The following is a 224,725-nucleotide window of genomic DNA, read 5'->3' on the forward strand; positions in this document are numbered from 1 at the left end:
GGCACAGATCGGTTTTCTATCTGCTTCCAAATAGAGCACATTTCCTTCATAATGTTGTAAATCCAAGACCATTATGTATTCATGATTTGAATCCTGGGTTGTGCGAAATCGCAGAAATAGAGCCTAGACAAAGTGAATCTGTGAACTAAGGTGTAGGTTATGTTGTGGTGATCCTCGGGTTGGGGGATTTGTGTTCATACTGGAGTTCAAAATTAAGACCAATGGAAGATGGACAAGAAAAGTTCAAAGCCATCAGGTGCTCAGTTTAGGAAAAAGAGAAAAGAAGAGGAGGAGAAACGAGCAAAAGATACAGGTAAGCAGATGTGTCATTGGATAATGGCAGGTCATCCTGAAACAATCAGAATCAGAACACTTTATTAATCCCTAAGGAAATTATGTGGGTTACAGTTGCTTCAAGAAGAAATGGTAACAGTAACAGTAACAAACTAAACTCCAAACAATACATTATGTTACAGATTTTACACATTTAAGAAATAGCACTATTATATACAGATCACTCAATTATAAATATCAAGGATTAACAGAGGTGATTATAAATAAATATCAAGAAAAAGTGCTAGAGGGAGTGTTCGCCCAGGGCGCCAAACAGGCTAGGACCGCCACTGGCAGAGTGTGTAGTAGAAGCTAGGGAAGTGTAGCTGCTCTGGTATTAGCGAAAGGTAGAGGTTTGCATGTAAGTTAATGCTGCTTTAGCAGGTGATGAGCTGACTTGCTAGTCAGAGATGTTTAAATGTCTACCATAGAAAAATAAAAAGTAAACATAAGAAATAACTACAGTATATCAGTGGACAAAGTTACATGTATGCATTTTGTTGATATTTTTGCTCCTGTTTCAACACAATAATGATCTAATGCACAAATCCAGTTCCAAAAAAATGATTTTAAGAGTTTGGAAGACTCTGATGGGCTTGTAAGTAAATCCAACACCTTCTGGCGATGAACTGGAAAGCCAGCTGGAGGTCAGGTCTTTCTAATACTGCTGTGGAGGACTGACAACAAATCCCTGCAGCCAGGCTCCAAAATGTGATGAAAAGACTCACTCATCATAGCAGCATATTAAAGCCTATGGCTTAATATCCAAAGCTACAACTTCATCATTGAACTAGAGAGTTTGTCACATGCATGTGCGTGACTGGCAATACCCTGTTACGGTACAATAAGTGATGGTTTAAGTGGTTCTCATAGTGTCAATGGTATATTAACTAAAAGGCCTGCCACCCCACCTCTGGCTGCCATGGACACTTATTGTCACTTTATTGATTCCCTCCTGTGCTCTCAACAACCTCACCCTCATCTGGGCTGCACTCTTTCTTTCTACACATCCTTCTTTTTCCTTTCTTCCCTCTTCTTGCGCTCGCTGTTTACTAAACAGCCCTTTTGTCTCAAACTGCCTCTGCTTTCCGGAGCAAATATAACAAAACCATAAACAAAAACAACACAAACAAAGGCCTAAGGATCGAGGCAATCTGATACACACTGTCCTTTCCTGTCCTTCCTGACCCCTGTCTCCCCTCTCTCCATGCTCAGCTCACACTGAGTGAATGAATAGAGATCTGTGTTGAAGTCTGCACTGCTATGAATACTAAGATGTGGACGGGAGCAAGAGGGGAGGAAGGCATGGTCTGGGGCGGGCACATGTGATTGGCCTTGTCCATCTCCAGCTGAACTCTGAACCCTACAGAAAGCCTGCCTACACATACAGTAAATGCACACTTGTGCTTTGGATATATATTGAGCAGTTAGCGTTAGTAACACAACCCCAGCTGTTGTTCAAAGGAATGTGTGGTTTGCAAAAACAACACAGTCCAAAAAAAACATGCATCACCTAAAACTAATTTAAAGGATAAGGCCTTCTTTATTCCGTATATTCAATTTTACTGTCCTGAAATATCACAAAAATACTAGAATTTAGCAAGAAACTAGTCCCTGTCTTAGCAAGCCTGCTCGTTTCAACTGAGGACACTGTTTTAGCTGTTAAGTAAAAGGTTATTTTATTAACTTGGGGAAAAGACAACAAAGTGGCAACACAATATTGGCATATAGTAACCTTAAGCAGACACAGAACAGCATTATTGTTTCTTTTTTATCATGTTTAAGTTCACGTGGTAACTATAAGTCCAACATTCTGTCTTATTTTAGCTCATTTTACACTCCAACAGCTCAAAAGAGAAATATTTCTACTGTGCTCTCCAGTTATATTTGTCTGCCATTTATAATAAACAAATAAAGCAAAGAACACGTGAAATATGGGTAATTTAATTATAATAAAGAATCAGGATCTGTTTTTTAGGCTATTTTAAAACAGCCACGGGGCGATTGTGGCTCAAGAGTTGGGAGTTCATCTTGTAATCGGAAAGTTGCCGGTTCGAGCCCCTTTTCCAACAGTCTCAGTCATTGTGTCCTTGGGCAAGACACTTTACCCACTGCCTACTGGTGGTGGTCAGAGGGCCCGGAAAACACATCCATTTTAAAAAATTACTACTTTAAGGGAAAAAAAGAAGGATATTTTGAGTATTATGGCAGCAACAAGTCTTAAAAACGTTAGGATAGAGGAAGGGACGTGTTTAACTGTGTCACATCCATTCTTCTTTCAACTGACACTTCTACTATGAAGACACACTGTTGTGCAGTTTGATTTGGTTTACAATGTTTTTGCTATCATTTACAAGGCTTTTGTTCAAATAGATCTCATCTGGATGGAAGCATGTGTCACTTTAAAACCTGCTACACCTTTCAGTATGATGGTGCCTATACAGATGTGCAAGTTGCAAATAGATACTAGTACACTGCCATACCAAACAATGCAGCACACAGAGTGCTGGTGATATGCTGGATCGTCACTCTTCTCTTTAGTATGGAGAATGTTGTCAATGATTTCCAAAAAGAAATTTTAAATTTCAGTTTATCTGACAACAGAAGAGTTTTCTACTTTGCCTCAGTCCATTTTTAAGATGGCACAGTGAACCGTGTTCACAGTCAGTGGTTTCTGGAAGTGTTTCTGAGTCCATGCAGGGATTTCCATCACAGAATCATTTGTTTTTAATGCAACATCCTGTATTAATTTCTGGCATCTGGCATTAAATTGAATCTTTTGACAATAATATGTACTGTAGTTGATTTGGTATTCATAAAATTGTAGTCTAGGGAACATTATCCTGAATTTGTTCTACAATGTGTAGTTGCAGCTTTTGCAGATTGGTGAACCTCTGCCCATTTTTCACTTCTGAGAAACTCTGACTCTCCAAGATGCTCTTTTCACACCCACTCGTTTTGCAGACCTGTTGCCAGCCCAGTGTTCTACTGTGAATAAACTAGGGCATTATGAGATCTGCAAATCATTTAATTCTGTTCTTAGTTGCATTTTACACAGCATCCGAATCTTTTTACAATCACGTTTGTAAAATATTATTTCAAAGTTGTGCACTGTAGAAAAACCTATGGTAGTGCATTTGTTTGGGCACTATTTTCTTCTGTGGATGAATTCTTAATGTCAAGCATTGCTTTTACTTTGACTTTATAATTGCTGGACAACAGTTGAGATTTATTACAAAGATCTCCTCATGAGCGTTATTGATAAGAAAAACTTTAAATTTCAACAACACTTCCTCTGTCAGTATAGTCTTAGACATAAAGAAATTTATTGTTTGCTATTTTTAAGCATCCATAGATGGGCACTTCTCTATAAACAAATAATAAATAAAGACATACTAAAGCAAACTGTAATAAAAGCCAAAATGTCTGTTTACAATTTCATTTTCATCAAATGTCTCTTTAGAGGGTAAGAATACCAATGTTAGCTGAGCTAAAGCAAATATCCCTCCTGCTGACAGTAAGACTGATGGATTCCCACACTTTCAACATGACTTATTGGATGACCACTCAAGGTTAGGATCTCTTCCTCTGTGTCCTGCCCTTCAGCCCTCTCCTCCCCTCTGTCCTGTGTGCACAAGAATCCTTTGTTTTTGCGGAGATGAAAGGGACAAAAGCCACCATTGAAAAATACGACTGAGTGAGTGAACGAGAGAGCAAGTTAGACGGGGGGAAAGGAGAGGAGAACTGAGCACTGAAGTGTGTGTGTGTTGTGTGTCTTTGCGAATGTGTTTGATGGTGTGCGAGTATGCAGTGTTTGACACTGTGAGGGGGCCGAGATGGGGCGGGGTAAGAGAGAGAATAATTAGTTTTGAGGGGAGGATGGAGAGAAAGTTGGACATCTGATGACAAAAAGAGTGAAAGAGGAAGAGAGAGAGAGAGATATGGATGGTGGGGGGAAAAGAGGAAGGAATAAGATGGAGGGAAGGTGGAGGAAGCAGATCGCTGACAAAAGAGCGTCATTAGTATTCCAGAGGCGAGAGTAATCCCTTCTACTCAGGGCCTCCATCCAGGGTCCACAATCATAAAGAACCCACAGCAGCCAGTACGCTGCACTGAAAAGAGTCTATACAGCACAGCTTGAATGGCTGCGACCACTGGCCACACCACAGCGGCCTGTGCACTGGACTGAAAGGACAATCTAAGCATCAACAATGTGCCAAGAGGGCATCTGCTCAGGCCAAACAAGACAAACTTTCTGGACCTCACACTACCATGCAAATGAGCTGCTGTTGTCTCATGGCTGAAGTTCAGACACTAAAACTTTTGCAGACTCAAGCTGTTCTTTGTATGTGAAAACTTTATTTAAACTATTGCAAAAGGCATATTTATAAAAGATGAATCTATTTAGAGGGTTTGGGAATAATTAGTGGGAACCTTGACTAAGTAGCACACATTAGTAAAGTTACAGTGTGTAACATATTTCACTGCTACATGTCAGTAGATTGCAGTCAACTGAAGTCTCCCAATTCAAGTGCATAATTCTAGCTATGGTTGCAGCTATGGGACGAACATGTTTTATTCAGCCAAGAGAGACAAAACTAGCATTAAATTGGGGCATGATTGAAATATGGCTTGTACTGTATTCCACCCCAGAGTTTTTCCCTAACTGTGGAAGGCTGTCGGCCGCTGTTGACCTCAGCTGTCAATGCCAAGTGGGAAGCATCTGCCATTATTTACTTGTGAAGGGAGTTCAGTATGGGTTGATTAGTCAGTGAATCTCACTTCTGACCAATGACAGATGCTCTCATAGCTGGACTGGCCATCGGCCAATGGTGATTTTTTGTTTTTATGGGCCAATGGGTTTTGGGCTTTTTTCGTTTTTTTCCCGTAACGGTATAAACAATGAAAGGTGGTGGATTGGCCAGATGCTGGGAGATGTGTAAAAATAACTCAATTGTTTGGTGGTGGCTATTGCGGAGCTTCCACAGATTCAGTAACATTAGCAAGTGGTGGAGGCCAGCAGATGCAACACGCTGGCAGGTGGATGACGGAAAGGCAGGAGGAGCAGAGACCCGAGGCGATGAACTGAACTTCAGGTAAGAAGTTATGACCTGCAGTCTATCTGGGTCAGATATAAATCAGGTTTAGGTGGAGTTTATTTTCGTAATGCTGACTTTTACAGTCAGTTACAACAACTCGTACCGCGTACTAGCTAGCATGACGGAGTTTATATACTGCTGGGCGGGTGCTATGACGTTAATGATGTTGAACTTGTTTTATCTTATTTTATTTATAAAGTTAGTTATTAGAGTTTCCAACCATCCCGTAAAAAACGGAATCGTCTCGTATTAAGAGAAAATATTATGCGTTTGGTATTGAGGTGAAAAGGAGCACAGTTTGTCCCGGACTTCAGCTACAATGAAAAAGACACAAAGCTGGAGTTATTCTGTGTCTTTGCTGCACAGCTGCCTCTTCTCCTTTCATTCTCTCCCCCTCCCTCCCCTGTTTCTACTTCAATCATGAAACTGATCAATGATCAGCTGATCGGCTTTTCTCTCTTGTTTGTTTATCGCCCACTTTGCACCAGAAAGAAGAAACCGGCGGATGTCGTGCTAAACAACAGCAGCATCATGTCTCACCTCTAGTCTTCTCTGTCTTAATTTCAGGTTTTCACCATGTGTTCTAGATGGTTCAGGAGGTTAACTCGACCAAGCAGTCTACTTTCGGGTACTGTTTAGAATACCAGAATAGAGAGGATGGTGTAGGTTTAAGTTTATTAGACTGATGCATATATACCAACAAGACAGTGTACATCACTGTGACAACAGCGTTTGTTTTCATTCAAAGGCTTTATGATTTTTCCTATAATACCTGGTGGGCCGGTCTCTAGTCAAAATGCCCAGGCCGATTGTTTGTCCCAGTCCAGCCCTGGATGCTAAGATGAGTTGCTGAGTATGTGCTGAACTGTCGGTAATTTTTCCTGTTTTGTTTCCGCTGTTAGCTGCTGTTAGCCTTTATTAGCTCCGTTTGCCGGCGTTAGCTATCTTTGAAGTGAATGTACATTGTTGGACACGGATGCTTAGCAAATAAATTCTCGTATGATTTGATAATGTAATCAAACACTTTATCAGAGGCAAAGTATGATTTTAAGGACACTTGAGCCTAGCATTCACTAACATAGCATTAGCTTGTAACCTGCTGTTGATGTTTAGCTGGCTTATTGGCAGCTGTCTGGAGACAGGAGGGTTGAATGTCTGATAATTATTATTTGTGACAATAAATAATTATTTGTGTCTTAGAGCCCTGACAGGTCAGGAGATCATGCTTGTGGTGAGGTGGAAGAGGGTAACATTTTATCAAGATGCTGATGGTGTTGTCGCTTTCCTTCACATTTTATTTCTTTGGGGAAGGGGATTCTTTCTCTGATGATAATCCATAGATATGATCCATAATGTCATAAGTCTGAAGGTGCAGACATGAATTGATGTCCCTTCATGGCTCATAAACACCTTCAACTCATCTTCTCCTCTGCCTTTGGAGTTCTACATATCCTTTCTCCTATTAACTAACCTATAAAATTACAGACTATACCTTTAAATGTATAATTTGCAACCAATTGCTTAATGTTTAATATGTGACATGCAGTTTGTTTACAAGTAAATAATATTATTATTCAGAATGTACTAAAGCTTGTGCATCTGAAGCTGCTGGAGTTCATTCAGTGCATGCACCTCCGGCAGTACATTTCCCCATTAAATGCAACTCCATATGAGTGTCATAATAAACTATAGACATCATTTTCTGCTATTTTAACTTGAACTTACATAATGTTCAGATTGTTTGTATTTCTACACCTATAAAATGTGATTTACATTTATTCACATTTTACAAACAGGAAGTAAACAGTGTCTACAGTGACCAGACGTATTTCTCAAAATAGCATCAGACTGTACCAGACTACATCTAAATCCACCATGAAACAATTCACTTTCACTTCCGTCTCCAAGAGTCAGTGACTGGAGAGTTACGACGCTGGCCCATATTAAACAATGGCGAGCGGCTGTTGGCCACAGGGGAATTACTCAGGAGTGACTTTTACCATCTTCTTCTAAGTCAGCAGTAGCCAAAGCTACTATAAATCTGATATAAATCTGATATAAATCTGAATGGCTGCTTCTGGGGATTTCTCAATGAGAAGAAGTGATTCATTTGACCAGATATTTCCAGCAAAGATTTTCTGTAGAGTAGTGAAACAGAACCACACCTGTTGTTTCCTCTGTGGTTTGTAGAGCTCTTTGTTAGTAATGTATGTCTGTGGTACAGTGCCAACAATCTTCGACTTCCGATACATCCAGCTCCAAAATTAAGTATTCGATGACTAAGTCAGGCTTGTTTTTTGGAAACTTTTGTAACTTCACAGCTACATGAACTCTGTGTCACAGTGCACAGATTTAGAAGTGGAAACTCGTCCATTGCTACACACCACTCATACCCCTCTGCACTGTAAACACAACACAGCCGCTGCAACAAAACTCAGCACCAGTTTCCCTCAAGCCTATAGAAAAAAGTTCAAAGACTAAACTGCAGGATTTCTCATGTTTATAATATAGCAAGAAAAAGTGACTATTCCAAGATTTAACATATGTCAGCTACATTAACCACAAATATCAAAACAATACAAAACTTAACCTTATAATCATGTCTTGGTGAGTGGAAACAGCTACAGAATATACATTTTAGAATAGTTTTTCAGATTGTTTATGCGCTTCCTTTAAGAATATTTGCATTTCTTACCTTTCCCTTGACTTTTCACTTTGCCCACAGCTTGGAAATTTTAAAAATGTACTTAATTTCACTTTCCACCAAACATGTGGGAAGAGGTGAAAGTTATCTGCCTTCCAAAACAGGTGTGAAATTTCAGGGTACTGAAAAAAATAGCACTTGTTGACACGTTTCGCATGTTTCACCTCATCTCGTTGTTTTCCTAGTTTTCTTTCACAGTCCTCCTATGTTGCTGACATCCTATATTTCTAAAAAATAAATAAATACATTAAAAAAAGATTAAAAGAAAGAGAAAGAAAGAAAAACTCACTGAGAAAAACATGAAAGCCGTCAGAGGAGAGGAGAGGCCTGGATGAGGAGTCCCAGCGGTCAGTCAGTGTACCGCAGCAGCACGCTGGCACTGGCAGTACCGGTTCCGGCTCACTGTTGCTGGATCATTATGTAATCGGATGAGCACAGTCTGCCTCTCCTTGCATGTGAAGCCTTCTGTGTCCCCACAGGGACAAGTTAAAGAAGCTTGCGCTGTCCACTCCTCCAGGGTCCACCCAGCATGCCTCTCTATATAAACCCAAAACTATTCAGACGGACGCTGCTTCGCAACATTTTTAATTCATTAATTCAACTCTCCTCCCAGCTTCTCCTCCTACCCTCCCTCTCACTGTCTCTCCCTGACTGTACGCTATAAATGGGACTCTTTGTTGCAAGGCCTCCTCCGCTGTTTCAGCCTTTGTCAACTTTCTCATGTAAATGTTCGATGGTCATAAGATACAAGCCTGGAAGTTGTCGCACTGAAACAGAGGTATTTACAAATCAAAGGCAAGAAAAGAAAAAAACGAAAAACTTGGCTTCTTGCAGTTTTGCGTTGGCCAGTGTGCGGTGAATGGATATTGTCGGTGCATCTCTGTGAGGCTGTGCCATGCCCGCCTGCAAAGAGGAGGACTTTGGTAGTGTAACGGCGAGTACGCACGGTCCTACTGTGAATGGATGGCACAAGATGGCCAGGAAGTAACTGCTATTACAGTCAAACTCTGGCCCTGTGGTAGATGGATGTCTAATGCTTCTTTTTGATGTAAGGGGAAATGTGCAGGAGTGTAAATTAGTATTACCGGTATGTAGGTCTACACTTTTTCTCACAGACCTTTCACTTGGGAACATTGAACTCTGTGCTCCATTACATGTCTTTTGTCAACTTGTCTTCTTTTGAAGAATGAAAATTGACTGAAAAAAGTATATATTCTTATTATTATGAAGGAGATCTTATAAAGAAAGATAGAGGGTGCATCTGCAGGGCAGATCTGAATACTACTCTGTAGTATTTACCCGGCTGGTGTCACACGGACATCAATCTACAGGGTCCCTTCAACTTGCCAGCTAGTGTTGTAGCTGGCAAGGGGGGGGCTGCATCTATAGGGGAACAGCTTGTATTGGAATGTTTACCTTTTAGGGGGATTTGATGAAGATTTAGGCCAAGTTCATTCTTGGCTTCTTGGGTGAGGAGCTACATCTGAAGTGAGAGATGCTGGAGAAGTTTTCATGTTTGGATCAAACATTTCTATCATTTAGAAATTGGGCTGTAGTTGCATCATAAGGTTTTAAAAACTGAGCTTTAAAATGAATAGTGGTAATAAAAACCGGTAGAGGGCAAGAGTCATCACTGACTGTTTTTAGGGGCTTTTTGAGAATAAATAGAACAAGATACAAAGCATTAAAACATGTTAAAAACACAAAAGCCTTATTAAACACAGGGTAGTTTGGGCCCAGAAGCAGGATTCATCACGTCATCACTTAAAGACCAGATACCCGTTATGTGCCTGTGAGCACGAGGAGGGAGAAAAAGGAGAGTCGAAAAGTATCAGTTGTCACTGAACAGAAACAGGAGCTGGAAGCATGTAAATATATTAACAACCACTGCAGCCAAGAAGAGTGCCTGACGAGCCCAGTTGTAAGTAAGCTATTAAGACTCGACTGTACACTGTGTTCGTGTTTTTCTCCGAAACACTAAGTTCTGTTGGAGCAGCCTTTCAACGCCTCTCTCTGTCTCTCGCTAGCAAAGTTGACCCAGACAACAAAGTAAAGCTAGTTTTTGGCTACGGATCCTGACATATTAGCCAGAGGTCCCTTTATTACAGTTTCGGAGCCGCAGACCTGTTTTATATACGCGCAGAATAGTTTTCTACATGAGATCACTGCAAAAAGTGCAGCCTTACCTAATGTCCACCCCACTTATTCATTTTATATTAAATGTAGTTGGTAGTGGTATGGCGAGTAACCTTCAGTAACAGTAATAAATCACACAGCAATAGTACATTGCTGTGTGATTTATTAAGTAATCCAAAGTATTCAGATTACGTTACTCTCAGTAACATAATGGAATACATTTCAAAATACATTTTGGGGCATGTATTCTGTAATCTGTAGTGGAATACATTTTAAAAGTAACCTTCCCGACACTGATTACATGCTAAAGATTCTGAGCTGCTGTGTATCTTATTTAACTCTCACTTACTTATATGAAAGAATGTGACCTTGCTATGCTGACAAGACCAAGACATGTATGTTTTCATACCAAAACTTAGGAAAACTGGGCGACAGAGATTACTGAGCGTGAGTTTCAAGAGGCCGGCAGAAGAAGAAAAGAGGGGAAGAAGGGGGAAAAAGTACATATGAGTCACAATGTATGAAGAAAAAGAGAGAAAGAGGAAGGAAGAGGAGAAGCAAACAGATGGGGCGTTAAAGACAGAGAAGCAACAAGAGACCGGAGAGACAAAAAAAGAGGAGGTTTGAAGGAAGGAAGAAAAAACAACATTAACATGATGCTGTTTTGTTGTGGACCGCTCGGAAGGTTCTCTGCTTCATGCAACTCCTCTTTTCCTTTTTGTCCACCCCTCTCTTTGTTGATCCATTTCTTTGACCCGGAATAAGGTTTGTGTTTCCATCACATGTTGCACATGTCTTCCCCCGCCCTTTGTTTCCACTTTGAGGGTGAAGAAACCCCACTGCATGCAAAGTAGACCAAGATCAGACAGCGTGAAAGCGTGCAAGAACAGGTGCCCTGACACCATGAGCGATAAAGGGCACATATACCCACAGAAAGAGAAACAGAAATAGAGGGCCAACTGAGAAGAACTTCAAGAGGTTCCCAAAGTTTTAATGAATATTGCAAAACAAAATAATAATTTCAATTGAAAGAATGCAGTTTTTTAATGTAGCATTTCACACACATACATACTTGCACACAAATGTTTTCTATTTAGATCCTGACTTTTGGTCATTTATTCTGTTACTGTAGACCACAGCTGATTAAAGAGGGAAGCTTCAGCAAAAGAAGAGAATAATACTGTTGAGTGTAATATTATTAGCAGAGACAACTATCGCTTTAAAAACAAGGTGTCCAAATCTCTACGGGACATCCATCCATACGACAGCTGTGTATCGCTGTCAGATAAACATTTTGGATAGAGAATTTTATTCTTTTCATCAAAAACATCCCAAAATAACAAATTCAACGACTAACAAGTTAACAACTTAACAGCGTTATAGCAGATTACAGTGAGAGGCCTTCACGGCGCTTACTGTATGTTTCACACTAACCTCTCACTCCATCTAGTGGTTACACAATTTCACAATTGAAGGAAAATCTGGTTTTAAACTTTTAAGTTTAAAAAATTTAAAAACACCTGCCTCTCACTGAAGGAACACTCTTTGCCTTTTTCTCGCTGTTTTGGCTGCTCCCTTCAGGGGTCACAATATCACCCTATCCCTATTATCCTCTTCTATAACAACCATCTCTCTGCATGCCTTCCCTTTGCTACAGCCATGAATTTTGTCTGTAGTCTTCCTCTTTTCCTGCTACCTGCCGGCTTCATCTTCAGCATCCTTTGTCCAATATATCCACTATCCGTCCACTGCACATGTGCAAACCATCTCAGTCTCTCTGGCTTTATCTTCAAACCACTCAACCTGAGCTGTAACAATAATCATGTCTCTCCTGGTCACTAATAAAAACGTTAACATCTTTTACTCTGCTTCTTGTCTTTTTGTCAGTGCCACTGTCTCCACGCTATATATCACAGCAGGTCTAATTCTACTTTAAACACTAAAAACTCAAGGAAATCTTATTTTTTATTATCAAACATAATCAAGATGAAGTTAGTAGATGAGTGATGATGAAGAGTGAAGTATTAAAAATAATAATCATCAGCTTGACATAAACGTGAGGTTTGTTGTTGTAATTTGCAGTGGTGTCCTCCAGAGGTCGCCACTGCTCTTGATTATGACAGGTATCTGAGCAGAGGTGTTGGTTTTAAAACGTGCCTTCTATTTGGCCAAATATTTAAACCTACTCTTGTGAGTAAGCCAAGAGATGAAATGATGAACAGTCTTAGGCCATATCTGGACCAAATTCTTTAAGTTACAAAGTAAAGCATCTACTTTTGGGGAAACTGTAAACCAGATCATGTGCGTGTGCATAAAGGAAACTGAAGGCTGCATCTCGTGACTAGAAACTCACTTTCCACTTGTGTAAGGCCAATAAGTAAAAAAGTAAAGGAGCAGCTCAAGAAAGGTAATGGAATTTGATGCCTGTAAGTGCACGAGGGCAAGCCAAATGGTTTAACGAAAATTTAATCTCCAGTCACTTAAACACCAAATTACACGTGAACTGTGATCATTCTTTCAGTGTCAAGGAGCAGTTTCTCTGTAAACTCATGAACACTGCTAAAACACTGAATGATGTTGGTGTTCGTGTTAGAGCCGCAGCCTCAACGACTGCAGTGGTTGGCCTGTCCGCCGCTTTGATCCAGACCTGAAGATCTCAACAGGTAATCAGAAGAGGGTAACTGTGACAGGTGTTCATTTGATGAGCCATCGAAGTGTTGATGGTGTCTTTGCTGATTTCAGTCTGCTAAAATCTGGGGGATAGACCTAACCACAACCCTGGAGAGCATAAATGGCAAAGAAGACGGATGGGTTTGCTCAGAATTTTGGTTTATGACCATTCTTGATGATTCACATATTTAACTTGGCAAATATTATACCCCATGTGCCTTTCCTAATGACGATTGGGAATGATCTGCTGGGTAACCTGAGTGGGGCTTTGGTCCTTTGCAAAAAAAAATAAACAGGATTTTACTTTAAGTCTGTGTTACAGTTTTTCCACCCTGGATCTTGACCTCTATAGCAGGGAAATGCCTTTGAGAGCAGTCAGAGTGTCTGATAGCTGAGGGGAGTGCAGAACAGTTTGACTGTTAGGCTGGTTGCATTAATTGGCAGTAGGATGAGTGGGAGGCTACTCTTCATTAACTGTTTAAGTTCTCAGTTTGGAAGAGCATGTGACAAGCATCAGCAACAGAAGAGAAACATTTACAAACCTCACCCTCAAACATTAGCTTCAACAGTGTTTTTTTTTTTATCTCATAATCAGTCTGGTGCACATGATCCTGTTCACCTGTTACCAGGTCTGGAACAGTAGGTACGTACTCCTCTTCTGCCTCATCTTCATCAGCTATTATCTTTACAGTGGGTACATTATGTCTTTGTTTAGTATAGGATGAAAGCTCTCTGGTTATCTCGCAGGTATGCTCTAAAGGCCCACTGCTCGATATCTCAACATTTGGCTCTTCTTAGCTCTCCATCATCTCACGAAGCCAAATGTGATACGAATGCTTCTTTGTCTCTGATGGTAGTTTGTGAGGCTTCTGAGGTGAGTCTTAGTATTGTGTCAGTGTCTAACAGGAGGAGGCTGTGGCATAGTGCTTTCACTTTAATCCTCTTACTTCTGGAGCTACTTTATACACATCAATCCTTTTCCTTCACAACATGGTTTTTTTCCCAGAAGGATCTCAGGATTACCCAGGGCCATCTTGCAGCATGACACTGACCTAGTTAAAAAAAAAAAAACTTCTCAAATGACAGCTGTCGAATTTCTTTCCACAGGAACTTGACTGTTGACTATTCCTAAATGCGTTAGTTTCCTTCATCTATGTATCTCACTTCCCTGAATGACCCTTGAGAGAGCTGACAGTAACCAGACCAAATACATCCACAGGTAAATTAAACAAAGACCAACATCCAGCTGCTTCATGTCTAGTAGAGTTATGGGCATGAATCACATGTGGTTGCATCTCCCTCCCCCTTTTTTTTCCTTTTCTCTCAGAGCTCTTAACATTTGCAGCAAAGTTTAGTTGAATCTCTCTGTTGGAAATGGTTTGATATACAGGGAGTGCAGAATTATTAGGCAAGTTGTATTTTTGAGGAATAATTTTATTATTGAACAACAACCATGTTCTCAATGAACCCAAAAAACTCATTAATATCAAAGCTGAATGGTTTTGGAAGTAGTTTTTAGTTTGTTTTTAGTTTGAGCTATTTTAGGGGGATATCTGTGTGTGCAGGTGACTATTACTGTGCATAATTATTAGGCAACTTAACAAAAAACAAATATATACCCATTTCAATTATTTATTTTTACCAGTGAAACCAATACAACATCTCCACATTCACAAATATACATTTCTGACATTCAAAAACAAAACAAAAACAAATCAGCGACCAATATAGCCACCTTTCTTTGCAAGGACACTCAAAAGCCTGCCATCCATGGATTCTGTCAGTGTTTGATCTGTTCACCATCAACATTGCGTGCAGCAGCAACCACAGCCTCCCAGACACTGTTCAGAGAGGTGTACTGTTTTCCCTCCTTGTAAATCTCACATTTGATGATGGACCACAGGTTCTCAATGGGGTTCAGATCAGGTGAACAAGGAGGCCATGTCATTAGTTTTTCTTCTTTTATACCCTTTCTTGCCAGCCACGCTGTGGAGTACTTGGACGCGTGTGATGGAGCATTGTCCTGCATGAAAATCATGTTTTTCTTGAAGGATGCAGACTTCTTCCTGTACCACTGCTTGAAGAAGGTGTCTTCCAGAAACTGGCAGTAGGACTGGGAGTTGAGCTTGACTCCATCCTCAACCCGAAAAGGCCCCACAAGCTCATCTTTGATGATACCAGCCCAAACCAGTACTCCACCTCCACCTTGCTGGCGTCTGAGTCGGACTGGAGCTCTCTGCCCTTTACCAATCCAGCCACGGGCCCATCCATCTGGCCCATCAAGACTCACTCTCATTTCATCAGTCCATAAAACCTTAGAAAAACCAGTCTTGAGATATTTCTTGGCCCAGTCTTGACGTTTCAGCTTGTGTGTCTTGTTCAGTGGTGGTCGTCTTTCAGCCTTTCTTACCTTGGCCATGTCTCTGAGTATTGCACACCTTGTGCTTTTGGGCACTCCAGTGATGTTGCAGCTCTGAAATATGGCCAAACTGGTGGCAAGTGGCATCTTGGCAGCTGCACGCTTGACTTTTCTCAGTTCATGGGCAGTTATTTTGCGCCTTGGTTTTTCCACACGCTTCGTGCGACCCTGTTGACTATTTTGAATGAAACGCTTGATTCTTCGATGATCACGCTTCAGAAGCTTTGCAATTTTGAGACTGCTGCATCCCTCTGCAAGATATCTCACTATTTTTGACTTTTCTGAGCCTGTAAAGTCCTTCTTTTGACCCATTTTGCCAAAGGAAAGGACGTTGCCTAATAATTATGCACACCTGATATACGGTGTTGATGTCATTAGACCACACCCCTTCTCATTACAGAGATGCACATCACCTAATATGCTTAATTGGTAGCAGGCTTTCGAGCCTATACAGCTTGGAGTAAGACAACATGCATGCAGAGGATGATGTGGACAAAATACTCATTTGCCTAATAATTCTGCACTCCCTGTAGTGTGTGAATGTCCAGGAGTTTGTTTTCCCAAGTCTCTCCTATTTCAAGATTATAAATGTTCCCACCCTGCTGCATTTATTTTATAGTGCGTGGCTTCAGAACTCCTTGGATTATTCCTTCCCTGCTGTTGCTGTCTCTGAGCACTCTATTAATCTTTTTGCTGATACTGTAGCATATATCAGAGGCACCATGACCAATCTGTCCGCCCTGTGTCTCTTTCCTTTGTGGGAGGGCAATATCTTTGAGAACAATAGACTCTCTGAAGGGTGAGGGAGTGCTGGACAGCGTGCACCTGTGGGGAATGAAGAACAGTGAGTACTGGCTCCAGATGGAATGAGAGGGAGGCACCAATCTTTGACACAAAGTTTCAGATTTAGAGATCAGCTTGCTTAGCTGTGATTCCAGGGTCTCAACTTGGGATATTAAATCAGCTGTTTTTACAGAAGCAGGTCTACAGGTTCACGAATCACTGCGCACTGGCACTTTTTTTCATTACTTTTGGGAATGTAAATTAATCAAAATATTTTGGAGCTCCATATCTCAAGAATTAAGTAATATTATTTACTATATATATAATATATTTACTATATTTTCTTCTTGGCCTACCCTAAAAAGAAGTAACATTAAATCACTCGCAGCGCAAATTATGTGGCAAACTATTGCTGGTAGCTAGGAAATGTATTCTCATTAGCTGGGTTAAGGATAAACCTCCCTGTGTGACTTTGTGGTACAGAGAATTATTTAAAGTTTTTCCTCACGAAAGAACTGCTGCTGTTTTAGGAGGAAATGAGGGTCTCTTTCTCAATGTTTGGTCCCCTTTGCTTTCTTATTTGCCAAATGATTTGACCCAACTGTTGAGGGGGGGAGGTTGCGCTTAAGATGTTCTCAGGTAAATAGGAAGTAAGCGTAAAGGACAACAATTCACTCTTGGAGTTTATCTTTTTCTAAATCTGTGGATAAATGAACAAAAATATTTTTCTTTTTTTTTCTCTTTTTTTTCTCCTCTTTACCCCATATGTGTATTTGCACAGGTATATAATGACTTTAATATATTCCCTTTGTTTGTTTTTTCTTTCTTTCTTGTTAGTCTGCTTTGTTATGTTTTTTATGCTTTTCTTGATAATAAATAAAAAAAACTGTTTAATTACAACAAATCACTGTGCTGATGAGTCTCTGTACAGGTAAAGTCACCAATCCTGGATGAGCTAATACAACATTGTTACTGCTTCAACCTACTGTAGTTAATCTTTAGAGATATTTAAGGCTCTTGAGAGATAGCTTGCTTTTACAATCTCTTTTAGGGAAGGAAGAGTCAATGACCTTTTGTGCTGCATTTATTACCCTCTGAATTACCTTTTTATTAGCAGCATAGCATCCAGGGAACCTCAGTGTTACCCAGTACAGGGAGTGCAGAATTATTAGGCAAATGAGTATTTTGTCCACATCATCCTCTTCATGCATGTTGTCTTACTCCAAGCTGTATAGGCTCGAAAGCCTACTACCAATTAAGCATATTAGGTGATGTGCATCTCTGTAATGAGAAGGGGTGTGGTCTAATGACATCAACACCCTATATCAGGTGCGCATAATTATTAGGCAACGCCCTTTCCTTTGGCAAAATGGGTCAAAAGAAGGACTTGACAGGCTCAGAAAAGTCAAAAATAGTGAGATATCTTGCAGAGGGATGCAGCAGTCTCAAAATTGCAAAGCTTCTGAAGCGTGATCATCGAACAATCAAGCGTTTCATTCAAAATAGTCAACAGGGTCGCAAGAAGCGTGTGGAAAAACCAAGGCGCAAAATAACTGCCCATGAACTGAGAAAAGTCAAGCGTGCAGCTGCCAAGATGCCACTTGCCACCAGTTTGGCCATATTTCAGAGTTGCAACATCACTGGAGTGCCCAAAAGCACAAGGTGTGCAATACTCAGAGACATGGCCAAGGTAAGAAAGGCTGAAAGACGACCACCACTGAACAAGACACACAAGCTGAAACGTCAAGACTGGGCCAAGAAATATCTCAAGACTGGTTTTTCTAAGGTTTTATGGACTGATGAAATGAGAGTGAGTCTTGATGGGCCAGATGGATGGGCCCGTGGCTGGATTGGTAAAGGGCAGAGAGCTCCAGTCCGACTCAGACGCCAGCAAGGTGGAGGTGGAGTACTGGTTTGGGCTGGTATCATCAAAGATGAGCTTGTGGGGCCTTTTCGGGTTGAGGATGGAGTCAAGCTCAACTCCCAGTCCTACTGCCAGTTTCTGGAAGACACCTTCTTCAAGCAGTGGTACAGGAAGAAGTCTGCATCCTTCAAGAAAAACATGATTTTCATGCAGGACAATGCTCCATCACACGCGTCCAAGTACTCCACAGCGTGGCTGGCAAGAAAGGGTATAAAAGAAGAAAAACTAATGACATGGCCTCCTTGTTCACCTGATCTGGACCCCATTGAGAACCTGTGGTCCATCATCAAATGTGAGATTTACAAGGAGGGAAAACAGTACACCTCTCTGAACAGTGTCTGGGAGGCTGTGGTTGCTGCTGCACGCAATGTTGATGGTGAACAGATCAAAACACTGACAGAATCCATGGATGGCAGGCTTTTGAGTGTCCTTGCAAAGAAAGGTGGCTATATTGGTCGCTGATTTGTTTTTGTTTTGTTTTTGAATGTCAGAAATGTATATTTGTGAATGTGGAGATGTTATATTGGTTTCACTGGTAAAAATAAATAATTGAAATGGGTATATATTTGTTTTTTGTTAAGTTGCCTAATAATTATGCACAGTAATAGTCACCTGCACACACAGATATCCCCCTAAAATAGCTAAAACTAAAAACAAACTAAAAACTACTTCCAAAAACATTCAGCTTTGATATTAATGAGTTTTTTGGGTTCATTGAGAACATGGTTGTTGTTCAATAATAAAATTATTCCTCAAAAATACAACTTGCCTAATAATTTTGCACTCCCTGTATACACAGTATAAAGTCAGATAAAAAGTCTGAGAAATCGGCTGGAAACTCTGAATGAGGGTCAGCTGGACAATAACAACATAGAAAACTGTATTTTATTTTGGTTTGTTTGATAACCCAAATAAAAAGTGAATAAAAACTTTGTAGCTCATGGTGGCGTGAAAGACATCTGCCACTCTTCCCCCTCAGCCTCAGTGTACTCAAAGCAAAGGACCGTAACCGTAAATCTGGCTATTGATTAACTGCTGTTCACGTTACACTTTCTCCTCTTTAGTTTGAACCTTTTAACTCAACAGATCTCCTGTTTTTCTCTTTACTTACAGATTATTTATTTACAGGTAAACGTCAGACTAAATTATTTATTTATGCATGAGCTGACTATTTCTCTTGTTTTTTTTTATTTTATTTAAGTTTGATTATGTATATTTATGTGTTATTACATGTCACAAACATTTCTTATATAAAAATTTAAATGAGTGCTGTAACAGATTAAGGAGAGATTAAGAGAGAAGTTCAGGGCTGACCTCGCTGAAATATGGAGTGAAAAATGTGCACATCTATCACAGGCCGATATGACTAGTTCAAACACGAGGATCAGACACTGTACAGACATTTCTAGAATTTAGACATTTATTTCCAGCACAGACCAGATATCTGCCTTCTAGTTCCCACTCCCGCTTATCGCTTCATCTTATCTTTGCTGGAAACAGCTAAAGCAACCAATCCACAGAGCCTTGACACACAGGCTTGAAACTCCAAACAGAAACAGGTCATGTGATCCCCTGTTATGTAATTCTGTCTTAATACACAACCAGAAGTCTGTCATTTAGGTGGTTCAGTCAGTTTTATGTGGGTGAGAGTACGTGATAAAATCATCTAGGTTTTTACTGGTTTTTTACATTTTTTAACACCTCAGCTGAATGCATGTTTGGACTTTCTAACCTGAATAATCACCATCATCCTCACTCACTCTGCTGACATTGACCTTCATTTTTTTTTTCAACTTTCTGAGCGTACAGCATCACGCAGCAGTGCAGGCAGATTTTGTTATTTTGTATAATTATTATCAATCAGAGAGAGACAAATAATCTCAGTCAGCTGCTCTGAAGTCCAGTTTCTACCAGGTAGTTAATCTCCACTGTGTTCACAGAGTCCTTTAAAGTCTGAGCACATGACTCAGTTTTCACATGGATAATGTTCCAGCTTTACAGCTCCGTACATGCATGTGGAATGTGTGTCCGACACACCTCAAGCTGTCTTATAGCTAAGCACTATGCTCCTCATAAAGATCTTGAAAAGCTCATTCATCCTTGTGTGACCTCTAGATTGGAATACTGTAATTGTCTCTACTTTGCTCTTCACTCTGCTCTCCTTCATAGACTTTAGTTTTTCCAAAATGCTTGCGGCTCATCTTCTGACTGGTGCTAGAAAGCATGCCTCTATCACCCCCGTTCTCGCTGATTTGCATTACCCATCAAATATCGTACGTAAATATCGTATAAATAATTTAGCCCCTAGCTATCTTGTTGATCTCCTTAGTCCTTATGTCCCTGGGCTGAACCAATTACTCTTGGTTCAGCATAGATCTAGACTTAAATCCAGGGGTGACCGTGCTTTTGCCCTGGTTGCACCTAACCTGTGGAACAACCTTCCCATTGCTATTCGGGCATCAGACTCCATTCTCTCTTTTAAATCTCATTTAAAAACTCACTTATTTACCCTAGATTTTCCATCTGTTTTTTTTTCCATCCTATTTTAGAATTTGCTCCATTTTTATCTATGTACTTATCTTTTAGTTATATCTATCTGTTCTTACTAAGTTTGTTCTCATATTTCCTTTTATTCCTGTATAATTAGTGCCTTCAACCTGCTGACATATGTGGTACTTGGTTAATGGTCTTTTATTTAATCATGTCTTAATTTCCCTGTTTCTATTGTAACTTTGGTGTACCGTTGTTGTTTTTTTTAATGTGCTATATAAATAAAAGTTGTATTGTACTGTACAAACTCGTTTTAATAATTTTTCACAACAGTTACAAGTGTAACACTTACAGCACAACTTAAAATCTATCTACTGAAAAGATGTTTCTGAGTCTGCGGGCACAGTCTGACAGCGTAATGAAATATAAACAACTGTTTGACCTGTGTGCAGCACAGAGTTTCTGGCAAATAACCATGAGCAAACTTCCCCGTGTGCATTTCTAAATAATCTGGACAGATAAGTAAACTGATTAGTTAGCGATCTGGATTTTTCTAAAGGTTTGTCTCAGCATGTATGCAGCTTTAGTTCACTAACCATTGAAATCCAGATTAGATGGTTGTTTTAGTCTTCAATGAAATTCAGTATGATAATAACTGAGTGTGCCTCACTTCTGGAAAGAAAAAGAAGTTGAACTTGTACATTTCTTTAGTTTAATGTAACCAGATTTTTATTGCAGAAAGGATGAGAACAAGTGATTCTACCTCAAGACACATTCCCATTGTTTTCTCATGGAGTCCCAGTATCAAGACTTATTCACAATAAGGCACGTGAAGTGCAAATTCCCCTGGATTTGTCTCTGTTAGTGACACTTTTATAATAACTCTAGTATCTAAGCCACAGATATAAAGACACTGTTTAGTGAGGCATTAATAGTGGATATAATGTCAAAGCGGATCACTGTAACTGTAAGTGTAAAGTGAGGAAATCCACTGATCTCTTTATTGGACAATCATTCAAAATATGAACGACTAAGATGAGAAGCTTGAATCCCACGATGAGGCAATTTGAAAATGTGGGAGAGGTTTTCGAGCGGTTACGAAGAACATCAACCAGTTTCCTTCAGATTAAGAAACTAGAGCGGTGATCAGGACTGTTGCTTCATAGCAAGAAGGTCTCGGGCTTGAAACCAGCCTGGGGCCTTTCTGTGTGGAGCTTCTGTGGCTTCTGCAGCTTTTTTAACCCACTTTACTTAAAAGGAAAGTCAGGTTGATGACAATATCACAAATATTTCTACAAATATGCAAAAACGTTCATGCTTTTTATTCCCATTATACTTGGTCATTCTCGTGAACAACTTCACATGACTGTTCACAACATGTCACACCATAAAATCCACATCTGCACCGTGTAGGTGAGGCCACATGGCTCCCAGTCATTCCGCTGACCCTCGAGGAGGACAGAGGAATGGATTTTAAGGTCACAGACATCAGCTGAAATAACACCTAAACAATTTACATGTTCCACAAACTTTAGCTGAAGTTTTAGTCCAGTCAGCTTTCATGTGTTTCTGTTTTGCTGAGTTCATCATTTACCTGATTTTGCAGCCTGGAGCTGTAATTGCGGCTCAGTGTGAGTAGACTTCAGAGCTCAGCTTCTCTATTTCACCTCATTAAGTTTCCATCTCGACAGAAGAGTTTTTATATGGTTTAATCTCATATCAGATGGAGTGTCGCATTTTCAAAAAAAGATGTTCATTTGACATCTTAACATGGTTTGACTAATCTTGAAATTTAAACATTTAGGACTTTGGAAAACCTCATAAACACACGTGTGTGTCTTCTTTATGAGCATGGATGGCTGCTCCTTCTAGAGGGCACCACAGCAGACCTGTGCATGTTCTCCTTTACTATATCCATGGATCTTCCTCTTTTCCTCCTTGTAAACCTTTCACTCTTACTGCTATCTTTCTGTCCCAAAAATGATGCTCATCTCTACCCTGCTTCCTCTTGACTTCTCTTGTGCACTGTCTGCTGTTTTGGATGGTTCACCCAATATAGCTCATCCTTCTCTACCTCTGCTCTTTGCATGTTCACCTTTCCATCTGTTTCATTCCCTTTTCTCTCCAGAGTATTCCTTCACCTCTCCAGACTCGCTTCCACCTGCTCCCGACTCTCACTACAGATCACAGTGTCATCTGCAAACATCATAGTGCACAGAGACTCTGGCCTGACCTCATCTCCCAACATGTAAATTACCATTAAATACAAAAGTATGTCTGTGTGAACAATAATAATACATGGAAGCATCTCTTTTATTCCTTATTAGCATTTAATTTTTTGTATATTTTCTAAAGAAAATTCTAGTAGGACTTACAAAAAACAAAATTATTTTTAAAAAATTTCAGATTCAAAGTGTTATTTAAAGTTCCATCTTTAAGGTGGCTTATTGTTGATTTCATTTATGGTCAATTTCATCCCATCCCACCAAAGTCAGTGTAGCTTGTGAATTTGTAATGTTCAACCTTGAGCATTGCATATGCAGCAAAAGGTGATGACAGGTTAACCTGCAGGCACCTATGCTGCTTTCACAATCACTCACCTTCGCCTTGTAATTGGAAGGTTGCCAGTTCGAGCCCCAGCTTGGACAGTCTCGGTCGTTGTGTCCTTGGGCAAGACACTTCACTCGTTGCCTACTGGTGGTGGTCAGAGGGCCCGGTGGCGCCAGTGTCCGGCAGCCTCGCCTCTGTCAGTGCGCCCCAGGGTGGCTGTGGCTACAATGTAGCTTGCCATCACCAGTGTGTGAATGTGTGTGTGTGAATGGGTGGATGACTGCATGTGTAAAGCGCTTTGGGGTCCTTAGGGACTAGTAAAGCGCTATACAAATACAGGCCATTTACCATTTAGAAAAGTGTCTTATAGAGCCAAAATATGGGACTTGTCTCTGTTTGCGCCTCCACATAATGAGGGATTTGATTGACCTACAGAAACAAGTTTTACCTAAAAGAAAACTGTTTTTGTTTTTTTTTCATGATTAAAAAAATGGGACACTGGCCCTCAGTTTAACCTCTTACACACAATTTGACACATAAAATCAATATTTAGTATGAGTGAAGCAGGTCTGGTCATGCTGACAAGGCCAGCTTGCACATCGATAACTGCTGGGACTGGGAAAATCTGGGTCTTTTCTCTGGCATCAGAGGGATAAAACTTTATCCTACCTTCCTTATTAGGCCTTTTATTTGTCCTGGACCTGAAGAGCAACATAGATAAGCAGATTTAAAGATAAGAAAAACCTGCTGCAGAACAAACGAAGAACACAGTGTGCTGAAACAGTGTTGGCATGTTTCCTTTGCATGCTTTCTTCTGAAGTCAGGCAGCTAAAGTGGTTAAGTGGATATATTCTTTTACTATATCGAACATTTTTTCCATACAGGCAAATCCTTATCCTGAACAGCATTTAATAACATTATGGACAGTTTCTGCATGATGCTGTATCTAAAGAGAAATGTTCACATACTTTGGTGTAGAAGAACTTAACTGACCTACACAGAAATTCCTATCAGGAACTTCCTATCTCTGCAGACAGTGAAGGCTGTCACAGCTGCAGTTTGATACCTGTAAGCCTCCACACTTTAATTTAAATAGAACACACCTGACTTTATCGCATGTCTTCAACTGCTCCTCATTCTGCTTGAGGGCATCAGGTTTCTACACTGCAACACTAACTTCACAGCTGGTGTTTGACTTACATCGTGAGTGATGCAAGCTTGGGTTTCTCCAAAACGTTGATTGTGTTCATGTGAACACGGGGTTTTCAGTGGGAGAAACATTTCGTCACCATTTGGGATTTCCTTACCTGGATGATGCATCAAGACAAGCTCAGGTTTTCATTTAGCAGTGATGTGTGAAGAGAAAGGCCCAGGCTTCGGTTAATGACAAATCAGTTTGCATTAAAAACAAAAAGCACTTCAAGTTCATTTCAGGACACATCTTCCTTTTCTTTTAAAGTGGCACTAAAAATCTTTCCACCCCCACGACAACAATGCAAACATCTTGCAGAGTTTGGACGAGCATGGTTAGAACTACTTCTATAAGAAGATATAACTCAGTGCATTTTCCTTTAGGCTTTCTTCTGAAGCTGCATTTGTTTACAGAAAACCTTTCATTTAAATAACATACAGTTTCCTATAGGACCTTTACCGAGTGAGAAATTTCAGCTTGTGCTAGCTCTGGCAGCCTTGCTAATATCATCACACAAGAAAAACATGCAGAATCACTGTGACATTGTTTCCCTGCTGGGTGCCTCACTAATGCCTATTCAGCAAAACTGCACGGTACAAAAACTGCCATAAAAACAAAAAGGCTGACTGTCAAGTTGTACTGACCTCTCTGTACCCTTAGATGCATGTTGTCAGGCTCCTTTAAACCACAGAAATCATTTTTAGGTTTAAATAAGTGACACAACTGGATGACTGGCTTTCTGAAATAAATCGATGGCTGTTTATTCAGGCATGGATGCCATTTGTCAGAATGCAGACTGGCAACAGTGTTGCAACCAATCAGACATGAGTTACATAATATGAGGTGACCAGAGGCTGAACATTTTCTCCACACGAGAACTGAGTCTTTGGATCAAGAAGGAGATGTAGGCCCAGATGTTTTTCTTTCCAGATGTTTTGCTGACCACATTAAAATGGTACGCATGTGAGATTTTGCCATATCTTGCAATCTTATAATTTCAGGGCCATTTCCAGAATAAATCCAAAAACGAATCAGTTCTGTGAGTGGCCAAGCTCCACCGATTTCTTTTTTAGTAGCCCTGCTAGCAAACAACAAACATGCAAACTAAACCAGTCACTTAATATCTTTGACAAAAAAAACTAAACCAGTGGGTCGTGTCATTTAAATAAAATCCACCAAATCTCAAAAATATCACTTCCTCTAATTTCCAGTATAAAAAACTGAGATAAATCATGAACTTTGTAGTTATTTATTTTCACAGCCTATAGGAAGGAGGATTTTTTAGTTACTGGGCTAAATCAAACTTCATCAGCTCATTCAATTCAATTCAATTTATATATATAGCACCAAATCACAACAGCAGTCACCTCAAGGTGCTTTATATTGTACAGTAAATCGTACAATAATAGATACAGAGAAAAACCCAACAATCGTATGACCCCCCCCATGAGCAAGCACTTTGGCGACAGTGGGAAGGAAAAACTTGCTTTTAACAGGAAGAAACCTCCAGCGGAACCAGGCTCAGGGAGGGGCGGGGCCATCTGCTGCACTTCGCACTTGATCTGCTCATCATGATGTCAAGTGTGAGTAGTATGTTTATTGTTTAGCACATTGTATATTTTCCTATCCTCTGGATCTAACCTAAACCTAAACCTTAAAATAAACTTTAATTTCTATGTCACAATTTTTCTAAAGGTGTAGACCAAGTGCAGGACGAAAAAGACATAGGTGATCCCTCTGAACAATTTTTAAACATTTAGTTGGGTGAGGAGAAAATGGGTAAAAAGTTACTGTGGGCCTTTGTGAGGAAATGAAATGGCCCCAGCTCACTGGCTAATCCAAAGGTGTGTTAGCTCTAACTGAGGGGAGGGGCACAGAGGTCAACAGGTCAACAACTACCATGTGTTATCAAGCAAAGTCAAAAACTGATATGCAGAAGCCAGAACCCAAACAGAGAGGTAACTGACCTGGAAACAAACTGTAACACACACGGAGAATTAGACTAACAAGTCTTTCAAGTCAATTCAAGGTCCTACCTATGTTTTGGCTGCTGTAGACTTTGATAAGCATGTGGGGGTTTTGGCCTCTTTGCTTATCTATTAAATCAATGGATAACTTACGTAATGATTACAGACTTTCTCTATCCATTTGATTCAACTTTCCAATTCAGGGTCATAGGTGGCAGCCTATCACAGCTCCCATACAGCAAGAGGCCAGGTACACTCTGGACAGGGTTAACACATAGAGGCAGATGACTGTTTATTCAGAAACCACGCAGAGAGCATGCAAACTCCACACAGAAAGGCCATGGCCAGATGATGTATTCAAACCCAGGACCTCCCACAGTCCAGAGACATGCATTAGGCTAACTGGTGTTTCTAAACTGGTTGTGGGTGTGAATATAAGCATGGGTCCCCATCTGTCTCACTGTGTTGGCCCTGTTAGGCTCCAGTCCAGTCATAGTTTGAACTGGATAAGTGGGGGGAAATTGATAGATGAATTATCTAAATTCACCTCATTAGTGCAGCACTGACACAAATCCTTCATGGACATCCATCTCTCCTCTCCCTTCAGTTATGCATTAGAGATACCTTAGCATTGGACTCTAGGTTTTGTGAAGATATTTCAACTCCCATCCAAGAGGCTTCTTCAGTCCTAAAACTAAATGGTGGAGAGTGTCAGGAATTTAAACCCAGAGGGAGTTATCCCTGAAGAGGATTGTTGACCCACTATTGATCATGTGCCTCATCACATGGGCCAAGGTGTGAAAAAGGTGTGGGTCATTACCATCAGAGGTTTTGAGTGAAACCGCTGTTTTGCTTCACCTAGTTGGGTGATCTATTGAGGTGACCTAACAAAAGGTGTGAGTGGGGATTGAGGCGTCTGAGAAAGGATCTCAATACTGCATCATAGGTGGCTGACAATTGGTGTCATAGACCACCCTCTTTGTTCGAAGACAGTCGTTCACAGCAGACATAGACGGCCTCTTTTAAGAAACTTGAATAAGCCCAGCCTTACTCTTTTTTGCAAGAAGCTAAAAACAATCGACAACAAGTGAACAGGCCTGATCTTCCAATCACTGGTGAAGTTGTGAAAGTAGCTCCAGCCTTTTCATTTGTGGTTCCAACTTTTGCCCTGGGTATTTATAATCATTGTTGTCCTGCCTAAAACATCAAGCTTGGCACTAGCACCAGTGCTACATCAGTGAAAAACTGACACATCTTCTTTCATGACTCGCTCATTAATTTCTAAAAAGATCTCGAAACTAGTCAGATTTACTCTAAAAGAAGCTTAAATAATAATAATAATGATAATATTGATGATAACTAGAAATGGACTGGTTGTTACGTATCATCCTTCTACTCAGTCAAACCCTCAAAGCACTTTCAACTGCAAGTTTCATATCTCCAATCACACACACTGGAACAACAAGTGCTAATATTCACACACACACGGATTATGCCCAAGGATACATTAGCAAGAAGTCTGGAGGGGTCAGGAATCAGTCCACCGGTCTTCCGATTGGTAGAGGACCCGCTCTACCACCTGAGCCAAAGCCTCCCATACAATTTTAAATAAATTAACCAGATTTAGTTGTTATGTGCTTAAAAATGCTGTGTGAATGTTAAAGTAAGTAATAAATACTAAGTTGACTGGTCATGCTGGTTAATGAGTTCTCCTACTCATTAACATTATAGTTCAATGGAGTTCAACTTTACATACTTTAACTTATAAATAGAATTACTTTTCAGCTTTCACCACCATGACATTGGTTATCTCCTTTTACAACATAATCACATCTGTATCGCCCCAGTTTGGAAACAAATCTATTGACCTGTTTTGACCGTGGTTTACTGTGTTGATCCACATCGATTACTGGACATTCAGTCCAAGTGACATGCTTTTAATAACTTTTCTTATTTACAATACAGGCACACTCTAAACAGGATGTGTTGTCTACTTGTACGTGTGCCAAAACATTTTAGTGATAAATGCATAATGATAAATGGTGATGCAATCCATTTTTAAGCAATGCACAGTTAGAGAGAACGCTGAATTGAAACTAGTTGTTTTTTGTTTCTAAACTTATTTATTAAACAAGGCTGTAGAGTTATTTGGTATTTTCTGATACTCAGAGCAAACACAGGTCACATGATTTTTCATCAAAGCAAATAAATTATAATATAATAGAATTTATTATAAAATAAAAGACTCAACTTGAAGTAAAGTAATATTAGTGTAATACATTTACAAAAAAATCAGACAAAAAAATTGTCTCTATCTAAACATTCAGCATATCTGCTGCTGAACCAAAGTGTGCTTTTTATACTGTTTTGTTGTAAATATGTCTGCATACCATTGTACATACTTGTGCTGTATATACTATATATAATGTTGAGCCCTCATTCTAGATATATAGCAACAAGTTATCCATTTCTTATTTATTCCAACATCTATGCACCGCTGCACACATAAATGTACTGTACATGTTGTCTGTTTGTCTCTGTTGGTAGATTGTGAGGAAAAAATTGAGTTAGACAATAAAACTGATGTTAGTCAGATTATCATGTTCACATCATCTGAATGTTGGATATAATCTAACTAAATGTCTTTATACATACATCTGTGACCATAACTGTACCACATTTTAAAATTGCCGATGGTGTGAAATCACTATGCAACATAACTAAAGTAGCTACTGTCATTGTCTGTAAAGAAGTAAAAGTTTACATTTTCCTTCTAAAGAGGAGAAAATGTATATTATAAGCCCAACATTATAGAAACAAATGACTACATACTGCACATACTGCAGTTGACAGTAGGATGTATTGGTTGAAAACTTGCGTCACACAATAACACACAGTACTCGCAGACTGATGACGAGAACAAGTGGACCACAAACACGTGATGTTCAAAAACACGCTGTGTGTCCGAAACCACAACATCTTTTGTTTTTAATCGGTGAGAGTAACAAAGACACAGATCGATAAAGACTGAATGGATACTTTAACTTATAAATAGAATTACTTGGATCAGTGGATCTCGAAACATCATAGATTGTTTATGTGAACATAACATGAAAAGTTATGAGTGGGCTGGAGTGGGAAATGTCGTGAAAACTCTTATATCCAGCTCCACCTGTAGTACAGGATGTTCCGTGGGTGTGTATTTCTCTGTGGCATACCGGTCTGAAGGTGTGTCCGCTCAGCCAATGAAACTGCAGCAGGTACATGCGTCAGCAGAGGAGGGGGCGGGAGGGGGGAGTCACCGGTCCTATGATAAAGTCTGCAGCTGCCCCTCTTTCCACAGAAGTGAGAGAGAGGAGCTGAATACTTCACGGGACTCTAAAAGAGAAGAAGAACTCAACAGAAGACTTCTTCCACCTTCTCTTTTGATATTTTTATACGCCTTAAAAACTTTTTTTATTTTCAGACTTAAAACTTTAAGTCTGTATTTACACCTACATTCTCAGACGCTTCATTTATCTTCCGAAATGTTTCCAGAGGAAAACAGCTGGTGAGTAGATTTCTAATATTTTAATTACTTTTTCTCGTTCAGTGTTGCTCAGCACGTGGCTCTTTCACGGCCGGCTTTGGATAGCGTGAAAAAATAGACTGGACTGAGGGGATGCAAAAAATAATATGCGCATGCGCTCTTGTTCGCGGTGGAGTGTCGAGAAATGATTCATTCCAAGAGGAGTGACGCGTCTAATTACATAATGAAGCGCGTTTCACAATTGAGTGGAAGTAAAGAGTTTGAAATGTTCTAATGTTGTAAAAATCAGTCAATAAAATTGATATTGGACTTGTGAAGTGAAGGTCACATTTTTGGTCACCATGGTTACTTTCGATCTTCCTGTGTGAACCAAATTCATAAAAATGTGCTTCTGCATCATATCAAGCCATAAAATTAGCGTGTTCATGTGTGCTGGACTGTCACGGTGATCTGCCTGACCTCTGCCCTTTTGTTAATGTCATCCAGCTACAGCTACGAGGAATGCAAGGCCACTGCTGATTGGCTGCTCGCCCAGACAGACACCCGACCCACTGTGGGCATTGTGTGCGGCTCAGGGCTCGGAGGGCTCGCTGACCTGTTAAAGGACCAGGTGGCCTTCAACTACAAAGACATCCCCAACTTTCCGCAGAGCACAGGTGAGCTACACCTACTACACCGACACTTTACCATGGTGACTCCACATCAGCTGAGCAGCTCCTGCTGATGTTCACTGTTATATTTTTGAATTCCCACAGTGCACGGACATGCCGGGAAGCTGGTGTTTGGACACTTAAAAGGAAGGCCGTGCGTTTGCATGCAGGGACGTTTCCACCTGTATGAGGGCTACTCAATACAGAAGGTATGTGTGTGTTTGCAAAAAAAATATCCCGTAATTTTCAGCAAGATCCCCCCAAAATATTATTCATTTATATTCTGTGATGTTCTTTTTTCCAGATTACATTGCCTATGCGCATCTTCAAGATGCTCGGTGTTGAGACGGTGATGCTGACCAATGCAGCTGGAGGCCTCAACCATGACTTTAAAATGGGAGACATCATGATCATCAAAGACCACCTCAACCTGCCCAGCTTTGCTGGCATCAATCCTCTGAATGGACCCAACGATGAGCGGTGAGACGTGTTCTCGTACAGCCATAAAAAGCAGACATTTAAACCTCCTATAAGCTTAACCTAATCTTCTTCCTGTCTTCCTTCGTCTGTCAGGTTTGGCGTACGTTTCCAATGCATGTCCGATGCATACGACAGAGAGCTGCAGCAGCTGGCCATGGACGTGGGACAGGATCTGGGCTATGGAGATTTCCTAAAGGAGGGAGTGTACTGTGTGCTGGGCGGGCCAACATTTGAGACAATCGCAGAGGGTCGCATGCTGCATAGACTTGGCGCTGATGCTGTCGGTGAGCTGATTGTTTTGTTGATCTGAGTAAATGTAACGAATGAATGTAAAGTCCCAAAACTTTAATCAGATCAGAATCTACACATCTGGATTTTTAAGACGTGTCAATCAGAATCAGAATACTTTATTGATCCCTAGGGGAAATTATTTTTCGTTACAGTGCTCCATTATAAACAAACATTAACAGAGACAGACAATACACTAACTAAGAATAGCACAATAACAAGGACTATCAATTAGATTTATCAGCTGATGGCGATAACAGGACTTGATCAATTCAAACCACGTGGTACCACAAAAACCAGCCACAGCGTCCTGTCTGATATTAACCTAATCATCAAGTTGATGCCCACAAAGCACGTGGAGTTTATCAAAAGAGCACTGTATCAAATGCCATCATGCTGTTTTTAATTTTATTCCAAGAAATGACAGTTCAGTAGAAATGCTTGAAGTCCTTTTGCTGCAGTGACTTTGAAAACGTGTGATTTGCCCCGGGCTGCCCAAACCTCAACTTGAAGCTTTACCTTTGAGGAGCAAAAACACGTGAAAAACATAAATTTAAGTTTCCTAAAGTGAGTCTTCTTTGTATGCATGCATACTGAGACTTCTCATGAAATTAAAGCAGTAAAACTTATTAGAAGCCTCTAAATTAGCTTAAGCGAAGTTGGTTTCAGCAGTATTAGATCTGCAGTTCTTCTTTTGATAACACTATAAATCCCAGGCTTCTCAACATTACAGGACATAGTTCCCAAGCCAATTAGAAACAAGGAAAACATCTCTTTTGTGTTATTTGCATTTTTACATCCTTTCTTGTGTGTACTGGCTGGTTTATGGCTACTCTATTCTTTCTATTAGAGTTGTTTATATTTGTCTCGATCTTTTCCTCTCCAGGCATGAGCACAGCCCATGAGGTGATCGTCGCTCGGCACTGTGGCATGCGCGTCTTCGCCCTCTCCCTGATCACCAACCAGGTTGTGATGAACTACGACAGCGAAGAGAGGGCCAATCACGAGGAGGTCCTCCAGGTGGGCAGGCAGCGGGCGGCGCAGCTGGAGAGGCTCGTTTCCACCATGGTGACCAAAATTGTGCACAACAACGACGGCCTAAGAGACTAACAGCCGTGTTTAGGCCTCTGGGATATTTTATGTGGTCATGTTCTACATTGAAGAAAATCCCACTCAGTTGAGCTGATTTTAGCCTGAGGTCAAATGGTGAAAGCATTATAGTTACCTGAAGAATCTCACTTGGACACACAGACACAGAATCTTTGAAAACGTACTCAACTGTTCTCGTATTTCATGTCACTGCGCACAAAAGGTTACACATTCCCCTGCTGAGCAGCTCCAGAAGAAAGTTGTTCAGTTCTTTTTATATAATTTTAAACAAAGTGTTATTTTTTTCCCTTATCTTACAATATAGAATCCCCTTTGTAAATGTCTGCAATTTAACTTAAAAAGAGCCAAAATCTGCTGTAAAAGTCTTAATTTTATAAGGTTGTAAAGATGTGTACATTAACTGAACTTATATTGTATGTAATGTATTTGAGTGTACCTGTTTTTGTGGGATGTTATTGTTAAATGTACTATTTATTACTATATCAAGTTTGTGTATTTCCCCCCTATCATGATCACACCCATTTCCACAGTTTTATTTGCAGCCTTTTTTTTTCTGTGGACTGTGCAAGACCAATAAAACTTAGACATTAACTCAAAACCTCTCCATGTTTATTTCCCAAGTTTATATAGAAGAAGTGATATAGAGAAAGCTACACAGTAAACCAGCGCATTGCATAATGAAGGGTTTGGTTCACAAAGGGACCCAAAAAAAGTTATTACTGTAAACATTACACAGTTTTACACAAACATCACTTAACATTAAAGAAGACAAGAATGTCAGAGTATCTTAAAAACGTGAGGGTTTGGCAGTACTTCTCAAAGAAAAGTGCTTAAAAATAAAAAAAGGCAAAAATTTGTAAGTTTTTGGCAGAACAAAAGAAACTGTCATTTAAAAACTGTGGCACATTACATGTAGATGCTCCAGACAGCATCGTGTAACTCTGAAATACCTTGGATAAAACTCTTGCTTTCCTGACGGGACAGAAATGAGACAGTCATACAATATATCACATTTCACACAGCATGCATACAAACATATCCACCCATCCCCGTTTACCCTTACCCGAAACTTTGACATATTGCTCCCTTCAAAAGGGAAGACTCAAACAGCGTTGACACATCCCTTTTTATTACCACTTTAAAGTCCAGTTTATTTCATACTTTATAAAACAAGAAAACAAAAACAGAGCCATGCATAAAGATAAGCTTGTATATATTAGAAGAAAACATTCACAATGATCCAGCACCTCACCATTGTCTCTGCAAAATCTGAACGGGCCCTTTATGCTGAGGTGAAAGCAAAGTTTGGCACAGGATGTAAGAGGCCAGCAGTGATGCTACAGTACAAACTACTAATAGATTTATAATGCACAGTCATCTATGCCAGCCAGCACACTAAGCAACTCTCCACTTCGACTGCATCCAGCACTGGGTTTTCTAAAGATTGTCTTCAAATGTAAGCAGCTGATTTAAGCAGTCGCCATTTGAATTTGGCCACAGAGGTATTTATGGATGCTACCGAAACCCCAACATGCAACAAAGCTCAAACACAAATGGAGTCAAACCTCTCTCACGTCAAAGGGGCGGAAAAACCCCTGAAGATTAGGTGGTAAATATTTAATTATAACGTTATTAAGTTAGAGTGAAGTGATTAGAAAATAACAAACAAGCTATACTAAAGATGGAAGTCTGGCTAATGTATTAATAACCACATTCATACTATATCAGAATTATTAAAAACCCAACCAATTTATATGTGGGCCAATATTATCGACTGATAACAACTACTTGCCAGTCTATCGTTATCAGCATTTATAAAGACAGACAATGAAAATTTTTAAAAGCACCCTTCAACCATCTTATGACTGTGATGTTGCGTAAGTTTGTCCAGTGAAGGGCATCCTGAAATTTCCCTGTTGGCAACACGTGATTGAAACCCCAAAAACACAACAGCTAGCTGATTGTGAGATTACATTCTTCTTCAATGTAATTGAGCAAATAAATAACTTCACATAATTTATTTTAATTTTTAAAGTTGATGGCAAGAAACCCTACAAACAAAATCTGGTCGGGGTAACGCTGTATCAGCCTAATGTCTGCTTAATGTTTCAAATTGTGTAATGCTAGCAAAACAACGTAGGCCTGGACCATGTCACATTTAAGACATTACACTTGGTAATGTAACATATAAACACTACTTTGGCTTTGGTATCATGTCATAGTTACCTTAGTAAAATACACTGTAAAGTTTCTGTGGGCTTTGAGTGACATACAATTTTGGCACTTCATCATGTGTTTAGTAACTTTCTATAAAGCTAGCTTTAGCATGTAGCCTACACAGTTAACTTTACGAAAAGGTAAAGCTAGCTTGTAAACTAAATTTTGTACGTTAACAAGTTCTGGTCCAGTTAAAAAAAGAAAAGAAAAATACAAGTATGTCTCCACACCCTCAGATTTAATCAGGTGTTTTCTTTCAGACCCCAGAGTAGCCAGTTTTATCACAGAGTTGACCGAAGTGGAGAAGCGGGCGTCTTTCAGTTGGCGAGACAGGCGACACATTTTCAGTACAGGCACTGTAATCAAGATTTTACAGGTTTTTAAGCATCAGAGGACCTCAGCAATGCGCAGCATAGAGGGTGAGGAAGAACTGAAGGGAAAAAGGCACTTCTGAAACCACATAACAGACCAAGAGCTGCAGTGCAAAATTTACAGAGGAGTCCACTCATCTTTAGGCAAACATGGTCAGGGTGATCCACTGCAGAACAAAGAGAGTGTTGGGATTAATGAATGAAAACTCTTAATAAATCACAGAGAGTGAATGGAGAAAAACAAGCTGTTTCAGCACAGATGTGGATGAATCCTTATAAAAAAAAAGCTCAAGCTTTTGTTTATACAACAGCATTTGTGATGGGAATTTATACCTGGACGAAGTTTAGAGATATCTGACCGTCTCCATCAGTGTCCAGGTTCTTAAAGGTTTCTGCAGTAAGAGAAACAAAAAAGATCATTTGACTCAGAACAGAAGTATTTTAGCTTCTGTTAAGCTTTGCAGCCATTCACTGTATGTTTGGGTTTTTTTTTTTTACAGCAAAGCAGGATCAAGTTGCACAAGCAGTTAGACTGTCCCTTGTGAACCAGTGAAAAACTGCAATAGTGTCACTCACTGAACATTGTCTCCAGTCTGACCAAACAGGTGACAAAGTTGTCAAAGTCGACAGCCATGTCTGCCTCTGTGTATCGCAGGATGATCAGCTGGAACAGGTGGTTAGTCAACTTGAAACCTGAAGGAAGCAAAAGCAAGAAAACTCATACAACAATGTGAAAAAATGTCAGCGAAGGTGCTCCACCTACAACTCAGAAAAAATGCTTTCTGCATATACTGCTGGGACTTAAAAGTGCTTTTGTGATTTTTTTTTTTTTTGCACTTTAATATAAAAAAAATAATACCTGCAGATTCAAGAGCCATTCTCATCTCGTAGGAGCTCATGGTGCCCGATTTGTCCACGTCAAACTGCCTGAATACAGTCTAGATACGGGGAGGGGGGGACAAGAGACCACCAGTTTGAATCAAATAACAAAATGGAAACACCAGTGCACCAGCTATTCACTGTTAACTCAGTCATGCAATTTAACTCTCACCAGGTATCGTTTAATCTTTTCCCAGAGTACGTGAAACTCTGTCAGGCCCAACTTCCCAGTGCCATCAGTCTGAGTGAAGACGCTAAGGAACATTTCGTGGTCAGAGAGACATTAACATGACGAGATCCAGAAACAAAAGAAACAGGAAGCAGATATTTCAACTTCACATCAAGGATACATCCATGAGGTTAATCATGCTGCGACAAGCTTCTTGTGAGAAGCCATCTGTCTTCAGGTCTTTATCTGTGGACGGCAGGAAGTGAAGTGAAAAGAGGGAAGAATACACGTCTGTTTTAAATATTGAAGTCTAAACTATGTTAGAAACATTTCATAATGGCAGTGCTTTACGTTTGCTGATGATCCTGTTTAATATGGTTTGCAGCTCTGTGACACTGATCTCCATGTCCTGTGGGCACAAACAGATGTGCGTTATATTAAATGTGACTGCGCAGGTGCCTTGGACTACTATTGCTATCTCCTACAAGTTTTGAGAGCGTGCTTACTGCTCCTGCCAGCTGCCTGAAGAGATTCTTGAAGCTTGGGTCAATCTGACTCTCATGTAGCTGAACCTGAAACACAAAAAACAGATGTGTTCACTACACGCTTTTTTCCCCACCTCCTTTCGCACAATATGGCCAGATGTGGTCACATGGGGTCACTTCTTCTCACCTCTGCTGGAATATCTGCTTTAACTTCATCATCGAGCTCCCTGATGGAGAAACAAGACAACAGCTGAAGTCAGATTTAGACTTCAGTTTCAGTTTTGTTTATATAGTTCCCAATCACAACAACAATTTCATCAAGATGCTCCTTATTGTAAGGTAGACACTACACTAATACGTACAGAGAAAAACACAATTATCATGTGAACTCCCTTTTGACAGGATGTTAGCACATGTATGTTTAGCTTTTGAGTACCTATACACTAGCATTGTCTAAGGAGCTTGGAAAGAAAAGCGTCTGGACTTGTTTAAGTTGCATGAAGACGTTTCACCTCTCATCCGAGAAGCTTCTTCAGTTCTAAGGTCAAATGGTGGAGAGTCCCAGATTTAAACCCCGTGGGAGTTTCCCCCCACAGAGGGACAAAGGACCCCTGATGATCCTCTACCTAATCACATCATTCACCCTTACCTGAATATTGTATATTGTATATTGCATAGCTTTCTTGTTAAATTGTATTGTATTTATTTAAATTTTTACTTTTTAATTTATTTTATTTGCATTTTTTAATCACTCTCTTATATTTAAATGTTCATTTGCTATTTCATCTAGGGTTTGAGAGTAACAAAATTTCTATTCTCTGTATGTCCTGTACATGTGGCAGAATTGACAAATAAAGTTGACTTTGACATGAGCCGAGGTGTGAAAATGGGTGTGGGTCACAATCAGCCAGGGTTTCGGTGAGCTCATTGTGAAACCTGGCCCCACCCTATCATGTGATTTCCTGAGGTCAGATGGCCCAGGATGTGAGTGGGCGTTAAGGCGTCTGGGAAGGGATCTCAAAACTGGATTATAGATGGCGGAGAGTTGGTGTCGTAAACCCCCGCCTCTGTTCAAAGATGGTCGCTCACAGTGGACATAGATGGCTTCTTTCACTCCTCTTTCAAACCATCTGTCCTCTCTGTCCAAAATGTGAACATTGGCATCCTCGAAAGAGTGTCCTTTATCCTTAAGATGCAGATGGACTGCTGAGTCTTGTCCTGTGGAGGTGGCTCTTCTGTGTTGTGCCATGCGCTTGTGAAGTGGCTGTTTGGTCTCTCCAATGTAGAGGTCTGGGCATTCCTCGCTGCACTGTACAGCATACACCACATTGTTAAGTTTGTGTTTTGGAGTTTTGTCTTTGGGATGAACCAGTTTCTGTCAGAGTGTGTTGCTGGGTCTGAAATGCACTGGAGTGAAGTGGAATCCTTCACTGCGCACATTAACGCTGTGGATAAAAACATCAAGTTCACCAGGGAAGACACAAAGGATAACTGTTTGCCTTTCCTGGACTGCGCTGTGCACATTGAAGAGAAGGGCAACCTCAACATCGAAGTTTACCGGAAGCCCACACACACGGACCAGTACTTCCTCTTTGACTCCCATCACCTTCTGGAACACAAACTTAGAGTAATCAGGACCCTACACCACCAGGCTGAACATGTTCCCTCTAAGCCTGAAGGGAAAAAGAAGGAACACCCACATCTAAAGGAAGCACTCAAAACGTGCGGCTATCCTAAATGGGCGTTCTTAAAGTCAGCAAAGAGGCACAGAAAAGAAGACCAGACACCAGCGAGGGAGGACAGACGCAACAACATCGTCATCCCCTATGTAGCCGGTGTATCAGAAAAACTCAGGAGGGTTTTCTCCAAGCATGACATCCCGGTGCATTTCAGACCCAGCAACACGCTCAGACAAAAACTGGTTCACCCGAAAGACAAAACTCCAAAACACAAACTTAACAATGTGGTGTATGCTGTACAGTGCAGCGAGGAATGCCCAGACCTCTACATCTACAAACTGGATTATAGATGGCAGACAGTTGGTGTTGTAAACCACCGCCTCTGTTCAAAGATGGTCGCCCACAGTGGACGTAAACCCAAGCTGATTGTGACCCATACCCATTTTCACACCTCGGCTCATGTGATTAGGTAGAGGATCATCAGGGGTCCTTTGTCCCTCTGTGGGGGGATACTCCCACTTTGTTTAAATCTGGGACTCTCCACCATTTGACCTTAGAACTGAAGAAGCTTCTCGGATGAGAGGTGAAACGTCTTCAAGCAACTTAAAGAAGTCCAGACGCTTTTCTTTCCAAGCTCCTTAGACTACGATGACCTGGATGACTGAGAACCTTCACAGACATACACTAGCATTATATTTATATAAACAAAAATTGGATGCAATAATTTTAGCCTGTACATATACCGAAAGTATATGTACAGCCTGTAATAGTCACACATACATCACCAATAATTTCCCTTAGCAAGCTTGACCTTAACCAAGCTTCTGGCATAATCCTGGCTGGATATTAGGCAACTCCTCTTGGCGGAGTTTCTTTAAACTGAGAGTTTTGAATAAGGTCGAGGTTGGGGCTTTGGGAAGGCAATTCCAGATGCGTCATCACTAATGAAGTTAATAGGCCTGTCTTGTGAACTTATAAGGCGTTGTGAAACCTTTTTTGTATATAATGCTGTATATACAGTCTAAATCCCAACATGACTGTCACAGCAAACATGTCTTCTACACTTCCTGCAAGCCGGTGGCTACTTACTCAGAGCCTGCAGGCTTCTCAGAGAACACCCTGAGGACGAAGTCGCCGTCTTTGTTTGGCTCAAAGGTGGAGGGGACGATTATGTACTCCCCTTTCGGCAGCTTCAAACGTGAGCTAACCTCCCTCAAGTTGATGAAGGTTTCTGATCGAGCGCTGGAGGCATGAGAGAGGAAAAAGTCTCGCTTCAGGTGGACCCCTGAACTCCCCTTGAACTGAGAGGGCCATTAACAGAGGTAGCATTATGTTTTTATTCTATTCTCTGTTTTTTATTTATATATATATATATATATATATATATATATATATATATATATATATATATATACACACATATACACATACATACACACACACATACATATATGTGTATATGTGGAAAGTAGAAAAACCTCATACCTCATCTGGAACCTGCAAAGATAGCAGAGATGGAACATGATTATAATCAGTGTTGTAAAAAAGAAAGAAAGAAAGAAAGAAAGAAATCTACTGTTTTTGCTAACCTCGTACAGAGCAAAACCGATGGTCTCCATGTCTTGGCCCTCTTGCCGTTTCTTCCTGCGGTCCTTTTGCATGAGGGCAACCACAAAGCTGCAGTCTGAATTGCCCTGCATGTCTGGGTTCTGCAGCATGATCTTGAACTGAGGATTCAGCCAAAAACTTGCTGGAGACAAAAGATGAAAAAGTTAAAGTGTTTCCTTTTCAGGCTATAAACTGATGTTGAGTAACAAGGAACAAAGTGAGCTAATGTACAGCCTGCTCTGTCTTATTAAACACTGAATGACATTTCTGTGAAAGATAATCACAATTAAAAACAAATTAACAAGATACATCACATGTGAAGAGACAATAACCACATAACCCTTAACACCTATTTATACTGCAGTAAATCCTGAAAACAGTCCCATTTTCTGCATGTCCTGGTAGAGAATCTCCAAAACCTTTTAAAAGACAATACATTGTTTCATTGCTTAAATAGAAGTCACTGGTTCACATTCCTTCAGGAAGTTAACCCAATCCCTTCCTCACTCAATCTTCCAACTTGCCTTTTTTGATTACAAAAATTCCTGAAGTAAAAATTGTATTAAGCAGAATTAAAACACCACGAGACACGGGTCTGGTGAGATGCAACAACTGTCCATGTCCTACCCTGCGATTTCCCCTTCTTCTCACTTGCACCACTAATCTTACCTGGGTAGTTCCTGCAGCCTCCGGCTGTGCTGCCTCTCCTCCACTCCCCCTGAAAAAGTGAGGAGCTCCATTTCTTCATCTGGCTGTTCTGCAGGGCGTCCGCCGTCAGGTTGCAGATCTCCAGACGAGAGAACTCACGCAGAAAATCAGTATATGACATCCTGGAAGATTCGATTTTATCGTTAGTTTTCAATCATTAAGTCCAAAGATGGAACCTCGTTTCAGTGCTGAAGAAAAACAGACAATTCAAACAACTTCAGTACTGTGCAAAAGTCTTGAGTCACCCCTCATTTCTTTATAGTTTGCTTCCAAAGAGGAAGACTTTGTCATCATTAAAGTGAGCATTAGCTCTCCTGGCTCTCTGCAGGTGTTTCAATGGGCTTCTTCATTCTCAGTTCAGCCCTTGTACTGGATTATTTTTCAGAGGAATATTAAGACACTTAACACTGACTTCGAAATCATTTAAGCATTAAAAAGGCGTGTAAGGGATGACTCAGTGTTATGTCTAGACATAAGAGACTGTCACAAAAAAACCCAAATTGTTCCCATTTCTTTAATGAATCTATAAAACATCTCAAGTATATCACTGTCTGACAGCACAAAATTATATTTTTGCACCTTATGAGCTGAAGACTTGCCATGTTTTAGCTGCGTAGTATATCCTGAAGGATTTGGGGGAAAATTTGAGATGTTTTTTTCCCCCATTGTAAGTATTTCCAAGCATGTTAGCACATATTTCAATAAATCAGTCAACCCATTTCCCATTTTCCTGGCAAAATTTGAAGACATGAGGACTGGTTTGAGACTTTTGCCCAGCACTTTACTTCTGGATGGACAGACAATCCACATTAGACCCGCCACTCCAGTGACAAGTCTCAAATGTTTCACGCGCAAAACACTCGCGTACACTCACCAGAATTCACCATCCTCGCTGCGGTTTTGGAGACGACTTCTGGCAGACGGATCAATAGAGTCCCACTCTCTGGCGCTGAAAGTTTAAAATAAATAAATAAATAAATAAATAAATAAAAAATGATTAAACTGAAGTCCTGGACCCAGTAAAACAGCTGGAAAATTCCTTTCAGTGCCATCCAGGCTCAAAGGAAAACTTGGTGATTCTTAATTGCATAGAACAAAATAAAGAAATCATACTCATCACTCCAGGCTCCGGTCCATTCCACTTCTCCCCAGGGGTTCCTGATGCGAACCAGCTTTGTCATGTTTCCTCTGTACGACACCTACATGCAAAGAAACACACACACACACATTCATGTTTTCCATCTGCTTCACTTGTTCTTCTTTTTAGTATCCTGCGCACATTTGTGTGACTTGGGTAACATGACAGAAGTCAAGTGCAATGTCTGATTTTGTATTAACGGTGTAACTCCAATGTTTTTCCGTACTGCAAAGGACGCTTGTGCTGTGCCCAAAACAAAAGCCAAAGAGAACAAATTCAACACAATTTCATTCACACTTCTTTATAATATGCTGTACGTATGGGTGAAGGGTAAAGGGAAAGCAAACATGAGGAATCTGTTTTGCCCGTGCAAAATAAATGCGCTGCCTCTCGTTGGTTAAACAAATGTCAAACAGATGCATTAAATACAGAAAATAAACACACACTGCCTAAGCCTGCTTTCTTTAGTTATAGTTGTTTGTGTGATGTGCATAGATGTATATACGTCTCTACGATGCAGTAAACAGCAGAGCTGAGCAGTCTGAATATCACTAGTATCGATACCAAACCTGATCAATACCCAGTTTCAAAATACTGAAAATCTGAAAGGAGTTTTATGTTGTGTTAAATAATTTTTGTAGACCTCACCTCTTCCACACCAGTCAGGGAGTAGGCATGTCCCTTCACCAGCTTTTTGAAGGTGACGGCCTCCATATCATTTGCACTGGTGATCTGAGAATGAGGCAACACAACAAAAAGAGTTAAACAGAGTTAACCAGGGGTTTGTGACGTCTATAATTCACACAAGTGAAAGTTGACTCTGCTCATCTGGACGTGGCGTTTTCACTCATCCGTGTGGCTTCTTTAGTTTCAGCTGACTGCAGGTTTCCCCGACCTTAAACGGCACATTTGCATAATGACCCAAACTGGCACCACTGACTAACAACTGTGGGGCTGCGAGGTCAGTTTCATGATCGTTCATATGAGGAATGGCTGCAATCACAGCTTTGTAAAAAGGTGACTCTTTACCATGGATGAAGACAATCAGAATGACGGTAACAAAGACAGGAGATGTACGCGCGTACTTTTGCAGGTCGGTGAAATCAAACGATATAATTAGCAGTCACTCTCACAGCATGGCACATTCATTAAAAGCAAAAATCTCAAAGAATAAATCTACAGGGTAAATATAGAAGATTTTTCCTGTGTCATTTAAACCTAAGCACAGAAACACAAACAGACTCTGTTTATTCGTTCCTGTTCGTGTCAATCATTTACAATTTCATCATCTCTGGAAGAGAAAACGCATTTCCTTTTTAATTTTGCTCTTTGGACCCAAGTGAAACAGGGAGGCCTAAACAGGGAGGCCTGAACTGATTACAGAAGTTCAGTCCTCCCTGTCTGCAAACACAAGCTTTGCTAAAGTGTCCTTGACAGTTGCACTGACTTCCTGCCAGCTCCAGACCTTTCCCTGTCCTCACTGCGCCCTCCTGGTTTTCCATACACGGGCTTTGTTTACAGGACCCTCCTGAGCCCCAGTGGTGATACTGAGGAGAAGACTTTTCTGACTTTTAGCTGCTGGTCTCTGAACTGTAAGAGATATAGCAAAATCTCTCATATTATAAAATGAATTGTACACTGGAGGAAACTGGAATGTGTGACAGTAAATTTATGTAAGGATTGTTGTTAAAGTAAAAAAAAAAAAAAAAAGCATTTTCTTACTATGAACCTTGGACTTGGAATAATTTACATGAATATAATATAAAAACATGCCTTCATCTACCAGTGAATTTAAAAGGATACTAAGGAACGCAGTGAAGGAGACTTGTGGATGTTTCTTTTCATAAGCAACTTTATGTTTTATTGTTTAGCGTCATCATTTATACTTTGTATTATGTTGTGCATTTTGTATTTGGTGTTGAAAAGAGTAAAAGAGTTTGATCCCAGTGGGAGTTCCTGGTAAAATAAAAGTAACAATAATGAATGTTGCAGTACTGACGTCAATCGAGCAGCCGAGAAGTGATCCTCTTTCAACAGCTCTGCGGATGATGCTGAAGAGGTCCGAGGGGGCTTTGTTCAGATCATACATCTCCGTCACACCTCCAGTAAAGTCTACAAAACCCTCACATGTGCTGCCGCCTGACAGAGCCTCATAACAGCCATTCAACCTGCGTCACAGAGAAATAGAAATTAAATGGAGTCCCGCTACAAAATAAATAAATATACTGCATAGTTTAATATTAGAGTTGAGGATTAAACCCTAATATATGCAGAAACTTATTTCTATATTTTAAAGTGTCACTGCTTAACAATGTGCTAAAATACCATATATGGCTGCACAGGAACATGTGTAATCTTACTTTTACGTCACACTCATCCAGGAAGCTCTCTTAACTCGGAAGCCGTAAACTTATAGGAACAATGATGAGTTTCTCCTACACAGCCAGCCAAAATTTACAACCGGGGCCACAGCTGTCCACTCAAGCAGCTGTGTTTCTTCAGGCCCTCTTTAAGAGCTTCAAGTATTTCTCAATCATGCCGGCCACAAGTTTTTTGGCACCAGAAACACTCATTTCTGAAGTGCCGGGGACAATTAATGAAAACTGACCTCAATTGTGATCAGATTTTGTTTTGAACTAAAACCTGAGCAGACACAACTTCATGTCATGTGTGCATCACTGTAAGGTTAGCATAAACAAACAAACTAAAGGAAATACGAGGGAACATTTGTTCTTTCGAGAATGCATCAGAATTGACTGAGTGTAAACGCAGGCTGCAAACAGCAGAAAGGCTCAATGACAGTGTAAGAAAAATAGATAAAAGTGAAACCATAACATGTCCAAGTGCAGACAACATAGGTTAACACACAGAATTTGGATCAATCCATAATTTACAGGTGATTACAACTTATCATTCAGCTACTTGTAACACATTTTACAATCTTTTTGCATCTTTCTTACATGCTCACGCTGCAGTATTGTTAGGTCTGTGTTTTTAGACTGTTGTTAGGTGGTTGCTATGCAACATCATGACATCCTAACCATTTTTTGTGAATATAAATGACATGGTATTGTCATAAAATTTGTAAGATACAACGCTTGCTGCATCATAAGGGCCTCTTGGTAGGTGGTTGCTAGGTAACATGATGACGTAACAATATTTGACATGCTAAAGACACTTCAGGGCCATAAGTTGCACCTTTATGCCAAGTTTGGTGTCTTAACTCATGACTGAGTAGAATCAAGTCAGACAGAGATCTGACGCATTCAATAAAACATATCTAATCATTGGATGCACAGATTCTCTTATTTATTTGAAGCATAAGAAGAATATGAAAGAGGCTGCTTTCCCTACAGGGACAAAATAATACATATTAAAGATCGGCGTTTGCTAAAGTTAAAGTTTTTTTCCTCAGGTGCCGTCCCCTGTACCACTCTTACTTGGCGTAGGCCTTTTCCATCAGAGCGCTCCAAAACTCAGTTCTATCTTTTGAGTGGACAAACAGAAGCTTCCCATCTCTCGCCGGCAGCCGATCGTCAATCACGACGTCCACCCACTCGCCAAACTGCCAGAACTGTGGAGAACAGAGCAGAGAACAGCGATACAGAGATGGTTTAACGTTCTGCTGAAGTTCTGGAGAACCTGGGCCCATTTTAAAACATTCAAGACCATAATTTCAAACTCTTTATCACCTTTATACGTGCATTTTTAATATGCTTGTATGAGAATTGGTTAGAGACATAAATTAGCATTGGTGTACTACTTGTTGGCCTCTGAATCCCAATGGCTCTCTCAAATCCCAGATCGCGCTATTATAATCTCCTTTGTGAAGTCTAACTAATACTAATTAATCTCTAATTACTCAGTTTCACTGAAATAGGATTTAGGATAGGATTACCAAAAAAGACAAACCTGACCAATCAGATGTGTCTTTCCAATTTATCACTACCAACACAGGAAGAAAATTGTCTCCAGCTATCTGGGTGATACGACAGCCTTCTTTGGTAACTCAACTGGATCATTTTAATCCTTCATTCATTTCTTTTACACTGAACAGCATCACCAGGAGTATTCACTTGTTCACATGCATATGAACTCTAGTTACATCCCATTTGTAACCCACAGGGTTTGATGTCGGCCCGCCGTTTACGGCTATAACAGCTTTGATTCTTTTAGGAAGGCTTTCCCCGAGCTTAAGTTTATGGGAGTTTTCATTCTTACAGAAGTGCATTGGTGAAGTCAGACACTGATGTTGGATGAGAAAGCCTGGCTCACAGTCTCTGTTCTAATTTATGCCAGAGGTGCTCTGTCGGGTTTGTCATTTGTCATTCTGTCATCCGTGTCTTCGTGGACATTGGTTTGTGCACTGGTGCTCAGTCATGCTGGAAAAAGAAGGGCTCAGCTCCAAACTGTTCACTCAAAGTTTTGGGTCATGAAATATCTCGAAACGTCTTGTTATGCTGAAGCACTGAGAGTACAACGCAGAGTATTCCATTCACTGGAACTAAAGGGCTGAGCCCTCTTGCAAAACAACCCCACACCATAATCCCCGCTACAACAAACTTTCTACAAAGCAGTCAGACAAGCTGTTCTCCCAGACTCATCCATCAGATTGCCACTCTCTTCTTTCTTTCATTCTCCACAGAGAACACGTGTCCACTGCTCTACAGTCCACTGGTGGCGTGCTTTACACCACTGCATCCGAAGCGTTGCATTGTTCTCTGTGATGTAAGGCTTTGACGCAGCTGCTCAGCCATGTAAACCTACTCTATGAAGCTCTCTGTGCTCTCGTCTCAAGCTAATTTAAAGGCCACATGAAGTTTGGAGATCTGTAGCGACTGATCTGAAGAAAGTTGGTGACGTCTGCACACTTTGTGCCTCAGCACCCGCTGACCCCACTCTGATTTTACACAGTCAACCACTCCCAGTCTCCCAGTCGCTTACACTTTGTTATAATCCTACTAACATTTCACTGTGGGATATTTAGTAGTGTCATGTCTGGACTTGTTGCACAGGTGGCATCCTGTCACGGTACCACTCTGGAATCCACTGAGCTCCTGAGAGCGAGTCATTCCTGTGCCAATGTTTGTAGAAGCAGTCTGCATGCTGAGGTGCTTGACTTTATACACCTGTGACCATTGAAGTGAGTTACGAGTGAGCGAATACTTTTGACAATGTAGTGTAGTTCCAGCACAAAGCATGAAACTCTTGAACTGCACAGATTTTACAGTTATTTCTAATTTCCAACCGTTCCCCTGTTTAATATCTTTGTAATACTAAGATTATAAAAGGCAACATTAACTGCAAGTCACACCACCACCCTAAATGTTCAGATGCTTTCCTAAACCAGTCCTGCAATCAGTTATTCACATTCACATGTTCTCTAACCAAATCAGGCAGCCTGACACAAATGAGGGCTGGGTGAATTTCTGTGAAATGCTTTTGGATCAGATTCAAAAAACGATTTCCCTGAATTGTTGTTCTGCTTTTCACACATAAGATGTGACTGTGTTGTCCAGCAGGGGGCAGAAGAGACCAAGACAAAACAATGAAAAGTTGTACAAAAAGAGTTGAGGGTAAAAATGATCTGGAGCAGGGATTCATCTAAGAAAGATTTTTAAAAAAGAGTGGATCAGTTATTTAATTTTAGTTATTTTATGTAATTTTGCTTTCAGTCATTTTCTTCAACTTATTCATGTCAGGGTTGGAGGGGCGGCTGGACCAGGGTACACTCTGTACAGGGCTAACACAGAGACAGACAGGTACTCACACTCTAACTCAGACCTGATATAATTATCAAATAACTTAACCCCACTAACTGCATGTCTTTGCATGCTTTCCATGTGTCTGTGTGGGCTCTTTCCAGGTGCTCCGGCTTCCTCCCACGGGCCAAACTCCACACTGAAAGACACTGGCTAAATGATCCGATTCAAACCCAGGACCTTCTTGCTGTGAGGCAACAGTGCTAACCGCATTTTATTTAATAGGGACAACTTAGTTCAGGAAAAAATAGGAACATTTTGTTATGGGTACTTTTTCCTAAACCAGTCCTGTAATTGTCTGTTTGCATGACAAATTAGCTGCGAGTCGGGATCTCTAACCAAAGCAGGCGGTCTGATGCAAATCAGGGCAGGGCAAATTTCTCTGAAATGTTTTTTTTACAGAAGATTTTAAAAAGTCACACTGGATTGTTGTTGTGTTTTCCAGGAACAGGATGGAAAAGCTGCACAAAAAGAGAGTGGAGGACAAAAATGATGTGGCGCAGGGGCCGAGTTATAAGCCAGACAGGTTTAAGAAGGGTAAAAACAAGGCAGAATTTCTGCTGTTGAGTCTGTTGTTCCATAGAAACATAACCAAAATACATGAAACCCTGGAGTCATTCACATTAGTTTCCAGCAGAGGGAGCTGAGAGCACTCAGAGCAAATTCAACACAGCTGATGGGAATAAACCAAAACGCCTCAGCATGTGACTTACTGTAAGTCCACCTGGACACAATTCATGTCTTGTGATGCAACAATAAAATCTGTTCGCATGAAAGAGCGATCAGATAAGACATACATAAAGGTCATCCATCTACTTGAGCGTGTAAAAACTGGGTGAAAACTTTTTTTGTGTTTGAAATTCTGAAAGCCACACCCATCTGTAACATCCACTCCTTTGACTGTGCTCAACGTTCTGCCATCAAGGGGTAACTTACATCCAGGAAGTGTAACTACATAGTTATTAACTGAGCCACAAACATTTTCTCAGCTTTGGGCTCCTACACACATTACGCTGCTAACTTTGACACTTTGGCTTTGGGGAAGAGATACCAGACACAAAAAATCCAGACTGAAAGAGCTTCTTCCTCAAGGGACTGATTAAGTACATTGGCAAATTCACAATATTGCGATATCTGCACTCGTGAATAACCAAAACAAGCCACTGATGTCTGCACGCTACTTGCTGCCATAACAAGACAATGTTAGTGTATATATAGTGTTTTGGTGTGTATTTAACAGGAATGGATGGATTCACAACACGGTCGGCTGAAGTCGACACAAAGCATACACACACACCAACCAACCACACATATACAGGAAATACAGGGCTGCCTCTGGTAAACGTACAGGCCTGCACACATTTCTTCATTCTGCTTATTAAACCTGACATTGTTGAGGCTTTTTCTCACAGCTCTGTGGGAGAAACACCTCGTCTAACCGGGGGAAGCTAACCATTCCCACATCTGTGTCATGACTTGCAGCGACTCTGCCTTCACATTTGAGAAGCACTTAACAAACTGTCAAAAGGTCCATGTGTAAAAAGCGAGCTATAAAAAGAGTATCATAAAGGATTCTGCCCTGCTTTCCTTTGTGGATGCCGACTTGTTTATAATTCATTCCCCCTCTCCTTTTGTCTCCCTGACTTTCTTCTTCATGCAGACTCCTTGTTCTCTCCACTTCTTAAACCAGTTAGGATTCCCACAACCAGCACACACATGATATCTTCTTTTTTTTCCCCCCCAGTGACTCACTCAGATCTGGATAAATTGTCCTGAGGCTTAAAGTCACACACAAAGAAAAGAAATCCTACAAAGACTCAGCAGCACACAAAAGCAAAGAAGCAGTAGGAACATGCTTATATGCTAGCGGCAACGCAAACACAATCAAAAGAGGCTCATAGTAAAAAAATAACACAAGAGGCAAAAAACAATAGTGAAGCCGTGTGTATTTAACAAGCTGTTTAGCCATAATTCACTCACTCATACAACACATTCATTCATTTATGTTCCCTCAGAGCAGACGGAAGCATTAGCTCCTCTCACTGTAGCAGAGAGCAGCATCTATACATGAAATTTACTGCACACTGCAGTCAACAAAACACAAACGAACACAGAGTCTCTGGAAGTAATCAGCTAAACGATTCTTCATTCTATTCTTGGCTGACCTCACTGTAACTGAATCAGCAAACCCAAAAAAATCCAGTGTAAATTAGCTTAGCTCTGTGTGTGCCTGTGCGACTGCATTTATTGATCCTTTGATATGAAATGAGTCAGAGGAGCAGCCGGGAGATGTCATCCTTTTTGCCAATGGCATTTCAGAGCAGTGGGCCTTTACTCACACAGTGATAAAATCCTGAGAGTCGATTGATAAAAGTTCTGCTATTTGTGCGCGCAAACACGGTGCTGCATCTTTAATGACTGAGCTGTCCAGCTGACAGGGATCCAGGATGGATACTTTCACTGCGAGTGTATTTGTTGTACTTCACAACTCCAAGCATGTAATATGTGACTCTGTCGTGTGAGAGTGTGTCCGCTCTGCTCTCTGTCACACTTCCTCATTCCCTCCCCTTTCACTCTCTGCCTCTTTACCCTTCACTTGGCAGGCTCACAGTCTAGTTGGCAACGAGATCGTTGCCTGACAGAGCGCCCGCCAACACTAAAGTATATTAAGCACTTTATATCGCTAACTGAGCCAACTGCCAGAAACTTCAGGGTACAGTCATACTTAGCTATTGGGTTGTGTGTGAAGGTTAGTGCTAACTTTCACCTTTATAACAACTACAAAAATTGGTGAATTACTTTGGACCTCAACCCTTTAAAATAACTCTTAAAAGTTTTCATTAAATGTGCGGCAGGTTTGACTGTTGATGCTGACACAGCAGGCTCCGATCTGCACATTGCTCGAGAGTTATATTGGCCATATTGGATGGGACGTAAACAGCAGGCACAAGGATAAACTAATAATTTCCCCTAGTTTTCCACAATGGGTTGGTTAATTTCAAGAAGTTGCACATTGTTTTCAGGTGAAATTAGTTTCAAAGAAGGAGCTACAACAAAACCTTGTGATTGATTTGGTCACTGGCAGATTTCCATGGTTGCTTGTAGTTTGCATGGAGGACGCCAACATGTCAGCACTCACTCGCAAACTACTGGCTAAGTGGTAGTAAAACTTGAAAAAGTGTTACCTTAACAGGCAATAGCTAATGTTCACCTTCAAAATAAAAGTTTCGCCTGCCTCAGCAATCCAACCAACACATTTCAAAAGGCTCAACTTTTAAATTGAAGGCAAAAAGGACACGCTCCTAAAACCAAGGGGTTTTTGTCCTGTTTGTATTCAAATTCAGAGTTTCCAGAGCTCTGAGAACAGTTGACAAGTGCCTGCCGACAAGGGAATGTCGTCTATCCAAACTATGAGCACCCACAGCAATCTGCTAGCAACCAAATCAAGGGCGCTTTTGCCAAATGCTCTGGGAATACACGATTTTACCTACAAATCAGTTGCTGACTCAGGCCTTATTGCCTGGACCCTACAGAGCCATACATCCAAAATGACAAACAAGTCAACATCACATCGTTAGCAGCCGTATAACTGCAAAACCTCAACACATTTATTTCACATTTAGAGCAGGACACACTGTAGAGTTTTTCATTCTGCTTTGTCAGAACAACCAAACATCAGCTTGACAGGCTTCAATAGCACTGCTATACTTAATGAAATGCTAATACATGCCACTGAAGTGGGCTATATTAGCATTAAATCAAAGTGCAGTTGGGGCAAAACATTACAAATGAATTGATGTGATGACGAACTGCTGTCACTGGAGACTGCTTTATTATTGAAAACCATGCAGATAATAACACCATAATAACTAGCAGCATCTCTGTAAGTGCCAGTAAGCAAAAAAAAAGAGGTGAAAAATCCACTCTAAAAGAATAAAGCGTGGATTTGCACACTCTAATCACATCTTCCCTCACTTCGGCTGTAAACGTACCACATTCAAATTGAAAGTGCAAAAATCATAAACCACTGCTTTAATACGACTCCCTATCTAGCGTTGGGCTGCATGTGCGTGTTGCTCACCTGCTCACTGGCCGCAACATAAAAGGTAGCATTGTCAGGCCAACACCTGTGTCCCCGCCACAGCGCGCGCAGCAGCTACGTTGCTTGTGAGTGTTTGTTGTGTGCAAAGTTCAGCTGATAAGCCCCAGTCGGCTGCAAGAGGCTCACACCAAAGAAAACATTTGTATTTATGTTGCAAAGCAGAACTTGTTACACTGAGCTACGATGTGCACTCAACACATTTGACGGGGGATTGTCAACTTTACTTTTGTCTTGAAAGATTAGATTGTGCTTAAACTTGCAGTTTCTGATAAGCTGGCTTTTTGCCAGTTTGGAGAGCACGCTCAGATCTCCACTGGCAGGGTGAGGGGGTGTGAGGTCAGTTACCTTGGGCGACTCAAGTGTGGACTGACAAACAAAAAGACAGGCTTATAGCAGCAACGCCGCCTTTTAACCTTCTATCTCTTCTCAGAAAATTAAGCTTTTGGATACTGTTGAAAGAAGAAGAACCTGAACGTCGGGCCTACAGCTGAATAGTCGTTAGGCATTTTTCAGAGAATCTTGTGCTGCTCAAGTTTTCTTGGCAAATACTGTGAAACTGACAACGCCCTGATACTCTTCCTACTGCGACTCCATTTCAAAACCAGAACACACCTTATGGCTGTAAGCAAGCTGCAGGTAATATCCCTGTCTGTCAGACGCAGACAAAGAATTAAATACAAGGAAACAGTAAGCCATATGACGTTAAAAAACAAGGACTGGGTTTACAGCGGACTTCCTCTAATCCACGTAAAGGCTCATATAGATACATATACTCACTTAACCTTCTAAGACCTGGCGTCCACATATGTGCACAACACATTTTAGGTTGTCTAGACCAAAACACAAAATTTTGCTCTACAAGGGCCTGAAATCCACTTACGATGTTATACTGCCCCTGTTCTATTGAAATATAAAGCGAATGTCGTCATATGTGGATCTCATTTTTCTCAGAAGCAAAACTCAGGTTAAAAAAAATCCCCCCCCCCAAAAAAAAAAAAAAAAAAAAAAAAAATTCAGGTAATTCTTGTTTTTTCCATTCACTGGGTCCCAATCATCCCACATAGCAAGGAGAAATTAAAAATGTATGACATGAAAGAGTTCGGGTCTTAGGATGTTAAATATTTTAATAAACTGGATTTAGGTTCTATAATGTCTCAACTTGACAAGGCCGAGGGCTTTAACTTCTCATTAGTGATCATGATTGAGTACAACTGGTAGTTGTAGGACTGGTTTGACAGCAGTCATTGGATTAACCGATACTCAGAACAACAAACAAGTGGACACAGGTAAAAATTATCCTGTCTGCAAGAGAACCCAAAGTATCATCCAAGTGATCGGTTAACCATAAGCAGTTCCCCACATGGACAAGCCAAATGCCTCCTGGTGAAAAGTTTTATGGTAAGACAAAACAAACATTCAACTATTTGGCCACAATGACGAGATGCGTTTGGACGAGTAAAGGTGAGGCTTTCACACCTAAGAACTCTGCACCGACTGGCAAGCACGGTGGCGGTAACATCATGTTCTGGGGCCGTTATGCTGCCAGCGGTACTGGTACATTTCACATGGGTGGAATAATAAATTCTTTAACTTAACCTCAAAGCAACTACTAAATGGTTGAAACTTGGACTCAGCTGGGTATTCCAACAGGACAATGATCCCAAACACACATCATAACTGGTTTTGGAATGGACAGAGCAGACTAACATTAAGCTTTTTTTTAATGTCCTTCCTAAAGCTCTGATCTCAAGCTCTGAATCGATCTGCTATGGGGCTTTTAACCGAATATTAGTGAGGGTCTACAATGTATATATACTTGCCAGATCTTGTGTGGATTAGATTCTAACATGTGCACCAGCTCGTGCCCAGAAATGCCCACAAAAATCGTAAAAAAAAAAAAAAAAAGTTGCACAGCAAGAAGTGTTGCATTATGTCCTGTTTCTACAACAAAATAACACAACAGGAAGCAGTGAGATGCAGCGAATTCAAAAGTCCAATCTCTGGTGTTTCACAGCTTCCCCATATCTTCAGATAAATATCAGTTTTCCACCTCAGTTTGAAAGTCGTCATTGAGGAATTGAGGGGGGGAAAAAAACAGCATTGCTCAGCAGCTCATCTGTGTTATATAAGCAGCCGACATCACAACCTGCGTATAAATTGTCATGTTCGGAATCACTTGCACTTAGTTTGAGAGCCCATACCCATATTCAGGCCTCAGTAACCTGCTTTTGGCCTGATAACCGCTTGCAGCTGGTCACGTGTAACAGCTGTCTGCAGTGTTTTTCAGGCGCTATCCTTTGATATGTTTGGAAAAAACAAAAGGAAAGGATATGAAGCTGTCAGTAGTCATTACCTGGAAGTGAAAGATGCCAGCATATCCCTGCTGGAAACCCTGTCCGTGAGGAACCACTCTGTGGAGGAGATGGTCATTTAGGGTCAGCGATGCGATGGCTGCCAGCAACCAGCAGTTCCCTGAAGAAACGCAAAGACAGTTTTACTACCATTATAAATCAACTGAGAGCTGTCATGATAAGCACGAGTCTGTGTTTACATTAGCAAATAATTTCAACTTTTAGCCACACACAAAACTGGAATTCACCCACAAAGAGTAAAGGTTTGCACAGGCTTTGCATTCTGGGAAATGGGAGAGGCGAGCACAGAATCTCAGACTCTCCATGACTCACTCATGTTGTTAGTAGGACTTCCATAGTGGGTTCAAGCCACAGTTGCCACTTCCATTATTATACTGTGTTGCCAAAGAGCATTGGCTAGAAGATGGGAAGCCAATGACTGGCATAGTTCATTTAGCAGTTTGACTGTCATCATATTCTCTGTTACAAGACCTACAATTATCCTTTCACCGTCAAAACCGTGTTGCGTTCGGTGTTGTGTTATCTTGTCTTTTATGGGAGGAGTTGTGACTGACATGTTATTGAAACTTTAGGTTTTATTTTGGCTGTGTTACTGACACACAACAGTGCTACACTTCTCTGCTGAAAGTTATACTCAAGATAAAAATAAAGTCATTGAGTTTTATATTTTCATACAAGTAACACGCAGGAGTTCCTAAACTTTTTTGTGTCCATAGACAGTAGGAAATATAGATGTAGGTGGAGCCTCCATTCTACATGGTTTTTGCATGCAGCTGCAAAAAGACCTCTATGGGGGGGAAAAAGGTTTTCTGATTTGAAGTCTGTAAAGCCTTTAAAAAGTGATTTCTTAGTCTTGTTTACACGAACACTGATCCTTTTCCACAGAGTAATGTATTATGTTTTCTGGTTCAGGATTTTGGAGGTTTTTGCGATACTTTTGGCAGTGCCTAAGATATCTACTGAAAGAAATGGAAGATGCCTTTGCTTACAGATATGACAAGGCATAAATTATAAATGTTATATAAAATAAAAAATATATATTTTTTAAAAACTAAAACTTTTCTTTTCCCCGAAAGAACTACCACAAGACCATATCTGGATTATCCCACTCTCTATATCAGATTTTTGCTGTGAAAGGTTCTGTGTCTCGCTGAAGTTCATGCTGTATGCGGAGTAGAGGGAAGCTTCACTTATTCATGACTTGCATCCAGCATCTCCCTAGATTTAGCACAGCAACTAACATCTATGCACTCAGTTACCTGTTTGTTTGTTCTTTTGGCAGTGTTCTCTTTTGCTTTCTGCCAGATTAAATCTCAGTTCTACCCCTCGGGTCTAATAGATGAATCATGCAGTAGTAACACTGAAACAGTTGGGAACACTCCCAATGGGACTTACCCAAAGCACCCTGACAGATGTCAGTGCGAGTAGCTCCATCTACGATGAACTCGGGCCGTTTGCAGAGCTCCTGTCGGTGCACACACACACACACACACACACACACACACACACACACACACACACATAAACACACAAATTAGCACTTCTTTGCCTTCAGACATACATTTTGCAAACATGTCGTCTTCCTCCCTTTCTTTTCTCATTTTCATCTCATTGAACCTGCTCTGGAAACCCAAACAATGATAGCAAGAATACCAATGGTACCCATTCCCTGATAGAAGAAACATTAAAAATTAATCATTAGAGATTTATGCAAGTAATCTGTCATTTAACACTGCATCTTTATCAGTCTTATCTCCAACTGATGATTAGTGTCAGACATGAACTGAAGCAACAATAACAGAGCTAATGAAGCAAGTCTACAAAGCTGCCCACTTTGATTCTATAATCTAAAGTTAAGTGTCTTTTTCAAGCTCCGTGGCTACCAGGAGCTTGAAACCCCTGACAGGAGTGCTTAAAGTCAGGAGTTAAAGTGGGATTTGGCAGCTGCAGGAAACCTAAACTCATGTGTAGCAGGGCAGCAATTCAGAATTGAGTGCTATGTCTCTGCGTATAATGTCTCTTGTGCAACCCACATCCTGCTCTGCAACAGTCCAACATAGTCAACGAACACAGCAAACTTCCCAGTTTATTTATGTACTTACTGTCTGTTACAAACTTTACTACACAGCAGATACATGCATTTATTTCTTCCCTGGGAAACACAGTCATTGTACTCTTAGCTGGCAGACAATCCAATGCCGCTCTCTCGTATCCGTCATGTGCGAATCGAGCTGGGCAATTGTCTGGTCTATCTTGTCAGATTGCTACTTTTAAACTGAAGCTTGGGACAATTAACCAGATCTTGCACGCACAAAACAAAACTTCTACTTTTCAACACGTGGGCTCCAAATAGTTTTTAAAACATGTAGTCTTTCAGTCAAGGTTTAGAAACAACTCTGGATTAGTGCAGGAGGAACACGCAACATTTCTGTCTGTGTGCTTGTTTCTTTGTCTGCCAACTCTTCAAACACTATCAGGAATTGAGCAACCAAACCTGGCACACGGGTACAGCTCAGGCTCCTGAAGATTCTTATCTCTATCACATATTATGAAATTATCACATAGCCTGGAAACCACTTAGCACAGGGCTGAATGAAGCGCCTTGAGGCAACTTTTGTTGTGATTCAATAAAATTGAATTTAATTGAATTAAAAATGACCTGTTTGTTTTTTTTAAATGCATCTACAACACAAGCAGCATTTCATTTAAATTTAGGGTTAACATCATAAACAGGCCAGACAATACTGTAGCACAGACATCTGCTAGTGTAATAAATACAAAATGCTCTATTCTACAGATGATCTGCTTGTTTATACCTTATTAAAATTCATGTATTCTTAGATCGACAGATGGAGTGAACTGTTTTAAGTTGCTTCCTGGGAGCAGCGGGTATCAAGGTGGCAGTTCATACACACAAAAGCTATTTTAGCTAATTATAGCTAGTAGACACAGTTAAAACAGCTTCTAATAAAGTAACTGATCAAGTAGAGTCTTTTTTTATTAGTTTAATACCAAATAATAAATTGAGTAAGAAGTTGTAAGAAGGTAGTTTTCTTTGGGATTAATGGAGCTAGCTTCAAGCACAATACTCTTAGTCATTGTAGCGAGCTAGGCAAGCAAATCCTAAAGTTGTCAAAGCTCTTTTCTGAAAAATCTCCCAGTCTAGTGTTTTTTGTTCACATTTGATTTGCACAACTTCCTGCTTCCTAAACCTTTTTGTACTCAGTGTGGTGAGCGTGAGAAACCCCATGAAGCTATAAAAACAAATATTTTGTGTCATGCTAAGCAAACATGCCAACTATTCAACACATGGCCTAACTCACTGAGGCATCCTGGGCATTTTTAAACACTCACACAAAGCCTTTTTTTTTTTTGGCGGGGGGGGCATCATGACCCTCTTAGTGTAAATATTACAGATCCTGTGGTGCAGGTGATGCATGCATTATGAAGTGCTATTTCTGGAAGGCTGAGACCTCAGAAAAGCATTAGATGCAACAAAGAAACAAAAAACATACACTCATGATAACGTGACGATCTGCATACTCAAAAGAAAGCCGAAATTATCACAAGGCAAAGCTTTTAAGACCACAGCTCGCTCTGTTACTGCAGAACTGACAACAGCAACTTGCCACAGTGTCTGCAAATAGAATAAAAAAGGAGAGCACACCGTGTTCAAGGCATGCTCACAAATACAATTCCACTTTCTTCTCTGGTGCTGCTTCTAGCTGCACAGACCACACTGGTGTATTTATAACAGAGTAAAAGGTGATGAGAGAAGAAAAGACGTGACATGGTAGACGATGTGATATAAGAGGCCCCTCATAAGACCTCAAGTCTGTGAGGAAAGCTTGCTTAAGTGTACCAGGTAATAAAAGACCTTAGAGGTGAGCTGTTATAGGTGGTGGTTGGAACTTCAGGGTTTGAGATGACCATATCTGGAATATGCCCTCTCTTTGACATCATGCAGAGTCCAGAGAAAATAATAATAATAACGAAATGTCTGAAACAAATCATTTACAGCAGTCTGAAGTCTGAGCTTTTGGCTCATATTCTGATATACAATGACTTTATTATTTTAAACTTTGCCCATAATAAACAGTCTTATCCGCCTATAACCCAGCAACTATATGACAGAAAGTAAATAAAATAAATAAGGTCCTTCTCTGCCCTGTTGGACGTGACCCACCACGTCCAGCAGGGCAGAGGAGGATTTGGACTTGAAGCAGTAACACCTCGGTGGCAACAGGCATCTGTAACCGAACATCGGAAAATGGTAGTGGAGGAGGTGCGTCGACAGGAGGAAACAGTAAGACATGCTAGAGCGGTAGCGCTGACCAAGCAGGATCGCTGGATGAACTGGGAGAGGAAACGCACATGGAGTGAAATCTGGGGAATGGAGTCTAATAGACTAAGTTTCATCATCTGAGCGACATACGATGTGCTACCTTCCCCAATAAATCTGGAGCTGTGGTTTGGAAAGGACCCATCTTGCCCCCTGTGTACAGTCCCAGCCACACTCAAGCACATCTTGGTTGGTTGTAGGACTAGCCTTACTCAGGGCAGATACACATGGAGACACAACCAGGTCCTCGGGTGTCTAGCCGAGAAAGTTGAGTGCAAAAGAAAATCCATCAACGCTCAACCTTTCACGAACCAAGAGGAGCGTCAGTTTTCATAAGCATTTGTCCGGGAGGGAGACAAGCCGAGGACGAGCCCCCCAACCCCGGACCTGGGACCGCTGGAGGTTGCCAGGGATTGGCAGATGCACATGGACTTGGATCAGAGGCTAATTTTTCCCGCAGAGATCATAACAACTACTCTGCGACCAGACCTCGTCCTTTGGTCTAACTCTCCAAAACGTGCTTACATCATTGAGCCGACGGTACCATGGGAGGACGCAATTGAGGAAGGATTCGAGCGTAAGAAGCTGCGGTGTGCCAACTTGGCAGCTGAGGCAGAGGACAGAGGCTGGAAGATCAAGGTGCGCCCGGTGGAAGTGGGGTGCAGAGGCTTTGTTGCCAGAACAACAGCGAATTGCTTAGATTGGGACTGCTGTCAAATGTTAGTGCTTGCCAGCTCTGCTTAAACACACCCACTGCAGGTGGTCATGGGACATGGTTTTTTTAGGCACTGGTGCACTAAATGTGTGCACAGTAACACGAGTTTTAGACTACAGGGCATGCCACAGCAGATAGCTCTTGTCAGATGGGTGCACATATTTAAAATACTATGGCTCAGGCTATGGTGCTGCAGTCATGTGCAGGACATCAAGATGTCCACTTGCTTGCTGTGAATTCTCCAGACAATTACCTACTCTACTGTTAGTGGCTCGTTCAGACATTACACATTGTTTACAAAGGAGCTGCTACTTTAAAAACCACCAAATACCTGAGTGAGGCATTTGTAGGCATGAGTCAGACATTTGCATTGTGATGCAGTGCAGCCAGATAAGACCTAATACAATTCAGGGGTGTGGTCTGCTACACTGTAGAAAAACAGCGCCACTAGGTTGCCAAAAGCATTAATTCGTCTGTCTTCACACCTATATGAATTCAAGTGACATCTTATTCTTAATACATATGGTTTAATATGTTGATGGTCCACTTTTTGCAGGTATAACATCTTCAGATCTTCCTAAAGGTGTTTTTTTTTTTCAGGTTGAGGTGCAGGCCAGTCTAGTTCTTCCACACCACACTCACTCATCCATGTCTTTATGGACATTGCTTTGTGCACTGGTGTGCAGTGATGTTGGAACAGGAAGTGGCCATCACCAACACTTCTTGCTATGTTAAAGCATTAAGCACACTGGCAGAGTTACTGTCATTCCCAAACGCTTGCTCTTTGTTATGATACCACGAACAATTGACTGTGGAATATTTAGTAGTGAGGAAATTTCATGTCTGGACTTGTTGCACAGGTGGAATCCTATCACAGTTCCTATGTCCAAGGAAGTGATTGGAAAACCTCCATTTAATTATTTAATGGGGTAGTGAATACTTTTAGCAACACAGTGTATTATAACTGTCTGACATTAAAATGATATTAACCTTCTAAAAAACACAGTAAATAAATCTGGAAACACCGTCTATAACTTTAAACATCTACAATAAATGATGTGAAAGGCTTCTATATTCCCCTTACCCACGCTTGGGCAAAAGACACAAAAACACGGCCACCGCCGCAATTTCTCACCGTGGGCCTCATCCAGCGCATGCCGCTGGTCTTTGCCGATCTGGGGCCGAGTTCGTTGAATCCCAAAGATGACGCTACAGCAGGAAACAGGCTGTCCTCAAACAATCTCCCACTTTGAAGGCACTGGGCTTTCAGAGAATCATAGTCCTGACCCAAGAACTTCACCGCATTGTGGTTCTGCCCCAGGCCCTCATCACGATCCCACTGGCTCCTCAGTTTGCAGGCTATGCCTGTGGCATAAATGGGCTGCTCTGCCATCTTGAGCTTGTGGAGTTAACGGAGAACAGTAGGACTGACAGCTGCTATCAATTTGATTCTCTTTGGAACCACAATAAGAAGTAAAGATGTGTCAATTATTAAAGACGCAACAGCAGCCTATTGAGCTTTTATAATCTAAAGCACTGTGCTGATGTAAACCTGATACACAGTGGTAATGGCTTCAAGGCTCAATCTTCAGTTAGAATAAAACATCAGTAGCTATGAAGATGCTATTAAACACTGATGAGGCTAGTCTGCTGCTTGGCTGTGGTGTATGTGGTTGCACTCTAGCTGGATGCTTTGATTGCAGTCACAAACGGAGAAGCTCAAAAATCCAAAGCTTGTCACAGTAGAGACGTCTTCCTCATTACAAAAGATCCAGATAACACCAGTCCCCGTCTGTTGTTCTTTTTTTGCCACGTTCACGCAGTGCAGGATCACACCCTGTCCTTATCACGGCAGCGGACAACCCTGCACAAAAACAAAGAAAGTGAGAAATTGAGCACAAAAGTGAAAAGGTTATCCAGTGAGATCCAAGATACAAGTTTGTACATACCAATACTATCTACGCGTACATCACAGAACAAAAGCTGAGGCTGTGCACACCCTCCATGTGCACAGACACTAAGAGTTTAAAAGACAAACGAGGCGTCCTTGTTTCTTTGCAGTCATCCATATATGTGCATTCTTAGAAAAGCCCGGCAAAGTTGGCACATCTGTGATACTTTTACTGTGGTGCACTGAATGTGTGCACAGTGTAAGTGAGAACTAAATTTAAAGTCAATGTTTAATCAGAAAAGCACATTAATAACAAAGCAGGGGTGTGTGTATTTTGATGCACAATAAAGGTTGCATGAGGCAAAGAACAAGCACAAGCTCTCTGTGAGACGCTTTAATTAAGCAGAGGCTGAGATGAAGAAGCATTTCTATCATTAGTGCCGGCGCAGACAGAACTGGAGCTTTGGACAGAGTTAGTCTCACTTTGTTGCTTTGAGTCTGCGTCTTTTCCAATAAACACAGAGTGGAAGGCGTTTATTTTTATCTTCTTTCAACTCTCTCAGCCTTTTTTTTTTTTTTTCACTCCCTCACCTCAGATATGCACATAAAGATACGCACTTCCTGTTTTCAGTCCACAGGTGTCCGTCACAGCAGAAACAGAAAAGAGAGTGGCTTTCACTGGCTTGTGTAGCAGTGGAGCCATGTAAGAGTTTCCTCCTCCTGCTAACAGAGAACCACACCCACAAAGATGGCCCATTTGACTGAGTGAAGAATGCTGCTGCTAAGAGAGCCAAAAACTGAGCATGCAGCTGTGACAGCAGGTTTCCCAGCTTGTTCAATTACACAACACTAAGACTTGTGTTTGCACATGTGCCTCTATTGCTGCTAGCATGATGAAACTACATTAGGGTCATTTGCATGAGTACTACACATTATTTCTGCTAATAGATCCCTAAAGCTACAGCTAGCAAAGCTGAAAGTGCTGCATAATGGCTGCCTGCACCACAACTATTATATTTCTTACCACGAGCATTACTACTCACACTAACAAAGGCACTTTTGCCACCACTGTAACAACTACTTCTGCTTCTTCCTGCATTCTTTATAAAGAGTTATTTAGCATCTGTACCACATATCAGTGTTAGCATCACTACAGTGTTTTTCTTTTTTACATAAAGGTATGTACTATTTAAATGTGGACACGAAAATATCTTCAGTGAAAAGGCTTCTAGAGTTACACTTGTTAAACTGCTTGTTAATGCATATATCTAATTAGCCAATCACATATATTCAGGTATTTAAACATGGTCAACACGACCTGCTGAAGATCAAACTGAGCATCAAAATGAGGAAGAAATGTGATTTAAGTGACCTTGAATGTGGCACAGTTGTTGTCAAACAGGCTGGTCTAAGTATTTCAGAAACTGCTAATCTGCTGTGGGGAAATCCCAGCAATCTCTACAGTTTACAGAGCATGAGCCAAAACGGAGTAAATTTTGGCGCGGGGCAGTTCTCTGGTGAAAGTCTTCTTGATGTCAGAAGTCAAAATGGAAATGTCAGACTGCTTTGAGGTGATGGGAAGCAAACAGTAACTCAAATAACAGCTTTTTAGAACCAAAGTAAACAGAAGAGTGTCTCTAAACACACAACACACACACAACAAGCAGATGGGCTACGTCAGTAGGACACTCCCGTGAGCTAAGTAGAAGAAATTGAGGCTACATTTCACACATGTTCTGCAGAATTGAACAATATAAATTTTTTTGGTCTAATGAGACTCAATTTTAGCAAAAACATTAGGATGGTGCGGTCAGCATACGGCATAAATACGAATACATGGATCCATCCTGCTGACCACTTCCATCCCTTTATGACATTAATAAAAATGTGCTTCACTGTTCTTCCCCTCACTGCAAAGTCCATCATGAAATCCTAACAAATGTCTGGTTAAAAATGCAGGTTTTCAGATTTATGTCAGGCCCATGTGTTTGTTTCTTACCTCTCCTCCAAACTGCACCTTCTAGTTTGATCCCAAGAACTGCCAAACCAGTCCAGACAGACTCTTCTGTACTACTTTTATAGTCAACCTCCAGCGAGGGATGTGCCAAATGTGGCAGGAAGGAGGAGTTACGCCTGATTTCAACATCTTTATTTTCCAACTGTTAACGTATGCCCATTGTCACTTGAATGACATGTTTGAGCACTCCTATAAATTCACTTAATACCTAATTAACTTTTCCTAGAACGGGAGGAGCTACTGGCTATAGGCAGAAGTGTGTCAGGTGACAGCTCTGTGAGGAAAAACGCCACTGCCCCTCACAAAACACACCCACTACCATGAAATGCTTGCAGACCACAAACAATTACTCATATGCTTTCAATATGCATGTCACTCTAAGTTGGTTCCATGACAAAACACCCATGACCCCATTACTTAAACCAACAACAAAGGATCATAACGTGTTCTGTTAAAACTTTAGTCGTGTGGTTTTTACCTCTGCTGGCTGCCATCGGGGCACATTTTACCCAACAACAGTTCAGTCGGACTCTAATGAATATTTTACTTCTCCTCACATGAGAAATACATGCAGCCTACATACCCTCACTCCATATCCCAACACAAATGCTTAGCCTTCCCCCCAGTCCGGGTGGCAGCACACAAGAATGCGCATGCATGTGTGTACTGTACTGTATCATCTAGCAATGCAACACTTAGTATAATGACAAGAAAACTGAGAATGTGCACTTTTATCCAACCCATAACCCGGCTCTTTTACTTATTTGTTTTGGCACATCAGCAGGATGTTTCCTTTAACATAGGGGTCGTGCAGCCATGGGTAGAAACACACACGACTGAAGCAGCAGGCATGCAAAGGCCGTGAAAACACTGCAATCATCAGCAATGTATGACTAATGCTTTTCTGCTGATGATTGTCTGAGTCCAGTTTCCTCCTCACAACTCGAGCTGATTAAATGGATGCTGATAGTAAGTAAGTGTTGCCTTTGGGAGGGTGGAGTCAAGAGTTTGTGGCATGAGTAAGCCTTCTGACCGCCTGTGGTGTATTTCTGCATGCAGGGGTTCATGTTGCAACACAGTTTACTGTGAGAAAAAATATCCAAAGTGTTTGGAGAAAATAGACCAACAGAGAGATCACACACACGCACGCACGCACGCACGCACTGTGACCGCTGCAGGGAACATGGTGACTACTGTGTTTTTTTCTCATCAGAGTCTGCAGAAGAACACAGCTTTTAGAAACACTGCGCTACATTTGGAGAATGCTCGTTGGAGCATGCGCCTCAGCTCACGCAGATTTAGCTCTTTATAAAACTTTAACTTGGACGCATGGCTCACACAGATAAGTAAGTCGCTTTTGTGATAGATAGGTGTGGTCCCTGGGAAAACATTGAAATTAAAGAACGAAACACAACCAGCAAAGCGAACAGCGGTTTGACGAGTTTCCTTTGGCTTCACTTCCATCAGACACAGTTAAAACCAATAATAATAATAATAATAATAATAATAATAATAATAACAATAATAATAAAGCGTAAGACAGCAAAAGCAAATTTTGCGGAATCAGCACATTAATGATTAATGATTGATGGTTATTATTCTCGTGAAATCTGGGACAGACTGCTGTTTCACTGTGGTTTGTTCCGGCATCACAAACTAACCTAAAAAATAACTCACAAACTTCCAGTTCTGCTCTTAAAAAAGAAGAAGTTCATGCCAGGAGGACAAACGCGATTGGCAAAGTGCAGCCCGACACTAAACTGCTGATGCAAAGTGATGTTGAAGGATGAAAACTCATATTTACCTTCAAATGCGTTTCCTCTGAAAAAAAAAAAATAGCTACACGGAAATTCAACATGCTCTGCGTTCCATGTTTAGTATGTACCCTTCTTGTACCCTCCCCTCTTTTCTATACAGAAGAAACGCCCTGCTGCCGCTGTGTACCCTTGTTTCAATGCGACTGCGCAGTGCCCACAGGTCATAAAACTACACTGAAAGGGAGGGATTCGTGCACTGTTCTGTCGTGTTGTGCTCTTTGTTTGCAGCAGATTTTACTTGATACTGTAGTTCATTATGGTACTGTGTGTTCACATGCAATAAGCTGCCCTTTAAAAGACAAAAATCCCTTTATATCGCTCTGTAAATACTTATCCTAACTAAAAAAAAAAACCCGCCACATTTACCAAGTGTTAGACTCTTTTTGAAGTTTAGTTACGTACAGTATTTCTATTTTATAACTATTTTTAAATTTCAGTAGACTTGTATGTTATGAATGTAAAAATAGAGAAGTTTTTTAATCTTCTAACGGCATCATTTACAGGATTTCAAGTCTAAGCAGCCAACAATGACATCTAGTGACTTCGGGTAGCAGCGCATCTAGAATAGAATCGGATAGAATAGCTTTTTTATTGTTACTGTTACAAGAACAATGAAAGGCAGTTTGGCATCTCTCCATGTGTGTGAAGTACACAATAGCCAAAGTATTTACACAACAAATTTACATTTACACAAGAAAGATATGTACAAGTTATACATACACCAGCAACACACACACACATACATACATATATGAATATATGAATATATACATATATGCATTCGTACGTACATACACACACATATTTCCACATACACGCTTACATCTATATCCATACACATACATGCCATCCAACTAGCAGGTGCATTGAGAGGTGCAGTGTGGTCAGTGATATTGCACGTTGAGTGTGTGTGTGTGTGTGGGGGGGGGGGGGGGGGGGGGTGCTGTTGGAACTATGCTAAATAAGGTTTTAATAAACAGAAATACGATTTATAAATAAGGTGTAATGTCCATGAGCGTTATTTCTATGAAATAGACAGAAAGAACAAATAGTAAAAAAATAAAAAAAAACAATTAAATTAATAATAATAATAATAATAATAATAATAATAATAATAATAATAATAATAACATGTAGATAATAAACAGAATTTAGGGTGTAATGATCGCACAGAAATGTGTAAATGATCACAGTCTATGGGGGGGAGGGGGGGGATTGGGGCCACAGATTAGCGTCTGTTTGTGTGGGATTGTATTAGTCTGTATCTTTTTACCTGATGGCTAAAGTTCAAGCTGAGGGTGACTAGGCTGTGTGTGCATTGTCTGAAATGATGACGGATTATGAGATCACACAAATGTATTGACTACAGTTGAAGAATATGATTTTTGCCCCTCTTTATGTTTTCTCTTATTAGGAATTTATATTTTGAAAGCACGTGTTCTGACTGATTATTGGGGTAAGTGTGCATTGAATTAAAAGAAAAAATCTCTCTTCATACTTCACGTCCCGTGGTGCATTGCGTCTTTCCCAAGCTCTCGCGTGTGCTTCGCTGCCGCCGTTGTTCCATTGAGCTAACCTCAACATGGCATCCGACGGACCGCCGGGCACTGACTCTCTCCCGTCCGATTTGGGGAGTGCTATTGCAGCTCTGAATACATGGAGCATCCCGGATCTTCAGGGCAAGCTGGCAGAGCTGGGAGTACCCAACATGGGTAAGAAGAACACCCGCGTAGAGCACTAACATAGACAGTATTTGGCTATCGGCAGCTAGCCAGTTGCTAACTTTAGCTAGTAGCGTTAAAACGCAATGCTTCCGTTGCAACGAGTTTAAGCTAGGCCTGCGTTATGTTTACACTCTGTTGAGTTCATTTCACGCACTAATTAATCGAGTACGTGACATTTTAATCCCTGTGATGCAAGTTGGATAAAGTTATGACCATTTGGTTAGCTATTTTCCTTAATATGAGTTCTGTAACTAGTGCAGCGGTTTAGCTGCTTTGCTAACTTTAATACGAAGCGGTCAGCGTTAGCTAGTTTTGCACAACTTTAAAATGCGCTCAGAGTTGTTCTGGTACATTTTTGGTGTACATATTACAAGCCTAGATTCATATCTACCTTGTTTAACAGCTGTTTCCGATTCATTCTTTCTCTCTTTAGGTCCCAGAGAGGAGTTGATTGACAGACTGAAGGGCTACATGATGCAGGTAAATCCGTTTAAATTCAGTTTTATCCGGTCATCGCTCAGCTGTTTGGTATGGTGATGAAGCTTTTTCTAACTGTTGATGACCTTTCAGGCTACGCTAGACTAGTCTTGAATAAAGTCTGAGGAAAAGTTATTAGTAAATCCTAGCTATCCTAGCTCTGTTTCTCTGACCTCCCCGCCTTTTCTTTAAAATTAAAGAAACTGTGTCTTGTACGTGTCCCTCCACAGACTGGGATTCTCCTCAGCAAACCTGATGATAAACAAATGGGCTCCCAGGTAATTTGGAGGGAAACGCTGATATCTGTTTAATACTGCAGTATACAATGGTGAACCACATGTCAGTGTAGTGTTTTTTCTATATTTTGATTTACATGTTTAACGGTTGCCATTTTTGAACACTGGACCAGCTTTTTATCCTCTCAAGGATATTTGAGGTGTGTGGGAGTTTGCCCATCCAGTCTACCGCTATTTGTTTTGCGGACTTTGAGAAGGCATTTACCCTGGTCCTTCGCAGTGTCCTATGGGGCTGCTTCATTAAAATGGGTGTTTGGCCCATTTTTACAAGCCATTTGGTTCCTCTACAAGTGTCACAAGAGCTTAGTCCACAACAATTAGTCTGATGCGTTTCCAGTCGGTGCTGGACTCAGGCAGCACTGCCCTGTGTCACCAATCCTGTTCAGTTTTTAAGATCAGAATCGTTGGCATAGCCAGGAGGCAGAAGGCTTCCACCTTAGTGGCCTCAGGATTTAGTCTGTGAATAACTAAAGCAAGTTCATAGACAAGGTATGCAAAATTTACAGTGTTACACATTTACTTAACAAGGAAAAGATCCCGTTCTAGGAGGACATGCTTCTCGTTCTGTCAGGGCGGGCTTCTACTAAATCAAATATAATAGAGCTATCTGCTGTTTTAACTCAACGGAGCAGACGAAAGTACCTTTATTTAAGTTTTCACTCTTGCAAATGTGTTACAGTTGAGTATGTTTTGTCTGTTTGTAGACCTCTGCTAAATGGTGCTAAGAAGCAATTTACCGAAACAGAAATTCACTGAACACCTTAATATCTCACTCAGATGGTCACACAAACAAGTTCACTTCAGTCTTTCGCGCTTCACATTTACATCGGTCTCCTGTATTTCCTCCTCTCTAGATGCCAGGTATCCCTGCCATGCCCCCAATGCCTATGCCCCCCATGCCTCCTGGTATGGGTATGATCCCAGCTATGAGCATGATTCCTAGCGGGCCCCCTCCACCCGGTATACACATGGGCATGGACCACTCTGGTTTGCCACCACCTGGCCTCACACAGGATGATCAGCTGAAGATGGCTCAGCATAGAGCAGCCATGATGTTACAGCAAGAGGAGAGAGCCAAGCAGGTGAGGATAGCTGGACCTAAAGTTTAATGTTTCACTCATTTTTGCCATTTTTCTTTGCATTCAAAGCGTAGAGTTCAGGGCTCTAGACTAACTTTTTGCCAAGGTTTGCACTGGTGTGCCTAACTCTTTATTTGGAGCACAGTTCTACAAGAAAAATACTTTACTGAAAAAGTGCTTGTGCTTAAAGTGCTTTGGCACTCTTTGGCAATATTGTAGACAATGTTAAACTTAATCATCATCTCGGCCTCTGAGAGAGAGGGGGGGGACACTTGGGCCGTGCATTTATCGCTGCATAAAATGTGTTTTCTGGATACACTGTGCTTTTTCAGCGTTCAGAGATTGATGGCTCTGTGTCAGAGCACTGGCTATCAATTTCAGACGGATCAGGCCTTAACTTAGAGAAAAAATAATCAATAGTTCTTTTCATCTTTTGTCATTACCCAAAGCTACATCCACTTCTGTCGGCCTAGGCTACTCACTAGGGCTGGGTATCATCACTTTTTTCTACAATCCATTCGATTGTGATTCACAAGGTGCTGATTCGATTCAATTTTGCCTCAGACAGTCAGAAATATTATAATTCTGATCATTTATCAGTACTGACACTTGTGAGACTTCATCAGAGGAGTAAGCATCACAGCAGATGCCTTTGTGTCAAAGTAACTGAGAATAAAACTCAGAAAAACATGAAGGAGATTTTCCTGGCCTGGCTTTTTATAGCAGATAACCTTAAAAATATTCTGTAATTTTGCATAGTTTTAAAAAGTTTAAACGTCTTCAGTATTGAACAGCAGAAATCAGGCTTTCTTGTCCGAGGTCATTTAAGTTAAAAAAGAAAGAAAAGGCAGCGTCCGACAGCGCTGTAAACAACAGTGAGTTTATCGTGGTGGAAACAAAACGGCAAACGTGAGAGAAGATTACTGATGATTTATCAAATGTGAAGTGTAGTTTGGATCTTCTTTTGCTGCTGGTTCAGTGAATTTGGGTTTGAGAAAGACAAAATCTGCAGCTCAGAATCGAACGCAAAAAAGACGTAAACACAAATCGCAAATCGCAGACGCATCAGAATCAGTGAGCTGTCTGCTTTCAGCCCCGACGGCGTGTACGTGTCGCCGAGTGAGAAAGCCGAAAAAGAGAAAGCTGATTCTGATGCGTCGGGTCCGCTCGGTGTTTACGCCTTTGTGTGGAATCCGTTTACCTGCTCTCATTTGCTGATTGGAGGTTATTGAAATAGTTTTGTGAGCTTTAACCTGAGCTCCTGGCGTTTCTGGCAAAACACATATTCAAAAGTCGAGTCAGGATTTAATGAATCAATATCGCTTTTTTTTTATTTTATTTATTTATTTATTTATTTTAGTCACACCATTGAAAAATGTGGTCGCACTCTAGAGCCCTGGAGTAAATTCTGAGATGTGATCATAACTTAAAGCACAATTTTAAAAAAGACCTGAAGACTTTAATGTAATGTCATGTGTAAATCAGAATAACACACTATTGTGTTCACTGACTGGCTGTTATTGTTTGTGGCTCTCTCAGGGCGATTCCCATGTCATGGATGAACACGATCTTTTGGAGCAACAGAAAAGGGTAAGAGGGTGAAAAACTCTCAGTTGAAATATTTTCTTGAGGAGCTGCGTGGTTGAAAAGGGTGAAAAAACCACTTTGGTGTGGGAACAAGTTGCTGCCCCAAGTGGAGAATTTTAAAGTATCTCGTTCACAAATGAGGGAGAGTGGAGTGGGAGTGACAGATGAATCAGCATAGTGGGTCCTGTATGGTGTGCTGTGAGAATCTGAATATGAAAGCAAGGCCATGACTTTTATTTGTGTGCTGGCACCCTCACTTGGGGTTAAATGTTGTGGATAGTGACCGGCAGAATGACACCACAGACATTTTTTGTTTTTGTTTGGTTGTGTGCAAAATTTCTCTTTTGTGCTACTGCAAATTATAAACATATTCATTTCTGTCCCCCTCGTACGTCCTCGTACGTCAGGCTGCAGTGCTGCTGGAACAGGAGCGTCAGCACGAGATGGCCAAGATGCAGCCCAGGTCCATGCCCACTGTCACTCCAATCAGAGGTGAGTTTAAGCGAGTTTTAAATAACACGAAATGTTATATAATGAATTTGAAATACATTTTTTAATTTCTTTTTTTCTTCTGAAACGGCACATTTTAGGAGTTTTTTGTTTGATAATAATTCTGTGTGTTTTAGGGCCTCTGCCTCCAGGTGTCAGCATGTTACCAGTTCAGAAACACAGAGTGCCGCCTCCTCCTGGAGAGGACAACAGAGAGGTAAACCACCACTCCTTCCCGTATGTAGCGTTACTTCGTCTTCTCAGAAAACTGTTCCGAAGTTTCTTTTAAAGATATTGAAAATCTCTGCTGACCTGTTGATTAATTATACATGACCAGATGAGATTCTTTGACCCCTTTTCCACCATTGTTTGTATTATGTGTCCAGACATGCATGCATTAGTCAAAATTGTGGTCTAATACAAACATTCTAGTACCAAGTTTTGCTGAAACACAGTGGTGTTTTTGTTGTTGTTATTTTTAGACACACCGGTGCACGTAAAATTTCCCTAATCCCACATTTTTCTGGTGTAAATTTCAGAGCTGGCAGAGCGAGGAGATGAGCGTCACTGGGCCCAAGATCCCTCAGGCTCTGGAGAAGATCCTCCAGCTGAAGGAGATCAGGCAGGAGCAACTCACTGATCCCATAGGTCGGTCATCTGGTTAGACTGCTGCTAAACCAAAAACCTTTGTATTTTTATTCAGTTTTGTCCTGTAGTGACGGACTGGGAAGACCAGCTATAATTGTCTGAAGTTGTCCAATTCAAAAAAAATATTTTTGTTTGATTGGAAAATGAAGTTTTACAGTATGATCTCCACGTTTTTTTTTATATACATATATATGTGTATATCTTTCAAAAGAGGATGAAGACGAAGATGAGGGAGGAGATATGGATTCATCTGCATTGCCCATGTCTGAGACAGATGACGACAGCCAGATGTCTAAAAAAGATGTAAGCCTCTTTTAAGCATCTAAGATGAGCACCTTTAAGAGTCATAGCATTGTGAGTCCATGCTTGATGAATTGACTTTGATATTTGTCGCTCGCGACTTAAAATTGTCAACCCAGCAAACAAAACTGTAAAAACAGGATTTGTAGGTCCCGGCATGAATGACTCCACTATGAGGCAGTTTTTGTTTAATTTTGTTTGTCCCGTCTCTGAATTTGTCAACCAAACTTTTCCTCAGAAAAACCGCAAACGCAGGAACCGCAAAAAGAAGAGCAAGAAGAAGCGAGCGCAGGAGAAGAAGGAGCAGGCGGAGCAGCAGCAGAAGGAGAGCAGCGACAAGGAGAAGGACAAAGAGAAGGAGCAAGAGGTGGAGATTGAGTACGTCACAGAGGAGCCAGAGATTTACGACCCCAACTACATCTTCTTCAAGCGAATTTTTGAGGCGTTTAAGGTGACTACAGCAGACATAGTTGAATATAAGCGCATCCACTTTGATCCCCACCTCTAATGCAGTCTGTCTGTCCTTGTCTTCTTCTAGCTGACTGATGATGTGAAGAAAGAGAAGGAGAAGGAGCCCGATAAGTCGGAGAAGAACGAGACGGCTGTGCTGCGGAAAAAAGGATTTGAGGAGGAGAAGAAAGACAGTGACGACAGTGATGATGTTTGAACACCTCCATTTTTTACGAGAGCGGAGCAAAAAGTACGAGTAGTTGTCTGCTCATGTGCTGAACATCTGAAATGTTTCTCATGTGCAGGAAATCAGGCCGGATGTCCCAAAACTATCCAAGAAGAAGCTGAGGAGGATGAACCGGCTGACAGTGGCTGAACTCAAACAGGTAAAAAATATATGGTTTGTGTTTTCAGTCTAAAAGTCCGTGCCTGATTCTGAATAGATGATAACTTTTTATTTCTCCTGCTGCCACTTCGCTTCAGTTGGTGGCTCGTCCAGATGTGGTGGAAATGCACGATGTGACAGCTCAGGAGCCCAAGCTGCTCGTGCACTTAAAAGCCACCAGGAACACGGTGCCGGTGCCCAGACACTGGTGCTTCAAACGAAAGTATCTGCAGGGAAAGAGAGGTATCGAGAAGCCGCCGTTCGAGCTGCCCGAGTTCATCAGGAGGACGGGAATCCAGGAGATGAGGGAGGCTCTGCAGGAGAAGGTAGGTGTTCTTCTGATGGTCTGAGTCAACATTAGCAGAAATAATACTGCATGATTAGTAATTCTGTTTTTCTGTCCACTCGCAGGAGGATGCCAAAACTATGAAAACCAAAATGAGAGAGAAGGTTCGTCCCAAGATGGGAAAGATCGACATCGACTACCAGAAACTCCACGATGCTTTCTTCAAATGGCAAATCAAGCCCAAGCTCACCATCCACGGAGACCTTTACTATGAGGTACAAGAATTCTCGCTTTTCTCACATGTATTCAGAACCACGTAGGTACATTTATCAAAGGGACGTTATGAGCGCTAACGCTCCATGACCTACTTTGTGTTTTGTGGCTCCACAGGGTAAAGAGTTTGAAACTCGTCTGAAAGAGAAGAAACCCGGAGATCTGTCCGATGAGCTGCGTATCGCTCTGGGCATGCCAGTTGGACCTGTGAGTTTCACTGTTGTTCAAACGTTGTGCAAATTTAATGAACTAAATCACAAAAAAACAGCCAACGTGTTTTAAATTGACTGCAGTTTCTCTTAAACACACAAATCTGAGCGCATATAAACAGAAACCGAGCCTTGGTGATCTTAGAGCTTCATACTGTCTTTGTTTATCGTGTTCTTGGGCTCATCTTGATCTCAGTGATGAGACTCTGTAATTATATAAGAGTGTGATATAAAGCTACTGTATGAAGCTCCAGTTGCGACAGAAATAAATCAGCCGCTCTTGTTTTGCTGTTACTGTCCTGCTCTGTAGTATCACTCTCCCTGCTATCTCATTATGTCACTCTCTCTGTTACTGCTGTTAAGTGGTTGAATGTACAAGCTGTGAGAATAAATGTGTCAGATAAGACGTGACAGGACTTGTTTACACCGACACAGTAACGAGGACAATGCTGCTGTAACGACAATTATATAAATATATCCAGGCGGTGTTTTTGTCGCAGGCAACACCAACAGGCACGCAAATGAATGCTGAGCATATTTTAAGCTTGGAAAATGCGATCAGTACAGGGGGAGCGAATTGAGGAAGCAGAGCGAGCATTTCACTTGGATTTTTGCTTTGTCTTCATCGTCAGAACGCCCACAAGGTGCCGCCTCCCTGGTTGATAGCCATGCAGAGGTACGGACCTCCTCCCTCCTATCCCAACCTGAAGATCCCTGGACTGAACTCTCCCATCCCGGAGGTAACAAAATATCCAAAAAGCAGTTTAACAAATATGTCAGTGAATCAGTTATTGCTCATTTTTCCTGATGTTGTTTATCTGCATCCCTTCATCAGAACTGTACTTTTGGTTATCACGCCGGAGGCTGGGGGAAGCCCCCGGTAGACGAGATGGGCAAACCCCTTTACGGCGACGTGTTCGGGACCAATTCTGCAGACTTCCAGGTCAGGAGTGCACAATATACCCTCAGAAAAATAATTCTAATCATCATAATAACTTCTTAACAATGTAAAAGTGTAAATACTGTTACTTTAAGTCCTACACCAACAGTAACTCTTGTGTATGATTGTTTGTTGGTGCATTTCTTGGTATGAATTTCATCCAAATTGAAGTCTTTTGTCTTCACCGTTTAGGTTTTTGTTTTCGATTGCTACACATATTATGGCCGTCTCTTAACGATGACTAATACACTAACATGTTTCTGCATTTAGGCTAAGGCGGAGGAAGAAGAGGTGGACCACACAACGTGGGGCGAGCTAGAACCCTCGGATGAGGAATCATCAGAGGAGGAGGAGGAGGAGGAGAGCGACGAGGAGAAGCCAGATGAAACCGGATTCTTCACACCAGCAGACAGGTGCTTAATGTGCACAGTGCAGTCAGTGATTTAATCAAGAAGCTGATAATGATTAATAGATGAGTCTTAAATCGTATTTAGAGTTTTCTTACCCTGAAGTGTAAAGCAAATCAAAAAGGTAGCACCTCACAAACATGGCTGCCCACAAACATCTCAGTCAGCAGTTGCTCACATTTATTTATTGGCTCAAAGTGGGTTCATGTGTTTTCAGCTCAGAGCGTGTGAGGCTCAGCGCTTCGGGCTAAAGCTGTTTTTAATGTTGGGGATATGTCAAAAATAAAAATGAACCTTGCAGCTAAAGACTTCGAAGGATCCATTTTATAGATGTGTCAGGTGTAAGCTTAAGTATCAGACAGACATCAGTGCTGAGATCGACATTAACTTTAAAACTATTTCTTTCATTTAGCGTGTGACTGTAAATGACCTGAGAACAGGGCCGGGAAGTGTCCAGTCACATTAGTGTTTAACTGGGTTATTTGGTCCGTATCTCATGTCCTCGCTTTTTGCTAACAGAAGGGTGCGTGCGTGCGTGCCCACAGCTTTTAGACCTTTCTCAAGGCTTGACGGTATGGCGTTTTCTGAAGTTTGTGCTCACCAATAAACTCACCGTGTGCTGTGTGTCGCTTTGTGTGTTTCAGTGGGTTGATCACCCCGGGAGGCTTCTCATCAGTACCAGCCGGCATGGAGACCCCGGAGCTGATCGAGCTGAGGAAGAAGAAGATCGAGGAGGCAATGGATGGGTGAGTGTCGCTCCACTCAGTGCCTCTTTATTAACCATTGGATCATACGGTTTATCTTTAAAAAAAAAAAAAGAAAAAAATTAACAAAAAAACTAAAAGTGAAAAATGCACTTCTTAATAGAAATTGTGCATTTTGGCTCCAAGTATTTCAAGGGTGAGTACTGGGGTGTTTTTAGATGTTTTCCCAGCATCCAGTTTTGAGAGTATTGGAGTTAGATCCTTGAAATCTTCCGGTACTACAGTTCTGTAAAGCTAACAAAGAATGACGGATGATCGAGGTCTGTAAAATATTTGGACGTTTAAATATCCTTTAAAACAGTCCAAATAAGGTTTCACAGATATCAAAGCTTAAATATAAGGAAAAAAGAGACGATTTCATCCAGAGACAAACTGTCCTGGTATTTGATGGCATTTGAGGAGCTGACATGGAATGACCCATTCATATTTATTTATATGAATGATACTGTCTAAAAAAAAAAATGAGTCACTTTTGCTGTAAACAGCAGGGAGAAAATGTCATCACACCCACTCCGATTTTTCTAAGTGATATAAAGTCTAATGCCACACTTTAATAGAAATAGCATTCATTTAGAAAAAGCTAGAACTATTCTGTGTTTCTAAAGCACCGTGCGCTTTTCTTAGTTTGACACGTTCTTGTTTTGCAGCAATGAGACGCCACAGCTGTTCACTGTTCTCCCTGAAAGACGAACGGGCCCAGTAGGAGCAGCTATGATGGCCTCGACGCACATTTACGAAATGTCAGCGGTAAGGAGAAGTGTGTCCAAATGAAATGACATTACAGCCATTTTTCTTTTCGTTCCCGTTCTCCTCTGCCACTCTAGCTGAATCTTAAATACCTCTCTGCTTTCCTCAGGCCATGGCCAGTCGTAAGGCTGGCGGAGGGCAGGAGTCGCAGGGCGTGGAGGTAGCCCTGGCCCCGGAGGAGTTGGAGCTGGACCCGATGGCCATGACGCAGAAGTACGAGGAGCACGTGAGAGAGCAGCAGGCTCAGGTGGAGAAGGAGGACTTCAGCGACATGGTGGCTGAGCACGCAGCCAAACAGAAGGTACTAAGACACACAATTAGTGGCTTTTTAAAAACATTTTTCCTTCACACAAATGTTTTTGTGTAGCTGATTTCTGCCCCAATTACACGCTCAGCTCCTGGAAACTTTAAAGAAATGTTGCAGGCAGATAGCAGAGGAGTTCAAAGCAAAAAAAATCAATTGTGTTTGTTTAAGAGGTCAAAAATTACTAGTTCCCACGTCATTGATCTCATGACCAACACACCTGATGTGTCGATTACCAGCGTGTTACTGTAAATGAGTTCTGTTTATAACCTAAAGGAAAGTGGAAGTCAATAGTCACTTAGGTTTTCCCTTGGGGTGACATTTGAATATTAATAGTTTCCCCCTCCTCCTGCGTTTTTTCTTCCTTGTCGCCAAACAGCAAAAAAAGAGGAAGGCCCAGCCGCAGGACACACGAGGCGGCGCCAAGAAATACAAAGAGTTCAAGTTCTAGAGGAGATGAACCAAAACGAAGCTCAGCGAGAGAGTCGTCCACCGCAGGAAATGAAAGAGGAAGAGGCAGATTTGAATTTCAGAGGATGCACACTGCAGCACCGATCATCTGTTAGCGCTTTAACAGTAAACCGTAAATCAACAGCGTGGGCGTGTCACATGACTGTGGCAAGGTGCATTTTTCTGTGTTGAACTTTTTAAGGTCTTGGTTATGTTTTTGTTTTGTTTTTTTCATAGTAACCATTTTTTTTCTGTTTTTTGTAAATAAATGACGTGACAACACAAGTTCACAATCTTACTGCCTCCAGGTTTCTGTTTCATTTCATTGCACTCTTTGGGGAGGTGTGATTACACGCTGGTGGTAAAATGCAAGACATTTTCCCCATCTGCGTCAGCTGAAGTATCGGGACTTTAGACTTTGAACCTTAATGACCTGTACTGTCTCTGTGAGGCCTTTGCTTCCACTGAAGCTGCAAAATTCCTGCCTCTGAGTTTTAAGGCTGCTTCTGATCACTTCTGTTTACCTGGCCAGAATATCCATATCCAAACAAGCTCAGACCTAAGATAAAAGAGCCCGATATGTTTATATATTCTCCACTTTGGCTATTAAACACAAGTGGCCCAGAAAGAAGGCTTAAAAAAATGACTTTTAGAGCAAGAAATCTTTACTTAATCTCACCAACTTATTCCTCTAACATATTCCTATTAGAAGTTCGATGCAATTGTATTTGGTTGGTGCTTCACAGTCAGGTAAAGTGCAAATCTAAAGGTCCATCGAGCAGCACCTCGAGGTGTTTCTATTGCTAATTTATTTTTAGCATTAACAGACTATTGGCTGTTCTACATGGCTGTCTTGGCCGGCAGCCCAGGAACCTTTCAGAAGTACTCCAGGAACTAATGTGGGCTTCCAAAGCCATCACCCTGGATGGACCCGAGTCAAAAGAGCTTTCCATCGACAGTGAATGGAATAAGAGTACAAAGCTGTTTGCCTCAGATCTTCAGCAGATATGTCACATAAAATCAGCTTGGACCAAGGTGGTCAGGGAAGCACACATCAGCAGGGGCCAGCTCAGACTTCTAAATGAGGTCTGAATCTCAGAGAGTAGGATGTAGTTCAGGTTTCTGCAGCTAGGAGGCAAACGAGTACTGAACATGACGGTCAGCTGACCGTCTGAGAAGCACAGTGACCTAAATAACTGCAGCAGCTTCATGCTGACTCGGTCACTGGTACACAGCTTCTCACATGGAGCAACAGCCTGTTCACATCAGATCCTTTAACCATCCTGAGAAAGGCAGCAAAGCACCAGCATTCCCACTACGGCAGAGGTGTGAGGACAAAGGACCACAGCTTTCTTAATAGGCTGCTATTACTGAAGAGCAGCTTAGAGGGTCAGTTCTGTAAATGTGTTGAATCTGACATTTGAGGATGTCTCCTTCACCGATGTGACTGAAACGTTACTCTCAGTGGGCCATTTAGAGGAAATAAGACTTTGATACTGCTGACAGAGCCATCCATCCAGGCACAGCGTCTGCAGTCGCTGTACTCGGCCTCACTTACTAGGAACTTTGCAAATGCACACAGACTTCTTTCAGCACTTCCCTGTAACACATGGGGGAAATATGCAAGGTGTGGCTGTTTATTTGCAATCTTCCTGTGTATTCTAAAAATAGACAAATCAATAATCACTGGTGCTGCTTATGTAATGTGAATGTTTTATATGTGTTATATAAACTTACTATTTTAAGGGGATTTTTTGTTATGTTTTTTTTTGCCAAAAGAAACAATATAAGCACTTTTTAACTACTTTTATCATTTTAGATCTCTAGCAATAATCCAATCAGCCTGATATAATAGCATGCACTGGTGTGGTTACTAAATCTGTCACAAACACAGACGAGTGTAACGCCTCTCCACCGCATGCACACACCGCACAGCTACATGGCTGCTGTACAGTAAAATGGGAGCTGGAGTTGAAGTTGCATAAGAAACGGTGTCGACTTAATTGACTGTGACACTGGACTTTGGAGCCTTTACAGTGTCACTTGATGACTTTGCAGATTTAGGCCGCTGTGTAAAAAGTAACCTGGGATTATCCCGTGACCATGTTTTAATCTGCTCCATTCTAATCTCTTTATCAATGGCAGGAGGTGCTGGTGGTGACAGAAGCTTGTTAAAAAGAGCAGAGGGGAGGAGGGGAGGGTGCTCTGTGTTTACGCAAATCAGCTGATTATCCCAAAAACCAGTGAGAACTAATGACAAGTCCAAACTCTTTAACATGCACTCCCTGCTTAATATTGGCTAAAAAAGAAACACTGAAAAGTACGATATAAGAACAGATATGTGTTTTAATCATTAAATCTTAATGTGAGAAAAATAATATCTGTGTGCTTTAGAGCCTTTTAAATATTTACAAAGAGTTTTGAGATGTCCCACATCCTCTGAATGCAGCATAATCTAGGAATAGAAAAAAAAAAAGGGCCAAAACATGGCTCTATAAATTTTTCATTAAAGTGCAGTTATGTGCGTATCCTCGGGCTGTCGTGAACATTTCGAGCGCGTAATGTTTTTGTAAGCTCCGATCACAGCTGGGATAATCTGCCTGTTGAGAGACGTCAAGCTGATGGCAGCCGGCCCCGGCTGTGATGCTGCCATTAGGTCACCTTCTGATTCATATTCAGATGCAGAGATTGTAATCAGAGCAGTGCCTTTGTCACCTGAAGGTTCACGCTCAGTGCTTCACGCTGCACTGACAGGCAGCCAAACCTGGAGGAGGCTCAGCATGGTGGCTTTTGTGTCAGAGGGTCGATGGCTCGCACAGCAGTGCAGTGGGGTGTAGGGAAAAGGCCTGTTTGTGTGTGTGTGTTTCTGTTTTCTTTGTGAGTTTAAAGCCACATGCAAACAAAACTGTTTTGCCACTATATGAAAATGAGCCAGCTCTTTGCTGAATATTAACTCTGATGTCTTATCTGGCAGATCTTGGAAACTGTGAAGAGAATGAGAGGAAAGCAATCTCAATTCACACACTCTAACCGGTTTTGCATATTTCTCATAACAGCTGACAGAGCATAGGTGTGTGTGTGTGTGTGTGTGTGTGTGTGTGTGTGTGTGTGTGTGTGTGTGTGTGTGTGTGTGTGTGTGTGTGAAATAATCTACACGTGTGTATGACTAATGGGAATCATTACAGGAGCGCCTGAGACTCCAGACGGTGTGCAATATGGGTCAAAAACAGAGCAATTTGCAAAAGGATCCTCAGTAAAACACCTGAGTGGGGCCTTCGTAGTACAGGAAGCTTTACAGTAAGAGGTGTAAGAAAAAAACAAAACAAAACATTGAATCATGGGTAAATATTACCTCTGGACCTTCTTTAGGATTTGAATTAATGCATATGTAAACAGGAAGAGGTGTTGCTTCAGTGTGTGTTATTTGTATAATGATGATCTTTGCCAAAAAAGAATGTTTTCAGTTTTAGATCTGAAACGTTGGACAAACACACAAACAAACATCATCCCACTGACCTAAAAGATGTTTCGTTTTAGCTGTTCATGTCCTGAACTGATCCTTTTAGTTACACGCTGTTGCTGTGGGTAATTAAAGGCATTTCTCCAGGAGCATGTGCCACCGTTGAACACACACAGTAGGTTATAAGCTAAATTCCTGTAATGACATTCTCTAAGTCAGAAGGACACTCTTGCTCCCTCTTTCTTCATCAATTCATATTTTAAGTTTCTTTTTCAGGCTGACCTCATACATTATTCCTGAGAATATACATCGGTATGCAAATCCTGTAAGCACAGATATAATCAGACGTACTTGTTGTTCCTGTAGTTTAGCTGTAGTTCCTGTAGTAGCTTTCAGGCCCCTCTTCTGTGGAACCAGCTCCCAGTTTGGATTCAGAAGGTGGGCACCTTCTTCACTTTTAAGATTAGGCTTAAAACTTTCCTTTTTGATAAAACATATAGTTGGGTCTTGATCAGGTGACAATGAATTCTCCCTTGGTCATGTTGCAATAGGTTCAGACTGCCAGGGGATTCCCATGATGGGCTTTTTCTATTAACCATGTGTCTATACACAACTCTGCATTAAATTATTAGCAATTATTTAGTGTTTCATTTTGTCCTGTTTCCTTTCCTGGTCCTGGTTCTGCAAAATGTTTCTTCCTGTTGAAAGGGAGTTCTTTCTTTCCACTGACACCAAAGGCAGAAAACTCCATCTGATTGTTGGGGTTTTCTCTCTAGTATTGTAGGATCTTTACCTTATAATATAAAGCACCCGGAGGCTACTCTTGTTGTGAGTTGGTGCTTTGCAAATAAAATTGAACTGAACAATAAAAAAAAAACTAAGGCTATAATCCTTAATGTAAAAGAGGGACAACCAAAGTGTATTTAAAAATATTACACTGGACTATAGTCCAGTTTACATGCATACATACTATCATACACTATTACCACAGAATAAATTATAATTAAAAGATTAAAATAAAGTAAGTACATTTGTAAAACTTGCTAACATTATTACTACCACTTCTAATAATCACATTCCAATCCTCATAAAGAACCAAATAAAACAAGTGGAAAATGTAAAATATATTTTAAAATAATAATAAATAATAAATACATGTATAATAAAATGAATGTTATATTATTATTAATATTATGATTTAATTAATTTCTCCATTGGTGGAGTTGCATGCCTTCATCTAAACAATAAACTAAAATAAATAGTAAGCTAGCAAATTTAAATGTATTAAAATATATAATGAATATAAAAATGTAAACAAAACATATTTAAAATAGAAGAAAATAAAAAATGGAAGAGGTGACAAGACAAATAAAAATACGATATACTGAATAAGTTTAAAACTAAGGAATTGAGTCTGCAGTGGTGAACAAAGTGCGTGCGGCGTTCAAACGCAGTAACAGCAGCAGCTGTGATTGGCCGGTTCCTGTCTGTGAGTCTCGCGCTCAGGAGTCGCTCTACGTCCTCAGTAGAGGCGTTGCTCTCGCTGCTCTCTGCTCATTGTGCGACTTTGGCGAGAGAAATTTCCGCTTCCTGCACCGATAAACACCAGCGGCGAACACACACCGAGCCGACACCAACTTAAGCAGAGGGAGAGACGGAGAGAGCCGCGGGGATTTGCCGCCTGCCGTCCGGTAGAAACCCCGGAGACTGCGATGTTTTCACTCTCAGGCGGAGATTAGCACTTTCCTGTTAGCGCTTCGCTCGCCTGCACCATCCGGAGCCTGAAAAAACAGGCAAAGCGAAGCGAGGAGACGGAGCTACAGCACCAGAGGAAGGACGACACACAGAGAAGGCAGACTACTACGGGTATTCTCCCCATTAGCTCCTTGTGAAAGCCCGTTTTCAGCCTCCAGGATGTCGGAGCGAGGAGGGCTCCCGCGGACTGGGGGCGTCCCTTCGCCGCACATGCAGCCCTCCAAGCCGGTCAGCATCTCCAACCGGCCGGTCCATATGAACCTGTACGCTACCTGGGAGGTGGACCGCTCCTCGCCCAGCTGTGTGCCGAGGTATGTGCAGGGGAGATGGTCGGGCTTAGCGTTACTTATCGCTTTTTGGTGGGGTGGGCTGGTTGTTGTGAATGGGAAGTGACCCAGTCAGTGTGTTTACACTGGGGGATTGCAAACACATAGACACCCACGGGTGCCTATTTAGGAAGACTCATTGCACTGATGGCTGTTGTGGTGTTAACAAACTGGTAGATCCCTTTAAACCCATTAATTAAGAGGCTGCCTCCAATAGCACTGGTGTTACCCTGTGACTGGACCTCTTGTTCGCACTTTTGTGGTCCCCAGCCCTCAGCTCGATCACTGTACGACCCTGCTCTTAAAGATGAAAGCAGGCTCCCTCGTTATTTCTGATCCCTACAGCAGGTGCTGCCCAAACAGCCTTAGTTGTTGCCCAGCTGATCAGCGCAGACAGACAAAAGATTGATGAAGCAAGCTGACCGTCGCTGCAACTGTAGAGAGCCACTTTGCATCCATTTATTATACAGCTGTAACAGTAGCTGGTGTGATGTGTGAGTCTGAGGGAGAAGACAAAGCCAGGGATCATCTTTGAGGTGCACCCACAACCCGAAACGTCTTGTTTAGTGTCATATGCCTGCTCAGACTTTCACTGCTTCTCATCATGTGATTGGTGTGTGTGTGTGTGTTCATAAGGGCAATGCAGCAAGGTCATGTTAGGAGAGACACCTCATCCACCTCTAAGCTCTGCCTCAGACAAAGACACTGAAGCGTCTCACAGCCACTCTACAAGGGGTGGGCTCACAGAGGCAGATGCACGTGGTCATGTGTCCTGTGATAATCAGGTGTAACCTAAATGAACACGCTCCAGCTGCAGCTTGTCTCATTGTTCTTTTTATGGCGCTTAAGTGATAATCCTGGTCATAACAAGTTCGATTCAGGGTCAAAGGTTAACTGCTACTGCTGAAGTAGCGCTTGTGTTTTCCAATGTCAGCTAAGCAAACAGTTGGGGAGCTGCTGCAGCATAAAAACGTGCAGGGACTTTCTGTGAAATCACGTCAAACGCAGTGCTTTTCTCCATAAGCCTGAGTCGCATCCTCATCCAGATGAGCGCAGATGTTTAGGTGACTAAAAGCAATTAGTGGGGAATAAAGGCTCCATGGTCATCATCACACAAAGCCCACATGCTGACACCCTAATGCTGCTTTCTGAAATGCTCTGGGGCTTTACTGGTTTTAGAAGCAAAGCCTCAAAAGTACGCTTGGCTTCTTAGCGGTCTGCAAGTGTGTGTGTGTGTGTGTGTGTGCACCTCAATGACACAGCTGTAAATCTATGTCTTGGAATTGGCTCTCTTAACTATAACACCCAGTGTTTTCCTGCACATTAAATGTATTTCCCCCCTTTAGTTTGAGATGATTTTTACCAGTGTCTTCAGCTGATTTTTTGAGTAGTTTGGCATCGTGCTGCAAAATGCAATTGTGGACTTTTTCTATTTTTTTTTTTTTTATTCCACCCTGCAGCCGTCACGGCCCGTCAAATATCTTCGATTTCACTGCAGTTTCAGCAACATTGAGGCAGGCAAGGAGGGGGAAAAAAAGGAGGGTGGCAGAGAAACGGAGGATGACACTGGGAGATGGGGAGTAGCAGCACTGACTCTGTCATCTACATTTAAATGGGATTTTTCACAGACACAAGAAACAGGGAAGTCTAATCTGGAGCCAGAAGAACCTGCACACCATGTACTGTGAATCAGTCGCGGGGATGTCTTGCAGAGTCTTGACTGTGGTGTGTTTGCTTCTTGTTCACTGCCTTATTGCCTAATCTTTGTCTCTGCAGTAAGGACTAAGAACTTCCCCTCTCCAGCCGAGGTGGTGTTGCTCTAACCTCTTCCTGTCTACCCAGAATGCCTCCTTGTGTGTTGTTTACACTGAGCTGTGGGTTGCATTTGCCCTGGCAGGAGCACACATCCTGCTTATCCTGATATGTTAAAAGAAATCTGGACCTGCTCTGTATTTATAGGTGTTTACATACCCACCCAGACTCACTGGCCATGTGGCTCATTTTTTTTGTTGTTTTTATTTTTTGCTCATATTCAGAGGGGAGTTGACAGGAAATACTTGTGACTGATATCAGAATGAGAGATGATATCAGTTGTTTGAGCAGCCAGGAGTCAAACTTTCATTTTCTGCAGCCAAAGCAACGAGTACAGCAGCTGCTCCGGCAGGCCTGACACTTCACTCCATGAACGCAGAGGCAGGGGTAGCGAATAGAGATCAGCAGCTCTCAGGTGCGCTCGTTGTCAGGTGGAATGTCGGATCGTGCCCACTCATGTTGCACGCTGAACATGGTTTGGATTCCAGCGCTCAACAGGAGTGTAGTCAGAGGCTCTTTGTGTAGCTGCTCTACGACAGGTATTCCAGGAATTGGTTAGAGCACCGACATGATCACCTCGCATCGTTAAAGAAGCTGAGCTGAGGGGGAAAGTCCCATGACTCGGGTCGCTGGGTGGATCGTGGGGATTTTTGCTCAGTGTTTCACTTTGGCTTCTAAGGAGAAAGCCTTCACGAGTACCGTGCCCCACTGACCCCACTGACCCCTCAACACCAGGCTTTGTCCATTTGCAGGCTGCTGCCAAGGGATTGGTCGGACTTTCCACTGTGGCCGCTCAAACAATAACTCAGACCGAGTTCACCTTAACAAAGAAAAAAATTAATCATGTTGTGAAACCTACTTAATGGGGCATTAGACAAGAGTTGGCTGATTATGAGATTAATAGAGTCTAATACAGGCTGTTATTGTCCTATTAGAAATGAAGAGCTTTTGCTATATAGGGCTGCCTGTTGTTGAATACGAAAAGACAATGCAGAAGAAGTTTGCCCAGAACAGCAGCTCCATTCCTTATTATTAAAAATGTGTTTGGTACTGCAGCAGAGCAGATGGTGGTCATTTGTGAAACATATTGCTGGAAAGTTGGGGGTACGGTATAATCAATCCCACTGAGACAAGTTGTTTTAGAACAGAGGTGTCAAACATGTGGCCCAGACAGTGCAAAACGTGGAAAATGCAATGAGTAAGTGTGAACTTTTAACTGTGTTTTATTCCTACGAATGGATCAGATCCAAACTGAGGATCCAGAGGTTTGAATCACTGTCATATTTACAACCTTCTGACAAAGACACCACCCTCATCTGTCATACTACGCCTGAACAGGTAATAGAAACACCTTCAAAAAATACAAAACGAGGTGGCTTTTTACGATGAATGAATCGATAGACAAGTTCCTGTTTTATTCTCTTATTATTGTGACTCTACAGCAAAAAAAGGACATCTTTGAATAAACAGTACATTTTCTGTATGTATTTGTTAACCTATAACCCCCTCAGCTGAGGTGTGTAATGGATTTAGTCTGGCCAACTCTCAAACTGGTCGGGATTAGTTTTAGGAATCTAGTTCATGAAATGCAAAGGTTTTCAGAAGGTTATTAGTCTTCTGGCTCACCTTAGTTCAGATTTAACTGTATGTGGCTCCTGTAATAAATGGGCTTGACACCTCTGTTTTACAGCCTACGTTTTTTTAGGATGTCCCCTCTTTAAGCCGGCTTTTTTCTGATTTGCTGCCCCTCGAGTTCTAATCATCAGTAAGGTCTTCCCTGTTCACAGCCAAAACTGTGAACCTGAGATGACATTGGGGAAATTTCCAGTCGCTGACATCACACAGAGCCAAGAGTAGGCAAAAACGTTTTTTTACCCTTGGAACCTGAATATATGCTGCTGTTATTCCTGGGTATCTTTTTCTTTTTAAACCATCAGAGAGAGAAAAAACAAAAATTATTTATTGATTAACTACACGTCGCGTCTCGAGCATTCATTGTATCCACTTTAAGTTGGCTAAGAGCTTCATAATCCAGCTATTTAAGTCAGCTTCTTAGAAGAGAATCAGCCTGACGCCCAAACGTTGGGAGCTAAACACACAATAAACAGTATAAATAAGTGAAAGCAGCGAGGTCAGTGCATTGAAAATAAATCTGCTGCTCTGGTAATGAATACTGTTGGCGTGAGGAAGTGCGCTGCAGAAATGCAGGATGTTCTGAATTATACATTGTGTGTTTGTTCGACTCGTTCGCTGTAATTGCCCCGCGATACAATAGTGGACGTCACGTTTCTCGAGTGTCAGCGTTACATTATCCTCCCCCCCCGAACCCTTGCGCGCACACCCCTCCCTCCTCTAAACACCGGCTGTTGATCGCGCACACACAACTGGAAAGAAATGGAAAGAGCGCCGACAGGCTATCACATACGAGCATGCTCACAGGCAGGGTGACAGGGCGCTTCATTAAGGAGCTTTGGCTTTGCCGCTCCCTTAGACACTTCTTTTTTTTTTTTTCTTTAAAAGCTGAGTGGCCGAAAAGGTCTGAAGTTTCCTCCGCGGCTCGGCTCGCCTGTTGGAGATGAAGGGAGACGGAGCGTAAAGTATAAACCTCTTCACCCAACTTGCCACCATTATTTACTATTTCCGCCCGTAGCCTTCCAAGCACAACTCCTCAGGGAAAGCTGGAACACGATGGCATGCAGTGCATGACCATTATTGACTGTAATGATGTTTATCCAGTGGTTTTCCAAAATACACTGGAATGTGTTTTTCCCAGTGGTATTGGGAAGAAAAATGTGGCAGTTTGGAAAAAGATTTGCTGGTTAAATGTCTTTCTCAGCTGCTTGAAGGCTGACAGGCAGAGAAACCTTTAACCCTGCTTTAAAAAGCTGCTAACCCACTCAAAATTTCACCGTTACGCCTTTTTTCTGCTGTAATTCTGCACAGTGAGACGAATCCTCTTTTGCAGACCTTGCTTAGATTGAAATTTGCTGGGTAACAGTGTCAGCGGAGAGGCCTGATAACGACTCGGAGGAGAAATCTCAGTATCACACCAAGGAACCTGCTTCTGATTTGGCACTTTCGTGCGACGTACAACTTTGTCTAACAGTGTTGTTTTTATTATTATTCCTTTTCCATTTTTTGGTTAAAAAGACTCCTCGAGTATATAAAGAAACTTTCAGAGCCTTGTTGGGGAACGTTTCCCCGCAGTGCTGTTCCCAGGAGAAAATAATCTCCAGCCTTGACGCGTCTTCTCATAAAACTGAAGCATGAAATATGCTAATTCAAATCCCTCATTTGAATGATTTGTCTCCGGCTGCTATTTTGTATATTTCCGCTCCTCGTCGTGACGATTTTTTTCTCTTCCTTCTCGGATGCCTGACGTATGATTTGGTCCCGAATTCCCGGTCGAGATGCTTTTTGACGTCAGTCGTGGATTATTTCTTCTCTCTGTGGCAGCAAAAGCCTTGACGTGTGTCCTCAAAAGCTGCATCGTGCTGCAATCATCTAAACACTGTCAGTGCTGACTCGCGTAGACAAAGATTGTTGATGGCCTAGAAACATTAAGACCTGTGCACCCTGCTTTTTCATATCTAAATCTCAGTAATAGATGTTGCTACACTGGCTCACCTTGACAGCCTCACTCTGTATTTTTAGCAGCCAGTGTGGGTTATGAAGCTATTTAAGTATTTCTTGTAGCTGAATGCGTTTGTATTAATGACGGCATGGAAAAACATCATGAATTTTTTGAAAACGCAATAATCATCCGTCTATTTTCTTCTGCGTATCCAATTCAAAGTCATGGGAGGGGCTGGGGCGTGTCCTGGCTGTCATGAGGTGAGAGGTGGGGTACATCCTGTTGTGGCGCCTTGATTAGACTGGGCGCAACCAGCTCATGAGCAGACGGTGTGGGTCTGTGCAGATATCACTCTTTCTCTTTTTCTTTGTTTTGCTTGACCACACAGTTTCGTCCATGGAGAATTTACATTACGGTGCACCAACTACACGTGCGCCCCAGGGAGCAGACTTCAGAGAGGTGTATGAATGACTCCTCAGCTGTAAAATCAAGGCTTAACACAGAGAGACTGACAATAATATTATCTCACATCCATGTTTTGGGTGGGAGGAAACTGGAGAGAACCCACACAGGCATGGAGCATGCAAACTCCACACTCCCTGGACTGTGGAGATTCTGCTAATCACTGCAGTGCTGCGGTTTAAAGAAAACTTTATCTCAGCAGCTCAGCTTGTACTTTGCAGTGAGCACTGGATGGATGGATGATGGATTTTTTTCCCCCTTTCTCCCACTTCAGAAAAGAAATCGTTCTCTCCGAGCCTGTTACTGCCAGTGCACTCGCACATAAAGCGATGCCCTGCTCATCGAGTTGTGGGAACTAAATGTTCGCAACATGCAGTTTCACAACCACTGTCGAGGCTAACAATGCTGTCTGTGAAACAAGCCCTTCGCACATGTGGTGAGAATTGCACGGCTGCTGGGGCGTCCTTTGTGCAACTTGTCTAGGGTACGTCTCGGGGTACGAAGCAAAGGGTAGTAAGGAAACATGAATGTGACCTGTGTCAGAGAGAGCGATAAAAGCTGGTTATGTTGCAAACATTGTGCAAAAGCAGGCAAGCAGAAATCATTTGGGTGTCAGTGGGTGTTTGTTTCTCACGCAGGGTCTGGTAGCAAAAGCGAGAAGTGTGAAGCTGAGGTGTTTGGCTGCTGCTGCTGCTGCTGCTGCTGCTGTTGTATTGTAGAGGTTGTTGTCGGTCGGTCTATAAAGCTGCTGTGGTCTGAGGAGGCCTTTGTTGCGGTATCGTAATGTTCTTGTGTGTGTTTTTGTTGTTTAAAATTTATACTTTTGGTTGCTGCACTGTTTGACTTCTGGTCATGATCTCCCTACTGTGGGGACATCTGACACACACACACACACACACACACACACACACACACACACACACACACACACACACACACACACACACACACACACACACACACACACACACACACACACACACACGGACAGATTTCCATTTCCAAGGTGCAGTGACAGCTGATTCGCAGGCAGTGTCACTGACATATGCTTTGCTTTCATCCACCGTGTTATGACCAAGGACACCTCGGTATAAAATTACAGAGAAGGACGTGCAGTGTGGAGAAACACAAATCATGCTGACAACAGGTACATAATCACACACACACTCTTGAACTAGAGCATCGCATGACGGCAAGTTTTCTCCGCAGCTCCATTTTTGGCCTGTTGAAACCTGAACGCTGCACTTTGATGGAAAAATGAAATTCCAGTCGCTTGCTGCATACCTCTGTTTGTTTATAGTTTTCCTTGAGAGGAAACTTTTTGGCACTTCTGCCTCACTGTTAAGATTTGGACTTTGTAGTAGGTAAATTGTGGGTGCAGAAAAAGTTAACAGCAGATAATTTGCACCAGGACATAAAAACAACAGTTGTTCTTTGTGCGTCTGTGCTGCCACTTTATATCTGTGGTCATGCAAATAACGCTTGCTCACGTCTGTAATCCTCTCCGGCTCAGGTTACACGCCGTTTCCCCTGGGTGATAACACAAGCTCGTAATGCACTTAACACAGATTGACCTTGACACAGCGCCAGTGTTTTAGTACCTCTGTCTATAATTTATTGGCATTTTTTCCAATTCTGTTTTTTCAGGGCTGTGGTTTTGTGGTTGCACAGCTTTGTGTTTCTAGCTGCTTCAGTTTTACATAGTTTACATAGTTTGAGTTTTCTATGCTGATGATGTTCTAGTGCTCTCTTTGAGTAAGAGCAGGCTGGATCGTCCTTATCGTATATTTGAACTGTGTGTGAACGAAATTGAAGGTTTCAAGTATTTTTTTTTTCCAGTGGACGCTGGCAATGTGAAGTAAGCATATAAGCCCAAGTGTTATACACTTAAGCAACCATTCACTGGCAATTTGTTGATGCTGCATTTGAGTTTCTCTTCTGAAAAACTCACTGATGCTGCCAATTAACTTAATTAGCTGCAAAATGTTCGTCCAGCTGTTTGTTTTTCAGCCTTTTGTTGCCCTGTCCCAACTTTGCTGAGACCTGTTGTCATCAAAATGATACATTTTCTCAGTTCAAGCATTCAGTATGGTGTCTTGTGTTCCAATTTGAATAAAATATGGGCTTGTGAGATTTGCAAATCATTGCTCTCTGTTTTTGTTTACAGTTTATACAGTGTGTCAATTAGGGTTGTACGTTGGTGGCCATGGGTTTGCCAGAAACCGAGCCGAGGAAAGCCCCTGTGTGGGGAAACGGTGACGTAGCTACGTTAGCTGCATGCTAGGATAAGCCAGTTCACTTCTTTCTGAAGTTTCATAGATAAGAAGCACAACTCCCTTTCTATATAAAGTAAAGCTAATATGAATAGGGTTATAGATTTAAGTAAAGTAAAAGTAAAAAGACACAAAACTAAACTGGCAAAATGTTAGCAAACATGCTAATGTTTTATACTAGTGGCTTTTAATAAAACATGAAAAAAGCCGAGGTGAAGCTGTTTACATACAGAGCAGTTTGTGGAGGGATGGGCTGAAAGAGTCACAGTATTTTACTGTAGTCCAGTAAATGTCATTTATAGAATATCAGAAATGTCAATGAAACAGTAGAATTAATGTAGCTGGAGTAAAAACTGAAACTGAAAATGTGCAGCTTTCTCTTAAAGCTTTGTATTTTTCCTTTTTTCCCCTCTTGTGTTCAGTGTTAGAGCTGTGTCACTTTGGTCTCGCACCGCAGATTCAAATAAAAGGATCTAACCTGTAATACCGTTACACTTGTTGGACTGGCTGCTTCTCAGCTTGACTCATGCTGTGACACTGTGATATTCTCAGTTCTTTATGACGGCTGTACTGTGGCAGGAATGGCTGGGATTGGTCGATAACCAGGGGCATAATGTGATCACCCAGTACCCACCCAGCAACGTGCAGTTGTGCAGGGACGGGGGTGGGGGTGGTGGATATGGCGCTTGGATAGCATCGCCTCCATGTCTCAAGCTAAACTGGATTAGGCGGGTACTCTGCTCATTAATCCGTAATCGCTTTAACGAAGGGTCAATTGTGTGTGTGTGTGTGTGTGTGTGTGTGTGTGTGTGTGTGTGTGTGTGTGTGTGTGTACGTCTATGTGTGGAGAGAGAGACAACAAAGATTGTTGTATGAAATTATTCATAGAATAAAAATAAAAATAACAAATTATTCTGTATGCTCCTGTAGTGTGAACCTGTCACTTTCAGGCACACCCATAGTCAGTGAAATGCAGAAATGCACAACAGGCCTGTGAGCAAGATGCTTTTCCCACTGGCAACACATATGTTATCTTGTGTAACGCACGCAAGCATGCACACACACACACATGCTGCACATGCTGCACATCACGTATCTTGCAAGACTAGATTTGAAAGTCGCCAGACAACAGGCCTGCACTCTGGATAAGGAGGTGCAAACTAGCCAAAACATGATGAACAGACTTGCCACCAAAGATAACTCGTGCTCGGGTTTATTTTTTTTCTCCCTTTTTTTTTTTTTTTACACTGCAACAGTGTCCGAACCTCAATTCGTCAGACATATTTTCTTTGCTATAAACACACTTGATCACCTTTGACAGATTTGAATGTGCTATCTGTGTGTGAGACTTCAAATGTGTCCATGTTTAAAGGTTGTCCTGCTTAGGAAGTAACCGGCCGCGGTGCGTCCTTGCCTGCGGCTGTGGGAAGTAGAGCAAGACGGAAGGAAATGGGCAGAGAGAGAGAGAGGGAGAGGCACTGAATGAAGGCGAGAGAGTGAGGGGACAGCCGCCATACAAAACTGAGCAAAAGAGCAAAACGTCACTTCTTAATAAATATCTAGGACACCTTACTTTGCGTGTGTAGGTATGTACTCGTATTCCCTGCATTGTGGGAGCCAAACTGTGTGTGCAGTCACATTCTGGAGACCCAGTTCCCTTTATGGGGACGTGAATTTGGTCTTGAGCATTCAAAATATTTAGGGTTACTAGGGCTGTTCGATATAACGATATATATCGGATGACGATATAAAAACGTCTATCGTTTCATTTTACATTATCGTTTGTTTCGTGGTGTCGCAAAATAAACTGTTTACGGCAATATTTTTTCACCGTTTTGATGGTCACTGCAGTGGCTATATTCATTTCTTAAAGTTCTCTCTTTCTCTTATATTTAATATAACCACACTACGGATGGATAAGAGCCTGTTTTTACGCGTTGTTGTTAGCAACAACGATGGTAAAACCATCGTGTGTCCGCTTGTTTATTTTCCACATAAACCTTTCAGAATAAAGCTCAAGATCCTGTTGAGACTTTTCAAAATAAACTGAATCACGTGAAAGAGCAGATTATTTACGGATGAGAAGCAAAAAAGAGCCGTCGGGTGCTAAAAAATAAACCTTAGACTCAAACGTTAGAACAGGCTTTCCCCCGCAGCACGCCGTGTAATAAATACTCACAAAGAAAACGGCGGCTTTAACAACTTACGTCTAAAAGTTTCATGCATCAGTTAAAACATTCGACTCCAGGTACATGACGCGGAGCTGGAAACACTTCGCGCAAGTCGAGCTGCCCGAGATTCACAGAATTTACAGAAAATATTAAATTTTTGTGATTTATATCGTTATCGGACGATAGATGTCTTATGAGAATTGGGTCATATCGCACAGCCCTGGTTACAACTTGAGTTGCGGTCGGCTTGCAGTTGGAATAAGCTAATGTACCTGTCGGACATGGACGTGGTTTTGGAAGTCATTTTCGCCATGCATCCTCTCACAGGAAGCGTAGGGGAAAGAAAAAGACAGGATGTTTTCAAAGCCCTGCGAGATGAAAACTCAGCCCCATGACAGATGTGGTTGGGTCCAGTGTTTAATTAGGCCAGCATTTGCTGACTTAATTCGATGTCATCTATCAGCGTACGGCATTTAATTGTCATGTATTTTGTTTGGTGTATGACTGTAATAAAAACGCTGAGATTTATTGCTCATAGCGGCCTTCCCGAGTTGTGTTTCATCTTTTCACAGTAGCTGTACACATCCCCATTAAAGCAGCCCCTCACCTGATAAATATCAGGGCTCGGGATTTAAGAGATGTCTTCTTAAGTGACCGAAAAACGAGGTGGGCTTGTTTGCACAGCTGCAATAAGATTTCCTCTTGGCACGTAGCGTTTCTGTGGCAGGCAGAGCAGTGTGTACATCTAAAAACAACAATAACAAGAGAGGGAAACATGAGGTTGTGAGTGTGTTTATAGGAATAATTTCCATTCCACTACATTTCTATATCCATTATATACCCAGGCACCAGCTCTGAAGCCAAAGAGCTCTATTCTTTGCTCATATTGCAGGTTGGGGCCAAGAAGGGATTTTTTTTTTCTTCTTTTTTCAACCACTTTTCGATGCTCACAGTGTTGATTTGAATTCATAAGCGCTATTTGAGTCACCTCAACTCATCCTATACCAACCAGCCTCCCTGTAATAACCACCTGCCTGATATTGCCTGAGTCCTCTGGGGGTGGATCCCTCGTGAATGCCAGGACCTAAGCTCTCCGAGCGCATGACTGAATTGTAATGAGAGTTTAGTCGCTTCACCTGTGTGTTGCTGGGCGGTGTAGGTTTTCCATGCACTGCTGGTGTTCTGTGTGTGTGAGATGTTGTTTATGCTCTCACTGCAGCACTCGAAGCAGCTCCTTCTTCACCTCACACCTGCATATCTTTACTTTTTTTTCCAGTGCAGCTCGTTCTTGCCTCACCTTGCTTCTGCAGTAAATGCTGTGAGTGTGTGTTTGCTGACACTGTTTTCTCACTGATTGCTGCACTTAAGTATCGTCTTCTCTGGATGTTGTTTTTTCTTAGCTGTGCTTCAATCAGCCTGCCTCACCTGCACATTACTTTGAAGTCCAAATAGCGATCGAGTGGATGTGTGTGCCTTGTGCTGCGTTTTCACGGCAAAGGTCGGCTTCAGCCGTGTCATTATTTTTGGCATCGGCGTCCTGACTGACCTTGCTGTTAAATGGGGCTTCTGTGTGTTTTTTAGCGCGTTCTCCTTGATTTTTTGCGCCTTGGCATATCACTTTATGCTTCACAGAGTGTAAATCGTCTCGCGGCTTAAATCAAGTAACGCTTTGCTGTGTGTACGTGCGTGTGTATGTGTCCTAGCAGGGTATTCTTGCTTTAGGCTAAGTGTCAGCTCATGTCAGGAGGGTGACTTGCTTTTTGCAGAAGCGCAGCAAAGAAAGGCTAGAGAGGGAAGGGAAAGGGGGGTCGGGCGGCTTCAGCAGCAGAAGAAGACAAGCCAACATCTTACTCTGGAGCTTGTCTTAGAGCGTTGAAACCTTTTAGCACCTTGTAGCATTCACTTTGTTTGCACAGGTAAAGCTGTAGCTCCTGTGAATATGCAAAACAGAACAGTTATAAGCTCCAAACTCCTGGACTGCAGCCGCTGACAACAATCCCTGTCAACAAGTGAGGTCAGAGCCTGCACCTCCACATTTAGCAGGTCCTGAATAGGAGAGCCTGACTGATATGATAACATTATGGTGATTTTAAAAATCTTTAAGTCTGACGTGATCTTTTCCTGACCAATAATTGTGTCGTTTTTTTGTAAACTCAAAGAAAGTGAACAGTTGAAAGTGAAAACCTTCAGGCGAAAGACGTGTTAGATGAGACATCTGGGCTGCTGATCAAGATTTGGGTGTATTTGCCTCCCAGTGCTGACTTTGAGTCATTTTAACTGTAGTTCTGGTTATTCTGACCTGGGTCACATGAAAAATGACTCTAACAGCTATTAATGATTGAAAAAGCAGCAGTTACATTTTGTGGACCGATCAAAGAGCTGAACTGTTTGGGCTCTAGTTCTTTATGGCACCTCTAAGGTTAGCTGTTATAAACTCTGGAACATCCAAGTATGGCAGTCAGTGATCTGTTAGTAGCACATCAAAGCTGATTTTTGCCCTGAATAATGAAGCAGCGGCAAAATGGCCATTCAGCCTGAATGTCGGGTTAGGGAGAGAGCAGAGAGAGTCTGCGAGTGTCGTGCACGGATCATAAACCAGGACAGATGGAGGGTGACGAGCAGAAGTTGATGAGAATGACAGGAGGAGTGCCCCGTTGCGAGGAGTCAAGGGGGAAGAAGCGTGAAGCCGCAGGTGAAGATGAGAGCAGGCAAAAGAAGGATTAGACTGTGAAGGAGAAAAAATGAGCTCGAGTGGATGAAGGTGAGACACAAAGGAAAAAAGAGGAGGAGGTGTGGAGGTGGAAATAGAGTGGGAGGGTGGTGGGCTGGCTTTATCAGAATGGAAGAACATCAAAGCCGGGTGAATGGGTGAATGGGAAAGGAGCAGCTGGGGCAAAAGGAGGAGATACGGCAAAGAGACGTGAGCTGATTGAGGTATTAGATCCTCCACATGGCTCCCCCTTTTTCCTCCTCTCACTTTATTTTCCTCTCTTTTTTTTATCTAATCTTTTCTCTCCCTCCTGTTTCCTCATCATCAGTCTTTGCTTTATCCTTCTCCCACCACAGGCACATTCCTCACTATTAAAGCTAGTCGGTATCTAAATCTCAGCTCTTCTGTCGGAGGCATCATCCTAGTCTTGTCTATAACTCATCCAGCTTTCTTCTTTGTCCTCTTGGGGCCACCGTTGCAGCTCTGCCCCACAGTCACAGCTTCCTTTCCCCAACACCTGTGATGGCCACAGAGTACATTTTCACCTCTGCCGCTGTTGTTTCTGGAGCAGTCAACACTCACGGTGCCATTATTGATCTCTGGCACCTGCTGTCATAGATTTAGCACAGACATCACTGCCGTGAGGCCTGCCGTGTCACGCGGCTGCTGTTTTTTAAGCTTTTGTAAATGAATACACATGCCCTGGGCCACTTTTTTAAACAGTGTCAGTCTGCTCTGTCAGGTAGAGATGGGGGAATAAAAAAAAAAAAAAGGCACAAAGCTCACAAGTGTCCCGGCCATTTGGTTTTTGTCACTCGTCAGTGCCACCAATGAAATTCTAGGAATGCCTTAAAGTACAACTTGTACTAATATGGCTCTCATGAGGAGTAATTTAACTAGTTTACATGCACACATGTAGGAGTTGTTGCAAAGCAAACCATTCACAGTACGTAGGCTGTTGGTGTGGTGCCCTCCAACACTTGTAGCGGCGGTTTTTCCGAAAGCTCGCCTTGCACTAGCGGCACTAAAGAAAATGGGCTGAAGTGCCTCTTGTTTACAATTAGAACAAAGATGTCGACACAAATGCAGTTTTTCTCCGCTGAAAACACGTAAACTAACCTTGATTTTAGAGGTTTTTTTGTTGAATGTTCACATTTAATAGCCTGAATAGGCATTCAGTGGGCACAGACTTGAAGGAGAAGGTTTAAATCAAACGATCGGCGTGTTTTCAGCTTCGGTTCTCAGCTCAGTTTTGCATGTTATCAACTCAGGGTCAGACCAAGGTCTATTGATGATATGGCAGTGCTTCTATATTGTGTATCCGCAGAATGTGTAACGTACGTTGTAAACAACAGCCTCTGAGACCTCAGATTAATCAGTCAGATCAATCCAATCCAATTTACAGCTAGTTAAATGTAGAAACATGTGGTAAATACTAAAACTAAGCCTTTTCTTTCTGGATTAACGTTCATATTTTCCAGGGAATTTCTGAATATAAAAAAAATCTCAGTAATTCACTTCACTGCTAAATGTGTGAATGGGTTTTTCCTGCACAACAGTAGAACAACTAGGCGAGTAATTTCTATTTCCCAAAAGCACCTGAAATTTTCATAGTGGTTATGAGTTTTTAAAGTGGAAAGTACTGATCATTTTGTTTGTGTTTTATTGGTGAAGAGTAATAATGAGTGCTGTTTGGAAGTTCCTGCTTTAGTGAGGTTTGCCCTTTCACTTCAACGTCTTTTGTAACTGCTGATAAAGAGGACAAAGACATTACACATGAATGCTTTTTTTTCCCCGAGGTTCATTAAGGACGCAATTTAGGCTCACAGTTGACGCAAAGACCCTCTAAAAACAAGAACTGAAACTTACCAAGACCCTGAATGGGGAGAGAGCCGCAGCTTTAATTTCAGTGGTCACTGGGACGTGTATAAAACCACCATCTGTGGGTGTTGAAATTCTAGTACATGTTTGAAGTCGACGTCAATACCCTGGAAAATACTCGATTCCCTTTTTCATTTCAGAACAATACAAACACCACCATTAATCCAGTCAGCCAGGTTACTATAGTAACGCTTATCATGAGATTTATGGTAACTTGTTTTAATACTTCACTGTTCTTGAAAAGGGAGCTTTACCTCTGGAAATTCCTCAGTGTTGATCAGTGTCGTCTGTTCAGCTGCTAGTGAGGGGAGGGGCTGTGTGTCATGCGGAGGAGGTGAAGACTACTGTAAAGAAGTGTGTGACTGTGGCACTTTGAATGTCATAGTGATATATATATATATTTATATATATTTATACTTTTGCTTTATTTGTTTAATTTGACAACCTGCTACGTCTGTGTCTGAAGTACAACGTCTTGTAGGGGTGAGTCTCGAGTGTGTGCATTGAACATTGTGCAAATGCTAAGCTAATTCTGGTTATGGTTACAATAAGCTTAGCCCCCCCCCAAATAAATATACCTGCCAATACAGTAGGGCTGCTCAATTAATCGAATTTTAATCACGATTACGATCTGGGCTTTCAACGATCATTAAAAATGACTGAGCCGATTATTAGCCCCTCCCTAATTTATCCGCGACACCTTAAAGGCCGGTCCGTGAAAATATTGTCGGGCATAAACCGGTCCGTGGCGCAAAAAAGGTTGGAGACCGCTGATTAAGAGGACCCGAGGGAAGCTCGGAAAGCTAAGCAGAAGTTATTTGGAGAGTGACTGCCGTTGGTTGAAAAGAGAGTTTAAAAAAAAAAAACTTCAGTGGTGTTGCACACTATTTTATATTATTTTTTTAAAGTCATTGTTAACCCTTTAAAGCTGGTCAGAGCAGCACGCTCCGTTTTGCGTAACTATTTTTAAATCCCTGTAGAACCTGAACCGTGTAAGCTAGCGCAATAATTTGTTTTGCATATGAAACCGGAGGAGTTGTACTTACATCTTATGCCATCAGCTTGTCCTCGGTCACGGTTTCGTTCCACATATAGCTTTGCAAAAATTGCATAAAAAGCGCTTGCAGGAACAAAAACATAATATTCCAGAAACACGCTTTGCCGTTCCTATCAGCTGTTCGTAACACTTCCCACAGTGAAATGATGCACATGCTGTTTTCTTTGCAAATTTGCATCATAGGACTGTTTTTTGTTTTTCCTGCAGTATATAAAAATTGCTGTATCTCCAAAATAAAACTATGAAGACACTCAAAATAAATTTCCTGCGGTGGGAAACTATTTTTTGCAACTTTATTGTATTTAAAGTTTTGAGGGATAAACCTCTTAAATTTCTCCAAGTAGAAATATATGTAAACAAAACAAAACCGATTTTCAATTTTTTTTGTAGTTTATTGCACTTTTTTGCAATTTATGTAATTACTATGGACTTAATGCATACATATTATTAAAATATGGGCTATAACAGTTGTATTGATGTATAGCAACTTGAAATGCTCCCACAAATGGCACTACAGCATGTAAAAAAAAAAAAAAAAAAAAAAAAAGCTCTGGTGGACTTGGTTCTATAGTAGGTCTTAAAGGGTTAAATATCGTCAAATAATCGTGATCTCAATTTCAGTGAAAATAATCGTGATTATCATTTTTGCCATAATCGAGCAGCCCTACAATACAGATATATTTTTGGGTACATAGTTTAACTTGTTGTGAACTTCATCTGTGCCCTTGCGTCAGTCTCTGGTTGGCTGTGCCGTGGCTCTCTCTTTGGAAAATTTACATTTTCAGTAATGATCGTTGTTGGATTTATGTGGCCTTGTTTTTTTTGTTTTGTTTTTATGAACACACATGCACACACACACGAATCCCACAACACCTCTTGAAGGCGCCATAAGTTTTGTGTCGTCATTGTTTGTAGCGTTCTGCCGGTTTCACTAGCTGCTATTTGTCACCATTGCTGAGAAAACCCCTCATACATTTCCACAAGCCATGTGTTTAAAAAGTCACAAAACGTGTTGTAACTGTACTGTTGTTGATGATGATGATGATGAAGACTTTTTTGTTGTTGTTGGTTTTTAAGCAGGAGTGATTGGCTGTGTGTTTTGTTGCTTGTTTTTTTATGAGTGTGTTTTGGTTCAGTCCAGATGCAGAGCATTATGTTAGTGTGCAGATGGCAACGCTGGACCCCGGGACATACACATGCTCATGTTTATTCAGCTCTATGAGTGACCTGCTCTTTTCCTTACCTCCTCACAACACAGCACCGTAACCATAATCCGTGACAACACGTTCACCTTCACTTTCTCCCACGGGTTCGCCTGCTCTACTTCTTTCCTTTTTTTTTTTTTTTTAAATCTGCATTTTGTTTCAACTTGATCACCCAAAATTATTCTGCTTTGAGGAAGTTTCATTCTCTTCCATCAACTTCTCTGAACACTGGTGGCCTAATCAAACCTTTTTGGTGATTGTTGTTGTTTGCCCCCACCTGGGCTGCCAACACTCTTCACAGTGAACTCCTTCCAAAACGAGGCAGCAGCCACCCACGTTTGGAATATGCGTACTAGATGGCCTAGTATAAAACATCAAAAACGAAAGGTCTGCCCACCTACATGCAGTCACACACTCAAATAACTCCCCTGCTGTGGGTAAAAACACACACTCTAGAGCCATGACGGAATTTTGATGAGCACTCTGGCCCCCACACACACACACACACACACACACACACACACACACACACACACACACACACACACACACTGTATATATACATTTTACTGTTGAGGAGGAATAATTTGTATTCTGCTTTCAGAATAAATATGAGTCAGAGCAACAGAAAACTCACCGAGGGGCACACATAGTTGCTCATGCATGTAATGCATACAGTATTACCCATGCGGTGTGCACACACACACGCGCGCACACACATCATAACCGTGTTATGTACTACCTGTAACCTACTTATGCCAGTGCGCACTCACCCACTCTATTTCTCTGCTTCTCCCACACAGTCAGACTGACACATACATTTACCACATGCATGCACACACACACACGTGCTGCAAGACTAATGTGCTTACTCATCAATGCAAGCGCACATGCATGCGTAGGAGATCAGGGCACCGTAAGTAGACACAGGCAGGTTTGAGAGGAGAGCAGGAGAGGGTGTGTGCGTGCGGGAGATAACCAGCATGTAGAGCTGCTTAGAGGGTGGAGATAGCTGATTGTCAGAGGCTCACAAAGCACATCAGAAAAGATTTCTTTTCTTCCACTTGTTGAATTGAAACGTGTGCAGATGGCGATTTTTCCATCTGATGTCGCACTTTGAGATTACTGTAATGGGTATGATGCTGGTGTAGGCATAGCAGTCTCCATCAGAGTCATCTCCTGAGTTGAAGCATATGGATACTGTTGCATCAAAGTGTGGTGTATGCTTGGGGCGAGGAAAAACAATCACTGATGCTCTACAGGGTGGAGCAGGGCGTTGGAGCTGCCGCCTCAGAGCAGGAGGGCTTCTGTTTGAACTCTGCTAGCTGGTTGGGGGTCTTCCTGTGTGGAGTTAGCATGTTCTCCGTGTCCTCCACAGTCCAAAGACATGCATGTTTGATTAACTATTGAAGTATGTATAGTTACAAAAGACGTTGAAGTGAAAGGGCAAGTATAGGACCAATTCTGTTTACATTATACATGCTTCCCTTAGGCAGCATCATTAGAAGACATAGCATACATTTTCACTGCTATGCAGATGACACCCAGCTCTATCTGTCCATGAAGCCAGATAACACACACCAATTAGTTAAACTGCAGGAATGTCTTAAAGACATAAAGACCTGGATGGCCGCCAACTTTCTGCTTCTTAATTCAGATCAAACTGAGGTTATTGTACTCGGCCCTGAAAAGCCTAGAAATATGGTATCTAACCAGATTCTTACTCTGGATGGCATTACCTTGGCCTCCAGTAACACTGTGAGGAACCTTGGAGTCATTTTTGACCAGGACATGTCCTTCAATGCACATATTAAACAAATATGTAAGACTGCTTTCTTCCATTTGTGCAACATCTCTAAAATTAGAAATATCCTGTCTCAGAGTGACACTGAAAAACTAGTTCATGCATTTATTACTTCCAGGCTGGACGACTGTAATTCATTATTATCAGGATGTCCAAAAAACTCACTGAAAAGCCTTCAGCTAATCCAAAATGCTGCAGCAAGAGTGCTGACAGGGACTAGAAAGAGAGAGCATATTTCTCCTGTTTTGGCTTCCCTTCATTGGCTTCCTGTTAAATCCAGAATTGAATTCAAAATCCTGCTCCTCACATACAAGGTCTTGAATAATCAGGCCCCATCTTATCTCAATGACCTTGTAGTACCATATCACCCTATTAGAGCACTTCGCTCTCGCTCTGCAGGCCTACTTGTTGTTCCTAGAGTATTTAAAAGTAGAATGGGAGGGAGAGCCTTCAGTTTTCAGGCCCCTCTTCTGTGGAACCAGCTTCCAGTTTGGATTCAGGAGACAGACACTATCTCTACTTTCAAGATTAGGCTTAAAACTTTCCTTTTTGCTAAAGCATATAGTTAGGGCTGGACCAGGTGACCCTGAATCCTCCCTTAGTTATGCTGCAATAGACGTAGGCTGCCGGGGGATTCCCATGATGCATTGAGTTTTTCCTTTCCAGTCACCTTTCTCACTCACTATGTATTAACAGACCTCTCTGCATTGAATCATATCTGTTATTAACCTCTGTCTCTCTTCCACAGCATGTCTTTTATCCTGTCTTCCTTCTCTCACCCCAACCGGTCGCAGCAGATGGCCCCGCCCCTCCCTGAGCCTGGTTCTGCCGGAGGTTTCTTCCTGTTAAAAGGGAGTTTTTCCTTCCCACTGTTGCCAAAGTGCTTGCTCATAGGGGGTCATATGATTGTTGGGTTTTTCTCTGTATCTATGAAGCGCCTTGAGGCGACTTATGTTGTGATTTGGCGCTATATAAATAAAATTGAATTGAATTGAATTGAATTATGTCTGTGAACATTAAGGGTTGTCTGTCTCTCAGTGTTATCCTTGCATTGGACTGATGAGCTGTCTGGAGTGTGTCCTCCATCTTGCCCAGAGACAGCTGGGATGGGCTTCTGAGTGGCTGGAGTGGTGGGGCTTAATAGGCTGTTAAGAAAATGGATGGAATGTGTTGCATCACTTCCACTTGCAGCACAGTTATTGATAATAGTTACATAATTACATAGTTATTGATGGTGGAGCAAGGTGAGCAAGCATAGGCTCACATGGGAGGACACAGTAGATCATACTGATGTGCGCAGATATCACAGTGAGGTCAATAAACACACTATTCTTCTGTTTTATCCTACCTTTTTAAGACCGTTGCTTTTGTCACACGTTGACTTGTAGGTTATGGTCATGACTGGTATTCAGCGTCGCAGAGCCACTGTACTGTTTAATTAAATGCCAAGTATGGTTATAGTGCCACACATGAGTTACTGTGAATCCCACCAGGAGCACTGAAACGTTTTGAGGCCAAGATGGAAAACTTGCCAAGGGAATGTGTTATAATCCAAACATGAGTTTAACAAGTGCTTAATGGTTATTTTACGCTCGTCACAGACGTCATTGCATCAGATGCATTTGAGCTGATGTCACAATCACTTAAGAAGTTCTATTGGCACAAAGCGTGGGACTAATGGGGACAGTATACTAAACATTTTATTTTATAGCTAATTATTTTGGGGGTTTGTCTAAACAGTGTTCTCCTTCTGCAGCGATTGCTGTTATAGAAGCAGATTTTAATGCCAGTATTTAAACATCAGCAGTTTTTCCTGACATTTTTTACGGGTCGTTATTTATTAACTCTGCCCGACTGTTCTCAGATCAGCTTGTTGTTGTGTGTCTATTGTAAGAGGCAAGTTGGATTTTGCCCATTGGTGGACAAGCTTTGCAACATGAACAGTAATATTGTGGTTGAAGGGTGCTTCTCTCATCTCTTTACTTTCATTTTCATTCATTGGCCATCTTAAATGCTGATGAATGTGCAGATAGATGATAATATTGGGATGCTGATAAATCGGTTCTAAAAAGTGACGGTAAAACTTTAAACAGGATTCCCCTAATGTGATGGCTGTGAATGCTACAGTGTTGACTTCTTCTGTAAACACTTTACTGAAGAGCTTTTGGTGGTTTGGGCAAAACTTTAAGTATATTTTGCAAATTCTGGTCGTTTTAAGTGTCTTGACAGGAGATTTCTGGAGGATGTGCTCACTGGCCTGTGAGTGTGCGGTTTCACGCTCAGATCTGCTCTTTGCTCATTTTCATCTTGGTATTTGAGTCCCATTAAGGGGCTGATTACTGGTAAATAACAAGTTAGCCAATAAAGCCTTTTCATTACTTTACGCAAAGTAAGCCTTCATCAGTTCTCCCCTGATCAACAAGCTGTGTAATGGATACTCTGTTACTAAATGACCCCAAACCAAGTTTTACATTCATGCACATTTACTGTTAGCCATGATGTACAACACAGCATCCTTGCAACTGCAGCTACATCTTATTAATAGCTTCTCCTAGCATAGATGGAGGATGTGATTTGTCGTTCTTGTCAATTAAGGCGGTGAGATAAGCGTTTTACGTCACTGTGCTCGGGTATTACGCTGCTCAAGCTTTTGTTGTCATCTTGTGGTAATGATCTATTTCCTCTTGTGAAGAACTTTGAGCTCAGTAATTGGGGCAACAGTGGTGTGCAACAACAACAAACAAAAAGAAAAAACCAGAGCGTAACCACCGCAGACACAGCGGACGTGCAGATGCATGATGTGATGTGCTTGTTAGACCACTAAACCATGAGGACGCCCCAGTTATTCTGCTGCTGCTGCTGTAAACAGCACAGAGGTCCCACTGCCCAGGACATTCATCCTGTTAATTAATGAGGGTATTTGGCACAATCAATTTAGCTTTGTAGCTCATAAACCAAAAGACCGTCAGCACAGCAACCAGGCAAGAATCGAAACCAAAATAGACACGACCGAGAGAGCCAGGACGTGTGGAGTGTGGGCCGGACTGGAACGTGACCAAACGACTGAAAATCCGATGTTGGTATCAACTGTGGAGGGGAAAAACAAAACCATTAAAAACAAGAGGAGAGGAAGGAGGAGCTGCGTGATGGGATGGAAGGAAACAGAGGCGCTATCTGATGAGACAGATGGAGAGGATGGAGAATCGCCGATTGCCAGAGGAGAAATGGAAAAAGCCTCGGATGGAGAGTGGGAAGTGGGCAGGAGATGAGAGGCAGAAGGAGAGAGAGAGTCCTGCTTTTTGTTGGCGAACAGTGTTGGACAGCTTGAAGGAGATAAGAGAAAAGAGGGGGAAATGAGGAGTATGCAGAGGAGTGCACGCTTGCAGGAGGTCCTAATGCATTACGCCAGTGTGACTGTGACCCAGCTGTAAAGAGCCTGCCATCCTTTGATGGAAGGGACACACCTTCAGAATGGATTGATTAGGTTTACACTGAAACCCACCTAAACACTCAATTTAAGGCAATTATTGATAGAAGCAGTTTCTGCCTGTTTCTCTCATGCAAACTCATGCATGCACACACATGGAAAAGGGAAATGCCACAGAGGAGTAACAGATTGACGGCTTCATTTTGCATCTAATATTCCTGAACAGAATATTCAGGTTTTTAAAAAAGGAGGGAAAAAAGTCTCTTTAATCGCCAAGCTGATCCTCAGTAGGTGCTCTGCACTCGCGCGTCTCACAGCACATTTAATTATAGCCCCTTACTTAAAAAGCACTTCTCCCAGATTGTCGCAAAAGCTCCTGAAACTAAAACAACAAAAGCAGACGTGGACGGAAAGATTAGGACGACAAGAGGCCGCCGTCTCTCCCAGAGCCCATTAGCTGATGAAAAGTAGCTTAGTATTACTGTTTTTATTTATTGAAAACAGTAATACTTGTGTGCCAAGGTGAGGTTCGGCTCTATTAATGTTGAACCTTTTTTGGTAATTTATAAAGCTTTTATAGCGCGTTGAGAGTCGCTGTTAAATGAAAGCTATGGACGGAACGTATTTATTTTCAGCGGGATGTTATTTCTGTGACTTCTTCTCTTTGTTTTTGCCATGTTGCTCACTCTCATTCCTCCATCAGCCCTTTGCAAGACAAAACACACTCTGAATTTAAGTGTTCACAGGGGAACGAATGAGCCACAGACTGAAGTTGGAATTCAAGAACTATTTAAAGCTATTGCGTTATTTTTTTTCGTCTTATTTTTCTATAAAATTGTCTACATATGTATAGTCCGGCTGCTTTCTTATTCACAAAAGGTTGACACAAAGGGTTGTGGGAGCTCCACGTGTTTGAAAACATTTTTATTACTCTGGATGCCCTTCCCGGTGCAATCCCAAAGGGACTTATGTCTACTTCTGGGATTGAACCTGGAAGATTAGGCGACTGTACTTTAGAGCCCTCTGCATGTCCGTGTCAACTACATTAAAACAAGCCATCTGATTTCCATCGTCTGGTCATTGATGGCTTTTCTTTGCATATAGAGCAGGGGGATGGGATCTGTGTCAAAGCCAGGTGTGAACTTGGGCTAGATATTACAAATCTAACCTAATGAGTTCAGTAGCCCTCAAAGGTGTGATGCATCAGTGGGCTGGTTCAGAAGAAGTATAGGCCACATTAACGCCTGTGACTTTAACACTTGACCCTGATTAAAGACACTTGGTCCTTCTAAAATGCCAGATGTGTTAGCGGGACATGGAGGACTGCATTTTTCTGCTTTCCTCTTTTGATTGGCTCATTTTTGTTGGATGTTTAAGCCTGATCACAATAAGAAGTTTTAATAGAGATGTCAAGAATCTGCTTCAAGGTCAAACTATTTTGTGTGATTGATGTCCTACATACATTACTGCTAACATAAAATCTGATTTCATTTGGAGATTAAAGATTTTGTAGACATTAAATATATCCATGTTTGAATGTGATCTGTTGACTCACTGATGGGCAGTGATGTCAGAGGTTGAACAGTCAGAGGGATGGGGGAACTGTTGGAAATCAAGACGATGATTATCTTGTTTTTAATGCTTTAAGTCAGTATTATGATAAGACCTATGAGAGCGCGCGCCTGTGTGTTCAGTTTGGGCCATGCAGCCTGTATTCTGCAGGGAGGATGTTAACAGGCGCCTAACCTTTGACCTGTCTGTTGTTGTGTCTTGATGCATGCTTAATAATCCAGGAAAGGAAATCCCAAAAAGCTGATTCAGTTCATCTGAACATGCAGCGTTTTCACATGAACTGAATCTGTTATTGGTGGGAAACCACCAGATGTTAGGACAACAGAAAAGCTCACCGACCTCTAATCTAGTGCCATCTTCATTCGATCAATACGCACTGTATTCAAAGCACTGAATTAGTGCCACGCTCTCCTGCTGCTCATTTCCTTAAAAAATATAAAACATTTTCCCTTCTCTCTCTATTTTTTTCTGTCTTCCTTCCTCATTTTCTACGTGCTAAATAGTAAAGCATTCATGCATATTGATCAGCTGGACCATAATTAGCCTCCTCTGTGTGCATGTTTGCTTGCCTCCCTGGCTGTAATGAGCAGGCAGTGCTATCAGTTTGTAATGTGTGTCAGCGGGATTGGACGCCGTTTGGACAAACACTGATAAGATTTGAATCGGGACAGCTCCGACTGCGACTGACTACAGATGATATGCCAGCAGGCTGCTGCTGCTGTTTGTATGTTGACTCAGAGCACATCATCCAGACGTTTCCCTTGGCTGAAACTGTTGCTACTGCGTGAGGCTGAATCAGACTGTAGGTCTAGCAGGAAATGCAGATCTTAGAAATGTCTACATTTAGTTATAAGTGCTTCCCTGGTCGGTAGAGCCAGTTTAGAGCTGTACAAATTTGGTTTGTGGTGTATAATAAATACCGAACCCAAATGTCACATTTTTAGTTGCCGTATCTCTAAATGACTCACGAGAATAGAAACGAGTGCAGCTTTGATTCTTTTGACAACCAAGTTGTTCATCAGATGAAACCACGACATGTCCAGCTCCGTGAGTCAGACGATGTCAAATGTGCTTCCTCCCACTTGCAGCCGATATTACATTTTCTGAATATAGCTTTTTATTTTTGTTGAAATGTCAAGCGTTCAGCCTCTGTGGAAATCATAAAAAAAAGTTTGATCTTAATAAAGATCAAACCACCTACTTAGAAAAATTCAATGAAGGTCTTCAACAGAACCTTTAAATGCTGGAGCTAAAGAAGCTGTTTTTAACCTTAAACTAATTAATAATGCATAATGAGTCAGCTGCTGAGAACTGGTCTCGGGAACATCTGATGACATTGTGTACTGCTGGTAACGATGATGACTCTGGCAGATTTAAGCTTCATGACATGGTGTTGTGTCAGAAAATGGGTACACTGGTTGTAATGGAATAGAAATGTTCAGCAGCAATACTCAGGCCGGCTGTGGGTTTTAGTTGGTGCTCTGTTGGCACTAAGAGTGCCAAAGTGTGCCCTTACATCATTACGCAACCAGCATCAGGCTAAAGTGGTAGGAAGAATCTATGCTTTAAGGTGCAACCTGTGGTGCATTCAGAGATGCTCTTCTGCATTCCTCGGTTATAACAAGTGGTTATTTGCGTTACCGTTGCTTTCTTATCAGCAAAGCAGTCTGCCAACTCCCTGCTGACCTCTTACATCAATTTTTAACCCAGAGAGCTGCTGCTCACTGGATAGTTTCTATTTTTCACTTTTTTCAGGCCACTCTCATAGTGGTCTGAACTATAGTGAGGTCTGTGTGGAAAAATTACATAAATCACATATCTTCCTTATTCTGATGCTCAATTTGAACTTCAGCAGGTCGTCTTCATCATGTCTACATGTCTAAATGCACTGAGTTTGTGCTCTTAGATGTGTTAGCGATAGGGCTGCCACAAACGATTATTTTGATAGTCGACTAGTCAGATCATCATCCATTGTACGTAAAACGTACAGCTTATTGCACCAGCAGCATCTTCTCTTATATAACTATCATTAGCTTACAGCTTTAAGTGTTTAAGGTATGTGATAACTAAAAATAAAGACAAGCTGATAGTTTATTAAATTTTAATGAAATTTGCAGTTTGTTTCGGTGAAATTTAATAAACTCAGCCGTCTGCTCCTTGCTACCTAAAATATAACAGGACACTGGAGTATATTCTTGACCATCTCACACTTCTGATAATCAGCTGTCTGCTTGACGTTTATTCAGCTGTGTAAAAACTATAACTTTAATCTCAGCCAAACCGATTTACTCAGGAACAAATAAAATACTGAAAAAAGCCAAACAATAACATTTTTAAGTTGTCTAAGTGACTTATATATCATGTTTAACCTGAGTAGCGAAAGACGGCGGTGGGTTTGAAAATGATTGGTCAGGAGTCCGGTGTTCTCACGGCTCTAGTGAGCCTTGCCCCCGGCTAGCTATCGAGCTAGTGGGTAACAGACGTCTCCGAAAACGTCGGAGCGCTTTTGAAAGTATGCGGTGTCTTGATAAACTGAGCAGATGTTTGAGGTTTACACAGCTACATTCTCGCCTGAAAATATGTTAAACGTTTATTTTGTGACCCAGAAAGAATAATAAGAGTAATATTAAAACTACGTAAGTAGCTGTCGCCATTGTTGGAACCTGAGCTGGGCTGCGCTATGAATTCTGGACACAGCTTCTTCTTCTTCTTCTTCGAGGTTTAACGGCAGCTGGCATCCTTCTTCATGCAGTGCTGCCATCTTCTGTTTCAGTCCTCTTAAATCCTACTACTTATTCCTGCGTCTTTTGGGGATCTTACAAAGCTTCAAACGGCGCGTCGACTATTAAATTTGTCGTCGTCGATTTCGATAGTCGACTAATCGTGGCAGCCCTAGTTAGTGAGCCATGAGAGTGCAGTTACAGAGGGTTTAAAGGATTTCTGTAGTCTGTTTCTTCTGGCTGCAAGACAGTTTTCTCCCAGGCGATTAAGAAAATGTCCTAAAAAATGAGTTGATCTTTGTAAAAAACAAAACAAAAAAAACCAAACAAACCCCCAAACACTGACTCTCCTGTGCACATTAAAAAAATCTAATGTATTCATTCTCTAACAAAGTACATTGTGCAAAAACATGTTTCCTTCCTGCTTATTGCTGCTGTATTGTTTGTTTATTGTAATGTTACTTGAGCACTGGTCTGCTGCACCACTGTGGGCGAGGATGGAGGAAGCTTCAGCCTCAGTGGAGTCTGACTGCTGCTGTGACCAGAATGCTAATCATCTGTGCAGGCTAAGGGCGGTATAGGCTATAAACACACACACACACACACACACACACACACACACACACACACACACACATGCACACATGCACACACACCTGCACAAACTCACTGCTCTGTCTGTTGGTTTGGGTCCAGCCCATCTCCACCTTAAAGCAATCATCTCTCCTAATTGAGTGACGTCTTGGACACCCAACGTCATGCTTCACCCCTTCCCCGCTTTTCCCCGAAAGGCCCGCCTTCTCCAGCTGCTAATTGGCTGTCACAGACCTGTCAGAGTCGTCACGGATAAGAAGTAGAGCAGGATGCAGAGCTTTATGACTCACTCTGCAGGCTGGTTGATCTGAGTGATGGTTTCATAGGAAAGAACTGTCTGTATGTTAGCATGATCCCTTTTGTTTTATAACCAAATATTTCTGTTATACTTGAGTAAATTCAACTGAAACATTAGAAGAGTAGATGGTATTTGTTGTCGGGGTTAATGATATTAGTCGGTCATGTTCGTGCATTATATCAGGCTGGTTTCCACAGATGACTCCAATGGTGTAGCCTAAATTAACTGTGCTTTAAGGGTGTGTTTGCAGAGGTTCCACCTCTGTAGGTCTTTTTGATGTGTTTTGATACATGTGTTTATTTAATTTCACTGTATTTTATTTTCACTGTATACAGTTTTATTGTCCGCAGTGCGAACGAGTAGCTACTTTTGGTAGCGGTGTGGACGCGTCTTTCTTATGTTACCTTATTTTTCTACCAGTTCTTCTACTCTAATTTAGTTGTACCTGCCTTTTTAAGGCTTGTTTGATTTAAAAGGCCTGGATTTTAATTGTATTCAGTATTTTTTTTAAGTATTAAAAACTAACAAATGGGTAATAGATGCTAATATTAGCATAAGTTTTCTAGTAACGTTTTTTTTTTGGTTATTTCTAAAGCCAAATAATATCTTTGATTGCCTTAGACTGCAGTTTTGTTATTGCTACTGCTAGGGTTATTGCTATTGCTAGGGTATCAGTATTGTTAATGAACATTTTTAAAAATATCTAAAAACTTTATGAAACAAGCGCTGCTTAAGCTAGCTAGCACTATCGACAACCGTGCTATAAAAGAAATGCTAATTCAGTCCTTTTATAAAGTCTTTCAGTAATAATTTACATTAGCTGGTATTTTCAGACATAACATTTTATAAATTAAGTATTTTGAGAGTACATTAAACAAAACTTGGCTATTTTTAAACTGTTTTCTTTTCCTAGCATATTTTACCTCAACACAGTAAATAACTGCACTGAGTATCTTTGACCACAGCCAAGATGAAATTGAGTAAAAATCCTCATTTCAACCTGCATCTAGTAATGATTTAATGATTGTAGACTTTAACTATTCTGAGGTGTGTGATGTGTGGAAAAAGTGAACCACCAAAATAAATGAGGGTATAATAGGACGCTCTTGTGGCATAAATAGGGTGCAGACTTGTGGACCAACACTTTCTGACTCAGACTTTCTGCAGCGTTTCCAAGTAGAATAATTTCCGGCTAATGAAGGTTACCTTGCATTGTTATTTTTGATGAGTCACACACCCCACACACACATGCACGAGCAAATACAAAGTATTGACTGAGCGGCGCTTGATTCCTCCAATCTATCCGTCTATTTATATTTCCAGACTAAAGCTCCCCGCTGTGCCGACACACTCTTCCTTTTGTCGTAATAGCACACGGTGTGAGTTTGAGACCTGTTTTTCAGACGAATTATGCTGTTTTCATCTTAATATAAAAGCAAAGAGAAAAAAAATTGATTCGCTCTTCAGAGCTGTTGACATCTTTACAGGCTGCATCCACTCAGCCAAGCGCTATTTTAAGACTGCTGTTAGTGAAAAACCAAATGCTTGTTATTTCTGCTGCCTGTAGAGTCCACGCAGTGAAATATGTTCTCTCTCTTTCCATTCATTCTCTATCTTCTGTCTCTTTTTGTTTACATTCTGTTCTGCGTCTGCGTATGTGTGCTCTGGATTTCATGCACAAGTTATTTTTAATGTCTTTTGTTCCTCTGCGTATATGTAGGACGTGTGTGCGTGTTTCTTTAGTGTATGAGAGTTGGCGATTATTGAAGACCTTGAGATCAAAACATACCCTTGTGAGGTTTTACAACACCTCCCACATTCACATGCTCAAAAACACACAGAAACACTTTCAAAGTCACATAGGCAGGAGGCAAAGATCAAAGTCCATTTTTTTTCTGGCCTTTACCTTTGGATAACTGGTTTTGTTTTTTCCCTCCTCTATCTCCAGGGCCTTTTTTCTTTCTTTCTGTTTTTTTTAAGTGTGTGTTTGTCCACAAATCCATGTCCATAAATCAGCCAGCAGCAAAGTGACAGGGGATAAGAGGTGAAGGCTGATATGAAAGCAGAAGCCAGAGACATTTTTTTTTTAAATTGACTGGTTTATTTTTCCCAGTAAAGGCTACTTTTAACTACATCTCCCAGCACCTTTTCGCAAGACTCACATCAGGGCACTCAATGTTTAAGAAGTCTGAATTTTGACTCTTCAAAATTGTGAAATATCAGAACTGTATCTGATTTTTAGGACCACATGAAAGTGCGCTGCTTCGGAATTAAAAAGAACACGGGCGATTTCATTTGTGCTGCTCGCGCTTTGATGGAAAATCAGATCTGAGCGACAAAAAAGATCAAGCTGAATGTGAAATCGGGTGTTTAACACAAAGCCGCTCTGATGAAATACTCTCATGTGATTGAGCTCTTAGCTATGCCCATAACATGTGTCATCAACTTCTCTTTCTGGTTTTGTGCCAGTAGTTGGTTTTCTGTGGGTTTTTAAAGTGCTTTAAGCAGCTTTTGTGAACGATATGTTCTTTTTTTTTTCTTTGCCTTTTTTTGAGGAAATGCCATGTTTTGGTGGTAATGTGAATGGCAGTTATTAGGAAAGGTGCGTTCAGGTGTTCCTGGGAGGTGGTGGGAAATTCAGAGTAACCACAGAAATGGGCGTGGCCCGCTGTAGCATCAGGCTGTTCTGTTTTTGTGCTTCCTTCTATGACATAACATATAATACACAGCCGTCAGAGTTCATAAATCACAGTCAGGTGACTGAGTGTTTTACACATATATATTAGTTTACTATGCTTCTTTAACCATCACTTTAATGATTTTATATGTAATTTTGCATACCATATAATGCTGCAGTGCTGCCAGGCATCACATGCCTAGATTTCTATTCATAGTCTTGATTTTGTTCATTACTTTTCACAAGATGCATCAGCTTGTTGCATTGTTTATGTATATCTATCTATTACTCTATAGTAACAGAGTAATAATATTAATCTTGTTTTATTAGCTCATCCAGCCAAAGGGCTGGTGAGCTGCTGCCAAGGTGAGGCGTCTGTCATCTATCCAAAAGATCCAGAGGAGCTACCACTGGATAATGAGTTTATATAATGACCAGTGATAGCACAGGTCATCTTTACACAGTAAGTCATTCTTGTACTACACAGGAAAACCTCAAGGATAGTTTCTTTTTTTTATTGACGAGGATTTTTGTGCTTAAACTCAGTTTTCAATCTCGAGTTTTCGATTAATCATCCCCAAATCCTCCTGATTGTGATGAAATCTCTGCTCTTAGAGATGATAGAAATATTCATCTGATCAATACACATCTCACTCTGTGTGTGTGTGTGTGTGTGTGTGTGTGTGTGTGTGTGTGTGTGTGTGTGTGTGTGTGTGTGTGTGTGTGTGTGTGTGTGTGTGCGTGTGTGTGTTGCACTGTGTTGAAAATGGGCATTTTGCCCTGCTGTGCGTCAAGGACAGACTAATCCATGTAACAGAATGATAATAAAGAAGAAGGGCACGACTCTTAGTCTCCCCCCCCCCCCCCCCCCAAACAGATCAGGCCCTGCCATCGATCACCATTACTGAGAGGTGGAGGCAACGCCACGTTACTTAAGAAAGTAGATTGGGCGCAGCAGTGAAAAGAGTGGAGTTGAGTTACAGTTATGCGAGCAAGGGAGAAGGAGAGCAGCTGTCCTTAAGTAGGAAGCAGGAGGAGGTGAGCTGTAGGAAGGGAGGAAGGATGAAGACCATTAAAGAATAGAAAATTAGCAGGAGAAGTCACATGGTCACACGGAAGGGAAGGGTTTAAAATAAAATGCTCGATGTGAAGGTCGGTGCAAGGGCGGCTCTTTTCTTTCTGCCGTGTGTACTTAGCATGTTATTTTCCTTGCGTGACACGGCAAGGTCACACCGCTCATGACTGACTGTCGTCAAGGAAACCATAGGTACCTTCCTCCTTAAAGAAGCAGACCTTTTATACCCACGCACGTTTAGACGCTCGCAGCCTCATGTGCCGAAGCCACATCCTGACATTAGTGAAATCCTCATTTGTGTGTATTGCTTTCATTTGTTGATAATGTTTTATTTCCCTTCAAGTTTATTTAATGTTGTCAGAATCACTTGCGGAAGTATCAGTTAATTGGTGTAATTAAATCTGGATGATGAGAAAAGCAGAACGTGGTTTGGTGTTTCACTTTTTAATGACCGACCCACTCCTGGGGCGCCGCTTTGTTATAGAGGATAAAGTAATCTGGGACCGAAATGATGAGTCAGTTCCAGAAAATAATCTCATCGATAATTTGAGTCATTCTTCAAGCTGACATGTGTGGAAAGACAAACTCGAGAGTCTTTTTTTTGTAATATCGTAAATAGTTCCATAACACTGAGACAAGATGAGCCTCCAGCCATCCTTCCCAAGGAAAAATGATGCCTCTGAATGAGAGCACTAGGAAAGATAAAGTCTGTAAACCATGAATGTCACAATTAGGGTTGTCAAAAAAAATTTATACTCGGAGATACTAATCGATACTGGAAAAACCATTACTATCGGATCAGGTACTCGCTTGCAACAGTATCGATTGGAAGAGTGCCGTTTTTGCCTCCTCCAGCTGAGACACAACTTCACAGCCTCACTCACTAGCAGCTGAAAGAGCTGACGCTCACAACACTGAACAACACCGTATGACGGTCACTAAAGCTCCTGTTTCAACAACATTGACATGTTAAAGAATAATATGTAATAATATATAATTGTGGGATATGTGCCTATTGACTAAAGGCAATGGTGCTGTTGCATTATTTGATTTAATGTTATAAAAATGAATGTTATAAGCATGCATGTTATAAGCATGCATGTTATAACCAGGATGAAACCTCAGTTAACAAAAACAACCAAAAACCAAAAACCTATCAGATAACTGCAGGAGTTGGTAATATTCATCCCATGGGGGCCCTGCATATCAACAACGCCTCATGGAAATCATTTGTTTTGGATTAAACTGCCTTCCACAGTGCTACCCATGTCGATAGTGTTACTGAAAATGCCAAACATTTGCTGGTAAAAGCTCCATTAGTCAAGTACTTCTTTTATTATTATGGGTTTTTTTTCCCCATTTTGATTATAATAACTTATTTTTTCACATGAAAAGGTGCTTTGTTTTGTTCTTTTCTAGTGCTATTTGAAGTGTGAAGATATCCCCTTGGACTGAGTAGTAATGAGTGTAATTTTTTTTGTAATTATGCAGACGTGGAAGATTATTTAGCTAATTGGAAAATAGCTCATAACTGGCACATTAATCAGTTAAATGAGGCCTAAAATGACTTGAGGTAAGGCTTTTTTCTTTCTTTCCTGGCCTAGCTTGCTTTTCGTTTTTCAAGTTTGATACTTTGTTTTGTGTGTGCGTCTGATAGACATGCTGTCTGTTTCTACAGAGACTGACCTTTACAGAATATCAGAGGTCAGTCTTCCCACAGACATTATCGAGCCGTTCTCTGCCTCCGTCAGAGCCCTCGTTTCATCCGCCCATGCCTTTTTCCCTAAACAAATGAACAAATATCTGCGACTGTGGGGAAAACACGAGGTGTTTTCAGTCAAAGGGGCATTAAACATTAATTTAGCTGCAGTGAGTCAGATGTGGAGGTCTTCTTCAGTTTGTCCCGTAGAACCAGAAAGAGTTTCTGTGATAAACCGATGCACTCACCTCATCGGTGAGGACATGCAAAACATAACGCGGGTTCACAACACAAAATAGCAGAAACACCCAAAGAAAAGTATCTGGAGAGAACTGATAAACTAAAGATGCATCAGATCAGGTTTTCTTTTTTTCAGGTTATCACATATTTCTATTGAAAATGTTATAAAAATTGAAAAAAATAACAGTCTGTATGATATTCACAACTTTCCCTGGAAATTAGTTAATTATGCAGCAGCTCAATTAAGAGCCTGCATGCTCGCTTATTGTTTTTCCTGCAGATTTCAACCACACCATGCGGATCAGCAGTTTTCAGAAAGCCGTAAATGTTCAAGCTGAAATTTGCATCACAGCCGAGGAAGCTTTAGCTGCTGTGGAGACTGTTTTGATACGCTTGAAGGCAAAGAAGTGAAGCTTTTTACACCCAAATGAAGTCACCCAGTACATTTTGCCTACTTAATTTCATTTACAGAATGTGAAAATGTGTGAAACTCCCTCCCCTCCAAACAAAAGTATAAATATTCACTCAATTTTGGAGCTAGCATCAAATCACCATTCATGGAACTGCAGGTTTTATTGCCACTGACCTTTTTAGATGAAGGAAAAACTAACTTTGAACAGGACAAAGTTGCACATCCTGAACATACAGCCGGCTGGTCTGTGTGGAGTTCCTTGGGTTTCCTCTGGGTACTCCATCAATGTCAGCTTAGCTGATGTGAGTGCACTGCGGGAATCCCCCTCACAAAAACTGATGTTTGAATATATGTATGTGAAATTAAACACTGTGCTTTGAGCACTCCTGCTTTAAAAACACATAGTTCTGTAACCCATAGGTTTGTAACGGGACTTGGGTGCCTGGCTTGCTTTTTGTTGCCATCTTTTCTGCTGTTTTAAGGCTGAAAAAATGTTGCTGATAACAAGAAAAGTCAAGTCAAAATGTAATCCTGTGCACGCCCACCCTCCTTTTCTTTAGAACCACTTGTGTTAGAGAAGTGAAACTCGTGCGTTACAGGAAAAATGTGTTGGCACATGTTTTACAAGCAAAGTTGGAGGTTTTCCTGATAGATTTGTTTTTTTGGAGCTGGCAGCAATTGAAGGAAGTGCAGCTTGAGGCACTTCCACATCAGGTTTTACATTTGCAGGGCTGAGGCTTGTTCGATGGTGCTGTTGAAGCCAGCAGACAAATTTGTACACGTTTGTGTGTCTGTGTTGCTTTTTTTTTTTTTTTTTTTTTTTAAATATTGATTATTATGCAATATGATGGATATTATAAGGTTAAAGTGGCTCCTTTTGATCTTGCATTCTTGAGTTAATGCATTGTTTTATTAAACTGATAAGAGGCTGTGGTGGGGCGTGGTTTGCGGTGCCGTGCGGACGCACCTGCACGGCATCCGCAATCACGCCCGCCGTGTTAAAACACGGGGACTCAGGGGTTGGTGGGTGTGTGGTGTGACGTGAATTAAAATAAAGTTGGTTCTGAACGTTGCTCCGTGGTCCTGCCGTGCCTTATTCACGCCACAGAGGCAGTGTTGGCTTCAAGATGTAGAGGGAGCAGAAGTGGCATTACTTGACCCCTACTTGTACTTTACTGTTAGGACTCACACAGGTGGGGCGGGAAGCACTGGATGACACAATCAGGAAGTTTAGACAAACCACAGAGACACTTTTCACAAATTACTACACAGTTGGCGTGGCGACGGTCACGCCCAGTCAGAGCTCCATGGAGCTTCTCTATTTCCAGCTGTTTAAGGCTTAGATTGACATACAGGATTTTTGTTATTGTCAACAAAAACCACAAAACTCACCGAATTGGTCCTAAACACGTGTGTGTGTGTGTGTGTGTGTGTGTGTGTGTGTGTGTATATACACTGCTGTGAATTCACGTTTGAACAGTTGATCCAACATCATCAAAACTTAAAGCAGATGCATTTTCTTCTGCTTCCACAACAACAGTATGTCAGAGGCGACGTTTCTCCTCAGCTCATTCCAAAAGTCTGGAAACCAAATATCATACCAAATATGTGTAGTGCTGTAAAAAGGTATTTACACCCTTCTGGCTTTCTTATTTTCAGATAATCAAAAACATTTTAATATTGGACATAAACAGCGTGAGTAAAGACAAAATGCAGTTTTTGTACTGCTGAAGTTCAGCTTACCAAAAATCTGTTTAATCGCAGTTTAAATTTATATAAAAGAAGAAGAAGGGGACAAATACTTTTCACAGCAGAGTAACAATCAGTTTGGAGCAAAGAGATTTACATCTTTGTGGAAAGAAATCACAATCCTGGCGTAGTTCGACTCTCTAAGAGACAAATTCGTTTCTTGTCTTTTCCATTATGCATCTCAGCCCATAATTCTATCCCAGCTGTTAAGCAACAGAAGCAGGTTTGTAATTATTTGGGGATGAAAGATGAAGCCGTGCTCCCTTTTTCGGGTGTGTGAGTGTAGACGCCGCTCTCTCCGTTTCCATCACATGCCGATTTATTTTTCTTTCAGTCATGCTCTGCTCGAGTCTGTTCCTTTGTTCGGGTTGATGATAACGGGCAGTGACTTTTAAAGTGTAGTGACAAGCTGTCGAGGAGCCAGGGCAGGAGTGAGAGGTGAACCACAGAGGAAGTGCTGGTGGCGGGCGGACTGTTTTGACCTTTACCATGTGATTCCCCTCGCCGACTATGGTTACTGGTCCGATCACCGTGGCAGTGAAGGCTGGTGCAGCATTTTCTTTAATCCTGTAGGGGATTTACAGTAGTTAAACAACAGCATAAATAACAGTGGAAAAGAATAAAACTTGGTGTCTACGCGATGCTTTAATGGAAAACTCGTGTTTCAGACTGTGCAGAAATCCCAGCGCTCCTCGCATCCATTTACAGAGCAACAAGTAAAGTAGTAAGTTCCTCTCGAGGGAAATCTGAATTCTTGAAGCTGTTATATAACACAAGCAATAAAGCACTGAACTAGTTTTTGTGGTGAACCAATTACTGCAGTAAATTAAAAGTTACTGTGTGGATTCTTAACATTTCTGTAGCCTTGACTCTGGTGTCGTAGATGATTTACAGGCTGCTCTGCTTTTAGTTAGATGGAAATATAAGAGGGAAAATGTAGAAAATAGCAGTTAGCAAAGCTATTTCTTATATATTACCATGCCAAGTAGATATATGCTAATGCTAATTATTTATGTGAAGCTGTGCAGGTTAATGGTAAATGGAATAGTTCTTATATAGAGCTTTTCTACTCTGAGCACTCAGACTGCTTTTGTACAACTTGCCTCATTCACCCATTCATACAAGCACTTTTTTCCATGCTTTTCCAATGTAGGCGCTTTCTGTCTATCATTTAAACCCTGATCGATGCATCAGAGAGCAACTTGGTGTTAGCATCTTGCCCAAGGATATTTGGCATGCAGGACTGAAGCAGGCGCTTTGACTGCAGCGTGTTTGCTATCTGTCTGCATTCATAAATTAGATGGGTATTCTTTGTAAACCTTTACCATTCTGTCCTGGGAGTGACAGAGAGGGTCTGGGATTGTTTGGAGACCAGTTGTTTCCCACTATGTGACCAATGCAGTCGCTTTGGTATCGATTGTGATCGCCCAGCTAAACCTCTGGCTAACCAGTTGGTTGCCACAACATCTACTGCAGAGATGGTGATGTATTAGTTGCTAGCCGATTGCAGACTTGTTTGCAAACAACTCACCAACTACTCTTGGAGAAACTTAGCGTGTTGCAAACCGCAAACAGAAAATGTTTGCGTTGAAAGTAAAAGTCGTGCCTTACCGCTCAAATTGAACGGTTGTCCGTTTCCTGTTTGCGTTGCACTTTTTCTGATTTAATTGCCATTTGGCAGGTGTTTGCAGACAAATTGGTGTCATCCTTCAAAAGTTGTCACCTGCTAGCAAACAAAGCAGTTGCAAAGAGGTTGCCGCTATCACCATATCCTTCTCTGTGACCAGATTTCACCCATTAAGTTCCAGCAGCTTGCAGCCGGTTGGTTAATACACCTTTTTCCCTAGCAACCGGTCTCTACACCATGTGACTGAGACCTTTGATGACCAGATTATTTTACTTTCACCCAGGCAAAATTCTTCTAAATGTCAACATTTGGCATTTAATATTTAAAACCAAACTATGGAGAGGGTGAGATGGAGGCAGATGATCTGCGGGGGCGACCCATCAAAGGGAGCAACGGAAGAAGAAGATTTGAAACCAAACTCTGGGGCTTTTTGGAAAATAAGCGATAAAATAATTGTGAGAAAGTCACACTGGAGCAGTTCTAAGTGTTGGGTGGTTGCTTGTAGTAACCTTTTAACAGTTTTTTCTTGCTGATTTGTGTGTTTGCAGTTTGTTTTTCTCTCTGTGTATATCTGTGCGTCTCCCTCATCCACTTTCTACCCACACCTCCCTTCGCCCCAGGTGCTTCAGCCCCATCTCCGATCGACCACTGGCACCCGGCCTCTTCTGCTCCCTCTCCACCTCGATTCATTCCACTCAGATCCAGCAGGTGTAAGCAGAAGTCTTAGTTGGCCTTTTCTATCGGAGATAAAAATTGATCGTTTTTTTATTCATAGCTTTAGCCTCTCCTGGCTGCTTTGATCGTGAAACTAGAAAACCTCTGCGTTCAGAAAAGGCTCTCTGTGTTTGTCGCTGACTTTCTTTCTTTCTTTTTCCAGCGGTTGCATCAGCAGTCGGGGGCCACTTGTCAATTTCGGAGGTTGGGTAGGGAGCACTTAAAGAAAGATGAAAGGCGAGTAAGTGGGGTGGATTTAGGAGAAGGCCCAGGTGAGACGAGAAAGAGCTGAGGGAGAAATGCGGAGCAATTTTCCTGTCCTCGCCCTCCGCCTTTTTAGTGTGACATCAAAAGAGGCTCTTGTCTATGTTTTGGGTAACAGCGCGGCTCTTTAGATGTGACCTCTGTCCTCTCTGGGCGATTGATCGGTGCAGGGTGTGGCGAATATTTACATAACTGACCGTTTAAACTATCTTGCTCTCCATCCGCTGCTTTTAAATATCGCCCTAGAAAAGAAAAGATGTTTTGTTTTTCCATTTGCGATGTCAGACAGTTCATCTCTCGGCGCACATTTTGCCAGCCTCTGTCATCCCCACTCCTCTGTTCTCTCTGGTGATGTCTCCCTCAATTTTCATGCCTCAGCCTCGCTTCCTTTCTCCTCTCCCTTTTGTGCCTGCCTGCTTTTTGTTTCCTCCTCCTCCTCTGTATTCACGGCTGTTTCCACATCTCTGTTTGTTATTTGTCATTTGCGTCTTTTCCTCTTCCTCCCTCTTGTCTGTTGTTGTCCTGTCTTTTCCTGTATATAATTTATTGGCACAATGCATTTGTGTCTTTTTCTCTTTGTGTGTCCTTTGCTTTTGTTTTTTGTTTGGTTTTTAGCTTCCATGTTTCTTCTTGATTTCCTCCAGGTTGCTCTGTCAGGTTTATTCTAGCGGTTTACTTTCTGTCCCTTAAGCCCTGGAGATGAATTATTGAACAGACTGACCCCCGGGTGCTATTGGGGAGGTGTGTGTGTGTGTGTATTTGTACTTGTTTAGACGTCTTTGTGGGGACCAAAAAAACCCCCAAAATGTGTTTTTTGGTCAGGGTTAAAGTTAGGTTATGGTTGGGTTTAGGCTACGCGTTAAGGGTTAAGCATACATTTTTGATGGTTAGGGTAAGCGGCTAGGAATAGCATTATGTCAATTAGATGTCCTCACTAAGATATCAAAACGAGAATGTGTGTGTGTGTGTCTTTTCAGTGATTCGGTTTCAGGTCTTTAAATGCTCCTGGTCTTGTATGTCCCTTTGTGTTTTTGAACACTGGCATTTTGAGTATTTCTTCTAAGTGTCAGGAAACCTGAGGCCAATCTCTCGTTTCTTAGCTGTTTTTTTTTTTCAGATGGAAGACATCCGGCAGGATTTTTGTTTTTTGTCGTTGTTTATGTGTGCTGACGTAAGTGTTGGTGTCATTTGAATGGGACATTTTTAACTTTGACAAAAATAGCAATCCATTTTCATCGTGGGCTGGAGTATTTTGTTTTTTAACAGCCTGCCAACAGATAAAGCAGAACTGCGCTCAACGCCTCTTCTAAAGTCCTGTTTTATTTTTGCTGTGTTTGATGGCCCTGATGAGAGGGACAGGGTGAACGGAGAGGAGACAGGAAGTGACAAATTACCACAAGCTGGCTTTTAGGCCATAATACAGACATGTATGTGGTCCACAACAAAGTGTGACTGATGCTGGATTTAGGCTGTCAGTGCTCAAACCTCCTCTGTATATATCAGCTGATACTGTTTCTCTAGTGAATATACACAGTTGACTCCCAGCTGCATGTGCTGCAGACAGTGTTGTGCATACGCCTCGACAAACTGTGCAATGACATCATTTTTAAGCAGATATGCGTGAATAATAATAATCGTGTGTTATAGCTCACTTACAGCCAACTTCAGTTTCATACTTGTTTGATTTAATAGACTGTATATAAAAGATGGTCAGAACCACAACAAAATTAAGGATGCTGCATTCTTATTGGCTAGCAGCTTTCGATAAATGGGTCGTTAGCCAGAAAGAGTGCCCCCTTTTATAATCGTATCTGAGTCTAACAGGGACAATGGTTTACTGTAAAGCTCTATACAGACTATTACATTTATCTGGATTGGCTAGAATATCAACCCTGATTAAAGATACCTGGTGTTAGCTAGCTCTCAGTTCAAAGTGGCTAACACTCAGTGACTTTGTCAGGTCAAATATTTCTTCTTTTCTGTCCATAAGAGAACTTTAATAAGAGTACTTTGGTGTAATTCTAATATTTTCCCCTAATCATCGCTTCAAGCTTGTAACTTATTGTGCAGAGGAAGTTGATTTGTTTGTGCTGCAGACAAATTGCCTCAGTTTTTTGTTTTGCAATTTTTTTTTGCTCATTTCCTTTTATTTTTTAACTCTTTGCTCTATATTAAGCTTTTTGGGGTGAATTGAAGTTGAAATGTTCCTAGGCTGAAATAATCTCATCGACAGTAAACGCGGACAGATAAGTAGCTGGCAAAAATATCTTCACGTGCAAATGTGAGCACTGAGGCGTTCAGTTAAAGTTTTTCCAGACAGCTTCTGAACACTCCCGATCCCAGAGACTCAGTTCGCAGCACAAACAAAGTGATCAACAGGTCATCAGACATCCATCTGTTCCCTGCACAGCTCAGGGCGCAGCAGTGCGAGGGCGCTGGATATCGAATCTAATTTTAGTGTCGTTGTGTGTGGTTTCCTGCAGGCTTTTCAATCTGACCCTGAAGAAGCTGATCATGCTGAAGGAGCTGGATAAGGACCTCACCTCAGTCGTCATCGCGGTCAAACTGCAGGTACGAGACGTCTCCAGAAGCACGAGGTGAAACCTACCTGCTGTACACGGAGGCTGGAGTTTTATGGAGGCATTATTTTAGAAATGCATCAAAAGAAAAAGTTTCTGCAAACAGAATAAAACAACTTTAAAGATTACACATACAGATCCCTGTGAACAGTCTATGAGCGATAACTGAGTAATAACCAAAACAGAATTAGATGATGGGCACTAAAATCATACCTCGAAGCTCAGTTCCAGGAAACAAAATCAATTTTTTTAAAGTCTGACTGAACTTTCCTAGAAATGAAATCCTCCCCAAGGTTACATCCTGTTATGTCAAAGTCTGCTTGAGTTGAACATTTATCTTTATCTTTAATCATTAAATGACATTATAGGATTCAAAGATTTCCACTTTCAACTATGCTTAACGAGCAGACGATGAAAAACGAACCAACTCCCCACCTGGGGAAAAACCCGAAAGACTCAGCCTTTGTTGCCCCGTTTGGCTTTTCTGTAAAGCCGTTTATTGTTTTGCTGAGTCGGTTTCATTGGACGCAGACACGCTTCCTCCTCGTTGTTTTGCAGCCAAGCTGCTTTCTGAAATGCCTCATTAGCCGGGTGCTTTTCTCTTAGAACTGGCAGAAGGAGCAGCGCTGCCAAATCCCACTTTTTCTGACCATTGGAGAGCTTTTTGGCAGCGCAGGCGGCCAAGTTAGTTAAAGTTAGCACAGAATACTTCAAAAATACTGCATTTTGTCACATTTTGTTGTCATTTCTCTCTCTAATGCCAGGGCTCCACTCCAAACTTCTACTCGCTGGCTCGTTTTCAGTCTTGATTGCTATCGTCTTGTTTTCTAAGTAAACCATTAAATTCTCTGCTGCTCTCTCACATAAGGCTCTTTAAGCTGGTTTAATTCTTTTTCCATGCGGCTGCCGCTCGCTCAGTCTTCCAGCCCTGCTTTCTCCTATCAGGCATTTCTCCTTACTCACCTCCTCCTCCGGCTGTGCATGGCTGATGATAATGATGAGTCTGTTGTTTTGAGTCTGCTGGGGTTAGCTAGGGCACGCTAATAGAAATCTTTCTCTTTTTTTCTTGCTTGCTTTCTTTACTTTCACCGTTTCTTCTGTAGTCATCAGTCTGTGTCTCGTCTTCAGGGCTCCAAGCGGATCCTGCGCTCCAATGAGATCTTGCTGTCCTCAGCAGGACTGACGGAGACCGATCTGCAGCTCACCTTCTCCCTCCAGGTACGAACAAAGGTTCAGCGAGATCAGGGACCCATCAATCACAGCCAAACAATAACTTTCTGGTTTTACAGAAAACATAGAAACAACAATAACACAAAAAATTGAATCTCTAGCTTCAGAAATGCAAAAGTCTTGAGCCAACCGTCATTTTTTTATATTTTACCGAGGAGCCTTCTTGTAATTTTTTCATAGTGGTTTGGATCAAATGTTCCCCAGGCCGTCTGAAGGTCTCTGTGTTTGTTTGACAATGGCTGATTTTCATTTTCACTCCAGCCTTTGTACCCGATCCTTTTCACAGCAATATTTATTTGGCGCCGAAATCAAGAGATGAACCAGTGTTGTGTCTACATGTGACAGACAACTTAGCAAATAACCAATTTTAAGTTCTCTAAGTGAAAATCAGTGGTAACAGGTCTGATAGAGTCATTAATCCAAAATTCATATTTTAAATTTTGTGTCCAGAAAAGGTCAGAACTCATAACAGTGAGTGTCTGCAGCCATCTGTAAAACATGGTGGAAGCTCCGTCATGGTTTGGGCTGCATTTCAGACAGTGATGTTGCGGGTCTTGTCAAAATTGGGGAATTATGAATGCAGAAATGTACAGTCATGTTTTGATCTGCCATGCAATACCATCTGTACAGTGTCTGAGTGAAATTGGCTTTAGTTTTCAGTGTAGCAATAATTCACGAAGCACTGCCAGTACAGTGAAAGCACACCTGGATAGAAAAACACACAATGAAGCACTATCAGTCATGGATTGGGCTCCCCAGAGCAGTGTGGGATCATCTTGACAGAGAACAGAACAAAAGGCAGAAACATCCAAAGAAGCTTTGAATGTCCTTCAATAAACCTGGAGAACTATTCCTGAAGTCTACTTAAAGAAATGGGAAGAAAGCTTCCTCAGAGAGTTCAGGCTGTGATGAAGAGTAAAGGTGGTCGTACCAAATATTGACTTTCAAGCTCATCAGAATTGTGCAAACTCAGTTTTTGCCTTATATACTCCATTATGTATGTTTTTACACGCCTCAGTAAACTGTTGCACCTATTTCCAATTTTATTAGCAAAACATAAAGAAATGTGGAGTGGCTTAAGACTTTTGCACAGTACTGTATCTTTACAAACCTGGAAAACTTTGGCGTTGCTAGATGAGGGAAGATCAGGGAAGCGGATCCTTTAGCTCTGACGCGTTTGCACCTGTGATATTAAAACAGTTTGGGATAGTTTGGAAAAGTCTACACAAAGCTGCAGAAGTGTCGCCTGCAACTCTCCATACAGCAACAATACGGAGTGCATTAAGGCAGAGCGTGGTTAATGTAGTTCCCAGCGAGGTTTTCTTGTGCTCTAAATCATGCTTTCCGATTTCCATGACTCTAAAACGCTGCTAAAAGGTCAGGGAGTTTCTCTCTCTGGAGCTTGCCGAGTGCACCGAGCCAGGCATTATACATTATACATTAAACTTCCTACAGCAGCAGCGCTGCGGAGAGGAAGCTTATTAAAATCGAGCCACCGGAGTCGTTTCACGGCTTTAAACATTGTTACAGGAGCGAGTTTGGTTCCATTTATAGTGCAGCTGCTGAGATCGTTAATGATGGGTTATGTCATAGTTGGGCTCAGACTAAGTAGTTTGACACCTGGGGATGCTGAGCGAGGTCAGTGTGTGTGAGGGGACTTATACAAGAAGCTTGGATCAGTCTAATTATCAAGTCCTGAGAAATAAACATTATTTATTGAAACATCTGAATTCATTCAGGAAATTTGTGTTGTGTGTGTGTGTGTTTGTTTCTACCTGCAGTATCCACATTTCTTAAAGAGAGATGCCAACAAGCTTCAGATCATGCTGCAGAGGCGCAAGCGATACAAGAACAGGACCATCCTGGGCTACAAGACCCTGGCTTTGGGTCTAATCAACATGGCCGAGGTAACGTAAACCTGCAGAGGTGATTTATTCTGTTTTTCTTAACCTTTAAATCTGATCACTTTCCTCTTCAGCTTCTTCCTCCTTGATTATTCCTGACGTTTCCTCAAATGCCTTAAATGTGCTGCATTTATTGCATGTAGAATAAACCTGTGAAAATGGGACATTTGAGCTACATTCAATACGTCTCCCGTTGGCCTTTTTTTTTATCTTTCTAAATGTGTTTTTCTAAATTAGGTTTAGCTTCTTTGAATAGCAATGTGCATTTATTTAAACCCATAAATAAACCCTCAGCGTTTCTTTACTGGAAGCAGTGCTGCAGCTTTTTGTTGAAACATTTATAGATGATTCATCGGCGAGTGATGGAAAATAAAGTTTAGCCCGAAGCTCTTATAGGAGACATCTGTGCCAGCTGACCTTGTTCGCGGCACTTTTGCACAGTTGTAGTGCTCTCCAAACAAAAGACTGTGACGAGTCAAAACTAGAGCGAACAATTTCTGGAGAAAAGGCAGCAGGATCGTTTCTATTGTCAGAGTTTGACTGCTGCTAGCTGCTTGCAAACAATTGGAGGTAAATAAGAGGACAAAGGGAGCTGAATGGAGACAGATAATTTAAGATGTGGAAGGAGGGAGAGTCTTAATGATTGTTCGGACGTTTGTGTGAGAGAGAAAGAGGCAGAGAAAAGCAGCGTTTGTGTTGTGTTTTTGTCCACAAAAGCTCTATTTTACGCAGAGTGTTATGATTACAGGAGAGCGAGAAAATGTATCTTAAGTATCCAACACGTAGGGAAGGGGGCAATTAAATCCACCAATCAGTGATCATTTGAAATCACTTCTTACCAGCTTCCAAACATGTCGGTTAAACATCCATACATCTGTTTTCTTCCATTTATCTAATTCAGGGATGTACCACCATACTACCGCTGCCAAAGGGTAAGAGGCGGGGTACAACCTGGGCAGGTCGCCAGTCTGTCGCAGACCATTCACACTTACATTCACACCTACAGGCAATTTAGAGTCACCAATTAAGCTAACCCCACTAACGGTGCTAACCACTGCACCACCGTGCTGCCACATATCGTGATATCATTAAATTCTATCATTCTTGATTTATGGCCAAATTTCCAATTGTCTTTAAGTCCAGCTGAAAAACAGACGAAATCCTCTGACAGTGTTCAAGATTGAGCTCGTTCCCAAAAATGTAGAAAATTCAAAGTGAAACGCCGACTGTGAGACGGCCGCGCGTCCTCTCAGCAGCAGTTACATTTCTCTGCGGTCTTCAAAGAGGTGAAGCGCAGAGTTGCGACTTTGCAGAATCTCGTGTTTGTGTCAGCATTGCAGGGAAATGAGTATCAGGCAGGTGAGCGATTGCACTTTGCTTTAACAGACGTGTGGCTATAGTATTATTATTTATTCTTACATTTCCAGCACTGGGCGCCTCTGAGGCAGCAGATGGAGGTTAAGCTGCATGTTTGAGGGTGCGTCAGCTGCGAGCTGTTGAGTCAGTGGAGTCTCATCCTTTGCAGCCAGACAAAAGTCCCAGCTGATCTGAGCTGTTGACCCAACAAGCCACCGGTCACGGTCTCATCTCTCTAAACATGCAGCTTCTGCCCTCTGCTTAAATCCGATCTTCATTTCTCAGCCGGTCTTCGCAGAACGTTTTCTAAAGCTAATATCCAGCACGATAATCCGCGATGCTCCTCTCTTGTGGCAGCTCCCTTCATACACATCATTCCTCTCCTCCTTTGTCATTCAGGAAATTTTCATTCACAGCGGCGGCTCGCAAAACGTATTTATTGCCAACCTTCATTTAACCTTCACGTAAACTCAATTCGCCGAGTGCGCTTTCAAATCAGACGCTGGATTTTGATCTCTGGCCCGGCGTCCTCTTCTCGGCCGACATAAATGTCGCCACAAATCAAACGTACAATTAAATTTCAGCCTCTTCTGCCAAAAGCTCCTCACATTCCCTGCTTCCTCCGATATGAAACTGCTTTAAAAGGCTGGTGATTTATGCCGTCTGTACTTGTGTGCGCACGTGTGGACGGTCTTTGTCCTTTAGGAACGCCTGTTAGCTTTCACCAGCTGTGTGTGTGTGTAAGTCAGGATTATTAAATGTGTAAAACACCTTCAACTCTCTGGCTTCACATAAAATGTTTTATGGAGAGAAAAGAACATAAATCCACAGTCACTCAACAAACGGGTCTGATCTCATGTTTACAGGAGTGTCTTTGTAGATGGAACTGAACCAAATACGGTAGAGTGAGCTGTTATAATACATCCAACCCTAAGTCAGACTTCCAGTCCTGATTAAACTATGTTTTTGGTGCCTGCTGGCTGTCCATGGCCGTCCCTGCATATATAATAAAGTCACATTTTATTCCAGAGCCAGTCTCAACAGACAATTTGTCTGTTGAGTGCTTTATAAAGGACAGAGGCCATAAATTCAGACTCGTACGTACGGCAGGTTCAAACTCATTCCCTCTGAGCCACAGCAGAAGTTACTCTGCTGCCATATTCTGCCTAAAGCTCTGTGTGTGTGTCAGGAAAATAATACGCTACAGGGGACACACGTGGGCTTTCAGAGTCACAGAGAAATGTCATGTTTATGGCACTGTGCTGCCTTAATATGACAGGTAGTTTCCACTGACCCTGCAAGCAGCAGGAGGAGAATGAACTGCTGAACCTGTTCATGATTTCAGAAACATTTTGCTTCTGAATCTGAAATCTTACAAATTCAGTTTTATTTATACGTTACATTGTAAGGCTATAACAATACAGAGAAACCCCAACAATCAGATGAGCCCCTATGAGCGAGCACTTTGATGACAGTGGGAAGGAAGAACTCCCTTTTGACAGGAAGAAACTTCCAGAACCAGGTTCAAGAAGCCGTGACTGGTTGGGAAGCAAATGAAGGATAACTCAGAAGAAGTTCAGGACGGCGCAAAAGTCTTGAGCCACTCCCCATTTCTTTATATTTTGCTTCTGAATAGCCTTTCATGTGGTACGGAGCAAAAGTTCTCCAGGATTTCTGAAGGTCTTTAAAAGCTTTTGTTTGGCTGCTTTTTCCACATATTTTCAGTCCAGTCTCTCTGGACTAACCAGTGTTGTGTTTACACAGTACAGATAACAATTGTATCTTTAGGCACTTTGTTACTATCAGCATGTTGCAAGAACACATCATTTGTTTCCTTTTCTTTAGATAAATCGTCGAAAAATACCAAGGATATCACAGTTTAACTGCTACAAAGTAGTATTTTTGTACCCACAAGGTACGGTGAGAGTCGAGGACCAGATTAACGGGTTAGTCGATTTCTGAGTGGAGTGATGGACTCACTGCAGTCGTAGTTATGCGCTACGTCTCGTTTGAGCGGGCTCTGAACCTTTAATTTCTCGAGTGTTACTAAACATTGTTCAACAGTGGCTGCGTGTTTTTGCATATTTAGAATTCTTCATTTGTTTTCATTTTGCTTTTATTTTGAAGTTTTCTTCACACTTCAGTTTCCTTTCATTTAGTTGCCATAGTAGATTTGTAGATTTGCGCATCTCGGTTTTATTTTGACTGTTAGTGCTGAAAATGTCTAATTTCAGTTACGTTTTTTTGTTTTTAACTATTCTATACACTCATGGTGTCTCAACAGACATGTGCGCCAAAGCCCCCCGATGCCTCGTGGGATGGCAAATTTAATCCACAGAAAAAATGCACAAAGTTCATTTTGCAGAGATTTTCAGAAGCTGCCATGTATTTCGGAGACTGAGTATAGCTATCTTTAACCGTCACACTGCACAGTATGTGTTCACTGCAATCAGTGCTTTGTTTGAATAAATGAACACAAGCTCAGCAGCTGCCTTCAGTTATGGGCCATAATAAAATACTTACATAAGTTACGTCTAAGTGAAAGTGTGTCGACAAAGTTACTGTTGAGAGCAAGTGTGACACGGCCATGAATGTTATACAGAGGCAGAGTAGGCAGTGTGATGTGAAGCACTGTTCTGCAGCTTTGAGTTTTCTATTGAAGTCGTAGCAAGCTTAGTTGGTAAAGAGCGCCAATAAGCTGTGTTATATGTTTACATTACAGAGAAGGATGGCCGCTAATTAGTGCACAATAACAGACTAATGAGACACTCACAGAAACACAGCACAGACCTCTCTGACAAGCTCTTATTGTCTCGGACCACACAGGAAGCTGTTTTATTTGTCTGCATACAAAATGCTACAAGAGCCACCAACACCACAGATACGGCCTTGAAGTCGAGATTAGCAACTCAAAGCGGCCGAGGTGAAGTTAGCAGTCAGCCTGCGCTCCTCTCACCTGTCAATCAAGCAGCCGTGATCCTGAGCCCTAATAAAAGCTTAAGCTGGTGAGGTGGTTAAAGATCGATGGCTGCACAGGAGCAGGTTAGCAGTAGACCACCCACACATTTTAGGGGTTTTTTTTTTTGGTGTCAAGCTGCTTTTTTAATGTTTTGAAGTTGGACTTTTCTTTGGGGACTGAAACTACGTCCACTCTGGAAGTGATTCACAGCCATCAGAGACGATAGAAAGTGAAGCAACTATGTTCAAAAATGTGGTAAAAATATGGGCAAACTAGCAACTAGTGGGCAGGACTCAAGATAAACTTTCTCAACTTCAAGGCGAACGATCAAAGCGACTAATAATGAGAGTAACGAATGGCTTTGATTTACCTGGTAGTAAACACTTTAGAGGCAATTGGTGTGAAAGGCTTCCAGTCTGAATCTAAAAGTGAAGCTGATTCACACACAGCTCAAAACTCATTCATTCAGAGAGCTGTTAGCTTGTGATTTACTGTTAAATCCTGCACAGTAGGAATCGACTCCTTATTACCTTTGTTACAAACTATCTCCAGACTATTTGGACATCTACCAAAATTTGTTCGTACATGAACGATGCTCACAGGGGGTTTATTGTGTGAGTTGTGATTTTTTTTATTTGTACGAGACTTTAAAGCTTTAAATTACTGTTAATTTTTTTTTTATTTTTTTTTTTTTTTGTAGAGCGTGCAAACCACACAGGCTCACTTTCAGTTGGAGGTTTTATGTGATGTCATTGGTGGAGGGAGGTTATTCAAAGATCTAGCGGTGTAAAATTACTGGTTGTCACTTTTTAAGCACCATGAAATCCTCCATAAAATGCACAATTTTGTAAGAAGTGGAAGTGTGAGAGCGAGATGACATAACAATTCCTTTAAAATCATCTTGTCATTTATTGCCCGTGTGCTTTCACGATACTGAGAAATAAAACATTGGTTTCATTACTTTTTCTTAATTTAATCAATATCTATAAATGTTTCTGACTTTTAGGCTTTGAAGATATATTAAAATCATGTTAAAGTCATCATTACTGCTATTTAATTTTTTACTACGTGAAGAAAATAAAGCATCATGAGCTCAGGTGGCATTTAACTACTTTAATTTTTAAAACTGCGTAAAGATTCAGAAGATGCGCCTGCACTGAATCCTTGTGTGGGTTTTACTGTCTTCATGAGGGGAAAAGCAGTCGAATTACGTCTGTGTTCCTCTCAGACACGCATGTTCATCTTCATGCTGTTTGATAGATTTGCATAATTGTCTTTCTTTGAGAAAATGGTTAAAATTAGCAGCTGCAGGAAGCTTCGGGAGCCTATCGGCAGCATGTGCGCCAGTGTAGGTGAATGGATGCACGGCAACAACGTCTCTCTCCTTGAATGTTTGGCTAAGGCTGGCTCCATAATAAGCTGCTCAGACTTCATTAAATGTGCGAGTGTGACCAGATTCCTGAGAGAGGCTGGGTGTCACTCGGTTAGACGCACAAACACACACAGACACACACAGCAGACGTGGCGCTGCTCTTTGCTGCAGCCGCACAGAGAATTGATTGCCTCTGCCTCGCCTGTGCGTGCTTTCTCTGTCGGCGTCTGGTTTTGTTCATTTTCCTCAGCCTTGTTTTGTCTCCCGGTTTCTTTATTGTTCTCTCCATCTGCAGAGCTTTCATGCCAGTCTCTATTGCTTCACTGCTGTTTCCCCTCCTCGTCTAATGCTGTTTAAATGATGTATAGTCCAGTGTATCCCTACTTTGTCTGTACAGGAAGACCAAGAATGGAAATAAGTAGATTTTATCCTCAATAATTCAGTTAAAAAGATTATCTGACTTCTTTGTTTTTTCAGTCTCCTTCTTTCTGTTTGCATGCTGCTATTTGACTATTCAGACGCTCATTTGGGAAGAGTTTCTTTTAAAGAGAACGTCGAGATTCTATTCAAATCTCATACAGGCTAGCACACACTAAGTTGTGGATACTTGTGGATAAAAACGTAGCTAGAATGTGGATACATTTACATTTAATCCAGCTGACTCTGATCTCGTTTAAACGCTGCTGCTTTTTTCCTTCCTCAAGGTGATGCAGCACCCCAGCGAGGGTGCCCAGATCCTGGGGCTGCACAGCCAGGTGAAGGATGCCTCAGTGCCCGTGGCTGAGATCAGAGTCTACTCCCTGTCGAGTCAGCCCATCGATCACGAGGGACCTAAAGCAAAGATGTCTGGTGCGCACATCATCTCACCGAATCTATCTTTCTCTCTAATAGTCTGTGTCTGCCCTCCTCCTGTCAGTTTGCTCCCATTCCTCAGTGGCGTCTCTTTTTCTGCGTCTCCCTAGATCGTTCTCCAGACATCGACAACTACTCTGAAGAAGAGGAGGAGAGCTACTCGTCAGAGCAGGAAGGCAGCGATGACCCCATTCACGGGCAGGTGTGTTGAGATGAGGACAACAATCACTTCATGGTTAATCTTGCAGTCACTCTGCTTGCTTTGGAAAGCATTTAATGCCATCACATTTGAGCTAATATGGTTTCTACACTTTTCAACACGAGCTTGTTGTTGTTGTTTTAATTAAATATTAATGCCTCGCCCTCCATTTTCAAGTTGTTTTACATCATGGAAGCGGCTGCTGAAAGTATGTGAGCAGCACAGATCATAAATAATTTATATTTACAGCTTTACAAAGAATGAAAACATCTAAAAATCAAAAACCCAGCTCTCACATTTGAACCAATACCATAATTCCCACTGATTTCCACGTCTACAAATAAATATTTTTGTATAAGCAGACACAGGAACGACAGAAAAAGCGAGTCGTCCAGATTTGGTCGAACCGACGGGGTTATTGGGTTTTCTCCAGGAGCATCAGTTCACAGTGACACTGGTGTGATGATCAGCGGAGCACTGGTGCTTTCTTTATTATGTTACCTTCTTTCTGAGATTACGAGAGAGAAGACGGTGGGTCTCAGGGGGACGTAAGGGGAATTGGCGCCCATCGGTGCGAGAGATTGAAAGGAGCAAAAAGACAGCATGGAGAGATAAGAAGAGAGCAATGAGGCTTTTGGGGGCCAGATTGAAAAGGCAGAAGGGAGAGACGGAGGGAATCCGAGCGCCAAGAGGGAGGATAAACGGAGCGCAGGGCGTTACGGTAGAGAGGTGAAGAATTAACTTCAATACTGAAGCAGGAATCGGGTCAGAGCTGGGGTTCAGTTTCTTGTTTTCATGGTTTTTGTGTGTTTTGATGATAATATAACCAAGGGCAAGTTAAGCTGAGTTTTGAGGGACATTTCAACACTGCTAAATGAGAGACAGATGGGGGGGATAAACACAAGCTGTTGTTTTAATTGATTTTAATTGAACGTCAGGGTCGGCCAAGTTAGCCACATCTATTCTGCTCTACTTGTCACCTGGCAACATGGCGAGCCAGTGTTGCCAGATTTCCAGATTTGCGCACTGACTTTGGTTAGTGCATTAATGACATTAAAGGATTGTGATATTATATCATGAAAAATTCTCCTGAAGAAACTACATTTCAGATAAATACTGACCATGCATGAATATAGCGCCCGATTATCTGTATTGGCTAATGTCAGCCTTGTTTACTGATATCAGTCTATTGAAAAATAAGAATACATTTAGTGACCTACTGATTAAGCTATTAGAGCTGCACCTAAGGTTTAAGTCACAGTATTAGTAATTACAGAAACCTAAAAACTGATTTCTTTGTTTCGCTGGCACAAAAGGAGGAACGACAACCAAAAAACACAAAATAAAGAGAAATAGTGGTTTTTGGCTTCATGTTGGCAGCCAGCAGCTGAATGAAAAAACAATGTATCCATGTTACCAGGAGCAACAGTGTAACCACGCAGACAAATTGTGTCGCTAAGACTCATTAGTTTTTTTTCTTATAGCTGGAGTTGGCGACCTTGAACTAACCTTTAAAACACCACTTGCTCTCCTCGTCTTCCTCTCATTCGTGTTTCTCTCACTTTTTCCTTCTCAGTATCTGTTTGATGAAGACGAGGAGGTGAGGAAGAAGAAGCCGAGGCATAAGCTGCCTTCCAACGCTGGTATCACCAGGGTAAGGAGAAGAAAAGCCCCCTCCCTGATCTCCCCCTTCATCCTCCCTCTCTTTTATACTCGTTTTTCTGCCTACCTGCTTGTTTTGTGCGTGAAGCACTTTTGCAGCAAACCCGCTTCGTGCGACGGCCGTTTCAGATAAATTTGATTTGACTGGACTCAACAACCCTCCCTCCTCCTGCGCAGCCTCTCGCCTCACCTCATTCAACCTCTCCTCCTTATCTGCTCGCCCCAACCTCCCCTCCCGCTCCTGTCTCTCTCTCTCGGCCTGGCTCGCTCCCGTGTTGGTTTATCTGCAAATCCATTTTCTGCCGCTCATTCACTCTACGTGTAATCAGGGCGATTTTAACCTGAGGCTGCACGGACACACACGCGCACACATAAACTGTACATAAAGGCTCAGCAGGAGGCACAGATTACAACACAATTTAAATTTTTTTAAATCACCCTGGAAAAAATGAAGGTAGAGCTGCAGCTTAGCAGAAGAAAGGCAGCATTTGGTATGTGCGTGCTTGTGTTTGTCTAAGGAGGCTGTTATTGCGGCACCTTTGTAGATTCTATAGAACACACACACACGTGCGCGCACACATGCACACACTAACCACCTGCACTGCTACACACACATTAAATATGTACTCGCTCTTAAAAGCCCCTACAGCAGACCCTGCACCCTGTGCGTCCCCAGGAGGTCCGACATGAAGCCGACCCTCTCCACTGCGTAGCAGCAAATTGCGACAAATCCTCCAAAACACTCTCACTCTCCACAGCCACTCAGACACCCACTTGTTTTGCAGATGAAAGCTTTGCTTTGTACTTTTTTTTCCTTCATTTTTTACATCCAAACTGAGTTTTTCATCCTTTCTTTTTTTGTTTTGTTTCTGGGTTGTTGTTTTTTTTAAAACCCAAAACGACGCTGAGAATTTTATTTTAACGTTTGGCCTGAAGTAGATTTACACACATGCGAAGATTGTTGGGTTTCCACTAATTTTAAAAAAGAAAAACATGCCGTGTCCCAAAGATGGCTTCAGGTAGAATAATCTTCATATTTAAACAGTGAACTGCAGTGTTTGCAAGGACAGTTGTGTGTTTATGAGTCGGCTGTATTTGCTGCTTGACTTTGTGCATTTAAATTAATGTCACAGAATAAGAGGATGATGCCAAGCGTTTGAAACTATGCCTTTTGTTCATTATCTGTATTTTTCATGTCCAATCAGGACATCGAAGTCATGAGTTATAAAACACAGCGGACAATAATAGAGGTCCTGCCTTTGTAAACTCAGTTGGGAAATAATCACATTGACTAATATAAATTTCGATCACGATCATAGGATCAAAGAAATTTTTTTGGAAAGTACATTTAGTAAATTGCTTTCTAGATTAAATATTCATGCAGAATAATCTGTTTTTGACTGATCCAGGTAATTACATACCCGAAAAATCATAGTGTTTATTAGATTTATGCAGAATTATGTAAGAATCCAGTAAAGCCACAAATCACTGATGCACATTAACAAATAGATGAACACAGAGATACCGAAAGGACAAACGTTAGTCACAGGGAGCTGCAGCTACGCCTCTGTTGGCATCCACCTGTCTGACAAACAGCTAAGACTTGTTGCTGCTTAATATTTCAGTGGGTGAGTCATACAACTGTGAACATCGATGTTAGGGGGAAAAAATGTGCTGCTGAAATCAAAACAGGTTTTGGACTGGGCTGTAAGCACGTTCTGCAGTGATGTTGATCATTTGGATATGAAAGTCTGTGTGCTTTGCTTCTAGAAGCATCCTCGAGTGGTGATTGGAGGAACTGCAGAAGCTGCTATGGTGGTTGCTGCTCGCTACCTTATAAACTACCTCTATTACTGCTACAGTGTGCTACTATTACAGCTTAGAGGTGAATGGGCAGTTTGTAGGGCCACACAGTGAATGTTGTTAGTGACATTTGGCAAAATAACTGACAGCTAACAGGTGGGTGGGTACGTCCAGAGTTAAGGGGTATTCACACAGTGACTGGCGGCACCATGGCAACCAGTCCCCATAGAAATCCATGACTTCAAATAACCATGGGGGAAATGATCGCCGGCAATACATAGTGGGCGGGTCTTGAGTTTAACTTTTCTGACGGTTGAAGTGAGCAATTAAAGTGACTACCAATGAGAACGCAGGATACCATTGATTGACATGTGACAGTAAATACATTCGAGCACTGGTGTCAAACCTCCCGCATGGCCATTCATACTAGACCATGTGATTTATTCCTTCTTTGTTTCTGATTTTTGTTTAGCTGAACCTTTTGTATACTCTTATACATTTATGTCTGAAATGAATGTGTTATTTGTGAATACATTGTATTTAGTTGCTTTAGCTTTACTGCAACATTGAAAAAAAAAACCCTATTCTAAACATATTGCAGTTATTTTGTGTCAACAGAGCAAGTGCAACAATGTCACCAGCTGCTTGGAGCTTACTACATTATCATTTAAAGCAACGGTGGCGTTATGTGATGTGTTTGTAGAGTATGAGCCAGAGGCTAATACAAGAGACCAGGTGGCTCAATAAATTATAACATTTCTCTGCAACTGCTGCGTGTGCAAATTAGTTAGTAAGCATATCAACTCACCTATGAGGCCGTCAAATGGTTATTACAGGTTATAAAAAGTGTAGTGTTTTAGAAATAGTCTTGGATTTAGTTTTTGAGGTAAAAATAACTTGTGCATTTGAAGATCCGCTTCCTTTTTGCAGGATAATCTCGTCTGGCTCACAAATGTCACGCACGCAAAAATGTAATTGAATTTTGAACTGCCGAGTCGGACAGATGTCGCACGTTTCAAGAAAAACTCCAGACTCGCGTTCAGTAAATGTTACGTCTTCCTTTTTCAGATCACTTTTTGAATAAGATAATCAGTCCTTTGCGATTATTCAGGAAACGCATCTCGTGTTGGGAAGCGTCGACTTGGATAACCTCGGTAACGGGCCCGCTCTCACATATTCCAGTGTAATAACACGAGGCACATTTTTCCTTTGCAGAAGTGATGCTGCATCCATTAACTGCTGCTGTTTTGACTCATCAGGCGTGAAAAGTGCGTGGAGATTGCCTCCTGTCGGTTTTCCCTAGGCTGTCGTGTTCTCCCCCCACACACACGCACACACACTGATATGAACATCTATCTCCGAATTTCACGTTGTGCCTTTTTTTCCATTTTCTCTCTCACAGCAACCCAACATCAAACAGAAGTTTGTCGCCTTGCTGAAAAGGTTTAAAGTCACAGATGAGGTGGGTGCTCATTTCTCCGTTGTTTTTCTCTCTTCTATTCCCCTCCCCTCTCCGTGGCTCTTCTTCCTTCCTGATCACTTATATCACACGTCCACACTTCGGCTTTATGTGCGAGGTTCAGAGTGTGCGTTTGCCAGGTTGTTGGGAGTCGACGTGTATTTCAGTTGAGCTTTGAAGACACACGGAGATGTGTGGGAGAGATGTGGCAGAACAACTGAGATTCAGCTGGCAGCTCACAATGACATTGTAATTTAAAATAGAACAAAGATGTTTGTGTGTGTGTGTTTGTGTGCTTCTGTCAAGCAAAATATGTGTGTGCTGTCTCAAAGTGGGTGCGTATGTGTTACAATCTATTAAAATTTCATTACCTTCCCTCTGTGTCTTTACAAATCGAATTTTGTTCGTCTGTGCTTGCATCCTGTGCTTGCTCGTGTCGCTTTTCAAAATTGCAAATTGGAATATTGCTATTTTATTTGTATAAGCGTGTACGACATATTGATTTTGTTTGATTTCATACAGTTGGATTGTTTGTGTAGTTTTGTGTCTGCACACCACCACAGAGGAGTTTCAGATTTGGTATTAACGTGCAGATTTTCAGCTTTAAGTCGAGGTTTTTTTTTTAATTAATTGGATAACTCGCTGCACAGCAGCCAGATGATGCCCATCCATTCATTATTCAATGACAAATTAAGAGGATAAAAGATCTGGAGTTAATTAAACTTGTATTTGGTAGCTTTTCACTGGGATTTTAAATATGAGGCCCAAGAGATGTCGGTGCAAGTGAAGTATGCCGTCATTAAGCCTGCAAATCTCGGGAAACCTGTCACAGAAAGAGCAAAAACTTCAGTAGCGAAAAGAATCTACAGTCTGGTGCATTGTTAGAAAGAATGGATGCACTCAGCAGCTCAGCTACACTAAAAAGCCTAAAAGAGCACAGAAGACGGCCAAGGTGCACGAAAACCATCAGCGGTTTCACTTAAGTCACATCAGACTTGGACTGAAAACATGTATAAGAGCACGCACAGTTCTGGAGAGTTTTTTGTGGACGGATCAAACTAAGATGAAAAAGTAGCAGAATGATGGGAAGAGAAGCATAGTGGCAGCAGTGTTAGGGCGAGGGCATGTATGGCTGCCAGTGGAACTGGGTCAGTAGTGTTTGTTAATGATGTGACTGCAGATGCAAGCAGCAGGATGAACTGTGAAGTGCACAGGGCTGTACGTTCTGCTCAGATTCAGTCATATGCTGCAGAACTGGTCACACAGTGCTTCATAGTGCAAATAATGACCCAAAGCAAACTGCAAAAGCAACTCAAGAGATTCTTGAAGCAAATAAATGTGATTTTCTTCAAGTCAGTCACCTAATCTCAACTCAGCGGAGCAGAATTTTGGCTACTGAAGGCAGAGACCCACAAAAAAGTAGCGGCTGCATTAAAGGTCTAACAAAGCATCCCAAGTGAGGAAACGGCATTTTCTGACGTCCATAAGCTCTACACTTCAGCCTTCTAGACTTGTGTTCGGTTAATTTGGAGCATCTGAAAACAGGAGACTGGTTATAAAAATGTCTGTAATTCCTGAACATTGAATGCAACACTTTCTTTAATTAAAGCTGTTTTAAGATCTGCTGTAATGGTGTGCAGAGGCAAAGCCTGAACATGTGACTTCTTTTATTTTAATTACTCAGATCACTGTTATTGTAAAATGTTCCATGTGTATTGCTGTGACCAGTGTTGCAGAAAATCTACTTCTGCTTTATTCATGTGATTACAAACATTGCTGATCCTAGCAAAACTCTTTCTGCTACTTTTTAAGTACCACGAAGGCGGTTTGATATTTGTTGTTTATGTCTGTTTGTGTACAGATTTTGTCACTGGGAAAACATCACAAGACAGAGTTATAAAATTTTTAGGTGTTTAGTTGAGATTGAAACAAAAGTGGAGTTCAGAGGTGGGTCTTGTTCAGTCTGTGTGATCTAATCTGACGAGGGCCTCTGGTCAAATCTGACCTGATTATTTAATGATGGTTTGGTAGAAGTGACGCTCCATGTACTGCAAACTGGTTATGGAAGCTGAGGATTGGATTGCCCTCCACACTGATCACCGCTCAATCCAATAAGCAGCAAACCCCTGTGGACCAATGTAGCCTTATCAGGTCAAGGCCCCGTGGGCTAAAGGAGTCAGTTTAGGTGGTCCTGATTAGGATACTTCCTGGACGTCACCTAAAAGAGGTGTTTCAACCATGTCCTACCGAGAGAAGGCTGCCAGGAGACTAGCTGGAGAGATTATACCTCTGGGCTCTCTTGAGAAACACTCAGTCCCCCACCGCCCCAGAGTCCCTGTGACCCAAACTCAGATAAGGAGCAGAGGATAGTTGGATTCTTATAGATTCAGCCATAAGTTTAATTATTAACTATCTGGAAACTCATCGCTGCAATAGAAACCCAATTTTACCCCAGCTTATCCTTGTTGAACAACAAACTAGATGATTTTTACAATAAAATCACATCTGACTCGATAGTAAAGAATTCTCAGACCAAGGCCGTCTCACGGTTATTCCTCTGATGCACCATCAGTCCACGTGTACTAAAGGCAGTAAGACTTTGACCTTATTTGACCAACTGCCTAATAACTAAATCAATCCCCTCGACAAACAATAACACTACAAAGGGCCTGACACCTCACCTGTCATTTGATGCATAAAAAGACCATAAACTTGTTGAAAAGCGTCACCATAGCAGCAGCGGGGACAGCTTCACATCATGCACTAAACACACTTTCCGTGAGAATGCACATCAATCTGAAACACTCAGGACCTCCTGCAGGTTAAAACACAATGTATTTCAACAAATATTACAAAAGTGCAGCTTGTGATTGAACTGATGGATCAGTAGTGCTTTACACAAATTCCCAGTACCAGCGACTGAAATGATATTGTTTACAGCGCTGGTGTTTTTCCTTAAGGAAATATCCTGCCGTCCAAGTCTGCTTTCATTGAGATGCCAGCCACGCGTGTGCCTATGACACAATCACAATGAAAAGTCTGTCCACAGACATATAAACACCCGTCGGAGTACTTTGAGGTGGTTGCTTCTAATGAATGCGTCTCCACCTTGTTTTTCCCCCTCAGTGATCTCACACACATGCACGCACACACACAGGCGGATAGTGTTACATTATGAAAGCAGAACCAGCTATGCTATCACATCAGATAACAATACAAATGATTATCCATTGTGTGTGGTTTACTGGCTGGCTCCTGAGTGCGCTTTAAATCGTAAAGACGTGATGTCTCTGTTCCCACGCTGAATGAACATTTTTGGAGTGGAGTGCTGGTCCAAACACAAACTCGTGTTATTTCTGTTTATCCCTGCTTGTATTGCTTATGATTACATGCATGAATACTTACCCTTTAAGTCCAAATCACTGCTATAACTGGGCTCCCTGTTTAGGAGTTAGGCTGAGCTGCCTGACTCGCTCTGATGTTAGCCAGGTCACTGTGACATGTAAGCATCTCGCTTCTTTCACTTTTGATATTCAGCTTCTGTGAAATTGCGGGCTTGCAAAGCCCCGTGGTGTCAACAGAGAAACAGGCAGTGATCCGTGTCTGGTTTCACAGCTGGTATCAACATGTCTGTCCCCTGTACGCACAGAGATTAGTGCTCATTTAAAGGAAGGGAGGCTGCCGTCGATGTGCTTTTTGTGTGAAGAGAAGTGACAGATTCAGGTGATAAACAGAAACTCTAGGTGTCAAAGCTGCACAGCGACCGTGTGTGTTGGTCACCCGCTCCTCCGTGCGTCTCTCCCAGGTTGGTTTTGGCCTGGAGCACGTGTCCAGGGAGCAGATCCAGGAGGTGGAGGAGGACCTGGACGAGCTGTACGACAGCCTGGAGATGTACAACCCGAGCGACAGCGGGCCGGAGCTGGACGAGACCGACAGCATCCTGAGCACGCCCAAACCTAAGCTGAGGTACGAGCACTGGCACAGACGCGACATTAATATTCATCCCCACACTCCCGCTTCACCCGCACAGACACTGACGAGCACACAGAGAGGACTTTCATTAACAATTCAGAGCCCCCTCTGTTGGGCGAAGCTGCTCATTACAGCCACAGATTAAAAGCTTGGCATGAGCCAAAACTGGGTCAGTTTTAACTTTGATCAGAACTTTTGAATAATAATTATTTTGCTCAAAAATTCTTCTTTGCATACTTAAACGACACAGAATCGCTGCCCAGTCTGAGTCATTATTTTCAATAACATCAGAAAGCCTCAGAGTGACCCAGAACCCAGAAGTCTTACCGCTGTTACTTGACTTTCTTCTGTTCTGCTCTTTCTTTCTGTCTATCATTAAAAAATAAATGTGTGTTATGTAAGTATCTGAATAAAAAGTTAACGTGTGTGTGTGTGTGTGTGTGTGTTTGCTTGCTCAGGCCGTTCTTTGAGGGAATGTCTCAGTCGAGCTCTCAGACGGAGATCGGCAGCCTGAACAGCAAAGGCAGTTTGGGCAGAGACACGTTCAGCCCGGTGAGTAACTCACTGAAACGCCTCACCTGTTAGAGCGCAGTGAACTCTTCACGAAGGATATCTGACTTTACAACCGGAACGCTTTCAAACCTGTGTCCAAATGCAGCGCTCGCCTCGTTGGTGTAAAGTGAGACCTGTGTCCGTCTCAGCAAAAACTCAAGAGTATTTGTATTTTCTCTACATTGACGTTACCTTGTGGGAAAAAAACTTGATACACAATTTAATTTAGTAGTGTTGGATATACGGTACTGTGCACAAGTCTTGAGCCATCCCTTTGTAGGCTCTACTACTATTGTTACAACTAAAACACGTAATTTGCTGAAAACTTGGCATATCTCAGCACGCTGTGCAGTCTGTCCTTAAATATGCTTCATTCATATTTCAATAAATTGCTGCACATTCCTCATTTTATTAGCCAAACATAAAGAACGTAGGGTTGGCTCAAGATTTCTTGTGAATACTATAACTTCTTCTATTTCTTGGGCCCTTAAGAAGTCATAGTAAAAGTACACGAGAAGCTGAGCGATACGGCATTAACCTAAGATTGCAAAGTGCTTCTAGTGGCAGGATAGCAAAACAATAAAGCTGTAGTAAAACAGTGTGACTAAGTAGCACATAGTACCATAAAGTACGTGAAGAATGCAGCATGAAATGAAGCAAGTAGCATGAAAAACAGCATGCGACTCTGCATTGATGTGCTAAATATCCAGAATCTAAAGCCGGTGACAGTCAGCACGGCGGGGAGCGCAGTGGAAATGTGAAATTTGAAAAATGTTTCACGCTAGCATTTCCTTAATGGAGCAGAAATTCAATAAGTCTTTGACGGTGACCATCTGCTGAATAAAAAGTGTTTAGTCTCTCAGTTTGAATGGATGGCACTGGATGTGCTTCAGGCAGCTCCAGTTCCTCCCTTCATAATGAAATAAGCTTTTAGGTTCTGACTGCTGTTGGGACACTTTCTCAAATATGTGTTTGGAAGATGAAGGAGCTGCTTTCACTTCAGTAAGTAGGTCCTATCTAATTATTTGTGTAGAATGCTTCGTCTGGCCTAAAACGGCAGACAAAAACCAACATCTTCTGGGCGTAACTGCTGTTGAGTTTTCTCCCTGAAGCCGAGAGCCGAGAGCTCTGCTCCTTCTTGTTTACCAAATCTCGAGGCTCATTAAGCCCGTAGACTGACTGCCTCTCCCTTCTGTTCCCAGCAGGGGGAGCAGCCTCTTCTGGAGAAGATGAAACCTTCCCGAAGCCGCAACCTGGATGAGATCCCGTCTGAGACCGACACGCTGGTACGACTTTCCTCGTGTGTTTTTAAATGAGTGTCAGTGTGTCAAAGAGGGAGAGTTAATGTTGTGCTGGGATCTTTGTCGGTATCACTCTGAGGCGGATTCGCCGCCATCTGTGCTGCAAGCGAGACAGATTGAGAGAGCAGAAGAAACACAAAAAAGTGGGTGCCAGTATCTCCTTTCTTTGACACTGACAGCCTGTCTGTGGACTGTGTGTGTCTGTTTGTGTGTAGGAGCTAACAGACCAGGAGCTGTTCGCTGAAGTCGGCCCGTGCATCATGGTGTCCGTGGCAGAAAAACCCCGTACACCCATTAAGAGCAGCAAAGGTGAAGCACAGCCGATGGCATCGCCGAGGTAAGTCACCCAAGGCTTAGTCCCAGATACATTTGTTTAGCTGTTTTAATCTGTGCGTTGGCCTCTTTACTAATCAGCTCAGTTTTAGCTTGAGTAATGACCCCTGCCATCTTGTTTTTTAGAGCCAGAATAAATATATGTTTGGACAGAAAGGTGAAAGGTTAAGTGATCAGCAGAGTTAGTGCCAGATTGGATCCCCCAAGTCTGCCAGGAGGGCATTTAGTTTACAAAAAATGTAATGTACGCTAAAGACAATCCTATATCATTATAACTGTACACTGGATCTGCTACAAATTCAGGCATTAACCCCTTCTTTTAATGAACATGCTTACAAACCCTGTGGTTGGTAAATTCTGAGGGCAACTCAGGATCTCTAAGTAAAGCTTATAAAATGAAAGGAAAAATGAGGCCTCAGAGGCGACTATGCTGAAAAATCCTGAACTTCTTATTTCTTGAGTTTGACTTTTTTCCCCACCAGGTTGGATGGAGGCCATACACCAAGGCAGAAGCGCATTAGCACTCCGATGAAGGAGAGACAGCTGTCCAAACCTCTCAGTGAGCGGACCAACAGCTCCGACTCTGAGAGGTCCCCGGAGCTGGGACACAGCACGCCGGTACGACACTGAACGGTTATAAAATCTCATTTCGCTTTAGCTCTTTCCAGGATTTCAGCATCATCGTTTCAACCATGTATACAAAAATAAACCTGCGTATTGTGGTTGTTTCCCACAGAGGAATTAACAAAAAAATCTTCCTTTGTTCTCCGTCTGCTTATGACCCACGCGTTTTTAAAAAAAATAAAACACATGAATTCTGATAATGTACGACCGGCCTGGAGCTCAGAAATGAATTATGTATGTGGTGATGAGTCATCTGAAGAGCAAATGTGTCGCTGTGGGGAGATTTATGTACTCTGTGTGTGTGTGTGTGTGTGTGTAGGTTCTGAGGAAAGCAGTGTACGATCAGCTTAACCAGATTTTGTTGTCGGACTCGGCGCTCCCAGAGAGCCTCATTTTGGTCAACAGCACAGACTGGCAGGGGCAGGTAAGGCCTGCAGCTTTCCGTAATAACTTTGGGTGGATTTGGTTCGTTCTTTTTCTTTTTTATTCCTATTTCTTTCCTTTTTTTTTTTTTTGACTGCACATCTCCTCTTTCATGTATTGCAGTATGTTGCAGAGCAGCTCCAGGTACAGAGACACCCGGTGGTCTGCACGTGCTCAGCAGCTGAAATACAGGCGGTGCTGTCTGCCGTGCTCACTCGCATCCAGAAGTTGTGAGTTTTTCTGATCGAATCTAACACACACACACACACACACACACACACACACACACACACACACACACACACACACACACACACACACACACAGAGCGAGCTAGACTCATTGGTGTGCAGAGTGACTCATCTGTTTAGTCTTTCTTCTTGCTCTGAGCCTTATTTTTCTGACTTCTGTTCTTCCTTTGACCCTTATATATTTTGCTCCTTCTGTTCTCCTCCTCCTTTTTTGCCCCTGTGACTCACTTTGCTTTATAAAAGCAACAAAAACTTTGTCTCCCATATCTGCATCCATCACGTCGGCTTGTCCCTCTGCTTATCACTCTCTCCCACACATGTGGGAATTCTTCTGGTTTGTGTTTGCACTGTTGGCATGAAATTTGCCTGAACATAAAGGAAATGTCATCAGAGCAATAGTTAGAAATATAAAATGATTATTTTGCCTTAAATAATGTGAGTTAGATTGTAGTCTGGGAATAAAAGGGGCTTCATGTTTCTTTTTCTAATGCAGGAGCTGGGACTGAAGTCAAACCCATTACAGTACAGCCACAATAACAGGTTTTATTTAGCTTGCTAGCCATCAGTAACAGTACCTGGAGTGCAACGCAGTGCCTGTATTTCTGCTGTTAAAAACACCTCTGCAGCACATTCATGGATAGAGCCTGGTCAGTGATTATTTAGCAAGTCATGAATACACATCAGTAATAGTACAGAGGACCAGTTCCACAGTCTTAGTGCAGTTTACGCTCTGAGCTGCCATCTTGGATTGTGAAGTTGGAGTTAGATTGGCTTCTCCAGCTTTCCGAGTGGGATAGTGTATCTTGAGAGGGTGTTCTGGCTGAAAATTAGTAGGAACTCTGGATTTCTGACTTCAAATGGAATTCAGTATAAAAAATGAAGGGCAATCCACACAGGAAACGTCCTTAAAACTAGAGTTTTCATACACCTGTGTGTACTATGTCCTTTAAAAACGCCCACAGTCTGGGTTCCTGAGCACTGAATGAATTCTCACTAGTTTGATGTGCTTCATCTCAGATGTGCACCAAGGCACATCTGTACATCTGTAGGACACACTGTAATAAGAAATCTATTTTTTTAGGATATTTTCCAATAGAGATTAGGTTGTGTTTCTTAAAACAGGAATGTTCTTAGTATGTTTTGAGACAATGATCAAACTTTTTGTTTCTTGAGTAATGAGTATTTCTCTCTCTCTCTCTTTCTTTTTCCCTGTAGCTGCAACTGTAACTCGTCCATGCCCAGACCAGTGAAGGTGGTGGCGGTGGGCAGCCAGAGCTACCTGGGAGCCATCCTGCAGTTCTTCGTCACCCAGCTCGCCAACAAGACATCTGACTGGCTGAACCACATGCGCTTCCTGGTGGTGCCGCTGGGTGAGAGAGCCTGCTTTTGTCTCCTCCTGCAGAGTCAGACCGCAGCGAAGTTTTACTGCTTTGCAGGAAGTGATGTCTGGTGCACACAGTCACTTGTCTGCATGCTAATTGGACTTTGGGAAATGCTGTAACTTGTATGTCTTGCTTGTTGGCACATTGGTAGGAGGAACAGGCAGTCGTGTTAGCTCATTAAACTCCTCGATCCTTCCTCCTTCCCGCTCTTTCATTATGTTCATCAGGCTCTCATCCTGTGGCTAAACACCTCGGAGCCCTCGACAATCGCTACAGCTCCTCCTTTCTGGACGGGGCGTGGAGAGACATGTTCAGTCGCTCAGAGCCGCCGCAGACAGGTACCACACGTGCCGTCTCCCCTCAGGACGTACTTCAGCGTTTCGCACGTTTATTCACTTCTCCAATTGTTTTTATTTTCTCCTGCAGATCAGTTGGATGTGGCAGGAAGAATTTCCCAATACATCAGCGGAGCTACAGTAACACACCAGCTGCCCATCGCCGAGGCCATGCTAACCTGCAAGCACAGAACGTGAGTACAGATGTCAGCAAACACGCGCCAGATCTTTGATCTTTTAGGTCTTCTTTAACAAACACCGCTCACTGTCCTTTTCCCAGGCGAGATGAAGACTCCTACCAGAAGTTCATTCCTTTTATTGGGGTGAGAATTCTACTCTTGAGTGGGAACTTTTTACCTTTGCTGCTGCTCATCTTCAGGATCTTTGGCTGACATCCCTTCTTGTTTTCCAGGTGGTGAAGGTTGGTCTGATCGAGTCTGGTCAGTCTCCAACAGGTGAGTGTTTGGAAAACGTCAAAAGATGTTAAAAAAGAATTCGATTTAGGGTTTCACGTTATTTCCATTTGGGTTATGAAGGAGATGCAGAGGAGGGTGTAGCAGTGAGCCTCGCTGTCCCCTCCACATCACCACCCTCCCACGGCTCTCCCACCGGGATGATCAAAGAGACAGCCACGCCTCCCTCCTCTCCCTCCATGGGGAGCGTGCTCACAGTTCAAGGGTAAGAGTTCTCTAACATTCATATTTCTTTACAGGATCTTGTAATTATACTGATGTGCTTTAAATCAAGTCCTCAGATGTAGATATTTAAAGAACCGTTTATTTTATTCAGGTTGATTTTCTGCATTTGTGTATGTTTTTCTGTTGATGTCTCAGCTGTCAGCATGCATGTTGATGATGCTGTCAGTACTGAGCTGTGGCAGAGGGATAAATGCCTTTTAATCAGCCGTCTGCTTGTTCTTTAAGCAAACAGGCAGCGAGTTGTTCGTGTTTCTCTGAGATCCTCTTCCCAATCGAGGCTCTCTTTGATGCTTCAGCCACTGAATCAGATGTTTTTTTTGCTGCAGTGCCTCTCTGCAGAGATCACTGATCTGATCTTTTACATTTCGTCCTCTGCAGAAATTTTTTGGGGAGTGTGTTGAACATGATGAATGAAATTCAGCTCTCAGATTCAAGTCGGTCTGCTCGTGAAGCTGTTAAATTATCTTACAAATGTGTTTGTGATGTAAAGAAAAGTTAGATGTATGTATGTCTCATAATTGGACCAGAGCAGAACCCCTCACTGCATCTGTGTATTCTGCTGAAACTAAAAACTACAAATAATGTCAGATAAATATGTTAATAATTAAGTTCTTCACAAGTTTGATATGAGAGACCAGAGAATAATAGGAAAGTTCAGTTACGATGCTTTATAGTTGTCACGAAGGGCCTGAGGAAGTCGCTCATGCACGCGCTGTCTGTCCACAGGAGCCCCAGCATGTCCCACGGCGTGGACGCCATCGGCCTGCAGGTGGATTACTGGCTGGCCTCTCTGGCAGAGAAGCGGCGGGAGGGAGAGCGACGCGACACGGGCTGCAAGAACACGCTGAAGAGCGCCTTCCGCTCGCTGCAGGTCAGCAGGCTACCAGGCGGGGGCAGCAGCGATCCACAGGCCCAGGTCAGCACCATGGCCATGACTGTGGTCACCAAGGAGAAGAACAAAAAAGGTGAGGCGTTGCAAATCTGATGCTTTAAATCATTTTTATGATTATGGCTTCACTTGAAACTAAAATTTGTAATATTAATAACGATTGATTAATTTCACTGATTTCTTTCTTACAATGATCCCTGTATTGCATTCAGCACAGACTGAGGCCATATTACATTGTTATCACTAAATAAGTGTTTTTGACTTGCAGGCTTGTTGCAGTTAGCCAGGTTCCCTGCAGACAGGCCCTAAAATAGTTACTGCAAAGCCCTTTGGACAAGTCTTTAAAAGGAATCCCTCAGATCCATGTTCAGAGCGCATACTCTGAGAAGCAGGGTATATATGTGTGTCCTCTGTAGTGGGATACTAGAGATTTAAATGCAATTGAAGTAAGCCAGTCTAAATCTAGACTCACACACTGCCACCCAGTCGCCGTCTCCCTCCATCACACAGCACTTTGACTCTGGTGTTTGTTCCTCCCTTCAGTTCCTACCATCTTCTTGGGGAAGAAGCCCAAAGAGAAGGACGTAGACTCCAAGAGCCAGGTCATCGAAGGCATCAGTCGACTCATCTGCTCGGCCAAGCAGCAGCAGACCATCCTGAAAGGTGAGCTGGATGATCGCGAGCAGCTTTGTTTCTTTCCTGCTCACATTGTAGCTTATCCTCACCGTCGTTTCCATCTCCCACCAGTGTCCATAGACGGCGTCGAGTGGAACGACGTCAAGTTCTTCCAGCTGGCCGCCCAGTGGCCCACTCACGTCAAATACCTACCTGTCGGACTTTTCGGCTATAGCAAGCCTCCCTCGTAGGGCCGAGCGCCTCGACTCCTCTAACCGGACCTGACCTTTCGACTGCCCTCCACACAAACCCCACCTCTCAGCCGCCCGCAGAGCTGAGGGAGGACATAAAGCAGCTGGACTTTCTCCTTTTCCTTAATCTCATTTTGTCTTCAGTTGTCTTATTTGTCTTTAGGGAGAGGAGGGAGGGCAGCGCTGGGGTGCAGTGCTGTTACTAGTCACTTTATTATTGCCCCCTTTCTGTGTGTGTTGGTGTGCTCCGTGAGTATGCATGCACACGTGAATGTACAGTATGTGTGTGTGTGTGGGTGTGTGTGTGTTTACAAGGGGACTACAGCACAAGATTATTAGCTAACTGCCTTTTATGTTTCCGTTCTATGGAATGCAGCAGCATGCAACCACTCACCGGTTTCAAAGACTGCCCCCGCCCCCCTCAGAAGACCCCCGATCCTCACGTGCATGCTCTAAACTAACAGATACACCAACCATGTGCCGCAAACAAACTCCAAACTAGTGCAACAGCGCCTCAGCGTGTGCACAAGTCACTAAGAACGTGCAGCCAAATAACAAAGCTGGCGTTTAATGGATTCCCCCCCCCCCCCCCTCACCCTATGTTAGCAGAAAAAAAAATGCCCTTCAACAAATCCTGTTGGTTTATTTTTTAATTTCAAGGGCTTCCATACTATATCTATATATATATTTCCTCTGTAGGTGATTTGGATGTCTAATGGCAAATATTTCCTCTTAAAAAAAACAAAAAAAAGAGAGAAAAAAACAACAACCTGTAAATGTCAAGTGTCCTTTAAAAAAAAGTGCAGTAGTGAGAAATGTCCAACCCTTCCCTGCAAAGCTGTGTCGTGATGCATAGTGTTTGTTACTGTGAAGAGATCCAAGACATCAGGGCAGGGGCTACCGTAGTGTGCATTTTCTTTCATCTTTATTTGCTATGCACTTACCGTACGATTACACGTTTTGGGTGTTTAACAAAATAACAATAAAGGTTTAACTCTCGTTAACAGCAGAAATAAATACATATGCAACAGAAAGCAGCAAAATGCATGTTTAAACCATCCGAAACTCTTACAGCACTTAACGGGAAAAGCTGTTGTTTTTTCTTTCAGTGTTCGTGCTGTAAAAATGGGAGTTAGTTACTTGCAGTGAAGCACAACGTTGTGGCCGATGTCTCCCCCCCCCCCACCTGAAAAAAAAAAAACCTGTCTTCATTTTATTGGCTAGACTGGCAGCTTTGTTTTCAGTGGGAACAGCAGACCTGGTGGAAACTCTCACAGAGCGTGCTCGTTGTCTTTCGGCTCCTTACTGACCTTTTTTCGTTGTTGTTTGTTTTTGCCTCTCCACTACATGCTTTCTCTAGGATGTCATGAGGTGATTAGTGAGTGTACAGTAACTGGTAACAAGTGTGTGTTTGTGTGTGTGTGGTGTGAAATACATGTAATGTGATCAGAAACTTTAAAAAAAAAATCACTTGAGAGGAGGAATTGTTTTTTTACCATGTGACAGAGGGCATGCAGCTGGTGTGTAAGTGTGCGTGTGTGTTGATGTCAGTGACTATTCGATTAGAGCTGCAAAAGCTGCAGTGGTCATCTTGTTCACTTTGTAGACTGGCACAAGGCGAATACAGTTTGTTTTTCTTGATTAAACAGTAAAAATTGGACAAGCTTGAAGGTTAACTGAACTTTTAATGACAGAGGGAACCATTGGAGCTAAAATCTAAGAATGTTTGTGGATTTATAAGTTGTTTTTAATGATTCTGCCTTGTGTCACCTACATCGTAACACTCTCCAGTGAAGTATTACTAATACAGCTTTTTTAAAATAGTGTTAATGCCAATTTCTTGGTTTAAATGACTTTTTTTTGGTTTGTTTGAAAGTCAATGTCAAAGTGTTTTTTTTTGTTTCTTTTTCTCCTGTGTCGGCGTTTAAAGTGTTACAGTTGTGATGTCGGCGGCACATGTCCATCTCTGTTTTTCCTCTCCTGTTACACAACGCTTCGCTAACGAGTGGTCACCGCCGAGCAAACACTCAGCTAGCTGCGGATTGATTTTTTTTCTTTTCTTTTTTCTTTTTTTTTTAGGGATTTCAAAAAAATTTGAATGTATTGAATTCAGTTTACGTGTGAACGACTGATTAGTTTTGTTAAGACAGTAGAGATCACAGACTTTTAGAAATGAGGCTCCTCTTTTTCCTCGTGATGACAACCACTGAAGGCCCTTACAGACAGAGAGCTGCCTTACATACAATATGTCGGGTTTTAGGGTTCCTGGATGATGGACTGTGGTTTGACGTAGAGGTTGCTCGATCCAAACTAAAAACAGGAGGTTTCATTCCACTACTAATTCCTTTAAAAGATACTGGCTTAAGCGTAAAATGCTGCATTTGCTGAAACAAATCAAAGACCTTTGCTAAGAAAATAGAACAAACTTTTAGTACTACTTTATTGCAATGATGCGTCAAATAAGAGTTGGTGGAGACCAAAACTGAGCTAAAAGCATATTCTGTTGTGTCCCCCCCCTTTAGAAACTAAAACAGTTCCCACTCCACATTTTAACTCCTTCCAGTAAAGTCAGCCAGAGTTGAGTTTCTGCATCGTTAGGTCAGCAAAATAAGAACTGTGAAAATAATGATTAAAATACTAGATGCACTATATGGACAAAAGACCTGAGTCAGCTACATGTTACACATGGAAACGCATGCTGTGAAGCTCCCGGCGCACAGTTTTTGTGCTGATGTTAATGTCTATGCCATATCCCTCATCGCTCGGTGACCCCACTCTGTAACTTTATGTGGTCGGGAACTTCGTGGATAAGTTGCCATGGTTACTCCTGTTTAGTAATAGTACTTACAGTTGACAGTGGGATATTAAAGAGGGAAATACTTCAATGGTGGCACCCTGTTACAGCACCTCACTCAAATTCAGTGAGCTCTTTGCACCCGCCCATTCTTTCACAGATGTTGTAAAGGCAGACTGTCTGGCTAGATGAATGATTTTTGTGGCAACGGGTCTGAAAACAGTTGAATTCAAACATTAGGAGGTGTGTCTCAATACTTTTGTCCATATAATGTATATTAGGACTCAGTCAATGAGGCAGTGGTTCTTTTCCCCACTACATGGCAACCTCAAAACTATTTGCTAAATGTATGAACTCGTAGTGTTGAAATAGTAGGTTTTTCTAACTTTAGTATGGAAGTGTGGTACGGCATTTTTAAATTTGCGAAATTTGTACAATATTTGGAACGAAACCTTCAACTTTTTAATGTAAATTGTAGCTGGGCTCGAGTATCTGCTGTTGGAAGAGACCTCTAATTGAGTCAAAATGCTCTTTGCCTTGTAGTATTGTTAGTCAAATTATTGCAATGATGCGATTTCCTGAAATTAAGCGTAGTCTTGTCATGCCTCTTCAACTTGTGCGCTCAGAGGGAGATCACTGAAACTGAGCATTAGAGGTATTAAAAATCACTGCCAGAAACTAAAATGTGAAGAAATTGTGAGACTATCCAGAGATATGTAGGTTTTTGGTGGATGCTGATAGCCTGAAAACACCCTACATTAACAACAAAGTGATCCTTGTTTTGAAGTTATTGCATTGTCAACACAGTCTCATATCACCTAACAAAAACTGATTTCACCCCATTTACATGTTCTCCTGCCGTCTCTCTGAACAAGCTGGTTGTTCTGTGTGTGTAAGTCCTGAAAGTGTTGCTGTGTATTTCTTTTTCTTTTTCTTTTTTTTTAATACCTGTACCTCTGTACCTGTGTCAATGTGTTTGTGACGATGGTTCTTCTGTCCTTGACTAGTCGTGGTTAGAGATTAGGAGCTGTTCGGTCCATCAGTAATCTGTCAGTGGTCAGCAGTGTCTTTCTCTCTCTGCCATCCTTCTGGTGATGAGAGAGTCTTCTTCTTCACCAAGCCTCCACAAGCTCACCTTTCTGAGAGCATGCCATTACCCCCTCACATGTTTTAATTTAATTTAATTTTGCCACCTGTCTTCATGAAAATGTGAGTTACCTGTGAAAGCAGTAGATTTCTACCCGACCGAGGTTCTGCTCAGAACAGAGCACCCTGAGCTTGTGGACTTGTGAAGAGTATTTTGCACATACCATCATTTCTTCAGCAGCAGTCTTCAGCTTTTTTGCCTTTTGCCTATAACAATACTATAAGAAACAATGATGCTTGTACATATCAGAATAGTACTTGTTATATTGTATTCTTTATTTTTTTGCTTTTGTTTTTTTTAATTTGACATGTTTTGTAGTACCGCTTTTTTCATGATTACGTTTGTCAATCAAACAGATGTGGGATGAGAAGTGGAAGTGTTTCATTGTTTCATTGTTTTTTTTAAATAAAGATATTCTTGATTTGTAGCCCTGTCTCCTCTTACTGGACTACAGATGTGTGCTTGTACTACAGCTCCATACAGCTTATTTCTGAAGTGGAACAAACTGATGCAGACACTGTAGCCTGTCTGGGTAAATATCACTTAATATGTGCTGCTCAATGACGTAAAATTGCAGAAATAATGGGAACTTTACTAATTATAGTCTTTGTTGGAGAGTAAAATCAGATTTCTGATGAATACATAAAGTGTAAAAAGTATAAATTAAGCTTAGCACATGATACTTATGAAACAAGGCAGCGGGTCCTGTGGATGGAGGATGCTGGTGACATCATCGGACAAAGAGCTTTAGCAAACCAAGAGAATTATATCCAAACTTCTGTTTTGTAAATAGTCTACGAGTTTTAAAAATTCATTATTCATATCAAGTGTTTGTATTGTTGTTGCTTTTATTTTTTAAAACAATATTTTATCGTAACTAATCATCTATATAAAGATGTCGCCGAGTGAACGTTTTACAATAAATAATAATAATAAACTTTATAAAGCACACTTAAAAACCAAGGGTATGCCAAGGTGCTTAACATGTAAGATAGAGAATAGGAGCAATTACGTTTTCCTATTTTACCTTAATGTTACTAAACAATACCATGCAAATAGCATAATAATTTACACCATGTCAATTTAGGTTATTATATTAAATAGAGTCTTGAGGGAAACTGAAAAATTCAGACGCTCGGATGTTGCGAGAGCGACAACTCGACTATACGCATGCGCAAGATGTATTCCCCGCCTTGACTGAAAAATGTCGAACGTGAATCATCTTAGTGCTTTTTCAATCTTTGGTTGGGGTCTCTGGGAACTCAGCCATTTCGTTTTCTCTGTCAAATTTTGAAGCACATCCACAAAATAATCAGTTTTATGCCGAATAAAGGTTCAGTCGTTTATTCTGTGAACACCGAGGTTAAAGTTAAAAACACAGCTAAATATTAGCTGTGTCCACCCCGTCATCTACTGTCAAGTGACAGCTGGGTAAGTTAAAGTGAAGAAAAACGTAAACAGCAGCTAGCCAAGGTGGCTTTTAGCTCAGTTAAACTTGTTGCCGTAATCGCATTAAAGTAAACTCAGTAGCGTGCGCGAGCTATTTCGGTTTATCTACAAATAACTGCAGGCGTGTTAATTCAACAAAGCAGGTGTGCTAGCGGCAGCTCTCGTCACCCAGCAGTCTTCAAAGTAAAGCTAATTTTAATTTAACGGCTGCTTTGCGAAGTGAATTTTAGAAAAACAAGCGGACGTGTTTTCGTGTATTAGTACAAGTTGCTCAGCGTTGAGAGAGCACTCTCCGTTTCGTCCTTGGATGCCGTTATCTTCCCATTGCCACTTGTCTAACTGTAAATGGAGTTTTATTTTGAAAAACCGGCACCGGACGCTTGTTCGTTTTGGTAAACTTGACGCGGGTCTGTCCGGAGCATCACAACATTGTGCTGCCGCTTTGTTCGAGGCTCTGTAATTGCTGCGTTTATCTTCGATGAAGGTAAAACTGAGGATAAATAATAATAATACTTGCACTACGGTGCACTTAAACGGTCAGAATAGATTGTAGTTTATGTTGCATGAGGGCAGTTTGTCGGTATATTTGTAGCAGTGGGACGGCCAGGTCGATAAATCTGTCGCTAGAAATGAAGCATCGCTCTTTACGTGGTGTTTGTTGCGGGATTATGTGTGCATATTGTAAATAATGCAGCCCTGCGTGTGCTGATGATGATAATGATATAATAATGATACGCATCTCTGTGTTGTGTAACACCTTGGAGGATCGGGCCTGCACTGTTTACAAACAGGCTGCATGTCGGGACCAGACACATCAACACGTTTTCAGCGATGGACAGGCATTTATTTGGCCTTATGTTCATCGTCTGTTGTAGCTTTATGCTTTTTGAGCAGTGCTCTCTGCTGTCGGTCACCTTCACTGATCTGCTGACTTCCTCCCCGGCATTAGGCCTCGGCCATCCACCGGCTCCTGCCTTTATTCATGGCTCTGAAGGGTTTAATTCAAACGTGAGGGGTGTGCGATCGCGATCATTTCCTGCTGCCGCTCGTTTGTCCGCCCGCACAGTTAGCTCTGTTCTTCTGCATTTGTGAAGCGGTGGACTTGAAAGGAAGCGTGAATATTGGTGCATTGCAGTCAAGTGTATGAGGCAAGATGGGAGGGGGTGGGAGAGGAGGATGGGTGAGAGAGGAAGGGAGGGAGCAGGAGAGGAGAACAGAACAGGTGCGCCTCCTCCATCAAAGCTGGGAGAGAGAGAAAGTCACGATGTTGCACATTTGGCTCCTCTGACGACCTCTTTCTCCTCCTGCTGCGGCTGCAACCCTTTCACTTACATCTGGTCAATATGGAGACAGTGCGCATGCTCAAGGCGGAAAGTCGCCGTTTACTGTGCCAGAAGTGGCCCACGGTTTGGATATTGGACTTTGTAAATGTTATCTAAATATTAATACGCAGCATGAATGTTTCTCTTTTCCTGGCTGGAAGGATTCACAGTGCACACGTGTATCTGCCAGGCTCATCATGGACATGACTAATCATGACTAATGATTTAAAGACCATATAGCACTACATTTACTGTGAGTACTCCCAGAAGATCAGGAAGTCAATTTAAAGATCTGCCTTTAGGTTGTGAGAGATCAGTTAAAGTTGTAAATGTATGATTGAGAATTACAGGAAAGAAGTTTGATATTCTGAGATTTAAAAAAAAAAGGTAAAAATACATAAATGTATTAGGAAAAAACATAAAAATTACTGTAAAAATACACTTTTCTAAAGGTTAGAGCTGTGAATATGTGAAGAAAAAGAAAAGATGGATGTTCTAAGAGTAAATTGGTTAGTTTATTATCTGGCATACATACAAAGAAAAAATATGCTCCAATGTTTTTTTGTATTAAAGATGTAAATTTATGAAGGGCAGAAAAATTCCAACTTAAATAACAGAATTTTTCTGAGGTTAAAGTAGCAAAGTTACACTAAAAAGTAATCTTTTTTTAGAGATAAAGATGTAATTGGAGAAGGAAACTCAAGTTTAAAGTCTAATATTCTCTGAGGCTATAATTTGATCCATTTGCTGGCTTTTTAAGAGTCTTTTACTTATTTGTATACAATGTATGAATCCAATTTCTAACCTACGACTGCTCAGTTATGCTGCTACAGATGTTGGGACATTTGTCTTAGTTTAAAATAACATTTCATCCAGATGTCCGTCTGGCTCTAAATCCGACGCCGCTGTGATAATCGTTGCCCCGCCCTCACAAGGTTAGCTTTGTTCACTGATCACTTCTCCTGTTAATTGGATTTGCTGGTCTGTGTTTGTTTCAGGCTAAATTTACTTTAATTATCCGTCCAGTATACAATCTCACAGACAACCTTTCTCTTTCTGTCTGATGTCGGGAAGCTTTTATACAGCGTGCCTTCTGTTCATAACAAGACACGCTTGTGCTGCGTGGTTTTTGTTTTTCATCCATCTCTTTTAACTCCATCATTTACAGGATGATGCCAAACAGGAAATGAATCTCAGGAACAGTCCCTTCATTCGCGTTGTCAGTGTTTCTCATTTTGTTCTCCTCATTACTTTTGTTTGCGCCACATCATGTCCTTCAGTGTTTCCGGTGTGGTATTTCTCATTCATGAGCAGGTGGATAGAGGAACTGTCGGCAGCGCTGGGTTTGAGTCATAATATTACTCCACTATTTGTCTCATCTTTTGTGTCATTATGTCCTCACGCCGCAAATTAATCATCGCTCGTTTCTGTTTCTTTGCCACCTTCTGTGGCAGGATGTGGTTACACTGAACACCTAATGTTTTGAGGGTTTCAAGCAGGGCAGAATGTGAATCAGAAATGTAAGTAAATGTAGGTTTTGCTTCCCTTTTCTCACAGTGTGTGTGAAACCTGGCAATGTCCACCATGGTGTATCCACGTGAAGAAGCCCTGGAGCGACTGAGCCAGGATGAGATCGTCCTTAACACTAAGACCGTCATGCAGGGTCTGGAGACGCTACGTGGCGAGCACGCCCAGCTCCTAAACTCTCTGCTGGACTGCACCCAGCCACCTGTTGCACAAGAGAAGTCGGGACTGCTGCGCAAGAGTCTGGAAGCCATTGAGCTGGGTCTGGGAGAGGCACAGGTGAGAGACAGACACTTAGGTTTTTGACGTTTACACTGAATTGTACACTGAAGTTCACACTCTATTGTGAACCTAATACAATAGGATGCTTTTATAAGGGTTTTTTTTTTTTTTACAAAGGCAATAAACAGGACATCTTGGATCGTCACTAGGCGGCCTGATGGCTTTGTGATATATCATGCATGAAAGAAGCTTTGTTGATATAAATGAAGTCTTTTGAAACAAAAATTATACGATCCTTGTAAGGTGTGATTGGTGCATACATGCTGAATGCAGGTCGTTCTAACCTGTTGCTAGGCAGCATCTTAATATGTGATATAGATAAGAACCTCCTAATGTGTATCTGTGGACCAAGGTGTTTGTTCACCTCTTGATCATGTGGCAGAGTTGGTGCACAAAGAAACAAACAAACAGATATTTTTGTGATTTTTACAATTTCCTTTTACACCAGGTGATCATCGCCCTGTCCAGCCACCTGAGCGCCGTGGAGTCGGAGAAGCAGAAGCTGCGCGCTCAGGTGCGCCGCCTCTGCCAGGAGAACCAGTGGCTGCGGGACGAGTTGGCTGGAACGCAGCACAAGCTGCAGCGCAGCGAGCAGAGCGTCGCCCAGCTGGAGGAGGAGAAGAAGCACCTGGAGTTCATGAACCAGATCAAGAAGTTCGACGACGACGTGTCGCCCTCCGAGGAGAAGAACCAGAGCTCGGGCGGCAGCACAGGCGGAGACGCTTCAAAGGATAACCTGGATGACTTATTCCCTAATGATGATGACCAGGGACCAGGTATGACATCAGCAGAGAGGCCTTAATGGGATGACTCATTTTAAGATGAGTACATTGGGATTTTACTGATGAATTTGTGCTCAAGCCAGTCAAAGCCTCACATAAAGCTGAAATCTATCATTTAATACAAGAATGATTCTGAGAGGCACACATGTTATGTAGGGATTGTTTGTTTTTGGCTCCCATGTGACCAAGACAGTTTGAATGAATTATGATATAACGATTTGATGAGGTTAATCATCGGTTCACAGTACAGGCTGTCCACGGCCCAGTTTAACAGAGAGAGTGCCGAATGTGGTACACCACAGGAAGAGATAACTGGTAGCTCACTGGGTGTTCAGTCACTGTGCAGCGTTCACCTATGCACATGTAATGATGACCGACCACAAGCCGCCTTGTCTGATCTACTCATGCTGCAGCTACTTCAAGGAAACATCTGGCATGCATACACATGTGAGTTAAGATTGGGCAGACATTTTATTTTAGTTTTACAGTTTTTAATCATTGCTTTATTTTTTATCTTAATAATATAGCACCTGTAGCCCTGAAGTCTGAACTGCAAGTCATTTAAATAGTTCAAACTTCTGTGCTATAGGTTTTTTAGCAGCTCTTCAACACAGCACATACAAAGATAAATCAGTTGTGTCAGTGTATGCAGCGTCTTTAGCTTTCCTGCAAATTAACCACACGCTACGTGCTGAACCTTCATTCGCTCTTACAGTGAAATATACATTCAGCCATAGTCTGAATGGCTAGTTAGCGTTCAGCAGCAGCAAGAGCATAACAAGCAGGAGAGAGGGTAGAGAGTACGACACATAGCTTTTAAAAGGCTTTATCTACTTTTTGGAGAACATGACTATCATCAAATTATATAAAGGAAAAGAAAATCTTGTTACAGAAGCTTCCTCCATTTCCTGCTGGAGTGCTGATCACTACAGCAGATCTGACTTCATGTTTTTTATCCACCATATGTTCTGCTTGGATCTGACAGTAACTTAGTTACTATTTTTGAAAACTGATGGAGTACTGAACAAATAATTCATTTGAGAACTTCATGTAACGCTTTAAAAACTTCTAGTAGGTAGTTTTGCTTATTCTCGACCATGCTGTGCTTCGTGTCACAGCCCAGCCCAGTGGAGAGGTGGCAGCCCAGCAGGGAGGCTATGAGATCCCGGCGCGCCTCAGGACGCTGCACAACCTGGTGATCCAGTACGCCTCTCAGGGGAGGTACGAGGTGGCTGTGCCGCTGTGCAAGCAAGCCCTGGAGGACCTGGAGAAGACATCTGGGCATGACCATCCAGACGTCGCCACTATGCTCAACATCCTGGCTCTGGTGTACAGGTGGGGGCTTGAGAGTGTGGATGCTTTTCATAAACTATTCATTGTTGTAAAATAAAGCCTCTGAACACAGCGCCATGGGTCTGTGCTTTGTGTTTTGTGCTCCAGGGACCAGAACAAATACAAAGAAGCCGCTCATCTTCTGAATGACGCTTTAGCCATCAGGGAGAAGACACTGGGGAAGGACCACCCAGCTGTGGCTGCAACCCTCAACAATCTCGCTGTATTATATGGCAAGAGGGGCAAATACAAGGAGGCTGAGCCTCTCTGCAAGAGAGCACTGGAGATCAGAGAGAAGGTACAATTGCAGTTTTGTTCATATTTGTGTTTTAGCAACTGAATCACCTTTTGATATAAAGGGTACATAAGCAGACAAGTTACCCAGACAGTCTCCATGTGGTCACGTGATTGTAGTTTGTTTTGCAAATGTGTGGTTGTCTCACTGTTGTAACCAGGTGCTGGGGAAGTACCATCCAGACGTGGCTAAGCAGCTGAACAACCTGGCCCTACTGTGTCAGAACCAGGGCAAGTACGACGAGGTGGAGTACTACTACGGACGAGCCCTGGAGATCTACGAATCCAAGCTCGGAGCTGATGACCCCAATGTGGCCAAAACCAAAAATAACCTGGTGGGAACTTAATTTGCACTACAGACTGTAAAGATAGATGTAGCGTCAGGGTGTAAAATGGCCAGCAGGGGGCGACTCCTCTGGTTGTAAAAATGTGTCTGGTTCTGTAAAGGTCTTTGGGAAAACTCCCCTGCTGTTCACGTGATTTAAGACGGTAGTAAACGCTGCCCTGATGAGCTTCTGGTCTCAGTCACGGGATTAAAGTCTGAACATCGTGTCGCATTCAGTAATTTTTTTATATTTTCCCTTCAGAGCCAAAAAGGAGGATAAAGAAAATATTGATTTATGTTTGATTGACAAGCTGCTGTCTTATGAGCGTCCTGTGTCAGTCAAAAGGACAACAGCTAAGCGTTCACCTTGGGGCTTCTCACTGGGACCAGTTAAAATCTAATGTTGGCTATGCCCATCTTTTATATACAGTCTATCATTTGAACACCCTTCTGCCTCTTCACTGTTTCACTACCTTTATAGTTTTTTTTCCCCTGTGACTATTTCACCTATTTCTAAGATATTTTATTGATCTGATCAGGATTGTTGGTGCTTCCTGTTTCTCTTTAGGCCACATGCTACCTGAAGCAGGGGAAATTTGCAGACGCTGAAGCTCTGTACAAAGAGATTTTGACCAGGGCGCACGAGAAGGAGTTTGGCTCTGTCAACAGTAAGTAGAGCCAACAGGCAAACAGCTGAGTCACACTGAAGTGACTGTATCAGATCCTGCTGGTCACAGAGTTACTCAAATTGCCAGGACTGGGCAGAGAGGAGCAGGCTGTGAGTCAGGCTCAATTTACATCAGAAGTCTTCCTGTTAGCCTTGTTTTTTTAGATTCAGGCTGTGGTTTGGTCACACCCTGACGGCCGCATCGCTCTGAGTTCTCAGCAAGTCAGAGGATTACACTGAAGCTCGCAAAGCAGCTTAATGCTGATGGTTTCCTCCCGCCTATCCAGCTAAGTCTATCAAACCCTTATGTGCTCACATGCTCAGCACGAGAGCGGGCTTTAGCTGGGTTTGGTGAGTGACAGCTGCTTGTTTACATGAAATCAAATGTGTTTACATAGACAGAGAGGCATTACCTCAAACTAAAAATGGGTAATTTCAGGATTTTGGTCATTTTTCAGGACAATTAAAATACTTTTTAAACTCAAATCCAACTCCATGCTGTATTTCAGGACTCTAGACAGTTCCTCCTTAATCATAACTATTATTTCCCTTTTAACCCAACGTTTTTTTATTTGACTGCAACTGCTTTTGAAGGGCAGCCATGGAAAATGTGCCTGAAATGACCAAATTACAGACCATATTAGAGGATATCCAGCAGACTGAAGTGTCATTCATAGTTATTGGGTTATTTTTATGATTTTAACAGTGCAGAACAATAAAAAGCATCTTAAGTCCTCTTCAGTGTGGGTTTGGTGGCCCACACATGATGTTCTTGTATAAAAAAAGTAATTATGTGATATTTCTGCCTGTTGCAGATGATAATAAACCAATCTGGATGCACGCTGAGGAAAGAGAAGAGAGCAAGGTAGGCAGGCAACACATACAGTGGGTATAAGGACAAGGTTTTTTTGTTGTTTTAACTTGCTGCCTATCGGACCAGCATTTTGTACTTGTCTCCTCCTGCTTTCTGACTCGTTTAATATTAATCTGTGTCACTCTTTCTTTCAGGGCAAACGCAAGGACTCAGGCCCATATGTAGAGTATGGGAGCTGGTACAAGGCCTGCAAGGTGGACAGGTAAATCAGACATTTAGATCCACTGGAAACAGGTCAAAGTCTAAACTGTCTGATCATGTATGTGACCTAACTGTGAATGTCTACCAAGGGAGGCTACTCTGATCTGATGGCCTTTTTGTCTTTTTAAAAAGATGAAAAATGGTAACACAGAGGAACAGAACAGGGAAACTATCATCACCAAAAAGGAAGGGAAACAAAGCTCATTACAAATCTATGTTTGCCTCAAAAGACTAGAAGTTAAACCACTGACTTTATCAGTCTGTGGTTCGTCATTCTTCTAGTTTTATAGTAGAAACGGCACATTTCCATCCCTTTTGTTTGAGGAGCAGATACTTTGCAGACTGTGTAACAGTAAACTTCTCAAAGCAGCAGAGTGTTTGCTTTGTGGTTCAGTTTGGGAAAGGTCTAACGCTTGATTGTTTAACCCTGATTGATGGATTAGGTTACTTTTAAAAGATCTAAAGAAAAAAAAAGCTGGATTTCTTTCTTTCTCAACAGCCCAACAGTGAACACAACCCTCAAAAGCTTGGGAGCTTTGTACCGTCGCCAGGGCAAACTGGAGGCCGCAGAAACACTGGAGGAGTGCGCCAGCAAGTCACGCAAACAGGTGCAACAGGAACCCTCTCGACGACGGCCGTTTGGCCGTTTGAATTACCGCCTTTAGATTAGTCATCTGGGCTCTTTTCAGGGATTTTTCAGTTAAGCGAGCGGATTTGTTCAACAGGCATTCCAGCTACGATTTATTGGCTCATAAACTGTGTGCCAAAGTGATTTAAAGATCAGTCGTACTAATGTTTGCACATAGTAAAGAACACATGCTGCGTCTGCTGTTGTATAAAAGGGTTTTTTTTCAGGCCCTTGCATCACCCTTGTCTTTATTTTCCTCTCTCAGGGTATTGATGCCATTAACCAGAGTAAGGTGGTGGAGCTGCTGAAGGACGGAGGCTCTGGGAGCGACAGACGACACAGCAGGGAGGGAACGAACGGACCTGGTGGACAGAGAGGGGAGAACGAGGGCGACGACTCGGCTGAGTGGAACGGGGTAACATAAGTTTGGAAGCTAATAAAGTAGCAGTATGTGTTCACATTGACTGGATGTGACTACAGCGTAAACCACAGTGTGAATAATTTCATAAAGTACTGTGGAAATCCTTGTCTGTGAGTCTGTTCTAGCGTGCCTTAAAGGAGGTGTTTTTCTAAAGTTTTACTGTTGCACATCTCGCCCTCAGGATGGTAACGGGTCTCTGCGCCGCAGCGGCTCCTTCGGTAAGATTCGTGATGCTCTGAGAAGGAGCAGCGAAATGCTGGTGAAGAAGCTGCAGGGCAGCGGTCCTCAAGAACCCCGCAACCCAGGGTAAGACTACTGCAGCTGTGCAGTCAGGTTATAGTTATGGTTACTTCAGTTTTTCTTCTCGCCAGTCCAAATTACATTCGCACTTCAGTTCCCAAAGCTAAAAGTACATCTTCAAAAAATTCAGACCAATTATAACACTGTTCAAAACTGAAACATACGAAACTGAAACAAAGATGAACATCGTTGAACACACAGGACGTTGAAGCACAAGGATGATTCTCATAATGAATGTGCAAGCAGGAAATCTGCATCAACTGTGTGATGCTGTTGTGTCAACATGAAGAAGTAATGAGTCATGTTTCCAGCACGTTGTTGAATTGAGGCAGCTCTGAAAGAGAAACGGGGTCCAACCTGGTACTATAAAGGCGTACCTAATAAAGGGTCCAGTGGGTATATAGTTGAGTATAACATTTACAATTGAGCATGAAGGTTGCGTGACCTTGTAAATAAGATCCACGATGAAGCCTTAATTGCTCGGGAACCATGATGGGTGGTCTGCCTTGTCCATTCCTAAATATTACTCACATCACTCAGTTTTGTAAAAACACTTTCTGTCTTTAACTCATTACTGAAGTTTGTGGTTTGAGTTCACTGGTAATCGTGTGTTTCTGTACAGAATGAAGAGAGCCAGCTCCCTTAACTTCCTCAATAAGAGCACCGAGGAAACCACACAGGTACTTTATTCCTCACAGCTGCAATTTCACTCAGGAAATTCTATCTTTCGAATTAAATATCGAGTCCAGGTGATTGTCTGTTACCTGACAGAATATGCACAGCGTTTCCTAACCCAAATACTAACACGACCTGATCTGCCTGCAGGATGTCAACTCTGGACTCTCAGACAGCAGGGGGCTAAGCGCCAGCAACGTAGACCTATCCAGACGCAGCTCCCTGCTCGGCTAGACCGGAGACGGGAGGCAGAAGCGGCCCGAGGAGGAGAGGCTGTTTGCAGCTCGGTTTGGTCCAACTACACACTTAAAGCTCAACGCCAGATCAAACACTTTGCGCCTGCAGCATATTTTTTTAAAGAACACTGGGGAGGAGGGAAAGCATTAGCTCCACACTCGAGGTCGTCCTCTGAGACGCCGCTGCTTCGCTGTATAAAACGCTGCCATCGATCAGAAAAGAGAATATTTAGATACACATTTACGAGCATGCTGCTTACTAGTTCGTGGAACGTCTGCACCTGAACGCCTCGTGTTTTTTCTGGGGGGTTTTTGGGGGTTTTTCCACTCACAGCACCGTAGCAGAGCATCGTGCGTTATGACAGGTCGGTTCCTTCAGTCCAGATCTCTTATGTGCAGAAACTCAACCTTAGGTGGGCTAATTATAATCCAGGTCCAGTCCAGTTTCACCAGTAGCATGAAGTAGACACAGACACTAACCATCCACCTGAAGCATATTGCAGATGGTAAAAACGGTACTACCTGAAAGATAGAGCAGAGGTGTAACAAGAGGATACAAGCATCATTAGCACTAACCATTTCAACCTCACTTTATGCCTTTTTTATGTAAATACAGATTTAAATTATTTGGTATTTGATTCTGTGTGTATAGTGCACTGATTTATTTCTTTGTTTGTTTGTTTACACTTTATTTCTGGTAAAGAGGGTCTCATTTAGAAGTAAAACACTACCTGTATGAAGGGCGGAGACTGGAGATGAAGGAAAAGAATGGAGTGATGTGAAGGTGAAAGGTTAATGGGCATTGGTTGATTGTATCCGTGACACTAAATGTTGATAAATGTATTACCTCAACTGTTCATGTCCGATACCAAGTCGTCAAAGTTTCACTATAATCGTGTGCTTTAAATGTGACAGTACTGTATTTCTAGCAACAATCTTGCGATCTACTGAGCATACTTTGATGGGAAAGGTTATTCATTTCCACTGGATTGGGTTGTGACAGCGTTTGGGGGCAGAAACTGCAGTTTTTCATGAGTCAAAAGACAGAAAACGGGACAGAAAATTCATTTGAGGAAAGATTTTTTTTTTTTTTTTTTTTTTTTTTTTTTTTTGGGGGGTTCACATCCTCTAAAATGATGCCGTTGCGTTCCTAGTGACTTAATTTAAAGTCACGTTAAAAGAGCTTTTAGGGGTCGTGCGTAATCCAGGACATACTGTTTCATGTCCCATGTCCTATTTTGCACTGCAGGTTTAGGAAAAGATCATGTTTTATGTTAAAATTCTGCCTTTCATAGCATTTCTGTTGGGAAAAAAAGTCCTTTACAGGAGTCCATGTGCGATGAGTTGACTCTAAAACGGCAGTATTTGACTCCTCGGTGTCCCTGAAGCCTCAACAGGGAGTTTAATCAAAGTTTGTTTTGGTACCTTTTACCTGAGCTTCATGCGACTAAATAATAAAGAAAATTTGATGTTTAAAAATAATGTGTTTACAATCATTACAGCAGGATATTGAAGTGAAAGTGTCTTTTAAAGCTGTGGGTAACCCTCTTAATTATTTGATCAGAGCTGATGCAGCCCATCAGCTGATGTGTTTACTGTCATTCCTCTTGTGAGTTTGTTGTAGTTTTTTCTGTATTTACTGTTGTTGAATGTGCATCATTTTGTGCAAATCAGTCCTTATTGTTACATTTCTTTATTTCTTTTTTTTTTCTCCTGGGTGGATCAGTCATCAGTCGTAATCAAACCCTCGCAGGGAGCTGGCTGATGGTGGTCCGTCCTCGCTGACTTTTTTTGTTGTTCTGAAGCGATTTTTTTGTTTTGGCTCTGAGCTTTTATGTCGACGGTACAAACAGCTGGTTATTTGAATGTTGATTTTTAATGTTGATTGTGCGGGGTCTGGTGGATTGTTGTTGTTTGCAAGCCAGGACGCTACTATCAGGAGAACTATCCGCCGAATGTACTTCTTATCATGTTAAAGCAAAATTAGGGTCAGCAAGTGATGTTACACCCTCAAGTTTTTCCTTGACTTGACTTCATGACGAGAAAGTAAACGAAAAGGTGAATGTGAGTTCTAAAAAGGTGAAGGCTGGTTCGTGTGAGGCTGTTTTGCCATCGCCACGCAGCTACGGAAACCGAAGGCACGCTTTTTTTCTTTTTAATTTTTAATTAGCCTTCGATCTCTGAGTGGCGCTAAGTTTATCCTGTCTGCTTCAGAACGTGCGTGATGGTGCAGGTTTAATGAACGGAGGAAAGGAGGAGTACCGAAAGTGCAGGACGGAGTTAAAAAGAAGTGAGTGGAAGAGCTTTGGAAAGACGCTGGAAAAACATAAAGTGCTTTAAGTGTTGTTCACAGCAAATAATGTACAGAGTTATACATGTATGACCTTTATATACGCGTTTACTGTTTGTCACTTATTCACTCATAAGAATGATGGAAGATTCCTATAACCATACACACAATCTCAACACTGTCTAACTGTATGTGTGTGTTTATGTGTATATACATATATATTTAAAAATCAAATGGTGAAACACTAGTTTGTAGCTGAAGATCCAGTAAAGATCAGTGCTTCTTTCCAGTACACACCATCATATCAATACTTACCAGTACTGTAAGGTATTAATCATTCACTTCTACACCCTGGGTCGGTGCAGTGTAATAACTGGGATTTCAGGAGATGCAGACTCCTTAAACATGTCACCGCTAATGCACTATTTTCTCATGTGGGAGAACAAAACTGCTACGGCTGTAAATATTAATTTGTGATCAATGCAGCAGCAACAATTTGATCCAAAGCTTAAAAGAGAAATCTTGATTTCTGTGTGCTGTCTGTCCAAATGTGTATGGAGATCAGTGCATGTACTCAGAGCCACTGATGGTGATGTACGTACGCAGGCCTTCTCTCTTTTTTTTTGTTATTTTTCTTTGTTTTTATTTTGTTGCTGATGATTTCATGCATCTTATTATGACGGGGCCAACCTAATGTGTATTTTAATCAAAGGTTCAATAAATGCAAATTCCACTTTTCAAACCAAATCCGCCTCCTGTGTGTTTTCCAAACTTTCTACAAAGGCGAACGTGCGCGCTGAATTGTTTTAACCATTTCAAAGTACGTGTGTGTTTAAGTTTTGACAGCCAGGGTGTGGGGTGTTAACCGTACGCTGTGCTTTTTGCAGCCTTCACAGAGGTGAGTGCTTCTCTTGTTACTTCCTGTTTCTCAGACAGCCGAGCCCCACAAAAAGGAAACCAGACCAACCAGCAGCTCATGATGAGCCTCGGCAGCACCATGATAGATTGATCAGCTGTTGTGCTGTTGAGACGCAGTCCTTCGATCGTCGAAGACAAAGACCAGACCAAGATTAGACCGTAAGGTTGGTGCTTTTTAGTTTGTTCTTGATCTGATTTAAAAATAACTCTTTGTTTATCCTGATCAAAGTATTGTGTAGTAAGTTATGTCCTATTATATCAAAGCTTTTACAACAGAAGTCTTTTTAGTCGAAGAGAGCATTCGCTGCTTGAAATATCCTTCTATTTCGGGCGATGGTGAGATAAAGATCTCTTATTGAGAAATTGGGGTGTTCAGTTTTAGACACCTGAACGTTAAACAGGAACTATTTCAAACAAGAGCTATAAGGTTAAGATGGAGTAGATTTCCAGGGGCCTGCGTAGTGCTTTGTTTTGGAGTTTCACGTTGAACCTCTTCAGCTTTCTCTCAGGTCACACCTTCAACCCCACATTAACTTGATCCACTTTTCCTCCTGCAGGCTCTCTCTCCATGTCTACACTGACTCCCTCGAGTCCCAGTAGTCTCACAGCACCGGTTCTGGTCCAGTTCCAGCTGGGTCTGTTCAGGGAGGTGGTTCGAGTCCCTGCGGGCAACCTGAGCTACCGTCATGCCCGGAGGTTGGCTGCTGAGGTCATAGAGCGCAAGGTAACCGCACGGGGTGGCGTTGTTTCCCGGCTCGAAAGCACTAAGACACGAGGAGGTGGGGCGGTATTATACATCTGATCGTCTGTGAAGGTTCTCAGTCATCCAGGTCATCGTAGCCAATCAGCCAGAGTTTCGGATGAAACTCTGGCTGATTGGGACCCACACCCAGTTTCACACCTTGGCTCAGGCGATTAGAGGATCATCAGGGGGTCCTTTTGTCCCTCTGTGGGGGGAAACTCCCACTAGGTTTATATCTGGGACTCTCCACCATTTGACCTTAGAACTGAAGAAGCTTCTCGGATGAGAGGTGAAACGTCTTCAAGCAACTTAAAGAAGTCCAGACGCTTTTCTTTGCAAGCTCCTTTGACTATACATCTGATCATGAAGAGTTCATCATCAGTCACGAGCGTTAAAGAGGCCATGCACCAGTTTTAAAATGGATGTTTATCTATGTTTTATTCTTACAGACACACACACACACTCACAGTAGTGTGTTGTCAGATGAGCCGATATCAAAGAGAGGGGTCTTCTCAACCACACAACTGTAACAGCGAGCAAACATGTGCCACCTCCCAGAAATTCAAACGTGTTTATGAGGGGCAGCCAATGAGAAGACAGTTTGCTTAAACAGAAAGTCGGGAGAGGTGCTAAGGATGAAGTGAGGGCCATTATATGCAAAGCTACTGTAACACAGAGTCCAACAATATTAAATATATGGAGCTGGACAATAATAACTTCATAGAGTTGTACAAAAACAAAAAGCGAAAGTGCATAACAACCTGCAGATGTGCGAATCTGAAAGCCGTCACTATTTAGGAGGCACGAGAGATGCTCATGAAAGAGCCTTTTGAAATGCATTGTGGGTATTCTGTTGCGGCATTTTTTGGTAGTTGGACCAATTCTAGAGAAGTGTTATCGTCTTCAGCTGCAGTTGGGGTTTAAAGCACTTTAAAGAGAGCAGCTTTTTCTGAGTCGACCTCATTTTTAGCTGGTAGCCGTGGAGATTACGTCTAGGTTTGTTCTGTTTCCTTTTTTTCTTTTGTTTTGGAGTTTTTGTTTTTTTTTAACTGCCATTCGATACTGGTCAAAACTGACTGTCATGTGGTTTGCTCAGATGCCACAGCTGTAGGAACAAACTGCGTGCAAAGAGTCAGAAGCGAGAAGGTGATGAAAAAAGATATTAATTAGAATGAAGTGCTGAGCTGTCACAACGCACCCTGACCCATAACACAGTCCCACTTGGAAAATATTGTGATGATGTTTCAAATCTCTCAGGCCTCTCAGAACTGTCAGGAAGTGGACTATGAAAGGTCAACTTATTTATGAAGGAAGGTAATGTAGGTTTGTGCATGGAGTGTGGTTTTTGTCTGCAGAGTTTGGTGGTTTTGTGCTGTTGTGTATGCAGCACTCTGTATGGTGGTGTAATTTCACCAACATTTAGTATTGTGAAGTGGGTGTCACCCAACCACCTTCAGATTTTTGAGGGTGTTTGTGAATACAATTTGTTCCGGAAAACTAAATGACAAGTTTTAAAAAATAGAAGATATAAACTCGCCATTTAACAGATTTTCTCCACCCACCAGAGATGTATTTAGAATTAACGGGTACTCTATACTTGTTTATACAGTAAAATCTATACCCAAGTGCCAGCGCACAGACGGTGGAGTAAAACTGTAGTTGAGGTTAAATAAAGAAAGTTGTGAATTGCAGGTGTTGCAGGGGCTTCATCTCACTGTCACTGGGCTGGTCTTTGCACTTCCTCGGTTACAGGGACTGTGGTCGACACGAGCGCACAAAACTTTCCAACCACAGCTTCTCCCCTCTGACTGAGACGCGCACAAACACGCACCTTTACAGTTTTCGTCTTGAGTTTCCAGGCAGTAGGTCAGCTCATCGTGTGTGTGTGTGTGTGTGTCACTTGTGCACGTTTTACATTCATTATAGTCACTGTGTCAATGATGGGTGAACACCCGCATCTCCAACACTGAAACCTAGCAGGTATTTGCTTTACCTTTAGGGTCACATAAAGCACAATTCCACTTATGCACTTTGAGGCAGGGGGGAAGTAATGGACACATTAGGTTTGTTCTATTGGTGTAAATGTTCGCCTTAATAACGCAATGCTTTGCATCACCTGAATGAGTACTGCTGTTAGGAATGGACATGGTCGGCACCAACGCTCAAGCAGGCTGTGGAGTTTGATGCTCAGCTGTTCTATCCCCAACACCATCACGCCACCTTCAGCAGCTAGAGCCATCGATGAATTCAGACCCTACCATCAAAATGTTCCAATCGAGACTCGTCAGACCAGACAACATTTTTCTGATCTTCTGTTGTCCAGTTTTAGTGAGGCCTGTGCGAACTGTCACGTCGGTTTCCTGTTCTTAGCTAGGAGTGGCTTCCTGTGCGGTGTTCTTCTGCTGTAGCCCATCTGATTCAAGGTTTGATGTGTACGCTCTTCTGCATACGTTGGTTGTAACGAGTGTTTATTTGCCTTCTTGTCAATATGAAACAGTTCGGCCCAGAGAACTGGTTAGACATGGTTGTGTGGAAAAATCCCAGCTGATCAGCAGTTTCTGAAATACTCAGACTAACCTGTCTGAAACCAACAGCCATGCCACGTTAAAGTTACTTAAATCACGTTTTTTCCTCATTTGTGGCTCAATTTTAACTTCACCCGGTCGTCTTGACCGCCACGTGCTGAAATTCACTGAGCTGCAGTATGATTGGCTGATTAGATAGAGCAGTTGAACATGTTTAAATAATGAATTGACCTGCAGTGTCACATCTTTGAATCTGCTGTTCTTATCATCCCTAAATGATGATTCAGATAGAAAAGCAAAGCTTGAGCTACTTCGCAGCCTTCCTATCTCTCTTCCTCAGTCGTACTTTGGCGACAGATGCACACAGATTATTTATTTCTATAACGCTGAACGTGGTGGAGTCACTCTCTACCTGTGGTGCATCACTCAGGTTTCCCTTCAGAGCTGTCTTCAGTCTGCATGCTCATCTTAATGTGGTTTTGTTCTTTACCGCCGTGCAGACGTGAAAATGGAAAATCACGACTGACAGGCTGCAGGTGGCTTTCTTTGCTGTGTCCAGTTTCCCAAACCACACTTGTTCTGATTTCAAATATTTAAATTACTCCATTTGTGGAAAAACTTACTCTTTTTTCCCCCATATTGCTTAATAACTTGTTTCATTTACTCAGAAAGCAAATCGTCACATTACCGGAGCCCTTCTGGGGGTTTAAATTGATCTTGTTGCTTCAATAGTGACTCAACCTGAGACTGCGGTTTTTGTTCCTTCGCGTGTTTAGGCTCCAGACTGCAGTGTGGTGGGTGTCGGGGAGAAGATTCTGCTGTTCAGACATCAAGCCGCCTCCGAGCAGTTGCTGCAGCGGCTGACCGACTCCGACGAGCTGCAGGATGGCGACCTCATTGAGGTCATCGTTTCAGGTTAGTGTTTGAGGTTTACAGAGGCAGGTGGACACTTGGTGAGATTTGGTGGTACTACGTGTACCTCATTTGTTTGGGTGACATATAGTTTATTCATGCATGTAAAATGCTGTTTCTGTCCAGGGGTTTGGAGAGAAGCTCTTGAATGGTAAATGGCCTGTATTTGTATAGCGCTTTACTAGTCCCTAAGGACCCCAAAGCGCTTTACACTACATTCAGTCATCCACCCATTCACACACTGGTGATGGCAAGCTACATTGTAGCCACAGCCACTCTGCGGTGCACTGACAGAGGCGAGGCTGCCGAACACTGGCGCCACCGGGCCCTCTGACCACCACCAGTAGGTGGTTTTAAATGGTCAGTTTTAAATGAGTCCAACTCTCCTACTGTTCCAAACCTATTTTCACGGGGGGCAGTGGACGGGCGGACGAAGTTAAAACTGCTTGTTTCAGACGAGTCGAGCGCCTGCACCAAGGACCAGTATAAGACAAATGAGGATTATTTATAGCTGTGAATCATGCAAAGCTACTATAGCGGAGTCTTAGCAGTAAATGCATGGAGTGTGGATGTCTGTTGGTGTAACGAGTCCTCTCTGTGATTCAGGATCAGCCTCCGTGACACAGGTGACGATGCGTCCACACTCCTTGGCGGTGCAGTCGTACCGGACCCCCACTTTCTGTCACCACTGTGGAGAGATGCTGTGGGGCCTCGTTCGGCAGGGTTTAAAATGTGACGGTAAAGGCGCTTTCACACTTCATCATGTGGTGGTATCGTCTCTTCACTGATACTTGAGTGTTGTTAAAGTTTTTTGTTTTTACTTTTATCTCTTTACAGGTTGTGGATTAGACTTTCATAAACGCTGTGCTTTGCAGTTGCCCAGTAACTGTAGCCGAGCACGGCGTCAGGTTAGCACCAGCTTTTCCCTGTTTCCACCCCGGCGACCTCGCACACACTCGCTGTCCAATCAGGCAGGCGGGAGTCTAGAAGAGGTGAGGAACTGCTGTGATTGTAAAGCAGATAAGTGTTTTTGCAACCCTGGATTTGTTTGTTTCTCCAACACAGCTGTAACCTTTACTGGTATAATCGAATCACATATTCACACAATAGATTTCTTTCAGTTATTCTAAGTTGATATCTTTCACTTTGCATCTTTCTCCAGATCAGCAAGTCCAAGCCCGCGTCCAGGCCTCCATCCTGGGCCGAGGCTCCGGTGTGGCTGGGAGTCGGGTACAGCGACTGGAGCAGGGCTCAGGTCCCTCACACCTTCCACATCCACAGCTACACCAAACCCACCGTCTGCCAGTACTGCCACCGGCTGCTCAAAGGCCTCTTCAGGCAGGGGCTGCAGTGCTCAGGTGAGAAGGAGGAGGAAAAACTAAGCACATCCCATGTTTCAGTAACTTGTTCAACCTCCTTTAGCAGCAATAACTTGAATTATTCATGTCCTGTGTGACTTTATCAGTTTCTCACATTTTTATGGGAGAAATTGCGTCTGACTTTTTTTGCAGCGTTGTTTCAGTTCACTGAGGTTTGCAGCGATTCGTTTATGCATAGATCTGTAGATTTGCTGCTGTGCTTGTGATCATTGTCCTGTTATATGATTCAACTTTGTCTAAGCTTTATCTGTCAGACAGACGGCATCATATTTGCCTCTACAATACTTCGGTATACTCTGGTGTTAATGGTCGACTCAGTGACTGCGACGTGTTTGGTTTCCTCTCAACGTGGTTTTGTGCATCTCGTCAGTGCAAAGGACGTTGTTCCAGAGGTCTGGTGGTTTGTTCAGATGGAACTTTCCAAACATCATCTGTGCTCCAATGTTCTAATTAGAGAGAAGAGGCTTTGTCTCCAAACAAGCCATACTCCGTCAGTCTTTTTCTAATTGTGCTGTCAGCCAGCTGTATCAGAAAGTAGATCGCATGCATCTACTGCAGTGAGACTCTCTTGCTGTGACGCCATGACAGGATGTAAATATTAATGGTTTACACCTCAGCTGAGCTCTTATTTTAGCCAGCTGCACGTTTCGTTTGGTAGAAGGAAATTAGCACAAGACAGCACAAGTGGTAAGAAAGGGTTGACGTCGCTGAAAAAACCCATAGCAAACCCAATCTACGTCAGGGTTGGTGAACTTAGTCCATTTAGTCAATGGGAAATGAGAATCACATCAGATTTCCTGTAAAATGTATTTCCCGCACAATTTGGCTCACAGGAAATTCTCTACAAGTGCACAGAAAGTTTATTAGTCTCTGCAAAGTTTAGTCCTGCATAATTTACACTTGTACAAGTGAGCTGCCACACAGCCGTCTCACCACAACCTGTTTAACAGCACGAGGCGTTTAACAAAAGCAAAACTCACTCTTGTATTTAAATGTAATACCTGTTTCTATTATTATAGCTGTTTGACAGGTCTGAAAAACAGGTTTGTGTAATATCGCTTAAATTAGAAACATCCTGTCTCAGAGTGAGGCTGAAAAACGAGTTCATACATTTATTGCTTCCAGGCTTAAAACTTTTTGATAAAGCATATAGTTAGAGCTGGATCACGTGACCCTGAATCTTCCCTTAGTTATGCTGCAGTAGGTGTTAGCTGCTGGGGGAGTCCCATAATGCACTTCACTCACTGTGTGTTTACACACCTCTCTGCATTTAATCATAAGTTATTATTAATCTCTGGCTCTCTTCCTCAGCGTCTTTGTCTGTCTTCCTTCCCTCACGCCCAGTTAGTTGCGGCACATGGCCGCCCCTCCCCGAGCCTGGTTCTGCTGGAGGTTTCTTCCTGTTAAACGGGAGTTTTTCCTTCCCACTGTCACCAAGTACTTACCTTGAGGAGGTTGTCTGATCGTTGGGGCTTTCTCTCTGTTATTGTGGGTCTTTACCTTACAATACAGAGCATCTTGAGTTGTTGTGATTTGGTGCTTATAAATAAAACTGAACTGAACGTGGCAACTCTGTAGTTTTGTAGGATACTTAATTTAAGAGGAGAAAATCTTTGATCTTGCAGTTTGCCTGTACCCTCCTACCAGGCTTCTGCTGTCAAACTGGCTGCACATGAGTGCAAAACTTTACAGCTGCGTCACCTCGAAGTCTGGCTCAAAGGAACATCCTGTGCCGTGGGTTATTTGTTCTTTTGTTAATTTTCAGTTTGCCTCTGCATCTTAGCAGAGGTCCCAATGTGGCCCGCTGGCCTGGATCTCGACACATGTGGTCTAAAGGTATAGATAGCACAACAGGTCAGGGGGATGTGTACCTTTGAATCTTATTGTCACCCACTCCTGTGAAAGAGTGGGTGACAGGCCTCCTTCTTTACAAACCTGATAATGTTATGCGTTCAGATCTTGTGGCCATTTTTGGTGCTCTGTTCCTGCAAAGCTTTGACTTTGATTAGTAATGCTTGACTTGGAGGCTCACGAGCACACAGCAAACACTTGTTTTGTCAAGGAGCTTGTGTATCCCACGTACTTACGTAAGCAGATCGGGTTGAATCTAATTTTACCTAAATGCCTGGATGTGTCTCAGACGTCTCGAATCTCAGACGACATTCATTTTCATCACGAAAAAAACTGACCGCAATATTCTGACTCATGAGTTTGTATCTTTCCAGACTCCAGCACTCTTCCTTTTTCTGTCAGCCTTTTTAAACCTCCCACGTCTCCTCCATGGTTTTTCCAGACTGCAGGTTTAACTGCCATCGGCGCTGTGAGCCTTTAGTCCCCAGAGACTGTCCCGGAGAGAGGAACGGCATGAACGGGGAAGGTGAGTGACGGTCCCTGGATGTCTGAGGTCTGGTTTTCATTTCATATTCTGGGCTTGTGGCTGTGTTAGACCATGGCTCTTTGAAAAGGGGCTTGACTCTGATGCTGTCAGCATGAGTCGAAGCTGATTCACCCTGTTTCCCAGGAACATTTGATAGATTCAGGCCTCACTCTAAATTAGCATCTCAGAAATGTCACATTCCTCCGAGTAGCGGTGATGATTAGCTGCATGATGAGTCAGGTAAACTGAGCCCGATGAGAAATGAGATGAAATGATTTCACCAGAGAATATGTAAAAAAGAGAAAACAAAGACAGGTAACTGATCAGCAGTATTTCAGGTGCATTTTAAATCATTTATTGAGAAAAATCAGACATTTTCTTTTGTTCGGTTCATCTTGAACTTATTTGTTTGCTATTTTTACCTCATTATTTGTTGGTATTTTATGGCCCTAATCGTGTAAATAATATAAATAGAATTAAATGTAGCTGTTCATTAGTTGCTGATGTCACATTTCCAGAGAGCCCAGCAGCTGATAACAGCTGCCAACCAGACTTGGAGGACAATGAGTCAGTGATCACCAGCACCACAGAGATCTGCGACAATGACATGTTCACCGATGATGACTCACAGGCAGAGACCGGGGAAGTCGAGCAGCTGCGAGAGCCGATGAGGTCAGAGGGGCACTAAGTTTTTCTGATGATCTAATCCCAGCTAAAAGCTGTCTGCTGGTGCAGACAGCGTCCGAACGATGTCACGCGTCTGAATCACACGTCGCCCAAATTCACGTATTATAAAACAGACGTTTATCGTCCCTGTCGTTTATATCTGGGTTTTCTCGGCTTTGTTTGTGGCGCACGCTGCCACCTAGAGGCGACTTCTGTTTAATTCACCATCTCCAAACGGACCTTTATTTTGTCCTCCCTCTCTTTTTCCGCCCGCCAGTCCTTGTTTCAGCAGCAACATCCCCCTGATGAGGCTCGTCCAGTCGGTGCATCACACTAAGAGGAGAGGCGGAGGAGTCCTGAGAGAGGGGTGGCTGGTCCACCACACCAACACAGACACATTGGTGAGGAACACACTCTTTCAGATCTGGAAACGTTCAAAAAAGCAAAATGTTTTGCTCAGGTTATGATATTTGTAAAGCAGAATCACATTTTCATCGGCTTTTAACTCAGTCGTGTCTTTACTCAGAGGAAACGCCATTACTGGATCTTGGACTGGAAGAGCATGACTCTGTACCAGAATGAAAACACCACGAAGTTCTACAAGGTATGATAGTTGCATGATATAAGACAGAAACAGACAAAGCAGCATCCTGTGTGCTGCACGCTCACTCCCACTCGTATCAAAGGCCATTAACATGTATGCAGAAATGTTCCTGCAGTGTGCCAGTGTTGTTCCTCCCACTGTGTCACTGTGTAAACAGTGCAAACATCCACCGAGGCAGCTCGCGCTCTGAGCAGTGTTTACTTTAAAGAGGACAGTATTGTATTTTGTGTATGTTCATTTTATCTCCTTCGTTTTAAACGTACTTTAAGAAGTTTGTAGTGCAGTGAAAATCAGACAATGATAGCCTGACAGATGTTACTTTGATTATAGAAACATTATGTAGGAGAAGGCCATGGATAATAGCTTTAAACCTCCTCTGCAGGAGATCTCTCTGTCCGAGGTGCTCGGGGTCCGAGGCCCCACCCAGCTCTCCGTGCCACCATCAGACGGCAGCGCTCACTCGTTCGAGCTGGTGACTGTGTCGCTGGTGTACTGCGTGATAGCCGGCGAGGAGGGGGCAGCCTGGGAGAGCGCCATCCGGCAGGCTATGATGCCGGTGGAGAGCAGCAGAGGACACAAAGATGAGATCCAGGGTGAGTCAGAAAACATCAGATATTAATATCAGATCTTACTCTGAATATGGTAACAGTGATGGATATGGACCCGCAACATTCAGTTAACAAGACTTCCTCTCTCTGATTACAGATCAATACCGATACAGACGCAGTGCGGTAAGATTTGAGCGAGTTTATCGTGCACACGTTAGAGGAGTGTTACAGAGTGTCGAAGTGTGTTTGTGTGTGTTTCAGGACATCAGCTCGGTGTATCAGATCTGTACAGACGAGGTGCTGGGGTCGGGACAGTTTGGCGTGGTGTACGGAGGTCAGCTGATTCTCATTATGTTGTTATGTCCAGAGAACTGAACACGTGGAGTACAAGAAAATCCTGTTTTCTATGACTGTGACTGTCTTTATGCAGTGATCTGAAAATACACAGTACAGAAGAAACAGTTTCAAAAGACACCAAAGAAATCAGAGACTTCAGAGGCTGAAATGTTGCTCAAAACAAACTTTTTCATCAAATGTCTTTCTGTTATTGCTAAGCTACAAATGCTCCTTTGCATCATTATCACGTCTCTTTTCTTTTTCTTCTTCAGGAACTCACAGGAAGTCGGGTCGAACAGTTGCCATCAAGGTCATCGACAAGACGCGTTTCCCCACCAAACAGGAGACGCAGCTGAGAAACGAAGTGGCCATCTTACAGGTTTTAATGCGGTTTTTATACACTTTACAAGAAATGACACAAAAAATGTAACAAGTTACTGAAAACACGTGAGGAACAAACCAGGAACAACCTGATGGTTAACCTTTAAAACGATAATCTGTGACATAATTGTCAGAAAATTCACATTTTTTTCAAAGTTTTTGCCAATTTATTTAGAATGAATTAAATATTAATTTGCATATATGAGTTTTAATTGGTATCATATTGGCCACATTTGGCATTTTAGTTTATTTTTTCAAAATGTATTGCTTAAAAATGTGTTGTGCTCTTTATTTTGGTTTTTGAGGGGAAAATAAAATCACACTGATGATGTAAATGCCTCAAAACCTCATGCATCAAAAACGATATATTAGGCATTAAGGGGTTAAAGAGCCATTCATCATTGCTTTAATAACTCCTGATCCATTACATCACTGTAGAAGAACTAGCTTGGATATATTAGTGACAGTTACTTAATCTGGTTTAAATCCTGATGGATTAACTACGGAAGAGGATTAGGGCCACTGGAAAAAAAATCTGAGATTAAACTCAGAATTCTGAATTCTGACTTTAATCTCAGATTTTTTGATCTGCTGGGATTTTCCCACACAACCATCACTAGTTTACAGGGAATGGCCTGAAAATGAGACAAATATCCAGAGTCTTCTGGTAAAAACAGGCTCCTGATGTCAGAGGAGAGTGGGCCGACTGCTTTGAGCTGAAAGGAAAGCAACAGTAACTCAAAGAGCCACTCGCCAGGTGCACTCCTGTCAGCTAAGAACAGGCCTGAGGCTAAATCTGCAGTAACCGTGTGATGCTGTCATGACAGTGTGGACCAAAATCTTGCTGTGGAGGAAAAAGGAGGTCCAACCTGCCTAATAAAGTGTCTGGTGAATGTTTATTGATGAACAGATGGTTGTGGACATGATTAGTAAATAATCATCAGTTATTAGTGAGTTATTAGCACAAGTACAAATAACTGTCACATTGTTCCCGATTCCTTCCTCACTGCTTCCTCATTAACTCAACACATTTGATTGAAGTGTTGCAGATTTTCGGTTGATTTTTAGTGTTATAGTCACGATCAGGTGATTTACTGACGTGCGTGTTTTCCAGAATCTGTCGCACCCCGGCGTGGTTCTGTTGGAGGGCATGTTCGAAACTGTCGAGCACGTGTTTGTTGTAATGGAGAAGCTGCACGGAGACATGCTGGAGATGATTCTGTCCAGCGAGAAAGGTCGACTCCCTGAACGCATCACTCGCTTCCTCGTCATGCAGGTACGAGATCCCGATCTGAGAAACACTCCAGGGGTGTCTAGAGGATGTCCTTGTTTTTCTTCTTCTTGTTTTAACAAAGATGCAGGGACCTTTAATGTTTCTGTTTATCCCAAAATTAAATGTGAAATTCTCAAACGTGTGCTTCAGATTCTGGAGGCTCTGCGGTACCTGCACTTGAAGCACATCGCTCACTGTGACCTGAAACCTGAGAACGTACTGCTGGCCACTTCAGACCCCTTACCTCTGGTGGGATTTTGCACTTTAGTTCCCGATACAGCACACGGCATCTTATTTAATCAGCTCTGCCTCTGTGCCGCAGGTGAAGCTGTGCGACTTCGGCTTCGCCCGGATCATAGGGGAGAAGTCTTTCCGGCGCTCCGTCGTGGGGACTCCGGCCTACCTGGCACCCGAGGTGATCAGCAGCAACGGCTACAACCGCTCTCTGGACATGTGGTCTGTCGGCGTCATCATGTACGTCAGCCTGAGCGGCACGTTTCCCTTTAATGAAGATGAGGACATCCGGCAGCAGATCACCAACGCCACCTTCATGTACCCGCGCCAAACCTGGGCCCCCATCTCACTGGAGGGTATGAACGGTGTTTTTCTTTAGTTTTAAAACTTCTTTGTGAGCTGGGTTTACAGTTTCTCAACATAGTGATGATGAGAGTTTATTATGCTTTCCCTGTTAAAGGTTTCACACACTACAAACTCCACGTCGGGAAGTTGCCATGTCAGCCCACAGTTTTGCGTCTTTTTAAACATTTAAATATATTTTCTTTAGTTTGATCCATGTCTGCCCACACATACAGTTTATAGTGTCATGCTTGAGTCCTGTTATTCTCCTGTTTCTCCACTGGGTGGCTCCAGTGAGCAAATCCTCTTTTTGAAAATCCTTCTCCGTCTCATTTCCTCCCCAGCTGTGAGCCTCATCAATAACCTGCTGCAGGTGTCGGTGAGACGGCGGTTCACCGTGGGCAAAGCGCTGGGACACAGCTGGCTGCAGGTCGGACACTTTACAAACGCTATCATTGAGAATCGTTTAATTTTGTAGTGTGAAACAACAGAATTAACTCGATCTAGTGTTACTGCGTTCATAGGTGTTGACCAGGATGCTCAGATGCTCCTGATCAGGTTTCTAATAGTCCTGATGTATAGATGTGTATGAGTCATGCACGCTCTCCTCTCGCTACTGCAGAACTTCCAGCTGTGGTGCGACCTCCGGGAGTTCGAGCTCAGGATGGGCTGCAGGTACCTGACGCATCGAGGCGACGAGGACCGATGGCGCTTCTACGCTGCAGAGATGGGGCTGGACTTCCCCTCCCGCCTCTGCTGTGACCCCAACAAAGAATTGGACATGTGACCTCGAGCACAGAGGTTAAGGGTCGGACACTTTATCAGACTGTGCAGCTACATTTAAAAAAAAAAAAAAAAAAAACATTCAGCGGTGAGGCCGCGGATCAAACGGGAGAAAAGTAATAAAGACACAAACACGTGTGGTTTTAATAATATAATTTTCCTTTTTTATTTTCAAGTTGAGGTTTTTAACATATGACTGAAAGAGTGGCATCAGTGATGAGACAGCATGAGTTAGGGATGAGGGGGAGGAGGAGGAAAATGGAGCACAGATGAGTTAAGATATCGAGATCATGCACAGGGAGGAGCCTAAAACAGCGATCGTCGTGGCTGACCTCTTCTCTTCAAATGCTACCCTAAACCCTGTGTTGTGAGTACGCCTGCTATGGTTCCACGTACAGTTTTGATTCTTCCCGTTTCATCCACAACTTTCCTGATGCCCTGTCTGACACCTCTCTCTGTCTCTGTCCCCCTTCTCCTCGTAATTTTACAATTAGCCCAAAAAAAGGCTAAAAAAAGGAGTTTAATAAGAGAGGCGTGTGGGAGAGGTCGCTCTCTCTGGCCATAACAGCTCATCTTTCTGTATCCGTTCCCGAGTCACCGCCCAGCCACGGCGCTCTCCTCCCGTTCCCCCCACCTGTGTCTTTTAATACTCGGCGCTCCCATTCGTCCTCCGTGTGTTCCTGAGTTTCTTAAGGCTTTAAGATCTCCAGGTTAAATCGCATCTTTGCTAACATTCAGGTTTCACAGTGCTGTGGTGAGAGTTTTCAGTAGCACCCGACAGGCCTCGCTCCTCTGCTGACTGCACTCGTGAACGGGCTCCTGTGGGGGTTCGTGTGAGGGCGAGTCGGTGACTCAAAAGGCCGTTTTTTTTTTTCTAAACTTCAACATAGCATGCATCTGCACAAATACACAACCAACCAAGCCAACTGACCAATCACGTTTTCTTCTTTGATCACCCTTCTACCAAAAAAAAAAAAAAAAAAAAAAGGAGGAGAGGGGAAGAGCACACGGCTTTGCTCAAAAATAATCTAACTTTCGTTCTCTCTCGTTGCCTCCTTCTCTTTAAAGCCTTGTGAAGGCAGGTATGTCATTATGTATGCTGCTTACATAAGTTCAGTGCAATAACTGGTACACCTGTTTTTTCTTCTTCTTTTCTTTTAAACGAGAGAGGAGCTGAGCAGCCTGAACAGAGTTTGTGAGGTCTGAGCAAAGTCTTCTGCTCTTCCCCTCTGAGCAGTGTTCCTGTGTTTTAAAAAGAGGGATGGGTGGAGTTAGGAAGAGGGGAATAAAGTTAAGATTTGAGAAGGTGGTGGGGGAAAAAAAAAAAGAATAACGTGTTTTAAAGGGACAGTGGAAGGGTTTAAAATCGCTCTCTCCAGACAGGAGAAATAAGAGAAGCTGGGAAGAAGGGGTGAGGAGGAGGAGGAGGACGTGAAGAGAAGCAGCTGCGCTTATAAGTCGCTCTCTCCGTAGAGGGCACTGGAGAAGGAGATGTAGTCCAGGGCGCCGGAGGGACAGTCCGGTCCGACGTACCTGGTCATGCGGGTGATGCAGTACTCCGCCTGCTCAGGAGGCAGCTCCCTGCGCAGCTCCTCCACCGTGATGTAATTCTGCGGGAGAGAGAGAGGGGGCGAGGTGTGATTCACGAGGAGCTATTGTCTCCTGTTACAAATGTACTGGTGCATCTGTGATGATCGGAGAACGATGACTCAAGGTTCAGGCAAACAGTCCTGCAGTTCGAATTTGGAAAGATGAAAACCTGAATTTAAATTACGGACTTGCTGTTGAAATAAAGCTGTACAAGATAAATCGCGATGTTTCTCCCAGATTTAAGGGGAAATTTTGCTCTTTGTTTCGATCGGGACACTCAGAGAATCCGGGTTGCGTATGTAATCAAAGAAAAAGCTTGGAGTGAGATAAAGAGTGCTTCTGTATAATTTCTTCCTTGCATACCTGAGTGAGTTGCCTCAGTTTGGATTGAGTTATTTGGGGATATAAGCATTTAGGTGCCACAGCATCACCTCCCCTTGCCAGAGGTGTTTTCTATGAACGTGAACATTTCAAAAAGTCTCATCAACCTACATACAAAGTGTCAACACATCAGTGCCGATACAATCATACCAATGACCAAAAACCTGATTTGTCAGATTTGTTTTTGTTTAATTTATTGAACTTGTTATAATTAAGCCAAATTATACTATTTATATAGCCTGTTGGGTTAGAAACCATATTCATTAATAAGAAATATGCTGTCTCATAGTTTTTCTTTCAGCTTTCGAAAGCTGGTTTCTTGTTTATTGCTTAAATTTTCACTTCACAAAGCCGACTCCAGCCTGGGTCACTTACAGCCTATCCAGCAACTTGACTTTCTTATAACAAAACCACAGCGCTCCTGGATCACAGCTAATACGTTACTCTCACTGTAAATAGATACTGTATCAGTGGTGACAAGGTGTTTGATACCAGAGCCTTTATGTTATCCGTTTGTGGTCTGAGTTCCCCAAACTCAGTGATTTCTAAAGTGTGGGCTACGAATGAAAGTATGTACAGTTACATATTTATATGAATGTATTTATTTATATAAAAGGTGAATGCAAACTGGTAACAGGAGGAGTTGACTGTGATGTTACTCATTACTCTGAGTGTCCCAGTGGTAGGTGGGTCATACTTAGGATTTAACTCAGCATATGACTGTGTAGCATTAGAGATTTATAGCCAACAGTCTGTGTTTTTATGTTGTTTTTTTAAATAAAAATTTCAAGGATAAACGTCACTGTCTCTTGTGTTGATTTCAGATCCTTAAAATTTTTTTTTTTTAAAGGAGTGCAGTAGCACTCTTGACTTTGGCAATGGCTGCCCTAACCGGTCACGTTTGGATGCAGGCTAACCATCGGAATTTGAAAGGAAATTATGCATTTCTGAAATGCAATAAACTGTAAATCTGTAAAAGTTTTATTAACATCAGCACTAAAAATGTGTGCCGGGAGCTTCGCTACATGAGTTTCCCTGTCTGTGTCGCTCTTTTTATGTGCCCCAGTACTTTTGTCCATATCAATGTGTCCTCTGGCTGCACTGGAAGCTCTGTACAGGCTAAATAAGAAGACCAGTTAGATGATATAAGGTAAGAAGATGCTGTATCCATCTGCTCACCTTGTCTGAAGCCAGGATCTTGAAGGAGGCCATGACTTGTTCTGCAGTGTCGGTCTCGGCGGTCTCACGGGTCATGAAGTCGATGAAGGCCTGGAAGGTCACAACGCCCGTGTTGTTGGGGTCCACCAGGGTCATGATACGTGCAAACTCCACCTCACCCTGTCAGCAAAAGCAACAATCAGCAATCGTTACTGCGCAAACGAATCAGTAAATCCTTATAGTTTACATTTGAACTACGCTCAAGTTGTTGTACAAGTCAAGCCTATGAGCGCCTGACCACTGACCAGATCGTAACCCATGGAGATGAGACAGGCACGGAAGTCGTCTGGGTCCATCATGCCGTTTCTCTTCTGCAAAGGAACAGCACAAAGTATCGTTTTCATTACTGTGCCAAAGAGTCGTAGTAATTAATGAATTCACTCATTAGTGATGCTAAAACATCAATGAGCATGAACTTAAGCGACGTATCGAAACTTTTTCAGCCTCTTAAATAGGAAATGCCAAAGGAAAAGTTTGAAAACTATACGAAGCACCGCTCTCTTCTCCTCGACCTACGGTGTCGCCTCACCCTGTCGAAGTGGTTGAAGGAGGCCCTGAACTCGTTGAGCTGCTCCTGGCTGATGCCCTTGGCGTCGCGGGTCAGGATCTGGTTCTCCACCTCGTTGATGGTTCTGGCGATAGTGGTGAGCAGCTGCTCCCAGCCCACACGGATGTGCTGCAGTGGAGAGGGAATGGGAGGAAATTAAAACAGAGGTAGCGTACACTTTGAGTAGAGAGGAGTGAGAGCTAAGCCCATCTGCAGATCGCGCTGCGGTCTGCATGCACACCTCCATGGTGTAGTTGGTGTGCTTGTTGTCGAAGATGAGGGACTCCTGGATGAGCTGGTGGTCTCCCTCCAGTTTGTCGATGTTGGATTTGTAGTTGATGATGTTCTGCTCGTACTGCTTCAGGCTGTTCATCTGTTCCTCCAGGGAGCCGGCGATGTCCACAGACACGTGGCTGATCTCCTGCAGAGACAGGAATCAATGAGGAAATGCGGCACTCACCATACTTTCACATATTTTACTGCATTATTTTGTAGCAACAGCTGAGCGTTACTGTTCCCACAGATCACGTTGATCCGACCGTGCAGATTTACACACAGCACTGGTTACCCAAGCACCCCCATCTCGTACCTCCATCTTGGTTTGAATCCAGGGTCCGATGATGTTGGCCTGAGCGGCGAACTGGCGCCTCAGTCTCTCATTGGCCTGCTGCCTGGCCACCTCCTCCTGGAGCATTTGGTCTCTGAGGGGCACGAGGTGCTTCACCTGCACACATAGTTTATATCTGGTGACTGTGTGTAACTTACATTATTACAGTTTACTTAAACATGTTGTCACCTCTTCCATTTCTACGCTTGCATCACTGCATCTTTAAATTAACTGAATGTTGCTGTCACTTTTTCCAAGTCTGTATACATAGTTTTTCACTCCAGATTGTAACTTCATGATTGCCCAGATAGAAAGAAAAAAAATTTTGTTTCTTGAGCACAGATGGTCTGATGTGTGTCGCACTACGGCTGCACCGACAGGCTGTCCTGTGGAGTTATTTTGATTTCCCCTGAGAGCCTCACAGCCAGCAGTGCTGAGTGTCACTCTAACCCACATGTACTGTACTATTCCTGACCTGTCGCTATCTTTGCACTGTGCTAATATTAGCTGGATGACCAAATGGAGTGTACACAGAGAGAGAGAGCCAGGTTGACATTTGCTGCTACATAATGCTAACTTGCTGAAAGCAGATTAAAGAGCAGCCACGCTCCTCATTGTGTCTGCGATATAATAATTAATTTGCTCCTTCTACAAACGCTGTGTTTGTGGGGTCCGTTTGACTTGACTCACAGTGTCCCACTTAGTGCTGATGTCCTGGGAGGAGAGGTTGGTGTACGGGTTGATCCCGGACAGCTTGATGCCGTAGGTCTGGGCGATCTTCAGGATCTCGTTGTGGATGCCCAGAGTGGCCATGCGCTCCTTGTCGGCCTCGGGCAGAGTAGCCTTGAACTGGTCGTGAGCTGTGATCAGACTCTGTGCGGGAGGAAAACAAATATAAGGTGGTGTATTAGAAAAAAGAAAGACAGAGTGTATGTTTTTTTGTACAACTTCTTCCTTTGGTACAGATTTAAATGTCTGAGAAAAAGAAAAGAGCCTGGTTCTGCTGGAGGTTTCTTCCTGCTAAAAGGGAGTTTTTCATTCCCACTGTTGCCAAGTGCTTGCTCACAGGGAGTCGTCTAATTGTTGGGCTTTCTCTGTATTATTCTAGGGTTTCTATCTTACAATATAAAACAGTGTGAGGGGACTGTTGTTGTGATTTGGTGCTATATAAATAAAACTGAATCAGATGGTTACCTGGATCTCTTCAATGCTGTGGACAATGAACATGTCCTGCAGGTCCTCCATGGCTCCGTCCATCCAGTTGTTGAAGGGTGCCGCACGCTTGGCGAACTCCAGGTACAGCTGGTCAATGGTCTCCCACAGCTTCTCCACACGCTGCCGTCACAGACAGAAACACACTCGTGATGCTGAAGCAGACGTGTGCATACAAACACGGAGGGAATCTGCCATTTGCACTCTTCGTGTTGTTTTTGTCACTCCTCGCTGAGCATCGTGAAAACATTAAGCCGAATTTGCTGATAAAAATCAAGACGCCCTGAATCACATTAGCTGTATTTGTCTGGTGTCCTGTGCTTATAAAACCTCACAACTTCACAATTTCCAGATCTTTCTGCCTACTTCCTGTAACTCTGTCACTTCCTGTAATCACTGGTATTCTGCTTTTCAGTCTGTTCACATGGAAACGCTCCTTTGTCCTCTTTCCCACCATGTTTCCGCTGCTTTCTGATCTCAGAGAGCTGCCCACGGTTTACCTGCTGCTTCTCAACTCTCTCCTTTTTGTCCCTACACTCTCCTCCTGACCCCCTGCTCTCTCTGAGGCAGACGGCCACCCCAGAAACTCGTTCAGCTGGAGGTGTTTTCTTGCTTGCTCGCAGCGTATTGTTGAGTTTCTATTTATAATATTCGAACCATATAAAAGTGTACTCAGATGTCTGGACCTGTGCACTACAACTGAAGCTGAAATGACTTTCCTCCACTGCCGCCTGCTCCGAGTGTTGGCCTCTAATCACCAAAACTCAGATTCATATTACACTAATCAAAATTTTATCTCTGTGTAAAACATGTTATTTTATTTTTAGTTTCCCACACTCTCAAAATCATTTATGTAATTTTTTTTAGTGTCACTCTTATTATCCAATCGTCTAAGCCTGACCACACCCTCCCAGCCAATCAGCTGCTAGCCCCTGCTGTGTACAATAACTGCAATCAGCAGTTTTGCACCACCTGTTGTGCATCCCGCATCCTCCCCATCGCCTCCCTCATCATTCATGCACTCATTTCCACTCATCCAGCTCAGTCTCAGGAAGGCTGGAGACGATCCCAGCTGTCTTTCCAGACAAAAAACTGTAACGTGTTCAGTGAGTTGTTTACATAAGCAGCTGATTGCTGTTTAGTTTTACCTCCAGTGAATCCCTCCTCTTCTGGGTGAGAGTGCCCAGATTGTCCCACTGGTCACAGATACCCTGGCAGCGGGTGTTGACTGTAGCAGCATCGTGGTAGTCCAGCTCACTGGAGAGAGAGACAAACAACAAAACAGACGAGTACATAGACCATTATCACACAAATATTTACAAAATGGTAATAATATTAGCTGAAACTCAGCTAAACCCGCTAATAAATCATCATTACGAATAATCACGTTTGTCAGATGAGTGAAACTCTCCTTTCAGTCAGTGTAAAGAAATTTAGCTGCACGTTTAACCAATGAGATTTCTTAATATAAGAAAAACAAGCTGAATATAAACAGTGAGTCTCAGTTGTTCTACATGATAAAGTTTAAGCTCTCTGGAGTTAAATATTAAAAAATGAAGTGTAAAATTAGAGAAATCTATAATTAAATTACTTTGGTGTGGTATGAATAGCCAACAGTTCAAAGTCTAAAATGTTTGTCCTCTTTCACATTTTCCAAAGCCGTCCAGTGGGTCGGATCAGGGTCTTCACTGGGCCGATTCTGGCCCCCCGGGCCTTATGTTTGACACCCCTGATCTAAAGTAAGGTAAAGTTGAGGAAACTCTTCTGTGAAGTGATCTCATTTCTCCAAATAACCCGAATATTTGATGCCCTTTTATTAAATGCATAGATATTTCGCCCTCCTTTGAGTTGAGGGGCATCTAAGAACTTTTCTTTCTTGATACCGAGGTCATGATTTGTGCTTTTGAAGTCCTCGCTGATAAATTATACTGTACATTTTTTCAGCTTTACAGTGCCGATCTGCTCATATACTGTAACATCAAAGAAATCATCTCAAGGCTATCTCGGAGAAAAAAAAAGCCCCGAGGAGCTGCGGAGGATAAGTAAATGGCGAGATCAGAGGTTTCCGCTCTCTCGTGAAGCACCCTTTCATCTTTCTTATCTCTCATTAATATTTTCCACTCATCTGTTGCATCTTTTGTTCCTGGCTGCGTTCGTGTTCTCGTCTGCTCTCGACATCCCTGCCGTCACTTCAGCTACTCGCTTTCTTCCCCTGCTCTTCTTCCCATTATGCAGAATAATTGTGATAATGCTTTCTCCACCCCCGCCTCCACCCATCATGATTTTCAACATCTCTCTTCCTCCCCGTGACCTTAACGTCCGGCATTAGGACACATCTCGTCACACGCTCTCACTTCAGCTCCTGGGCGATGGCGGCGATCTGCTCCACCCTGTCCTGGTGAGCGGCGAGGTCGCTCTCGAAGGCCTCGTGCTTCCTCATCAGGGCTCTGATCTCCATCAGAGAGGCCGACTCGTAGTCCTTCTGGGACAGAAGATCCTCCTTACCTGAAACACACACACACACACACACACACACACACACACACAGTTACTTTAAAGACGGTAACAAGTAAAAGTCGGGCCCACAAGCTTTTAAAGTTTTACAGCTCTCGCTCAGATTTTTATATCTCCCACTCGCTGTATCGTTTCAGTGTCCCCATGAATCATTAGATCCTTTTTAATTGCTCTGTATAATCTTACTGGGCCATTTATGGTGCTTTGATGTGGTTTTGAGGGTTATCTTTTGCTGCTTTGCCTTATTACACAGTAAAGTGTGAAGACTCGCGATTAACGGAGGTAAAAAAAAGCTACAAAACAAGAATAGTTTGATACGTCAAATATAAAAACAACGAGGAGAGGACAAGAGCATGTTTAATATTCGATAAATGTTTCTTTACACAAAAAGGCGACCTTTCAATCGTCGAGTCACTGTGTAAATGACTACGCTAAGAAGGATCCGCATTTGTCACTCTTTAAGGAAGCAAACAGTAAGTAACATTTTTTATAAAGAGCTTCTCGCAGATAAATCACAAAGTGCTTTACAGCAAAGAAAATGAAAAGAATGGAAATGCAACAAATAACAATGTAAAACAGTAAAATACAACAAATTAATTAAAAGCTTGCCTATATAAAAATGTCTTCAGCTGCTTTTTAAACGAATCAATGGCGTCTGCACAGCGTAAAACCAGCGGGAGAGAATTTCACAACCTCGGTGCCGCTGCCCGAAAGGCCCGATCACCAAAAACTGGAGTGATATGAGATCTTTGCTTGGTGCGAAGATCTCTCTTTAATTCAGTTTATTTATATAGTGGCAGCACTCGCTTTAAAGTGCGTTATATTGTGAGCTAAATAAAATACAAAATCTATCCACCACCTACCTGTAGTCCAGGCCTCGTGCATGGCGCACTTCTGCTTGAACTTCTCGGCCAGGTGGTCGAGTCTCTCCAGGCGGCGGATCTCTGTCAGCAGCCACTCCTCGTAACCCTTCTCCACCTGCTCCAGACCTTTCCAGGCATTTGCGATGTCCTGAAGGAGAGGGAGCGCTTTCATTATTACTCTGTGCTGAGGAGGAGGAGTGTTAGGCGTATTATCGACACGTTCGAGGGGAATTAAGAGCTCGTGACGGCCCGCCGTACTCTGACTCTGAATTGATTTGAGATTGTAGACCTCGAGAGGTTTTTAATATCTGTAAATTTCTCAGAAAGCAGTAGCTGAAAAGAGAGTCTCTTTGAAGTTTTGCTTTATACAAAGAAGATGATGAAGAAACTATTTTTTTCTTTTTATCCTTTTATCCTTCTTCTTGACTAATTTGAGCTGAATCTGGGTGAATGTTTGGGCTGGATCGTACTCCACTCACCCTTAGGTGGAAGCTTGCCTGCTGGTGGGACACTATATGTGGAAGTCCCTGTTGGTGACAAACTACTAGAAAAGATTCAGTGTGCTCATTATCTCTGTTTTATTCCCCGATGATGTGTTGGAGTCATTACATAACCTTGCCATGAAAATGAAGGAATTTTGATTTTATTTTGAAAGGGGAGTGCTTTGGCGTTTTCAAAGAGCACCTCGAACAGAAGTGCCCGTGTCTAACCACCAACTGAAGTGTGACTTTGTTGTTTTGGTCTCTTTTTTCAAACTCTACGTCTCATAAAATCCTTTCCAAAGTAACACACAAAGAATTTAATCTTTCAACTGATGTGTGAGCTTGAAAATCCTGAGTGATGCATTAAGTCGTCCTCCTTGCTCACCGACACCATCTTGCCCTCAGAGGGCATGAAGGCGGGCCTGTTGCTGAGCCTCAGCTTGGTCTGCAGGGTGTTGAAGTTGATCTCCAGCTGGCATTTCTCCTGCACGCGGGGCGGCTTGTGGACGCGACGGTAGTCACGGAAATCCTCCAGCTTCTGCTGCATGGCGCGCATGGTCTGCTCCGCCACGCGGTTCTCCAGCCAGGGGATGGTGCGACGGATCCACTCGAGAAGCTGCAGAAGAGAAACGCAAAGGTTACTCAGAGTACTCTGATTACTTCAGTCTGCAGTTTACATGCACACCCACACACATCATATGACCTTTATGACCTATATTCTGTATGTCTTTAGTGAAAGAAAGTCTTTATTTAGGGTCATGTTTGTGCATCAGTTCTAGCTGCTTTGTATATCAGCTACTCGCATGTTTCTGATTATTTAAAGATATAATGCTGTGCAAAAGTCTTGAGCCACCCTTCATTTCTGTACATAGGAAAAAGTTGCTCATATTCCACCGCACTTTCTGCATAAATGCGCTTAGTTGTCAACTTTCCCTTTTATGCTTCTATAACTGAGAAAAAAAAATCGATTTTCATAAAACGACTTCAGTGAAGGAGCAGAAAGAGTGAGGAGAAGTGTGGGACAGACTGAGAGTGGGAGTTGTGCGGTCGCAGCGGTTTCTCACCTCGCTGGCCAGCTTCTCGTACTCCTCCATCAGTTTCTCGTTCTCCTGGTTGACGGCCAGCACCTTGCAGATACGGTTGGCAGCTGTCTCGGCCTGAGAGGGAGAGTAGCAACAGCTGATTTACCCAGATTCACGCAGCTCGCACGTTTACTCAGCGCTGACGTTACGTCACGATGACCGCGTTTCACGTGTGTCATCTGATTTATTCAATTACAAAGGGAACACTTGCTCATTCGGTTTGTGCTCCGAGCTCGTCGATCCACAGAAAAATAACGACATGAAACGTGGAGAAGTGAGGCGACACCAGCTCACCTGTTCTGCGCCGGCGAAGGCGTGGTAGAAGCAGGACACGTAGGTCATGATGGCCTTCTCGTCAGGTTTGGGTGTGTTCACGATATCTGAAGGTGCAAAAACAATGTTGAGCTTTATTATTATATTATTTTAAAATAGTCTTGGCAAAGGTTTGAAAGAATGATCCACAGGGCAGGAAAGCAGAGCAGACGTTTGATTCGTTTTTACTGCATTTTATTCTGAAAAGCCACTTTGTCAGGTTTAAAAAGCATTTTTTAAATAACATTTTTATTAAATATTTAAAAATCTGATACACCTTAGTGTGGCAATATTGTATCGATGCAGGGACACTAAATATTTCACTAAAGAACCAGAACTCATCTCACCTGGTAGGAAGCAGCCACAGTCTGACCTGGACTGACTGCAGTCACTCTCAGAGAGACTGATCAAGGTTTGCAAATAACTTAGAAATGCAGACAGATTACCAACATGCTGCCATCAGTCTGAACGGATCTTTGATCCTAACTGGCTGCCAGCTGTTTGTGTCCTCGTTATATTTCTGTAGACCAGGAGGTTTACTGAGTGCAACTGTCACAGTTAAATGTGAATTACTGACGTAAACAGCAACAGACGTGAGTTTTGAGTTTTTATTGCAGTTAATTGTCAGAAACAGAGTGTGTGTAACTGCAAACTTGGTGACTGGTGACTCCCACCTCAGTTAAATATGCTGAATTAAAATGTGACCGTGAAGCGTAAAGAGCATTATGATTTATTCTTGCATTAATCACTCGTTTTAGGACATCTGCCTACAAAGCAGTGATATTTCCAAGGTCAGAGCCGCTGGTTCCTGAGTAGATGCATTTAAAGTGATTTAAAATGCATTCGTTTTTTCAATGAAGATGACTGAATTTTCCGAGCAAGCCGGAGCCACCGTGTCTGCCATCATGCATCTCGCTGCAGCTGAGCTCATCACCGTGTGTGTCAGCATAACAAGACAGAACCCGCTTCCTGCACTGCTCCGTCACGTTGACGTCTCGTGGCCTCACCTTCAGCGTCGAGCATCTTCGGGATGTCCAGGTACTTCTCAGCCACCTCGAAGGCGGTGTTCAGGTTACCGATGGGGTCGTCCTGAAGAAACACACAATCAGTGTCACACACAAAAGACTACACGGGGAAGCACGCCAGCCACGACAGTTCTGATGAGTGTTTTGAAGGCGAGAAATAAACCTCATTAAGAAATGTTTCAGTTTCAGAGTTTTGGCAGGATTTTGGCGAGCAAACAGCAGCGCAGTTTCCAATTCTGTCGCATCACATCCAACTTTAAGGGATGCAATTTTGGCAAATATTCTTATTAACACTCTTAATCAAGCTTGTGATCTACAAGTGCAGTATTGTGATGGGTTGTCTTTTTGGGTTCTTTTTAATGAGCTGAAATCAGTTCACAGGAAAAAATATTTCTAACAGAGCTTCAATGATGAAAGTGAAAAGACATAAAAAGACTGCATTAATCAAGGTTCAGTATAAAGGTTGAAAATAGAGGGGAAAGTAGAGAAGGATGGGCCACCTTTCTCAGTTTGGAGTAGTCAATGAGGTCGGGTCTGTGTCTGTGGATGAGGGCACACAGGGCCAGGCCATCCTTCCAACTGAGAAGAAGAAGAAGAGGAAGGAGGGAGGCATGAGTGAGGAAACAGCGGCAGGCAAAGAGGCGTGAGGAGAAAAGAAGGAGAGTAGATGATCAGTGGGTGACATGGAGCGAGGAAAACATAGAGGAAAAGAAATCAGCATCAGACAGAAGTACAAGCTGAATGATTGCAGTTCCCTGCTGATGCCACAGGTCGGCATCGCTCACCCACCTAATGTGGAAGTTCTGTACATTGACGTTCCTGTAGGGGGCAGTCTTCCTCTGGCACCACAGCAGCAGACCCTCCTTAGCAGAGGTCTCTGAAAAAGTTGAGAAGAGGAGATGATTTTAGATGAGGGTTTGTGTTATTTTGAACATTAAGAGAAGAAGAATAACAGTCAGGAAGAGGATGACAGAGAGTGATTGGGGCTGTCAAAAGTTTAAATACTGCACAAAGATGTTTAGGATCAAGATCTGGCATTAAAAAAAGCTGTATGATGTTAGCAGCAGTCAATATATTTCTCAAGCTCGTCTGACGGGTGGCTTAAAGATAATTTCCTGCACTAGTGGAGGGAAGAGGAGTTATGAGAGGTTAGAGCGAGGTCGATGGCGAAGAAAGTCAAGCTGTATGACAGCAGAAGAAGAGTGAAGAGCGGAAGCAATAAAAGCTAAGCTAAAGGAGATGACTTGAAGGTAAGTGGGGGTGTGGGGGGTGTGGGGGCGGAGTGTGGAAGGACAGAGTGAACAAGGTCGGAGTCTTTGTAAACAAGAATTTATTGTGGGTTGACCTGCTGACAGCATTAAGGTTAAAATAAAATGGCATGAGGTGCAAATGCAGCCCAGGGGTGGGATTACCAAACAAGGAAGCAACAAATCACCCCACACCCACACACACGCACGCACACACACGCACGCACAGAGTTAAAGGCATTAAATCTACTACACTCATTTCCAGCTTCATCGTTTTATTCTACAACTGCATCCACACTGGAAGCGCTTCACTCTCTGTGCATCGCTTTGAAGCCCGCGGCTGGTTGCTTAGGATATTCCAGGCTGCCGTTGCCTAGGTGACCCTCTAATATATTTACTACCAGGTCATGTGCCAATCATCGCGGTTCTTAACTTTCATGGGTAGTCGTTTCAGTTGCTTGGCTAAAGTTTACTTCTGATCGTGCCCACTTCCTGTCCACAGTGGTACCTGTAGCTCTGCTGCATGTCATTCACTTTCTGTGGTCATTGGTTGCTATGGTGCTGCAAATCATTTCTAGTGTGCACGCAATTTAAGATATTATTACATTACTTAAGATAGCTTTGCATGACCATACAGTTTGAAATAAGCTTTATTTAGCTAAAACTGGGCCTTGGTTCATTCTCTGTCAGAAACTAGACATTTTATTTCCTCTTCCTCTTTGATTGGCTTTCCTTTGCAAACAGAAGATGACCATATTAGGATATCTGCTCTTAGTGACATCATACAGAGCTGAGAGTAGAATGGTCTGAAACTGAGTGCTGAGAAGTCTCAAGGAGATGTTGAATATGAGCATCTACAGTTTTAACAGTATATATACACTTGTGTGTGTGTGTGTGTGTGTGTGTGTGTGTGTGTGTGTGTGTGTGTGTGTGTGTGTGTGTGTGTGTGTGTGTGTGTGTGTGTGTGTGTGGTTTATCTCATTTCCTAAGAAGATGACTCAGAATGCCCTTCACAGATTTGACTGACTAGACATATCCAAGCTGCAGTGCTCGTGCTGTTGGTTTGCTTTCATAAAGTGCATAAAGGCAAAAACACAGGTCATTTTAGCTCATTGCTAGGTGGTTGCCAGGCAACATTTTGGCATCATAAAACATTATGCACAAATTAAGAGTTGCGGATATAAGCTAAATGTTATTATTGTGAAATAAAAATGATATGGTGCTTTTATAAAGTGTTGTAAAGCTGAAAACGGTGCTTCAGGGGCCTGAGATGCACCTGTGTGCCAAGTTTGGTTGTTCAGCTCCTGATTGTGTGGGAGGAGTTGGCAGCCAAAGAAACAAATAAACACACAGAGATTTTGTGTATTCTAGCAAGATGTGTTTAACTTTGCGTTCACGTGACTGTATTTGAGACACAGACAACTGTCTCTGTCTGTTGTGCTCAGGCATGGTGACTGCTCCAGCAGTTTGGCCAAACTCTTGCAAAGACTAATTGCAAACTCATAACTCGTGCATTATCTCACTATTTAAGTGACAACCACTAAAAAAGTTAATTTAAGCTTAAAAAATTCAGTGTTGCTTTATGGAAACACACCTTCCACAGAGATGTCCTGGATGGCAAAACGCAGGATGATGGTCCAGATCATACCAAGAGTCATCTTCACGTTACCGTCGACGATTTCTACAAAACCAAACACACGGACGCGTGTTACTCGTCTTAGCAGATCCTGATGAATTAATCAGATAAAACTCAGACTCATTTTAAAGGTCTTGTCTCACCCTCAGCACCAATAGACACCAGCTTGACCCCCTTGCTGCAGATGAAGTCCAAAGCTTTGTTAACGTTGGCGATCTTGTGGAAACGCATCTTGCCTTTGTCGGGTTTGGGCAGCCTCTCACCTGAGAAAGACGAGGAACAGATTTATTAGCTCGTCCATCAAGCTGCTCAGTAGTTATTTTTTAAGCTAAGTGTCAAGGAAAAATACACCATCTCCAAGAACATGTGATCTCAATTTTACTTGTTTGTGTTAGTTTATTTACCAAAGAACACAGTTATGAATTATAAGAGTAATTCCATTCATGAAACCTGCAGAGATGTAGCCAATGTGACACCACCTGTTACTATGTAGTCTACAGTTTTCAATATTCTAGCTCAGGATTTTGATCATCACCATCTCAGTTTTTTTGGTTTTCTCGTTTTTAAACCAGACATCACAAAAGACAAGTAGACCTGCCAGGGAAATGCTGCGAACCAGTCAATCACAAGGTAGAACCGCCTACTTTATCCTATACAGAGTTTAAAAAGAATGATCCGACTCCAAAACGCTGTAATCCTGCAGCGTTCACTGGTAACATTTGACATACGTACTGTTAGAAAGCGCAGATTCATGAGTTTCACGTGGTTGCTGGCAGGTAGCGACGGAAGTATTCAGCCATACATTTTAAAATTTACCACAAGTTTCTATGTTCGTTACTTTTACAAATAAAGCCTTTTGAACTCAGATGATTCTTTCTGATACAACAGTTAGAAATTAAAAAAAATATGACTTGAAATAGAAACTAACACTGAAAGTTTTCATTGATGTCATAAAATCACGTGAGTGATAGTTTAATGTTCCTCTTAGATTTCTTTACAGTCAGACTTTGTTCAGTCTCCCCCTGGTGGCCACAAGAAAGAATGCAAGTACTTTATTTGTTTTTTTAAACGTCTCCATCTTTGAGATGCAGTCTCTTCTTATTTTCAACTCACTGTTTTAAAACAGATTTTTTTTTGCTATTATATATAAAGTGATGATGACTGCTGGATTTTATGGATGGAAGAAGGTACAGTGTGGGAGTGAAACAACAATGTTTAGGAGTGTGAGCAATCAACATCAGTCTCATTCTACAAAGAAAATGACAAAAAAAGAAAAGAAAAAGAAGTGTCACCAAAATAGCAAAAGATCTGCTCTTTTTTTTTTTTTACCACAAGGATGTGCCAAATCCAAGTATGTGATCCGGTATCATTCAGTTTTTAAATGTGTATACATGCATGGGTGTGTGCTCTCAATGACATCCACCTGATATGACCTCCAGCAGCAGCATGAGTTTGAGGCCATTTCTGAAATCCTCTTCAATGTTCTCAATCTGTGTCCCGGCCTTCCTCAAGTGGGAGTTACACCAAGCTGTGAAGGTCTAAAGGAGAGAAGAGATGGAGGCTCACAGGTCACATGTACCACATATTACACATTTGCATTCACAGACTTGACCTGCCGTGCACACCACATACATCACACAAAGAGCCAGAAACACACGGTTTTACGAACTCACACACACAATTTGATGCTTCCTCTTTGAAACCGGGGTCACAAAATGCTTTGCGAGGCCCGAGCTGTCCTCTTTAATCTGTGACCTTGCTGCGACTGCGGCTGCTGACGGAGAGCGGGCGCAGTCACACTCTGACACTTGTGTCAGTTTGACGGCCGCTTGATCTTAGTTCAATCTGACTTTGGGCTCAGATCATTCTGACGTGTGCTTTTTGAAGCTGTGGAACTTCCCAGATGAATTCATAAGAGGATGAATGACGCTCACTGTAATAAACAGGTGCAATCTGCAGAACTAACATGTGATAATTACCAAGAGTTGTTTGAGTCATTTGTATGCTTGGTTTAACTAATAATGGATGCATATCTGGACACGTTTGCATTTTAATTAGGACTCTGCACTTTAGGAAACATGTGCACACCAAGAAACATACTTTCACATGAGAACTCTTAAATATTTAATGATTATTTATTGAACATTTTAATGATTCTATTTTCCAGACACATGATGTAGGATAAAGAGATAATACTAGCCACCAATTCTGCTGATTAGCATGTGTCCCAGGGGGTCTGAAGACTATTTAAAGATTCTGGGAGAGACCAAGGTGGAAAGGGTGGGGGGAGTTGCTGGGGTTGCCAGTGGGCTGCCAGTTGGCAGTTAGAAGGTATACGTTTGCTGCTGGTAGAGGCTGCCACGTTAAGCTGGTGAACTGAAGCCTCGATAAATAAATAAAACAAACTTGTGCTGCTCAATGGTCATTTGTTACACATGCAAAAGACTCCTCAGCATCAGCACCATCCATTTCTTAAACAGCTGGACATTCAAGTGCAGTAAAGTGAAGTCTGCAAGTGTTCAGGAAGGTACCTGTTATTAAAATAAATAAATAAATTTAAAAAAAAATTCACATTTCACTCGGGCGCTACGTCTTTCAGTAGCTACAAATCACCCGTTTTGGAAACCAAGCTGCTCACTGAGTGATGGTGGCGTGTGTAATAGACAGAAATGGCTCTTAAGCGCTTGCCTTCGGTCTGTCTGGAAAACTGCCTAATGGCGTCAGGCGTACGTGCAGGGGACAATTCAGTGCGCCATTCAATCAATCAATCAGCCGCTGAAAGGTATTTCTGAGAGGCTTTCCATGCTGTTTAGCTTTAATCTGAAAAAAAAAACAAAAAAAACGTGTGTGTGCGCTTGTGTTCAAACTCAGGGGTGTGAGTGTGCGTTAGGGCTTCTGCTGTAGAGCCAAAACTTTGCCAGGGTTTGGAGGATGCGGGGGTGTCGAAGCAGAATAAGTACATGAGCTGAATAACTAACTACAGATGATTGTGTGGGTGGAGTGAGGAGAGACACACAGAGAGAGGGATGTATAAATTAGCAATGAAACAGGGTTTGTGCTCAGTAGGTAAAAACAAATTTCCCAACACAGCAAAGCACATTAAATAGCCCAGGAATCAAAATGCATGTGCCCTTTAAAGTAAGTGGGTGTGTGTTTATGCCTACAGTGGGGCAAAAAAGTATTTAGTCAGCCACCGATTGTGCAAGTTCCCCCACCTAAAATGATGACAGAGGTCAGTAATTTGCACCAGAGGTACACTTCAACTGTGAGAGACAGAATGTGAAAAAAAAATCCATGAATCCACATGGTAGGATTTGTAAAGAATTTATTCGTAAATCAGGGTGGAAAATAAGTATTTGGTCAATAACAAAAATACAACTCAATACTTTGTAACATAACCTTTGTTGGCAATAACAGAGGTCAAACGTTTACTATAGGTCTTTACCAGGTTTGCACACACAGTAGCTGGTATTGTGGCCCATTCCTCCATGCAGATCTTCTCGAGAGCAGTGATGTTTTGGGGCTGTCGCCGAGCAACACGGACTTTCAACTCCCGCCACAGATTTTCTATGGGGTTGAGGTCTGGAGACTGGCTAGGCCACTCCAGGACTTTCAAATGCTTCTTACGGAGCCACTCCTTTGTTGCCCGGGCGGTGTGTTTTGGATCATTGTCATGTTGGAAGACCCAGCCGCGTTTCATCTTCAAAGTTCTCACTGATGGAAGGAGGTTTTGGCTCAAAATCTCACGATACATGGCCCCATTCATTCTGTCCTTAACACGGATCAGTCGTCCTGTCCCCTTGGCAGAAAAACAGCCCCATAGCATGATGTTTCCACCCCCATGCTTCACAGTAGGTATGGTGTTCTTGGGATGCAACTCAGTATTCTTCTTCCTCCAAACACGACGAGTTGAGTTTATACCAAAAAGTTCTACTTTGGTTTCATCTGACCACATGACATTCTCCCAATCCTCTGCTGTATCATCCATGTGCTCTCTGGCAAACTTCAGACGGGCCTGGACATGCACTGGCTTCAGCAGCGGAACACGTCTGGCACTGCAGGATTTGATTCCCTGCCGTTGTAGTGTGTTACTGATGGTGACCTTTGTTACTTTGGTCCCAGCTCTCTGCAGGTCATTCACCAGGTCCCCCCGTGTGGTTCTGGGATCTTTGCTCACCGTTCTCATGATCATTTTGACCCCACGGGATGAGATCTTGCGTGGAGCCCCAGATCGTGGGAGATTATCAGTGGTCTTGTATGTCTTCCATTTTCTGATGATTGCTCCCACAGTTGATTTTTTCACACCAAGCTGCTTGCCTATTGTAGATTCACTCTTCCCAGTCTGGTGCAGGTCTACAATACTTTTCTGGGTGTCCTTCGAAAGCGCTTTGGTCTTGGCCATGTCGGAGTTTGGAGTCTGACTGTTTGAGGCTGTGGACAGGTGTCTTTTATACAGATGATGAGTTCAAACAGGTGCCATTCATACAGGTAACGAGTGGGGGACAGAAAAGCGTCTTACAGAGGACGTTACAGGTCTGTGAGAGCCAGAGATTTTCCATGTTTGAGGTGACCAAATACTTATTTTCCACCCTAATTTACGAATAAATTCTTTACAAATCCTACCATGTGAATTCATGGATTTTTTTTTCACATTCTGTCTCTCACAGTTGAAGTGTACCTCTGGTGCAAATTACTGACCTCTGTCATCATTTTAAGTGGGGGAACTTGCACAATCGGTGGCTGACTAAATACTTTTTTGCCCCACTGTATATGAGCTTCCGGGCCTCGCGTCTGCATCTGCCTGCGCGGACAGAAAAGCAAAGACGCAAAGTACCAGAGACACAGATAAGACAGAGATGTCTGAGTGGAAGAGGAGAAAAAGTCGCAAATTAGAGTGAAGGGAAAGTACAGCATGTGGGGGAGAGTAGACACTGCTTATCTCTGCATGTGCTCTAGAGCTGAAATGATTATCTAATTAGTTGATGGAGTGAAAAATGAATTAACCTGATGACTAATTGAAGCAATTTTTCAAGCAAACATGCTTCAAATTTCCTTGTTCCTGTTTCACAGCTCTAATGATTTTCTGCCCCCTGTTATGTAAATGCAAACTGAACATATTCATCATTTTTTGACATTTTATAGATAAACCGTTACATAAAGAGTTTTCAGGGCTGGCTCTGCTTCACTCACACTGATTTTCTCTCCTTCCTGGAGGAGACTGGTGATGGGCTGAAAGTTTCTTATAATTAAACGGATGCAATGTAAGCATGTGATGATTTATAATATACTTTATACAGAGTTGCTTAGAAGCCAATATTCAGTTTGACCGCCTTTATTCTTCAACACAGTCTGAACTCTCTTAGTCAGTCTTTCCATTTCTTTAAGCAGGAATAGTTCTCCAGGCTTCTTGAAGGACATTCAAAGCTCTTCCTTGGATGTTTCTGCCTTTTGTTCTGTTCTCTGTCGAAATGATCCCACACTGCTACAGTGTTGAAGTCAGGGCTCTAAGGAGGCCAATCCACAACAGCTTTTATTGCAATGGCAGTCTGTTTGCTGAAAAATGAAGCCGTTTCCAGATGATATTACATGGTGCTCAAAATCTGGTGGTACTTTCTGTGCTCATAATTCTTCAATTTTGGCAAAATCTTCAACACCACTGGCTGCAATACAGCCCAAACCATGACAGAGGGTCCACTGCGTTTTACGGGTGACTGCAGACTCACAGTTGTACCTCTCTCCTGACCTGTGCACATACCGATGATGTAAAATCTGGATTCGTGACTTCATCACACCTGTTGCTATCGATTTTCAGTCCAGTTCTTGTGCAATTTGGGATACCTCAATCATCATGTTTCTTAAGAATGGCTTCTTCACAGCCACCCTTCCACTGAGACACTAAATGGAGTACCTGAAGAGCCGAATGGAGGTCCTGTATCAGATCTTTGCTAGGTTTTTTCCCCCTATTTCTTAAGAATATGACTTTCAAATACTGTCCATCTGCTGCAGAGAGCATCTTAGGCCTGAGAGGCCTTCTTATGTCCTCCACTAGTCCAGTTTCCTATTTTTTTTAAAGGAGAGACTGCACACCATGCCAAGGTTTCTGCTTACAGCCCTTTGGGAATCTTTGGTATTTTGCTTAAATTCAGCTAAATAAATGGGAACAAGTTGTGTGTTTTTACGAGAAGCTGCTAATAAGAAATTTCCTAAAGATACAAATTAAAATCGGTTCTTTGCTAAGTTGTCTGTTATGTGTATTCACAACACTTGATCACCACTAGAAGCCTTTTTTAGGCTCAGGCGATTCATGGGTCATGTATACATTAAAAAAAGGCCAAAAATGATTACCTAAACATTATGAGTTCGAATGCATGTTTTTGACTTAAAAAAAAAAAAAAACTTTTTTGAAGACTATAAAAAAGAACTTTTGATGTGATCTTAGGATCAACGGTCATCAGTGGAAGTACCTTATTTAAATGCAAATTAGAGACTTGGTTTCTTTGCATAATATTTCCATCTTAAGCTACTTTAAATGTGTCCCATTACAGTGTTTTGGGTTTTATTGACCAGCTGTTTGGATTTAGTTAAATATTCTGTGAGATTTAGTGTTTTGTGCGATCTGGCCTAATTTGTAATCGCACAGAAGAAAACTTTTACTTTTGACCAAGTATTTTTATACTCCAGTACAAGTAGTTTTACTATTAGAATCACTGTCTTTTGCCAGATTTGGACATTTGGAAACTAAATTTGTCACACCTGGAAATCAAAAATGGATTCAATCTGAATTTGAGATTGAAGGTCAAAGAAAAGGAGACTCGTAGACAAAGAAGCAGCAAAGCGGAGGAGCGGAGAGGAGAGGAGTGACAGGAATGCCCAAGCCCTGCTGTAATTTGATGTAAGGGTCTGGAGGGGAGAAGAGACCGCCTGTCCAACCAGCAGGTGCTCATCTCCTTTGCCATGCATGACCAAATTTAGACAGACTCCTAATCCAGCACGCACAGACCACCCGGCCAAACTGGAGAGGGGACAAGGAGGTGTGTGACGGAGAACGGAGGAGGTGGAGACAGGGAGGTGGGCGGTAGGTGTGGAGGCTAAAATAGGTGGAAAAGGAGGAGAAAGAGCTGCGAAGGGGAGGGGAGGGGCAAGGAGTGAGGGGAGGTGGTGGAGGCTAAATCGGATTGCCATGGGACACCAGTGGACAGCTGAGAAGGCAGGATTCCTGAGGTGAACTGTAAGAGTCCAAGACAGGAGGAGGAGGAGGAGGAAGGAATGGATTTAAGAATATGATGAGATATAAAATAATAACTTGAGAAAGTGTGGGAAAGATGAGAGGGGTGATGCCGCGTCTACATCAAAGGGAAAGCTGTTAGAAGCTGACGTGGCGCTAAGTGAAATTAAGGATTCACTTAACCTGGAGACACAAACACAATCACAGATTCATTAAATCCAAAACGCTGCATGAGCCTCAGATAAAAAAAACAATTAACTGTGACACATGTGAAACTACAGCTGATACTTTTCTCCGTCTGTGCTGTACCGCTTCATTATCTCCCCCCACCCGCCAGCCGGCTCCTCCTCGGTCTGCTGTAACGCCTGTGGTGGTCGTCAAAGTCCGCCGGGATGAAGTCACCCTCCATCCCAGCATCCTCCCCCCTCCCCTCTTCTTTCTTCTGTCTGTCTGCACCTGTTGGTCCGTCCTGGCTCAGCTCAGCTGGGACCTTCTTACTTGTAAAATGAGGTCACAGTGTAGCCCAGCTGAATGCCCGTCATGACTACGTCCCCCCAGGAGACCCAGGGCTGCAGACCCCCCACCCTCCAAATACATCTGACACACACACACACACACACACACACACACACACACACACACACACACACACACACACACACATTCCCACACATTCTTCCTCCCATCTCAACGGGCTATGAGCTCCTGATAATGTCAGCTACCCAGGCTGTTCATCACAGAGCTGACGCAACCGCAAGCTCTTTACGGCTCCTGAAAAGAACGCACATGCTAGCAGAAGATGCAGATTAATTACTTTGTTGGAGGGATAAGCACGACTAATGTAGACTAGATGATTAAAGGCTGGTGCCCTCATCAGCAAGTGGCAGAACAACCTCTGGTTAGAGTTAATATTCATACTTTCTGACTACACAATGCCCGTTAGCTGCTAAGATGTTAGGAGCTAGCTGCCACTAGCTGGAGCTCTAGCTCCAGTAGATGACAGCACGACCGCTAACCAGAGATGCTCAGACCGCCTGCTCCATAGACACCTTCTTGAAGATGTACTCTCTCCAGAGTGTCCTGGTCTCCTTCCAGTAGGTAGAACACCTCACTCTGGAACAAGCATCATCATTATCAGACGCACAAACCACCTCAGCCAGCTTCTTTAAAGGTAGAGGAGTAGCAGCTCCCCTCTGAGCCCTGCCTGCTGCTCTTTATATGAAGCACATTACTGTATCATTCTTTCACATATTAACCCTCGTGAGCTCGGCCATAGGTGGGGGTAGGAACACAGACTGACGATTCTCACGTTTCATTAAAAAAGACATGAATGTAAAAATGATATCAAGACGACTGATTGATTATAATTTGAAGAATCAGTGCCAAAGCTCAAAAACATCCTCTTTTCCCCGACACCTTAAACATCATCTTCCAGCTGTGAACCCTTTTTGCTATTATGAAAAATGTCGGCTAATGATTATAAAACTATATTTAAAATGAAGGATTATTAGAATGTCGATATGTCAAACGTTAGGAGATGCTTTTAGTAATGCTTCTTTTAATGAGGTTACATTTAAGAAAAGCTTTCCATCATAAAGTGAGTGCCGCATGACACGGCGGCCGTAAAGTGGGATTATATTGAGTTTACCTCCCGCATAAATCTCAGCGCCCTGCGTGCACAAAATAGCCTTCCACAGCTGACCATCACACACACAGACACACACACACAGTCAGCTGTAGTTGACTTGATGATTAGTCCAGACTGAGTGCTGCTCCACATATATCAACCCTGTCTTTGCACTTTCATAGCTCCATTTCTCTGCCTCAGCCTCTCCTAAGGAAATCTAAATAAATAAGAAAATAATACATAGATAAATAAATATAAATCACTTCTAATAAGATGCATAATTACATAAACCTTCAGGACAAGCTCAGCTTACACCTCACCTCTTTGCACTACTGCGTCGCTGGCTGCAGGCCTTTTTTTTTTTTTCCCCAAAAGAGTGTTTAGATTTAATTACAAAAGTCTACAGTAGCTGATTTCACTAATTAGTGCCTTCGATCACACGAGGCTGATCCAATTACAGAAATATGTTTGTCTGGAATAAAAATGTGCACAGCGATGTGGCTTACAGGGAACACTGCCAGCGCAGATCATCTCTGCATTTCTTTGTGTGCCAGTCTTAAGATTTGGTGCGTTTTAATCTGCTGATTGTGGAGGGAAATTATAAGGTCTGTGATGTGGAGCAGAATTAAAAACAACAAGCAGAGCGTTAGAAAAACAAATTGGCAGCACTTGGTGGTAGAAAAGCAGTTAAATCAATTGTAAACCATTTTCGGAAGTCTCTGTTATTGTCAGTAAGTGCTGCGTTTTAGAGCATCACTTAGCGAGGCCATGATGGAGGAAGACAGGACGCTTTCACTGCTGCGCTCAACTCTAAGCCCCTAACCTCATTCTTTCAACTTTCGTTAGTTTAAATAAAGAATAATGGTGAGGGTGCACAGAAAAGTATTCTTTTTCATTCTCTAGCATTTGTCCTGTGGTTTGTAACTAAAGTGTTTTGAGCCCAGCTCTATAAAGTCTGAGTTCTCCATAGTACAGAAAGCAAAGGGTTTGTTGAAAATCTATAACCTGTCAGCATGTTGTGACTGAAGTGGAGTCTCTGCGCTGGATGTTTAGGATTTGAGCTTATGAGTGGAGCCAATCACAGGTCTTTCCCAACCAGATCAGGTGAATAGTCCAGAGTAAAACATGAGAAAAGTCATGGGACGTAAAGAGACTGAGTGGCTGCCTTCTTTAGATGGGCCTAGCCCAGCGTAGCTCCTGTGGCATCACTCATAGTTTCTGAGCATTTCTGCTTGCACCCCCCACCCCAATGTGACGACAAGGGGCAGGTATGACTGTGAAACCCCATGCTTATTGGCTAATACTTGTGGTTGTTTATTATCCAATGAGAGTGCAGTTTCATACTGCAGCTAATCATTCATTTTGATGATAGTTTGACCAGCGTTTACAAATCAGACTTTATTAAATCATCCAAAATGAGTCAAACATATGAGGAAAGTGTTCACATGATGTTGTGTCAGTATGTTTTATATAAAAATCTGTTCGTGTGGTTTGAAAGGAAAGAGCCAGTCTTCCCACAGTACACCTGCATGTGCCCAGCCTTAATTTAGCCCAGGTATTTATGTCTGTGCCACTTTAAAAATAGCCTGCCTGCAGGGCTGACATTTGGGACCCCATTCACACCTGTCCACTACAGCTACCTTTGGTCACACTGTTCAGCACCCATGTACAAACCGGTGACAGCTCACTCACATGCATGAAAACACTGCGCTCTTTTATTTACGAGGTATTTATGCTTGTGATTCAGGGCTAAGATTAAATCCAGAGGAAGATTAAATTCAGAGGAAGACAATAAAAATAATGTATATACTGCTGTGAGCACTGAAGATGCAATTATTGCTCTGAAAACTACCAAAAGCCATAAATCTATTTATAGCCGTGTCGATTTTGAACCGCGAGCACGTCAGTCCACCTGTCGGGCAGCAATGACTGTTTGCACAGAGAGCAGCAGATGCACCCTTTCCCCCTCTGCAATCAAAAGCTGCAGCTTCCAGAGTCAACAGACCACAGGTCAGTACTTATTAAAAACACACACAGACACAACCCCTGAACTGCTCCTGCTCATTTCATTCGCTGCGTTTTTAAGCTACAATAATCCGTCTCGTCATCAGTTTTTGGTTTAATTTACATATAATGCATAAATAACTCAGTAAAATATTCTGTGAGGTTTGCTTGCACCACACAAGCTGCTGTGATTTAACTACACTGACAGAGAGAGCAGGAAATGTCACAGGCTGCGTTTCTGTGTCACTGTATGGCCAAAGTGCACAGCCTGCTCTCTGTGAGCACTGCCGAGCTCTCCTCTTGATCACACTCAAAAACCAAAAAATTAAAAACCCAAATAAATAAGCCTCTTGCATCGACGCCGCTGTTCACATTTGTAAAATACTTTGGAGAGCTGCTGACATGATGACATTTCCAGGATTTGCACATGAAAACACTGACGGCGCTTATGTAAGTCCTCAATCACGACACTTCTGACAGACTGGAACAGCCGCGGTTGAGCCATATGAGCTCTGAGTGGACAAACAACACTCCCATCAAGGCTCGTCATCTCAAACAAGTGTCAGTAAAGAAGAAAATCACAGCACTTCTGAAACTACGACTGTTGGTGTGTGTGTGAGAGAGGCAAACTCAAATCCACACTAATAAAAAGGTGTTCAGCTGTCAGCTACACCTAATGGAGAGAATTAGAAACATCATCTTTTCCTTTCAGCCTCTTAATGGCAAAACTAGAGCTTTACAATGAGGAACTATATTTTCAGCTATGTGTGTCTGACATCACTTTCCTCACATCAGAGCTCTCTAGTAAACAACAACTGCACCAAGTTCCTCCACCGAGGTTTTAAGAGTTGATAAAGTGACAGGACTGAAGTGGAGGAGGCTAACGGTTACAACACACAACAGGTGTCACCAATATTTAGGAACCACCAGCACTTCACCCCACCCGCCCCCCTTATAGTCTTTAAATACACCCCACCCCTCAAAAAGAGATCCGGAGCCCTGAACTTCGATGCCACGGGGATGATTTGGGAAAATGACGTAATGTATCCTAAACACACCTCTAACAGGCCAGCTGACCACTGCTGTGACACATGCTTAGATTGGATTTCAAATAAAACCAAACCACACAAAATTCAATTCATATCTGTTAAGAAAAAGGAAAATAACGAGCTAATCAAAGTAAATAATCAGTGGACGAACAAAGCTGGATGAAACGGTTAACTGGCACCAGCTGAATTTGAAAGAAAGAACTGCATAAAGCAACAGACTCAGCCAACAGTGACTCATATTTGGGGAAAAAGCAAATGAAGATTCACATTTTTCCAGCTTGAACTGGTTAAGCAGTTACTGGATGGATGGATATCAGCCAGTGTCAGGTAAAAGTACTGCATGAGCAGTTCTAAGTTGCATTTTCGGTCTGAACCTGTACCCGGCATGAATTTATCAGCCTTCCTTTCTGCTGCTTCTCTGTGAAGGATTAACAGCCTTATACCCAAAGATCCTGCTGACAACAAGGCCAGCGCTGGCCGCCAATGCAACACCGGTGCGTCCCAACCTGTGGATTTATGCCTGCGTTTAGAGGATAAAAGGGACTAGGACACCTCGTCCAGTCAGTGTGTGTGACAGTGTGTGCAAGGTGCCAGATGCCAGTGAGATATGCTGGGTGCACGTGGGACTTTAACAGGTGAGTGAACAGGTGGGGAAAGACAACAGCACTCCACCCATTATGGTAACGTTTAAAGATTTAAGGATGAGTTTTGTATGGACATATTGGATAAGCGGCATCATGTGCTGCATTTTGATCGGATTCAGAGCACTCAAGTTTGCCACCTTAGAGATTGGCAGTCGCTTCCAGATCAGGTATTCCATTTATTGTGTGTCCATGTCTGAACACCACCCAAGGGACAGGATGGCTAACCTGGTTTAGTCAATCACTCGCTCTGACACAACCATCTGTCTGAGTTGTCATATTAATTGCTTCGACTCCGTGAGGAGGAGGGGAAACATCGTGTCCCTCCCGGCTCCATTATGCTGCCTCACATTGTGTTCCACTGCTGCGTGGCTCCAGTTTGCTGCACTACCAGAATGATGATGCGAGCCACAAATGCCAGCCAGAATTTAACAGCATACCCTTACAAGCGCAATCTATGCACGAGTGTACGATGTGAACTGGAAATGCTGGCAGCAGCACAGATGCACGTTTTTCAAAATGTTGGTTTTATGTAAAAAAGACAAAAGAAGAGAAAGGACAGAAAAGTGAACGCAATTATTTAGAGGATAGATTCTTGGCATTTCCCTCAGTTGCACGTCATCTCAGTTCACTTTGCAGCGTCTTCGGGGACAAATGATTTAAAGTTGTCTGGTAGCTTTTTGTGATTCATGCTTTTATATAAGCTTCTCTGTCTGCCACGAAGTAACTCAGCCACAACAATGCAATACAGTTATCAACAGGCCGATGTCAGCTATCATCATTATCAACAGTTTGTCCTGAGAGGTCGAATAACCAAATCAAATGATCCAGGGTAAAGTTAACTAATTTGCAGTGCAGAAGAAGAAACTTGCAGAGAGCAGGGGAAATCCAATCAGAGGTAATAAAATCAGCAGACAATAATGCTGCCCACACAGATGGAACTACAGTGAAGTAAACATATAGAATCCATAATTGCCTCTTTGGGACTTTTAAGGGACATTTTCTCCTCAGTGACAGAGATATCACGTATATTGTACATCATATGATTGTCTTGCAGTGTTGTGGGAACATAATCATTAGAGACAGATGCATGAAAGATGGATGGAGAACTTCTGGTCTGAAATATGAAAATTTAAAGTATCTTCAAAACCCACCTAAACGCCAGCAGGTGGCAGGTTGTCTGGTTGTAAATGTAAATCTATGAGAAAATTACATTTACACATCAAATTAATTAATTAAGTAAAATTTATAGACCTCAGAATGTGAGTCATGTGACCTCTAACATGATTTATAGTGGCTAGTTGGGATTTCACGATAAGAGACATTTAGCAGTCAGTGCCAAATGCCATGTTTCTCACAAAATGGTTGCTAATTAGCAAGATATATAAAATATATACAAAGTAGGAATGTCACCAGAACCGATACTTACGGTACTTGTTTTTCTTTGGTAACGTAGCCGTTGGCAGGGTATGTACCGAAGTGGTCTTCCAGACCTGAAGGGGGCAGTATAAAGCTACATGTGTCCTAGTCTACCCTTACATGCTGAACGGACGCCCACATCATCGGATAATAACTGATTTCCAAATTGCAATATGCAAACTTTTTGGTTTTTCAGACCAAGGAAGGAAATCCTTCCAATTTAGCAAAGCAGCTAAAAGGCCAACATTCAGATCTGTTTAAATAATAGTAAGTTTAACTTCATATTTAGAAAGGTACAAAGTGTCATCCTTCTCATTTTATCCTGAAATACACTATAATGTTTAGTTTGAGACAGCTGCATTACTGATGTGAAGTCAGCTTTGATCCATATTGTAAAATGTTTACAATAAAAGCTAATGCTAACATTAGCAGGCTACTCGGCAAAGATTCTAACGTTTTATTGTTTATTGTCAATAAAATATAATGTTGATAAGGAATATTTTTTGTCTAAATACACATTTTGTTTCATCTTTCTTTAATTTCATCTTGAATTAGGAACAAGCTAACTCTACTCATATTAGCACCAAATACTAAATCTTTGGGATTCATTACATCCCCAACACAACATTAGCCACTACAAACGGTTCAGCATGTGGCGCGCTGGTTGATTTCTAAACGGCAAAGTTCTCTCAAACAAAAAAGTAACGTGTGTTTCAGCATAACACAACGTACTTCCATATCCAGCTATCGATAATTTGGGGCAAAGCTATCTCAGCGGCTTTGCTAGTCGCCGTCTTCCACATGTAGTTTTTCCTTGTGCTTGTGGGTGCCCTTCATCATGTAAGGACGCACAAGAATACTTGTAGTGGCGTGTTGTCTCCACAGTACCACCGTGTTTTCAGGATTTTGGCGTCAAAAAGTATAAGTATTGGCTCTGGTGACATCCCTAGTGGCTACATCCATCTTCTACATACAGTCTGTGGTATTTGGCTCTAAACTGACTGTGGCAGGAGTCAGAGATTACAAAAAGCAATTAAATGACAACCATCCAATATTTGTTGAGTAATTTCACCCAAAACTACAAACTCACAGTGCAAACAAAAGGACTTGATTAATCCTGTGGCTGATATGAATTTCAGTGTGAACTTTCATGCCAGATAACACAAAAGCCAGCCAGCAGTCTTGTAAAGCTCTCTTTATATTGCCAGCTATGTGGAAGCAATGTCTGATGTACTACTTTAATTACTTGAAAAACTACCAATCAAAGTGAAAAGTTTTTTTTCACAGTGCTGTTACTTTAAATTGTCAGCTGGGGTGTATATAATAACCCTTATTTTCTGCTGGCACTGCAACACACACACACACACACACACACACACACACACACACACACACACACACACACACACACACACACACACACACACACACACACACACACACACACACACACGCCATCCTTATCTTGCATTGTTCACTCTATTACAGCTTTCAGCCTCTTTCTTGTTACATGAGTGAGCAGGTGAATTGACTGTGTGATCGATGGTGGAGAATAAAGGTGAGTGTACAGGTTCACGGTGGCTGCATGTCGACTCTTTTGTCGTTTAATGAGCTCTGGACTTGAAGACTGACGGTGGGGGAGATAAATTGGTGTAAGTGGTTGCGGAGGATTTATGACAGTGCGCCTGCGACTGAGGATGGGGGGGGGGGGGGGGTGGTGGTGGTGGTGGCGGGGGGTTGTTTCTAATTTCAGTAGGCAAGTTCTTTCTCTGTAATAAGAGGCAAAACTCTCCAGGCAGATCTGGGGTCAGCTAATTCCATCTCGACAGAAACCTCGACCGTGAAAAAAAAAAAACGGTGTGTGAAACTGATCCGAGGCTGCCTCTAGTAGATGCGCCCCAGCTACAATTCTCAGCATTCATTTAGCCAAAAGAGCAAGTCACAGATGACCTTGTGATTTTGACTTCGGCCTCCATTAGAGAACCACAAAAAGGCTATTGAATCCTCGGGTCAGGCGATCCCACAACTCTGGTTTCATTTTGTTATTTGCGGGTTGTGAAGCTAAAGCCAGAATGAGCACACATGACGGCTGCTTCGTCATTCCTCAGTTTGCATCCATGCGGTGAGCTCAGACATAAGCAATCATTGGAGCAGGCCGATGATAAAAAGCCCACATCTGTTTCGGAAGGACACACGAGGGTAAAATTAGTCAAATAAAAATTACGTTTTCTTGCCATTTAATTTTCTTTTCGGTATTTCTTTTAAATATGACCTGCTAGAACTCTTCTCGACATTAACCATTAATAAAGACAAAGGAGCTTGCAAAGAAAAGCGTCTGGACTTCTTTAAGTTGCTTGAAGACGTTTCACCTCTCATCCGAGAAGCTTCTTCAGTTCTAAGGTCAAATGGTGGAGAGTCCGTTTTGAGATCCCTTCCCAGACGCCTTAACGCCCACTCACATCCTGGGCCATCTGACCTCAGGAATTCGCATGATAAGGTGGGGCCAGGTTTCACAATGAACACACCCGAAACTCTGGCTGATTGGGACGCCCAGTTTCCCACCTTGTCTCAGGTGATTAGAGGATCATCAGGGGGTCCTTTTGTCCCTCTGTGGGGGGAAACTCCCACTAGGTTTATATCTGGGACTCTCCACCATTTGACCTTAGAACTGAAGAAGCTTCTCGGATGAGAGGTGAAACGTCTTCAAGCAACTTAAAGAAGTCCAGACGCTTTTCTTTGCAAGCTCCTTTGACTACGATGACCTGGATGACTGAGAACCTTCACAGACATTAATAAAGACGCCGTTTTAATAGGAACATCTGTAAGTCATTTTGCATGAATATAGAACCTGGAGGCTGCTGCTGTGCAACACTCGACCCATAAGCTCGTCTTAAAACCTTTAATAAAGTAAAATATATACATTTACAGCTGACTGTCAGTTAAGTAAATAACTCTGTTATTTTGCTTTGGTTTTTGGTATTTGAAACTGGAGCTGCCTCCACAGAATAGCATACAGCTTTTAAAGCCATTATAAAGCACATAATGATATCCCTGTGACCTCAGTCCTATCATGAGGCACAGACTCACCATCTCATCCTCTGCGGCCTATAAATATCCAGTGCATGCAGCAAGCACTCAGCCCTAACATTATGAGCTTAGCTCACTTTTTATAAAGACAGGTTCAGGTGTCTCATTCGTCTCATTACTACATGAAAACTCAATAGCATACACACTGCCTGGACCTGAGGTGACATTTTGCAGGTGTTTGGCCATCTGTCCTCTAGGCGTGTTTAGTTACCGAGGGGCACGGCGCTTGGCGGGCTTCTGTTGTCTTCTCTCATGCAGCATTTTCTCCGTTTTCAACACCAGGAATGAGCCTGAGGAGTACGAACAGCTGAAACTGGGAGGTGTGAAACTCAAACATACCTGCGTGCTGCTTTAGCTCAGTTTGATGCACAGAACTGCAAGGCAGCACCGCCGTGGTCACTCCGGCAGTTTTCATCTACCACTTTAAACCCTTTTATTCCATACAGGCTGTGATTAGATCAAGATGGCGGCTCTCACAGCTCATCAATCACCGTTTCTTCTTTTGACTCCGACGCTGCACCATGCTCGTATCATGTATCTGCTTTTACCGTTACAAGACTCTGCAACAACTTTCTGCCGTCAGACTGTTTCATTCCTTACAAGAACTCACAAATCATGCAGTGCATACAGTGTAACACCATGAAGAAGTAGCCCTCCACACACACACGCACACACACACATAAGAGATACAGTCCTCAGCCATTCCCACTGCCTCCTCGGGCTCCTGCGCCTGCACTAAAGCAGTTTATAGAAGCCTCCCTACATGGACACAACTTCTGGAATAGCAACTGCTATTTGATCTGACTGCGGGCTCTCTCACCTCTCCGCTTACGTTGAGCTCTCATACAGGTGCACAAAAACAGATACGGTATACATGGACACAATTTAAGAGTAAAACTGAAAAAGTTCTGCAAAGTTTGCAGGGCAATTCTCTTGTTTTAAGAAATGTCTTATTTAGTGATCAATACAGATACGACAAAGGGCTTTATTGTGATAAAGTGTTGTAGAAGCAGCAACTATGTTTCAGATGGCATCCCTGTCAATTTTTCTTTGGCTGCGAGCACCAAAACGTCTCCTCTGAGCTCCTAAATAAGTGCAAGCTCCACAGGTCTGGGAAATTAAAACACACTGCGATCACATTAGCGGTGTTACTGTTCCTTCACATGTCACATGACTGAGTGAATTATGGGAGGGGAACGTAAGATGCCTCTTCTCTCAGATGCATCTTGGGATTAGGTAGAGAAGCACAGGCGGTGAGCAGGGATGAGTAAAGTGGGCCTGATGAGCCAAATTACAAATCAGATCTGCAATAAAGATGCAAATTATTATAAAGTGGAGCAGATGAAGTCTCTAGAAAGACTCTCTGCTCCATTCTGTTACCTTTTTTCATCAACTCACTTGATGATATATGATGCAAATGCTTCGATGATGCTGTGATTGTTGAGTTTAACGATGAGCATCGAGGTAGCAGACAGCAGCCAGGCTGCTGAAGCATTGAAAAGTTGATAAGTAGCTTTTATGTGGAGCCGTGCTGCAGCATTGCTGACATTTAAGGCATAATTAATGTCGCTAATCTTTGGAGATTCATTTTTTAACATAAATGTCCGCATGATGCTTTTTCAAATCGTCGTCTCTGAGGAGGTCCACTGCTTTAGCGCCGTCTCCGAGCATCAAGTATGAGATATCAACGACCCGGTCTGCCTGCCACGCTGGTGATCCCTCGTTGAAATGTAATAAAATGAGATTAGACAAGAATAGACTGGATTATTCAGCCTGTTAAGATCTCTCCTGGCCCACACAGAAGGACTTTACATTAGGCTGAGTGGGTAAATATCACATTACTCAATCTAACGTCATAACAGTTGGCTCTGATGGTGGACGCTGTTTGGACCACTTCATTTTGCACCGTGTGAAAGAAAATGTAACGCAACAGGAAAGCAGAGAGAAAACAAATGTTTCACTGCAAATCTTAGAAGCAGAGTTCATAATTATGATGTTGCACCATATTGTAAGTCTGTGTGAGAGTGTATATTTTTATATTGTTATTAATATATAGTTTAGATCTGTGCTGCTAAACAATTTCTCATTGATTCTGCAACAATGACAACAAAGATGTTAAATAAAGATCTGATCTTAGAATTAGGTTGAAGATCACTTAATGTGAGATGACTGGACAAACTCAGTGCTGCTGTAGAAAATGAAAATAAACAAACACTATGATATGATAGACTATGAGAGGCTTCCACTTAATAATAGAATTCTACTTTAAAACATGTCTAGAGGCTGTTGTTGCGTTTTTACAAAGGCCTCGATGTGCACGGGGGAACTGATTAAATTTAGCCCAAATTTTTTGCAGATTTCTCTTTTTCTAACATGTTGAGAGATTTAGTGTGTTTTCCAACAGGATTTGTGAAAAGGGTTTTTCTATATGATTGTTTCCCCTTTTCTAATTATGCTTCTGTTTGCAGAACAAGAACATGATGTGTTGTGTTGGAGTGGAGATGACACAGATACCTGCATTTTACTCCTGATTGGGCCTCATCACGCAGAACTTGTCCTCCCCCGATACTTCGTCGAACACCCATTCATTAGATCTCGATTAAAATAGTGTGTTAGTGTAATTCAATTCAATTGTATTACTGTAGCACTTGATCACAGCAGTTCCCTCAAGGGGCTTGATACTCTAAGGTAAAGACTCTACAATAATAGAGAAAACCCAACAATCAGAAGATGAGTGAGCACTTTGGCAACAGTGGGAAGGAAAAACTCCCTTTTAACAGGAAGAAACCTCCAGCAGAGCCAGGCTCAGGGAGGGGCGGGGCCATCTGCTGAGACTGGTTAGGGGTTGAGGGAAAATACTGAAAAGGGGAGAGAAAAAAAATCACGGAGTCTTACCAGCTACTGATCGTAAAAAAATAGCAACTTAACTAGAAGACACAGCTCGACTTGGCACCACTCTTATCTGTGATTGGTTAATACTGAATGTTATAAGATATCGATCCGTCTTTAGTACGGCTGCACAGACAGTTCTGTGTGGGCACATGGAAGCTAGGCTAAAACTAGGTATCAGTTTAAGCCACCTCTCCTATATTACCAACAGTGTGTCAGTGCAGGGGAAAAATAAATGATTATTATTCTTTTTAAATACTTTTCAACTTGCCCAGTCTAATTTCTTCTGTGTGTACGTATACTGAGCTTTTATTGCTAACAGGTCAGCTAAGCACACGGCTGCTGATAACCTCATGTAATGGATATTTTTAGATTACTGCTAACATGAGCGTCACCAGGCAGCTTTACTTAGTGAATTAGCAGCTGAACTCTTTAACAATGTGAAACAGAAGATGACTTAAGTCATAGCACTGAATCTTTATTCATTTATTTATTTTTTAGCATAATGATAGTTTCTACTTTCTAGTTAGCTCAGTGCTGCGTGCCAACAGAGGGATCTACTGCACAGGAGGACGAAAGCATCGCCTTTTCAAATAAAAAGCCATTCCATGTGTTCTTGTGAGCGCAGTCTTCTGCAGCCCTCTGCAGTGAGAGTAAATCTTTAAACAGATATTGATTGCGCCTACAGCAATCACTTCTTTTTGCAGATGCGGTGGAGCTGGACCTGTCAGCCTGTCATCTGTTTGAGGCAGACATCAATAAAGCTCCGAAAGCCCACGAAAAGAACTTCTGGCTCTAACCGGACCGGTTTCCTCCATCCACTTGGATCAGCCCTCCTTATTTCCAGGATTATAGTTGCTTTGAGGAGAGAAGCTCGCCAAGATAAGATGCAGCCAGATCTCATCACTCCGGCCTTTCATATCTCATATTTCCTTCCGACAGCTTTCCCCTAGATGCAATATCTAACACAATTTTTGCCAGCTCCTCTTAAATCAAATGCCTCGTCCAAATCAAGTCATGAATCACTTAGTTAGCAAAGAAGGAGCCATGCTCTATGATAAATATAAACCAGTGTCAGCATGTACAATTCAGACACACACCATTTCTAATGTGTGGTATCAGATTCGGCATCACTGTGTGTTGACAAACATTTTACTACTGCAGCAAGTGGTGAGCGGCTTTTTCCACTGAAATTTCAGGGACAGAGGAGACAACAGGTGCTTCGAGGCTTCCCTTTCATATTCTCGGCACTGCAGAATGAAGCGCCGGCTATATTTATGGGCTGATATCAGCTCCTTAAGCTAGATTTTACATGCCAAGGAGGGCAGTGGAGTACCATGACCGGCTCCCCGGGGAGGATGAGGGGTGAAGACTAAAGACTCGCTGGGCTGTAGAGGTTTATTCAAGGCCTGTTTTATGACCCCGAGCGTAAAAGGCTGGTGGTCCGCATGAGACAAAGTAAGAAAGGCAACATTTTTAATCAGTTTAAAAAAGGCACAATCACAAGAGATGTGCAAATATTCCAAAAATGGTGGCGAAGGAAGTTTTCAAAGAAAAGACACAGCGATAAAGAGAAAGTAAGCGGGGGAGGGGGGCAAGTTGGAGCCAAGCAAGTTAAGAAGTATTTTTAGGAAGACGTTTATTTGTGGGTCTGTGAAACCAACCCGGGGTGTATACTTAACAGCCTTGCCATCCATCTCTCTCTCTCCTCTCTGCTACCATCTGTTGAGGTCTCTCAGCCTGTCACTGCACTTCAGCTCTGGGAGACATTTTTCATTGACGGAAGAATTCTGCAGATTCACTGCAGCTGATGCCGTAAAATGTGCCCGTTTCACTGATCTATACCCAGATTAGGTGCTGGTTACAGGTTAGATTAGGTTATGTCTTTGAGTACAGCAGGATATGGAAGCAAGCACGGTCCCTACACTTCAATAACTGTCAGAAATGGGAATAGAAGCATGCGATTCCTGAAATACTCAAAAAGAATATTAGACATATTTCACAAAGGTGATTTTTCTTTTTGCTCTCTTCAGCTCAGCTGAACACAAACAGCAGCTGGAAGTTATGTTGAACTTTTTGAAGGTTCTATTGCTGATTTAAACCTCATTTGTCCAAATGTGTCATCTTTAGAGTAAAGTCATGTGCCGTCTCTGCATTAGCTGAAGCCAAAGTCTCAGCTTTTACTTTTCTTGAGCCAAACTGTACAGCAACACAAGAAAACCTTTAAAAAAAAAGTGAAACCTTATAACATTAACTGTATCACATTTTATGAGTTTCTTTTGACTATATTAAAACATGTCTTTGTTTAACAGGCTGTGAGCAATAAATTATACAAAAAAGCCAAATGTAGCTAAAAATGATACAACTTAACTCTCATATATGCACATTTATTTTTACTCTCTTTTTTCCAGATTCAATAAAAAAAAAAATCGAGCTTAAAATTTGCTGGTAATTATTTCTGGTTTTACAGGATTAACATCTCTATGAAATCATGTTAACTGAATGTATCCTTGCTCCCTTTGCATTTCTGACATGCCAGCTAGGAAGAGAAGGCTAATGACTTTGAGTCAGGTGCGGCAAACAGCTGAAACTTCCTGTTTAATTTGAATATGTTTTAGTAGCTCTCTTTCATTATATGAAACAGAAATCTTCCTGATGGCTATTTCCAGCCCGGGCTTCCTGGTAGGTGAAGGCTGTGGTCATCCAACATGGCGACCAATTACAAACCCTTAGGATCAAAAATACCAAACATGAAAATCAGTTCAGTCTGTTCACTGAACTGAAACATCGCAGTGGGTCATTTGTGTGCAAGGTGAACACCTCAAAGACAAAAGTGTAGCTCATTAACCTTTGCCAGTGTTGTTTTTGTCCCAGTGTGCCGTGCCAGACATCACCTGTGTCACTTGACTTTTGCTCCAGCAGCTCATTAAACACACCTGTCATGCTCTTTCTCCATGCGACCTTAAAGGTTGGCCTAACCCCACCCCGCCCCAACTCTCGTTCAGTATGGGTTTCAAAATAAGATTAAAGACATACTTTAAGAGTTGTTGCTTTACTTTTTAAGTCATAAAATGTAATATTCCTCAGTAACATAACAGGCTGTTTTAACAGGAAGTTGTGGTATAGATAATTTAAAAAGGCATACTTATATTGGTCTAATGTAACTTAACAAATGGTATAATTATTGTGAGTATTTCCCCTCTGCTTTTACGCCATCCTTTGCATCCTTATCTCCAGGTTGGCTTAATGTCCTTATATCCCTATAAACTCGCATGTACTTTAAAAGTTAAGTAAAAAACGCAGGCAAAGTAAGAAAACAAAAACCTCCGGGAGGTGGTAATATATTTAGACAGTCTGCAAGGCAATCAGGGGTAACTGAAAGACAACACTGAGAAAGTTCCACAGCCTAAAATATCTGCCCACACAGCTTCAAGCAGGACTGAAGTGCCAGGTGTGAGGCCAGCGAAGGCGCAGTTTCATATTAGACTTCACACAATTAGACCAACACCACTGACTCCCAAATTAAATTCAGTCTGCCTTGTTAACGTGTTAAAAGCATTTTTTTTAAAGCGCCGCTCACTGACTTGAATGCGAGCGAAGAGGTTCGATCTGTGCGTAATTACGCACGTCGGTACAAGCGCTACTCGAAACCGCTTTATCCAAACCTACCTTCCGCTGCTGCTTCTCCCAGGCGGGGTCCAGCAGCAGATCCCTGTCCCAGTCCTCCTCCTGGGTCATGTACGCGTCTTCATGTTGGATCGTGTAGGAGTTGGTGTATGTTATTTGGGTTTCGACAGCTGTCATGGTTCCGCCTCAGTCAGGACTTTACGCGTCCCCCTCAGCTTATTGGTAATAAAAAAAAATAATCAGCAATAGAAACGACGAAGATGACGCCGTGAGGCCAAACAACCTCCTTGAGACTTAGAGGTCTCGCTTTCGCGGGGGGAGAGAGAGAGTTAGGGGCTGCAGAGACCAGACTCCACTGGTGCGAGGTGCCTGTGCGGAGGTGGTGCTCCCACTACCAGAAGACCCTGCTGGCCGGTGCTCCTTTCCTGGTCAAAAGTGGCACACGTGACCGCACCCCAATAAGTATGGGAACCGACAGCGTGGGTATCAGGTTCTGGGCCTAAAAAGGTGTGAAAGGCGGGGTGGTCTCCCGCGGGTAGGGATGAGGGGGCTCGTGAGTGGTGTGGAAGTATGTCAATAACGCCTCCTTTCAGCAGAGAGGTTTTTATGGCCTGTGCAATGCACCTGTTGCTGTTAATGATCCTCAATGGCAAAGCCAGGCCTCTGTGCTTTCAGCCTACCTACAAATTCAAACAACTGAGTCATGTATTCTTTAAAAAACAAAAAACAAACCCCACATGAGTCAATAAAATTAAGACACCCATTTCTGAGATTTTGACAACTTCTCCCCTCTGGCTCCAGCTCAATCTAACCCCAGGCAAAGCAGCTCCTCCCTGCACTGCTCTCACTGGCAGCAGCTCACGCCATCTTATTCCTCACTCTAAAATTAGGCTGCAGGTAAAATGCATAGTTCCTGCTGTCCTAAACTACACAGCAAAGGATCAAGCACCAAATAACAACAAACTCAGGCAAATTATATGAGAAACAAAAAGATTTATTCATGATTTTTGTTCATGCAGACTGAAAAAAAATACCTCAACATCTTAAGAAATACAGACCAAAAGGCATAAATATATGCACACACAACCATACAGTATATTTGTCTTCATATCAGGATTTGTCATTCACAGTAAACATGTTGACGCAAATGTTTGATCCGACATTCACGGTGTGAAAATCCCCTCATCGTTCAGCGTTGTGCTGGATTCGATTTCTTTGAAAGAGGAGCAGATCCCGATTGCTCTCCTCTTGAGATGACACACTATTCTGTCACCCCTGACGTCTTAATATTGTAATTAACTGAGGCGTTTCGTTTAACTACACTAAGCTTGGTCCATTAACCTACTTGAAGAAGCTTAGCTACTGCGCGACTATTTGTGGTTACAATTAGGTTTGTGACTGAGCAGCCGCTGAGACGAGGGAACTGAAATGGCTAAACATAATGCCACCGTGGGACTGCTGACAATGAAATGGTCCGTGGAGAGGGAGAAAAAAAAAGATGGGCTTGGCCTCAGGTGGCCTGTAATCATATAAGGGCAGAAGGGTGGACAAAATAACATGAACGCCTTTCACTCTAATGCCAGCCAACACACTATTACTGCAGTTATGAGGGGAAAAAAACCTTATAAATGATCAATAAATGCAGTGATTTTTGTATTGAGCTGCACTGCATCCTGCTGGCATTCACATGCTGTCTGCCCCCCTCTATACGAGGTAACGTGTGAGATAAGACACTCCTGACGCTTTTATCTGAAGAGAGGATAAGCATCATTAGAAGTGTGATTCTGTGATTCACATCTGTGCTAGATGACCTAGAAAAGTCTCGTTAATGAAACCTGCTTCAACTAAAAAAGGCATCACGGTCTACAGTGTGACGGCTGGGCTCAAACCTAAGCCGGAGTGGGTTCTGTTCCCGATGTACATCTCTGCCGGTGTCTGCTGTACCCTGTGGGATCCCATCAAAAAAACAACACAATACACAAATATATATCTATATAAATGTGTGTGTGTGTGTGTGTGTGTGCAGAGTATCTCAGTTCTTCAGCTGTCCAAACCACAGAAGGCAGGGGGAGTTTGGGTGAGGAAGTGGAAGTAGAGAGGAGGCTGCAGCTCTGTCTGTGAATTCAGAGCAAGAGGGTGCGCGGGGGGGTCGGGGTGTTTAAGAGATGCGTGGCTGCATTCACCCAAGCACGGGAAGCCTAGACTCACAAGCACCAGAAGAAGCCTTTTTAGTGAGGAGCCGGCAGAGTTGGAGGGGAGGGGTGAGGTGGCTGGAGGGGGAAAAAAAACTGGAGCACGGTGTGCCCTGATCATGGAGGCTGAGGAGGGGTTTCATCAGCTGCACTGCTTAAAGGACCAGTGTGTAGGATTTACTCGTGGAAACAGAATACAGTACTCAGTTCAATTTTATCGATATAGCGCCAAATCACAACAGCAGTCGCCTCAAGGTGCTTTAGATTGGAAGGTAACACCCTACATTAACAGAGAGGACCCCAACGATCAGACGACCCTCTTTGAGCAAGCACTTTGGCGACAGTGGGAAGGAAAAACTCCCTTTTAACAGGAAGAAACCTCCAGACGGACCATGCTCAGGGAGGGGGCAATCGCCTGTGACTATATTACATACAGTATTACATGCAGTACTCATAGTTGTGTTTGTTTTCACTAGTGTAAAGAGCCCTTCACGTTTTCTCTAATCTGTGCTACGCTGAGGTCTGCAGACTCACAACTTCACGCTGTGGTTGCGTGCTGTTGCCATGGCAGCCTGGTTGTAAATGTGTGCAGCATTTAGTGACACAGGCTACCCTCGTTTTTGTGCTTTCGTTGGTCCTTTGTAGTAAAGTGAAACCGAGTGACTGAAAGCAATGAAAATGGACACAGTTGTTCCTCTTTGTGGTGAACTGCACTATTGCTCCCTTTCCTGTTCGAGCCAGCTTTTCGGCCAATCAGCATTCAGGATATCAGGATATGTGCTTTTTGGTCTTTCACCACATCTACACATGGCCTCTGCATCTGTCAAATACCCACAATCCTTCCTTCTAGGCAAATGTGCACTAATGTAGGACTATGGATCCTGCACTACACGTCCAGTCCTCGAACGCCACTAAGTCCTACACAGCGGTCCTTTGGAGAGAAATAAAACTGGCCTCTATGTGCCTCTAAATGCATCCACACATGATGAACTCATCATTTGTGTTTTTTAAAAAACCTTAATGTGTCTGTGAATGCAAAAAAAAAAATCAGTTTTTTTTGCACTTTGTATCCAAGCAACAGAGACATCAGATTCTAGGGCTCGTTATTATTAGCACAGACACTGTGTGCGACAACGTTCTCTTTTGATAAGGTTCTGGCCAGTGACTCTATTATGGGATGCTCCAAGATCAGAAAGGTGAGGTTAGAAAGTAGCTTTGGGCCAAAGGATCCTTCCACTACCAACTCACCTTATCAGTAAGTCATCTACTCAATCCTCCCCACCTCCTTTTAGTTTGTTAGGCGGACAGAAAGGCAGCGCCACGCTTGTCTCGACTCCGTCTCGCAGCGGTCGGAGCAAATGTGAGACAAACTCATCTGACATACAGCGAGTGTGTGCGGGACTGTGTGTGTGCATCAATAGTCTTAACAGGTAAGAATGTAGACGAGGCGTGGCTGTTAAACAACAAAACAGAGCTTCTGTGAGTCAAACCGGTGTGACGTCTCATTATTTAATAGCCACACCTCATACAAGTCACTCATAGCACATATCCAGCCGGTCCAGCTGACACTAGGATTAGAGAAACAGAGCTGCCGTACCAGAAAAGTCCTACAGGAGTCCCGAGATTGGTGAGAATCTACAGGTCAGACTGGCCTCATTAGCCGATCTTATAGGACGTTTCTGATTGGCACACAGGCTGTGAGGGACCCAAGGCAAACCCCCTGTTGGTTTATCTCGTTTTGTCATGGCGCTAAGGTCTTATGGGAGTTACGATTCCTTCCACAGCTGTGTGGCGCAAACCCATCATTCAACAGTTTCAGCAAAGCGGCTCGTCCAACACTGAAGTCTCTCTGTGTCGTGTTACTGAGTCCGGCGGCGGGCCACCACACATACACTGTCCGTTGGCACGCCCAGGCCACTACGGTAACAAAAGGAGGGTGGGTGGGTAGTTTGGGTTTAGGTGGGTGGTTCTGGGAAGTCTGAGTCCGAGCCAGAGCCACAAACCCAGATCCAAGGTGGTGGTGGTGGCGACGGCGGTGGCGGCGGGAGTAGGGGGGGAAGAAAAAAAAAAAAGCGCTGTGTATTTGTGTGTGAACGGCGGAAAGGAGAGGCGCACAGGAGGGCGGGGTTAAGGAGGAGGAGGTATGAGAGAGGGAAGGGGGAAGAAGGAGGGAACCGGGGCGGGCAGGGAAGGGGCAAGGGCGGCGAATACGGCGGTGGCGAGGGCAGGGGGGAGGGTGTGTGGGGTGGGGGTGTCAAGCCTCACCAATCAATGAAATACCGCCCACAGAAAAATAGACAAACAAAAAAAGAAGCTGTTTTCTCTTTAACAGACACACACACAGACACACACCAGCAGGACAGAGAGGGCGCGCCAGTCGCCTCCTAAAGCTGATTGCAAGACTTGACTGAGACCTGTGCAGGGGTCCTAACCCCACCCAAACCCTGCCCACCAAACCCACAGAGGAGAAGCCCAAGGCTGTAGCCGCGGCACCGCCACTGCAGCAGAGGAGGAGTTACGGACTGGGGGAGGTGGGGGAGAAAGGTGGCGATGGCAGTGTGGAGAGGAGAGAGGTGGGGAAGGAGTGTTTGTTCAAGGCACAGTCAAAGGAGGGGGCGGCAGGTTGGGAGAGGGGAAGTCAGTGCTCTTTAGGATTTCTTTCCTGCTGTTGTTGCGTTTTGTTTTTTTGTAAACTTTTTTTATTTACCTTGGTGGTGAAGAGAGAGAGAGAACGAGTTCCCGCTGCGTTGGCGTCGCGCTAAAAGTCGTCCCCATGGCTCACGCCGCCACGCTCACGCACGGCTGCACCCCGGCCGTTCCAGGCGGCACGGTGACCTATTTCAGTTGAGATAGTTAGTCAAGAGCTGGACTGACGTGGGGCTTGTTTGTTTGTTTGTTTGTGCGGCAGAGTTACAGATTATCACACATGCAGGTCTGAGAGCAGAGAGGACACAGAGACACACGGAGAGGGAGAATTTGGTACAGCAGGGGAGATACCAGACCAGACCAGACACACACCCATCAAACCCCCCCGCCCAAGGAAACAGGACTGCTCCACAGATCAAAATGCACCCAGGCCATTCTATCTGTGTGCCTCTCCCCAGCTCTCACTGTGCCAAAACATCATTTCTACAAGAAAAATCCTTTTTTTAACTTTTAATGTTACAGAGCCAGAACGAATCGCTGAAATGCATGTTCTCAAATGCAAATGAACCCCAAAACCCTTTGGTTGAGTTGGTTTGCACTGAGTTTGAGAGGCTGGAGAGAGGAAAGGAGCACCAACCTGCACTTACCCCGACCAAAGAGAGCAAAGCTGGGCCAGCATCTACACCTGTCTCCCCCTTGGGTCCCCAGTCAAATGGGTCTGGTGGTCATTTTACACAAGAGAAACAGATAGTGGGAGAAGAACAACATAAACAAGAAGAAGAAGAAGAAGGGGAAATGTCCAAACCCTTTGCTTTCTTTTACCACATTAGTGTCAGCCAAAACATTCTTTATTATAATAAGGTTTATAGTAATACATATTCTCAATAAAAAGCATGCTGATTTTTTTTTTGAATGATTTTTTTTTTAAACTTTTGACTTTTTATATTTTTCTTAAAAAGAAGGCAAAAAAAAAAATGAAAATACTTCTCTAAAAAATACGATCTCAAACATGGCAAACAAGACATTTCGCAAACCACATAGTTCTACAAAGGATGCAACTGGTATGTGTT

General features: G+C 42.4%; 7 protein-coding genes across 11 annotated transcripts; 5 read left to right on the forward strand and 2 right to left on the reverse strand.

Annotated features, from left to right (window-relative positions):
* The first annotated feature begins 29,607 nt into the window (after nt 1–29,607).
* Nucleotides 29,608–32,905, forward strand: pnp5a (purine nucleoside phosphorylase 5a). The gene is made up of 6 exons (XM_085397687.1): nt 29,608–29,817; nt 30,283–30,452; nt 30,552–30,655; nt 30,751–30,926; nt 31,020–31,210; nt 32,101–32,905. The coding sequence occupies exons 1-6, from the start codon at nt 29,795–29,797 to the stop codon at nt 32,322–32,324; spliced, it is 888 nt and encodes a 295-aa protein (XP_085253813.1). The 5' UTR covers nt 29,608–29,794; the 3' UTR covers nt 32,325–32,905.
* A 62-nt stretch (nt 32,906–32,967) lies between these two features.
* capn1 (calpain 1) lies at nt 32,968–64,740 on the reverse strand. Of its 2 annotated transcripts, none has more exons than XM_085397676.1 (22): nt 64,584–64,740; nt 60,007–60,735; nt 55,210–55,279; nt 53,796–53,914; nt 45,019–45,152; nt 43,578–43,746; nt 42,227–42,310; nt 41,554–41,639; nt 41,315–41,389; nt 40,402–40,562; nt 39,714–39,874; nt 39,610–39,621; nt 39,214–39,425; nt 36,633–36,672; nt 36,467–36,532; nt 36,312–36,369; nt 36,142–36,206; nt 35,964–36,032; nt 35,772–35,850; nt 35,489–35,605; nt 35,246–35,304; nt 32,968–35,079 (listed from the first exon to the last, which is right to left on the reverse strand). In XM_085397676.1, exons 2-22 carry the CDS (start codon nt 60,262–60,264, stop codon nt 35,053–35,055), a joined length of 2,121 nt encoding a protein of 706 aa, XP_085253802.1. In that variant the 5' UTR covers nt 60,265–60,735; nt 64,584–64,740; the 3' UTR covers nt 32,968–35,052. The 2 variants fall into 2 exon arrangements, with proteins under 2 accessions (XP_085253802.1, XP_085253796.1); XM_085397670.1 differs by lacking the exon at nt 64,584–64,740 and adding an exon at nt 62,762–62,914.
* A 1,401-nt stretch (nt 64,741–66,141) lies between these two features.
* sf3b2 (splicing factor 3b, subunit 2) lies at nt 66,142–76,714 on the forward strand. Of its 2 annotated transcripts, XM_085397650.1 has the most exons (22): nt 66,143–66,308; nt 66,754–66,800; nt 67,028–67,075; nt 67,948–68,175; nt 69,712–69,762; nt 70,167–70,251; nt 70,386–70,465; nt 70,788–70,896; nt 71,108–71,199; nt 71,435–71,647; nt 71,735–71,857; nt 71,952–72,032; nt 72,130–72,357; nt 72,443–72,592; nt 72,708–72,797; nt 73,432–73,539; nt 73,635–73,742; nt 74,010–74,152; nt 74,791–74,892; nt 75,558–75,657; nt 75,767–75,958; nt 76,341–76,714. In XM_085397650.1, the coding sequence occupies exons 1-22, from the start codon at nt 66,179–66,181 to the stop codon at nt 76,410–76,412; spliced, it is 2,580 nt and encodes an 859-aa protein (XP_085253776.1). In that variant the 5' UTR covers nt 66,143–66,178; the 3' UTR covers nt 76,413–76,714. The 2 variants fall into 2 exon arrangements, with proteins under 2 accessions (XP_085253785.1, XP_085253776.1); XM_085397659.1 differs by lacking the exon at nt 67,028–67,075 and having other exon boundaries at nt 66,142–66,308.
* A 4,663-nt stretch (nt 76,715–81,377) lies between these two features.
* pacs1b (phosphofurin acidic cluster sorting protein 1b) lies at nt 81,378–151,412 on the forward strand. 2 transcript variants are annotated; one of them, XM_085397697.1, is made up of 24 exons: nt 81,378–81,937; nt 122,453–122,540; nt 123,677–123,766; nt 125,560–125,685; nt 132,074–132,218; nt 132,332–132,423; nt 133,997–134,074; nt 137,288–137,347; nt 141,150–141,310; nt 141,775–141,868; nt 143,071–143,154; nt 143,385–143,506; nt 143,985–144,120; nt 144,446–144,550; nt 144,673–144,779; nt 146,016–146,170; nt 146,410–146,520; nt 146,609–146,711; nt 146,798–146,840; nt 146,930–146,972; nt 147,054–147,195; nt 147,942–148,180; nt 148,648–148,767; nt 148,852–151,412. In XM_085397697.1, the coding sequence occupies exons 1-24, from the start codon at nt 81,786–81,788 to the stop codon at nt 148,968–148,970; spliced, it is 2,715 nt and encodes a 904-aa protein (XP_085253823.1). In that variant the 5' UTR covers nt 81,378–81,785; the 3' UTR covers nt 148,971–151,412. The 2 variants fall into 2 exon arrangements, with proteins under 2 accessions (XP_085253823.1, XP_085253833.1); XM_085397707.1 differs by having other exon boundaries at nt 143,074–143,154.
* A 3,342-nt stretch (nt 151,413–154,754) lies between these two features.
* On the forward strand, nt 154,755–165,343 carry klc2 (kinesin light chain 2). The gene is made up of 14 exons (XM_085397719.1): nt 154,755–154,844; nt 157,240–157,485; nt 157,937–158,264; nt 159,389–159,605; nt 159,711–159,900; nt 160,058–160,231; nt 160,790–160,889; nt 161,704–161,753; nt 161,897–161,964; nt 162,463–162,571; nt 162,857–163,006; nt 163,194–163,318; nt 163,935–163,992; nt 164,138–165,343. The coding sequence occupies exons 2-14, from the start codon at nt 157,258–157,260 to the stop codon at nt 164,219–164,221; spliced, it is 1,881 nt and encodes a 626-aa protein (XP_085253845.1). The 5' UTR covers nt 154,755–154,844; nt 157,240–157,257; the 3' UTR covers nt 164,222–165,343.
* A 2,180-nt stretch (nt 165,344–167,523) lies between these two features.
* On the forward strand, nt 167,524–181,866 carry prkd4 (protein kinase D4). 2 transcript variants are annotated; one of them, XM_085397751.1, is made up of 19 exons: nt 167,524–167,595; nt 167,989–168,155; nt 171,475–171,613; nt 172,217–172,348; nt 172,448–172,602; nt 172,773–172,968; nt 175,283–175,366; nt 175,885–176,038; nt 176,310–176,433; nt 176,559–176,636; nt 177,019–177,229; nt 177,342–177,367; nt 177,446–177,518; nt 177,793–177,899; nt 179,016–179,177; nt 179,325–179,423; nt 179,497–179,764; nt 180,095–180,180; nt 180,373–181,866. In XM_085397751.1, the coding sequence occupies exons 2-19, from the start codon at nt 168,000–168,002 to the stop codon at nt 180,535–180,537; spliced, it is 2,415 nt and encodes an 804-aa protein (XP_085253877.1). In that variant the 5' UTR covers nt 167,524–167,595; nt 167,989–167,999; the 3' UTR covers nt 180,538–181,866. The 2 variants fall into 2 exon arrangements, with proteins under 2 accessions (XP_085253877.1, XP_085253870.1); XM_085397744.1 differs by having other exon boundaries at nt 177,342–177,518.
* actn3b (actinin alpha 3b) lies at nt 180,675–219,260 on the reverse strand. Its single transcript, XM_085397732.1, has 21 exons — nt 218,860–219,260; nt 196,673–196,787; nt 195,393–195,512; nt 195,208–195,294; nt 193,156–193,243; nt 192,867–192,945; nt 192,349–192,430; nt 191,324–191,409; nt 191,012–191,104; nt 190,333–190,563; nt 189,466–189,613; nt 188,443–188,593; nt 187,237–187,345; nt 186,071–186,211; nt 185,567–185,749; nt 184,859–184,993; nt 184,511–184,690; nt 184,252–184,398; nt 183,968–184,033; nt 183,684–183,842; nt 180,675–182,143 (listed from the first exon to the last, which is right to left on the reverse strand). The coding sequence occupies exons 1-21, from the start codon at nt 218,992–218,994 to the stop codon at nt 181,985–181,987; spliced, it is 2,694 nt and encodes an 897-aa protein (XP_085253858.1). The 5' UTR covers nt 218,995–219,260; the 3' UTR covers nt 180,675–181,984.
* Nucleotides 219,261–224,725: the final 5,465 nt, after the last annotated feature.

Source organism: Rhamphochromis longiceps, linkage group LG3 (genome assembly GCF_057381845.1).
Source record: "Rhamphochromis longiceps isolate RC_006_pf linkage group LG3, R_longiceps_female_GT1.1, whole genome shotgun sequence".
In the NCBI taxonomy this organism is placed as follows: Eukaryota; Metazoa; Chordata; class Actinopteri; order Cichliformes; family Cichlidae; genus Rhamphochromis; species Rhamphochromis longiceps.

Bases quoted from the DNA above. Each gene is read 5' to 3' on its own strand.
- capn1 (XM_085397676.1), bottom strand. From the start codon at position 60,264: ATGGCAGAGCAGCCCATTTATGCCACAGGCATAGCCTGCAAACTGAGG. The intron at 39,875-40,401 runs GTAAGATTAGTG...TTTTGTCTCCAG, and splicing joins AGGCTGCAGGAACTACCCAG to CAAGTTTTTGGCTGAATCCT. The intron at 36,370-36,466 runs GTAAGCACGCTC...TTGTGCCCACAG, and splicing joins TCAGGCAGCTGGCAGGAGCA to GACATGGAGATCAGTGTCAC.
- pacs1b (XM_085397697.1), top strand. From the start codon at position 81,786: ATGTCGGAGCGAGGAGGGCTCCCGCGGACTGGGGGCGTCCCTTCGCCG. The intron at 81,938-122,452 runs GTATGTGCAGGG...GGTTTCCTGCAG, and splicing joins TCGCCCAGCTGTGTGCCGAG to GCTTTTCAATCTGACCCTGA. The intron at 144,121-144,445 runs GTACGACACTGA...GTGTGTGTGTAG, and splicing joins AGCTGGGACACAGCACGCCG to GTTCTGAGGAAAGCAGTGTA.
- pnp5a (XM_085397687.1), top strand. From the start codon at position 29,795: ATGTTTCCAGAGGAAAACAGCTG. The intron at 30,927-31,019 runs GTGAGACGTGTT...TTCGTCTGTCAG, and splicing joins AATGGACCCAACGATGAGCG to GTTTGGCGTACGTTTCCAAT. The intron at 31,211-32,100 runs GTGAGCTGATTG...TTTCCTCTCCAG, and splicing joins ACTTGGCGCTGATGCTGTCG to GCATGAGCACAGCCCATGAG.
- prkd4 (XM_085397744.1), top strand. From the start codon at position 168,000: ATGTCTACACTGACTCCCTCGAGTCCCAGTAGTCTCACAGCACCGGTT. The intron at 176,039-176,309 runs GTCAGAGGGGCA...TCCGCCCGCCAG, and splicing joins CAGCTGCGAGAGCCGATGAG to TCCTTGTTTCAGCAGCAACA. The intron at 180,181-180,372 runs GTCGGACACTTT...TCGCTACTGCAG, and splicing joins TGGGACACAGCTGGCTGCAG to AACTTCCAGCTGTGGTGCGA.
- actn3b (XM_085397732.1), bottom strand. From the start codon at position 218,994: ATGACAGCTGTCGAAACCCAAATAACATACACCAACTCCTACACGATC. The intron at 196,788-218,859 runs GTAGGTTTGGAT...TCTCTCCTTTAG, and splicing joins GGGAGAAGCAGCAGCGGAAG to ACCTTCACAGCTTGGTGTAA. The intron at 193,244-195,207 runs GTGTGTTTCCAT...CAACTTTTTCAG, and splicing joins CCAGGACATCTCTGTGGAAG to AGACCTCTGCTAAGGAGGGT.
- sf3b2 (XM_085397650.1), top strand. From the start codon at position 66,179: ATGGCATCCGACGGACCGCCGGGCACTGACTCTCTCCCGTCCGATTTG. The intron at 69,763-70,166 runs GTAAGAGGGTGA...CTCGTACGTCAG, and splicing joins TTTTGGAGCAACAGAAAAGG to GCTGCAGTGCTGCTGGAACA. The intron at 72,033-72,129 runs GTAAAAAATATA...ACTTCGCTTCAG, and splicing joins CAGTGGCTGAACTCAAACAG to TTGGTGGCTCGTCCAGATGT.
- klc2 (XM_085397719.1), top strand. From the start codon at position 157,258: ATGTCCACCATGGTGTATCCACGTGAAGAAGCCCTGGAGCGACTGAGC. The intron at 159,606-159,710 runs GTGGGGGCTTGA...TTTGTGCTCCAG, and splicing joins ATCCTGGCTCTGGTGTACAG to GGACCAGAACAAATACAAAG. The intron at 163,007-163,193 runs GTAACATAAGTT...TCTCGCCCTCAG, and splicing joins ACTCGGCTGAGTGGAACGGG to GATGGTAACGGGTCTCTGCG.